General features: G+C 42.4%; 1 non-coding gene across 1 annotated transcript; it reads right to left on the bottom strand.

Moving 5' to 3' along the window:
* Window positions 1-109920: 109920 nt before the first annotated feature.
* On the bottom strand, window positions 109921-109994 carry Trnat-ugu (transfer RNA threonine (anticodon UGU)). The gene has a single exon. It is a non-coding gene; the product is annotated as a tRNA-Thr (tRNA).
* Window positions 109995-288358: the final 178364 nt, after the last annotated feature.

The following is a 288358-nucleotide window of genomic DNA, read 5'->3' as shown; positions in this document are numbered from 1 at the left end:
TTGGACACTTTGACTCGGCAGTATACCCGTGGACTGTTCGATCAGTAAATATGCATGGTTCAAATGGCTCTGAGCACTATGGGACTCAACATCTTAGGTCATAAGTCCCCTAGAACTTAGAACTACTTAAACCTAACTAACCTAAAGACATCACACACACCCATGCCCGAGGCAGGATTCGAACCTGCGACCGTAGCAGTCCCACGGTTCCAGACTGCAGCGCCAGAGCCGCACGGCCACCGCGGCCGGCTAAATATACATGGAGAAACTAAAGAATCACATCGGATAATATAGTTTCATTCCTTAATCTTTCGTTCTTGTGAAATCATTTTTCTGTCCACATCGGATGCTCCGTGTAACCGTTGCGCCAATTAGATGAACCCCTTGCAGTCTAAACATCGGTGGTCAGCGAGAATTCACAGAGAAAGTTTGGACTTTTAACAAAATAATTCTATATAAGTCATTTTCAACATGTTTTTATCAATACACGTAGGATGATCTTAGAAAAATATTAGGTCCTAGCAAAATGGTGACGTGTTAAAACAAATGGCATTTTCTTCGTCCACAAAATCGAGACAAAACGTACACCGCTAATAGACTTTTGCAGATATTACAGAACGGCTAGGCATGCTGACAGAGAATTCAATTTAGAATCTCGGCATCAAATTCCGATAAAAATCATATGTACTGTCCTCAAGATATGTTTGTCTCCAGTTTGAAAAATACGGTTCCGAGAAAAAGCCTTTAATTTTTTTTGTTTTTGTTTTTTGTAGTTAAGTTATACATATCTCTAGTCAGAGATTCCTGGACCACACAGTAATTCTTTAAGATTCGAAAGGAGGTCCTCCTCCATTTTGTTCGTAGCTGTGCTGACTCTTTGGCAGTTTCTGTTACCCGCTGCCCTATTCGCTCGAAACGCTTCTCGTCAGCTTTCGTGCAGAAGTTGTAACAGGTTGGTTCCATCTCAAGTTCGAGCAGGTTCACGATTTCCATAATGATGGTTACGTCGTCTATGAAATTACATGTCAACTATTTTGTTACTGTTGTGAATAGCTTTCGGAGACACTTGCTCACAAATTGTCCCGTAACTCTGTAACGGGTTCCTGGCGAACTTGAAACGAACACTACAATAAAGAAGACATCCCAGAAAATATTTATCGATTGCTTGAAATTTTCAGAGAGGACTAACCGATTGAGCAACTAACATACTGAAATGTACCACAGTGGAAAAACGTTTTTTCTATGATAACGAGGATAAAAATTAAAAATAAAACAATAATGGAATACAATACACTATTTAGTTTGGACACTAGTCGATCGAATACGGATTCAGAAAGACCTTGTGAGGTGAAACGTGAAAGTTATCACAGAGAGCGTCCTGGTTACCATAGAAATGTAAGAGCCGGTGTTGCAGCGGTATCAGAGTTCCTTCTACGTGATAATCACGTTTATTAGAGAGATTTTGTTAAAACTGGCCAAGTACTTTTTTATCTCTGAGTTAATAACGCTAGAAACCCTCTGTATTTCCTTCGATGGAACTTTTTAATAGCAATGCCGTATTTCGTCTCTGTTCATGACCACATATTTATTTTTTATTCGCGGCAGAAGTTTTGGCAGAGAACCAAATTTGGCGCACTAGCGAGAGAGCGTTGTGGTTCGCTCTCGAACAGCGGGCTGGGCGTTAGGGCAGCAGAGGCGCCAACTGTTGGGGACCCCGTTGCCAGATTAGGTCGTGGGCTGGGGCAGCCGCAACGCAGCGATGCTGGTATGCTGATCCCACCTCTCTTGTGGGGGCGGTGTGCCGGATGATTTGCATCGCCTCAGCCACCAGCGGCTGCGGAGGATATTTCCGATCGCTTATCGGCGCCGTCGGGAGTCCATTTTTCAACCTACTACGAAGCGCGAGAATTTTCGCGAAAACTGATTCCCGAGAAGGGGGGAAAAAGACGTAAGCGGGCAGTGCTACTGCTACCCTGCTACCACACTACGAGAAGCTAAGACCCTCGTTCTTCGTAAAACAAGAAGTCACTGTTTGCAAATGCCTAATTTTGTTCTTTTATGTTTCTTTATGGGCCGTAATTTCAAGCAATTATCGAACGTTGGTAACATCAACAGAAAAGTACTGCAACTACAGAACGTAGAGTAATATACGTTTGATGCCCTGATTAGAATGTGGGTGTTAATCATAGAAATCAGTCCTAACACCAAAACGATATCAGTTTAAATGGATTACTAACGATCGGTCTCACACTAGCGAAAATATAAAAAAGGAATTACGTTCTATACTCGCAAAAAGAATATGAAAATATTTTCTGGCTGATTAATACTGAGTACTGGACCGCGACGTGATGCTAGGATCTTTGTCTTTCGCGGATAAGTGCTCTACAGACTTAGCTGTCTTCTATTTTTTAACTAAACCTTTTACTGAACCGAAATAAAAAGAATAGTTTTAAAAACTCTGATTCATAGCTTAGCCGTTATCACTATATCCCTCAAATTATCTACATTGAGCAAGTAATTGATAATAATAATGTTACGACAAAAAGGCCGCATGAACATATTTTATAAACAGCATAAATTACTGTAAGTTCTTCTCTTCTTTTCTTTATGCTATGTTATAAAACGCCTGAACTGCTTTTAGATATAAATCAGAGAAATTAAACAGCAGAACTGCAACGAGTCCTACAGGATTTAAGCATTTCCTAGAACAAGAACTTTACGTGTATTGCCATCAAATGAATAAGTTCTACGACATTGATATGAATAAACTGTTAAATTTTTTGTAGCTAAAGGTGATGGCACCAGTTTTTTATTTTTATTATTAACCACTGTACATATGTAATGAGTCGTGAGCTGCACATCATATCAGTTGCTTCTCTCACAATTAAAATAGCAAGAACAATAGAAATGACAACAGTAATAATTTATTTATTTAATCGTATGGTGATTTTATACAATATACAGTTGATATAAGGCAAATGATTTTATACAATATACATATGATACTAGACAAGATTAAACCTTAGTCCGTATTTTTCAACCAGTTAATTAAGCTGGGTGTGAGAGTGAACAAGTTATCGGGAATTCCAGGATATGAATGAAGTGGACAGCGTTGGACTAAATGTTCAATTGTCTGCTCTTCTTGATTACATTCACACATTGGTGAACTGATCCACCCCCATTTGTACCTGAAGTACCTACAACAACCATGTCCAGTCCTTAAGCTGTTGAGGCGGCACCAAAGGTTCCTCGGTAGGTCAAAACCTTTTGGCTTCTTTGTGGGATCAAAGAAAAAAACCATTATCAATAATAACATTGTAAAAAACTGAAGACACCGTCTCTGTTGCGCTCTCATATTTGATCTCAAAACAGTCTGCTTTTTAAGTCTGTTTTCTATGTAACCTCCCAAGATTTTCCAAACCGCCTTGTCCATCAGTTATCCAAGGACGACTGACTTTCCTCCCTCACACTTCTGCTTCCCTCTGTACCACTTCCATAGCTTACAAACTTCTGATACGTTCTTCCGAAAATTTTGCAGGAGTAGCACTCCTTGAAGAAGGGATAGTGCGGAGAAACGACTTAGCCGCAGTCGACAGGATTGTTTCAAGAATGGATTTTCACTCCGTATCCAAACGTGCGCTGGTCTCAAATATCCCTCCAAATAGAAACTGTCTACTGGACCGAATCTCAAAACCTTTCTAAAGGTACGTTTGAAAATAGAGTTGAGCTTTTCTGATTTTGCCTTGCTGCTCTCAATTTCGGCTCCTGTGTTATCTATGGGTGACTGGGCACTTTGGTGCTAGCAACACCCTTTACACACGAGCAGAATTTCTTTGAGTTTTGTGCAAGATCTTTCGACAGGCTTCACGCATTACTCTTAACTTCCAAACGCGTTTCATTCGGTATGCCTCGATCTATAGCATTACACTTTGTTTTATACCTATTACGCAGTATTCTCTGCTTCTTTAGAAGTTTCTGGACAGTGACTGTGTACCATGGAGGATCTCTTCCATCATGAAGTGTTCTACTGAGCATATATCTTTCCAGTGTATAGTCAACATACAACACACCTACACTTCCGGATACTTAGGATTTTAAATGACACGGGCACCTAATATTCCTCGTTCTTTGGGAAAGGTATCTATACCGAAGAATGATGAAAATCCGGTTAAGTGCAGGTAAAGCTATAACAGTGTCATTATCGCGCGACTACTTTCACACAATAATGATAGAAAAAAATTTCGACCAAAAAAGTTAAAAATAAGAGATTGTTAGTGAAACTGGGAATAAATAAAAAAAATCTGTTACAATTTTAGATTGTAAATTACGCAATTTTTGCTCACTGTGTGAGCAAAAATTACGGTATGATTATTAAGTGTTTATAAACTGTAATTACGAACTAATCTCTGAACTGTAATGAGGCGAGCACCACTATCGGCAGTCTCCTTCCATATGCTTCATGCTTGCTAATTTTAGATTCCCTCTGGGGATCGAACGTAAATGTGCATCCACATTGAAGGTTGTGGATTTATTTTCCACGCAGACGAGTCAACTATATGAATGGGTGATGTCTGTTCGTTCGGACATCTCCAAACGAACAGACATCATGCATTCGTATATACTCCTTTATGCTCGACCCATAGCTCATCTGCAAGCTCGTGTCAAGAACTTAAAGACACATATTCCTCACTGTGTTATGATACTACTGCTCCTTTGCTAAACATATAATATTTCCACTTGTTTTAGATGCCCCTTTTCTTCGATATTCATTGTTATTCTGTCTCATGGTCACTAACACACCTTCATAATGTGTAATCAGTTTGACTGAGGAATACAAGTAGTCATATTGTAGTTTGTCAAGAATTTGTTTTAACAAACTTTACACATTATAATGGCAGCAAGGCAGTTTTCATACTTACTGTATCTGTTCTGTCTAGATGTATTTGATCACGGAAAGTGTCTAGTTCACGAAATAAGTTTGGTCACAACCAGATCACAATAACATTCACCAGTGAGTGAGTGAGTTACCGTGTTCAAAGATTTCAAGATTAGTTCGCTGATGCGACATTACACCTCCCCACAGCACGCCACGTGGACCACAAACATCATCATGATAGACAATGTTCGAGTGTGCATTACGTGTTACTACTTCTCGCCATATGAGGGAATGTCCAACTGAATCTGCTCTCATCTGAGAAGTGCACGCAAACTTACTGCTTGTTGGTCCAGTCACTGTGGGTGTCAACGGAACACAATGTATTGTCGTCTTTCAAAGAGTCGTCCCATTCAGTCACAGTACCACTGTGAAAAGTGTGATTGCGTGCCTTGCAGTCCTGTTAAATATGATTGCTTATGCACTCACTGTTAGAAAAAAATAGTTCAAATGGTTCTGAGCACTATGGGATTTAACACCTGAGGTCATCTGTCCCCTATAACTTAGAACTACTTGAACCTAACTAACCTAAGAACGTCACACACATCCATGCCCGAGACAGGATTGGAACCTGCGACCGTAGCGGTCGCGCGGTTCCAGACTGAAGCGCCTAGAACCACTCGGCTATACCGGCCGGCCGGCCCCATTGTCTGACGTGAATCCTTTCTTGCGTGTTGCGAAACGTAGCGGTTATATGCTGTAGCTGGCTGTAGTCCCAAAGTGCTTGAAACAATGCTGTGAGCAATACCGCATTTTGGGTATACTCTTCACACTTCATCCTTCTTCCAGTTTCTCGATGATTCTTGTCCGTAAGGAGTCACCCACATGTTGTCTCCAGAAGATGAACACCGACATAGGGACACTGTAACAGCTCACTGATTGATATACCTTGTCTTTTCCTATTCTCACCGAGTGAGGTGGCGCAGTGGCTAGCACTCTGGACTCGCATTCGGGAGGACGACGGTTCAATCCCGCATCCGGCCATCCTCACAGACTTATCGGTGCATATGTAAATTTTCCTACATTGCCACGCATCCTCTTTAACTCAAATTACGTAATGGATAATTTGTATTAACCCACACATGCCGACGGGCTGGTTTGTGAACACAATAGTATTTAATACTCTACTGATAACAATTTACAACTTAAAAAAACGGTTTGTGTAGTTTATCTAAGAGAGTAACTTATAAATTTTGTTAGTAGTTATGAATATTAGATTGAGTTGATAAAAATTTAACACATTATAAAATAAAATACAAACATGTTGATATGTTATGCAAACTACTCTGATTTCTCAACTTCAAGGTAGGAGACACGCTTCACAATTCTTTCTGAACGCGTGTTATGTACGTGATTATGATACCGTCCACAATACTGTTTTGGTTTACTTAGATTGTGTACTTCTCCTTCTTTATTTTAGCTTCTTTTACACAAACATGGCACCGATCTGTACAAGGCTGATCCGCGTGTGTAGCCACTTCCTTGATTTTCTTTTGTAAAATACTTGCCACTGACTGAACAATTTGCTTACATAACCCTGTTACATTATTACTTCATTTACCTACCTGCAGTTTCACAAATTCGAACTCAGTTTGCAGAAGAAAAATTTCCATTAATTGAGTTTCTTCTCATGTCATTGTGGTTGCTCTGTATGAATATGGTGGTTGCATTGATAGCAAAGATATCGATGACAGAGTAATACTGACAGGTGCCATCTCTATGTGTGTGTGTGTGTGTGTGTGTGTGTGTGTGTGTGTGTCCCCGCCCCATTGTATGGTTACGTATGAGCCCTTTTCTCAATGGTATCAGTTCTATCTTTATAGGAATTATGATATGCCTTTATCTACATTTTGTTTTTCTCTCCTCCTCCAGTATCTACATCTTGGTGTATTGTTGATAACATTAGCGAGCACGTTTTTACTTTTTTTGGTTTTACTGTGTAGGATACCAAAGTAATTGGGGACCTACCTGTTGTTGGGTCTGTGAATAAGAATAGTGACGAATATAGCCATAGAAATGATATGTTCTTCACTATTTCTGGAATATACTGCGTATTTGACTGGCGAGTTGTTACTGTAGTAACTTTACAGTCTTGGTACAGTTCTTCCTCCTTTTTACACTCCGTTGGTAGTAACATGCCGACCAGTATTTTTCTCAGTTTAATGACAGCTGCTGAACCTCTTTCTTGCTCAGACAAACTCTGCACTTTATCTGAGCAGCGTTCCACATTCGTGACATATCTTTATTGCGTCTAACATCATGCGTTTAAGGATGACATGGACCCTAGTTGCCCGGTTTCCTTTTCATAAATACTTTGAAGGGACGGCATACTCTAAACAGGCTGAGTATCACATCAGTGGTGAGATGCACTCCTGGTTTAGGCCCTGGGGAAACATATCGTTCATTTTGTTGAAAATTTCGTGTAGCCGAGCGGATCTAGGCGCTTCAGTCCGGAAACGCGCTGATGCTACGGTTGCATGTTCGAATCCTGCCTCGGGCATGGATGTGTGTGATGTCCTTAGGTTAGTTAGGTTTAAGTAGTTCTAAGTTTAGGGGACTGATGACCTCAGATGTTAAGTCCCATAGTGCTTAGAGCCATTTGAACCATTTTTAAATAAATTATTATAAATCAGTGTTAATCTGCGTTGCCACCATTTCTGCCGTAGTTTTCCTACCCCTTGGTCCTGTTACGAGGCTGTATAGTTTCTACATGCAAGCTAGCCATCTCAGTAACCGATATACGGTACAAAACATTAAATCGAGCGACCACAAGTCAGACACACAGAATAAAGTAAAATGAAAAGTGTAAAAAGACTCTGAAAATGTGCGTGCAATGAGGTGTCATAACGGTAATTTATAATGAAATGAAATAACAATGGTACAAACACTCTACAAGATAACTGTATAGGATCTTTGTGGTAATTTATTGTTCTTTTACTCCATGGCGAAAGAAACTAAAAAGACCAGAGTTATTACTCACTCTCTGTTCTCGCTTTGAAGGTAACGCACAATACGGCGGCCACTTCACATTCTAAGTTCTGAACTTTAAATAATATATGCTAATTTATGCTGATTATGCACATGAAAGAGAAGATGAACAGTGACCTTCATACAGAAGTGAAAATATTATTTCTAAGGTTTTAAGCACCCTGGATAACTAACAAGAGCGGCCGAACAATCGACCATCCTTGGCATATTCCGAGGTATAATTTCATTATAATTCCATTGCGTTCCGTCATCAACGGACTCTTTTATGGACTCGCACCATAATTATCATAGAAAAGAAAGTGAACACATTAATTTATGTCGTATTAATATAAAAACTAAGAACATTCAGTTCAGTACAGACATTGGCCGCTCCTCGGCAAAAAAAAAAAAAAAAAAAAAAAAAAGATTATTACGTTTAAAAGGGAAAATACTTTAAGTCAAAGGTTCCTTTTAATTAAATTTCGCTACAGTAAAGATATCCTGCACCAATATTTTAATGTGATAACACGAAATACAATCGCTGAGATTATGCCTACGTTTTTTGTTTTTTTTTTTCAGTATGAGCGCTCTTTTAACAAATTGTAAAAGCGCCTCATGCAATCCTATATCAACAAGGCGGTGAGTCGCACGCTGTTAAATAATTAGATCTCAGAGAACTGTTTTTCTAAAGTACAGATTCCGGTCCCCGATATTATTACGATTCTTTTTTGTGTCCGCTCTGCCAAATAAGTGCTCTATTCACGCTCTTGCCAGGCGTAAATATCAGTAAGTTATGAGGTAAAATCTTCTTACACTCTTTTCGCCACATTCATTGCGTACGCCGTAAGTATACTTGAGAAGTCGAGCGAACATAGCAGTTTCCACTTGCGAAAGTAGCGTGGGCACAGCCATGGCCATTGCCCTAGAATGTCAGGCCCGCAGGCCCGTATGTAGCAGTGACCAGCTGGCAGAGGCAAAAGACGAAAGTCCAAGCGAACCGTGGGGGGGGTTCTTGATAGAGACGATTCTGGAAGGTTGTGGAAACATTTAGATCGTTAAAAACATCTTCGACGGCTGCCAGGGGCTGCAACACTGTTACAGAAACTCATACAGAAGTCCCGGAAAAGGCAATGTGTATATGAAGAGCGCACAGGACCTGGTCAGTAGCAGTCACAATCTAAGGTTCAGTTGGAGTAAGCACTACGAAGCAGAAGAAGCAGTTCTACAGCCGAGCCTCAGAGTCGCTGTAAAGTGACACTTTGTTGCTGCTGCAGTAAAAACTACGAGAGGACTGTACCCATCCGACGAAGGAAAACTGATTTTCTGATAGGTACCCAGCAACAGTTATTACCTTGATGTTGTTGCCTGTTAATAAATGAAAACTTTGTAGAGTTTCTCTGTAGTACTAGTAGTAGTAGTAACTACGAATATTTAGTATTTTCTATGCATCAGGATATACGGAGGAACAAGTGCTGCGTTACACTTACTTCTTTATGTGTATATAATGTCCAGTTGCATGAGCTGCAATGATTGACCATTATTATTTTCTGTGTGTCAGAATGCATGAAGGAACGACCATGCCTCTCACTCGTCTCCTAAGCTGGTTCGAGTATTTGACTGTGTATTGCCCTAATGAGTTTCAAGCAAAGCACTCCTATCTGACAGTGAAAACTAGAACGCAGGAACTGGAAGTTTCTGAAAAAGGGCTGACATATAGAGTAACAGAGTGAAATCGTTGATGTGTAAAGATAAAGCACTGTAAGACATCTGTCCGAGTAAGGTTGAACTATTAATGTGTTCTTAAATTGAAGACAACAAAATTCTCCTCTCCGTTCCAACGTCGCCTCTGCAAAGTATCAAAGGAGACTTTCTCCCTCCCACTCCAATGAAGGTAAATTAGCAGGCGTCAACCCACAGAGTCGTTCCTTGGTACTTCAGTACCTACTGCTTTCCGCACGACTCTTTGAAACTTCAGCATACACTTCATCACTGTCAAATTGTCATTCACGTCAGTTTCTGCTTTTGAATACGCCTTACCATCCAACGTCTAATTTCGGAACTTCTGTCTGACCAAGATGTAATCCAGCTGTAATCTTCCAGTGCCTCCATTCGTTTTACAAGTATGCCTCCTACTTTTGCGAAATTCTAACAATGTGTTCGTTGTTACTAGCTGAAATTTGTTGCAGAGCCCAATTAAACTTTCTCGTCTCTCATTCCTGCTACAAGCCCTCATTTATCCGTTTCTCTGAATTGCTACCACGTTCCAATCCGCCATGATTATTATTCATTTCATTTTACATACCAATTTAATTCGATCAGTTCGTTATAAAGAGAAAGGTAGGGCAGAGAGTGAGTTGCTACAAACACATCACTGATACGGCTGTTCTCGCCAGAACTGACAGCACATCAGCTCCAGAATATACGATGGTTGGAACTTAACTAGTGGCAACTATTTATTCACAACCGATACAAAAGAGTTACATGTTTGCACCTGTTACTGTTCTTCAACGTAGTCACCAGCGTTGTGTAGAGCCCGTTGCCAGCGTTGTGGAGGGCGTAGTATACAATTAGCAGAGCCTGTTCTGTTGATGGTACGAATAGAGCGGTCTACTACCTGTCGAATGTCTGGAAGTTCTGAAACGAAGTGTTTCCTTCATCTTCGGAATCAAATCAAAGTCTCAAGGACTTTAAGTCCGGGGAGTATGGTGGCTGGTACAGTACTTCCAAGTCCCATCGACTGAACAGAGCAGCCACAGCTTGCGCTGTATGCGCCCGCGCATTGTCGTGCAAAATGATGGGTGGGTTGCGCAGGAAGTGTTGCAACTTCTTTCGTAAAGCTGGTCGCAGGTGATGCTCCAAAAACGAACAGCAATACTGTGCATTGACGGTCTGCCGTGGAGGAACGTAATGCGTTAGGATATCACCGTCACAGTCGTACACGAGAATCACCATAACTCTAGACCGCTCCATTCGCACCATCAACAGAACAGGCTCTGCTGACGGTGTAATACGCCTTCCATATCGCTGGCAACGGGTTATACACAACGCTGTTGACTACTTTGAAGGACAGTAACAGGTGCAAACATGTAACTGTTTTGTATCGGTTGTGAGTAAATGGTTGCCATTATTTAAGTTCCAACCCTCGTATGTCAGCAATACATGTCGACGACAAAAAAAGAACAAACAGCGAAAATGTATGTGGGCATATTTTCACTATTTCGTCATCATCAGGTACTCCGAAAAGTCTCAGCATTGCTGCTCAATAAATAAGCGGCGACCAAAAACAGATGTTTTTTTCATCTCCTGATGATCTGATCCTAGACCGAAATCGATCATCTCTAATAAAATATACTGATACAGTTGAGTATTGCACAATGCAGTCCTCAACAAAAAGTATGCGTTTGAGGAAGTTGATGCAGCTCATGCGAAACGTAGCGCGACTCCGATGCTCATATATAAGCACCGATATGTAACAAAGGGATTTGAGTGACATTCGTATCTTCCCGTTGTGCATACGTTGAAACGGGACCAACGTGCTGTAATTCTTTTTTTACTGCTGGAGGACAAACACCGTTAGGCATTCATCGCAGAATAAAGAATATGTATGGGGCAGCGTGTCTGTCGAAAACCATCGTTGTGGAATGCTGCGCCAATGGGTGCTGCTGCTTCGTGAGAACACACATATCCCAAATATGACGCAGAAGGTACGCCAAGTCAGATGGGAGACACTCGAGCATTCACCCTAGAGTCCTAATCTCTCCCTGGGAGATTATGACGCTATCGGTCACTTAAAAACGACCTTGAAGGATCGGAGATTCCTGCAGGACGAGGATGTGCGGTAGACAATTACGGTCTTCTTGACACAGCAGGACACTGTGTTTTAGCAAACAGGTTCTTCAACATGGTGCATCGCCGGGACGATTGCCTCAATCCTCACGACAGTTTTGGCTGATTAGCACACCGATTCTGCACTGACCAACGAACGGAGACCTTTTGGTCTCTCCTTACACAACGACGAAAAAAATCCCAACACAAAAAGATATTATCTAGGTAACATATTTAAGTGATTAACATTGCAAGATCACAGGTTAATATAAGCGCGAGATAAGTCATTGCATTTGTCAAATGCCAGTACATTAATAACCGGTGTAGCCACTAGAAAGTTGAATACAAGCATGGAAACGTGCATGCATTGTGGAGGCGGATGTCAGTTTGTTGAGTGGAGTTCCATGTCTGTTATACTTGGTCAATCAATACAGGGACGGTCAATGCTGTTTTATGGATTACGCTCGAGTTGTCGTCCGATTATGTGTATATGAGTTCGATTGGAGACAGATCTGGCGATCGAGCAGGCCACGGCACATGTCGACACTGTGTAACAAAAGCGTAATATGAGAGAGCGTTATCCCTTTGGAAAATACACCCTTGAATGCTGTCCATGAATGGCAGCACAACAGATCGAATCAGCAAACGGACGTACAAATTTGCGGTCAGGGTGAGCTCCTTGTGTCATACGAAATCACACCCCAGAGCATAACTTCACTGTGTGTGCCTAGCATGCAGAGAGGTTGGTTGCAGGCACTCATCTGACCTCTTTCTAACCAATTAGCGGCCATCACTGGCACCGTGGCAGAACCATCTTTCGTCAGAAAACACAACAGACTTCCACCTTACCCTCTCGCTTGACACCACTGAAGTCGCAAATGGGTGCGATCGGTGGAATACACGCTAGGCTCGGAGATGTCCTTAAAGTAACCGATTTCTAACAGTTCATTCTGTCACTGTAGTCCCAGCTGCTGCTCAGATTTCTGCAGTAGATGCGGTACGATGCGCCCGAATCCGCTAAATTTCGATTACGCGATAATTCACACAAACCTTAAGGCTGTAAATTCAACTAAATACTTAGGGATTAAAATTACAAATACCGTTAAGTTGGAGCGATCACATAGATAATGTTGTGGGTAGAGCAAACGAAAGACTGCGATTCGTTGGCAGAACACTTAGAAGGTTGCAAGAGATCTACTAAAGAGACTGTTTACGCCACGATTGTCCGCCGTATTCTGGAGTATTGCTGTGCGGCGTGGGATCCGCATCAGGTGGGACTGACGGATGACATCAAAAAGTTCAAAGAATGGCGGCTTTTTTAGTACTATTGCGAAATATGTGAGACAGCGCCACAGACACGATACGTGAATTGGAGTGCAAATCATTAAAACAAAAGCATTTATCGTTGCGACGGGATCTTCTTATGAAATTTCAATCATCAGACTTATTCACCGATTGCGAAAACATTCTGTTGGCACCCACCTACATAGGGAGAAAAGATCACCAGGATAAAATAAGAGAAATCAGGTTCGCACAGAAAAATTTAAGTGCTTGTTTTTCCCGTGCACCGTTCGGGAGTGGAACGGTAGAGAGGCAGCTTGGAGGTGGTTGATTAAACCCTCTGCCAGGCACTTTATTGTGACTAGCTGAGTAATCACGTAGATGTAGTCGTAGAGCCATATGCCGAACACAGTGGCCTTTCCTCTCGGTAGTACCAAGCAGCCGTAAATTGCCAGCAGTCCTGTACAGTGGCTACATTCCTCCGAAGTCTTTCTGCAATATCGCTGAACGAACAATCATATTCTCGTAGCCATATTACACGACCTCATTGACACTCAGTGAGGTGTTGACGATGGCATCTTTGCCTCCTTAAAGGCATACTTGGCTAACATTAACCCACTACGTCCATTCACAAAGGTAAGTGAAGTGCACGACCGTTACAGCCTTTATTCAAAGCATACCTGATTTGCATCCTCATAGTGGCGCTGCTAGCCCCACTCTTATGCGACTGGCCGTATTTCAGAAGTGAAACTCCTCAGCTCCTTCTTGGTGCTGCGCTCTCTCTCTTTCTTTCTTCCTTTTTTTTTTTTTTTTTTTTTTAACCTGATAAAGTAGTTCTGCTAGTTGAAGTTGTTCGTAAGTGGCCGATTATATTACAAGTCTGCTATGGTCTGACTGCCATTCACATTCTCTACTCCTAACATCTGGGACCGTGAAGCTAATGCTAACGTTTAGTTACGGATTTAGCCATCGTTCATGGACTGTCCGGCTGGTCCCGGCGGAGGTTCGACTCCTCCCTCGGGCTTGGGTGTGTGTGTTTGTCCTTAGGGTAATTTAGGTTAAGTAGTGTGTAAGCTTAGGGACTGATGACCTTAGCAGTTAAGTCCCATAAGATTTCAGACACATTTGGACATTTTGAACTTAGCCCCAGGTTCGTCGTTGAGTACACCATCGCAGGCGCTCCTGTCTGTGATGCAACTTCAAGAGTAGCCGCAGCCATGGTCTCCGAGCTGATAGTCCATGCTGCTGCAAACGTCGTCGAACTGTTCGTGCAGTTGGTTGTTGTCTTGCAAACGTCCGCATCTGTTGACTCAGGGATTGAGACGTGGCTGAACGATCCGTTACAGCCATCCGGATAAGATGCCTGTCATCTCGACTGCTAGTGATACGAGGCCGTTAGGATCCAGCACGGCGTTCCGTATTGTCCTCCTGAACCCACCGATTTCATATGCTGCTAACAGTAATTGGATCTCGACCAATGCGAGCAGCATTGTCGCGATACGATAAACCGCAATCGCGATAGGCTACAATCCCACCTATATCAAAGTCGGAAACGTGATGGTACGCATTTCTCCTCCTTACACGAGGCATCACAACAACGTTTCACCAGGCAACGCCGGTCAACTGCTGTTTGTGAATGAGAAATCGGTTGGAAACTTTCCTCATGTCAGCACGTTGTAGGTGTCGCCACCGGCGCCAACCTTGTGTGAATGCTCTGAAAAGCTAATCATGTGCATATGACAGCACCTTCTTCCTGTCGGTTAAATTTCGCGTCTGTAGCACGTCATCTTCGTGGTGTAGGAATTTTAATGGCCATTAGTGTAGATAACCCACTTCAGATAGATTTTCATTAAAATACCCTGACGAAATTACCAACTAGGTTGGAAATAAGTTGCGGCTCTTTGATGTACCGAAGATAAACGGCATTTTATATGATTATACTTTCTGAGTCGCGGTAGGCGTCTGCAACAAACACTACCAGTTAATCCGGTTGTGAAAAATAATATACCATCATTACATTGATGAGAGAATTCCCATAAAGCTGTCATCACTGAGTGAGTACGGTAAATGGCACGTTACGAACAATAGCATTTATGTTATTACTGTATCATCAGTGATACAGTTAATGTAGCAAAGAGACAAGACATTGAACAGGAAAAAGCCGTGACTGTAGCCTTCTGCTTTTATGTTCGGTGTCAAAATGGCTACTGTGTAATTACGAAATGTATTCTGTCCGTTTATCACCAATAATGGATGCGAAGCATGTGTGCACCCTAACACACACACACACACACACACACGCACACTTTGTCCACTCGCCCTTTCGTTGAGATGAACATCGATAGCTATTTGTTAGAGGACTGTTGCAAATGAAAACTAGACGATAGATGATTTAGTAAAATAAATCTTTCTGGGGCTCAGTTATTGCTTATTTAAGCACGTTACGCTGTGTTCCGCGTTTACTCGCGCAGAGAAACAGACAATTTTGCAGTTTTCTCTGAACGTGTTTTTCATTGCCATTTTTCCCCACTGCTGACTTAGGTTGGTCGGGAGTGCAAGGACCGGGCCAAAGAAGGTTTGAAAGTTATTAGTATCAAGATAAACCAACATTTCTCAGCAAAATAACTTTATCAATTAGGCCAACAGGAACTTGACATATTAAGACAAAACTATTCAGTTAGATAAAATTATTTACGAGCAATTACTGATAACGTGTCAATAATGTTATCAAATATTTCGATGAGATCAGATAACAAAAGTTTGTAGCGTTAATTCAAATACTTACTCTCAACTCTCCAAAAGTCATTCACAGGAATTTGAATCTAAATTTACAACAAATGTTATTCTCTTTCCAAAGATATACAAATCTTGTGTGCTACTGGTTACTATTGTTGAAATATTTAATAATACAAGCAAAATATTATTTCACTACTTGAAGTTGCATAACAATCCCTTCAAAGTTTCTAAGAAAACAGTCTCCAAATAGGTACGCCACAAACATCTTTAGAATGTGTTTGACTAAAATACAACAAATAATTCAGGTGTACCCTTCTTTATTCTCAGGTGTAAGTGAAGGTGATTACCTTGGCCTGTTACCTTGTTATCTTTTAGCGTCTTTTCGCAGACGTTTTGTCTACACTGCTAGCGTGTAATTTGAAGACTTAAGTTTTACGCGTTTTACTTTAAAATTACTTCTAAAGTTGATTAAAGGCAAACAGAAACAGTTAAAGCTGCTTGGTATGAATCCACCACGCGTTGGGCAATGCAGTCCTGACGAACGGGCCTGAAATTACTGAGGGGAAGCCAGATACCCCGCGCACCAAACTCCACCCTTTCTAAGCAACCAGTTTGGCGCAAAAGGCACAAACATAAAATGGTAGCCTGATGAGCAGAGAAGTAATTTTAAAGGAAAACGAGTAAAATTTAAGTCTTCAAATTACACGCTAGCAGCGTAGACAAAACGTTTGCGAGAAGACGCTAAAAGATAACAAGGAAACAGGCCAAGGCAATCACCTTCACTTACACCTGAGAATAAAGAAGTTCAGCGGCCAACCGAGATTCAACTTGAAATCACGCCACGAGGCATAAACGATAAATAGTTCACCGCCGGACGGGAAGGAAATCATAGGTGGAGGACAGACCCGAACGGTTGCCTGGTGAACCTCACCTACGTAAACACAAGCTTGTCTTGGAAGCGTAACCCTGCAAAATACAAGAAATAAGATTTGCCCCGGTCAGGTGCATAAGTTTGCGAGCTCCAAACATCTAAAGAAAACGACTTGGTGATTTACTACACAAGATACCGAATGAGAAATATGTTTTGGACCTCATGATTATTGACACTGAACATAGAAATTTACAAAACCCCAATAATTTCAAACACACATTCAAATTATAACTCGATGAGAATTACCAAATGGAAGATGTTACGTTATGATAAGAGCGACACGCTCCTCATATCGCCTGGCCAGACACAGGAACAGGGAACAAGAAGAACAGGAGGCTAATCCGAGTCCGTTACAGAAGCAGCAAGACAGAAACAGTCGCAGGAACCGAACCAATCACAATTATCACGCTCACAGCGGTGAGGAAGTTCGGTCTTTATGAATGTGGCGTGGCCTCGGCACCGAAGCAACGAACTAAAAGTATCTCGCCGAGGATACAAAGCCGCTGTGCGATGACAAACAGTGGAAAATCTTGAAGCCGCCACGATATGTGTGCATGACGACGACCCACTATTCGCCTCCAGATCTGGTCGGCCAGAGGAATAACGTATCCGCTCCCGTTGCCACTGGACGGCCCTTGTGCCCGGATAATGCTCAGCTAGACCAACTTTGCAGCCACTCGTTGGGGTGGGGGTGGGGGTGGGGGAAGACCCGATGCCCCGCAGACCCGCGCTGTGCGTGCTGCTTCACTAACTGCTTCTCTCCGGACAACCGCTGAAAGACAAACACTGTGTTCTGGAAGACGTGGTGCGAGCTAGCGATCCCACAACGGTTCACCGCCAATTTATATTTCAAATGTTTCACGCAGGTTTTGAATACTCCGCATGATTTGAACGGCAGCCATTGCGTATTTAAGGCCGATACAGATTTGAGAAAGCCATCAAAACACTTGTAACTCGTACGTTTTCCCTTTTATAATAGTCCACATATTCTTGATTACTGGAACAAAGTGATGGTTATATCGGTTTTTAGTTTGAAACCATTTGAAATATAATTACGTATGATCAGCTGGAACTAAAATGTGATAAAAGTAATACAGGAGACAGTCATAACAGGTCGCTACAGAAAGTCTATGTCCAAGCGAAAAGATACTTTAAAAAAGTAAACCGTAATATGTATTTTACCAAGTAAACCACATTTCGAGAAAGATTTTTGGTATCATGAAATAAAGGATAAATTTTAAGAAAACCTCAGCAGCATTAGAAATGTTTAAGACATAAGAAAGGTGATATAAATAACTGATTTGTTTAAGAAGGACATCCACCAATAAATTTTCTAAAAGTTACAGTTTTCGTCTACATTCACGGGAAAGATGACGATATCGAAGAGAAGTAGAATGCAAGAAACCAGCAAACGTACTGCAAACGGCTGGGCCGATCAGGGGAAAAGGATGAAAGATGTGTGTTTCATGCATGGGATAAGATCGGTGGACACAACACCATTTAATTACGTTAGAAAAAATGGGGGAATGTGTTACAGGGTTAAATATTTCATATGTTGTATACATGCTCAGACACACATCCACAGAAAAACACACACACACACACACACACACACACACACACACACACACACACACAGTTTGGCATATTAACAGTATATGGTTACCCAGTAAAACTACGTAGACTCTTAAAGTTCTTCTATTAATTGGATTTCATCCACCAGGAAAAAAGATTTTTTATCAAACCTTTTGTGCTCCGCACAGTAAACACTTGTAAGAATTGTTTAAATTTCCTTATCCTCGGTTTTAGTTTACTTTGTTGATTCTTCCATGGCTCACATACAAGACAATTAATTTGATGAAATTCCAGCAAAGAAATCCCTTTATCCCTCTGTCATACATTAGCCACGCCACATCTATAAGAAGCAGTAAAATTCAAACGAGAGAGATGGAAAAGTAAGTAAACTGTTTCGTATTTCAAAAGTAATCGCCTTAACTGTTAATACATTTATTCCACTGTGAGGTAAGACGGCTAGTTCCGTCATGGAATAGTGCTTGCCGTTGACGCGGGACCATCAATGTACACAGTCGTGCACCTCTTCGCCCGAAGCAAATCACCGGTCACGAACGTCTGTCTTCAAGGTTCCAAATATAAGGGTTTGACTATATGTTGCCAATGATGTTTCGAAAATATTGCATAAGCTTCGCTTGGTAGCCCTTAAAGGTCCTCCATACAATTCCGATCCCTCTCTATGCGATTTCCATGTTTGCCCGCACACAACCGCAAATACACAAATCAAAAAAAGGTTTATATGACCCCAGTTCCCAGAACTCCTGAAGACAGACGTTGATCGTGGATATTGTATCACAGACAGTCCGTTTGACTGTTCAGAGATGTCACTAAACCCGCCCAAAGATGTAAACAAGCATGCATGAACAGCGCCTATTAGACAGAGGGGGTCCGACAGCCGATCAGTTCCAGACATTTCACCAGGAAGGAGGTACACGGCTCGTGTTGTCTGTAGTTCAACCATGCCTAGACGCTCGATACCGCGGTTCGATCGCGGCCGCATTCTTACTTTGTGCCAGGAAGGGCTCTCAACAAGGGAAGTGTCCAGGCGTCTCAGAGTGAACCAAAGCGATGTTATTCGCTCGTGGAAGAGATACAGAGGGTCAGGAACTGTCGATGACATGTCTCACCCAGACCTCCCAAGGGCTACTATTGCAGTGAGTGACCGCTACCTACGGATTATGGCTCGGAGGAACCCTGACAGCAACGCCACAATGATGAATAATGCTTTTCGTGCAGCCACAGGACGTCGTATTACGATTCAAACCGTGCACAATAGGCTGCAAGCTGCGCAACTTCACTCCCGACGTCCATGGAGAGGTCCATCTTTGGAACCACAACACCATGCAGCGCGGTACAGATTGGTCCAACAAAACGCCAAATGGACCGCTTAGGATTGGCATCGCGTTCTCTTCACCGATGACTGTCGCGTATGCCTTCAACCAGACAACCGTCGGAGACGTGATTGGAGGCAACTCGGTCAGGTTGAAAGCCTTACACACTGTCCAGCGAGTGCAGCAAGTTGGAGGTTCCCTACTTCTTTGGGGTGACGTTATGTGGGGCCGACGTACGCCACTGGTGGTCAAGGAAGGCGTCGTAACGGCTGTACGATACGTGAATGCCATCCTTCGACCGATAGTGCAACCATATCCGCAGCATACTGGCGAGACATTCGTCTTCATGGACAATTCGCGCCCTCTTCGTGCACGTCTTGTAAATGACTTCCTTCAGCGTAACGACATAGCTCGACTAGAGTGGTCAGCATGTTCTCCAGACATGAACCCTATCGATCATGCCTGGGATAGATTGAAAAGGGCTGTTTATGGACAACGTGACCCACCAACCACTCTGATGGATCTACGCCGAATCGCCGTTGGGGAATGGGACAATCTGGAACAGCGGTGCCTTGAAGAACTGGTGAATGCCACGGCGAATACAGGCATGCATCAGTGCAATAGGACTTTCTACTGGCTATTAGAGGTACCGGTGTGTACAGCAATCTGGACCACCACCTCGGAAGGTCTCGCTGTATGGCGGTACAACATGCAATGTATGGTTTTCATGAGCAATAAAAAGGGCGGAAATGATGTTTATGTTGTTCTCTATTCCAGTTTACTGTACAGGTTCCAGGACTCTCGGAACCGAAGTATGCAAACCTTTTTTTGATGTGTGTATTTTTCCGTGAAAGCACTCACCGTCTTGTCTCACAGTAGGATAAGCAAATATTATGCGTTGCGGCGATTACTTTTATGGTTTACATTTATTTTTTCCATTTCTCTCGTTTTCATTTGACGGCCCTTCATACACAGACTACTCTGAAAACTTAAGGGTGAGCTAGATTAAATGATTAACTTAATATCTATGAGATGGAAATGAATGAAACTGCGGAAAGATGCTGCCGGAATTCTCCCAGTCGTCTACAGATAGTTGGACGTTAATATGGCGTGAGATCACCTTAACTTATCGCCAAATGGTGCGGGATTTGAATGAAGAGGAAAAGATAGTGTGTGTCGATCAACGAGTAGTTAGACTGCATTTTGACGGCATTTTTCATTAAAAAATGACCAGGAGACAACATCTGAATGACGTCACGCAGGGAAACTGGAAGAAGGACGAAGCGTGACTAGAGTACCCCAGGATTTTGGTATTGCTCACAGCATTTTTTCACATTCATGGGAAGCAATACGAATCACGGGCACTGCTGTCCGAAGGTCAGGAGATGGTCGACTACGGTCCACCACAATAGCAGATGACCTCTACGGTTGAAAGGTGGCTACACTGAGTCACAGCGCCAGAGATCGCGCCAAAGAGTTTTATTCCGCCGCTTCCACTGGCAGTGCTTGTTCAGAAGTTGTGGTGGTTAGTGCTTTGCTGAGAGGATGTTGATAGCTGTATTATTTGAGGCCATGTCGTGTGCAGTTGTTTTGATGGGCTAGACAGCAAATGTTGTTCGAATGGAGATGTTGTAATGATCAGAGTGTATTTTTAGTCAATATATATGAAGGTAAGAAACATTTTTTTATTTTTTTTTTAAATTTCCTAACTAACAATGCCTCTTGGTCACAGGTTTAGTCAACAAAGCATCTGGCTTGTGTTCATGTATTAGACTGTAATTCGGGTTTCTATGTGCAATTATAGATTTCAGTTTTATTTAATTAATTCAGTGTAAATGGTATTTAAAATATCTTGTCTTATTGAGGAAGAACCGTGCCAGATGTGTACGTTGAATCACACTCCCACACACAGAACAGTTACACTTGTGCTTTGTTGTTTGTAGTTGTTGTTTCGTAGCTTTTATAGTTGCTGGGGACTTAATTAATTGTGGTAACGGAAATTTCCTTTCATTCTTTGTTGTTATTCTATGCAGTCAGATTGCGTACTAATACTAGTCAGGGCCAACCGGTTACGAGACTTCGTAATCGGACAGTCAGCTACTAAAGTTAAAATTATTTGCATTGTATTTAATTAAGCCCCCATGCACGTGCCGACCGCATCGTTCTTTCGAAATCTTCTGATAGTAAAATAGCAGACAGTAGTATTGTTGAAATAATTTGTAGTTTAGTAATTGTAGCCTGTATTGCATGTGTAGATTTGGTAATGAACATTTGTAGTTGTCTAGTCTTTCTTCTAATGGTATTTTTGCAGAATTTAATTTTTGGTGTCTTGTATAAGCGTTTGGCAATGTTGTGCAATTATGAAGATTTCAATTGTTCGTTAATCGTGTTTGAGGGAAGCATTTCGTGTGAATGGTATTGTTGGTGATAAAGTGTCATATTGTGTGTAATTTTCATGTATTGACGAGTTTTGAATGTATTGTAAATGATTACGCGATCTATGAAAAAGGCAAAAATGATGGATAGGGAGAATGACGAAAATGTTAACATGGCGAATTCGCCAACACAGGAGAACAGTATGATGAATAATGAAGTAGAAAACAATTTAGTAAGTCGGGAAAATAGTCCGGAACCAGTTCAAAATTTTTCTCAATCAAAAAATTCACAGAATACGAGATTAACGATAGAAGATTCTGAAATAGTATCGAACACAGATAGCTTTACGGCTATGACGAAGGAAGTTAGTTTTATGGGAAATGTTAGGGGCGAAAAGAATTTTGAACCAGTTAATTTGTAGCAGTTGATGGGTGCTATATTAAATTTAGGATCACAGTTAGGATCTGAAATAAAAACAGTGGCAACACGGTTAGAAACTGATATGGGAACAATGGAAACACGGTTAGACTCACTGGGATCACAGGATCTGAATTAAAAACAGTGGCAACACGGCTAGACTCACAAATAGGAACAATTAAAACAGAAATGAAAACAATGGAAACACGGTTAGACTCACGAATAGGGACATGTTTCAAAAAGATGAAAGATGAATTAAAGAAAGAAATTAGAGAAAAAGTACAACCGGTTTTGAATTCTCACAATAATACATTAATTTCAATAGAAATCAGACAAAAGGAACAGGATAGAGAACAGGAAGGAAGAGGTCGCGTGATAGCACAAAAATTTTCAGAGTTAAATTTACAACGTGTACACGATAAGGAAGAAGTATTTGAAAGAATCGAGGAATCCGTACCAAATGACAGAATAAATAACCTAACACAACAATATGAACAGTTAACTACTAAATGTGTTAATACTGAAACCCGAGTCGCGACACTTACGGAATACGTAAATAACCAGAAAGAACAAATAGGTGATTATTGGAAAGAGTTGAGGAAATTTCAGATAAATTGACAAGTCTTAGTTTAAATGGGGACAGAGATTCAGATGATACAGCTCCATTGCAATTTGCAGAAACCGAAGAGTACCAGAACATAAATAAACATGTTGAAAATCAGGGAAAATTTAATGAACGCGTCAAAAGGGAATTTGAGGCATTACGAAAGCAAGTCAAACAAATCGAAGGCGAAATCGTAGGAAAAGACAGTAGAAGAAATTTAGAATCTCAGATAGCAGCGGGTTTTGAAGAAAATAATTTGTTTCATTTACGAGATGTAACAAGAGAGCGCCAGGCGCGCGAACTTGACAATAATCGACATTTGGACTGGGACAGACGCGGTAGGTCTTTGTCGCCACGAGGCGAAAAATTTGACTATAAACACTTTTTAACTGTTCGGAAATTTAAGATCTTTCGCAATTCTAAGAATGACATACATCCATGTTCATGGTTAGATCAATTTATGTACGCACTTCCACCAAATTGGCCACTAAGTCACAAACTGGAATTTATGTGTGGCTATTTAAGTCCTCAGGGGATTCACTACGCTAAGTGAATATGTGCCATAGCGTGCACAGGGCCCCGAGCTGTAGTGGTGCTATTTCCCTTCTAGTTTTCTGCAACGCTGCCTACTCTTCTACTATTCTTTGTATCTGTCAGAACTACTCTTCAACTATCAATCTATCTAGAAAAGAGAGTCGGTAAAGAATAACCGGATATGACTGTTTTACCCAAAAGTGATTTGGGTAATTACCGTTTGGACTTACTATATCTTCTGCAGCATTCATTCGTAGTTTAAACGATATTTTACCTGTTTATCTTCGTGACAATATTACTTCATATGTTGACGATATTCTTATTGCTAAACGTTCTTGGAGTGAGCACAACAAAATTTTGAATTCATTATTACGTATTTTTACAACGGTTGGCGTTACAGTGAACTTGGAAAAATCTGAATTTGGTCGTTCTCAGGTGAAATTTCTTGGTCATATTATTTCTACAGAAGGTATTCTTCCTGATCCAGAGAAACTAGACGCTATTCGTGATTATGCTGTTCCTACCACAAAACTTGATGTTCGTAGTTTCCTTGGTGTCTGTAATTTTCTTAGACGCTTTGTTAGATTGGACGATTTGGCCACACCTCGTTTATGTGAACTATATGGAAAGAATTCTAATTGGTGTTGGGATGAGGAAGCTCAATCAGAATTTGAACACCTTCGTGATGCTTTAGTTGCTGCTCCACTTCTTTCACATCCGGATTTATCTAAAGATTTTTGTTTGGCGACAGACTCATCATACAAAGGCCTAGGTACACACTAATTTCAAGAGATAGAAGCAAATGGCGTTGTAGTACAGAAAACTATTGCATTTGGAAGCCGTGTTCTCTCTAAATCAGAAAAGAATTACGGAACTTGAAGCCTTTCGCATATTTTTGTATGGGAGACATACTAAGGTTTACACCGATCATCGAGCTCTGGAATTTCTTATGTCAACAAAATTATCACATGGAAGATTGTCACGATGGGCGCTGTATCTACAGGAATTTGATTTTAGTATTGTTTACATACAGGGTTCTTCAATTATTATCGCTGATGCTTTATCACGTGCACCTATGGGTTTGAAACAAAGTGCTGAAGAGGACTGCAAAGAAAACAATTATTGTTTGATGTATATTCAAGGTGTTGGGTTTGAGAATTTTATTTCGTCTTCGCTCCAAGACATCGCTAAGGAGCAAAATAAGGATCCAATCTGGAAGGACATTAAGGAGAAGTGGAGGAGAAAGGAAAGCGTGGCGATTAGACAGTATTATTTAGTTCGCAATGATATTCTTTTTAAACAAAAATCGGTCGACAACTCTGTTTGGTTAGTTTGTATTCCTGATGAGTGGGTCAATAAATTGATTTGGTATACACATTTCAGTTATGCACACTTCGGTCCCAGAAAATGCTTTCATAAATTACGAGAAAATTGCTACTTCAGTAATATGGAAAAACGTATTCGATTTGTTCTTGACAAATGCAAATTATGTCAAAAGGCTAAGCCACCAACTATTTCTCACAGAACACCATTGTTTCCTATCATTCCAGCGAAATTAAAGGAGATGGCTGCAGTCGATTTGTTCGGTCCAGTGGTTCGTTCTACTAATGGTTTTGCGTACATTTTGGTAGCAGTGGAACTGACATCAAAAAATGTGTGTTTTACACCTTTACGCAAAGCAATAGGTCGTTCAGTATCTAATGCCTTCATCAAACATTTTCTTAAAGAAGTGGGTCATGTTGATAAAGTTATATCAGATAATGGATCACAGTTTCGCTCTAAAATTTGGCTTCGAACTCTACGGCGTCGTAGGATTAAACCAACTTTCATTTCACTTTTTCACCCTCAATCTAACGCTTCAGAAAGATGGATGAAGGAAATCAATAAATTGTGTCGTCTTTATTGTCATCAAAATCACAGAACTTGGGACCAGTATCTTCATATTTTTCAAAACATTCTGAATGAACTCCCTAATGATTCAACTTCTTTACCGCGTATATTAACATTAAAAAATAAAACACCAACAAATCGCATTTCTGAAATAGTTCCTTTTCCGCCTACACGGAAACAGCGGCATTCTGAAGTTGTCAACCTGACTCTACAAAATATTGCATCTGCAGCTACTAGAAGAAAGAAATCACACTGTGAAATATTACGATTTATTCATTCAAAGTCTTAGGTAATCATTCATACTCCGTACTCGTACTTACTTACTGAAAGTTATTCAAACTAAAGGCTGTTAAAGGTCATGTATGCATTTCTTTTATTTAATGATGGATAAGGTAACCAAAATGTATTTTAAAATTCGTGATGAGTAGAAGATTTGGGTCAGATGGATTACACAGAGGTTGTGTGTGGACATTATGTCTTCAGATTGTATGGGATGATGAATTGAAGTTTGCACTAGGATTTTATCTGTACTTGTTCGAGGAGACTAACTAGAGGAAAGAGTTGTTATGGAAGTGAAATGATATTGGCGATAAGGTTTATATGTGTCGACGTATTGAAGAGGTATTATTGAGATATTGAGATTGTGTGAAGTTGATGATTAATGGAGTTTTGGTGGACAAGAGGTAACGTAAATGATATTTATGATGAGGTTTATATGTATCGACGTAAGAGGTATTATTGAAGTACTGAGATTATGTGATGCTGATGGTTATTGGAGTTTTGGTGGATAAGAGGTAAAGTAAGTGAGGAGCATATTTTTTTGTTGGTTTATATGGAACAAGGATGATGAAGATGGCAGAGTAGAACACGCAAGTGGAAGGAAGATTGTCTACACACACACATTGTTAAATCACTAAGCAGTACATTCTTTTTTTGGAGAGAGGAGGTAATTGCATATCTTGGCACACTGACAGTTGTTCAGCAACCATACATTTTGATTTGGCTTGGCAAACATTGGTCTTGACATGAAGACTATGACGTTGACTAACTATTATTGACTGTTATACACTGTGCCACTACTACTTGATACACATGTTGACCATCAAATTTTGACAGAATTGCATTTACACAGTTAACACTGTTCAATTACACAGTAGTACTTAAATGTGGATGAAAGATGAGAGAGTGTGTTTTGTGTGTTTTCCTTTCCTAATCCCAAATAATTGGTACCGACCTATCTCCTAAATATTATTTTACTTGTTTGTTGTGGCTTGCACTGACACCAATAAATATTATAGGTTTACTGATATTTGTGTATTTGTAATATTTAATATGACAATTATCTGATATCATTTGTGTGTTTATTATTATTTTTATGTTTAGTGTAAGAGCATTGATGATAATTTTGTGAAAGCAATTGTGTGTGCATTCAAACTTTTGTTCGTGCTTACACGTATTAACATTGGTGGGTGCCACTTGGAAATGTTTAATTTGTGCTGATAAACTCTGATGAACTGTTTAATTAGTGATAGTGAACATTATGGACTGTTACCTGCACTTGTTCAACATTGCTGGGTGCCACTGATGGAACTGCTTCTAATGAAATGATGTCACTTGTTGGTGTCTGCACCTGTTCAACATTGCTGGGTACCACTGATGGACTGCTTGTACTGAAATAATGTCACTTGTTGCTGTCTGCACCTGTTCAACATTGCTGGGTGCCACTGATGGAACTGCTTCTACTGACATAATGTCACTTGTTGGTGTCTGCACCTGCTCAACATTGCTGGGTGCCACTGATGGAACTGCTTCTACTGAAATGATGTCACTTCTTCGTGTCTACACCTGCTCAATATTGCTGGGTGCCACTGATGGAACTGCTTCTACTGAAATGATGTCACTTCTTGGTGTCTGCACCTGTTCAACATTGCTGGGTGCCACTGATGGAACTGCTTCTACTGAAATAATGTCACTTGTTGGTGTCTGCACCTGTTGAACATTGCTGGGTGCCACTGATGGAACTGCTTCTACTGACAAAATGTCACTTGTTGGTGTCTGCACCTGTTCAACATTGCTGGGAGCCACTGTTAGAACTGCTTCTACTGAAATAATGTCATTTGTTGCTGTCTGCACCTGTTCAACATTGCTGGGTGCCACTGTTGGAGCTGTTTAAATACTGCTGATGAAATGTTATGAGACTGCTATTTGCACCTGTTGACCATTGCTGGGTGTTACTGTTGGAACTGTCAACTACTCTGAGGAGTGCTACTTGTTTATTGAACTATTGAAAGGATTTTATGTGAATATTTGTATAAACTGATTTTTTTGTGTATTTACTGTTTATGAAATGTTATGAGACTCTTACCTACACCTATTCGTCATTGCTGGTGCCATTGATTGAATGATACTTGTGTAAACTATTATGTAAAATCACATGTATGCCAGCATTTGTATTCCTTACTGTATTTTATATATTAGGTTATTGAAGGGCCAGTGCAAAGCTAAAATTTATCTAGTTATGTGATATTTACTTATTAATATTATCTTTTATTTTTGTCTGTAATCTTTTTTTACGAATTTGGTGGTGTTTTCACTACCAATGCTGGCAAAAATACCATCAAATTCTAGCCCGTGGAGGAATGGCATATGAAAGATGGCTACACTGAGTCACAGCGCCAGAGATCGCGCCAAAGAGTTTTGTAGCGCCGCCTCCACTGGCAGTGCTCGTTCAGAAGTTGTGGTGGTTAGTGCTTTGCTGAGAGGATGTTGATAGCTGTATTATTTGAGGCCATGTCGTGTGCAGTTGTTTTGATGGGCTAGTCAGCAAATGTTGTTCGAATGGAGATGTTGTAATGATCAGAGTGTATTTTTAGCCAATATATATGAAGGTAAAAAACATTTTTTTATTTTTTTTTTAAATTTCCTAACTAACAATGCCTCTGGGTCACAGGTTCAGTCAACAAAGCATCTGGCTTGTGTTCATGTATTAGACTGTAATTCGGGTTTCTGTGTGCAATTATAGTATTTCAGTTTTATTTAATTAATTCAGTGTAAATGGTATTTAAAATATCTTGTCATATTGAGGAAGAACCGTGCCAGATGTGTACGTTGAATCACACTTCCACACACAGAACAGTTACACTTGCGCTTTGTTGTTCGTAGTTGTTGTTTCGTAGCTTTTATAGTTGCTGGGGACTTAATTAATTAATTGTGGTAACGGAAATTTCCTTTCATTCTTTGTTGTTATTCTATGCAGTCAGATTGCATACTAATACTAGTCAGGGCCAACCGGTTACGAGACTTCGTAATCGGACAGTCAGCTACTAAAGTTAAAATTATTTGCATTGTATTTAATTAAACCCCCATGCACAGTGTACAACAGACACGAAGGAACTCACCTCAAACAGCGGGTCCAATTGTAGCCACGTTTAACAGGACTACAAGGTACACAGTGTCACACTCTACAGTAGCACGGCGACTACAAGTGGATGATCTCTTTGCCTCCAGACCAGTACACTGTGTTCCACTGACCCGCACATCGGTGGGCACCGGTTGCGACGCTGCCAAGAGAGTAGGGAACGGACCAGAGAGGAGTGTAGTTGCATGCACTTCTCGGGTGAGAGCTGATTTCTTGTAAGTAGTGATTCGTATGGCGAGAGGTGGGATGGAGTAATACACCCAGGAACATTGTCGAACAAGACCATTTTGGAACAGTATAGGTTTAGGAGCTCTAGCAACGAGAGGATATTCGGCAAATGGTCTTGTCTGCAAGATCCCCCACTTAAATGCTATCGAGCACCGGTAGGACACAAACTATCGCACGTCTGCTGGCACCAACGACCCGCCAGCAGCTATCAATCGAGCTGGTGGAGGAGTGGAACGCCCTACCAACGGAAGCCTTTACCAACCTTGTGGGCAACATGGGTACACGTTGTACATCGAGCATCAAAAATGGTCGTGACTTCAGTGTAATTATTGTCTTTGAATAAAAGTGTCATTTCTGTTCGTCTCATTGTGTATTTCTTTCACCTACCTTCTGTACTATAATGTACTCTACCATACTGTACTGTGCTATACTATAGAAGTTCGTCGAGCTGTGCTACTTCAGAGTGACACGTCTGCAAATATAGTTTATAAATTTTGCGCACCAATGTACATACTATGCAATCCACCATACGGTGCGTGTCGGAGGGTGACTCGTACCAACGCATTTCACTTGGAAAAGGAGCGATAGGGAGCGACCGTCTCTACGCTTCCGTAAGGGTCCTGACTTCATTATATTGTCTTCGTCGTCCTTACGCGATATGTACGTTGATGGCCAAAGAAACATTACACAGTCTGTTGCAAATGCGGGCTTTCTAAACTTACGGAGTATGGTTGAACCGTGAATTTACTTTCAAAACCTTTTTTTTACGAATTTACTTTATTTACTAGCGATTCACCAAGAACATTCAAAAAATGGCTCTGAGCACTATGGGACTTAACATCTATGGTCATCAGTCCCCTAGAACTTAGAACTACTTAAACCTAACCAACGTAAGGACATCACACAACACCCATTCATCACGAGGCAGAGAAAATTCCTGACCCCGCCGGGAACAGAACCCGGGAACCAGGGCGTGAGAAGCGAGAACGCTACCGCATGACCACATCAAGAACATTAACACATTTACTAACACTATGTGAGCGTGGAAGTAGTTGCCAGTGGATAACTGATGAAAACAAATTTCTTTCAACTAATGGAAATTTTATTCCTAAAAACCCTTTGTTACAAAAAAAAAAAAAAAAAAAAAAACAGATTTAAAAATTTTAATCAGAAAGCACCCTCTAAATATCAAGTTACAATTTTTTTTTTTGACGGTATGAGGTATCGGGCTGAGAAGCTTGCAGCTCCCTTTTAACACGGCCGGAGTCACGACCGCTCGTAACAACCTCAGAAAGACTTCACTGGTGCAAATCTGCAACACACCAGATATTACCTTAAACTAAAAATTTTAACAACTCACACAAACACATAAACTTTGGACCCTGTAGGAGGGATGGAAATGGTACAAAACACTCACATTAAAAAAATTTTTTGCCACCGAAAGTGCAACTTGTTTTTAAAAGAAAATTCTTACGGTGGAAGGGTGGCAACTTTTATACTAAAATGACCATTTAAATAAAAACCCATGAAATGCAGCCTTACATAAAATATACAAACGTGCTCTACATTACACATATACCGCCTCTCAAGATGATAGGCAAGATAAAAACATATTTCAGGAATTCGGCCTTTACACCTTAAGCAATAAATTCGTTAACACCGAATCCGACAAACATGACAGAGGCCGCTATTAATTGTTAATTTCAGAATGTGTGTCGGTTTTACGATCTTATTGGACTGTTTATATTTTTGTTTTTGTTTTTCTGGTTTCCTTGAATCTAATGCTAAAGGACTACTCTGTCTAAGAAATTATGTAGTCCGCCCATTATATGCAGGTGGCTCAGATAATTTTTTTTTCCAGGAAGCATTTGTTGTCTCCGAACTGCTGTGAACTAAAGTGTGTACGGATGATTTCTGAACGTCATGCGGCTGCTTTAATGGTTTGCTACAAAGGAAAATTTTTCTGGTATACCAGTTTTATTGCTGAAATCATTTTTTTAAATATTTGTAGCTGGTTTGCTAAAGCTTTTGGTTAACTAATAAAAAAATCTGTTGAGTTGTCATAGTTTTTGGAAAGAGCTCAGATTATTTCAATGCACCGTAAGGGTTATTTATTTGAAATACAGCTGTGTGATGGAAATCTAATTAAAATAGTTTGTCTGCGGGAAACTGACGTTAATAGTCTCTTTTGCTCCATTGCTGATACGTGTTACCCAGGATTGGGCCCTACTTACTCACGCCTCATCGGCTTGCTTAGCCAGCTGTTTACGTCATTTGGAGTGAGTATACTTGAGAGCTTCCACCATTATGTCTTTTGCGCTGTTTTCTCCAGCCGCAGCTGTAGTACTTAATATTTCTCTCCGAGTTAAGCTTATACTTGAAGTTATTATGAATTTGTATGTTAGCTTGTGGGCTTCACCTTCAGAAAATTTTAATATGGGTTGGGATCTCAACACATACCTGAATCTGTTATACCTGAATAATTCTTGTTATTGGAAAATGTGTTAAATCTTCAGTTGATGTATTTTCCTGGGTTCAAAATTATCTTGTCTAGATATTGGTATGAAATTGATTTTCATAGTTTTAAGTATGGTTTCAGGTTTTCTTTTTTAATCAGTCAAGCTTAAATCATGTATTATTCTTACCATACGGGTAATTACGGCCGTTCTAATCTGTTCAGGTACTGACTTTTGTGTCTGTCTAGACTTACGTAAATCTGCCTTTATTATGGCTTTAGCCTTATTACATTCTGTGCCTTGTACAGGGCACGTCTTGTTCAAAGAAGATGAATTCATCTTCGGTTAAAGTTAAATTTACATTTTTTGTAAATCATTTAAACTGACATTTAAATTTAAACGAGTTTCTCATTATTTGTCCTTTTAATTAATTTTTTTAAATTGAAATACAAACTTAATTTAATACTCTCCGACTGAAACTATGTAAATTAATTTGTAGTCTACCAGTAATTGAAGCGTATAAGCCGGCCGGTGCAGCCGAGCGGTTATAGGCGCTTCAGTCAGGAACCGTGCGACCACTACGGTCGCAGGTTCCAATCCTCCTCGGGTATAGATGTTTGTCATGTCCTTAGGTTAGTTAGGTTTAAGTAGTTCTAAGTTCTAGGGGACTGGTGACCTCAGATGTTAAGTCCTATAGTGCTCAGAGCCATTTTTTGAAGCATGTAAAATCCCCGTTGGTTCAGCCCTTCCCCGTCTTTCTTGCTGGCTGAATTACGACGCCATAATTGTCACATTTAAACACTGTACATTTCAGTGAGGCTCATAGTTGTACGGTCTTCTTATTCTTGTCTCTATTCCTGTGTATTGACAAATTATCATTTTCTTTAATTCCTTTCCTTCACAAGAAATTCTGTTAATAATTTAGTAAGTTTCTTTGTATTGTTTCTACTCCAAGTTTAACCATTTCTATTGCGACAGTCATATAGATGCTTCTTCCCTATTTTCACAGCTCCAATAGATTTATGTATTACCGTACTCCAATGTCATTACTTTCATGAGAAACGATACGCGTTTTAGATTGATTTCATAACCATGCAAATGTTTAAACTTTTTGATCCCTGACACAATTCTTTGCTTGATTTTACGTTCTTACCAGGATGTGTCTAACAGCACGTTTTTCGGAGCTGTGTCTTTTTTCAGCGTTAACCCTTTTAATCATAATAATTCTGGCTGTGTGTTGTCATTTGTGAATACGTGAATACTGTTATTGTTACAGAACTTTTCTGAGGAGAGGGAGTTGTGATGTAGACATGGCTTTAATTGACTTTCAGTTATTTTTCTTTCCGCGTAGAGTTCATTCGATTTACTGGGCTCATTCGATTTCCAGGGTAGACGGACATTATTAGGTTAACGATAACGTTGTTATCAAAATTTTCCGTTTTGTGTACACTGATCAGCCAGAACATTATGGCCACCTACCTGCTATTGATATAAACACGTCCAGGCGATAGCAACGTCACGTGGCGAGGAATTACTAGTAGTCAGAAACACACACGATGCATGTAATATCTGTGAGTGTGCTGTCCGTATATAGAGTGGGGAAGGCGCGCGATCTGTCTGAGATTGACAAAGGGCAGATTGTGATGGCCCGGAGGACCGTCACGAGCATTTCGGAAAGTTCATGACCTGTCGGGTGTTCGAGGAGCGCTGTGGTGAGTGTCTTCAACACGTGGCGAAACCAAGGTCAGACCACGTCCAGACGTCGTGGAGTTGGGCGGCCACCCCTCATTAGAGGTGTCGAACGTCGTAGGGTGGGCAGACTGGTAGAACGGGACAGGTGGCGAACTGTGGGGGAACTCACATCACACTTTAATACTTGAACACACTGTGCCCCAAACACTGCTAACGATGTGCCTCCGCAGCAGACACCACTGGTATGTACCAATGTTGATTCCAACTACGACTGATATAGGCATGGTACATCGGCGTTGAGGGTTGGAATCGTGGCAGAGCATTGCATTTTCTGAGGAATCCTAATAGTTTCACTATAAAGCCGATTGGGGGGGGGGGGGGGGGAATGGAACAGATCCTTGACTTTTTTTTTTTTGGTCATCAGTCTACTGACTGGTTTGATGCGGCCCGCCACGAGTTCCTTTCCTATGCTAACCTCTTCATCCCAGAGTAGCACTTGCAACCTACGTCCTCAATTATTTGCTTGACGTATTCCAATCTCTGTCTTCCTCTACAGCTCCCTCTAGTACCATGGAAGTCATTACCAGATGTCTTATCATCCTGTCCCTTCTCCTTATCACTGTTTTCCACATATTCCTTTCCTCTCCGATTCTGCGTAGAACCTACTCATTCCTTACCTTATCAGTCCCCCTAATTTTCAACATTCGTCTATAGCACCACATCTCAAATGCTTCGATTCTCTTCTGTTCCGGTTTTCCCACAGTCCATGTTTCACTACCATACAATGCTATACTCCAGACGTACATCCTCAGAAATTTCTTCCTCAAATTAAGGCCGGTATTTGATATTAGTAGACTTCTCTTGGCCAGAAATGCCTTTTTTGCCATAGCGAGTCTGCTTTTCATGTCCTCCTTGCTCCGTCCGTCATTGGTTATTTTACTGCCTAGGTAGCAGAATTCCTTAACTTCATTGACTTCGTGACCATCAATCCTGATGTTAAGTATCTCGCTGTTCTCATTTCTACTACTTCTCATTACCTTCGTCTTTCTCCGATTTACTCTCAAATCATACTGTATACTCATTAGACTGTTCATTCCGTTCAGCAGATCATTTAATTCTTCTTCACTTTCACTCAGGATAGCAATGTCATCAGCGAATCGTATCATTGATATCCTTTCACCATGTATTTTAATTCCACTCCTGAACCTTTCTTTTATTTCCATCATTGCTTCCTCGATGTACAGATTGAAGAGTAGGGGCGAAAGGCTACAGCCTTGTCTTACACCCTTCTTAATACGAGCACTTCGTTCTTGATCGTCCACTCTTATTATTCCCTCTTGGTTGTTGTACATATTGTATATGACCCGTCTCTCCCTATAGCTTACCCCTACTTTTTTCAGAATCTCGAACAGCTTGCGCCATTTTATATTCTCGAACCCTTTTTCCAGGTCGACAAATCCTATGAAAGTGTCTTGATTTTTCTTTAGCCTTGATTCCACTATTAGCCGTAACGTCAGAATTGCCTCTCTCGTCCCTTTACTTTTCCTAAAGCCAAACTGATCGTCACCTAGCGCATTCTCAATTTTCTTTTCCATTCATCTGTATATTATTCTTGTAAGCAGCTTCGATGCATGAGCTGTTAAGCTGATTGTGCGATAATTCTCGCACTTGTCAGCTCTTGCCGTCTTCGGAATTGTGTGGATGATGCTTTTCCGAAAGTCAGATGGTATATCGCCAGACTCATATATTCTACACACCAACGTGAATAGTCGTTTTGTTGCCACTTCCCCCAATGATTTTAGAAATTCTGATGGAATGTTATCTATCCCTTCTACCTTATTTGACCGTAAGTCCTCCAAAGCTCTTTTAAATTCCGATTCTAATACTGGATCCCCTATCTCTTCTAAATCGACTCCTGTTTCATCTTCTATCACATCAGACAAATCTTAACCCTCATAGAGGCTTTCAATGTATTCTTTCCACCTATCTGCTCTCTCCTCTGCATTTAACAGTGGAATTCCCGTTGCACTCTTAATGTTACCACCGTTGCTTTTAATGTCACCAAAGGTTGTTTTGACTTTCCTGTATGCTGAGTCTGTCCTTCCGACAATCATATCTTTTTCGATGTCTTCACATTTTTCCTGCAGCCATTTCGTCTTAGCTTCCCTGCACTTCCTATTTATTTCATTTATCAGCGACTTGTATTTCTGTATTTCTGTATTCCTGATTTTCCCGGAACATGTTTGTACTTCCTCCTTTCATCAAACATCTGAAGTATTTCTTTTGTTACCCATGGCTTCTTCGCAGCTACCTTCTTTGTACCTATGTTTTCCTTCCCAACTTCTGTGATGGCCCTTTTTAGAGATGTCCATTCCTCCTCAACTGTATTGCCTACTGCGCTATTCCTTATTGCTGTATCTATAGCGTTAGAGAACTTCAAACGTATCTCGTCATTCCTTAGTACCTCCTCCTCTTGTGATTCTTGAACAGGGTATTCGCTATTACTAGCTGAAACTTGTTACAGAACTCACTTAGTCTTTCTCCTCTTTCATTCCTTGTCCCAAGCCCATATTCTCCTGTAACCATTGCTTCTACTCCTTCCCCTACAACTGCATTCCAGTCGCCCATGACTATTAGATTTTCGTCCCCCTTTACATACTGCATTACCCTTTCAATATACTCATACACTTTCTCTATCTGTTGATCTTCAGCTTGCGACGTCGGCATGTGTACCTGAACTATCGTTGTCGGTGTTGGCCTGCTGTCGATTCTGATTAGAACAACCCGGTCACTGAACTGTTCACAGTAACACACCCTCTGCCCTACCTTCCTATTCATAACGAATCCTACACCTGTTATACCATTTTTTGCTGCTGTTGATATTACCCGATACTCATCTGACCAGAAACCCTTGTCTTTCTTCCACTTCACTTCACTGACCCCTACTATATCTAGATTGAGCCTTTGCATTTCCCTTTTCAGATTTTCTAGTTTCCCTGCCACGTTCAAGCTTCTGACATTCCACGCCCCGACTCGTAGAACATTATCTTTTCGTTGATTATTCAATCTTTTTCTCATGGTAACCTCCCCCTTGGCAGTCCCCTCCCGGAGATCCGAATGGGGGACTATTCCGGAATCTTTTGCCAATGGAGAGATCATCATGACACTTCTTCAATTACAGGTCACACGTTACGTGTCTTTAATGCAGTGGTTTCCATTGCCTTCTGCATCCTCATGTCGTTGATCATTGCTGATTCTACCGCCTTTAGGGGCAATTTCCCACCCCTAGGACAAGAGAGTGCCCTGAACCTCTATCCGCTCCTCCGCCCTCTTTGACAAGGCCGTTGGCAGAATGAGGCTGACTTCTTATGCCGGAAGTCTTCGGCCGCCAATGCTGATTATTTATCAAAATTTAGGCAGTGACGGGGATCGAGCCCGGGACCGACGACGTTTTGATTATGAATCAAAGACCACGGGTACATCCCGTTGACATTTATACGGTGGAATGGATAGAAGCTGGTGGCGGCTCCATTATGCTCTAGCGAACACTCACGTGGTCATCCATGGGTCCAGTGGAGCTCGTGCAAGGCACCGTGACGGCCAGAGAGTGTCGTATATTGGTTCCAGATCACGTACATCGATTCATGACGATCGTTTTTCCCGACGGCAAAGGCATTTTTCAGCAGCATAATGTTCCATGTCACAAGGCCAGAAGTGTGATGGAGCGGTTCGAGGAACACAGTAGCGAGTTTCAGTCGATATGCTGACCTCAACTCATCAGACCTGAACCCGATCGAACATATTTGGGACGTGGCTGAACTTGACTTCAGAGCTCGTCGCCCTCCTCGCCGGAATTTACGGGGTTTTGGTGACTTGTGTGCGCGGATTAGGCAGCAGCTCGCTCCAGCGATCTACCAAGGCCTAATTGCTTCCATGACATGATGCGTCGCCGTTATCCGTGCCAAATGTGACCATACCGGCTATTAGGCAGGTGGTCATAATTTTCTGACTGATCAGAGTATATGCTTAGTAACAGTGTTTTTGAAGTGCGGTAAGTGCCAAACGTCGAAACGGAATGTAGCGTAATGCTATAGGCGACAGTCGATATACGTAGGCGTCGATAGCGATGTGTCTGAAACGTCTCCAGATGGTCACTATTTTTCCATAATTGTTGTTGGGGTCTTCAGACCGGAGACTGGTTTGACGCAGCTGTCCATCCTGCTCTATCCTGTGTAAGTATCTTCATCTCTGACGATTGTCTCTTACATCCATTTGAACTTTATTGCTGTATTCAAGTCTTGGTCTACCTCTAAAGTTTTTACCCCCACACTTACCAATTCCAATTCGACGACTCCTTGAAGACGATCCCTCCCTTTAGTCAAGTTGTGCAATAAATTTTTTTCCCTAATTCTATTCAGTGCGTCCTCGTTTGTTGTTCTATCTACCCATCCAACACTCAGAATTCATCTTTAGTGCCACGTTTTAAAATTTTAAATTCTCTTCTTATCGGAATTGCTTATCGTCGACGTTTCGCTTCCGTGCAATGGTACACTCCTTATAATTTCTTTTCAAGGCACAATCCATTCCTTCAACTGTTTTTTTGAGTCCTTTTTCGTCTGTGGCTCAATTGCAATCTCATCGGCAAGCTTTTTATTTCTTCTTAATGAATTTTAATTCCTTTTCCAAAATTCTCCTTGGTGTCCTTTACTGCTTACTCAGTGTACAGATTGCATAACTGGTTCACTCTCTTCTAAATTAACGCACGCCTTTCGTGTTCCTTGACTCTAACAACTGAGATCTGAGTTCTATACAAGACATAAATAACATTTTGCTCACTGCATTTCCCGCAGCTCCCATAAAGATTTCACACAGTCCAGTTGACAGTGTCAAAAGCTTCCTTTACATCTAAAAATGACATAGATGCAGGCTTCCTGTTTCTTCAGCCTATTAACACATGTCGTCAATGGCTGAAGATTCGCAATCAGGTATGTCGCCATGTGATGTTCAGTCCAGTCAAAATATGAGTAACATATAAACTAATAATAAGCAAGGCTAAGGCGTTCCCGAATACACGGGAAAAGTTAAACTCATGAGCTCGTTTCACTGTTGTCCCTGTCATTCTGCCACGTTTTCTACCCAGTTCAGAAGTCGGGCCTTAGTTATTTCCTTTGTTCTACGATTCGTTGGATTTTTGTGAATGGTCTCACGACGTCATACCGCAATTTCTGCAGTATCACCAGTAAAGCATCGGTTGGTTCTGTGCACAACGTATGGTTTGCCTTTTCTGCGCGGACTGAAGTCTAGGCAGAGATACTTGCTGCGAAGCCTAGACGTGAAAATGGGAATTGGTTTATCTTAGCTGTTCCGGCGCCGGCAAATTGTGCATAACGTTGACCAGTGCGAGTACGCCTATCAATGGTCATTACGCACAGGTATGTTTACGGAGGCAGATGTGCGACTTCCCTGGCCTGCCGAGACGGGGAGTTGGTGGTGAAGGCGATTGAAGCGTCTCGGCCTGTTCGCAAAATTAAGGCTGGAGCTGCATCGAGTAGGTCGGTTTTCCCCGTGCCTCCTGGCTGGTCACAACACCGGTAGACAGCTTGGTCGGTGACTGTGTGAAGCTGCGTGTCGGCACGGTGAGAAGTTTGTGAACTCTACTTTCAGGGCTGTCAGAGGTGGTTAGTCAGACTGACACAGTGGTCTGCCATGACGGACGTCTATAGCCGCCGTCACCGGAATAATTGTTGACCAAGTATGAATATCGAGTTGATAAGTTAGCAAAGGAAGATACTGCAGTTGGACCTTTTTCATTGTGCCATTATTCTCTGTACTAAGGTGTAGTATTAAGTAATATTCTCCGAATGGTTGATTAAGAGTGTTATATTCTAGCAGGACGCATGTGCTTGCCGAGGTTATCATTTCTTTTAAAATTTCATAGTGTTTAAGATTCCACATTGTAATGCTGTGCCTCATTGTGTGTTTTATTTGTTGCAGTGTCGGTTACTGTTGTCTAGCTTTACGATTACTGTCGTTTCGAAGCCCTTGCTGCTCAGCGTCGAAGTCCAGTAGTCAATTTGACGCTGCTAGAGCGGATAAGCCAGTGAAAGACCATTCGTCGGGATCCATATAATCGACTGAAGATGTTGGATTGTCTGTAACGATGGAAAAGCAATTTATGGTGCCTGGGGTCCTAAATAATACTATTCGTCCTTACTTAGTTAACATAGTCAAGGATGTGCAGTCTCGAGTTTGAAAAACATATTTTAGGTTTGTATTTAAATGTTCTTATAACTTTCTTTGAATTATTCCGAGTATTGTAGGGAAATTAGCTCGTAAAACATTGCATGAGTTCTGAGCCTAGCACTTTCGTTTACGACCTAAATTACAGGGCAATTATTCTTAGCGACATTTAGTTTGATGATCATGAAGCTTGTACTGCGGTTACGTGGGCTAATGCTGTGATTATCAATGACCAAGAAAAATACAATCGCGTGATGATAGGCGCCTGTAACTACGTTTACGTAAAGTACATATTTTCGCACCACAAAATCGACTATGCCACTGTAAATGACTATCGTTGTAAATATTTCTCACTATAACAATTTAACACTCCTTACGGTCCTCAGGCTCCTGTGGCGTAGAAATGTTATACTAGCTGCGCGACTGTAAAGAAAAGTATAAGAATTCAAATTTGCCACGTAATGGCGGCTACATTGTAGCTCCTGTGATGCAACGTTTCTCGACTGCGTAGCGTGCAATACTCCGTTCACTACAACAATAAATCATACGTAAATATTACACTATTTAGCCTTCCGGGTTTGCTGGAACCTCATAAGATTTCGTTTCTCGTGGAGTGGAAGCGTAGCAACATTTAACTTGGACACTGAACAGGCAAGTGATCTGTCTAACCTGTAATGATGCGAACAGTAGCAGTAAAGATGTGAAGAGAGAAGAGCAGAGAACAATATAGCTTTGAATGTCATTTAATTTTTGAACAGAAGGAAATTATACATGGAAAATTTTAGACGATACACTTCTTAGGTGACCTGACCGAAAAAATAACATGTTTTCGATCTTAGCTAACATAGTATTGTAATAAAAAAACCATAGTGATGAAAATTTCTAACTTCAAGAACGGTATTTTTTTCTGCATCAGCTATACGTGGCGTAACTGCCCACTGCTCATTTCCCAAGTAGTTAAGTATTAAAGCTGCTGAAGTGATTACAGTCAGTCGTCTGGTAATCTGAGCTCCTTCCCTATCGGACACCGAGGAATACATTTCAGTACAACTACGTTGAGAACGAGGCGACCAGCAACAGAATCTCAAGCCATCAAAAAATCCATGTTTCCTCCTCTTTTATGACGTGCTGTTCAGCATTTCGCCATCGTTCGGCAGCGATGTCACAAAGCTTCGTGCATTAGTTCTAGTACGTTTCACAGCTTAAATGTCTTGTTATTTCTCGCGACAAAATCCTTAACTTGACTCTACATCAACTCTATTGCATTCAGGTACAGTAGCAATGGTACCGTGACAACAGTAAAAGTGCAGCATTTGAACAGCGCGCTCGACGCCGTGGAAATTATTGTTTTCTATGTTTCTACGACGCTTATCACTCTGGTACGTGTGAGGCCACATCTGTACTACAAAACGATGGGCGTATTCAACCAAAAGTGTTTGATTTTTAATTTTTCTCCAAAAAACTCTGGATGTGTTCTTAACATCAACAATCTTTTCTAAATTATCGACACATAAGAATTTATATTTGCAATGAAAACACGAATTTTGCATGCGTTATGTGATTACAAAATAGAAGACGTGCATTTTTATTGAAAAATGATGGTTAAATATGAGTTAATTAACATATATTTGACGAATTCCACATTTAAATGATCTAGGTATCCAGCAGAAAAAAATTTAGAGCCCAACGAGAGTTGAACTGCCGCCTGAAGCATATACAGATAATGCCAGGCATATAATTTGAACATGACTTTCTATTTATTACATAGTCTTCATCGAAACATGTCAACTGATTTCTCTGTACTCTTGTGAAAAACAACTTGTTTCTTGCCATCAACGGTGTTCCGCGCGCATATTTCACTATAAAGCAGGAAGCAGTGACATCCATTTTTACAGCACGTATTAACCGTGAGACAATCAGAGCACAAGTACCGTTTTCGGATCCTGTGACTACCGCTCTTAGTTGCTGACACTTACTCTTGCATACTCTTGCACTAATAGTATTGTAATATATTCACATTCCGGCTAGTCTTTTCCTCTCAGAATTACGCATATCTTCCTGTGATCAGTCTCATGCGTACTGCATGATAAAGAAACGGACATATAATTAATATACGTTGAAACTGTGTGTGTGTTTGTGTGTGTGTTGTATTATATACTATTTCATTATCTCAAATGTATGTATGGCCTTTTTTAATGCAGTATGTATGACACTGATCACAAGAAGATACTTGTAATCCCCACAGGAAAAGATTAGCTGGAAAAGAAATATAGTACATTACAACGAATCCAAGAGTAATCGACAACAGGTAAGAGCGGCTGTGTAGAAGTTCTTTTTGTCGAGTAATTACTAAAGTGAATGTACAAAAAATAGTTTCTGTTTTCACAAGGGTAAGGTGCCAAATTTGTGGTGTCTGGAGTTTTAAATTTTTTTTGTTAAATGCTTTCCTTTGATTAAATCCTACAGTATTGTTTGGAAATTAGCTCTTAAAACATTACATTGGTTCTAAGCCTAGCATTTTAGTTTGCGACGTAAATTACAGGATACATTTCTTATACAAATTTATTTTCATAATCACCTTGTTCATTTGACAGTCCTCAATGTGATCTCTCTTTTTCATTAGTGTTTTATTTTTTTTATTTATTGATGTTTATTGACTAAACTCTTTGTGTTCAAACAAATGTCAATAAAATCTTGTGCGACATTCATGGCGAATAAATTTATCCCTAGCAGTTTCCATTACAGTCCTACCCCCATCCCCGCCCCTTGTCAAACGTTACTTGTTTTGTGTGCCATTTCCGAAATGTTTCGCGAAGTTATTCTTTTTGTCCAGCTGAACTGCAGGGTATAGGTGACACGTTTGTCTGATGATGAAGATGATTTGTAGTTTAACTGTGACACACAGTACACGAGCATCTCGATATGTCTTGAGTGTGCACGGAACTGAAACAAGAGTGTTAAATATTACAGACACGAAGAGAAAACAAGCCTTTTAACGGCGGAGGTATGGGATAATTCTGGAGATTACATGAGGAAGAGATCGGATGACTAGTGAAAAGGCTCGGAACTGAACTGGAGGAGAAAGGAAGTTGTGGCACAACTTCGCTAGGGAACAGTTAATAGTTTGCGTCATGGGGTATTCTTTATAGTCACTGAGTGTTGGATGGAAGTGTGTGTTTGTGCTACGAACGAAATATGAGCTACTGTAGTAACTTCTCACATATATGTTGGTACAAAGATGCCTAACTGCGAGGACACGCTGAATAGTAATGCCCCCGAATTTTTCGTGTGAAAGCTCTGAAAGCTTTTTAAACCATAATAGTTATTAACATTGTACTGCTTCAATCATTATCTCTACATATCTCCAGCCGTCTGCCGCTAAAGGGCTTCGGATTAATGCGGACGAGTAGGGAAAACAAACCTGTAATGTTCGGATACAGCGTTAGTAGTGTATTCCTTGACACAGATACGTCGTTTAAATATCGGGAGTAACGTTGCATAGTGTTGTGAAATAGGAGCATGAGAGGACTGGGCTAGGGAAGGAGAATGGTTGACTTCAGTTGACTTTGTAGAATCTTGGAAGCTTGTGGTTCATCTGTAAAGGAGACCACTTGTAGGACGCTGGTGTGACGTATTCTTGAATACTTCTCGAATGTTTTGGATCCGTATCAGGTCGAACTGAAGGAATAACACCCTAGCTATTCAGAGGCGGGCTGCTAGATTTATTACCGGTTGGTTCGAGCGACACGTAACTGCTACGGATACGCTTCGGGAACTCACATGCGAATGCCTGGAGGGAAGGCAACGTTCTTTTCGAAGAACGTTGAGAAAATTTCAAAAAAAGAAAAAAATCACGGTCCGAACAGTGCTTGGCCCAACGGTACCGACCGTCTGGGGTGTCATCCTCAGCGCTTAGGCGTCACCGGTTGCAGATCCAGAAGGTCATGTGGTCAGCACACAACTCTCCCGCCCGTTGTCTGTTTTCGTGACCGATGCCACTACTTCTCGATCAAGTAGCTCCTCAATTAGTCTCATAATGGCCGAGTGCACCTCGCTTGCCAAGAGCGCTTGGCAGACCCGGACCGTGACCCAGTGCCAGCCAAACCCCACAGAGCTAGACTTAGGTGTTGTGACGGAAACAGATGTTACCACTGCGGCAAGGCCGTTGGCATTGAGAAAATTTAGAGAACCGATATCTGAACATGACTGCGAAATGATTCTGCTGCCGCCAATATGCATTCACATTACGACCACGAAGATAAGATAAGAGAAATTAGGGCTCATAGGGAGGTATATAGACAGTCGTTTTTCCTTCGTTCTGTTTGCGAGTGGTACAGGAAAGGAAATGATTAGTAGTAGTACATGGTACCCTCCACCATATACCGTACGGTGGCTTGCGGAGAATCTGTGTAGGTGTAGATGTAGAACTGTAACGTGTAATATAAGGGTGTACAACGTAACTGCGTCGGTGGCTGAGAAAGAGCGTGCTGTAATCGGGTTTGCAGTTCCAATAGGTCGTCCACACATGGAGCACCCTCTCCTTCAGGACGACAATGCAAGACCACACACGAGCGCTGCGATATCTGGAACAACCGACTGGTTTGGCACCCTGTTATCCATCATCCTCCATACAGTCCCGACATGACGCCGTCCGATTTTATCTGTTTCGAAAACTTACAAAACATCTTCACATATTCATCACTACTCTGATGTGCGTTGCAAGCAGAGTTTACGTCGTGGCTCCGCCGAAAAGTTAAACATTCTGCAGTGACGGTATCAATAAACTGGTCTCTCGTTGAAACATGTTCGTCACCAGCGTGAATATGATTGGAAACAGATGCCCATATATGAAGAATAAAGTTGTAGAATGTTAATGAGGTTTGTTTTATTTGAAAAACTTAGAGGCTTCACACATAAAACTCGGAGACATTACTTTTCAGCATTCCCTGTGTATTTAATCTTACTGAGAAATAAACTAAGTAGCTATGTCTTATCCATCGATGTATTTTTAGTACTGTACCATCCTAACTAAAGTCTGTGTTTATAAAACTCAACGTTTCCAGACCTGTTACTCTCAGCATGGAAACAAATTTAGCCAGACCAGTGCGCTATAAATTCTCGCCTGTTCTCTGCTCATTATGCAACGAACACTGCAGTCGGTTAATGTCTAACTATTACTATCAATTGTCCTGCATCCACAGGCTTACTGTGAATGTTTGACGACTGTTTGCAGTCTGTATGCATACGATTAACTGTGTGCCTAAAACATGGCAGCCGACAGCGGCATCGAATCCATTGCCGTGGGAATTGCTTGCTGTTTCAGCGACATTGGCCAGCATGTTGCAAATCACACATGTCCTACAAAAACTGACTCGCTTTCTTCGATATTTCAATTGCTTTGCTTTGAGACTTGAAGTTTTTCATTGTAGTATCTCCCAGGAAGGATATTCTAAAGATTTCTGGTAAGGACTGTATGGGATATTAAATGAGAATAAAAGAAACGTATGTGGTTGACGCAATGAGGGAGTTGAAACGGTAACACGATACATGTGACAGACGGTAATGGCACAATTTCACTGTAGAAACTGTCACTGCATACTGAAAAATATCTCCAAAGGGAAATTGGATGTATTTTTTCCCTTTCCGTTACAAATCAAGCGAAACCTTCCAGTTCCATAGCTGGAATAACTACTTTTTCCTCCAACGCTGTTATGTTTGTACTGATAGGACAGTTACATGAAAGGCTTCGTTGTTGAAAGCAGAATACTTCCTGCATCTGCAACCCATTTAATGCATCTGAACGGATTCATGTGCAAACAACAGGAATATTTTGAAACGCTTGCGAATTAATGGTTTTGATGCTAGACATCACATGATAACAAATCTGTCGTTTAATTACCTGTACAGCTAAGTAGTCTAATACTCATTCATTAGGCAGCAGGTAGGTTAAAACCGTGCAGCAGCGACACTCGATTCCGTGACTGTTCGCTATGCGCTCCACGGATCGTTGACCGTGCACAGGACAAAGGTTTTATGTGTCGTGGATATGTTATATTATTTTTGAACAATAGATCCCATTAGTACTTAAAATATGAATTGTTTCATCTGCGAATGTCAGTTGATAATAAATTTCGAAATAAGCGGTAAGGCTGAAGATGAAATTAGGATCTTACACTCTTGCACATAATAGTGGAGACGAATAGTACAGAAATAACGTACCAGTGTGTCCTAAAAACACACACATACACATACACATACACACACACACACACACACACACACACACACACACACACATACACACAAAAGAGACTTACGTAGAGCGTACAAAGTGCAACGCGAAACGAACCATAATTAAAAATACACAATGTAAAACAGAATATGCCATTATTTATATGTGATTCAATGACTGACCCATTATCAAGAGGCCTTCCACACGTTTGAAATCTCCACAACGCCGATTGTGGGACCTTTAACTTCCACGTAAAACGGAATTGTGTGATATCTGTCTTGTGAATAATTAAAAGCGAGTTGTGTTTATCTTCTTCTTCTTCTTCTTCTTCTTCTTTTCAAATGTTTATTCGCTTTCAGCTTGAGGCATATATCTGGAAACAGACAGACTTTTAAAGGGAAACGTCTTTCATAAAAACACGGCAAGCGAATCTAAGTTACGTAACCGTCCGACAGTAAATCGCTGAAACGTTCTGTAACGTTATTGTGAGTCTTCTTTATCGTGTGTTACTCTTTCAGTAATTCACTCCAGTTTAGTTAGATGCAATTACATCGTGTGTTGAATTTGTCGGCTAGGAGAGCGTCACACTTAAAAACACCCATTAGTAAATAAATGGCCGGCCGAAGTTGCCGTGCGGTTAAAGGCGCTGCAGCCTGGAACCGCAAGACCGCTACGGTCGCAGGTTCGAATCCTGCCTCGGGCATGGATGTTTGTGATGTCCTTAGGTTAGTTAGGTTTAACTAGTTCTAAGTTCTAGGGGACTAATGACCTCAGCAGTTGAGTCCCATAGTGCTCAGAGCCATTTGAACCATTTTTTTTAGTAAATAAATAACTATATTGAATATTATCTCTGTCTTTACACTAACAAACTATAAAACAAGTGTAGAACGACATTGAAAATACATTTAAATACGGGATATGATAGATCCAAGACTCAGGAACACACATTACTTTCACAGACATATTACGGAAAATGGAAAGGTAACAAATTATGAAAACGACAGAAAATATCGATTTGCTTTCTAGGTGCCGGTTCCTTACATATCTATAATGTATTTAACTGTTGCTTCGTTATTGCTGACTATCGTAATATTTAACTGTTGCTTTGTTATTGCTAACTAACGTAACTGAACAACGTTGCAGACCAAGACAGTTTACACTAAACCGTAAGTCATTTAACAGGTAAAACCGGAACTGTACCGTGGGCAGACCTCTTTTTTTGTCTGGTTAACTGTTAGTTTAGTACTCCAGCTAACAACTACGCAATTAGGAAATTTGTATCTGTTCAGGAGAATTTTAAATAAATATTTATATACTGAGTCCTTTCCTATTGCTCTGTAAGGCATGTACGTGAAGATATTAACGGGGAAAAATCGCTACACCAGAAGGACCTATGGCGACATAAACGAAAGTTGGTAGGTGTGTTCCTACATCTGAAAGACGTCTATACAAATTTCCTGCCGGTCGCCTAAGAGTGGTCCTACTAGCTCTACTATGAGGATACTAATCCGTTTTGTCTTAAATACACGCGGTAACGATCCTGAGGGACAGATGCTATTGAGATAGGTCTCCATGAGTTAATAACAGTATATAATGCCTTTAAGGCGACAAAGACGCCATTATCTACACCTCAGTGAGTTTGAATGAGGTCCAGTAATGGGGCTATGAGAAGTTGGATGTTCCTTCTGCGATACTGCAGGAATACTTGGCGGGAATGTAGCCACTGTACATGATTACTGGATGCGGTGGTCACGAGAATGTACGGTTGTAAGAACACGGGTATCCGGACGGCTACGAGACACTACCGAGAGGGAAGACCACCGGTTCCGCGTATGACTTTGGCACATCGTATGGCATCTGCAGCAGCAATCTGAGCAGCAGTTGGTGCTGTGGCCGCTCACATCAGACATCGTAGCGCCTACTGCATTGGCATCCCACTTCACGTCCAACCAAAACGGGATGCCTGCATCACTGGGCATATATTCACCAAGAAAACCTACGTCGTCTGTGTTGTCAAAACAAATATTTACCGGCGCCGCAACCCAATACCAGGTCTCCACCAACGGGTGCCCGGGATCGCTACTCGTTCGCTGAGGCAAGTGGTCGCAAATAGTTCCAGCAGATTCATCCTCCACATGGGTTTTATAGGGCGGCGCACTGCCAGCAAAGGGCAGTTCGACGTACCGCTAGGAAGTATACAGAGCAGCGGCGCACTGGCTCTTCTAGCTGGCTGATCTCTTGCAGTTGGACTTGGCATAGTGGAAGAACATATTGACATTGTATAATTGATTGTGACCTCTACTGTGGAGAATCGGGTCTTTTCTATTATTATTTGTTATTTTATATTTCTGCTAAGCAGGCTTACACCATATACAGATGAAATTGTGGGGGATTACCAAGCCGGCTTTCGGAGGAACAGATCAACTATAGACCAAATATTCACCCTGCGTCAAATTTTGGAAAAGAAATGAGAATACAATAAACCAGTTCATAATCTCTTCATAGATTTTACAAAAGCATATGATTCAGTATTGCAATCAAAATTGTACAGAATTCTTTTGGAACTTGGAATACCGAAGAAGTATGTTAGACTCATAGAAATGAGTTTTGAAATCACCAAAGGTAGAGTACGCGTGGGGAAATTGGAGTCAGAAGATTTTGTAGTAAAGAATGGACTTAAGCAGGGAGATGACCTGTCTCCGCTACTTTTTAATTTAGTCCTAGAATATATTGTACGAATGGCAGCAGATAATTCAGAGGGTGTAGAGTTAAATGGAAATATTAAGATATTAGGGTATGCAGTTGATCTAAACATCATTAGCAATAGGAAAGAATCCGTAGCAGCAAATGCGAATGCGTTAATCAAGGCTAGTGAAGATGTAGGTCTAAGGATAAGTGAAGACAAAACTAAATACCTGGTTATTACTAGAATGCCAACAGCAGTAGATCAGGAAATGTTAAGAGTTGGAGATATACAGTTTGAAAAAGTGAACACATTTAAGTATCTAGGCGTGGACATCACTTCGAGAAATGAGATTGAATCCGAACTGAAGAAGAGATTACGGGCGGGAAATGCGTGCTACTTCTCACTGAATAGATTACTTTCATCACGGATTTTGTCTAGGAATTTAAAGATTAGAATATACAAAACTATTATGCTACGAGTTAAGCTGTATGGGTGTGAGACTTGGTCCCTCACTGTGCAAAATGAAAAGCCGTTTCGACTATTTGAAAACAAAATTTTGAGGAAAATTTTTGGAGCAAATAGGGATGACATTAGCGGAGAGTGGCGAAAACTGCATAACGAAGAGCTTCACGAACTCTATTCAAGCCCTGACATAATCAGTATTATTAAATCACGTAGGCTGCGATGGGCGGGTCACGTAGCTCGCATGGATGAGGACAGGGCAGCGAGCAGAGTACTGGTAGGGCACCTAGGGGGAAAACGTCCTGTGGGGAGACCGAGGCGTAGATGGAAGGACAATGTGAAGGACGATTTGAGGAGCCTAGGTATTGAAGGGGAATGGAAGGAAATAGCCCAATACAGGGACAGATGGCGAAAATACGTTGCTGCGGTAATGGACTCTCGAGTGCGGTATGACCAGTGAGTAAGTAAATAAGTAAGTATTTTATATTTGTGACTTTGTAGATGGGATCGAGTCTGTTGTGGTTTAGGAGATTGTATTATTGTTTCGTTTTGGTGAGTCCAATAAATTGTTTCTCGGACTTGTGTTTTCAGCATTTCTATTCTGCTAGCGCAGATACTTCAGTGGTGACGAGTTGGTTTATGAGTTTCCCGCGTTTGCTCGGTTGTTGTCCGCTATGGCAGACGGTATCCCAGATATTGATGAAACCTCCGCGTCAATCATACGCTGTTGGAACGTATGCAACAAACGAACGAGCTCATTATTCAGCGTTTACAGGCGATGGCCATCCCCCCTCCGCCCTCCCAAAGATGACTATGGAGGGATCCTGCCCGGGGCTTCCCCGCTACTGGGGCTCCATGCGCGCCCCCCTGCGTTTCACAATTTCGACAAATCCGTTGAGCCTTGGGGCAATTACGCGGCTCATCTGGAGCGACACTTTATTGCTCATGATGTTACCAGCGACGTTCAGCGTCGCGAATTTTTTCTCCCCTACGTGGGCCCAGAATATTATCACATTCTGCAACAGTTGCATCTTGATAAGGAACCTGATGCTCTCTCCTATGAGGCATTGACTTCTAGACAATTGGATTATTTGACTCGCAGGTCCGCATGGCGCTGGCACGTCACAGGTTTTTCTGTTGTCAGAAGATTCCTGCGCAGTCTTATAGGGAATGGATTGCTACGCTGGAAGTTCTCTCCTGTGACTGTCGTTTTTTCTGTAGCAGTCCCAATTGCAAGCAATCTTACGGTTCGTGACTCATTCGTGATATAATCCTAGTCCATGCCATCTTGTGGACTGATCTTCTGAAGCTGAAAGAGTCCTGGTTATCCATTATCCCCGCTCATGAACAGTCCTTTCACTCCGCTTCCACGCTGCAGTCCCCTATGCAGGTCTTCGCCGCCCGCTCCCACAACGCCAGTTCACATCACCACAGTCACCGCTACAGCTCCAGGGCCCCCTCCTGAGGCCACCCCCGCCCTCCAGGACCAGGTTGCCGGTCTCCAACTTCGCCAACGGAAGCTGTAGTGGTAGCAACAACAGCAGCAGCACCAGTGACAACAGTTGCCCTCTTGTAGTGAATGATTTGTCACATATGAGAGGTAACATTGCCGCTCCCAGAGGGTGACCAGTTCGGCCTGCAGAAAGCAGGGTCACAAAGCCGTGGTCTGTAGGTCGTCATTGTTGATGGCCATTGACCACACTGCTTTGGAACCTTCCGACTCCGTGATGGATGAGACGGACCCTCTGACGCCAATTTCCTTCATGCTGTCAGTTTTTCTGCACACGGCAGCAGTGATCACTCTGATTGTGCAGGTGGATGGCACTCCTCTTCCTTTTCAAGAGGATACAGCGTCCTCCGCCACTATCATCGATGGGGACTCCCACCATTAGTTGGGTTAACCACCGCTTCATGCGTTACACACTTCCCTGAAGAGCTACAACAATGGCGTCATCCAACTACAGTGGTGGTCCTTGACTTGGGTCAAGTACCCCACTCACAATGTGATGACCTGTGTTTTGGTCCCCATCACCCCCAAGGCAACCAACTTACTGGGCCTCGAGATACATAACGTGGTTCCACCTGTCTACTCATTGTCAGCTTATAATCACTTGCACCAGCTATAAGATGATTTCCCAGACACGTTCTCTGCCATGTTTCTGGAGGGTCTCCAGGTTCGAAGGCCATAGCAAACTCCTCCCCTTGTAGGGCCTGAAGTTCCACAAGGCTCGCTCAGTACCTGTTCACCATCCGTGACAAACTACAGCAATAGCTTTGTTGCCTAGAGGCTGAGGGCATCCTGACCCTGGTCCCACATAGTCGTTAGGCTACACCTATCGTGGTTCTTGAGAAGCTGAATGGATCTCTGCATTTGTGAGGATTTTTAGGCCACTGTCAATGCTCGGTCTGTTATTGACTCCTGTCCTATACCCAATGTTGATGACATCCTGTCCAGGTTGGCTGGCGGCAAGGTGTTTGCCAAAATTGATCTGTGGGATGCCTACCTCCAGTTGCCTTTGGATGAGTCGTCGAGAACGATCTTGGTAATAAATACCTCTTTTGTGCTCTTCTGCTGCAACTGCCTCCCATTAATGGTCGCCAGTACTCTGGCCATTTTCCAGCGCTATTTGGAAACATTGACAAGAGACATTCTGGGAATGACTAACTACCTTGATGACCCCAGACTTGGCATGGAACCTCTGGCGCCTCTTGCATGTTCTTGAGGATGCTGGCTTACATTTCAACAAGAAGAAATGCTGCCAACACCCGCATGGTGGCTTCATGTCCCTCTTGTCAATGGCACCAATCATCACCCCCTCAATGCCTATTCCTGTAACACGCTGCTCCTTCTCTTTGGTGCTGTTTGCACTTGGATTTCACATTCCTGTTCCCCAGCTCTCCTGGCATATCCTTGTGGACGCAGGTGATGGGTTTCCTTATATCTCTTGCATGTCCTCCACAACATCCGTCCATACCATCCAAGCTCTTTTTGCCATTGGGAGCCTTCTAGAGTCGTTAGTGACTGACAACAGCCCCCAATTTATATCAGCTGAATTTTCCTCCTTCTGCACCACCCTGGGCATCCAGCTGATTCATACCACTCCCTTTCATCCTACATCTAACGGATTAGCCTAATGGTTTGTCCATACACTTAAAGTCCAGATGTCGAAATTGTCTTTACCATCTTTCTTTCCTCCTACCAGTCCACTATTCAGGATGGGTAAACCCCAGCTGAGAAAACTTCATGGCTCCCCTTATCAGTCCCCCTTGCTCTCCTCTTTCCTTCTCCCAAACCAGCTCCTCTGCATTTGCCATTGCCTTGTTATTCTCTGCAGGATCCAGTCTGGCTAATGGTGCTCACCCAGAAAACTCTCCGGTGTGTCCCCACCAGGGTATCGCCGCTCTTCGACTGCGCTATGGTGGCAGTCACCCCCATAATGATAGCATGGTGTGCCGGAAGCACACCAACCAGTTTCGCCCTGGTGTGGTCCACAGCTGGATCCTCTGCCGCCTCCAGGGCTGTTGGCCCTCAGAGATAATGGTGCTCCTCTCCCTGCCTGACCGCCACCTTCGTCATTGCCACTCATCACACTCCAGGCGAATCCTCTGGCATAGGTCCATACACCATTGGAGGTGGATGCTGCACCTGCGACTGCCCCTGGCCCTGGTCTCCTGTCGCCAATGGCCCTGAGGCCAAGGTGTCAATATGTCCCTTCCACTCATCCCTGCGGGGTCTACTGTGGCCAGCCCCTTCAGACATCATGGCGCCTACTGCATTGTCATCCCACTTCCCACCCAACCAACATGGGGATGGCTGCATCACCAGGAAAACCTACATTGTCTGTGTTGTCAACACAAATATTTACCAGAGGCCACAATACCCAGTCTCCATCAGTGGCCACCAGGGACCACTAAACGTTCACAGAACGTGCAGAACAGCTTCACCAGAGTCGCAGATAGCCCAGGAAATACTTTGATACGCCAGGCACGTGACTGCAAATAGTTCTGGCAGATACATGCACCAAATGGGGTTTAGATGGCGGCGCACTGTAGGCAAAGAGGAGTTCGACGCACTGCTTAGAAGTATACAGAGCTGCCACCCTGGCAACCGAGACCAGATGCTTATTCCTGCTTGCCGGTCCTTTGCATTTGTACTTGGTATGGTCGACCAACATCTTGACATTGTAGAGTTGTTTGACTGTGATCTCTCCCTGTGAAGAGTCAGGTCTTTTCTATTATTATTTGCTATTTTATATTTGTGACGAACTGCAGTTGGGATAGAGTCTGTTGTGCTTTTGGAGATTGTATTATTATTGTTTCGTTTTGGTAAGGTCAATAAATTGTTTTCGGATTTGAGTTCTCCTGCATTTGTATTGTGCTAGCGCAGATACTTCAGTTGGCACGACACTGACACAACGAGCTGTTCCAAATCGGTTATTTCTATGGCAGTTCCATCCAGTAGCTTCCATTCCACTGACCCAAAACCATCGCCATATGCGACATCATTGGTGTGAAGTAAGAGCTCATTGGGGGTAGGGTGGAGGTCTGTTGTGTTTTCTGGTGAAAGATGGTCCCGCCTCGGTGCCAGTGATGGTGGTGTCTTCATTAGAAGGCCAGATGACAGCTTGCAAACAACCTGAAGGAGCACTCTCGTGGTTATTCCTGGCATCTGGCAGTAAATTTGTATGTCAGTCTGGTGATCCGACCTGTTGAGCTGCTATTTATGAACAGTATTCGTGGGGGGTGTTAGTATAACGCTCGCCTATACCCCGATGTTGTAACACAACATGCACTTTAGTGTGTCTACATGTTGCCTTTGTCCGCTCGATTACCAGCTCTGTTTCTAGTCGGGCACATATGGGACATCATCGGACAACTACAGCGTCATCCACAGACAGCATTAATCATCTCTACATTGACCGACCAAGTGCAACAGGCGTGGAAATCCATCCCACTAACTGACGTCTGGCACATGGACCACACAATGCATGTATGTTTGTATACTTGCGTTCAACATTCTGGTGGCTAGACCGGTTATTGATGTACCAGCATTTCACGTTTGCAATGGCTTATCTCGTGCTTGTCTTACAATATCTAGACAAATATATTCCAGAAACTTCATTATTCCCAATAAACTGTTTTTTTTATGTTGCGTTTTTTTTTCATCAATGTATTACAAGACTAGGCGGGCACTCGACGATAACAACATTGCTCTTGTCTCGTTCTCCCTGTTGCGGGAATCCAAATAATGTTGTTAGGATTAGGTGATGAATTTAGTGGACTACGAAACAAGTATGTGTACAGTGTGACGTACTGAAGTTTGAGTCGGTACGAGGACCGCGCACGGATTGCTGAAATGGTGAAGGCGGCCGCTGCCTATAAGTGAGAGTTCCAGTCCCGCACTAAATTTTATCAGATCCATACCTAATACAGCTGATATCAAGCAATTCGTAGTCAGCGAATAAAATTTGTGCCTAGTTAGTCCTAATGTTATCAGCCTGCAAAACACCATTAGGACATCTATAGATGGTCTGCTAACAAGTGAAAGTCAGTAATGAAGCCTTTGTGTGATCTGAGGCTGAAACATATAATAATAATTTTTATAAGACAGTTATTGTGTTTTCTCAACGCAGTATACCTAATCTGTGCATTAAATTTTGCATTTTGTGTACGATATGTATTTAAAGAAGGTAAAAATTAAATTCTGAAATCGAAGGGTCATTGTGAAATGGCATTGTAATTATTATAAAAAGTCTCATCATTGATCGAGATATACAGTGTTATTTATCACACAAATATAATACTACTTTGACAGAAAGCTATTAGACGCACAGAAAATAGACATACATCAGTGCATGGAGCAACACTCCAAGTTTTTAACTTTAATTATAACAGGTGCTCAAAATGTGTACCATCTGCGTTACCGCAAACATCAGTACCCGCGTGCAAATTCGTTGAAGTTGCTCCTGCCGCCGGCCAGGAGAGCCCAGAGACCGCAGCCCACTTTGCAAATCTGTTCGTTGTGTTGTTTGTTTGCAGGCGCTAACTAATTCACTGTGACAATACAGAGCAGATGATTTATCTACAAGTTCTGAGACGCTTGCCTCGTAGTGGTACATTATGTAACTAAGCCATGCGCGCATTATGTTTTGGCACTTGGAGAGAAACTCTGTCCACTGATATGCGTCGTCTTCTGAAGCCCAGCGGGAACTTACGAATAACCCTCCCATTCTGCTGCTCCGTACCTTCTACACATTATTTTTGGCTCACTGCAGTGTGCAACTGCGTTCCGCATACTCATATCTAGGGCTGCCCTTGCACATCTTTACTTGTACCTTCCATCCTCATACAGTCTTCAGCAACAACTCATTTCTTAATGTACCCAAACGTTCTATCTTTTCGGTTTCCTGTGTTCTTCATTATACACTGGAGAAAGTTTTTATTCCTTACTCGAACAATATTGAAGTCTCCTGAAACACCACATCTCAGTGGTTTTTTGTTCACCATTATTTACATTTTGAACCAATCCTTACTTATTGATATCAGTATTCGAATTTTCATGTATGGAATACTACTTTGCTTTCTGCAATCCTGGCTAGTATGTCCTTCTTGTACCCACCCTTTTTATCCATTCAACTTCCGAGATAACAATATTCATCCTTTTCTTAAAGTGTTTTGTCCACGTTTAACTTTAAGTATCCACGGTGCTGTGTACACCATTACCGGAGTCTCTTTGTTATTTATGTGCATACTATAGCACATCTTTCTTCCTAGATCACATCCGACTAAACGTCTGCACAGGTACTGGCAGAAATAAGGCTGGGAGGACGGGTTATATGTCGTACTCTGACCCTCAGCTGCTAGGGCAGTTGCCCGCAAAAAGCAAAGGTCCCAGGTTCGAATCCCGTTCTGGCACACCCTTTTAACCTGAGAGAAAATTTCATATCTGCACACACTACGCTACAAAGTGAAAGTTCATTCTGTTTTATATTCTATTCCTCCCTGCGTATTTAAACAAAATTGTGGATTCCATGCATACTCTAAGAAAGCTTGAAAAATGCGAGGAAATCGAAGGAAGAGGATCGCTGAAAGGCCTGACTCAGCATATAGGAAAGTCAAATCAACCTACGGTGAAATTACTGTGAGGGGGAAGATCTATTTTCTGTGATAGAAGAAGAAATAGGAGTCGATATAGAAGAGATAAGGTTTGTAGAAACAGAATTTAAAAGATATTTGGAAGACTGAGGAGTTAATAAGTCAGAAGGGATAGATAACATACCATCGGTATTTCTAAAACCGTTCGGGGAAGTGGCAACGAAACGAGTATTCACGACAGTATGTAGAAGGTTTGATTCTGGCGATATACTTCTGACTTTCGGAAAAATATTATTCCCAAAATTCGGAAGATTGCAAGAGCCAGCAAGTGCAACAATTATCGAACAATCAGCTTCACAGCTCATGCATCCAAGTAGCTGACAACAATAATATACAAAAGAATAGAAAAGGAAATAGAGATTCTGCTAGATGAGAGTCAGTTTGGACTTACAAAATGTAAAGTCACTAGAGAGACATTTATGATGTTGCGGATACGGAAGTAAGAGACAAGAAAAATTAAGACATGTTTAATGGTTTAGTCGACCTGGGATAATCTTTCGACAGCAAAAAATGGTGCAAAATGTTCGAAATTCTAACAAAAGTAGCTATAGGGGAAGACAGGTAGTATACAATATATACAAGAACCAAGAAGGAATATGAATGGAAGACCAAGAAAGAAGTGCTCGGATTAAAAAGGGTGTCAGTCGGGGATGTAGTCTCAGGGATGTAGTCTTTCATCTGTACTGTTCCATTTATACAATGAAGAAGCAGTGACGGAAATAAAAGAAAGGTTCAAGAGTGAGTTAATATTCAAAGCAAATGGATGTAACATTCGCTGGTGACATTGCTATCCTCGGTAAAAGTGAAGAATAATTACAGCAAGTCTACGGTCAGTAGCGCAAAAAAAAAAAAAAAAAAAAAAAAAAAACAGAGATCATGCAGTACTAGTTGCAAGCAACTAACCTGTCGAGTATAAACTGGGATGTCTAGGGATTCGTAGCGAGGAATAAAGAGAAAGCCATGCTAAATACTTCTGTACACGTTTTCGGAAAATTGTCTTGAGCAGCTATCTGGCAGCCTACAGTCAGTGGAAATATCTTAGATCTTGTAGCTACAAATAGGCCGGACCTTGTCGATAATGTCATTATAGAAATGGGAATTAGCGGTCGTGATGTCTTTATAGCAACTGTGGGTACGAAAGTTAATAAATCTGTCAAGAGAGCTATGGGAGTGTTTCTGCTAGCTGGAGCAGATAAGCAGTTATAAGCATCTCATTTAGACAATGAGTTGCCATCATTTAGTTCCAGTAAGATGGATGTAGGGGAATTATAGGGAAGTTTAAGCAGATTGTAATTCGTGGTCTGGAGTGTTATGTACCCAGTAAGTAGATAAAGGATGGAAGATGCCCACTATGCTTTAATAAAGATATTAGGCGGATACTGAGGAAGCTGAGGCTGTTGCACTCTCGGTTCAAAAGGGAACGCGCAAGTGACGTTGAGCGAAGGTTAGTAGAGATTAATGCATCTGTGAAAATATCTACGCGCGAAGCATACAATAACTACCACCGTCACACCTTAGTAAAAGATCTGGCAGAGAACCGGAGGAAATTCTGGTTTCATGTAAAATAGCTAAGCGGGTCTAAGGCTTCCATTCATTTCCTTGTTGACCAGTATGGTGTGGCAGTTGAAGATGGCAAAACCAAAGCCGAAGATTTATATTTCACGTACACGAAATTGCTCACACATGAGAATAGTATAAACATACCGTCATCTGGCCGTCGGGCAGACTTATGTATGGACGACATAGCAAAAACCGAACCTGGCGTAGAGAAACAACTGAATCATTTGAAAGCGGATAAATCAACACGTCCGAATGGAATTCCAGTTCGATTTTACAGAGAGTACTCATCGTCATTGGCCCCTAACCTACCTTGCATTTATCTTGAACCTTCGGCCTGCACAAAGTACCAAGCAACTGGAAAAAATGGCAAGTGACTTCAGTACAGAAGGAGGATAAAAAAATTGACCCACAAAAGCACAGGTATATCCCTACCTTGTATTTGCTGTAGAATCCTTGAACATATTCTCACTTAGAATATAACAAATATTTTCTCAGTTAGAATATAATAAACTTATGGCCACGAATCAGCATGGTTTTTGGAAACATCGTTTATGCGGAACTGAGCTTGTCCTTTTATCACATGGCATACCGAGAAATATGAATGAAGGGCAACAGGCAAATTCAGTATTTTTAGATTTCCGAAAACCATTTGAGACGATACCCCACTTCAGGCTGTTAACGAAGGTACGAGTGAGCCGTGGTAAAATTTGCTGTTTTGAAGAGCGCACCGCAGCGCGTAGTGTGAAGCAGTCGCCCTCCGTTTCTGGCGGTGGCGCCGCTGTGGAAATCGCAGCTTTGGTGTCTCCCTCTGGTGGGAAAGGGGAAAAGTTGCCTGTTAACGTGCATTTAAGGGTCGCTATGAGCTCGGCAGTTGGTGAGTCTGAGTCAGTCAGTCTGAGAAGTGTCAGCCTATCAGTCTCGGCGAGTATGGTTAGTTGGTCAGCCGGACCAGTGTGGGGCAGGCAGTGTCTGTCTATTGTCCAGAGTGCTAGTATGTATTAGGCCGCCAGTCTGCTCGAGTTGTTCAGGGCAATAGTCATTGGCGGTCGGATCGATCGGTTGGTCGGTCGCGCACTGGGACACAGGATGACTTGTCCGTCGTGAGCGTCGGCGCATGTGAGGTCGCCACGCCAGTCCAGTGGGCCGCGCCATATAGCGAGGGGTAGTGGCTTCGAAACCGACACGAGAGCAACAGGAGTCAACCCACGACGTCGGTCTGGCCGGGTCGAGCTGCGACGCCGTGAGACGGGAGACCGGCGCGCCTTCCTGCGTCCGTTGAAGCGGCTGGCAGCGGACGGTTCGGGAGAGCGTTGGGGGTGCTGCGCCAGGTCTTCGCCAGAAATCGCAGTTATTAGAAGTTAAGTGATCCGTGATATGTTGTTTCAGTTACTTGTTAAATTCTACTTGTTTTCTAGGTCAGTCACTCGCCTCCAGCTTGCTCGTTTGTTAGGCAATTAGTGTCTGTCTGTCGGTCTGCCGTAGGTTAATAGATGCCTCTGTCATGTTTGTCGGATTCGGTGTTAACGAATTTATAGAATTTGGGTAAACGCTGAATTCCTGAAATATGTTTTTGCCGTGTTCAAATGGAGCGGAAGCTTCTAAAAAAATTATTCTGCCTCTGAATAATTGTAACTTGATATTTCGAGGGTGATTTTCTGCTTATAAATTTTAAAATCTGTTTTTGAAAAGGCTTTTATGAACAAAATTTCCATTGGTATTGAAATTTAATTTGTTTCCATCTGTTACTCCTTGGCAACTATTTCCACCCTCACATAGTGTGTTGATGTTCTTGATGAATCGCTAGTAAATAAAGTAAATTCTTTAACAAAAGATTTTGAAAGTAAAATTCACGGTTCAACGAGCATAAGGAATAAGTTCACAGATATGTGAGTATCTCGAAGGCCTCTTAAACAACAGAACCCAGTATGTCGTCCTCGACGGCAAGTGTTCAAGGGTATCGTCTGGAATGCCCCAGGGAGACGGGATAGGGCAGCGACTGTTAACGGTATACATGAAAGATTAGGCGGACAGTGTGGGCAGCAATCTGTGGTTGTTTGCTGATAATGCCGTCGTGTACGGTAAAGTGTCGAGGTTGAATGACTGTAGGAAGATGAAAGTCGATTTAGACAAAATTTACAGTAGATGTGATGAATGTTAGCCGGCCCAAAATGTGGAAAAATGTAAGTTGATGAGTAGGAAAACCAAACCCGAAACGTTCGGGTACAGTATTACAAGTGTCCTGCTTCACACAGTCAAGTCGTTTAAGTATCTGGACATAACGTTGCAAGGCGATATGAGATGGAACGAGCATGCGACGATTGTGGTAGGGAAGGCACTTGTTCGACTTCGGTTTATTGGGAGAATTTTAGGAAAGAGTGGTTCACATGTAAAGCAGGCCGCATATAGGACTCTGGTGTGGCCTATTCTTAAGTATTGCTGGAATGTTAGGATCTACACCAGGTCGGATTGAAGGAAGACATCGAAGCAATTCAAAGGCGGGCTGCTAGATTGGTTCGAACAACACGTAAGTGATACGGAGATGCTTCGTGAACACAAATGGAACCGACATTTGAACGTGGCTGCCCAACGATTTTACTGCCACCAACATACATTGCGCGCAAGGACACTAAGGTAAGATGTGAGAAATTAGCGCTCATACGGAGGCACATAGTCTTTTCTCCCTCGGTCTTTTTGCAAATGGAGCAGGAAAGGAAATGACAAGTAGTGGTACAGGGTACCCTACACTCACGCTCGGTGGCTTGCAGAGAATCTACGTAGTTGTAGAGATAGATGCAGAAGTAAAATGAATAGTCTAATGGGTATAGAATACGCATTGAGAGTAAATCTAAGAACGACGAAAATAATGAAAAGAGGGAGAAATAACAACAGTGAGAAAGTTAATATCACAACTGTTCATCACGAGGGAGACGAAGTTTAGGACTTCTGCTACCTAGGCCACAAGATAGCCCGTGATGTACGGATCAAGGACATAACAAGCAGACTAGCACTGGCAAAAAGGGCACTCCTGTGCAAGATAAGTCTACTAATATCAAACATAGGCCATAATTTGAGGACGAAATTTCTGAAACTGTACGTTTGGAGAACATCATTATGATAGTAAAACATGGCCTGCAGGGAAACCGAAAAAGAAGAGAATCCAACCATTGAGATGTGGTGCTACAAACAAATGTTGTAGATTAGGTGGACTAATAAGGTAAGGATTGAGGAAGTTCTCAAAGGAATGTGGAGATAAACTCTAAAATTTTTACACACTCATGCATTCGAAGCGACCACACAGTCACTCCATCTCACATGCGCTAAAGCATATTACAAACAGGGAAAGTAGCAATATATGAAATTAAAACTCAGAGAAAACAGAACACAGAAGATGGCTTACAAAATACTCGGGTGAACCAGTCACCAGAAGGGACAGGATGATAAGACATGTATTAAGACGGCAGGGAATAATTTCCATGGTATCAGAGGGAGCTGTACGGGGTGAAAACTGTAGATGAAAACAGAGATTGGAATATATACAACAAATAATTGGGGACTTACAGGACGTCGAATTAAACATCTTTCAGCCATCTAATCTCCAAACTTATTTTATTTGGTTATTAGTTTCGGCGATTTATTACGTCATCTCCAGGCCCTTGACTGGCATGTAGGAATATTCCTACTTGCCAGTCAGTGACCTGAAGATTGCGTAGTAAATCGCATAACTAGTAGCCAAATAAAATAAGTTTGGTAACTAGACTCCTGAAAGGTATTTAACTTGACATCCTGTATCGAGCAGCCATGTCCCGCAAGAATCTCTTAAAAGATGGACGTACAGACAATTGATTGATAGAAAGTGCTGCTCTAAGATGAATAGGCTGGCACAGGAAAGGAATTCGTGGCGGATCACACCAGATAATTCACAAAACTGATGACTCAGAAAGAATGTTAGGATGCAAATGCGCGTGGTGGTCATTGGGATTTGAAGTTATGCACGTTTATTGCTGAACTGAGATTGCGGGATCCTGTGTTGCTGTTCGTAGAAATATATAAGGCTGAGGGTTTATTCGCGGAAAACTTGGCATAAGTTATAATAGTTAGAGGTAAAAGGAAACTAGATTGTTATCCGATTGGTGTGCTGATTTCTTTTAGAGGCATTCCGGGACGTCATACCAGGCAGGGGGACTGAATCTGCAGAGCAGTGCGGCGTGCCGTGGAGCTCCATCCCTGGCGGATTCTGGGGGTAAAGGGATTCGGTATGTAAAAAGATCGATCTGTCAAACAGAAACCGGAGAGCACGTTGTTAGTTGATTGTATGAATTTTTCTGTGATAAGCCCTGTTTGCGACTCTCCCAGCTCCTATTACTACGTAATAGTAGTCATTTCACAGGAAAAATATGATGAAAGATTAGATCCTTCCGAAACGAGTAAGAAAGCAACTTCAAGACGGAGAGCATCCCCGCAATATAAGGCGGATATGTAAGTGCTGTACTTGGTACCCTATAAGTAAGGGATGAAGTTTTATCTTGGATGTCGAACAGGTAAAGATAAAATGATGAGAATGTTCCATGGAACCATAATGATGACACACGCATGATACTACTGGAAGCCTGTGGTTTATAAGAGGCTGTTTACCATAAAATTAATTTCTCTCGTAAAAGATGACGTTCTACGAGTTATCAAGGATTATAAAGTCCAAATAATGACCATAATGGACCTAAGAGAATGATTGGACTGTTATTATGACCTCAGGCGCTGCTAATATCTATTGTCCAAAAGGTGGTAAAAACACCCTTTACAGTGCCTTTATATAATGCCTAACGATAATTATGTAGGATGCAGTAGCGGTGATGAAATGAAAACAATTGTTGACAGTCGACACAATTGGAGAGCTGCATCTAATGAGCCATATGTCTGATGAGCAAAGCGACAGAAAACTGCAAAATAAATATAATCAGCATTACAGTAATTACAGTAACAAATGGTATAAACAGAAAATCCTAAATACGGAGTACTAAATATACAACAGTCGGTCTTATCCAGCAAAAGCATTCGGTGTCCTTCCCAGGACTTTAGGAGTTGGCTAGTCAAAACGAAAAACAGAGATGGCTTTACTGTCATCGCCCAAAATAGATGGCGAGTTTTCAGTCGGGTTAAAAGTTTGTGCTGATCATTCATAGTGAAACACGGAGCACTCAAGCAATTACTGGCCTACACAAACACAGATTGGTCCTCCTGTTGAAGAGGGATCTGATTTTACTTCACATCTTTACTATGGATTCTACAGTCCCTACCAGTATGATTAAAACTGAAACCATATATCCAATGACGAAGTAATTTTTTGCCAAGACTTAATATTTATTTGCTAAATCTTCACAGTTCAATAGCATTCTACACTCTTTAAAGCAATGTTCCCATCACAGAATATGTTTCGGGACTGAAATACTTCATTATTTTTCTGTCAATGTTTAATTCATCTTACCAAAACACGCATAGCTGTCAGAACATAAAATCTAGTGGACAACGTTTTCCTTTTACTTATCAGTTCTACCCCCAGTCCAACCACATCTCCCACTTGCACACGGTGTCTCCACCCTCTCCGTCAGCTGTTATACGAGCACTCCTCCAAAGTGCATCGAATGATACTAGGCAGTAACGGTTGAATATAACAGTGGATACCGCACAACCGTAAAAATGTACAATAATTTTAAAATTTATTGCTACCTCAGGAATGACCAGTCTAGACAATGAAGGATATTTTGAATTAATACTACGAAAAAGCTGCTAAATTCATCGCGGCTCATAATGTTAACAAACCGGACACTCCACCTGTCGCCAGCTCGTAGAGGTAGTGCCGAATAACTTGTCTGTAACATGTATCAACAAGTGTTCGAATATAAACGAGACTGGAAATAATGTCACTGCACGATTAAAGGTTGACAACGTGAAGCTGTAGAAAGAAAAAGAGAATTAAACATGTCGTTAAATAAACATCACAGCGCTGAGGTAGTAGCGGCGTCATGTTTTCATTGCTGTTTCTACGGGCGCAGTACGCTCTCAACGCCAGTGTTATTCTTGGACCACAAATAATATTTATTCATGAAATAACTGCCGGGCAGCTTCGTCCGTTATCCAGTGGTAAGACAGAACAGGGTCCAGGAAGAATTTTTGAACTTTCACGTGACGGTTCTACGATACCAGAAATATCCACTGCGTTTACGAAGGAACATCTGTTAAAGCAACAGCACTTAATGAAACCCTGATGAGAGCATTACAGTAGCAAGTGAGGTCTGAGCAATTGTATCAGACGAGAACGCACAAATTTCTTCCTCAAACATACTAACGAACTAAAGGCAACATTTTAATGTCAATACATATGTTTATGAATTTTGTATTTCACACTACGTACCGAGAAATGCATTGTCAATAAAAAGGAACAGAATATTGCTAGATTTGTGATGTTATTTCATCATCACTGCTGTGAACAAAATACTTACAGAAAGAAGAGATACTTTTCATAACAGGAAATATGTTTTCTTCCATCGTCTTCTAAATGCGATGCGCTCTGGTCACATACGCATAATATGACTAAACTGTTATAAGAGTTCTCAAATGTTAAAAAAAAATTAGACCCATAAGATGGTCAGTCCAACCGTGGCTGAAATTTTGGTTTCTTTAATATAGATTTTTTCACATTATGACGCTGTACTATGCTCAGGAAACTTTTACGTCAACTGGCTTCTGTCCAGAAGCCTACGCAATTGCAAATTTGATTAAAATCCATTTAAACTGTAGGATTAAAACGGATTTGACTATTGAAGGGAACAACGTCTAATTAAGCGCGTAACAGCCGGCTGCAGCGCTCCGATAGACTGCCATAGAGTGAGCCAAATGTCGGTGGTTAATGCCGTAATATATGGTCAGTTATATATTATTTATCTTTTCCCTCTGCCACTTTTTGTTGGAACGTACGAAACAGTAATCTAAGTGCTACCAAAATGAAACAGTATAAGAGCATTTTTGTAGCTAACTCCTTGTTCTTCTGGAAGGGATTACTTTAGCGGTATGAAAACGATTCAAGTCCAGAAGAAATCATAATGGACAACTGATTGGCTGTGTACTTCATTTATTGGAAACTTACTCACGGTTGCTGCTAGCAGCCATGTTCAAGATTGTGAACTACCTAACTGTCCGAATATCCAAGGCTGTAACAAAATATCTGGAAGTCAGAAGAAAAATACGGGCAGGGATATCCATTTAAACAGACATTTTGAAGAAACTGAACTGTTACCAAGCTACGTAAAATCTTATGTTAACATTAAACAGTGTGCGAAAGAACCCAATACATCCAAAAGATTGGTTCAGCAAATAATCTTACAGGGACCAATTCAGTGTGAGGTCGCAGGGTCAATCTTTAGTAAGGCTCATCGTTAACAATTATGACAGGAAAACTATTAGCTGCTAATGAGTCACCATTTATATCAGGAGGGTGACGAAATCCGAATGGTTCCAATGGCTCTGAGCACTATGGGACTTAACATGTGAGGTCATCAGTCCCCTAGAACTTAGAACTATTTAAACCTAACTAACCTAAGGACGTCACGCACATTCATACCTCAGGCAGGAGTCGAACCCTCGACCGTAGCGGTCGCGTGGTACCAGACTGTAGCGCCTAGAACCGCTCGGCCACCCCGGCCGGCGGAAATCGAATGTCCGGGACGTGCAGAGATTATATTACACTTCTCAAAATGGACATCGTCGACAATCAAGATGTTCAAACGAAAACATAAGCTTGCATCGTGAATAGCCAATGAAAAACGGCGTGCCACAGTGACTACAAGTGTTCGCGCCATAAAGATCGAAGGCGAACTCCTTGGGAGGTATAAACAGTTCATGACTTTCAGCAAGGTATCCTCTCTTAAAGAATGGATATAGAGACGTATTGGTGCTACGGGTTCATGAGAACTGGTGGAATATGATGGCATGCAACCGAATGTGAAACAGTTTGTCGTAGAGCTTATCGTGAAATTGGGTATACTTTCAGCCGTAGCTGCAAATAGTGCAATAATATGTATTATATGCACGGGAAAAGAAAATCCAGAGGCTGAATTTTTCCAGTGGTTCCAGGTCGTATGACGGCAGTGTCTCACGTTTTTCAGAAGGGGTAGTTTGCTCTAAAGGAGTATGATTTTTATACGCACTCCAACAATTAAACAAAAGCAAGCTATCTTGACAAACTATTGGCCAAAAACAGTACTCGTGCCTTGCTTGAAGTTCTCTTCCACCCATCTTCACACTGTTGCTTTGTGTGACATAATTAGCCCCTACTGCCTTTGCAAGATAGCACACACAAGAATGAATCGTAGCGTGTACAACTTCTCGCAGCACAATAAACAACTTTCTAACCAATTAACATGTACACTAATAGTCGGCATAGCTGTATAATACGTTAAGGCGTCGATGTAAGTTGATCTTGATACAGTTCTCCTGTTACCTCTGTTTCCGGGGTCCCTTTATGTTCAGCTCCTCTTCAAACATCGGTTGGTACGAGTTGAAAACAGATTCCTTACTCAGTGGTAGGATAAGTTTCTTTATCTCATATACAAATTTTCGCTGTCCATTGTCAAGTTGGCCCTTTGTTTCAGACTTCGATATCTTACATCTTCCAATTCTGCAGCACTGTTTGAAGATATGCAACCATCCATTGCTTCCGTAGAAATCACTCTATTCTATGTCTCGCTTGCACTTTGATGTTCGCAACGTAGTGGATCACTATCATACACGTCCTGTGAATTGTATCGAGCATCTTTGAAACGCGCAAACACTAGTTTCTGTAACAAGTGAGCCTTTGTCTCCCTTGAATATCCGTAGTTTTTCTAATGCGCTACACGGTCATATTGCAACTGGCTTGCTAATTTGAAGTCTGTTCATAACTTTTTTTAGCTTGCTGTGTATGATGTTCCGTGTCTGTAAGTAAATATAGTATCCTTTCCTTGGGAAACGATTGTCCTTTACTACCTTTCACTGGAAACGGAATTTGTGTGTCTCTACCGACAAGGATGATGGACAATAAGCCTCGGCACCTGTTTCGCTATCACTTTCACTCGTTAAGCACGTATCATCGTCATTGTGCTCCTCATGTACACTCTTTGACATAAAACTCGACCGGCGGCCGGCCGCTTCAGAGGCTAAGTCCGCGCCGATCGCGACATGGGACAATAAAACTGGCCAACTCGCTAATTCTCTAAGTCCGGTTATCTGCACAATCTGGCAACACTGCAGACTGCGGCACTTCCTGGAGGAAAATTTGTCACACGATAGAGAAACACTAGGCTGATTACGCCTGTGGTCTAGCGGTAGCGTGGGTTGTTTCTGTTTGTAATGTCAGTGGACCGAGAGCAGCTGGCATAAAATATTTTTATAGCCTCTTCTGTCTGAATGCTGAAGACGTGAATGTAATGGTAGCGCAGATTCAATCTATTTCGCTTTCTGACACACCGATATCAAAATTTTATCCAGTAACGATTTTGCGGCAGATTTCCTGCAGACTGTCCTCCTCTGGACGCCGTATGTGGCAAAGCTCCGGGATCCATTTGCTGGCTACCGGCAGCGGCCGTGGCGACAGCAGCGGCGCTGTACTTCCCCGTTCTTTATCGAAAGCGCCTGCTCCCGCTCATCGCTTTTGATGATGTAAAACGCTTTATTATTAAATGTTGCTCCACAGAAAATTTCTACGATTTCCATTCACGCTCAAAAGCAACGGAGACAGACGCCCTGATTAGTAGGCGGGTATTATATTACATTAATCGGCAAGAGCTGAGTATGGCCCAAAATTAATTTTATAGACTGGGACGAAATTAAACCACCTCGCTACATTCGATGAGTTTATAAATGCTTCATACCTCGTTTATTTTCCTTTCAAACTCAATTATTTGTGCAACTTTTGGTCAATGTTCGGATGTTTTCGTCAAGCTGGGGTGAGCGTCTGTGGTGTAAAGTGTATTACAGTTCTTGTTTCATTCCTTATGGTCTCTCTATGCGATAAACTGTGTGAATACCTTGCAATGCATGCTCTGTAGCAGCGCAGGAACACTGCACATTTGGAGTTCCATGTATGGATTCATGAAGTATTTAATGTTGATCGCAAGTGATAGTTAAGGTCATCAGATTTAGACCAGAAAAATTTGTCGTTTTGGAGGTTTCAGAGAACGGAAAGGAATTGCTAACGCCGGTGTTAGAAAACGTCTACAGTTAAATGCTATTGCAAAAATTTAGAAGAGGGAAACTATATTAATCAACATGTGCACTTCATAAACAACCTTCTGACATGTTAGACCTATATGACGAACAAAACTCAAATTTATATCGTTGACAGTCGCTTTGAATCTTTTCAGGATCTATTTTACAGTGAAGCACCTTGGCATTTGCAAAGCAGACATCCATGATATTAACTTAATTTACTAAGTCGAATCGGACGAAGATTGATGTTTAAAGGCATTCTTCAGATTTCGTATAAAGAATTTTTACTAGCCGTTTGCAACTCCATTAATTAAAATGGAAAATAAACGGTTGTAGTCGGCGACTTGCACCGAGATTGGAACTGCTATGTCATACAGTACGACCACCGCAACGCACAAGGGAACCTCTTTGTTTTAAATTTTGCTGTTTTCTTTTACTTTTTTTGACGATTACCCCTTTTTTTCTCTCTTATTTTAAAGCCCCTTAGGAAAATGGCAATAAAAAAAGAAACTAAGTGCCACCGCCACTTTTCAACCTATAACAAAAAAAAAAAAAATCTGGTCCACTTCAGGCGTTGGCTCCTGACTAAACCTACCCCAAGAGCTGCCTATATACCAGGGGAAATCTGGGAATTCAAGGTTAGGGCTATCATTACAAACAAAACAAAATCTTCCTTTTTCTGAATTTTATTTTGATTTTGATTTTTGTTTTGTTTATTTTTGTTGTGTAATTGATCAGACGCCTTCTGCGCCCCGCTGATAATCTGTTGAGTCACGTCTTTTCGAAATTGGTGTGTTCCGTTCAGTAGTTCAGAAATGTTCATTGGTTCAAACTGGAAACCTCCTTCACTCTTGGCTTAACACATTCCAGCTGCGAGGCGGGTCGTGGAAAGCAGTCCCAAGGAAGTTCGAGAAAAATTGTCTGTATTTTGGGTGGCGGACAACGACATAATGACGGTCGTTGAGGTATGTCCAAAAATCGAGTACAGAGTCTACAGTTCGTCCAACTAGGTAGTGAATGGCATGTCCGCGAATCCAATTCACAGCATTGATCTTTGTCCGAGGAAAATAATCACGTCACGGAACTAATAATGAAAGGGGAGTATTCCGATTCATAATGTCCCGCGTTAGAAAAACCACAATATGACGAATAACCTCTGAGCTAACGACACACTGGCGACCACAGACGGACTATAGTCACTGCGATGTTGCCTGAGCCTCAAAACGCAACCTTAAAACACACAAACAGGTGTTACTTGTGTGAAGAACACCGTTCTTGGAGTCCAGAAATTAACTATACTTTCTAAGTGTCTCATCTTACAGTGGATTCTATCGTACGAGTCTTCGATGTGGAAAACGAATGTCAAGTGAATTTAGCGAGGTAACGCCGGCCTACACCCGGAAGTAAATGCACTATCAGAGTGTTAACAAATACTTGCTACGACGCTGCCATTTCTCGGTTCTCTTACGAGGCAGGTCTTCAGCGAAATGCTTGCAGTGATTCTCCGATACGGTCCTTCAGAGTGGAGACGCGCGCGCACGTTTGATTTTTATGCGGCGTTCTCCCCTGATGGTTTCTGACGTCGCCTTGTGGGCTATGTCTACATTTGAGACATTCAATTATCATTAATCCAGAATGATACAAGTTTCAGCTTCCGGCGTGGAAGAAGGCTGTTGACGCCGACATTATATCATTTCAACGTAGGGAAAGCAAAACCGGTCATTCAATGTTTCACATTCAACATAAAGCATGTGAGATAATTTTCCGTAACGTTCAAGTAAGTAAAAATACATCTGAAGCTTATTCGAATTGAATATAATGTAAGATACCAAACGCTTTGCACCTCGATGTCGAATTTGTCCACGTGCAATCTTTTGCAGCATACAAAAAGAATGTCATGATTACCACGAGAATGAAGAAATATGTTGGTACGGATGGAAGCAAGGAGAGACGCAGTCAACAAATATTCGATTCCTCATGGCATTCATTTCATTTGAGACGTAAGAAGAGTTAAAGCGGGATATTAATTTCGTTAACACGAAAGATATGCCGCACATATTGATAACGAGGAAGTCTGCGTCTTCATACGTTTCCTCCTTGAAATCTGTATGCTCTCTTATATACTAAGTAGCCTGATCGTTGTTTCAGTAATGTTACCCTCTTGTTTGACCCCGTAACGATGAACAGATTCCAAATGCATGTCTCTGCATGAAAGTAGCTGCTCGAACCCTTCCCGGGTTGCTTTTTGTGTTTTATTGCTTGGAATTCCTGAAGCAGACCACTGTGCCTTCTCCCCTTGTGGGTTAGGTCTCAAAACTAAACCGCTTTTTATCCAATGGCATAATTTATTCAGACAGCATCAGCACAAGACAATCAAAAAAAGCCTTTCATTTACAGTTGCAGCACTCTAACCAGCACTGACCGAAGTGTAATCCACGGTCATGGTCCGAAATTAGCAGCTGTCTGCTACTGTGGCAAAGTCCGTACTACACTTTCGATTCCGCAGCACCATTTTATCTGGTAACACTGTGTAGTTGCAGAGTTGTGCCAGCATGTCTGTCCTCACACTGTCAACTTTATGTATCTCACTTCTCCTGCAGCGTTGATCACGAGGGGCAGAAGTAAATGAGTGTATTCTGTATGACGTAACATTCAGTATTCCCTTCTTTCATAGCCACTCTTCATGTGCATCGATATCAAATAGGAATGTGAAAACTCTTGCGAGTGAGAGAATGACAATAACAATCGTAACAAGAACAATCAAATAATGAATGATGTTTATTCCAACGCAGAACGAGAATGGCTTTAAATATAAAAATCTATATCTATATCCATATCTATTGATCTTTGAGTTGGCACAATGCAAATATATTCTTAGCATTTAGGTACCGAATTTAGTTCGGGTTGTTTGCAGAGAAAAGGAAAAGTCGGTACTTCTCGCTAGTGTAATATAATGTGAACCAGCAACTACCCTTTCCTTAGATCACGACTCAAGCAGGTCCCCAAGTAGGTACCAAGGCACTGCTGCATTCTGTTCCCTGACATTGCTCTGATGACGGTTAATGCAGATAGTTCCGATTATGAAATACAAAACGTATTGCAGGTTAGTTCCTAGGATAGTAACATTAAATTTGCGTTGTAGACGGCACATGAACGTGACGACTATCCATATTACTCATCAATATAAAAAGACAATATTATGGGAATTTAGCAGGATTACTCAACATGAATTCTGAAATTGGTTGACTGACCGCACAGGTGCTAACCGTCGTCAAGAGTATACGATGTCCTAATCCCATTAGGAATATGAAGATCGTCTTCGACAGCTCGCAACTTTCACATTGCTATCTCCACCCTACTCCAGACAGCCCTCGGTGGAGTTGCACTAAGTTGCCGATGCAATGTAAGGCCTTCAAACCGACAACAGACCACATATTGAAAAATACAAGCAAGTTCTCATGCAGCGTAAGCTTATTGTAACTAATCTAAAAATTATTGGACAGGAACATTGTCCTATTCAAAAAAAGCTGTCCAGCAGGTCCTCTAATCGCTCCTTGGTACAGTCGTTTGACTATTGAAAATGGTTCCAACAAGTCACCACTAGAAAACACTGCTCTGTACCGCAATAACTCTAGATGTAAAGTAATACCACGGTACTACAAATATCAGGGAACACCTTATCACAGATAAGACTGTCCTTAAGGCTTGTAAGCTCACATTTATTACAATAAATGACATACTTGAAATGTTACCACTCTCATTATTACGTCAGGTTGGTAATGCACGTAGTAAGTTCGTCGTATTCATGATTTCCTCTTCAAAGTAACATACCGAACTTATTATTTAACACAAAATGACATTAAAAATTTAAGTTATTCATGAGCAGCTAATTGAGAATATGTATGAACTTCAAATGACACGACGAACCGTCTTGTTCCGCATATGGATTCAAACCCAGCTCATGCAGACTAAGCAAAGATTTCGTTACTGACGGAAACTAACAGTCATTCCTGATTAAGGATACAGAGAGTGATATACCGCGATTTTAGACAGTATCAGTTAGCAAATATCAACTTTAAATTGCATATCGCCAACATGTTTAACAGACGCGAATTCCTACCCATCATCTATTGTCCCTGTTAACGAACTACGAGAGATGTTAAATATTGCTTCTTCACAAGTAACTTACTTGAAATGCCGTGAGGTAAAGCTTTGTGTTGGACACGGATTCGAACCCAGAACCTAATCGGATTGCTATCGAAGCACAGTCAAATGCGACATATCAGATTTTCGCGGCAGTAGCTAGATGTTTTACCTGAAATGACGAGACGAAACATTAATTTTTTCCTTCCCAGGACTCCTACCCGGCACCTATCGCTGTTATATTCTAGAGAAATCGAAAGTTAAATATGGGTTTGTTGCGCCAGCAGTGATATGTGAGCATGTTTGAACTAGAAATAATATGACGAAGAGTTCTGCGCTCACTGGGAATAAAGCCCCACACATATCGTTGTTGACTACACACAAAGAGACGTCAGCTACCGAATTTTTCTCCACCAGCTGCTCAGAATAACATCTTGAACTTACAGTCATCTCGCAAATAGTTCTGTGTCTCACTGGGAGTTAAAAACATCAGATATCGTTAGTGTTGACAACGAATGAAAATACATTAAAAATCAAAATTCTTATCCACCAGCAGATAGGTGCTCTCATGCTAGAGCTTGACAATACATAATTAAATCATTAGTGCCGGTCCAGGATTCGATCCCATTCACGCGTAATATGTGGAGATGTTGAGGAATCTGCAGTTTTGAACAAACAACAAATTGTAGCCGAGCTGTATTGTCACGAAGGGATCAAATTCCGCGTTAAGGGCGGTCCGAGTTGCATTCCCAGTTCAGAACCAATCTTATCGACATACAGAAGCTCAGATAAAAGATGGAATAAGTGTCCTGTGACCATACATAGCGTTTGTTTCGTCACTTGAAATAAATAACTAGTATAAGGAAGGTTACTGGTGATAGAGTTTCTACATGTCGCCACTCCAGGCTTTATTGTGGTTCAACCTACTGTCTACTTGGTAGAGAAGGAAAATCATCTTTAATGTGAATTTTCAGACCACACTGCCATTACATCTTCTTCACTTGGTGTAGCCAGGAGAGAATGGACTCTGTCTCTCCCTATCTAAAATCATTGACAGAAGTGGGAATCCAACCCAGACTATAGGTATAACAACTACCATCCGTCCAACAGACCACGAAATCCTCTTCTCTCATTTTTCAATCGTAACGTCGTTGCGCCACACTGGATGAGAATTCTGACACACAGGCGTCCTGTAGTAATTTGCACCATGTTCAGTAAATTCATTTACTTGGTTGACCGAATCACCATGAACTAGCTGCCTCGGCTACCCAGTGCATACATTCCACTCTATATTTTGTAATCACCGAAATAAAATCACGTAACCGCCACCTACACAGAACTGCCAACAGTGTATCATGCAGAAGTTTAAATAGGAAGTGTTCCTTTCCACTTGAGCTATCTGTTTGTTGAAAACGTCGTTCAGTAAAAAAAAAAAAAAAGAAAAGCTGTAACTGTTTGTCTCTCAGAAGTCAAGACCTGGCCATATGCATAATCTCACAGTGCTGTGGAATCAAAAAGTTCTGGAGGAATAGTTGTCGAGCTCTGGAGCTGTTGTAGCTACGTGTCAGCTAGTAGCGCAGATAAGATGTCGCGAGTTCGAATACATTCAGTGCTACATTTTTTAAAACGCAATTCTGCTGTCTGCTGAAGTTGTCAATCTAATGGAACTTTGAACATACTTCCCTTCACTTCGCAACCCAAAGTCGTCGCAAGTGGAAAAAGGGCTAACTACTGTGACATTTTGTTCTGTTCAGGTTTAATAGACAGCAGGCGGCAGATGCATCTCGAAGATGTGTAGGGAGAGCGCATCGTGCCATAATATGTCAGAAAAGTATTTTCTACATTAGCTGTCGTGTGGTAGTGAGATTTTATTCTTCTTCAAACTTTGTTTGACAGCTTTAACTCAGAACAAGTTTTCCACATGCATGTAATCAATGAACTGCACGTGCATTGTCATACTGTTATAGATAACATCAGAGAATTCGCATATATCGTTGATGATTAATTTCTCTCTCATGTTTACTATTGTTTTAACAACACTAAAGGAAATCTTACGAAAATTGTGCACTGTATTATAAGAAATGAAATAAAACTAACCACGATAACCTTACGACGAAAGTATGTTTTAATAAAACCGAGTATCTGTACACAAATGTGCCTCTATCGACACGAATTAGTAAAATACTACTCACTTAGATTTTGATTGGGTCTGTGTTTCATTGGTATGCTGTGTCGTACTCAAGAGGTATGCAAATGTGGCATTTCATAAATATAGTTATGTATTCCTAGAAACCCAAAATTCGATTGTCAGCAGCGGAAAGAGGCGTTACCTGTTGTGCAGCATTCTAAGTTTTTCAACATTGCACTATGAGCCGAAAGTATTTTCTTGCGATTTCCTTATTGATGTTTGATCCGACTCCTTGTAGCTCTTTCACAGAAGGGATAAAAACGTTGCAGTCAGTAAGACTGGAACTGCAAACCATAACAGACGCTTTTCCACAGGTCAGCGCGTTACCTCGGAGCTGGCGAAGAGGTATGGGTCTGAGCTTCCTCTTACGAGGGCAATAGTGACTAGAACTCGTAAACCGCTATTTAAAGGTCGAGATTAGTTGCGATTTCCACCTGCAACGACTTTCCTGGGTTGAAAACCGTAAATATACAATCTTTTGTTACCCTTCAAGCGATAATAACTCAGATTATTCAATGGAAATGACAGGTAATATCAAGTGAACTTTGAGGCTTAATTCCGAGCACACCAGGAAGTAACTCGTCGATCACAGAGTTGCGAAACATACGTTGCCTTGTTGCCAAATCTCAGTTACAGTACCAGCAGGAAGAAGACGACCTATGTGATCCTACAGCGGGCTGGGAAGTGACCATAGCTGGTGTCTCCAAGTCGCGGCTGCTACGGCCTGGAATACGTAATGCGTCTGACTCGCTTACTGTAACTAGGTTTAGGGACTGGAGCGTAGTTACTAATAATACTCAGAACTGACTGAAAACTAAGCATCATAAATCAGTAACTCTCATTGTTGTTTTTATATTTCTTTAGTAAGTGTACTCAAAACTAAGAAACTCATTCACAGGCATTTTCGTGCCTCGCCGATAGTCGAGCACAACAATCAAATAAAATAAAAAAGAATGTATATATATATATATATATATATATATATATATATATATATATATATATGTGTGTGTGTGTGTGTGTGTGTGTGTGTGTGTGAGAGAGAGAGAGAGAGAGAGAGAGAGAGAGAGAGAGAGAGAGAGAGAGAGAGAGATAAAAAAGAATGAGAGTGTAAAAAATTGTTGTAAAGAAATTGAATCATGGTATTTAAAGAAATCTTTCATTGTAATGACACGTTCCACATCATTACGAAATGTCGTATTCATGATCTATGGAACAAGAAGTAATCTAATGTAATGTAATCTAATCTAAATACATCATATTGATGACTAGCCATAAAGAGTCATGAATTACCGAAATTTTTGCCAATACCAGTAACCAAATCTAAACTTGAAAATAAAAGACGACAAGTTTTGTAATAAACCGTGACTCCTATCAAGACCCTTTCGTCCCTGTTATCTAACCACGAAAGATGTCTGATATACCTCCATTCTGAAGTAACAAAGTGTGCATGCATTTAAAGATGAAGTGCATGATGTGAAGTTCTGTGACGGAGATACAAACCCAACACGTAATCGGATTGTTAACTAAGAAAAATCAAATGTTACGTATCGGTTTTTCTTACGAGCCGCTAGGTGTCTGAATCTAAAATAAGGATACAAACTTTTGTGCCTAAGAGACAATCGAACTGCGCACCTACCGTGCATCCACGAATGTAGCTTAAGTATCAGTTTCTTACTCACGAACAGTAAGATGTGTGCGTGTTTGACCAGAAATAACGACACCTGTTGCGATTGTTGGCAACACATGAACAGACATTAAAAATGCGCGTTAATTTTCACTAGCAGGTGGGTGTGCACTTGATAGAGCTGGAAATGAAATTATGAATATTTTTGTACTGGATCAGGATTCTGACCCACATATTTACCTTTGGAGGAGACATAGAGAAGACTGCAGTCTTGGGAAAAGGAACGAAATGATTGAACTATACTGTTCCGAGAGATTCAGATCCTCAAAAGAGGAGATACGAATGCGAATCACAGTCCAGCACCAAATTTTTCAAGGTCTCTAGTTCAATCAAGTACAAGTAAACTAAGAGCCCTGTCCCTTTAAATGGCTATCGGTTCATCAAATAAAATAAAATTTGCTAATGTAAGTAAGCTTACTGGCGACTGTATTTCTGTTTACAATGACTTCCGCTATGTCATTTCCCAACGTAAACTGGCTCTGACCAGTTGGTAATGAAGGAACGTGATGCTTAATGCTGATTCTGGATTATAACGTCTTTCTCTTGAGGTTACCAGAGGTAAAATAAATCTGTTTGTGCCTCTTAAAAGCAAATGCCTGAACTCACGCATTGGACCTGTGATAGTTCGTTCCACCAGACCATTGTGGCCACATTTCCCAGCCCCTGGAGTGTGCTGTAACAGATGATGTGCTTAGCTTACAAAATTAATCACGCTGGAAAAAATGCGAGTCTATTAAATGGTTAAGTAGAAGCATGCTTCTGATGCAGAGATTATGCTATTCTCATGTCAGCAGGATGTAAAGACTCTTCTAGGCATCAGGGGCTGGATGTGAAGCCCTTTTTGATTTTTCACAAATTCAGAAAATTTCTTAGTTCGAGAAAATCCACTGTGAAGTGTGATCACATCGGTTCGTCTTCTTCCTGCTGGTACTGTAACTGAGATTTGGCAACAAGGCAACGTATGTTTGGCAACTCTGTGATCGACGAGTTACTTCCTGGTGTGCTCGGAATTAAGCCTCAAAGTTCACTTGATTTTACCTGTCATTTCCATTGAATAATCTGGGTTATTATCGCTTGAAGGGTAACAAAAGAGTGTATATTTACGGTTTTCAGCCCAGGAAAGTCGTTGCAGGTGGAAATCGCAACTAATCTCGACCTTTAAATAGCGGTTTACGAGTTCTAGTCACTATTGCCCTCGTAAGAGGAAGCTCAGACCCATACCTCTTCGCCAGCTCCGTGGTAACGCGCTGACCTGTGGAAAAGCGTCTGTTATGGTTTGCAGTTCCAGTCTTACTGACTGCAACGTTTTTATCCCTTCTGTGAAAGAGCTACAAGGAGTCGGATCAAACATCAATAAGGAAATCGCAAGAAAATACTTTCGGCTCATAGTGCAATGCTGCACAACAGGTAACGCCTCTTTCCGCTGCTGACAAGCGAATTTTGGGTTTCTAGGAATACATAACTATATTTATGAAATGCCACATTTGCACACTTCTTGAGTACGACACAGCATACCAATGAAACACAGACCCAATCAAAATCTAAGTGAGTAGTATTTTACTAATTCGTGTCGATAGAGGCACATTTGTGTACAGATACTCGGTTTTATTAAAACATACTTTCGTCGTAAGATTATCGTGGTTAGTTTTATTTCATTTCTTATAATACAGTGCACAATTTTCGTAAGATTTCCTTTAGTGTTGTTAAAACAATAGTAAACATGAGAGAGAAATTAATCATCAACGATATATGCGAATTCTCTGATGTTATCTATGACAGTATGACAATGCACGTGCAGTTCATTGATTACATGCATGTGGAAAACTTGTTCTGAGTTAAAGCTGTCAAACAAAGTTTGAAGAAGAATAAAATCTCACTACCACACGACAGCTAATGTAGAAAATACTTTTCTGACATATTATGGCACGATGCGCTCTCCCTACACATCTTCGAGATGCATCTGCCGCCTGCTGTCTATTAAACCTGAACAGAACAAAATGTCACAGTAGTTAGCCCTTTTTCCACATGCGACGACTTTGGGTTGCGAAGTGAAGGGAAGTATGTTCAAAGTTCCATTAGATTGACAACTTCAGCAGACAGCAGAATTGCGTTTTAAAAAATGTAGCACTGAATGTATTCGAACTCGCGACATCTTATCTGCGCTACTAGCTGACACGTAGCTACAACAGCTCCAGAGCTCGACAACTATTCCTCCAGAACTTTTTGATTCCACAGCACTGTGAGATTATGCATATGGCCAGGTCTTGACTTCTGAGAGACAAACAGTTACAGCTTTTCTTTTTTTTTTTTTTTACTGAACGACGTTTTCAACAAACAGATAGCGCAATAGAGTAGCTCAAGTGGAAAGGAACACTTCCTATTTAAACTTCTGCATGATACACTGTTGGCAGTTCTGTGTAGGTGGCGGTTACGTGATTTTATTTCGGTGATTACAAAATATAGAGTGGAATGTATGCACTGGGTAGCCGAGGCAGCTAGTTCATGGTGATTCGGTCAACCAAGTAAATGAATTTACTGAACATGGTGCAAATTACTACAGGACGCCTGTGTGTCAGAATTCTCATCCAGTGTGGCGCAACGGCGTTACGATAGAAAAATGAGAGAAGAGGATTTCGTGGTCTGTTGGACGGATGGTAGTTGTTATACCTATAGTCTGGGTTGGATTCCCACTTCTGTCAATGATTTTAGATAGGGAGAGACAGAGTCCATTCTCTCCTGGCTACACCAAGTGAAGAAGATGTAATGGCAGTGTGGTCTGAAAATTCACATTAAAGATGATTTTCCTTCTCTACCAAGTAGACAGTAGGTTGAACCACAATAAAGCCTGGAGTGGCGACATGTAGAAACTCTATCACCAGTAACCTTCCTTATACTAGTTATTTATTTCAAGTGACGAAACAAACGCTATGTATGGTCACAGGACACTTATTCCATCTTTTATCTGAGCTTCTGTATGTCGATAAGATTGGTTCTGAACTGGGAATGCAACTCGGACCGCCCTTAACGCGGAATTTGATCCCTTCGTGACAATACAGCTCGGCTACAATTTGTTGTTTGTTCAAAACTGCAGATTCCTCAACATCTCCACATATTACGCGTGAATGGGATCGAATCCTGGACCGGCACTAAAGATTTAATTATGTATTGTCAAACTCTAGCATGATAACACCTATCTGCTGGTGGATAAGAATTTTGATTTTTAATGTATTTTCATTCGTTGTCAACACTAACGATATCTGACGTTTTTAACTCCCAGTGAGACACAAAACTATTAGCGAGATGACTGTAAGTTCAAGATGTTATTCTGAGCAGCTGGTGGAGAAAAATTCGGTAGCTGACGTTTCTTTGTGTGTAGTCAACAACGACATGTGTGGGGCTTTATTGCCCGCATCTCGTGGTTGTGTGGTAGCGTTCTCGCTTCCCACGCCCGGGTTCCCGGGTTCGATTCCCGGCGGGGTCAGGGATTTTCTCTGCCTCGTGATGGCTGGGTGTTGTGTGCTGTCCTTAGGTTAGTTAGGTTTAAGTAGTTCTAAGTTCTAGGGGACTGATGACCATAGATGTTAAGTCCCATAGTGCTCAGACCCATTTGAACCATTTTTTGGGGCTTTATTCCTGGAATCCTGGGAAGGAAAAAATTAATGTTTCGTCTCGTCATTTCAGGTAAAACATCTAGCTACTGCCGCGAAAATCTGATATGTCGCATTTGACTGTGCTTCGATAGCAATCCGATTAGGATCTGGGTTCGAATCCGTGTCCAACACAAAGCTTTACCTCACGGCATTTCGAGTAAGTTACTTGTGAAGAAGCAATATTTAACATCTCTCGTAGTTCGTTAACAGGGACAATAGATGATGGGTAGGAATTCGCGTCTGTTAAACATATTTGCGTTACGCAATTTAAAGTTGATATTTGCTAACTGATACTGTCTAAAATCGAGGTATATCACTCTCTGTATGCTTAATCAGGAATGACTGTTAGTTTTCGTCAGTAACGAAATCTTTGCTTAGTCTGCATGAGGTGGGTTTGAATCCATATGCGGAACAAGACGGTTCGTCGTGTCATTTGAAGTTCATACATATTCTCAATTAGCTGCTCATGAATAACTTAAATTTTTAATGTCATTTTGTGTTAAATAATAAGTTCGGTATGTTACTTTGAAGAGGAAATCATGAATACGACGAACTTACTACGTGCATTACCAACCTGACGTAATAATGAGAGTGGTAACATTTCAAGTATGTCATTTATTGTAATAAATGTGAGCTTACAAGCCTTAAGGACAGTCTTATCTGTGATAAGGTGTTCCCTGATATTTGTAGTACCGTGGTATTACTTTACATCTAGAGTTATTGCGGTACAGAGCAGTGTTTTCTAGTGGTGACTTGTTGGAACCATTTTCAATAGTCAAACGACTGTACCAAGGAGCGATTAGAGGACCTGCTGGACAGCTTTTTTTGAATAGGACAATGTTCCTGTCCAATAATTTTTAGATTAGTTACAATAAGCTTACGCTGCATGAGAACTTGCTTGTATTTTTCAATATGTGGTCTGTTGTCGGTTTGAAGGCCTTACATTGCATCGGCAACTTAGTGCAACTCCACCGAGGGCTGTCTGGAGTAGGGTGGAGATAGCAATGTGAAAGTTGCGAGCTGTCGAAGACGATCTTCATATTCCTAATGGGATTAGGACATCGTATACTCTTGACGACGGTTAGCACCTGTGCGGTCAGTCAACCAATTTCAGAATTCATGTTGAGTAATCCTGCTAAATTCCCATAATATTGTCTTTTTATATTGATGAGTAATATGGATAGTCGTCACGTTCATGTGCCGTCTACAACGCAAATTTAATGTTACTATCCTAGGAACTAACCTGCAATACGTTTTGTATTTCATAATCGGAACTATCTGCATTAACCGTCATCAGAGCAATGTCAGGGAACAGAATGCAGCAGTGCCTTGGTACCTACTTGGGGACCTGCTTGAGTCGTGATCTAAGGAAAGGGTAGTTGCTGGTTCACATTATATTACACTAGCGAGAAGTACCGACTTTTCCTTTTCTCTGCAAACAACCCGAACTAAATTCGGTACCTAAATGCTAAGAATATATTTGCATTGTGCCAACTCAAAGATCAATAGATATGGATATAGATATAGATTTTTATATTTAAAGCCATTCTCGTTCTGCGTTGGAATAAACATCATTCATTATTTGATTGTTCTTGTTACGATTGTTATTGTCATTCTCTCACTCGCAAGAGTTTTCACATTCCTATTTGGTATCGATGCACATGAAGAGTGGCTATGAAAGAAGGGAATACTGAATGTTACGTCATGCAGAATACACTCATTTACTTCTGCTCCTCGTGATCAACGCTGCAGGAGAAGTGAGATACATAAAGTTGACAGTGTCAGGACAGACATGCTGGCACAACTCTGCAACTACACAGTGTTACCAGATAAAATGGTGCTGCGGAATCGAAAGTGTAGTACGGACTTTGCCACAGTAGCAGACAGCTGCTAATTTCGGACCATGACCGTGGATTACACTTCGGTCAGTGCTGGTTAGAGTGCTGCAACTGTAAATGAAAGGCTTTTTTTGATTGTCTTGTGCTGATGCTGTCTGAATAAATTATGCCATTGGATAAAAAGCGGTTTAGTTTTGAGACCTAACCCACAAGGGGAGAAGGCACAGTGGTCTGCTTCAGGAATTCCAAGCAATAAAACACAAAAAGCAACCCGGGAAGGGTTCGAGCAGCTACTTTCATGCAGAGACATGCATTTGGAATCTGTTCATCGTTACGGGGTCAAACAAGAGGGTAACATTACTGAAACAACGATCAGGCTACTTAGTATATAAGAGAGCATACAGATTTCAAGGAGGAAACGTATGAAGACGCAGACTTCCTCGTTATCAATATGTGCGGCATATCTTTCGTGTTAACGAAATTAATATCCCGCTTTAACTCTTCTTACGTCTCAAATGAAATGAATGCCATGAGGAATCGAATATTTGTTGACTGCGTCTCTCCTTGCTTCCATCCGTACCAACATATTTCTTCATTCTCGTGGTAATCATGACATTCTTTTTGTATGCTGCAAAAGATTGCACGTGGACAAATTCGACATCGAGGTGCAAAGCGTTTGGTATCTTACATTATATTCAATTCGAATAAGCTTCAGATGTATTTTTACTTACTTGAACGTTACGGAAAATTATCTCACATGCTTTATGTTGAATGTGAAACATTGAATGACCGGTTTTGCTTTCCCTACGTTGAAATGATATAATGTCGGCGTCAACAGCCTTCTTCCACGCCGGAAGCTGAAACTTGTATCATTCTGGATTAATGATAATTGAATGTCTCAAATGTAGACATAGCCCACAAGGCGACGTCAGAAACCATCAGGGGAGAACGCCGCATAAAAACCAAACGTGCGCGCGCGTCTCCACTCTGAAGGACCGTATCGGAGAATCACTGCAAGCATTTCGCTGAAGAGCTGCCTCGTAAGAGAACCGAGAAATGGCAGCGTCGTAGCAAGTATTTGTCAACACTCTGATAGTGCATTTACTTCCGGGTGTAGGCCGGCGTTACCTCGCTAAATTCACTTGACATTCGTTTTCCACATCGAAGACTCGTACGATAGAATCCACTGTAAGATGAGACACTTAGAAAGTATAATTAATTTCTGGACTCCAAGAACGGTGTTCTTCACATAAGTAACACCTGTTTGTGTGTTTTAAGGTTGCGTTTTGAGGCTCAGGCAACATCGCAGTGACTATAGTCCGTCTGTGGTCGCCAGTGTGTCGTTAGCTCAGAGGTTATCCGTCATATTCTGGCTTTTCTAACAAGGGACATTCTGAATCGGAATACTCCCCTTTCATTATTAGTTCCGTGACGTGATTATTTTCCTCGGACAAAGACCAATGCTGTGAATTGGATTCGCGGACATGCCATTCACTACCTAGTTGGACGAACTGTAGACTCTGTACTCGATTTTTGGACATACCTCAACGACCGTCATTATGTCATTGTCCGCCACCCAAAATACAGACAAGTTTTCTCGAACTTCCTTGGGACTGCTTTCCACGACCCGCCTCGCAGCTGGAATGTGTTAAGCCAAGAGTGAAGGAGGTTTCCAGTTTGAACCAATGAACATTTCTGAACTACTGAACGGAACACACCAATTTCGAAAAGACGTGACTCAACATATTACCAGCGGGGCGCAGAAGGCGTCTGATCAATTACACAACAAAAATAAACAAAACAAAAATCAAAATCAAAATAAAATTCAGAAAAAGGAAGATTTTGTTTTGTTTGTAATGATAGCCCTAACCTTGAATTCCCAGATTTCCCCTGGTATATAGGCAGCTCTTGGGGTAGGTTTAGTCAGGAGCCAACGCCTGAAGTGGACCAGATTTTTTTTTTTTTTGTTATAGGTTGAAAAGTGGCGGTGGCACTTAGTTTCTTTTTTTATTGCCATTTTCCTAAGGGGCTTTAAAATAAGAGAGAAAAAAAGGGATAATCGTCAAAAAAAGTAAAAGAAAACAGCAAAATTTAAAACAAAGAGGTTCCCTTGTGTGTTGCGGTGGTCGTACTGTATGACATAGCAGTTCCAATCTCGGTGCAAGTCGCCGACTACAACCGTTTATTTTCCATTTTAATTAATGGAGTTGCAAACGGCTAGTAAAAATTCTTTATACGAAATCTGAAGAATGCCTTTAAACATCAATCTTCGTCCGATTCGACTTAGTAAATTAAGTTAATATCATGGATGTCTGCTTTGCAAATGCCAAGGTGCTTCACTGTAAAATAGATCCTGAAAAGATTCAAAGCGACTGTCAACGATATAAATTTGAGTTTTGTTCGTCATATAGGTCTAACATGTCAGAAGGTTGTTTATGAAGTGCACATGTTGATTAATATAGTTTCCCTCTTCTAAATTTTTGCAATAGCATTTAACTGTAGACGTTTTCTAACACCGGCGTTAGCAATTCCTTTCCGTTCTCTGAAACCTCCAAAACGACAAATTTTTCTGGTCTAAATCTGATGACCTTAACTATCACTTGCGATCAACATTAAATACTTCATGAATCCATACATGGAACTCCAAATGTGCAGTGTTCCTGCGCTGCTACAGAGCATGCATTGCAAGGTATTCACACAGTTTATCGCATAGAGAGACCATAAGGAATGAAACAAGAACTGTAATACACTTTACACCACAGACACTCACCCCAGCTTGACGAAAACATCCGAACATTGACCAAAAGTTGCACAAATAATTGAGTTTGAAAGGAAAATAAACGAGGTATGAAGCATTTATAAATTCATCGAATGTAGCGAGGTGGATTAATTTCGTCCCAGTCTATAAAATTAATTTTGGGCCATACTCAGCTCTTGCCGATTAATGTAATATAATACCCGCCTACTAATCAGGGCGTCTGTCTCCGTTGCTTTTGAGCGTGAATGGAAATCGTAGAAATTTTCTGTGGAGCAACATTTAATAATAAAGCGTTTTAAATCATCAAAAGCGATGAGCGGGAGCAGGCGCTTTCGATAAAGAACGGGGGAGTGCAGCGCCGCTGCTGTCGCCACGGCCGCTGCCGGTAGCCAGCAAATGGATCACGGAGCTTTGCCGTATACGGCGTCCAGAGGAGGACAGTCTGCAGGAAATCTGCCGCAAAATCGTTGCTGGATAAAATTTTGATATCGGTGTGTCAGAAAGCGAAATAGATTGAATCTGTGCTACCATTACATTCACGTCTTCAGCATTCAGACAGAAGAGGCTATAAAAATATTTTATGCCAGCTGCTCTCGATCCACTGATATTACGAACAGAAACAACGCACGCTACCGCTAGACCACAGGCGTAATCAGCCTAGTGTTTCTCTATCATGGGGCAAGTTTTCCTCCAGGAAGTGCCGCAGTCTGCAGTGTTGCCAGATTGTGCAGATAACCGGACTTAGAGAATTAGCGAGTTGGCCAGTTTTATTGTCCCATGTCGCGATCGGCGCGGACTTAGCCTCTGAAGCGGCCGGCCGCCGGTCGAGTTTTATGTCAAAGAGTGTACATTGTCCACAAAGTCGAGCGTATACGATATCACACATTCTCATCTTGCAGGAACGCTAATATTTCATCGGCCATTTTTTTCTCACTCTTCGAAATCAATCGGCTTCCTTTCTGATGTTGAAATAGCAACTCCGGCAATTGTTGTTGCAGATATAAAGCAATTTTTGCTTTGTTTATCGTTGCCATTGCTCTGCTTTGTATCAACACCACTAGCGCTGTAGCACTGTTGTGTTGCTCGTTGACTAAGCAGTTCATCTACACTCTAGCTTATGCTATGCTCACCATTGAATACCTGCAGTCCCGCCACGTGTTGCCATTATAGCCAGTATTGTGGTTGCATGATACACAATATGTCGGACGTCGGATGCCGTAAGCGTCATTGGCCTTCTGCAACCTAGCATTCAAGGGTTTCCTTATCGAACAGAATACATGTACTACAGAGAAAGAAAGACAACCTGAATGAAGTGGCGTATTATTGGCTTTTAGAATTAAGTGTTTTCAGGTGCATTTTAATATTCGGATTGACATGGTATGGGCTTTTATTAACGAATGGTTAAGTGAATGCAAAGATGAAATTTACGAAAGACGTGAGAGGAAGCAAGCTAAACTTAGAAGTTGGTTTCCTTTCCTGCCGTGGAATGTCGTAACGTCAGTATATTTCAAACATACAAGCAACAGAGTTGTTAGCAAAACGGAAACAGATTTAACTGGAAGAAAATATCCTTTTGAGTAGACGGCTTAAGTATGACGTTATGTCTAATGTTAAAGATACAGTTGTAATCGAAAATTTAGTTGCAGAATTTAAAATCGGGCTAGGTGATGTAAAAATGGAAACTTCCCAGCAGATCAGAGTAGCCTGTGATATTTGTATCATTATTAGTAAAAACGATCTTAGTAGGGAGTGCTCACAAAATATAGATCTAAAGGTGATGAAAAATATTAATTATATTGAACTTAGGCAAGAAGAAGCCATTGTAACGTAATTAGGTAAAGAAAACACGTAAGTATCGCTAGTAAAGATGACTATGTAATCAAACTCTTTGATGAGAATAATACTTCCGAATTGGAAGTGGATCTGACCACTTCCTTATAAAGAAAAATTACGGTCACTATAGGTGATTCTAACCGTTTGGTAAAGCAATTGATTAATATGAATTCAGAGGCTCGTAAGCTATGTTCCCAGTTTAAAGTGCACAAAATAGGCCATCCAAGGTATTAACAGTGAATACGGTGAGTTAACGAGATTTTTCCACGTTTAGACTAATATATCTTATATTTTTGAAAACAATTTTTCATTAATTAACAGCCAGGAGTTGGTAAACAAAATTCGGATATGTAGCCAAGAGACTAAACTTGTACCTTTCGGTATTACAAACTTTTACATCAATGTGTTGATTCAAACTACTTTAGAAATAATAGAGGAGACCCTTAGTGATAATAAAAATGAAATAACTTCTGGAAACATTACAAAATTAATACGACTTTTAAATGTGGTAGCAAAATAGAATTATATCGAGTTTAACGAAAAATGTTAACACTTAGAGGGCCTTGAAATGGCTAATTCGATAGCATGGTATACTGGCCAACATTTTTATAAGGACAGTAGAAAAAAATTTTATCGAATCATTCACCTACAAAACTAGAAATTTAGTTATATTCAAGGTATGCTAATGGTATTAATTGTATGTAATGCCATGGAAGACCAAATTGATCAGCTCTTTTGAATGGTTAGCAGTGTTCACGTAAAAAGAAATAAATTTACCTGTGCGACTTTTAGATCTCAAATGCCAATTACAGGTGACAGAAGAGGGTTCGATATTTTTCGCATATCAATTAATAGGGATTAAATTAAACTATCAAACTCAACACACTACCAGTCCCATAAGATTGTCCTATATCACTCAGCCATAAAATGTGCGATATTAATACCTATATTTCTGGAAGAACATAAAAAGGAGATAAATATAATTAAAACTGTATCTACTGTATCTTGTAATAACGCATACGTCTGTCAGCTATGGCACACTTTTTTGACCGAGTACAGTCAACACGCACTATATATATTTGACCCAGTACAGTCGATACACACTATATAGTGTGTATAGACTGTACTCGGTCAAAAAGTATGCCAGAGCTGACAGGCGTTGCGAAACATATGATGATGCAACACCAAGGCAGAAGAACGGAAGCCTTTCCTCACTTGTCACCACAGCAATGTTTAGATGGATGCCTTAAGCCCTAAACGAACATAGTTTTGAGCATGTAAGCACTCAGCTATTCTTGTAATGCAATGGTCTTGTCTCAGAATCACAGCCTATGTCGCAAGCCTGTGATGCCCATAGTGACATCCCAGAATACAGTGCAGGGTCCGCTGTTTGACCACGAGATGCGGCAGCCTGCTCTGTCATGAGAACAGCCGCCACCAGAGCAGAAGGCCCCTGTTGGTGGATGGAGGTCACAGACGCCTGCGTGGTATCGTCAGCTGCACTGCCATGGTGTCATCTAGGCGTGACGTTGCCAGTGACATTCAGGTGATCCCATGCTTGGCCCCACTCTCTCCACTGTCAGCAATGCCAGACATCTATCATTTTCATATGAGAGGAAACTGGACGCGTGCACCCAACTGTTCCATGGTGTTACGAGGGCCAGGATCAAGAATTTAAAAAATCTGCTATTGTCATTTTGTCTCACTTCACTCTCTAGCGGTGACAATCCAAGGGGCATCTATCACTGGTGTCAGATCACTGACATCGTCTTCTTAAAGCAACGTATGACACTACAGCCTATGGTATGGGGAGTCCAAAATATTTTTGATTGTATTTAGGCCATGGTGGAAAGGTTTGATGGTAGTACATTTTGTAAAGTAGATTTTTTATTGCAGGTGGAAACCAGCAGATCTGTCTAGTTTTAGAGGTAATGCAAGTCACGATTGGTTAGTGTTTGTCAGAGGTGCGCAGTGTAATCTTGAAGGCCACGGAGCACCCGGTATGGAATCAATTCCAGTAAAATGTTATATATATATATATATATATATATATATATATATATATATATATATATAAATCGTTAGGGGCATATGGCTAGACAATGCTGGGAGACGAGATGGCTAATGGCTAGACATAAAAATGAAGTTAATGTATTTTATTTTCTCGTCTTGTGAATGCTACTTCTCAAAATGAGTATTGTCAAGGACGAAACTTCGACGGAACCAGAGACGCAAGATGTTTCAGAGTTGGAAGCCGTGCGTATATTGTTAGAAAAGGTAGCACAATTTGCAACGGATAATACAGAACTGCATGTGTTGGAGCATCAGACTCAGCACAATGGGGTGTAGGTTTTTCAGTCTCAAGTTAAATTAATCATTTTTTTGGTAAGGCAACCGAGCATGTGCAGGCTTTTGTGGGAGACTTTGGGAATCTGTCCGAGGTGGAAGGTTGATATGATAAGGAATTACTGAGTGCTGCCAAACTGAGACTGACAGGGGAAGGTTAAACTTATGTAGGGTATACAGAAGTTCTTAGAGGAGACACAACATCTGAAGAATTGAAAGAATGGTTAATTTAGAGATATACGAAACTAAATACCGCCATTCACTACAGGGAACAAAGATGCATAATAACTAATAGAAATACGGAAACTGTAGAACGCCGTGCGGAGTGGCCGAGCGGTTCTAGGCGCTACAGTCTGCAACCACGTGACCGCTGCGGTCGAAGGTTCGAATCCTGCCTCGGGCATGGATGTGTGTGATGTCCTTTTGTAAGTAGGCTGTTTATGTTTTCTTATTGGCAACGTTACGTAGCAGTCTGTGGCTGCTTTGCATTGTTGTAATACTCGCCATTGTAGTGTTAGGCAGCTGGATGTGAACAGCACGTAGCATTGCACAGTTGGAGGTGAGCCGCCAGCAGTGGTGGATTTGGGGAGAGAGATGGCGGAGTTTTGTAATTTGTCATGAACTGCTATATATATTGTGACTATCAAGGTAAATACATTGTTTGTTCTCTATTAATATCTTTCATTTGCTAACTATCCCTATCAGTAGTTAGTGCCTTCCGTAGTTTGAATCTTTTGTTTAGCTGGCAGTAGTGGCGCTCGCTATACTGCAGTAGTTCGAGTAATGAAGATTTTTGTGAGGTAAGTGATTTCTGAAAGGTATAGTTTAATGTTACTCAGGGCCATTCTTTTGCAGGGATTTTTGAAAGTCAGATTGCGTTGTGATATAAATATTGTATGTCAGTTTAAGCACAGTTCTGTATAAATTGTTCTAAGGGGATGTTTCATATGGCGACCCTGCCAGGATACCTCACTGGAATCTTCTGATTTTTTTCTTGTAGTTTGTGTAATTAGTGTAGCTATTTTTTATTGCTAGTGCGTAATTGTAGAGAGAATCTCCTTTGTAGTTGCAGTCTTTCATTGTTGTACAGTAAAACAGTTGTGGCATGCATGTAGATTTGCACCAAGTATTTCGCAGCTGCAATTATCTAGATATTATTTTCAGTGCTATGTTAATGTGTTCCCCTATTTTTGCTCTTCAAATTGTGTTTTTCTGTGTTGTCGTGTGAAATATTGTGACAATAATGGCGTGTGAAAAACGTAACACTAGGCTCCAAAGTAAACTGAGAAATAATAGTGACGATGAGCGTAGCTTATCAGCACCACTGTGTAGTGAATTAACAGACATTCGAAGTAGTAATTTGGTAATTGTGCATAGGGAAATGGAGTGGGCGGCAAATAATGGTGTAGACAGTGAAACAGGTAGTGAACAAGGAAGCATTATCGATCGATCGGTCGCCAACAGCTCGCCTCAGGAATCCGAAATGACAGAACACAATATTGCAAATACTGTAGACTTAGGTTTTGGGTCCTCACCGTTTTCTCAAATGAGTCAAGACACATTTTCTGCATGTCAAAGTGTGAATGTTGCCGGTGAAAATGCACTGCCAAAAAGCATAGAGAAACAGATTCCAGACACTAATACATTATTATTGCAATTAATGCAACAAATGGAACAAAATCAGAGACAAATGGGACAAAGGCTTCAAAAGTTAGACACAATGGAACAAAATCAGAGACAAACACAGCAACAGTTAGACACAATGGAACAAAATCAGCGACAAGCACAGCAAAAGCTTCAAAAGTTAGACACAGTGGAACAAAATCTTAAAAAGTTAGACACAATGGAACAAAATCTTCAAAAGTTAGACACCACGCTTGAACACACACGTGAAGATTTAACTACTGAGTTACATAACATCGAATCGAAATGTCAAAAAGTCTGTAATGACGTAAAAACACAAATTTGTGAGCATTTCCAACCTATTTATTCGCGTCATGAGAATGCATTACAGAATCACGAAGCAGCCATAAAAGAACTGCAAACTATTGTTCATGAAAATCACGACACCTTGCAAGCTAAATTTGACTCAGTTGCATCTACCGATTCGGTTACGCAACTTGCAAAAACTCAAGAAAACTTAAAGGACACAATAGATTCGATTTCAACACAAACGGACACTCTGAAACTTGGTTCAGAAAAACACACTGAGGAAATGTGCTCACTATCGGAGAAAGTAGCCGAATTTTCGGATCAGGTCACTAATTTATCTACGAAGGTAGATGATAATCTGAATGACACAGAAGAGTGCAAACAAATTAGGAAATGCAAACAAAATCAGAATCAGATTAATACGCAACACCAAAGAGAAATCCGGGAAGTACAAGATCAGCTGACACAGTTAATACAAGAATTACGTATTTCAGAGGACACTCGCGCCCCAATACAGGAAGAGGGGCATAGAAATACGGAACAGCCACAAAATAATAACACAGCGCATTTCGGAAATTATGAAAGAAATTGGCAAGGTGCACCGAATTTTGAAATGGAACCGCCGAAACGACGTAACAATGACCGATATGCGACTCGCCGACATGATGACTTTGACTATAAGCTGTTCATTGCTACACGTAAATTCAAAACATTTAAGAATTCTGCCAACGACATTCATCCACAAGCGTGGCTCCATCAATTCTCTCATTGTTTTCCTCCCAACTGGTCATTAGAGCACAGATTAGAATTTATGTGTGGCTACTTAGAGAATGAACCAGCTGTAAGAATGCGATCGGTTATTCACGATTGCCACAGTGAAGGAGAGTTTTACCATGCCTCCCTCTCAGCATATTGGTCTCAAGCCACGCAAGACCGAGTAAAACATGGCATCATAATGATGAAACATTTCGACAATCTGAATTTTCCAGTCTTGTGAAATATTCTGAAGACATGTTGCACAAGAATGAGTACCTGTGAAACCCATACAGCCCCTCAGAACTCATCCGCATTTGCTTAATCAACTTGCCTGAACATTTACGGCATATTATTTTGGCAGGACGTTGCAAAGACGACATTGAAGCTTTTCAGGGACTCTTACAAGAATTAGAAATTGACACAGACAGTCGCGGGATGCGAAAACAGGAAAACAATCACTGCAGGTCACATCCGTCACAATTCCGTGACGACAGAAACGGTAACTGGACGCGACAAGGCTATTCTCACCACACAAATCGTGACCAAAACAGACACCACAACCGTTGGCAGAAAATTAGTTACAGAGAAAGATCGCATTTCTGTAGTAATGAATATGACAGAGATAACCATAGAAACAGAGAATATGGGATCCAGAACTATTATTATTACGGGAGACAGAATAACTTTAGACGCAGCGGTCCACCGTGCAGTGATAATTCAGGGAGAAATTCTCCACCACTTAACCGAGAAGAAAGAAACTACAGGAACTACCGACATGACGACAGACGATATGATCGTAACGACAGACCTGAATCGCATCAGAACTGGCGGGATTCAAACAGAGCAGGACCCTCTCGTCAAAGTGAATTTGTAGACGTTAGGTCTCCAAACCCCAATAACGACGCGCGGCAACAAAGAGACAATAGGAAATGACTCATACCGCTGGCAGCCACAAAACGTACGTATGAAACTAACGACGCAGCTGCCGTAGCTAGTAATTACGTTAAAATGGAAGACATTAGGGACATCTTACTCCAGGAACACGACATAAAACATAACAACATTGCATATCCTGTGATTCACATTACTGTAAATGACGTAAAATTTACGGCAGTACTTGACTCTGGCAGTCCCATTTCAGTAATTAGTGAAACAGCTTTTAGCAAATGCAACAAATCGAACGATTGCCCCACACTTCCGTTACGTAAGATTAAATTACAAGGTGCAATCTTTGGAAAAAGTGTAGATGTACGCCAACAAACCAATTTAGAATTCCTTTGCCAAAGCCACAGCTTCTCTATGAACTTTCTTATTGTTCCATTATTGTCGACGGAAATTATATTGGGAGTAGCCTTTTTGAATGAATACAAAGCAATCTTAAACTTTCACGATGCGGAAATAAGTTTAGAGAAGGAAGGTAAGTCAATAGCTTTGAAATTTGAAGATTGGCTCTCAAACCATGACGAGGAAATTAACCGGCTTTACCTTCTGTTAGACAACAGTTCGGAATTTTCTACGGAACTAGACACCAACAATCACTCTGCAAGTACTGACAGGGATGATATCGACAGCATATTTGAAATTAATGAGTTAATTCAGAATAAAATTCAAACAATTGAGAATTGTAATGACACTGATAGGCAGGACCTTTTTGAAATTTTACAAGCACATTCCACAGTTTTTACTCATAAAACAGGAACAATCAAGCGATTTCAATACCAATTTCGTGTTCGTGAGCATACTAAATTTTGTGTTAGACCATACATAATTCCGGCACATTATAGAGACCGTGTTAGAACAGAAATACAATCTATGCTTGACGAGGGTATTATTGAGCCTGCAGTAAGCTCATACAACAATCCATTACATGTTGTTGAGAAGAAAAATGGATCGATCAGGCTTGTCTTAGATTCGAGACAAATCAATACTATCATTATTCCTGAAACAGACAGGGCGCAAACGTTGGAAGAACTTCTTCAAAATTTTAATGGTGTAGAAGTGTTGTCTTCCATTGATCTCAGATCCAGCTTTTATCAGATCGAACTTCATCCAGAATGTCGAAAATACACAGCTTTCCTTTGTTTTGGCGTTTGTTATCAGTTTCGGAAACTTCCCTTTGGTTTGAACATTTCTTCAGCCGCATTCATTCGCGAGCTAAATTCCATATTACCTGAGTTCTTAAAACGTCACATCACCTTATACGTGGACGATATTCTAATAGCAGAAGCTTCATGGGAATAACATACTCACATCCTCAACAGTTTGTTACGTATTTTTGCAGAATCTGGAATTACAGTTAACTTGGAAAAGTCTGAATTCGGTGGGACAAAGGTGAAGTTTTTGGGACATATTATTTCTTTGAAGGCATTCAGCCGGACCCTGAAAAGTTAGAAGCAATCGGAGCCATTCCAGTTCCATCCACAAAAAACAAGTCCGCAGTTTTCTAGGTCTCGTAAATTTTTACCGTCGTTTTCTGAATATGCAAATTCTTGTTACCCCAAAACTTTGTTCTCTCACTGGAAAAAATACTATTTGGAACTGGGACGAACAAGCACAGTTGGAATTCAGTTCTTTGAAAGAATCGCTACTTAACGCGCCAATACTAGCACATCCAGATCTGTCACAAAAATTCTGCCTTAGCACGGATTCTTCTAAAGTCGGTCTTGGTGCCCATTTATTTCAAGAAGCCATAGAAAATGACACTACCGTTCAGAAAACCATTGCTTTTGCTAGCCGAGTGCTAACAAAATCTGAAAAAAATTATTCCGTTACTGAATTAGAAGCTGTAGCTATCGTTTGGGCATTTAACAAATTCCGTTTCTTTCTTTCTGGTAAGCACGTAAAGGTATACAGTGATCATCGTGCATTACAATTTCTTATGTCTTCAAAATTAAATCATGACAGGTTAAACGTTGGGCATTGTCTCTGCAAGAATTCCACTTCACAATAGTCTACATTCCCGGCAAGGAGAACATTGTTGCGGACGCACTGTCACGCGCACCGGCTGGGCTTGAGAAAAGTACCACAGAAGGCAACCTCGAGAAAAATTTCAGTATTCTTTACATTCAGAAAGTCGCCTTTGAAAACTTCATCACCACATCTTTAAAGGACATTGCTCATGAACAAGATGAAGATCCGATTTGGAGAGACATCAAAAGCAAATGGCATGAAAAGACACACACACAGATTCGGCATTGTTATCTGGTTAGAAACAACATACTGTTCAAACGCTGCACTGTTGATGACAAGCTATGGGTACTTTGCATTCCTGACGATTTTGTTAATAAGCTCATTTGGTACATTCATTTCAGCTATGCACATTTTGGTCCACGAAAATGTTATCATATTCTTCGAACGACTTGTTATTTTAACAATATGGAAAAGAGAATTCGAAGAGTCCTGTCTATTTGTAAACTTTGTCAAAAGGCTAAACCATCTACTATCTCACATCGTGCTCCGTTGTTTCCTATCATTCCTTCTAAATTAAAAGAATTTGCTGCAGTTGATCTATTGGGACCCCTTGTCAGAACATCGAATGGATTTTCGTACGTTCTAGTCGCTGTTGAACTTACTTCAAAATTTGTTTCTTTCACTCCGTTACGTAAAGCCACTGGACGATCTGTATCCAACGCCTTTGTTAAAAATTTCTTACGTGAAGTTGGCCACGTTGCTAAAGTCCTTTCAGATAACGGACCGCAATTTAGATCTGCTGTTTGGTCACGCATGCTTCGGAATCATAAAATCAAACCTGTTTTTATTTCATTGTACTCACCACATTGCAACCCGTCTGAAAGGATTATGAAAGAAATCAATAAGCTTTGCAGACTTTATTGTCACAGAAAGCATCAGCATTGGGACAGATATTTACAATTATTTCAAAATGTGCTGAATGAAATGCCTCATGATTCCACTGCTTTACCACCTATTCTTGTACTGAAGAATGAAGAACCACCGAACAGAATCAGAGAGCTTGTACCTTTCCCGAATACCCGTAAACTTCGACACAAAGACATAATTGATTTGGCTCTTAAAAATATAAAATCTGCAGCAGACAAAAGGAGAAAACTACACGGTAAAGCAAATGCAAAGAAATTGTATATTGGTCAGAAAGTTCTCATTAAAGCTCATTCATTGTCACATAAGAAGAAACACTTGAGTCACAAATTCTTTCTAGTTTACAATGGACCTTACAGAATCCGATGTATACCACATGATAATTGCGTTGAAGTTGAAACTCCGCGTACTAGGAAGAGTAAAGGTTTACACCACATTTCACATGTAAAACCGTTTACTGAAAGATAATCTGATTTTTAACTTTGTCTTTGCCATATAACTTTTCACTTTACATTACTAGTATGCTTTGTCAAACTTAGAATCTGTTAATATGCAACAATGTTTGATGTTAAATATCCAGTCAAGAACCAAGAGAACTTATTTAAACAGAAATTACGAATGCATTGTTATTGTGAACAGACGACACAGTGTTATTGTGTGTGTACATTCTTGCTTGTTAGTTGCACGTTTACGTAACGACTATAAGGCTCACATACTTAGAACATTTATCAGTACTGCTAATGAGATTTTAATGCAACATTTTGGTTTACTTGCAAATACATTATGGATTCAAGGTGCTTTCTGAGAGATACCAGGTGACACAGTGGTTAGTTTATTTGACAGCTACATGACTATATCACAACGCTACTAATGTGTGACACAATTTACCTTGTTGCTTTTGCGGTGTATCTGTTTTATATCTGCACAGTTTTTCTTAATTCTTCTGGAAAGTAAAACATGTTTTAGTAGTAACTTTTGTGGTATAGCAACAATGAGACAGCCTTTTTCGTGGCACAACAATACGTTACTGTACAGTACTTTCTTCATCACGCCAATAAACATAATAACTACGATATCTATTCGCAAAGCATTTCACTTTCGTTTATGATGAGGTAAGTACATTGACTTCAGCAGAACTTTGCTTACAGAGGACGATAACTACGACACTTCCACAGAATTATCTTAAAGCAAGTCGCACATTTAGTGCTACAGGACACGCATTTGAGTGATCAATTTTGTACTTAAACCATTTATTTTTCAAGATTTTTGAATTACAAAGAAAGTTTTCCGTGATAGATTTCATTCCATTGCTGTAATCTGTAACACTTGAGGATATAATTACATTTATTCTCAGGGGGGTACATGCCTACTTTGTGTACCATGTGTTTGGCAAGCACAAGGAGCCCTAGCTAATATGTTATTTGCTTATACAACTTTACACATCGGTACCATATTTCTCAAACACAGAATTACACAGCTATCTGATCATTTAACTGAGAGATAAACATTTTTTTTACTACATCAGTGACACATGTTTACGCAATTACACAGTTGGGTAACTTCACACTTATGAAACTGTATTTTGTCTGTACTTTGTAAACTGTTCATATTTTTTCGGAATCATTATGATACTACGAGAGCTTTGAATGATGTATTTGGTATGGGATCATGATTTTTAAAGTACGTTTGAGGTAGATGAGACTATTGAAATGAGCAGAGAATTTTCTCTAGGTTTTGAAATTATTGCATAAAGCTACGACGTTTCTGAGATTTGACTGAGGTGTTTTGATGTTATTTTTATGACGACGAATATGTATATGTGTAATAAGGTAAGGAGTAATGAATAGTGGTTAGGGACTCTGACTTGTGAAAAAGGATGTTGGAAACCAAGAATCGTACTTTAAGAGTTATGAAATGTGTGTAAATGCGTGAATGTATCACAATGCCGGCGAAAATTTTTTGGACTCTGTTATATTTAAAGGATTTTGTTTCTACAGATTTGTAACGTAAATTTTCGACCTGTGAAATTTTTATATGAGACGGTCACTGTAGTGGAAACTGGTGTCGTAAATATTTCAGTAAGAAAGTTAAGTGACCACCTGCACCTAATGCGTCGTGGGCACCCAGCTGGGCGACAGTCGCCTTGGAAAAAGCCATTAGCGTGTGCCTTCCAGAGGCACAGATGGGAAAAAAAAGGGAGGCCATTATCCTCGCTATTGACATACCTTTGTAGAAAGTACTGCAAATACGACACGCTCATTACTTGGAAAGATACTTACATCTGCACACCTGATTATGACAATCGTCTTTCTCGAGAATTGAGAGAATTTTTTACTACCTTATGAAATGCCATATGGCTAATGAATGATGTTTCATGCCTTCCTTTGTACATATTTGCTCATTTTCTTTCATACCTAGTTTCTAGCTGCACTACATCATTGCTTATTATAGAATTTAATAGATGTACTAATATCACTATTTTCTGTCTACAGACCCAGTAAACTTTCTTGGAAAAGAGAGCACAAATAGACATTTCCCTTCACAGGAATTGCATAAATACTATTTTTAATGACTTGGTAATTTCTTTTCTAGAATAAATTGTGATCATCACTCTAGTGTTAAGATGTGACATTGGTATTAGACATGGTCATTCTCAGTGTAATATTTTTTCTGCTTGAGCTTTGTCATGTTTAGATATAAGCTGCTGTTTGCCAGGCATAGTGCTACTGAATTTTAATTTGTGTTACTCTGCTAAGCCAGATTTATTTTTCTTGTTTGCTGCTCGTTGGCTTATACTAGTTGTAATATTGCAATTTCTTTGCCAGTTTGAATTTTTTGTCATTGATGTTTGTGTTACTTGTTTTGTGCTGCTGCATTGCCTCGTCCCTTAGTTTAGCATCTGAGCTCAATAGATTTAAGTTAGCTTAAGAGGGGGTAGACTATATAAGAGAATGAGTTGCGATGAATTGGAAGAAACGCATTGAGAAGATATAAGAAACAGATTTGGTAAAAATGAGTATTGTGCACTGAGAAATAATTATTTTGAAAGAAATATGAATAGAATACAGAAAGCAGGTATAGATAGGACATTTGGGAATAATGATGAATGAAGGGAGATCTCCAAGAAGTAAAGAAAGTTTTGTTTGCAAAATACTGCAGTAAAACAAACCCTGTCCTTTCCTTTTGTATTATTATGCTATGTGTTTGTGTACCCTTGTGTATTTCTTTTCTTCCTGTCTCTGTGTACTGTTTCATAGAAATTTTTTTCTGTTCTAGTACTAAGCTACATTCACTATGATGAGGAATACTGTTATCCTCAAATATAATTTGAATTTATAATATGTTATTTCCTTTGTAAAGATGTTTAGACATTATTTATTCTGGTCTGTTTTAATGCTCATGTGTGAAGTTGATGTTTCAAAAGTTATTCTGATCTTTTATGTATTTACTTATGTCATAATTCCTGTAACACTGATGTATATATCTATTTATATTCTTTTGTAAAGCCTGTATTACTACAAATGTTATCTGTATTATTATGTCTTTAATGATGTATTTTGTACCTTTGTTATTGTTTTCTTATGTTATAAAATTGTAATTGACACCAGGTCATCAAATTAAGTACTTGTAAGTTCCATTTCACTGCACATGTTTCTGTTGGTCACAGTATATGGACAATATGTGAGAAGTAGGAACTGATAGTGTTTGCACATGTGTTAATAATTCAGCAAGGGACTGGATAACAGTATTGCTGGTTCTAAGGACAATTCCAAAAACTTTGTGAGTGCACAAGTGGTGGTTATGGACTTGCTATATTCTCCGCAAGAATCTTCGATGGTGATTGTGCGCCTGCACAGTCGCAACGGATGGCTGCTAGCCATCTCTACAAGGACTACAGTGGGTCTGCATCTTTGATGGCCCACCAATACCATTATTTCTACAAGGACTACAGTGGGTCTGCACCTCTGGTGGCCCAGCAATACCATACTCTCTACCAGGACTACAGTGGGTCTGCTCTGTGATGACCTACCTACCAATATTCTTCAAAACGTCGAATGACTCTGCTGTGGGTTTGCTCTGTTGTGGCCCATTACCTGCCTGCATGTCAAGAGTCAGTACTGTCTTTCTGTTTGAAGGACAACATTACTTCTTCAAGACTGTGTGGAAATCCACTACTTCCGTGTGCATTTTCTTTTACTGCTCAGACTTTGAGAAAAACACTGCTATTTTACTGTAATAAACGATCAGGACTGTCTTTATGGACTGTGAGAAAATTTTAGCTTTTGACCAACATTGTATCAATAAGTGTGTGCATTTGATATCTTTGTTATTGTAATTATGAAAAATTTTATCTAATCATTATTGCCCACTGCCCAAAACAATTTGTAAAATTTTTTTGTGGGGAGCTTGGTTTCTATGTAAGTAGGCTGTTTATGTTTTTTTTGGCAACGTTACTTAGCAGTCTGTGGTTGCTTTGCATTGTTGTAATACTCGCCATTGTAGTGTTAGGCAGCTGGAGCTATGTAAGTAGGCTGTTTATGTTTTCTTATTGGCAACGTTACGTAGCAGTCTGTGGCTGCTTTACATTGTTGTAATACTCGCCATTGTAGTGTTAGGCAGCTGGATGTGAACAGCGAGTAGCGTTGCACAGTTGGAGGTGAGCCGCCAGCAGTGGTGGATTTGGGGAGAGAGATGGCGGAGTTTTGTAATTTGTCATGAACTGCTATATATATTATGACTATCAAGGTAAATACATTGTTTGTTCTCTATTAATATCTTTCGTTTGCTAACTATCCCTATCAGTAGTTAGTGCCTTCCGTAGTTTGAATCTTTTGTTTAGCTGGCAGTAGTGGCGCTCGCTGTACTGCAGTAGTTCGAGTAATGAAGATTTTTGTGAGGTAAGTGATTTCTGAAAGGTATAGTTTAATGTTACTCAGGGCCATTCTTTTGCAGGGATTTTTGAAAGTCAGATTGCGTTGTGCTAAAAATATTGTATGTCAGTTTAAGCACAGTCCTGTATAAATTGTTCTAAGGGGACGTTTCATAATACCGCCATTCACTACAGGGAACAAAGAGGCATAATAACTAAGAGAAATACGGAAACTGTAGAACGCCGTGCGGAGTGGCCGAGCGGTTCTAGGCGCTACAGTATGCAACCGCGTGACCGCTGCGGTCGAAGGTTCGAATCCTGCCTCGGGCATGGATGTGTGTGATGTCCTTAAGTTAGTTAGGTTTAAGTAGTTCTAAGTTCTAGGTGACTGACGCCCCAGCAATTAAGTCCCATAGTCCTCAGAGCCATTTGAACCATTTTTGAACTGAGGAACAATTTGCGGATAGGATAAGGAAAAGTAATGGATATACCTGTGATTTAGGACAGGATGATGCAGTCAGTGAAATTAATTGGCAAGAAGCTGAGCAGAGGGTACTTAGTGCTTTCTTAAGAGGTTGCATGCAGAAATGTCAAGCCGTGTATGGTCAGGGGGTCTGAGGGATTTACACAGAGCAGTGCAGTTAGCTATAGGGTGCGACTGGAATGCAGGGTTACCAGACAGTCTTTGCAGCTAATATAAAATACACTCCTGGAAATGGAAAAAAGAACACATTGACACCGGTGTGTCAGACCCACCATACTTGCTCTGGACACTGCGAGAGAGCTGTACAAGCAATGATCACACGCACGGCACAGCGGACACACCAGGAACCGCGGTGTTGGCCGTCAAATGGCGCTAGCTGCGCAGCATTTATGCACCGCCGCCGTCAGTGTCAGCCAGTTTGCCGTGGCATACGGAGCTCCATCGCAGTCTTTAACAGTGGTAGCATGCCGCGACAGCGTGGACGTGAACCGTATGTGCAGTTGACGGACTTTGAGCGAGGGCGTATAGTGGGCATGCGGGAGGCCGGGTGGACGTACCGCCGAATTGCTCAACACGTGGGGCGTGAGGTCTCCACAGTACATCGATGTTGTCGCCAGTGGTCGGAGGAAGGTGCACGTGCCCGTCGACCTGGGACTAGACCGCAGCGACGCACGGATGCACGCCAAGACCGTAGGATCCTACGCAGTGCCGTAGGGGACCGCACCGCCACTTCCCAGCAAATTAGGGACACTGTTGCTCCTGGGGTATCGGCGAGGACCATTCGCAACCGTCTCCATGAAGCTGGGCTACGGTCCCTCACACCGTTAGGCCGTCTTCCGCTCACGGCCCAACATCGTGCAGCCCGCCTCCAGTGGTGTCGCGACAGGCGTGAATGGAGGGACGAATGGAGACGTGTCGTCTTCAGCGATGAGAGTCGCTTCTGCCTTGGTGCCAATGATGGTCGTATGCGTGTTTGGCGCCGTGCAGGTGAGCGCCACAATCAGGACTGCATACGACCGAGACACACAGGGCCAACACCCGGCATCATGGTGTGGGGAGCGATCTCCTACACTGGCCGTACACCACTGGTGATCGTCGAAGGGACACTGAATAGTGCACGGTACATCCAAACCGTCATCGAACCCATCGTTCTACCATTCCTAGACCGGCAAGGGAACTTGCTGTTCCAACAGGACAATGCACGTCCGCATGTATCCCGTGCCACCCATCGTGCTCTAGAAGGTGTAAGTCAACTACCCTGGCCAGCAAGATCTCCGGATATGTCCCCCATTGAGCATGTTTGGGACTGGATGAAGCGTCGTCTCACGCGATCTGCACGTCCAGCACGAACGCTGGTCCAACTGAGGCGCCAGGTGGAAATGGCACGATCGTCTCCATGGGAGAATAGCAGCCTGCATTGCTGCGAAAGGTGGATATACACTGTACTAGTGCCGACATTGTGCATGCTCTGTTACTTGTGTCTATGTGCCTGTGGTTCCGTCAGTGTGATCATGTGATGTATCTGACCCCAGGAATGTGTCAATAAAGTTTCCCCATCCTGGGACAATGAATTCACGGTGTTCTTATTTCAATTTCCAGGAGTGTATTTCAGATGTGGAAGAATGCAGTATGTAAGGAGGCAGTGTCGCTAGTCTCAGGGCAATGTGAATAAAGTAAAAGAAAATAACAGTTTTAGAACTAGAGGACCGGAAGAATAAGGCGTTAAACGCCAATAGGAACCTAAGGTCCACTTATGGTCTTTCCAGATACGATTAAAATCTACGAAATCGTATGCAGAGGTGAATTTCGCGATAAGAGGAATAGTAGGGAAAAAGGGTTGCAGGATATTAGTGGAACAAGGGCGCATGTGTCGGTCGCCGGTAGTGATCTGGTGAAACGTAAGCAATGGGACTCACCACGGCACAGATTGTGTGGAGTGGGGGACAAACATTTCACACCATCAGGTTGACTGAACATAAACTTTTTATCTGGATGTTGGTCGATTTAAACAATGTACGGAGATTGTGCTACACGTAAGTGGGGGCTACGACATGATTCTAGGATTAGGTTTCTTGTATCAGCAATGTTCCATAATCGATCTTCGAAAACACAAGGTGAAACTGGATAGAAAAATCTTTCAGTCAGAAGAAGCCATTGTAGTGATGTCGCAAGCAGGTCAAGGGGGTCTGGTATGAAAGACGAACAGATTTAACCACAAATGATCACACTAAGGCTTGATATGCACTATTGTGTACCTAAGAGTACAGGGAAATCAGTTTGGGTCAATGTTGTGTCTAGCTTACCGGCAGGAATTTTTTGTATGGCGGAACAATTAAAAGAGAACGGAGTATAAGCTCAGGAGGTATTGTACATGTACAAGAAATAAAGGCTGAAAAGAAACAACCTGAATTTATAGACAATTCTAGCGCAGAGAACATAGGATTAACAAAGGGGTTGTCAACCACTAATATGGATATCCTGGAGGAAGACGAATGGCTTGCGAGCTGTATCAGCCGTGGACAATCGCCGAACGCCATTGAAACTGCATTGCGAGGAAAAGTGAAGCATCTAGAGGGAAGTAATAGCGAATTGATCGAAACATTACTTTTGGAATTTAAGGATTCACTTTTTCCAAAAGAGACAGTACCAGCTACACATATCACGAGGCTGTGCATACCAATGGGAAATGAATCACCAGTCTGTCGCAAACCGCACATAATACCTAAGTACTTACTGCCAATTTTGGAGGAAGCTACCATCAACAGCTGAAATATGGAATAACCGAAGGAACTGCATGTGGGGCAGGAATAGTAGTTGTGCCAGAAGTAATGGATGGAATGCGGAAATATAGGTTTTTTGTGATTACAGACATCTAAATGCGAAAACCATAATGGACGCCTTCCCTTTGCCAGATATCACAGGAACCTTGTACGATTTAGGGCAACGCAAATATTGTTCAACAATTTGAAGACTGGTTATCACCAGATGGAGGTTACACTACGGTATCGACACAAAACAACGTTTCCGATACCCTGGGCACGATACCAATTTGTTAGAAAACGTTACGGATTAAAAAAATGCACCTGCAACGTTTCATAGATTGTTAGACAGATTACTCATAGGTTTAAAACTATGGCAATGCTTAGGGTATCTCGATGACATAATCGTTTATGGGAGTGACATGGAACATCATATGCAGCGATTAAGGAACGTATTCCCGAGGTTAAAAGTAGCGAAGATAACACTGAGTACAGAGAAGTGTAATTTTTTGATGGAAGATGTACCATACCTAGATCATATCATAAGTAAAGATGGGGCTATGAAGATGGGGTTAGACAGACCTAAGATTAATTAGAGCGGTGTGCGAATTTCCTTTATCAGAATCTGCGTAGGAGTTGCAATCATTCTTAGGAGTCACGAACTATTACCGCTTAATCGCGTCCGCTCCCGGTAGCTGAATGGTCAGCGTGACGGATTGTCAATCCTCTGGGCCCGGGTTCGATTCCCGGCTGGGTCGCGGAATTTTCCCCGCCCAGGGACTGCATGTTGTGCTACCCTCATCATTATCCTACCATTCTCATCGACTGCAGGTCGCCGAAGTGGCGTCAAATTGAAAGACCGGCAACCGGCGAACGCTCTGCCGGGCGCTGGCCCTAGCCAAACGATTAAATAAATACCGCTTGCTAGTAAAAGGATTTGCGGATATTGCCAAACCATTGACCCAGATGTTAAAAAAGGGTACTAAATTTGTGTGGCCAGAAGAGTGCTACGAGGAGCTAAAGCTTAATATCGAGTCCGATATTGGTATTTCCGGATTTTTACAATGTGATGCTTCAAAGCAAGCACTCGGCTGTGTGTTGATACAATAGGTAAAAGGCGTAGAACATCCGGTATTTACACATCAATAAATTAAATCCTGCAAAAATAAATTATTCCACAATGGAGAAAGAGATATTAAACCTTATTTGTGGAATCACATATTTCAAATATTATTTGTATGGTAGAGTGTTTAGAGTAATAACAGATCATGCGGCAACAAATTAGTTGTTGGAGTTAAAGCATCCTTCTAGTACGCTGACGCGATGGGCAATAAGATTAAGTGAATTTGATTTCGAAGTTACAGATAAACCAGGGAAGAAACGCGGAACTGTGGATGGATGAAGTACAAAAGTAGAAGTATTACGTGTTGGGGGTTAAGGGCACAAGGAATGGCAAACTTAACAGAAAAAAAATGGCTCTGAGCACTATGGGACTTAACATCTATGGTCATCAGTCCCCTAGAACTTAGAACTACTTAAACCTAACTAACCTAAGGACAGCACACAACACCCAGCCATCACGAGGCAGAGAAAATCCCTGACCCCGCCGGGAATCGAACCCGGGAACCCGGGCAAACTTAACAGAGAGCGGATGATATGTGTAAGCAGTATTTTAAGAAGTCATAGTTTTGTATGCAGGATGGGTTGCTATGCAGAGAAACCAAGCTGAGACCAAGCAATAGAGTGCTACAAGGAGCTCATGATGACATATTAGCCGGTCATGGAGGTTGCAGACGTGCCAACAGAAGAGCAGCAGAAAGATATTGGTGAAGGAACAGGCAAATGGTCGTAAGCCAGTATGTACGGAATTGCATACTGTACACATAATGAGAGGATTTGTGTCGAACAAGAGTACCATTTGAGATGTTGCATGAAACATTAGCAACATTCGAATTTCCCCAAGCGGCCTAAGGCGCTGCAGTCATACACTGTGCGGCTGGTCCCGGCGGAGGTTCGAGTCCTCCCTCGGGCATGGGTGTGTGTGTTTAGGTTAAGTAGTGTGCAAGCTTAGGTACTGATGACCTTAGAAGTTAAGTCCCATAAGATCTCACACAAATTTTTGGACATTCCAATTTCCAGGAATTGATGTTTCAGCTCCATTCAACACTCCTGTAAGGAATAAGTAGGTACAATCATAGATTATTTTTCAAGATAAATAGAAATGGTTGCTATGCCAAACTAGCAGTCAGTAACAATGGTACAACCACTTGTGAATAATACGACACTGAAGTTTGGAGTACCTGAAACAATAGTAACAGACCACGGAACGAGCTTCATGTCAAATCCATCCAAGAAACTGTGTAAGTTATTGAATGTGAAGACGTGAAGGATGAGTCGTCCCCATCCGCAAGCCAATGAAAGAACTGAAGTAATGCATAGGAGAATCGCAAAGATGTTTGGATACTATGTTCAAGTACATCTCACCAACTGGGATATCTGTTTTAAGTATGTCGTCTCCGCCTACAACTCAAAACAGAGTACGAATGTAGGATATCGCCGTATGAAGTAGCTTGTGGTCGTACGATGCCGTCACTGTTCGACATATTGAAAACGAAGAAAGGGAAGACTGGAGAGTCTTTTAAGGAATTTGTCAGAGTGATTAGGGTAATCTGGAATAGGGTGCAGAGGGCAAATACACGAGCACTGGAGAAACAGGAAGAATTGGGCTGTACGGCAAGAATGGCACAGAATAAGGTTGGTCAGTGTGTGATGCTACCAACTTCGTACACGCCGAAGGAACAGAAAAATAAGTTTTTTTCAAAGTATCAGGACCGTACCAAGTGGTAGAGACTACGTCACCGGTAAATGTCAAGACTCAATTGCCTACGAGAACGACAACTGTGTATTTAGGCTGGTTGAAATCTTTCCAAGGGAGTCCGGAAGTTATTCCAAGGATAGGAGGGAGAGTGAGGAGAGAGGTAGCGGAAGATAAAGAAGAGGTAGTGAATGAAACGGTAACGAGGAAACCGTATGAATTACGACCTAGAAGATAGCCATTTAAGATTTTTTTTAGGTTAAGCCTAGACTGAGTTCAATTAGTAAAGACATCTACCCAGCAGCATTGAGTTTAAGGGGGAGGAAATTAATAGATGTTCCATTTTCCTGCACATAAGTGAGGTGCAGAGAAGGCAAGATGATGCGGTTCATAGCGGAACCACTGATGGAAGCGTTGTGGATGAAGCACCTGGAAGGGGGAGTGCTGACCGTCAAGCGGGAAGACCACCTACTGATCACTAGTCATCGCTGGGTATTCGCTGGTGGTATTCAACTCATGGGAGATGCGTAACGAGATGAGAAGATTAGAAGAAGCATTCGACAAATTCCGTCAAGGGACGGAAAGGCATGGCATACTTAGAGGAAGTGCCATGATATGTGAGAGAGTACGTGGAGCGTACGAAAAATTGAGGGGATGACTCCGGTCCTCGAGGCAAGAGGGCTTGTATTGACACTGGAAGTCGGCTTATTGAAAACAATATTTGACACTACTGATGAAGAAGGCATTAGAATGGTTGACGACACCGTAGAAGAGGTTAAGCAGTGAGCAAAAATAAACAAAGCTGTGAGTGACTGGCACACTCTGCAGATTCCAAGTTTAGAGGACGACGTATTAAATAACCAATGACTATTATGACAACTGACTGGAAAAGTAAAGCGGTATGCCAGAGCTACAGAACAGGCAAATTAATCACTTATCAGGGAACTATAAACCGAAGTAGAACTCTTAGATAAGGAAACAGTGCTGACAAAATGCTTGCAGTTCAGAGAAGATAGTGTTTGGGAAGCATATAGGAAAGTAATGGAACTCCAAGAGGCTATGCATCAAGCTGTGAGAGGTCAGCTAGGGGTAAACTTGCTGCCGCAAGATCAGTATTTAGAGTGTGGAAGGGAAGTGCAGGATGAATTACTGCCGGAGTTGGGGCTGTTTTATAACCCGTTCATAAATACTTACCTTTTTATTTCACAGGTAGCCACAGTATCGATGGGAACTGATGGCGTGAAAGTTTACATTTCCATTTCTATACCAGTAGCAGGGAATCGAGCACCTTACGAGTGCTACACACTTCACGCGTATCCTGTCAAATGGAGGATATTGATGAAATTTGTAAGAGTGAAAACGCAGCGACTGTTATTAATTTCAAAAGACAGGGGGAGATATGTAGAAATGGAGGAAGCAAAGTTACAGAAATGCTACTGAGGGGAAATCAGAATCTGTCCGAATATGCTAATAAGAAAGGGGCAGAATTCCTACGCATTGAAATTACTAATGGGACAAAAACCGGTAAGAGAATGCAATAAAGAAGTGATCGAGGCAGAATTGTTCTTTCAGCAGTTCGAGGCCTATTGATTGTTCGCTACATTTTTCAAAATGGCAGTAGTGGGTAGTAGTGCTGAGTTGGGGAAACTTGCGTCGGCAAAGATGCTAGAATGAAGTGGGACTGGTTTGTTATTAAATGGAACAGCGTGCAAGATAAAGGGACTTACTTTCCTTATTCCCGTCGCGGTTTCTGAGATAACTCACCTGAATATTTAGCAGCCTCGTTTGCATTTGCCAGAGGAGCCCAGGGAAGTGCTGCCTTCCATAAATCTAACCAGCTTAAATCAAACTCTAGGGCCAGAATTAATGCAATCAATAAACATGCTTCTGAACCACCAGGAGGGACGAGTTTTCCTGAAAACCTTAGTGCAGCATGTAAATTTATAGCAGAAAATTCAGTACCAGAAAAAGACAATATTATTGCTTGCCATACCAACCACTACAGTGTCACTTATTCTGCTGAGCTTTGTCTTTGATTTGGTGTATAGAAGGTGAAGCATAAGTTTGAGTTCAGATCCATCCATTGTTTGGATTCCAGTGGATTGGATATCTCGAGCATAAAAGAACCAGATGGAAGATGAATGTACAAGGGGGTAGTATAAAGAATTATCGAGTCATTTTGAGTTGTATGTTTGGAATATAGTGTTAGAAGCTATTGTGCAAGAAGCCTAGTAATGAAATAAGTTACGTGGTGTTTGAGTTAAGGAGCAGGGCAAGGGGCCCTGTAAAAATTTGGAAGATTAAGTGATAGGGTTAAGGAAACCTATTGTTACAATGCTGCGCGGGATTAGCTGAGCCGTCTAAGACACTGCAGTCATGGACTGTGCGGCTGATCCCGGCGGAAGTTCGAGTCCTCCCTCGGGCATGGGTGTGTGTGTTTAGCCTTAGGATGATTTAGGTTAAGTAGTGTGTCAGCTTAGGGACTGATGACCTTATCAGTTAAGTCCCATGAGATTTCACACACATCTGAACATTTGAACAATTGTTACAATAATTCTTATGAGGCAAAACAAGGCCAGAAGGGCCAACCGCCAGAAACTCTAGCGTAGTAAATAGTTCAGTTGGGTTCACCGGAGTGACCAGGTCTAGCAACAGCAGATACTGCAATATGCTAGCGGAAGGACGAAAGCCTTTCCTCACTTGCCATCACACAAGTGTCTAGAGTAGGTGCCTTAAGTCCTTTAGCCGGCCGGAGTGGCCGTGCGGTTATAGGCGCTACAGTCTGGAACCGCGTGACCGCTACGGTCACCGGTTCGAATCCTGCCTCGGGCATGGATGTGTGTGATGTCCTTAGGTTAGTTAGGTTTAAGTAGTTCTAAGTTCTAGGGGACTGATGACCACAGTTGTTAAGTCCCGTAGTGCTCAGAGCCATTTGAACATTTTTTTAAGTCCTTTACGAACGTGCTGTAAGAACTATAAGTGTTCAGTCATTAAAGTACTAAAATATTATCATCTCAGTACCAAAGCCCACACCACGAGCCTAGGACACCTGGAGCAGCACTTTGAGTGACATCGCAGAATGCAATACAGGGCCCACTGTTCGAGCACAGGTCGAGGCAGCCTGCCCTGAGCAGCCGCCATTGGAGCAGAGAGCCACCCACTTGCTGGAGGGAGGTCATGGCCGCCTCTGCGATATTGTCGGCTGCGACGTCATGCTGTCAACACGGTCACAGATAGAGACGTTGCTGACTGTGGCATTCAAGTGACAGTCAAGTGACGCCACACTCGGCTCTACTCTTTGAGCTCTCAGTAACGCCAGACATATATTGTTTCACATGTGCGGCAACAGGACACCTCTATCAGGCTATTCCTAATGTACTACGGCCAAGGACTGGAATAATTAATAAGAGGTTAATTAAACAAATCTACTGTTGTCCTGACGTTCCATTTCACTCTCCACAGGTGACAGTATATGGGTCTTTTAACACATAGTAAAAAAAATTGTGAGGAGGTGAAGATTAAATAGGAAGAAATGAAAGTTAGACCTATATTTCAATACAATCATAGACAAATCCCAAACAGTATAAACCACTTGCTTCAATTACTATACTACGGAAGAGTGGTTTCATTTGAAACATGTCGGAAAAGCAAAACAGAACAGACTCGAAGCATTTGAGACGTTGTGCTACAGATGAATGAATGTTGAAAATTGGGTGGCCTGATAAGGTAAGGAATGAGGAGGCTCTGCACAGAATCAGAGAGGAAAAGAATATGACATCAGGGAATGACTTCCGTGGCACTAGAGGGAGCCGTAGAGCGAAAAAACTGCGGAGGAGGACAGAGATTGGAATACATCCAGCAAATAGCTGAGGACTTAGATTGGAATGGCTAATCTGAGATGAAGAGTTTGGCACGGGAGATGAATTCGTGGCGGGATGCGTCAAACCAGTCAGGAAGTTGATGACTCAAAAACATAATAATTAACAAAAAAATTTTATTTAAAAATAACGTTCGAATACAGGTCTATTAGACATAAGCCCACCATATGTACATTTGTCGACTTAAAGAATGTGTATGACTCAGTCGACCGTAAATCCCTTGTCAACACTCTAACAGAAATGTATGAAGACAGTAACTGTTCTCGAAAGAACAGAATACTGTTAATGACCGTGCAGCTTTTCCCTGAAATAAATGATGACTAACTGTAACCCTCAGCTGCCGACAAGTGTTGTTGATATACCTCGATGGGGACAGCTGAAAATGTGTGCCCCGACCGGGACTCGAACCCGGGATCTCCTGCTTACATGGCAGACGCTCTATCCATCTGAGCCACCGAGGACACAGATGAATAGGGCGACTGCAAGGACTTATCCCTTGCACTCCTCCCGTGAGACTCACATTCCCAACTGTCCACAATTCTACATATATAATGTACCTTATAGAAATTTGCCCATCCACTCATAACTCGCGCACCCTTTGGCGATTCCCGTAAGAGTTTGGGCAACCTGTGCGTATTCGCACAGACGAAGGTCAATGGCTGGGTAGCCTTTAACCATATATAACCATATATAACTGTTCTCGAAAGACATAGTAGGTTGGGGAGCCTGGTAAAACAGGACAGGCGGCGAATTGTGACGCAACTAACATCAGGCTGAGTAGAGTACAAATGTGTCTGAACCCACAGTGCACCCAGCATTCCTAACGATGGGCCTCCGCAGCCGAAGACCCATGCTTGTGCCACTCTTAGTACTACGAAATTGGCAACTACGACTGAAATCGGCACCTGACCATCAGCTCTGGATGTTGGCCCAGTGGCAGTGTGTTTCATGATCTGACGAATCCCGATACCTTCTTCATTATGCCGATGGGATGACGCGAATCTGTCGTCTTTCAGGCGAACAGTTCCTTAACACCTGCACTGTGGGACGGAATAAGCAACTAGTGGTGGCTCCGTTATGGTCTGGGAAACATTCACGTTGCCATTCATGCATCTAGTGGGGCTCGTGCAAGGCACCATGATAGGCAAGGAGTATCATACAGTGGCATTTTGTAGCAAGATAATGCGTCATTCCTGTGGAGTGATGGTTTGAGGAACGCAGTGGCGAGTTCCAGTTAATCTGCTGGCTCCCAGCTCGCCATATCCGAACCCGATCGAAAACACCTGGGATATGATTGAATATAGCGTCAGAATTCATCACTCCTCTCCCCAGAATTTACTTGGAGTAGGTGATTTGTGTGTGTGATACAATCAGGTAAGTTTTGGTACATTTCGTTTTAGATATGGTGTAACCTCTCCACCACATTTGTTTCTTTATGATATTTAGGCCAACTTTACCTCACATTCTATAAAATTCTGAAACTGTGTATCCAAAAACATCCAATTTAAACTCAAATGCTAACCTTTGACAAAACAGAACCTAATTTGAATTTATCTGTAACTTGTCTGAATACAACTTATCTATGTTAAATGCGCAACTGAAGTAACACAATTATCTATCCCTAATCAAAATTTCTACTTAAATTGCAACTTGACAACATTGTTGCAGATTTCTCGAAAGCACAGCAGCAAACAGCTGTCAATCAGTCTCTAAGCTAGATTTATAAATGTAGGTAAAATTTCCTGCTATTATTACATAGCACATGCGGTAATACGTAACGATAACCAGCGGGGTGGTGAGAGTAACTATTCCTATAAAATCATATTCCAAGGCAATGATTTTAATATGAAGTACATATTCAGAATGACAGACTAAAACTTCACGTGATCTTCACAAACAACGTATGTCAGGACGGTACAGTGCTTAACAAAGAGAATGATTTTGAAAGAGTGCAATGTTAGCAGATAATTTCTAAGAAAACCAAACAGTTTAATCAATTAATAAGTTAATGCATTCCTCAGGGAAGTGGGGCGGTGTTTCTCTCAGCTCTGAGTAAGTGAACCACGTTAACTAGCTCCCAATAATCATTTCTATAAATTACGTGCGCAGTGCTGCAGTCTTATCGCAGACTGCTTCTCTTCAAAAAATAATAACATTAATCAAGATTTTTACCTCTTTTGCTTTCCAATATATACATCATATTCGTCTTTGTTGCCTTTACAATAAATCCCTCTTCCTCTAACTGACAAAATCGCAAGTCAACAGAGCACTACAGAATGCGTCAATCACTTACCACACTTCTGCTAAGAATGTATCAGACTGCGCAGAGTCAAAGACTGTGTGTGCCACGAGAAGACCGAAGAATGTTTAATGGTAACGTTCTTGCTCTCTCTCTGCCGTGCACATCGGTGACACACAAAAATCGAAACGACGTGACCCACTTACAAAGATAACACCAGCGTTGTGTATTGTAGATCATCTGCTGGTTAATTATTTTAAATTTTTTATCTCTACGCGCCTGAAGATGGTTCTATGCAACCAAAACAGGTCATAACTTTAGAAATGTGTGCAACCTAGAAGTACAATAAAATTTGTCGACCATCTTTACACAACTCTGCCAGTCTTATATTTACACCAGGCGGTTCTGACGTACAACCTGATGTATATGCGGTGGTATGTCACAGTTCACAGGAAATGCCTGAAGGGCAAAATGTGGTCGATTCGAAATTGATAGCAAGTTACAAAATAAAAACAAACGCAGCTGAGTGCAGAAAACAACATAAGAAAACAGACTTTATTCCGCATAATATGACATACAACAGCTGCGGTTCCCAATTTTCAGCTCTTTGGAAGCAACAGGATAGTAGAAACATAGCAATGTGGATATTCAGGAGATACCGGTATAGCAGACATTCGAGTAGGAGAGGATGTGTCTGATCAACGCTTTGCAGGTTAGGAGAAATGCTGGGCCGGTTGATGACGTGGAAGGCACCTTTTTTTAAACTCCCTTTAATTTATATGAGGGGTGTTGAATCAGTAATGTAACATATTTTCTGTTCTGAAATCAGATTGGTTTCATTCAGGATTTCACTACGCCATATTATTCCCCAATCATCTGGCCAGAAAACCCCACTTTTCAAAATAATCTTCGTTCAGTGTGACAGCCTTAGGCCACATTATTGTGAGGGCCTGTAGGCCCGCGTGGTGCCACTCTGCCGATCGACCTCAGAGCCAACGTTTGGCTGCACCAATAACCTACCCATCATCCACTTACTACTTCCCGCCGAGCACGCCTTGAGCCAAACAAATGGAAGTCGGAAGGTGCGAAGTCCGAGCTGTAGGGTGGATGACGAAGAACTGTCCTCTTCGGTGCACAGATTTGCATGAGGCCTTGTGTTGTCATGAAGATGATGTTAGTTTGCATTTTTCGTGGCGACGAACATGTTGATGTAATTTCTTCAGTTTCCTGATACATTTCAGAGTTCATCGTTGCACCATGAGGGAGAACAAGAAAAACGATAGCTCATTCGAACTCCCAGAACACCATCTCCATAACATTAACAGCTAAGTCTGCGGCTTTGAACTTTTTGTTCTGAGGGGAGATGGTGTGCCGCCATTCCATGATTCCCCATTGTTTACGGTTCCAAGTGATGAACTCATGTTTCATCGCCGATTTTCGACAAAAAGTTGTCACGATCAACCTAGTAACGCACAAACAATGCGGCACAGATAGTCATTCGTTGCTTTCTTTGGTCTTCTATTAGGCGGCGTGGAACACAGCGGCCAAACACCTTTGAGTACTGCAGCTGGCGGACGAGTGTCAGCCCTGCCAACAGAGATGACTAGCTGTGCAGCGCGGTGTTCGATGTGATCTGTCTGTCACCTAGAATGAGAATGTCCGCACGTTGCAACACTGCAGGAGTCACAGATGTGTACCATCGGCCAGCATGTCCAAGGACGGACAGGTTTGCGCGACCGTGTTGCGATGATGACAGACACCTCACCCAACGACTCACCGAGCTTTTGCTCACCGCCATGTGTCCGTAGATATTCTGCAAGCCCCTATCAATATCTGTGCCGCTCTGACTTTCCGCCAAAAGAAATCAACGACCGCTCTCTGCGAGGAATTCACTACCGTTACAAACCCAGAAGCGTACGTATAGCGCTGCCACCTATGGGAACTTTATGAATTTGAAGGGGATAAAGCGGGAATTTTCCACGATGCCCCACAAGAAATTTCTAATTTCTTAAAACGAAAACTGGAGTAGCAGAAGAGTGTTGCATTATTTGTTGAACGCCCCTCGCAGTTTGTTTACATTTGGGAACAAACTTATTACGGAGAACATCACAACCACTCAAGTTTTAATGCAGCCGAGGTGAAGCGCCCGGCAAAGTGACGTCACGTTTAACATATGGGACCCTTCCACCGCGCCGTCGGTGCACCTTAATCGAAAGAAACGACCGACAGCGGTGCACTGGCAGCAGGAAAGCAGGTCGCGATCCGATGCTGATTCACGTCCGATTTAACGAGGAGGGACGAGTCTCGACCGACGCGGACGGCACCCCTTGGCTGAGTGCGGCTGCTCTCCGCCATAATTCTCGCGCGTGCGCAGCGCGCGGCCATACATCCATCGCAGCGCGCAAAGCCTGGCACTTTGGGGTCAGCCCGGCGGTCGTGGCGCTCCGCCAGCGCAGCTGTTGTCATCCCCACAGCTCCCTCTTAGGCGCGATTCCTGTTTTTGCCGCGCGGTCCCTCAGACGGCTTAATGTGCGGCATCCATTACCCCCTTCCGACAAGGCATTATGCCTTATTTCGCCATTTTTCATTACCAGTCCGGATGAGTTCTAGAGAAAGCGATAAACGTTCTGACTGGTACTGACGCTACGCCTTCCTTAAACTACTGTCTGGAAGATAAACACAGAGATAAATTTTACCGCGAAGGGTAGAGAATTCATAGTGCTTCACACTGAGGTGATAAGTCATAGGACAGCGATATGCACATATACAGACTGCGGAAATATCACGTACACAAGATATAAAAGGGCAGTGCCTTTGTCATTTGTACTCAGGTGATTCATGTGAAAATATTTCAGACTTCATTATGGCCGCACTTTGAAAGTGTAATGGTAGTTGGAGATAGACGCATAAGAAATTTCATTTCGGAAATCATTAGGGAATTCAATATTCCGAGATCTACAGTGTAAAGAGTATGCCGAGAATACGAATTTCGGGGATTATCTCTCACCACGAGCGACGCAGTGTCCACGGCCTTCACTAACGATCGTGAGAAGCGGCGTTTGGTAGAGTTGTTAGTGCTAACAGACAAGCAACGTACTTGAAAAAACCGCATAAATCAGCAGACTACCAACGCGAGTGCCTTTGCTAAAACCACGAAATTGCCCGCAGCAATTCTCTGGGCTAGTGACCATATCGGTTGGAACGTAGACGATTGGAACACCATGGCCTGGTCAATTACGTCCCGATTTCAGTTGGTAAGAGAAGATGGTTAGGTTCGAGTGTGGCGCAGCCCCTCAAAGTCATGGACCTTAGTTGTCGACAACGCACTGTGCAGTCTGGTTGTGGCTCCATTATGGTGTAGGCTGTATTTGCATAGAATGGACTGGGTCCTCTGGTCCAACTGATGCGATCACTGACTGGAAATAGTTATGTTCGGCTGCTTAGTGACCACATGCGGCCATTCATGTTCATGTTCCCAGATAATGATGGACTTTTATGGATGACAATGCCTACTCACGAGGACACAGTCGTTCGCGTTCGTTTTGAAGAGCACCCAGGACAATTCGATGAATAATTTGGCCACACAGTTGGCCCGCAATGAAACCCATCGCCCATTTATTGGAAACAGACAGTTGGTACACAAAATCCTGCACCGGCAACACTTTCGCAATTATTGATGGCTGTAAAGGCAACATGGCTCATTATCTCTGCAGGGAATCTCAGCGACTTGTTGAGTCCACGCCACGTCGAGTTGATCCACTTGTTTTGTGTCCTCAGTCCCCTCAACGGGTTTGATGCGGCCCGCCACGAATTCCTCTGCGGCACCAACCGTTGTATCTCAGAGTAGCAATTGCGAACTACGTTTTCAATAATTTCTGAATGTATTCCAATCACTGTCTTCCTCAACGGTTTTGACCTCTACAGCTCCCACTAGTACCATAGAAGTTAATCCTTAAGTCTAACTACGTGTCCTATCATTATGTGTCTTCTTCTTTTCAGTGTTTTCCACACATTCCTTTCCTCGCTGATTCTGTGAAGGACCTCCTCATTCCGTATCTCCCTATAGATTACCCCCATTATTCTTATAATCTCGAAAATCTTGCCCCATTTTACATGAACGCTTTTGCCAGGTCGCCTAATCCCATGAACGTGTCTCGATTTTTCATTTGCCGTGCTTCCACTGTCAGCCGCATTGTCATAATTTCCTCTCCAGTCTCTTTTCCTTTTCTAAGGCCAAACTGCTCGTCGTCTAACACAACCTCAGTTTTCATTCCCATACTTCAGTATTTTATTCTTGTCCGCAACTTGGAAGCGTGAGCTGTTAAGTTGATTGTGCAACAGTCCTGTTGCCGTTTCCTGTATTATCTGGATGATAGTTTTCCGAAAGTCAGGTGGTATGCTGCCACACTCATACATTCTACACGCCAAAGTGAACAGTAGTTTTGCTGCCACTTCCTCCGAAGATTTTATAAATTCTGATGAAACATTATCTATCCCTTCTGCTTTGTTTTGCCTTACGTCCTCCAAAGCTCTCTCAAATTTTGATTCTAATACTGGATGCCCTATCTCCTCTTACTCGACTCTTGTTTCTTCTTCTATCACATGAGACAAATATTTCCCCTCATAGAGGCCTTTAGTGTCCTCTTGCCATCTATCCTCTCTCTCCTCTACATTTGACAGGGGAATTCCCGTTGCACTCTTTATGTTATCACTATTGCTTTTAATTTCACCGAAGGTTATTTAGACTTTTCTGGTCAGTCCATCCGAGAATGATTTCTTATTCAATTTTTCCCATTTTTCATGCAGGTGCTTCGTCTTAGCTTCCCTGCACTTCCTATTTACATCATTCCTCAGCGACATGTATTTATGTATGTATACCTGTACTATCGTTGTCAGTGTTGGTATGCTTTCGATTCCGATAAGAACAAACCTATCACTGAAATGTTCATAGTAACACACTATCTGCCCTACCTTCGTATTCATAACGAATGCTACTCCCGTTATAACAGTTTCTGCTGCTGTTCATATTCTCTTTTCCATTTCATTTCACTGACCCATACTCTCTCAGGCTTGAGCCTTTGAATTTCCGTTTTCAGATTTTATAGCTTCCCTACCACATCCAAGCTACATACATTCCACGCCCCGGCTCGAAGAACGTTCTTATTTTGTTGGTTATTCAGTTTTTTTCTCATGGTCACCTCCGCTTTGGTAGTCCCCTCCATGAGACCCGAGTGAGGGACTATTCCGGGATCTTTACTGAATCGAGAGATCATCATGACACTTGAAACTTCCTGGCAGACTAAAACTGTGTGCCGGACCGAGACTCGAACTCGGGACCTCTGCCTTTCACGGGCAAGTGCTCTACCAACTGAGATACCCAAGCACGACTCACAACCCGTCCTCACAGCTTTAATTCCGCCAGTACCTCGTCTCCTACCTTCCAAACTTCACAGAAGCTCTCCTGTGAACCTTGCAGAACTAGCACTCCTGTAAGAGAGGATATTGCGAAGACATGGCTTAGCCACAGCCTGGGGGATGTTTATAGAATGAAATTTTCACTCTACAGCGGAGTGTGCGCTGATATGAAACTTCCTGGCAGATTGAAACTGTGTGCCGGACCGAGACTCGAACTCGGGACCTTTGCCATTTGCGGGCAAGTGCTCTCCCAACTGAGCTACCCAAGCACGACTCACGCCCCGTTCGCAGGAGAGCTTCTGTGAAGTTTGGAAGGTAGGAGAAGAGGTACTGGCGGAATTAAAACTGTGAGGACGGGACGTGAGTCGTGCTTGAGTAGCTCAGTTGGTAGAGCACTTGCCCGCGAAAGGCAAACGTCCCGAGTTCGAGTCTCGGTCCGGCGCACAGTTTTAATCTGCCAGGAAGATTCATATCAGCGCACACTCCGCTGTAGAGTGACAATTTCATTCTAGAATCATGACACTTAATCAATTGCAGGCCAAATGTCCTGTGAATACATGTTATGTGTCTTTGATTCAGTGGTTTCCATTGCCTTCTGCATCCTCACGCCGTTGATCAATTCTGATTCTTTCACCTTTAGGAGCAGTTTCCCACCGCAAGTACAAGAGATTGCCCTGAACCTCTGTCCGCTCTTCAGCGTTCTCTCATAAGGCCGTTGGCTGAATGAGGATGCCGGAAGTCTTCCGTCGCCAGTGCTGATTATTAATCGAAATATAAGTGGCGAGGGTTTTCCCACCCAGAACCGATTACATTTTGATTATAAATCAAAGACGCCACCCCTAGACCAAGGATGCTGCAGTACGTCGGGTAAAAGGAGGTCCGGTACAATATTAATAGGTATCCCATGACTTGTCACCTAAGTGTATTTTATGAGACCATCCGACTTGCTTCTTCATATACAGGATCTTGTAAGCTGGAGATGCAAGTCAGCAGGTAGATGAGTCCTACTAGCTTCGGCACAATATCACATCGTCGAGTTCTAACGAATATACACTCCTGGAAATTGAAATAAGAACACCGTGAATTCATTGTCCCAGGAAGGGGAAACTTTATTGACACATTCCTGGGGTCAGATACATCACATGATCACACTGACAGAACCACAGGCACATAGACACAGGCAACAGAGCATGCACAATGTCGGCACTAGTACAGTGTATATCCACCTTTCGCAGCAATGCAGGCTGCTATTCTCCCATGGAGATGATCGTAGAGATACTGGATGTAGTCCTGTGGAACGGCTTGCCATGCCATTTCCACATGGCGCCTCAGTTGGACCAGCGTACGTGCTGGACGTGCAGACCGCGTGAGACGACGCTTCATCCAGTCCCAAACATGCTCAATGGGGGACAGATCCGGAGATCTTGCTGGCCAGGGTAGTTGACTTACACCTTCTAGAGTACGTTGGGTGGCACGGGATACATGCGGACGTGCATTGTCCTGTTGGAACAGCAAGTTCCCTTGCCGGTCTAGGAATGGTAGAACGATGGGTTCGATGACGGTTTGGATGTACCGTGCACTATTCAGTGTCCCCTCGACGATCACCAGTGGTGTACGGCCAGTGTAGGAGATCGCTCCCCACACCATGATGCCGGGTGTTGGCCCTGTGTGCCTCGGTCGTATGCAGTCCTGATTGTGGCGCTCACCTGCACGGCGCCAAACACGCATACGACCATGATTGGCACCAAGGCAGAAGCGACTCTCATCGCTGAAGACGACACGTCTCCATTCGTCCCTCCATTCACGCCTGTCGCGACACCACTGGAGGCGGGCTGCACGATGTTGGGGCGTGAGCGGAAGACGGCCTAACGGTGTGCGGGACCGTAGCTCAGCTTCATGGAGACGGTTGCGAATGGTCCTCGCCGATACCCCAGGAGCAACAGTGTCCCTAATTTGCTGGGAAGTGGCGGTGCGGTCCCCTACGGCACTGCGTAGGATCCTACGGTCTTGGCGTGCATCCGTGCGTCGCTGCGGTCCGGTCCCAGGTCGACGGGCACGTGCACCTTCCGCCGACCACTGGCGACAACATCAATGTACTGTGGAGACCTCACGCCCCACGTGTTGAGCAATTCGGCGGTACGTCCACCCGGCCTCCCGCATGCCATCTATACGCCCTCGCTCAAAGTCCGTCAACTGCACATACGGTTCACGTCCACGCTGTCGCGGCATGCTACCAGTGTTAAAGACTGCGATGGAGCTCCTTATGCCACGGCAAACTGGCTGACACTGACGGCGGCGGTGCACAAATGCTGCGCAGCTAGCGCCATTCGACGGCCAACACCGCGGTTCCTGGTGTGTCCGCTGTGCCGTGCGTGTGATCATTGCTTGTACAGCCCTCTCGCAGTGTCCGGAGCAAGTATGATGGGTCTGACACACCGGTGTCAATGTGTTCTTTTTTCCATTTCCAGGAGTGTATTATCATACGGAGTATTTTAGCAATCATGTGCCTGGTTCGATGAACATTCGACTTATTGAATACAGAATGTACCTGCTGACACATTTGGCTCATTGGTTATCACACTGGACTCGCATTCGGGAGGATGATGGTTCAAACCAGCGTCTGGCAATCCTAACGACCAAGTGATCCTGCTGATTGAAGCTGTATAACCGGCTGGAACTCCAGACGGACACTGCCCTCTCATGACCAACATTCTACCATTTGGAGGACCAGACATCGTCGGATGACGTAGATTCGTTTGTTAAGATTTTTTAATGGTCTTGAGTATGATAATGGATAAAATTACAATTTTCTGGTAATCGTTTCCGGTTGATTCAGAACCATTTTCCAACTCCAAAACAGGCCACAGCAGCCCACCCAGCTCACTGCCGCCCCACACCGATCCCATGGTTATGGTGGTGCGGAACTTCTCCCCCCACCCCCTCTCCCCCCTCCCCCCCCCCCCCCCCCCGCAGGAACGTTTCATACCTCATACCAGACGAGTGTAACCCCAAATGTTTGCGTGGTAGGGTAATTATGGTGTACACGTATGTGGAGACAGTGTTTGCGCAGCAGTAGTCTACATAGTGTAACTGAGGTTGAATAGGGGGAACCAGCCCGTATTTGCCCAGGCAGATGGAAAACCGCCTTAAAAACTATCTACAGGCTGGCCGGCACACCAGACCTCGACAATGATCCGCTGGCCGGATTCTTGCTGGGGACCGGCACGCTTTCCCGCTCGGAAAGCAGCACGTTAGACCACGCGGCAAGCTGGGCGGGCTGTTAAGGGTAACTCAGAACATGCTCCATAAACAGCTAGTTCGTAAGCAGAATTTCAGCGATAACATCGTCGTTACCAAGGGTAAAACGTGGTTTCGTACTAATTTTGTGAATATGTTACCAATGTTTCCATATACACTCCTGGAAATGGAAAAAAGAACACATTGACACCGGTGTGTCAGACCCATCATACTTGCTCCGGACACTGCGAGAGGGCTGTACAAGCAATGATCACACGCACGGCATAGCGGACACACCAGGAACCGCGGTGTTGGCCGTCGAATGGCGCTAGCTGCGCAGCATTTGTGCACCGCCGCCGTCATTGTCAGCCAGTTTGCCGTGGCATACGGAGCTCCATCGCAGTCTTTAACACTGGTAGCATGCCGCGACAGCGTGGACGTGAACCGTATGTGCAGTTGACGGACTTTGAGCGAGGGCGTATAGTGGGCATGCGGGAGGCCGGGTGGACGTACCGCCGAATTGCTCAACACGTGGGGCGTGAGGTCTCCACAGTACATCGATGTTGTCGCCAGTGGTCGGCGGAAGGTGCACGTGCCCGTCGACCTGGGACCGGACCGCAGCGACGCACGGATGCACGCCAAGACCGTAGGATCCTACGCAGTGCCGTAGGGGACCGCACCGCCACTTCCCAGCAAATTAGGGACACTGTTGCTCCTGGGGTATCGGCGAGGACCATTCGCAACTGTCTCCATGAAGCTGGGCTACGGTCCCGCACACCGTTAGGCCGTCTTCCGCTCACGCCCCAACATCGTGCAGCCCGCCTCCAGTGGTGTCGCGACAGGCGTGAATGGAGGGACGAATGGAGACGTGTCGTCTTCAGCGATGAGAGTCGCTACTGCCTTGGTGCCAATCATGGTCGTATGCGTGTTTGGCGCCGTGCAGGTGAGCGCCACAATCAGGACTGCATACGACCGAGGCACACAGGGCCAACAACCGGCATCATGGTGTGGGGAGCGATCTCCTACACTGGCCGTACACCACTGGTGATCGTCGAGGGGACACTGAATAGTGCACGGTACATCCAAACCGTCATCGAACCCATCGTTCTACCATTCCTAGACCGGCAAGGGAACTTGCTGTTCCAACAGGACAATGCACGTCCGCATGTATCCCGTGCCACCCAACGTGCTCTAGAAGGTGTAAGTCAACTACCCTGGCCAGCAAGATCTCCGGATCTGTCCCCCATTGAGCATGTTTGGGACTGGATGAAGCGTCGTCTCACGCGGTCTGCACGTCCAGCACGAACGCTGGTCCAACTGAGGCGCCAGGTGGGAATGGAATGGCAAGCCGTTCCACAGGACTACATCCAGCATCTCTACGATCGTCTCCATGGGAGAATAGCAGCTTGCATTGCTGCGAAAGGTGGATATACACTGTACTAGTGCCGACATTGTGCATGCTCTGTTGCCTGTGTCTATGTGCCTGTGGTTCTGTCAGTGTGATCATGTGATGTATCTGACCCCAGGAATGTGTCAATAAAGTTTCCCCTTCCTGGGACAATGAATTCACGGTGTTCTTATTTCAATTTCCAGGAGTGTAGCTTGCGTCTATATTCCTGACAACTGCAAAAATTTTGCACATTTTACTTTACTGAACTTTCTTTCTTCTAGTTTCTCAAATCCCATGAAGGTATCATAATTTTTTTCTTAAGTCTTGCTCCCATTATCAAACTGAGCTGGATCGGGCAAATCGGACTTGCATTGAAGAGGACGGAGGTTCAATTCTCATCTGGTCATCCAAATTAATATTTTCCACGATCTTCCTAAATCGTTCGAGGCAAGAGCACAGCCGTATTGCTGACCCATGCTTTCGTAATCCGAGCGTGTGTTCCGTCTCTAACGATCGTGCTGTCGACAGGACAAACTCTGATCTTCTTTCCCTGCTGCGATTATCAAACGCAAAGTTATAACTACCTGTCTGATGCCCTTACCTTCCTTAAAGCCAAACTGATGGTTATCCAACACATCTTTAGTTTTCTTTCTCACTCTTCTGTTAATTATTCTTGCGAGCCACTTGGATGCATGAGCTATTAGGCTGATTGTACGAAAATTCTCGCACCTATCGACACCTGATCTTGATACCTTCGAGATTCTAAAGATGTCATTTATCCTGAATTTGATGCTACGTCAAAATTCATGGTGAACTTTCAGCCGTCCTTTAATTTTTACAATTCGCTTCGCTACTAATTTCGGTCAAATGACCATTCTCAAGCATAAGCTGGCATAAACGGTGGGAAAGTTCTACCACAATAAGAGTAATTTTCTCCTTCGCGCCTCCGATAGTAGCAAAAAGTTTTTTTACAATAACAGCTGTGAACAATAGTTTACATGAAGAAGCAAAGTTCACAACAACAGGTCAGTTTGTTACTAGCTGTCGTTGTGAACTTTGCTTCTTCACATAAACTATTGTACACAGCTGTTATTGTACAAAATTTTTGCTACTATGGTAGGCTCGAACTATGGTAGGCGTAAAGGAGAAAATTATACTATGGTATAACTTTCCAGCCGTTTATGCCAGCTTATGCTTGATAATGGTCATTTGACCGAATCTAGTAGCGAAGCGAATTGAGGAAAATAAATGACAGTTGAAGGCTCAGCATAAATTTTAACAATTATTTGCAGCTGAATATCCTCACTTGCAAACACACATATGATGATATGTTTCCAGACTCATATATTCTACACACCATCCTGAACAGTCCTTTGGATGATACAAGAAACGCCGGGTTTGTTTAGTAATCACGAATGCTTCAAGGAGATGCTCATTCGGCTGCAGAGGCAGAAGCTACAAGTAGACGGCATGGTACACTGTTAACTTCACAGAACTGTCAACTTATTGCTTCCGTGCAGGAAAACCTCGCGAATCTTGTGGGAACGTCTTGTACATAGTTCTGGAGAGTATAAATTCTACACTGCGTGGGGTAGCCGCACGGTCTTTGGCGTCTTGTCGCGGTTCTCGAGGCTCTCCCCGTCGGAGGCTCAAGTCTTCCATCGGGCATGGATGTGTGTGTGTTGTCCTTAGCGTAAGTTAGTTTAAGTCAGCTCAAGTAGTGTGTAAGCGTAGGGGACGATGACCTCAGCAGTTAGGTCCCATAGAACTTACCACAAATTTCCAAACAGATTCTACAATTACAAATCGACCTCCATCCGAAACTTCAGAACGAAGGCGATAAGTAAAAGCAAAAATTCAATCACGCTTATTTTACTGCGAGCAATGCTACTGAGTTAAGAACCGGAATTATTACCTAGTCCTATGGTGATGGAGCAGATTCGATGAAACAAATTAGAATTAATATGTATTATATGACTAGGTTAGTGATTAGTTACAATGAGTTAGCTACGAGGGCATGCTGAAAAATAATGCCTTCGATTTTTTTAATGTGAGAACTCTTCTTTACATGCATCTAGACAAAAAAATCTCTGCAACATCCCTTGTTCTTTATGGGTGTGCGGCCTCTTATGCCGCTTTAGAAGTGTGAAACAGGTCAGACACCACTGCAGCGCACCATTGCAGCTGACTACATCGCTTATGCATGGCCACAAGTCAAAATTAGCGTCGAGGCGGGCACTTGATTTGTTTAAATATGCACACGCGGCCTTGTTGCTGTCGTAACAAAGATAAATGAGCGACTGCGGCTGTGTCGTCAGGATATAATTGAGATTAATTCGCTCAGCCGCTGTCTGTGCCACGTGTACCTGCTTACTTGCCAAAAGTGATGCCGTATTTTTAGAGTAAGGCGGGCGTTCTAAACAGTGTTGAGGTGAGAATCACGGATTTACTCAGATAAACGAAAAGCATAAAAAATTATAAACTTTTAGTTCTTATTGTGCTGGGATGTTATACTTCCTACCACATAGTAAAACATAAGAGGACAAGTCGAAAAGTATAGATAATTAAGAAACCATTGCGTGTAACAATAGTTCTGTGATCTCTCTCAAGCACTACGCATTTGAACTGTCTCTTGACAAGCTTCCCAATTCCATCGTGGGAGAATCTTCGTCGCATCGTGCGCATCCACACTCTTCTCAACCTCGTCCTGCGGTGAATTGACGTAGGTGACCCTTCATCGGCCCGAAAACATGAAAGTCACTTGCACCTAGATCAGCATTGTACATTGGATGTTCCAAATACTGAAAACCAAGATTGTTAATGCACTGGATTGTTTTCCCCACTGCGTAAGATCAGATATTATTCTAATGCAAAATCACATCTTTTCAGTTGTATTCTCTCGTCCTCGCTTTCATTTAGGGTTTCATGTCTCGCAGTAGCTGGCGGCCGCAGACTTTCGGCATAAGAGCTCACCTGTTCCGCCAAAGGCCTTGTCAAAGAGGATGGAGGAGTGGACAGAGGTTCGGGGCACTCTCTTGCCCTTGGGGTGGTAAACTCCCTCAAAAGGCGGAAGAATCAACAACGATCCACGACATGAGGATGCAGAAGGAAATGGAAACAACTGCATGAAAGACATACCTTGTAAATCCATAGGCGTGTACTTGATGCGATATCGTGATGATCTCTCCAATGGCAATAAACTCAAGACTAGCTCCCGTTCGGATATCCAGGAAGGGAGAGATGACCATGAGAAATTGATTAACCAACGAAAGGGTAACGTTTTACGAAACGGGCGTGGAAAATCAGATGTTTGAACTTGATGGGGAAGCTAGAAAATCTAAAGGGGAAAATGCTGAGGCTTAATTTGGATACAGTGGGGGTCAGTGTTGTGAAATGGGAAGAAGGGAGAGGATACCTAATCAGACAAATATACGGTAATACCAAAAGCAGAAGAAATGGTATACCTGGAGTAGGATTCCTTATGAACAGGGAGGGTAGGGCAGAGAGTGATTTACTAAGGACATTCCGGTAATAGAGTCATTCTCAGCAGAATAGACAGAAAACCAATATCGGCAACAATAATTCAGTTACACTAGGGCTGTTAGGAAAGACAGGAACGATCGGTCGCTAAATGGATACGACTGTGAAAATCCGACACGAGGCTTTTCACAGACGTTTTGGGCAGTGTCTCTAGTATGCCAGTCGATCATATCAAGACGCTCTTTTCAGTTGTGAGCCCACAGTGAGCGAGTAAAGGTGCCTAGAACAACGATGTCTCCCGCCGAGCAGGAGGGCCCGCTGAGAGGCTTCGAATTAATGAATGCACCCCACTTAACACAACTATCAGGCACTTCCTTCTTCATGGGAATTCTCAGCCGCACTCTGCAGGGGCAGTGAAGGTGCTCCTACAGCCTTTTCGACGGGAAGTGTTCGATCACGCACAACACAGCCCTAATTAGGTCGTCGTGAGTATCATTTCTGTGCACATGAAACGGTAGATACGAACTCTTTTAGTTCCCTGGATTACGGCCTTACAACCCAGAAGAATTCTCGGCAGCTGGAACATCCGGTCGTGAAATCATTCATTGCATGGCTAGATATGAAGACAACACTTGGGCGCAGTGTAGAGAATTATCGGAAAGCACAGGTGGGTGCCTTCTATGACGATGGTGTTGGAAATTTGGTATAACGCGCCGACAAATGTGTAAGTCGGAGCGGCAACTATGTAGAGAAGTACCTGGAAGGTGTAGCTAAATGTGCAAAGAAAACAGTATTAATTTTCACTGTGGTTTCCATTTCGCGACCGATCGTTCCTTACTTTCCGAACAATCCTCGTAGATACCGACGTCGCAAGCAGGAGGTTGAAAGGTAACTCTGGTGGGACTATTCAAATGTTTGAGAATGTAGGCAAAAGTTAGTGTCCTAATAACATTTTTTTATCCCAAAACAAGTCATAAATTATACTAAACAAGTTATCGATTGAATACTCTATACATCTAACAGGTTATTTGCTACTTCACTGTGTGTATCCTGGGTGGCAGAGACAGTTTAACTAGGTGAACAGTGAGTCAAGTACTCTGGCCCAAAATATTTGGATAACGCAAGCTTTATTGATCTGAGCTGAGAAGACTTTGATTAATCAAATCTACTAAAGTTTCTCGACATAGGTGCAGCTGTGAGCAAGTGGCGGTCAAAATCTGTACACCCAGATAATGCCGGAGCGGCAGTACGTTACCCTCTTTGCTTCGTGCGATCATGTAACTTGCAGCTTACGAGATGTGTGAGACGGCGGTGAGACGTAGAGGCGGCATTTGTGAATCGACCGCAGCCACGAAACAAATGCAAAAATCTCACAGTTTAGCGATCAGGCAGACGGATCGCAATTTACTCTCTACCAGAGCAGTGAAATCGTGGTAGATTTCACTGTGTGACACACCAGTTCACTGGTCATACCTAGGACCAATTTGACTCACTTATACTACAGAGGGCACAAGGATACCAAACGTCAAGACTGCTAAACCAAAAACGAATGAGTTTGCGCTCAGCAAACGAGTTGTCCGACATGTTTGAAGTCACGCTGTCGATACAGTAAGAGCTTCACCTCGGGCTCCCCAGTGTTAACTACATGCAAGTGAAGTCAGTCTCAGGATAGGTCGCAAGTACCAACCACAGATGCCAGAGCTTCGACCAGAAGTGACTACCAGACCAAAGTCCTGCACTCGAGTGCTTCTCTCCTCTCCAGAAAAAGAGCCGTTTACTCAAAAAGTGCATGAACGACATCGCCTTCACACTGTCTTGAGCCAATCACAGAGATCTAGAGGCGCTAAATCTCCCCTCCCAGACGACAGCAGAAACGTGTCGAACCAGAGCAAGAGTTAAGAAACCTGCGTCTCTGAAAAATAAAAATAAAATAAAAAATGAAACCGCCAGTTACTGGCTCTTTTAAGTTTTCGCAGAGGGGGAAGGGATGATTTTTTTTTCCTAAGTCATACCTCTTGCCACCGCAACAAACGAACAGATACAATCTCAAAAATCTTTATCTAAATCGCCTGCGCCTTGGAGCTTGTTAGTCCTAGCAATGAATAATAAAGATTCTATCTCCTAACGTTTCTCTGCTCTGGATTTTTCTTATACAACGGAGGCAGCTGGGAGAAGTGGTTCACTAGCCTATTTGCACTATCGGCGAACACGAAAGCTTGTGAATTTTTGTTACACGTGGCTCTGCACACAATGCCCAGTTTACGACTCCACTGTGTAGACACGTTCCTTTAGACTGTCGCCCCAGCCCAGGCTTCTGCTGGCGCCACGTTACGTAGCGCGACAGTGTTCTGCTAGAGTCCTGTCTCGATGAGGGGCTGCTCTGTTTGCCCTGTACGACTCTGGGCCTGTCCAGCAAAATTTGCTGAGGGATGGGCTCGCTGCCATTTGCTTTCAGCTCCTCGCATCCCGTTTGTATGAGCTAAGAATCATAAAAATACCTCATGCTTTTAGCATCCTACCAGGCTCCATCAGCGTCTGCTCAGGCTATTAAATTTCTAGATTCTCTTTCAAGGTGGGTCAGGTTGTAATAAAATCCTTAGTAATTTTCCATATGCGAAAAATAGGTGAGAGAGTAAGTTGTTGTCTCTCAAGGTGAAGTGAGAGAGAAAGAAAAGAGTTTTTTTTTTAAATATATCATTGTTCTGACTGGTTTGATTCGGCCTGCCACGAATTCTTCTCCTGTACCTACATTTTCATCTAAGAGTAGCAATTACAACCTCCACCTTCAATTCTTTGCTTGATGTAGTTCAATAGTCATGGGGATTGGAATGCAGTAGTAGGGGAAGAGAAAGAGGGATTATGAGAGAATATGTGCTTGGTAGCAGGAATGAGAGAGATGGAAGAGTAACTGAATTCTGCTTCCATTCCAGCTAGTAATAACGAACACCCCATTCAACAATCATGAGGAAGAGCTTTAAAATGTAAACTTTCACGGCAGGAATTTCCACACGTAATAAAAATTATGGGTTATTATACTGTGGTCAAAGGGATTTCACTTCAAAATCCGATGTTTTTTCCCCATCTGCAGAGTACATTTTCAGGGGGGATTGTAGTCAGTAGCGAGCCAGGGTGTGAATCGGACTTTCAACAAAGCTACGATACCCCTTGAAAATGTCCTCCACAGATGGGGACGAAACTTCGGGTTCTGAAGTGAAATTCATTAGTCCACGGTATAACAGCCCAGAATACTTTCTTAATTGTGAAGAGGAAGAGCTACCGACCACTCGACAGTCTTAGAGTAATTTAAAGAAAGTCTATGATCAGTTGTGCGTCAATACCCAAATCTTCCAATACTGGTTGGTGGTATAAAGAATGGATTGTTGCGTGGCATTGTTGGCCGGGAGGCCCCTATCCAGGGACGTTCGGCCGTCGGATTGCAAGTCTTATTGCAGGTGACGCCACATTGGGCGATTTGCGGTTTGGTGATGAGCACAGCACAACACCATGTCCATGGGCGGCGAAAATCTCTGAACCAGCTGGGACTCGAGCCCGGAGCTGTTGCACTGTAGGCAAATACCTTGCCACTCAGCTAAGAAGGCGGACATTATTTGATGGTTAGTTTAGATTGGAACGTTTATGGATTTACTGCAGGACGTGCAGGCTGACAATCTTGTGAAGTACTTTCGACACAATTTCAGAAAAGTGCCTTGTGCAGAAAGTTAGGCAGCCGAAACGCAATGGAATTATCTTGGACTACAAACAGGCCTGCCCTTATCGATGACGTCCATATAGAGACGAGGATTAGCGATCAGGATGCCATCATAGCGACTGTGGTTACGAAAGTTAATAAATCAGTCAAGAGGGCTAGGAGATTGCTTCTGCTAGGAAGAGCAGATAAGCAGTTATTAGCATCTCACTTAGACTGAGTTCCATAATGATGGAGTAATTATGGCCAGAGTTTAATGGAATCTCAGTTCTCTTGTACAAAGAGTACTCTACGTCATTGTGCCCTTACTTAGCTCGCAGTCATCACGAATATCTCCACTAGCGGAAAGTGCAAAGCGACTCCTCTGACTAAGAGGGGTAAAAGAACGGATCCGCGAAATTACAGACCAATATCCTCAACATCGGTTTGGTGCAGAATTTTAGAGCATATTCTGAGTTCAAATATAATAAATTTCCTGGAGACCGAAAAGCTCATGTCCATGAATCACCACGGCTTTAGAAAACGTCGCTCTTGCGAAACCCAGCTTACTCTTTTCTCACATGTACAGCGAACTATGGATGAAGGGCAACAAGCAGATTCCATATACCTAGATTTCCGAAACGCATTCGAGACGATACCTCAATGCAGACTGTTAACGAAGCTGTGTGTATACGGAGTAGGCTCCCAGATATGTGACTAGCTCAAAGACTTCTTAAGTAATAAAAATCGGTATGTAGGTAATAGTTAGCATTAGATACACCAGTCGTTTTCTTAAGACCTACCAAGTAACATCACCGTAGGATTCAATCATAATTCGGTTGTATCCGTATTTGATAGTATTGTGGCATAAAATATGTTTCTCCTGCTGAATTATAACACTCGCGCAATGGCACTGGGGCCGGGCACGGCTTTCATGGGGCAGTGACTTCATGATGTCGTGACCTAGGTGCTGTTGTCGGGATGTGATGTAGTCAGATTTCCACGAATGCTGATGGTGACTTCAGAAACATATAATGAGTAAACCTGTCTGAGCACCAGCTGCTGGCGCCATCATTTATCGAAATGCTGATGCTGATATAATCAGTTCAGGGATTGTTGACTCTCATGTCAGCGAATTGCTTTCTCGTACTTGCATTGATCCTCTCCTGCCATTCTTTTAAATCGAGAATGAAGGAGAGCATTACACTGGGCACCATGTGTAACTAAAATAAAGGCTGCTTCAAAACGTTTCATCTGATATCAGAAGTATATATCTCTTACGTGGAGTGAACTTTAACTTACGCGTAAGAATACAGAGTTTTTATTTGGATGACGCCTCTACGTAAGATGTTTATTTTCCGGTAACGGACGCTCAACCATCTGAAAAGGTGCTCCAAAAAACACTCCTGAATGACGTAAAGCTCATCATTCTTCCTCAAACATCGTCAAGGGTACGTAGTATATTTGCTACTTTTTATGACTGATGAATGAATATTTCGATTCAGTTACAGCATTCCGTTAAAATGGCATTTCGAGCTTTTTCTATAACCTGTGGAGCAATAGTATGAAATACATTCTCGAGTTCCTTTCTAAGTCAATACTGCCATGAACGTAAACATTGGATACAGCCATCCCAACCTGACAGCTTCCCACAGAAATTCGCCTTCCACAATTTTTAATGATGTTAGGCCTCAACGTTAAAATAATTCCCTTAAGCAAATCAGTACAATAACAACAATGATAATCGAGAACAACACATGAACATTCTAAATTAGATCGCAGACACACACACACACACACACATTCGCATCCATTTGTATCATCTTCCTCACATTGCAGATATTCAACAAGAAAATGTTAGCCAAGTGCTGCTCAGTAGCGCAGTTAATAGCAACTGTCACTCCTTTTTAGAAAGTCGGTTTCTTAAGATTAATGACTGGTTGATACTTGCAGGAGATTAGAGATCACCAATAAGAGCGTAATTTACTACTTTCAGTACAATGACCATATTTTACTGCAACCAAATTTAATTTTGTGCAGTTATGCGTTCCTAATGTGGTAGCGAACAAAGACTGCGCAGTGACTTACCGGCTAAATTAAGTTATCTATAAAAATAGTTAGGGCTGCAAACAGTCCGCAATCCTGAACAGCAGAAAATTAATGAAAAGAGTATAGGAAATTGTAACTCTAAAAGAAGTAAGTATAACTATCCCTGTATCGCTTTCAGAGCGGTGTGTTAACCGTGGCCAGTCCCATTGTACATCTTAAATTAATATATCTTTCATCCGTTCTACATTCGACCAAATTTCTGAAAGAAACATCATTCGTTCTTATTAGTGAAGGGGCAAAAATGCCAAGCGTATCACGTCTGTATCTGGATTACGTCGTCAGAAGGTTAAACCAGGCACGTACAACTCATACTGAAGGCTACTGAGTATCTACGCTTCTACCGCTCTGGAGTCTAAAGTTAAATTTTGCTGGCGCACATATCCGTAACGTTCTGACGTCTGGTTTCTTTCTAAATGTCGCACTTATGTACATTCACAAAAAATAATAAACATTGGTCATGGTAAAGTTACTGAACACTTTAATGAATTTAAAATTTTATTACTGAATTCCATGAACGTGTTCAGTCTTACACTATGGTGGTAGATTTTGAGCTTAATGTTTTGCACATTCCTAATTTTTTTATTCATATCTGTTTCGGATTTCACTCTTCCTTCACATCTGTTAATATTCTTCAATTATTTTTCACTCTTCCGCTGACGAGCCTTCACATTTAATACCTTCTGCGACACTGCCACGGATTTCTGTTAGTAAGTCATTAAATGGATTTGACAATAATGTGGTGAGAAAATTACTTAACAAAATATTAATAAGGCTCACATTAGTAAAGTATCAGTTATTCACTATTAATATTAGCATTACTATTATTACTTCTTTCCTTTCTCAGACGTTATGTCTGGTTAAAAACGGAAAGTGACGCGGACCTTGATCAAGCGTGACGTCCTTTTAACTGTACGGTATATGTCACATTGCATTTAGGAACTTTCGGGTGATTGAACATGTGTCAAGAATTACCGATTTCTGTAGTTGTATATATACGTTTGGATGTAGCTGTATTGTGTTGATATACTGGTGGATATTATGTGGTATGACTCCTATAGTTGACAGTATAATTGGTATAATGTCAACTTTATCCTGATGCCACATGTCCTTGACTTCCTCAGCCAGTTGGATGTATTTTTCAATTTTTTCTACTGTTTCCTTCTGCATATTTGTTGTACTGGGTATGGATATTTCGATTAGTTGCGTTAATTTCTTCTTTTTATTGGTGAGTATGATGTCAGGTTTGTTATTTGGTGTTTTTTTATCTGTTATAATGGTTCTGTTCCAGTATAATTTGTATTCATCACTCTCCAGTACATTTTGTGGTGCATACTTGTATATGGGAACGTGTTGTTTCATTAGTTTATGTTGTATGGCAAGTTGTTGATGTATTATTTTTGCTACATTGTCATGTCTTCTGGTGTATTCTGTATTTGCTAGTATTGTACATCCGCTTGTGATGTGATATACTGTTTCTATTTGTTGTTTGCAAAGTCTGCATTTATCTGTTGTGGTATTGGGATCCTTAATAATATGCTTGCTGTAATATCTGGTGTTTATTGTTTGATCCTGTATTGCAACCATGAATCCTTCCATCTCACTGTATATATTGCCTTTTCTTAGCCATGTGTTGTATGCGTCTTGGTCGATGTGTGGCTGTGTTAGATGATACGGGTGCTTGCCATGTAGTGTTTACTTTTTCCAATTTACTTTTTTTTGTATCTGTTGATGTTATGTGATCTAAAGGGTTGTAGAAGTGGTTATGAAATTGCAATGGTGCAGCCGATGTATTTATATGAGAGATTGCTTTGTGTATTTTGCTAGTTTCTGCTCGTTCTATAAAGAATTTTCTTAAATTGTCTACCTGTCCATAATGTAGGTTTTTTTATGCCTATAAATCCCCTTCCTCCTTCCTTTCTGCTTAATGTGAATCTTTCTGTTGCTGAATGTATGTGATGTATTCTATATTTGTGGCATTGTGATCGTGTAAGTGTATTGAGTGCTTCTAGGTCTGTGTTACTCCATTTCACTACTCCAAATGAATAGATCAATATTGGTATAGCATAAGTATTTATAGCTTTTGTCTTGTTTCTTGCTGTCAGTTCTGTTTTCAGTATTTTTGTTAGTCTTTGGCTATATTTTTCTTTTAGTTCTTCTTTAATATTTGTATTATCTATTCCTATTTTTTGCCTGTATCCTAGATATTCATAGGCATCTGTTTTCTCCATCGCTTCTATGCAGTCGCTGTGGTTATCCAATATGTAATCTTCTTTTTTAGTGTGTTTTCCCTTGACTATGCTATTTTTCTTACAATTGTCTGTTCCAAAAGCCATATTTATATCATTGCTGAATAGTTCTGTTATCTTTAGTAATTGGTTGAGTTGTTGTTTTGTTGCTGCCAGTAGTTTTAGATGATCCATGTATAGCAAATGTATGATTTTGTAATATTATATCCATAATTTGTATTATTTAACATGTCGGATAGTGGGTTCAGAGCAAGGCAGAGACAGAAAGGACTTAATGAGTCTCCTTGGTATATTCGACTCTTAATCTGTATTGGCTGTGATTTGATATTATTTGAATTTGTTTGGATATTAAGTGTGGTTTTCCAATTTTCATTACTATATTTAGGAACTGTATCAATTTAGGATGTACTTTGTATATTTCCAATATCTGTAGTACCCATGAGTGGGGTACACTATCAAAAGCTTTTTAGTAATCAATGTATGCATAGTGTAGCGAGCTTTGTTTAGTTTTAGCTTTGTTATTATTATTATTATTATTATTATTATTATTATTACTATAAGAGTCAGTCAAATGAAAACTACACACGTGGGAAAATAGTAACTAAACTGTTTATTACTTGAAAAGTGATCACTACAACTTTAATAAATTTATCCCGCTGAGAGACAAGACGGTCCATGCCTTCAGGACAAAACGTTTTCAGTTGCCTACGGAACAATGTTTCTCGCTCACAAGTTGCTAAGGTTGTCTTGAATATCCTGCAGGAGTTTATCTGGGAAGCCCTTACACATCCTCCAAACAGCCCCGATCCTTCCCCATGCGATACCTATAGTTTTGGAGCCCTGAAGAAACACAATAATGGCTGTCGATTTCCTTGGGTCAACAATCACCGTTCCGTAAGCAACTGCTTTTCTTCGTGAAAGCATTGACCCTCTTATTTCACAGTGGGATTAATGTGTTGGTATTTACAGTGATTTCTTTTTAAACGATAAACAATTTTCTTTTTTTCTATCTGTCTCGTTTTCATTTGATCGGTTGATTTGGGGCGAGAAGATCAAACAGCGAGGTCGTCTGTCCCGTTTTCAATTGACTGTCTCTTATATTATTACTATGTGCACGCTAGTATTATACGAGTATAATATTACACTGTTATCTCCCTAAGGATTTTGTGTTGTTATTTCAATTTCAACAGATATTGAAACGAAGGTTAGTAAGGTGACAGTGTTTAACAAAATCTCTCTTAAAAATATTACACACTTTAATCAGTATTAAACAAAGGGACTATTTGTTGACCGTGTAAATGCCTACAGCGAATTCGAGCATTGATCACTTCATACTGCAGTGCGGTAACCTGAATCAAACTAAACCCTCACCTATTACTCTTTCGGATTGCTGATTGCTATTACAGTCGAAAGATAGTATGTATTCTTTTAAGATCGGGTAGATGAATTGTCCATTATTAGTTTACGTGGTGCGGCAATGCACTTTCTTAAAAAAAAATTTGTATTAGGGAAATCGAACATAGGTATTAATTACTTTTTTAATTTATTTTCTTATCATTCACTTCTCTTAATGGCGTCCGCCTCCGCAGTCGATGATCAACACGACAGATCCTCCTACGGGGATCCGCAATCGGTTCCCGACACTGTCTGGAATCTTTTCCTGGTGGGAGGACTGGACAGGTGTGCACTTATCCTCGTGGCGGCAACTGATTGAGAGGTAACGGCTCCAAGGTCGAATCGTCGTCAATGGCCGGGAGTGCGATGTGATGACCCCACACCACTCCGTATGGCATCCGATGATAAATGGCTGAGGGTGTCATAGCGATCGATTGGCTATCGCGTGGTCTTTGGGGCCCCCTAGCGAGGTTCCCTTCTTTTCATAATAGTAGAGCGGGCTGTCCACGACTTCAGGTACTTTTGAGTGAAATACCACAGGAGCTTGTGATGGAGCACAGCGTCCCAGTTGGGAATACATTGACGGGAAGAAAAATTGCAACACCAAACAATATTTAATATAGTGTAATGAAATTTCGAGAGTAAGTTTACATACGTAACGTATTCAAGTGATTAACATTACAGTCTAGAGTAATGAAATTTCGGGAGTACATTTACATAGGTAACGTATTCAAGCAATTAACATTTTAAGAGCACAGGATAATGTAAGCCCGAGATAAGCCGCTGAAAAAGTGAAATTCCGATGCAATAAAAACCGGTGTAAGCACCAGAATATTAAATGGAAGCATGCAAACGTGCATGCATTGTGTCGTACAGGTAGCGAATGTCAGTTTGTGGGATGGAGTTATATGCCTGTAGAACTTGGTCGGTCAGTGAAGCGACGATTAATGCTGGTTGTGGGATGAGGCTGGAGTTGTCGCCCAATGATATCTCATATGTCCTCGACTGTTGACAGATCTGGTGATCGAGCAGGCCAGGAGAACAAGTAGAGAATCTGTAGAGCATATTGGGTTACAACAGCGGTATCTGGGTCAGCGTTATCCTGCTGGAAAATACCACCTGGAATGCTATTAATGAATAGCAGCACCACTGACGTACTAATTTGCAGTCAGGGTGCATGTAATAACCACAAGAGCGCCCCTGCTGTCGTAACTTCGGACCATAACTCCAGGTGCACGTCCGGTCCATCTAGCACGCAGACAGGTTGGTTGCAGATGTCAACTGGCCTGCTTCCAACCAACAGACGGGCACCATTGGCCCCGAGGCAGAACCAGCTTTTATATAAAACACAACAGTACTCCACCCTGCCCTCCAAAGAGCTCTCGCTTCACACCAATGAAATGGCAAATGGCGGTAGTTTTAGATCATTGGAATGTGCGCTACAGGGCGTCTGGATCGGAGCTGTCCTTGAAGTAATCGTTTTGTGTCACTGTGGTGTCAGCTGCTGCTCGAACTGCTGGTGGAGATATAGAGCGGTGTGCCAGAGCCATACGCCGAACACGATGGGCTTCCCTCTAGTTAATGCTATGTATCCGTCCGTAGCCCGGTTTTCGTGCGTCTATACATTCCAGTCACAGCAGTCATGAACCGTGGCTACATTGCTGGCAAGTCTTTCAGCAGTATCACACAAGGAACATTCAGCCCCTCGTAGCCCTACTGCACGGTAATATTGGGCGTGTATGGAACAACCCATTCATTTGCTTTACGCATGAGGGTAAACGTCACTTGGGATGAGATTTTCTCATCTTTCATTCCCAACGCCTGAGTAATGGAGGCTGCTGGAGGAATTCATCCGTGCTCCATTGTCATTTTTTCCAATGTTTTTCTCTAATCCAAGTACTTGTGCGGATTGATTCAAATCTTTCCCATTAAGAACTGAAGCAGTCGCGGCTGTTTTCAGGCAAATATGCCATGGCGCAGAGGAAATTCCGGTTGGAAATATTTGGACGTGGCCTTTCACTTCCGGCATTCACCTATCAACCAAGGGAAACAGCACAAACTTTGTCGAAAACGGGAATTGGCAATATTTTATTTTTGGGATGAAGTTGTCATTTTTCTCAGACAAAAACTAAAGTTTATTGTATATGCTGGTTATAAGTGTGTTGTATGTGATTACATGTGTGTCAGCGTCGATGAATTGTGCGAAATATTTTTGTGTCTGAAGATTTATCGCTTATGTGGATTTTTCTTCTTGTTGGGTGACTTGATCTTTGGTTCGTGAGAGTTTATTCTTTTTTCCTTGTGAATTATCGTATTTATGTTGTCTAGTCCTTTTTACAGTAGGTTATTAAAGCACTTTTTTAACTCTCCTAATGTGGGACCTATTCTATCTCTGCAATAACTGCTCTCGGCACTGTTTTTGTGCCATGTTCGTGGCATGACTTCCTACGCTTTCCAGTTGACGAACAACGCATCAGCTTGCTTCTGTTTTGTTGAAAATCTTTTCACGTGTTCTATAACATTTTCGGCAAAATATCTGTTCCCAGTACTTCCTGAATGTCCCTAGGTCGCACCACTTCAGGTATTTGTCCTGTAGGAATTATAAATTTTTAATCTTCAAGGCACGTTTGCTCCCCATGATAGCGCTCGATATACAGTAGCACTGTTGACGCAATTGTGAGGTTTTAGCTATGTGCCAAGGTTCAAGCCCTTAAGAGTGAAGAAAGGTATCGATGCTCTGATCATCTTTGTTGAATTTTATTTGGGTTCCTGAATGTGTGTAGTATAAGTAAGTCCTTTGTCTACTACAATTCCTTGATATTTCACCTTATAGACCATGGTACCCGTTAGCTTAGGAGTGCCAAGTTCGGCCTGACTATTGGTCTCTTTTTCTGTGAAGAGGACTGCTGTCTTAGTTTCATTGTGTTGTTTATTTTCGACCATTGCACTGTCCTCATACGTTGTAGTTCCACCCTTGTGATTGTTTGTGTAACGTTTCCTTCCTGTCGTAATAGACGATGTGCCGTCGCCGCATAGGCTCCGCCGATGTGCTGAATAGTTAGCAGGTCATTGAAATTTACTCTTACACTAAAGAATAGAGAAGATATCAGAGATCCTGGTGGTATACATACCGTGAATATGAATTCTCACTTCTTGTATTCAATCTATACAAAAAAGTCTCCTATCCTGCAGAATATTGTCGATAGGACTGGTCTTCAAAATTCAAGTTAGTAAAATTTTCGAGCACGAAAATATTTCATTCTTATGTATTTGGGCTCGCTGAATACGAGTCCGACATTGGTTTTTCCACAGCATCCACAGCTTCTGTATAAAATATACTAGTCCTTATGTAATTGTATTTGTTTTTTGCGTTGCTTAAACAATATGATTTCGCCTGCGAATGCTAATTCATCAACACGAAGAATATGAAACATTTTTTCACGCATACCTAAATCATTTTCTGACGTTTTCTGCGCCCCTTATGTGGGGGATTACTATCCTGCAGTAGTTTCCAGCAGTAGTCAGCCATCATACGTGTTGCACATTGCCCCTGATAGCGTTGCTGATGAAATCTTTCTCGATGTTCCTCGGAGACTTCTTTAAGAGCGCCAGCGGAAAAAGAATCCAAGTGTGAGTTTCATCGACATGTTACAACCGAAATTACGGTAAGGCTGCAGTAGTTCGTTGACCAACATATCATTGTTGTCTACTCTCATGTTTCCAGAGATATCAGAACACAGTTTTTAAATAATCCCAGCAGTGCAATTCAAGAGGGCTCGAAGCTGTGACAAAATCAGGATCGTGAATAAACTGGCTAATTTGAGATCCAACAAACATATCTACTTTGGCTTTGGCTTCACTCAGTACATAAAACCAGATCCCCCTTTGTCCAGTGCAACAACGAACTACTTCATAAGGCCAATTTTTATGTGAAGTGGTGGTAGCACAATGTCTTTCAAATTCACCAATGGAACGTTTGCTACGTTCTTCCAACCAAGTTCCATTTGGGTACGGGCAGGTCAAATCCGAACTGCAATTCTGATCACGGCTATCCCATTCTCAAAGACAACAACAGTACTTTAATTGCCCGCATTGTAAGTCTGCAAGCTTACCAATTACGTTGAAGTCAGCCTAGATTTGCCACTTGTGGATGTTATATTGAGTTTTATTCAATAAACGTTCCATACAGCAGTAAGTTTCCTTCAGTATAGTGCAGTAAGCCACGGGAACCTGAGGACACACATTGCTACTGCGAAGTAGTGACGCTTGGAGGCTATTTTTTTGGATCCATCAACGAAGTCGCAATTCCACTGATATACACTACTGGCCATTAAAATTGCTACACCACTAAGATGACGTGCTACAGAGGCGAAATTTAACCGACAGGAAGAAGACGCTGTGATATGCAAATGATTAGCTTTTCAGAGCATTCAAACAAAGTTGGCACCGGTGGCGACACCTACAACGTGCTGACATGAGGAAAGTTTCCAACCGATTTCTCATACACAAACAGCAGTTGACCGGCGTTGCCTGGTGAAACGTTGTTGTGATGCCTAGTGTAAGGAAGAGAAATGCATACCATCACGTTTCCAACTTTGATAAAGGTCGGATTGTAGCGTATCGCGATTGCGGTTCAACGTATCGCGACATTGCTGCTCGCGTTGGTCGAGACCCAATGACTGTTAGCAGAATATGGAATCGGTGGGTTCAGGATGGTAATACGGAATACCGTGCTGGATCCCAACGGCCTCGTATCACTAGAAGTCGAGATGGAAGGCATCGTATCCGCATGGCTGTAACGGATCGTGCAGCCACGTCTCGATCCCTGACTCAACAGATGAGGACGTTTGCAAGACAACAACCATCTGCGTGAACAGTTCGACGACGCTTGCAGTAGCGATCATTGCATATCATTAAATACACAGTAAAGTCTTTGCATCATACGTTACATTCAATCACAAAAAAATTACGGGAATCCGGACACCACACATAATATATTCTTGTTTATTGCCAACTTTTAATCAACGCAGACAACGCTATATACAATAAAATGGAAAAACAAGGGAATACGTTATAAATACTAACAACATATTAATTAAACGAAATGTACACAAAGCATGAATCCCCCGTTATAATATCCCTTCGATAACGTGTCCTATATCCACAACTTTTTCTCTCTGTTACTTCTTCTTGCATGAAGTTAACGCTCGTGGATAGATTAGATATATCTCTTATAATTTGATGTACCTTCTTCTCATAACGAATTTCGTGAAATTTCTTTCGCTTTAATAGTCCTCCGTCTGTATACTTTAGCCCTGTAGTCCTCTTCTGAAAGTTCATTCAAATCATTATTTAATTATTCCGCACAAGAGTTCAGTGTTGGAGGTACCTGTAATTTTATTTTCATATCTTAATCAATTGGTGTTCCTAGATCATCTAGTTTTGTTTCTCCTAGTTTGTAGATATTGCAGATTAGGCGTGTCTCTAACATTTCCATGATATGTCTGTTATATTCTGTTGTACTGTATGTTGACAGAAGGTTTTTCTAGATCGATAGAAGTTATGAGGATAATTTAATTTTATCTTTTTTTCTGCCCGTTAGGTAATTAACAAAGGTTTTTCTTGCGCGTCTTCTGTATCAAAACTGATTCTGCTTCAGTACCTTTCAAATTGTCATTCAGTTCTACTACTATGTCAATTCGTAGAAGAAACTTGTGGTCCGACATCGGGGAGTGCACCAGTGTCGGTCGCTCCACAGATGGCAGTGCTGTCTGTTATCTCAGGAAACACGGTGGTGTGCAGGTTTTGCTATCAAGACCTCTCCATCATCCTATTTTTCAAATACCACTACCACCTCTGTGATTTTACTACCTGTATTCGATGCCGCTTTAATGCGTTGTTGCGTCAGACACCAAACGATAATACGACCATCTGTTGCGCAAGTCGGATGTGAGATCGCCAAAGCACAGAATGCACCTCCATTTCATCTTCCATTCCATGCGTTCCATCCTCCATCCATGATGTACCACGCGTTACTGACGATTTCACGACAAATGACTTGAAGTAATAGATGTGCAACAGTTCGCTGTATCACTGTGACGCCAACTGCTGCTCAAACTGCTGCTGCAGACGCAGTACGATACGCCAGAGCTATAGGCCGAACACGATGGTCTTCGCTCTCGGTAGTGCCAGGTGGCCGTCCGTAGCCCGGCCTTACTGCGACTGTACATTTTGGTGACCACTGATGCTAGCAACGAAGTACGGTGGCTGCGTTCCTGCCATGTCTTTCTGCAGTACCACAGAAGGAACATCCAGCTTCTAGTAGCCCTACTACACGAGACCTCCTTCAATCTTCGTGGGGTACGTGCCTTAAAGGCATTCTTCACTAAAATCAACACACAACCTCCAATCTCAATGGTAACCAGCGCTCACGACTATTACAGCATGTATTTACAGCAAACCTGATTTGCATCCTCATTGGGTCGTATAAGCGCCACTCTTATCCGACTCGAGTGAAATTTGTGCAGACATCATCTTTTAGATGTAGAAACACGCCCTACCATCTTCGTTGAAGTCGCACAACTCCTTCTCGGTGTCGCGATTTTGTTACAATCAGTTTACGTAGATCAAACAATTGCACAATTACGAAGCGTTATAGCGAGCACGAGCGACATTTCAACAAAGGATGCTTGAGAAGTAGGCCATAGATGAGAATTTCCTGGAAATCTGACACAATACACATTTCGAAAAGACAGGATCTTAGTTCACGCATCGGTACATTGTGATTCCGATATAAAGGAGGCGGCTGAGATTGAATAAGCAGCAACAAATTTAACAAAGACCAGGAGTACACAGTAGGGTGTGAGGGCGGCCTTTGGATATCGAAAGCGAACAAAGACGAATGCTTGACGACCGATGACCCTAGCAGTCTGGTCCCTTCAATCCCAAAAACCACGAATGCTTGACAGTAGGGAGGTGGGAACGGCAGTTTCATACGTGGCGCCGAACCCTCGATTAAAGTTTGTCCCCGCGCCGGGCCGGGGCTGCTCTATGAGCTGCCCAACCCACCTTCTGCGCACGTGTCTATTCACCCCTCTCTTTCTGTTGACAGATGCTGCAGTCGTGACTATATATGCGGAATCCGTACCAGCCTCGGTACCCAGCAGTTCACAACAGAGCCCCGAAACTGACTAATGCTGCAAATAGACCTAGGGACTACGTCCTGCTACCATTATCCTCAACTATAAATCCCTCATCCGCCCTGTCCTAAACGTTGTCTGGATCTCTGCCTCGCCTAAATTCTATAACTGCCTTGAAATTCTGGAAAGGCATGTATCCCGCCTCGCCTTCTGAATCCACCTACCTTCCCCTAATCCCTTCCTGTACTGACTCATCCACTTCCCACACTTTCTTCTCGTCCTAGAACACTGATCCAATTTTCGTTTATTTTTATTGATTAACGTTTTTGTGAGTCATCAGTCTTCTGACTGGTTTTATGCGGTCTGTCACGGATTCCTCTCCTGTGCCAGTCTCTTTATCTTAGAGCAGCGTTAGCGACCTGTGTCCTCAATTACTTGCTGGATGTATTCCAATCTCTTTCTCTACAGCTGCCCCGAGTATCATGGAAATTATGGAAATTTTTCCCCGATGTCGTGTCATCCAATCCCTACGTCTTTTAGGTGTTTTCCATATATTCCTTACCTCTCTGATTCCGCGTGGGAACTCCTCATTCCTTACCTTATCAGTCCACTTAATTTTCAATATTTGTCTGTACCACCACATCTCAAATGCGTAGATTCTCTTCTTTTCAGGTTTGCCCACAGTCTGTGTTTCACTACCATACCATGCTGTGCTCCAAACTTATATGCTCATAAATTGTTTCCTCAAACTGAGGCCTATGTTTGATACTAGTAAGCTTCTCTTGGCCAGGAATGCCCATTTTGACAGCGCTGTCAGCTGTTGGTGTCATTCTTGCTCCATCCGCCAGTGGTTATTTTGCCTCTGAGGTAGCAGAATTCCTTTACTTCTACTTCTTTATCATTAATCCTGATGTCAAGTTTCTTGTTGTTCGTATTTCTGCTACTCTTCGTTACTTTCGTCTTTCTTCGATTTACTCTCAGTCCATATTCTGTACTCATTAGACTGTTCATTCCATTCATTCCATCATGTACTTATTCTTCACTTTCAATAAGGATAGCAATTTCATCGCGGGAATCGTACCGTTGATACACCTTCACCTTAAAATTTAATTCTACTCAGGAACATTTCTTTTATTTCCACCATTGCTTCTTCAATGAACAGATTTAACAGGAGGGGCGAAAGACTACATCCCCAACCAACACCCTTTTAATCCGAGCACTTCGTCATTCACTCTTATTATTCCCACTTGGTTCTTGTACATGTTGTGTATTACCCGTCTATCCATATAGTTTATACCAGATTTCCTATGAATTTCGAACATCTTGCACCATTTTACATTGTCGTGCGCATTTTTCAGGTGAAAACTCTTGTCATCAGCAGCAAGATAAACTCATCGTCGTCTAAGAGATACTCAACTTTATTTTCCATTCTTATATATGTTATTCTAGTCAGCAACTTGGATTTATGAGCTGTTAAGCTTATTGTGCGATATTTCTCTTACTCACGTCTATTTAATTGTGTGGATCATACTTTTTCGAGGCCAGATAGTATGTCGCCAGACTCACAGATTCTATACAACGTGAATAGTCGGTTTGTTGCATGTCCCTCAATGATTATAGAAATTCTGATGGAATGTAATCTATCCCTTCTACCTTAACTGATCTTAAGTGTTCTGAAGCTATTTTAAATTCTGATTCTAATATTGAATCCCCTGTTTCTTCAGTCACATCATAAAAATCTTTCCACCTATCCCCTCTCTCTCCTCTGCATTTAACAGTGGGAATCGCATTGCACTCTCAATGTTGGCACCCTTGCTTTTAATTTCACCGAAGGTTGTTTCAACTTTTCCATATTCCGAGTCAGTTGTTCCAACTATTATTTCCTTTTTGATTTCTTCACAGATTTCACAAAGTCATTTCGTCTATGCTTCTTATTTAATTTAGTATGAAATATCTCAATATGTGTGCCATAAGTTAAAAGTAAGATCCGGTGCCCAATGTTCGTGGTATGTGAAAGAATTTATATTTTTTCACTGCTTGTGCAAAACAGTAATTTTATTTTTTATTATTTTTCGGTTATGCATTTTCAATGTTTTTCTAAAAATTTGAATGATGTGCAAAACTCTAGAATGTATAGCGTGACCAATAATATTTATTTGTAAACATTTTCTTAACACTGGAGACAGAGTAGCATCAGGTAAGGCAAAGGCATTACTTATTGATGAGCACAGAACCATACAAAGTTAATTAGTATCCCACAGTGCGTGTGATAAGCACTGCTATGTAATGGCAGTGTTCAGAAGGAAAAATGTGGCACGCTGTAAAGAAAACTGGAATATATTGAAAAAATGGAGGAAGCTGATTTTAATTTTAAAGATAAACAATGGTGAGTGATAAAAATGTAATTTAGAGATTTAGTGACTATTTTGTCGAGCAAGATAAAATCAACCTGTTTAGGGACAGCAGTGATTAAAATATCAAATTGTTGCATTGAAGTATCATAATTACGAATGGCATCATTTAGGAGCGTTAATGATATTTGTCGCTAAACTCATTTTTAAAACACCATGTTTTCACTTCATGCTATAATTTGGTAGCATTACGTAGTTGAAACTCATCACGGTCATTTCACAGCATTGTGTTAACTGAAATTGTAGAGGGAGTAAAGGGTATAAGTGCATATATTTTTATTTGTAACTGAGAACAATTTACCGAGCAACATTACTTCGGTATTTATTTAATTAAAGACTAATAATTGTAGCTATCAGCTGTAGTTTTTAGGTTGGTTAGTGACTGCAAGTACATGTGACAAGAGAATGCCATTAACACTTATTTTTCCTTGGGCAACAGGTTAGGTGTTGAAGTGTGGACGCAAAATGGTTAGTCTGTACTTGAAAACCTACTTGACCACTCATTTTTAGTGCTGTAGTTAATACCGTTCAGAAAAATCTTGCTTCCTTTTTGTCTTGCATTTTGCATTCGAGCTTCGTGTGGGAAACATCATGCCTTTGCTGTCGCTTTTGAGATCATTAGAACATGTCGTGATCGTTATCAACTCCAGAGTCAACTATGCGTTAACTGAAGTGATTTACAATGATGATATGTTTCATAAGTTTGTCAACTTATTTTGGATGTTCTTGCTCTACGATGTTCGGTTGTGTTGTTAAAAGATTCGATCCGATTTCCTGGAGCATCTCGATAGTACTCGTTTATTGTTCGAAACTTCCGGTAACAGGCGCAGCAGACCCTACAGAACTGCTCGAAGTTTTACTTTAATCCGACTTGACAGGGATCCAAAACACTCGAGTAATACTCAAGAACAGGTTGCACTTATGTCTCGTATGTGTTCTTATTTACAGGTGAACCAGACTTTTCTAAAATTCTTATAATAAACCAAAGTCAACCATTAGCCTTCCCTATTACATAAGTTACACGCTTGTTCACTTTGCAACGTTACAACTAGATGGCTAAACGATGTGACTGTGTCAAAAAGCGCACTACAAATATTGTACTCGAACATTATTGGTATATTTATGCTAATCATCTGCATTTATGTACGTTTTTCAACATTTAGAACTAGATGTCGCTCAGCTGCCCAACTATATATTTAGTATCTTTTTATGGTCACTAAATGACGACACATTTTTTGAAGTAGTAGGAAAAAGCAGGTCCTGGCCCACTGTTGATACCAAACTGATATCAAATTAATGATGCAAATTTAATAATTAATTATCCCCCACCTTCTGATGATGTCATGGGTTCTCTGCAGTTGGTACATGGTCTCCTTCAGGGAATTAGCAGCCCAGTCCACCCCCTCCATTCTCTTACCTCTCGTCTCCCAAGTCCCTCTCCCTCCATGTGGCACTAGCGAAGATAGTGACCCAGGGAAAAGAGGTGGGATATTCGCTCAGTCTGTTGGACTGCTGGACTGGGAGGACTTCATGACAGTAGGTGAATACAGCATGCACAAAGCGTTCTTTAGACGATTTATTTGAGAATATTGTTTATTTATTTCTGAAATTGTAATACACATCGAAATTGTTTAACAGTTGTTGTCCTTTTTTTTATTCCAGTAGCCAAAGGATCCATGAAATTACGCTGTCACAGATCGCACCTAATACATCTGGTGATTGCATCTTGCCTGCTGGAAGGGGCCTTGTGCCTTGATTGCTGCACTGGCCAGGATCTGACTCTTGGTAGCTGCAGGGCCACACAAGGTCCTTCGTGTAACCCTGGAAATACCCACCGTCTTCCTCCAGCACCCTGGAATACTTTCTTTGTGCCACACAGATACCACTTATTGTTGAACATGAACCACTTCAGGAATGATTAAATCTGCTGTTCAAGCAATGAGCGGAATATTTCCACATACATATCTTCATATGTCACAAAACACTGCAAATGCTGTTGCTTCAGAAGTTGTGACACAGGAAATAATAACTAAACAATTCATTTCACAAACTGAACATTTATCTCAAAACTGCTACTTAAAATACACTTGCACAAAAATCACTGTGAAAGCCATAGATGAAATATTTAAACAACTACTGGGAATATTCTTTATGGAATATTGTATATTGTTTAAATAATTTGGGCATTGTCACAGGAAGTAAATGGAACACAGCACTGAGAGAGAGAGAGAGAGAGAGAGAGCAAAGCAGATGATGCAAGAATATTTTAAAAAATTGCACTGTAATTACACTTTTCATTCTGAGAAATACTGCGACAATTGGACCCAGAGTCTAAAAAGAATGCGGCGGGTTCTGGCATACCTCCCAGTCTTCATATAGCCTTCCTCCCTGAGACAAGTCATGCGCTTTTGTGACGATCCAACCACCCAATCATAGTGGTAGCTGTCATGGTTGCATGTCGACGATCGCTATCAGTTGGGAATTTGTCATAGCGATTGGGTGTCTAAACCATTATGGATTTCCTAAATAGGTTCTCTCTGCTACTTCTGGAAGGATTAGGTGGAGGAGGAGGAGAAATGGCCCGCAGCGTGCTAGGATACAGACAACTGCAAATACCACCGCAAGACAGAGTCCACAGCAATCTATTGAGAAGTACCAAACAAGACAAACTTAAACCACAAACCATTCCATAGCAATAGCTGCCATGGCTAGATGTGGGATATCCCTGAAACACTCACACATACCAAGCAGTCATGCCCCAATCCCCAAATGCAGCATGCCAATCCCCACATATGCTGATAGTGCTAACTCTCAAAGATCTGAGAAAAAGCTACCACTGTTGTAGCAGACCCAGTCACGGATGCAAGTGCATGTCAGAGTGCACCACCCCAGCCCAGAGGGCATGCTGGGAATGATTGGAGTGGTAGGATTTCGGACGTTATCAGAGCGTCCAGCACCAACACTTGGCAGTGATTGATATTAAATCACTCCATTTTCCACGAAGAATACATGCAACACACGCGATCATGGAGACAGTCCAATGCATACTGTGTATCAGTTCGCTATTCAGCAATCCAGAGGCCGCCGCTGCTGCGACAGGCCCCTGGAGAACTGAGTAGCCAGCTAGCCAAAACTTTTCTTTGTACCTGTCACTTGCGAAAGCCTTACACCAGAAATGCATTCTGGCCACAAGCTAGCTCAGTTACGTGCACCACATGAGAGACAGTGTCGTCCTAGGAAACCATTCTTATATGTATCACTGTAGTATTACAATTATGTGTTATGATTGCAGCCACAATCTGATGACTTTCGACAATGAGGGAAGTATGTCCTCCAGGGAATATCAATATTTATATCCCTCTAATTGACTCGGCATCATTTTCAACGAAAATCTTCCATCTCAATTTTGGCTATCGTTGCGATAAAATCGCAATCTCCCAAGTCAAATCCATACCTCCCTTACAACCAGACGTAGCCACTTTCTTTGCACATGTGAGAACAACGACTACAGTAACTACTCACCCCAAATGAACTTTATAAAACTACCGATCAATGTAAATCTATCGCGCATCCATCATTAAGAATAATATTTCGCCCATAACTGAAAGCTGCTGGCACCAGACAATACTGACCGAAAATCCTCATTTGTTTTTCTTGCCAGTGGTACCAGTGTCTCATAGGAAGAGAGACGTAATCGTCTTTTAAGCGATCAGATGTTAAAAGCACTATCGCAACGACTATGTTACTGACACCATGCATAAAAGGAGAAATTAGCGTTGATAGGGAAGTATATAGGTATGCTTTTTCCCTCGCTGTATTTGCGAATTGAATACTAAAGAGAATGAATACAGGATACTCTCCGCTACACACCCTACAATGGTCTGCAAAATAAGCATATAGATGTAAATGTAAATTTAGTCTACCTGCTAAGATGTCAGTCCATATATTTATAGACACACAAAACTCATGGAAAACTTTTGTCGTTATTTATTGAGAAAAAAAGATAGAACTTCTGTTGCTGATTTTTTCTCTGTGGAAACCTTCACATTAACCGCGAATTTCCTCATTGCAGTCACTTCGTGAAATGTATGTGAGAGATTCTAGCAAGTTTCTCCAAAATACTTAAAAGAAACGGTAAACATCTCACCTATCAACTCCCCTTTCGTCACAGTATCGTTCACCAACAATATTCTCCAGCCTTCGATATACATAAATAGAATCCACCTGATTTCGACAAGTGAAAGATGTCTCCCACCAAGTTACAGAACCTTGCTAATTTTCTCAAAATCCCATCATGCTCCCACAGTACTGTTAGTTAGAAGGCTGATGGTCAGAGAGCTATCACAACGAGAAAATTAGCATACTAACATACAGGAGGATATTCAGCCATGCAGAGTAATGTGTTCTGCACACAGAAATTCAGTAGCATAACACCTACAATTCATCGATATCGAATGACAGCCGGTAAAAATCACTCTGTACAGGTCCTTAATAGTGTTCCTATGATTACCACACTTGAAATACGACTGTGCAAAGGTGTCTGAGTCTTCGTTAACAGTACAGAGTCTCTCTCTCCCTTTGTCATTTTTGTAACATCCATCGGAGTAAATCTACGAACTACAAAAACTTCGCTCACATCACCTGGTAGAGAACTCAATAAGATGGTAGCGCGTCTCTCTCTTCCAACATATCGGGAATAAATACCTGTATTCGTCAACTGGAGCATGCGACCAGTGATTAAAGTCGCTTCCACAGACCTGTGTAAAATTTTGTTGCCTGTACTAAATAGCATATTGACTACAGTCACAAGAAGAGAGTTCTTGTGCTGTTGTTCGATACATTTGCTTTTTGCTGTAATACATCGAAGCATTGTATGACTGCAGCTGTGTACAGAGCCAAACATGTTGTTTCTATACTATGACTTCGAGGTCTGTGTCAGGTACTAAACTGATGTTAACACATTTCGATCCATTAGCTCAGACTGAAAGATGACTACTGCATGGTACAAATTATGCTGCTGTTCCTCTCACAAAACACAGGACGACTGATATAAAAGAGAGAGGCTGTGTTCCTTATTGACAAAAAATGTGGAAGACATCACAACATATAGAAAATGGAAGGGAGTGTGGCATTGTGGAGTGTTACCAAGAAGCTATCCAAGAGTGATCACCTCTTTATTTAATCTCATCTTCCACAGTGATGGGGTAGCAGATCTCTGGGGTTCCGTTTTGATTGATTCCTTATCTTGCAGTCATGTAGGCGTTCACTCAAACAAGTAATGTCAGTCAATCATTATCTGGTAATCAACGGCATACTAGTACTATATACTAAACTGAGGAGCGAAGGAAACTGGTACACCTATGTAATATCATGAAGGGACCTATGAGCATGCAGAAGTGCCACAATGGGACAGGGCATGGCCTAGAATATGTCTGAAGTACTGCTGGAAGGAAGTGACACCATGAGCACTGCAGGGCTGTCAATAATTCCCTAAGAGTTCGAGGTCAGTGGAGACCTCTTCTGAACAGCACATTACAAGGCATCCCAGATACGCTCAATTATGTTAATGTGTTGGGAGTTTTTGGCCAGTGGATGTGTTTAAACTCAGAATAGTGTTCCTGGAGCCACTCTGAAGCAATTCTGAACGTGTGGTGTGTCTCATTGTCCTGCTGGAATTGCCTAAGTCTGTCGGAATGCGCAACCGCCATGAATGAATGAATGCAGGTGACCAGACAGGATGCTTACGTACGTATCACCTGTTAGAGTCGTATCTAGACGTATCAGGCGTCCCATATCACTCCAACAGCATACACCCCATACCATTACAGAGCCGCCACCAGCGTGAACAGCCCCTGCCGGCATGCAAGTTCCATGGATTCATTAGGTTGTCTCCATACCCACAGACTTCCATCCACTCGGTACAATTTGAAACGAGACTCGTCCGATCAGGAAACATGTTTACAGTCATAAACAGTCCTACATCGGTGTTTATGGGACCAGGCGAGGTGTGAAACTTTGTGTAGTGCAGTCATCAAGGTTACATGAGCAGGACATTGGCTCCGAAAACCCATATCGATGATGTTTCGTCGAATGGTCTGCACGCTGACACTTGTTGATGGCCCAGTATTGAAATCTGCAGAAACTGGTCGAAGCGTTGCACTTCTGTCACGCTGAAAGATTCTCTTCAATCGTCGTTGGCCCTATTCTTGCAGGATCTTTTTCTGGCCGCAGCGATGGAGCAGATTTGATGCTTTCTCGGATTCCTAATATTCATGGTACAATCGTGAAACGGTCGTACGGGAAAATCCCCACTTCCTCGCTACCTCGGAAATGCACTAGACTCTCTAATCCGGCCCTTAGTAGTTCGGCGCACATCCAGAAACTCGTGCACAATGAATTGTTGTACACAAAAATGCTTAGTTAAAAAAGGCTTTATATACTGTATTTGAAATTGTAGCTTTCTTTACAGTTCGGAATCATGTCATCTAAAAGGAAACGCGTTACGCTAGACCTCAAGCAGAAACTCGAAATTTTAGATAAGTTAAATCTTGGTTCTTCGCAGAAAGCCATTGCTGCTGAGTTCAATGTTGGACGAGCATCGATTTTTGACATCAAAAAGAAAGAAAATGTTATTCGACAGTACTCAGCACAAATGGATAGTGAGTTGGGAAAACAGAAGGATATGTGAAAGAGTGAGAATAAGAATTGGACGTAGCTGTTTATAGATGGTTCATACGACAACGCAGTAAGGGAATTCCGATTATAAGCGAAAAAGCAGCTGCATTTAACAAACAATTTGGTGGTAGTAACTTGTTTCCAGCGAGCGAAGGTCGGCTATCAAACTGGAAGAAACATGTCATTCAGCAGCTGACAATCACCAGGGAAAGTCGCTCAGCAAACGATAAGTATTCTGATGAGTTTGTAAGCAAGATACTGAAGATAATAGAAGAAGAAGGTTTAACTGATGACGCCTTGTGCAATTCTGATGAAACAGGACTCTTTTACAAGATGGATGTTCTGCATAGTCATCTAGCTACATTCTCGCAAAGTAGTGGAGAGGTTGATTAGTGGCGATATAGACATTGGGTATCACGCAGCCGTGTCATTGGTGCTGGAATTACAGAAAAGATGGTAGAATTTCTAAAACTGATCGTAGTATAAACTACACTGCTTGTTTCAGTGCATCACACCATTTCGAAAGTATTTTTTCCATCCTATCCATCCACAGATACGCTGTTGATTATCATATATTCTTTGACTGACATCACTTGTTTGAGTGATCGCATAATGACTGCAGTGTGATTAATCAGTCGAAATGGAACGCTGGGGCACTGTGGACTATGAGATTAAGTGTAATGTACGGCTGCTTAGAAACACTCCACAATGCCGCAATCTCTTCCAGGTTCTGTACGTTGTGATCTCTTCCACATGTTTCGTCAATAAGAAACACAGCCTCTCCCTGTCACTTCAATCCTCCTGTGCGTTGTGAGAGCACCAGCAGCATTATTTACATCGTGTGATTTCCAGCTTTCAGTCAGAGCCAATTAATCGAAAATTGTTAATGTCACTTTAGCGCCTGCTGATGTGACCGAGCGGCTCTAAGCGCTTCAGTCTGGAACCGCGCGACCGCTACGGTCGCAGGTTCGAATCCTACCTCGGGCATGGATATGTGTGATGTCCTTAGGTCAGTGAAGTTTAAGTAGTTCTAAGTTCTAGGGGACTGATGACCTCCGATGTTAAGTCCCATAGTGCTCAGAGCCTTTGAACAATTTTTGTCACTTTAGTACCTAACACAGGCCTCAAAGTCATGGTAGAGAAACAAAATGTATGGCTGTGTACGCAGCTGTAGTCATATACTGCTTCAAAGTGTTACAGCAAATGGCAGATGTATCAAATAATAACACAAGAACCCTCTTTCTGTGACTGACAGTGGATGTGGTCTTCCTCCAGTACAAGCGACAAAATTTTACACAGGTCCATGGAGGCGACTTCGACTACTGGTCGTCTTCTCCAGTGAACCGATACATGTGTATTTAATGACATCATCACATGTGGTCAGTGTAACACGCAAACGTTAATTGGGGTATTTGTTTTCCGATATATCAGAAGAGAGACCAGCAGTAAAATCTTATTGAGTTCTCTACCAGGTGGCGTGATCGAAGATTTTACAGCTCGTACGTTTACACAATTGGCTGTTACAAACATAACGAAGGGAGAGAGAGACTCTGTCTTGTCAATGAAGACTCCATCACCATTAAACGGTCCTATTTCAAGTGTAGTATCCAAAGGAACACGATTAAGGAGATTAGGACCTGTACAGAACAATATTTACAGACTGCCATTCGATATTGATGAATTGTCGGTAATATGCTACTGAATTTCTGTGTGCAGTCCGTGTATACGCCGCTTGGTTGTGAATTTCCTGTTGTAGGTTAGCTGCCATTTATCTCGTTGTGGTTGCTCTCTACCTGTCAGCCTTCTAACTAATGGATTAGTGCTATAGCAACATGATGGGATTTTGAGAGAATTGACAGCGGTCGGTAACTTGGCGGGAGACACCTCTTGCTTGCGAAATCAGATGGATTCAATTTGTGTACGTCAAAGTCTGGAGAATATGGTTGGTAACCGATACTGTGACAAAAGGGGAGTTCAGAAGTGAGAGCTATAGCGTTCCTTTTAAGTTTTGTGGCCATACATATTACAATCTCTCACATTCGTCTCGCAACGTGACTGCAGCGATAAAATTAATGACAAATGCGAAGATTTCTACAGAGAGACAATCAGCTGCAGAACTTCTGTCTTTTTTTATCTCAATAAATGATAGCTTTCTTCCGTGAGTTTTGGGTGTCTATCAATGGATGGACTACATCTACACATATGCTAACTTCACAGACCTTGTACGGTGTGTGGCACGGTGTATCCTGTACTACAACCAATCATTCCCTTTCCTATTCCACACGGAAATGCAGCGAGGGCAAAACATTACCTGTATGGTTCCCTGTGAACAATAATTTCTCTTTTTATGCATAGTGATAATAACATGGTCTTTGCAATCGTGTTTTTAACATCTGATCGCGTATAAGACAATTATGTCTCTCTCCCTATGAGACACTGGTACCACTCGTAAGAAAAACAAATGAGGAGTGAACCACCATTGCGCATTTTCGCTCAGTATTGCTTGGTTCCAGCAGCATTCAGTTATTAGTGAAGTATTATACTTAGTAGGGGATGTGAGACAGATCTACTGCGATGAGCACGCTTATAAAATTTCTGATCGGATATAATGTTATTGTGGTCATTGTACCGACGTATTTGTACAAAGAAAATGGGTATATCCGGTCGTAGGAAAGGAATTGACTAGGGAGATTGCAATTTCAGTGCACCAATAGCCGCAAGGGGTATGAGCAATTTTCATGGACAGTTATTTCCAGTTATAAGAGGGCTATAGAACTGATATTTCCAGAGGCACATCTTTCTGTAGGCTGAATTTCCGATACTTAGCTCATTGTCAAATGTCATCAGACTGGGACTGCTATTTTAATATTTAATTGTAATTGCAGTGATAAAATGTGATTGGTTTCCTAGGCCGACACCGTTCGACGTGCAGGGCGCGCGCTGGGGGTAGTCTGTGGCTGGAGCACATGGGCATTTCAGACTTAAGGCCGCCGCAAGTGGCAGGTACAAAGAAGAGTTTTGGCTGACCAGCCAGTCGGTTCTTGCCTGCAGCTGCACGAGCAGGTCCCAGTGCAATTCTCTCTCGATTGCTGAATAGCAAACTAATACACAGTATGTGTTGGGATAACTTCGCGATCACATGTGTGGCATGTGTTCTTGGAAAACTGAGCAATTCAGTATCGATCACTGCCAAGTGGTGGCGCTGATTGTATTGATAACATCTAAATTCCCACCACTCCAATCAGCCCTGGATGCCCTTCATGGCAGGGCTGGTGCACTCTGATATAGACATTCGTCCACGACTGCAGCTGCTGTTGCAAATGTAGATTTATTCACTGACCTCATAGCGACTGTGCTGCGGCATATGAGGGGAATGGCGCGTTGTTTGTCGGTATCGGGACAAGAGTACACAGAATTTACGAGTGCTTCAGCGATCTCCAACATCTAGCCACGGACTGGATCGTGATTTAACTGTGACATATTTAGTGCTTCTCAGTGCATCGCGGAGGACTCTGCCTTGCAGTGGTATTTGCTGTGTCTATACACTATCACACAGTAGGTCCTCCTACTACAACTCCTCCTCCTCCTCCTCCTCCTCCTCCTCCTCTTCCTTCCAAAGCTAGAGGAGAGAACCATTTAGGAATTTCAGAGTTCTTTAAAAACCCAACTGCTAGGACAAATCCCCGACTGATAGCGATCTCCAACTACTACGACGGCCTGGATCGTCACAAAAACTCGTGAGTTGTCACAGAGAGCAAGGCTAGATGAAGACTTGGCGGTTTCACAAGTCCACCAGAACCCGCCGCGATCTTTCTAGACTCTGTCTTATAATGTGTCGGTATTCCTAAGAATAAGAACTATAATTACATCTCAAATTGTTTACATATTCTTGTTTCATCTACAAAGCTCTCTCTCTGTTTGTGCAGTGTTCCATTTACTTCCTGTGACATCTTTAATTTACAAATGATGTGAAATATTCCACACAAAGCCCACATTGCTTAAACAATTTACAATAAACTATATCCCTGCTATTTGTTTAAGTTTCTAGTGTTTTCAGTCTTTTGTATGCAGTTGTGTTTCGAGTAGCAGTTTTGTGAGGAAAACTATGACATTAATATTTCCTTTGTCACGTCATCTTAAGCAGCGGTATTTACACAGTTTTGTGACATCTTCAAGATATGTGGGTGACATTATTCCCCACACTGCTTAACCACCAGATTTAATTACTCCTGAAGCAATGACAAGAGGTATTTGTATACCACAAAGAAAGTGTGCCAAGGCGGAGGAGGAAGGCTTCAGGTATTTTCAGCAAGACAGGACCTGCTTAGTGCTGCCCTGTGGCTACAACTGTCTGATACTGCAAGCATGGCAGGTGGTTCCTTCCTGCGATGTGACGCTGATGGATGGATCGCCGGAAGTATTTAGTGCGATCTTTGACAGTGTAACTTGTGCTTCTTTTCACTACTGGAATGAAACAAGCTCCACAACTGTTTAACATTGTCTACATTGTCTAATCATCAGTATCAATTTGGAGGTGTAATGCTTTCAGAAATAAATAAAGAATATTCTTACAGGAATTGTTCAAACAATACCTTGTGCACGCTATACTAGCTTACTATCATGAGATCCTGCCAATCCAGCAGCTCGACAAACCCCAAGCGAATTTCACGCCATTTTTTCCCAGGGTCGCCATCTTGGATTATGTCATAGGTTGGGAGGGGGAGGGTTCGGTTTGGGGAGGGGGAGGGGAGGGCGAGGCAAGTGGGATGGGAGTTAACTGAATGGGACCCACGTGCCAACTGGTTAAGACCTATTACATCACCAGGGGGTGTGGGGTGATTACTTGGTTAATTAATTAACATATCTAATTAGTTCTATACCAGTTTCATATGAAAAGTGGGCCAGAATCCGCATTATCCAACTACTATCATTCACCATGTCATCAAAAGCAGACAGCCACAATTTGCTAGCCACCCTGTCAGCCACATCTTTTACGTATGGAGAAAATAATAGCGATCCTATCACATTCCCTGGAGGAACTCCTGACGACAACTTTGTCTCTGGTGAACACTTTCTGCCGACGACAACGTACTGGCTTCTATTACTTGAGAAGTCTTCGTGCCACTCACACATCAGGGAACTATTTCATGTGCTCGTACCTTAGTTAACAGTCAGCAATGGTGCACCGAGTCAAATGCTTTTCAGAAAACTAGAAATATCGGATCTGTCTATTGCCTTTTATCCATAGCTCGCAGTATTTAATATGAGGAAAGGGCAAATTGAGTTCTGTACGGGTGATGCTTTCGAAACAGTCTGGAACCGCGCGACCGCTACGTTCGCAAGTTCGATTCCTGCCTCGGGCATGGATGTGTGTGACGTCCTTAGGTTAGTTAGGTTTAAGTAGTTCTAAGTTCTAGGGGACTGATGACCTCAGATGTTAAGTCCCATAGTGCTCAGAGCCATTTGAACCATTTTTTTGCTTTCGGAAACAGTGCCGATTTGTGGAAAGAAGATTTTCCGTTTCAAGGAAGTTTATTATATTCGAATGTTCAATAATTCTAGAGCAAACAGCTGTTAAGGATATTGATCTATAGTTTTGCGGTTTCGTTCTCTCGCTCTTCTTATATATATAGTGGTCACATAAGTTTTATTCCAGTCGCTTGGGACTTCGCGCTGGGCGAGACATTTGCGGTAAATGCAAGCTAAGTACGATGTCAAAGTCTTGGAGTGTTCTTTTTAGAACGGAACTGAGATTCCATCCGGATATGACAACTTATTTGTTTTCAACTGCTTCAGTTTTTTTTTTTTTTTTTTTTTTTTTTTTTTTTTTTGTACACCTTGGGTGCCTATTACGATGTAGTCCGTAGTGAAGTCTCTGCCATTGTCAGCATTTTTGCAAGATTCTCCTGCGTAAACGTTTTCTTAAACGTGAAATTTAAAACTTAAGCTTTCCTTTTTGCTATTTTTACTGGCAGACCAGACTGATTATCGAGTGACCAATTACCTTCCGTAAGAGCTTCAAAGCACATGAAGTAAGCTGACGAAAATGCAGTACTTCCGAGACACATAGCAGCAGACATGGTGTCTTAGAGACTTATTTGTTCCACCAAACAAGCTCATAGTTTTTCGGGTTATAAGGCAGTTTAGCTTACAATTGTCGAAAATTCGTCTTCCACGCACAATTTATTACACTTCGAGTCCTTGTAAGACGGTGTTTGCAGTCGATGTTCTTACGTATAGGCTGAGTATAATTAAACTTTTGCTGCAAACAATCCTGTTGGAAGAACTTATGAGCATTATAGCAGAGGTTGAAAATACCGCTTCAGTTGTAAATTTCTTTATTTTCACACGACCGGTTTCGGACTGTTATAAGTCCATCCTCAGGTGTCGTAGCTGTGTTATGGTCCCCGAGCGCCGCGTGTACCAGGCGCGGTGTGCTGCCTGTGAGCTCAGAACAGCTGCAAGGGAAACGCCCTGCTCGCCCTGTGCAGACCCATGTTGGTTGCCTGCAAATGTATTGCACATTGATGCTTCCAGTACAGCTGCCTAATGGCAAGTCATGACACTAAAATTCCTAATAACTCAAATCCTACAGCGGACAGTTTGAGCATTATTCGCAAAAAGTGAAGTGACGAGAGTTGTTGAATAGCAATGCACATATACAGGTGGCGGGTATAACAAGGCTGTGGATTGGCGGAGCTGTCATTTGTTATCTGATCATTTATGTGATAAGGTTTCCAACGTGAAGAGTAATGGCCGCACGATGGTTAACTAACAGACTTTGAACGCTGAATGGTAGTTTGAGATACACGCTTGGGACATTCCACTTCGGATATCGTTAAGGAATTCTATATTCAGTGATCCACGGTGTGAAGAATGTGCCGAGAATATCAAATTCCAGGCGCTACGTCTCACTAAGGACAACACAGTGACCGACTGCCTTCACTTAACGACCGAGAGCAGTGGCGTTTGCACAAAGTTGCCAGTGCTAAATGTCAAGCAACATTGCATGAAGTAATAGCTGTAATCAATGTGGGAGGTATGACGAACGTATCGGTTTGGACAGTGCGGCGAAATCTGGCGTTAATTGACTGTGATAGTGTGCCTTTGTTAACAGCAAGGCATCGCCTGCACCGCCTCTCGTGGGCTCGTGAGCGTGTCAGTTGGACGCTTTACGACTTGAAGACCGGACCTGGTCGAATGAGTCCCGATTTCAATTGGTAAGAGCTGATTGTAGGACTCGAGTGTGGCGCACACCCCACGATGCGGGTAACCAAATTGTCAAAAAGGCACTGTGCAAGCTGATGTTGGCTCCATAATGCAACTGAACCGATTATTGACTGGAAATGATTATGTTCGGTTTCTTGGAGACCGTTTGGGTTCAAATGGCTCTGAGCACTATGCGACTTAACTTCTGAGGTCAACAGTCGCCTAGAGCTTAGAACTAATTAAACCTAACTAACCTAAGGACATGACACACATCCATGCCCGAGGAAGAATTCGAACCTGCGACCGGAGCGGTCGCTCGGCTCCAGACTGTAGCGCCTAGAACCGCATGGCCACTCTGGCCGGCTTGGAGACCATTTGCAGCCATTGATGAACTTAATGTTCCTAGAGCAGCGATGGAAGCTTTACGGATGACAATTGTTCACGACTGCTTTGAAGAACATTCTGGACAATACGAGCAAATGATTTACCACCCAGATCGCCTGACATGAATTCCATAGAACATTTTTGGGACATAATCGAGTGGTCAGTTCGTGTACAAAATACGACGCTGTCGACACTCTCGCAATTATGGGGTACTACAATGAGGGCATGGCTCAATAAATCGGCACAGGACTCCCAAAAAATTGCTCAGCCCACGCCACTATGTCGGGCAAAAGAATGTCAGAAACCATATTAGGAGGTATCCCATAACTTCTATCACCTCAGTGTAACATTGGGCACGCATACAGTACATACTGGTGGTTTTCCGTCTACATTGTCTCAAGCAGCGAGAGGGTAATTATAACCACCCTGTAACTTTTGTCTGTGATACGGCCGCCTCCATAGCTGAGTGTTCAGCATGAGTGCCATGCGGATGACGCGCGCTCTGTTCCCGGGACTACCATGGATTTTTTCTTGGGTGAGGACTTCAACGGAGTACACTCCACCTGGTGGGGCCAATTGAGTAGCTTCTCAAAATTATAACAACTGACGACAGCCGGGAGAGCGGTGTGCTGACCATACGGCCTCCATAGTGCATCCAGTAGTGCTGTTGCCAGAGGATGACATGTCAGTCGGTACCGATGGGTACACCGAGTCTTGGTTTTTTTTTTTCGAGTATCGTCCCATTCGTTGCGCTCCAAAAGTTTATGACACAACCATATTGTTTTAATGGGTCATGTTTAGTGTCTGAAGATATTCACGATACAGGCCATTAAAATTGCTACACCACTAAGATGACGTGCTACAGACACGAAACTTAACCGATAGGAAGAAGATGCGGGGATATGCAAATGATTAGCTTTTCAGAGCATTCACACAAGGTTGGCGCCGGTGACGACGCCTTCAACGTGCTGACATGAGGAAAGTCTCCCCTGATTTCTCGTACACAAACAGCAGTTGACCGGCGTTGCCTGGTGGAACGTTGTTGTGATGCCTCCTGTAGGGAGGAGAAATACGTACCATCACGTTTCCGACTTTGATAAAGTGTAAGTAGGCTATTTAGGTTTTTATATTGGTAACGCCACGTAGCGCTCTGTATGAAAATCATTGGTTGTGCTGTGTGCAGTCTGTGGCTGGGTGGCATTGTTGTAATATTCGCTATTGCAGTGTTGGGCTGTTGGCTGTTAACAGCGCGTAGCGTTGCGCAGATGGGGGTGAGCCGCCAGCAGTGGTGGATGTGGGGAAGTGAGATGGCGGATTTTTGAGAGCGGATGATCTGGACGTGTGTCCATCAGAAACAGTACATTTGTAAGAATGGATGTCATGAACTGCTATATATATTATGACTTTTGAACACTATTAAGGTAAATACATTGTTTGTTCACTATCAAAATCTTTCTTTTGCTAACTATGCCTATCAGTAGTTAGTGCCTTCAGTAGTTTGAATCTTTTATTTAGCTGGCAGCAGTGGCGCTCGCTGTATTGCAGTAGTTCGAGTAATGAAGATTTTTGTGAGGTAAGTGATTTGTGAAAGGTATAGGTTAATTTTAGGCAGGGCCATTCTTTTGTAGGGATTATTGAAAGTCATATTGCGTTGCGCTAAAAATATTGGTTGTCAGTTTAGTGTTGATCAGAATAGGTAAAGAGCGAAATGGCTGAGTGCGTTCAGTTTTGCTCAGCTGTTTGAAAATCAAATAATTTAAGTGATTTACCAGCTCAGTAATTCACTAATTTTTCTAAGGGGACGTTTCAAAAGGTCAGATTGTATCCTATCACGATTGCGGTTTATCGTATCGCGACATTGCTGCTCGCGTTGGTCGTGATCCAATGACTGTTAGCAGAATATGGAATCGTGGGTTCAGGAGGATAATACGGAACGCTGTGCTGGATCCCAACGGCCTCGTATCACTAGCAGTCAAGATGACAGGCATCTTATCCGCAAGGCTGTAACGGATCGTGCAGCCACGTCTCGATCCCTGAGTCAACAGATGGGGACGTTTACAAGACAACAATCATCTGCACGAACAGTTCGATGACGTTTGCAGCATCATGGACTGTCAGCTCGGAGACCATGCCTGCGGTTACCCTTCTTGTTCGCATTGACGGCAATTTGGTCAGTGGGCGTTACATTTCAGATGTGTTACGACCCGTGGCTCTACCCTTCATTTGATCCTTGTGAAACCCTACATTTCAGCAGGATAATGCAGGACCGCATGTTGCAGGTCCTGTACGGGCCTTTCTGGATACAGAAAATGTTCGACTGCTGCTCTGGCCAGCACAAAAAGTGGTTCAAATGGCTCTGAGCACTATGGGACTCAACTGCTGAGGTCATTAGTCCCCTAGAACTTAGAACTAGTTAAACCTAACTAACCTAAGGACATCACAAACATCCACGCCCGAGGCAGGATTCGAACCTGCGACCGTAGCGGCCTTGCGGTTCCAGACTGCAGCGCCTTTAACCGCACGGCCACTTCGACCGGCGCTGGCCAGCACATTCTCCAGATCTCTCGCCAACTGAAAACGTCTGGCCATTGTAGTAGCGTATTTCCTGTAAGAAGCTAGGTTCATAATCTTGCAGGAACACAGTGTTCAGTTTCGAAAGTATTGGGTTTTCGACGTGAATGTACATACTACTTGTGCCTGGACTGATTTGTTGCAGTACATCGTTGTGTGCTCGATTAACCTTCCGCTCTTTAGTGAACAGCAGCCTGCAGAACGTGTAGGTGACTACATGAATGTTCACAGCTGGCTAAATTTTTTCCGGACGTAGCTTCGGATGTGAAAATCATCTGCGTTATTGCCAGTGGGGCAGATAATGAATTCAGCTCATACAACGCAAACACGCGCTTGTCTGAATACGAGGTGCTGGCGCCGAGCGAGATCTATGCAAATTGTTTCTGGTGATGAGCGCCGCTGCCTAGAGACACAGACCGGCCCCACCCCACACTGCCGCGCAGTCGCCGTTGTCAGCACCTGTGGCACGGGGTGCGCCGCCACGCAATTCAACTTCCACAACCCCTTCTCTCATCCCCCGCCCCCCACTCCGACCCTTCCGATTAACACGACGCGGAAGCGTGAGCGCGCATGCAGAACTGCTTCCTCACACACCGCCTTTCAGGGCGCCTCCTCCCCGACCTCCTGACGCGGTAACAACAAGTCGCCCAGTTCGTATTCCGCCCCTCCGGCTCTTTCCCTCGGCTGACATGCCTGCAGAGAGATTCACTGGGTTCCGAGTCTGCCGGCGACAGTCAAATTTCCGATGCCGCGACTACGGCTGGGATTGATGCGGATGGAGTGGGTGGCAGGCGGAAGAGGGGGCTCTCAACTCAGTCCCGAGTGACCGCCGCTTACTTTACCTCCCGCTGCGTCGGCTCCCTCTTATCGTGAATGCAGCTACGTCTCTGGCTCCTCTCCAGATGGAATCTCAATTTTCTCCGAAAAGCACTCGTTACTAGACTGGATCTCTCAATATGCAGCGGAACAGCGCGTCAAGAAACGTTGATTCCACAGTGGAAACAGGAACTAGAAAAGCAATTATTTTCTTTTCCTTAAAAAAATTGTTATTAGTGTCAAGTCCTTATAAAGCTCTAGGAAGAAAGTTGCCCGAATTTGAACACATGTGTGTAACTATCCGTAAGAAGTTCAAGGATAAAGTATGGAAGATACGTGAATAGTAGTCTATAAAAAATAGCTCTTCCAGGCCCTTTAACGGCAGCTGATACTATTTGCTGCAAAGTGAACATTAGGCTGACTGGAGAATTAAGATTTCTTCTATCCAGAAGAACAAAACATACGAGGGAGAGCAGAAAGTAAGCGTACGGGATGTCAGTTATTGAACTATACGTGATAAAATTGTCATAACTTCTGAACGTCCGCAGCTCGTGGTCTCGCAGTAGCGTTTTCGCTTCCCGAGCACGGGTCCCGGGTTCATTGCCTCATTATCGTCATTCATCCCCATTACGGTCGGAGGAAGGCAATGGCAAGGCAAACCACTTCCGTGGCTCTCCCGCATCGTTCCCTATGCTCTGTCAAGGAGTATGGGACCTCTTCGTCATCAACTTCTGAACGGTTCACGTTAGGAAGTTCAAACTAGACGGTTGGCCGCGTGGCGTGGCGGGAATTAGTGTGCGCATTATGGTTTGGTTTAACGACGAAGCCCACTTTCAAGTTTGATGGGTTCATCAATCAACAAAATTGGTGCATTTGTGGGACTGAGTATCCGCATTTCGCGATCGACAAGTCTCTTCGCCTTCAGCGGGTGACTGTGTGGTGTGCAATATGTACTCACGGAACAATCGGTGCAGTATTCCTTCCTGGCTCGTTGACTACCAAACGATATGTGAAAGTCTTTGAAGATATTTTCATCCCTATTATCCGAAGTGACCCTGATTCCGACAATATGTGGTTCATACAAGACGGAGCTCGAGGCTACCCAAGTAGGAGAGAGTTTGATGTCCTGGAGGAGGACTTTGGGGACCGCATTCTGGCTGTGGGGCTCCCAGAGGCCATATTCTCCTGATCTGAACACGTGCAACTCCTTTTTGTGGGACTATATTAAAGACAAGGTGTACTGCATTAACCATAAAACCGTTGCTGATCTGAAAACACCCAACAAGAGGTCATCGACTGCATCGATTATCCGACACTTCAGCTGGTCATGCAGAATTTCGCCATTCGTCTGCGTCACATCGTCGCCAATGTTGGCAGGCGTCACAAACATACCATAACCTAAATCCGACCACCTGTAGTGACATTTACATGATGAGTAAAGTGTGCATTTTGTACCTAATATACTTTTTATGCGTATAGTTAAATCATTTTCACCCTGTATTTTTGAAAATAAGCAACATTTCTATTCAGAAAAAGACATTCGTAGTAACATCATATCTCTACGCCATGATGGTTGTCCTATTTGGGTCTAACCATTCCTGATGTACAACTCGGCCTGCTTTACCCGAGGTCTGTACAGCTGAATTGGTTCTATTTAATTATGAAGTGCTATAAATCTGACACGCATTGACACACTAGCTTTCCAACATGTTGTTGTTGTAGTCTTCAGTCCTGATACTGGTTTGTTGCAGCTCTCCTTACTACTCTATCCTGTGCAAGCCTCTTCATCGCCCAGTACCTGCTGCAATCTGCATCCTTCTGAAACTGCTTAGTGTATTTATCTTTTGGTCTCCCTCTACGACCTTTACCCTCCACGCTGCCCTCCAATACTATATTGATGATCCCTTGATGTCTCAGAACATGTCCTACCAACCGATCCCTTCTTCTACTCAAGTTGTGCCACAAATTTCTCCCCAATCCTATTCAATACCTCCTAATTAGTTATGTCATCTACCCATCTAATTTTCATCATTCTTCTGTAGCACCACATTTCGAAAGCATATATTATCCTCTTGTCCAATCTATTTATCGTCCATGTTTCACTTCCATACATGGCTACACTCCATACAAATACTTTCAGAAACGACTTCCTGGTACTTAAATCTACACTCGATGTTAACAAACTTCTCTTCTTCAGAAACGCTTTCCTTGCCATTGTCAGTCTACATTTTATATCCTCTCTACTTCGACCGTCATCAGTTATTTTGCTCCCTAAATAGCAAAACTCCTTTACTAATTTAAGTGTCTCTTTTCCTAATCTACACTCCTAGAAATAGAAAAAAGAAGACATTGACACCGGTGTGTCAGACCCACCATACTTGCTCCGGACACTGCGAGAGGGCTGTACAAGCAATGATCACACGCACGGCACAGCGGACACACCAGGAACCGCGGTGTTGGCCGTCGAATGGCGCTAGCTGCGCAGCATTTGTGCACCGCCGCCGTCAGTGTCAGCCAGTTTGCCGTGGCATACGGAGCTCCATCGCAGTCTTTAACACTGGTACCATGCCGCGACAGCGTGGACGTGAACCGTATGTGCAGCTGACGGACTTTGAGCGAGGGCGTATAGTGGGCATGCGGGAGGCCGGGTGGACGTACCGCCGAATTGCTCAACACGTGGGGCGTGAGGTCTCCACAGTACATCGATGTTGTCGCCAGTGGTCGGCGGAAGGTGCACGTGCCCGTCGACCTGGGACCGGACCGCAGCGACGCACGGATGCACGCCAAGACCGTAGGATCCTACGCAGTGCCGTAGGGGACCGCACCGCCACTTCCCAGCAAATTAGGGACACTGTTGCTCCTGGGGTATCGGCGAGGACCATTCGCAACCGTCTCCATGAAGCTGGGTTACGGTCCCGCACACCGTTAGGCCGTCTTCCGCTCACGCCCCAACATCGTGCAGCCCGCCTCCAGTGGTGTCGCGACAGGCGTGAATGGAGGGACGAATGGAGACGTGTCGTCTTCAGCGATGAGAGTCGCTTCTGCCTTGGTGCCAATGATGGTCGTATGCGTGTTTGGCGCCGTGCAGGTGAGCGCCACAATCAGGACTCCATACGACCGAGGCACACAGGGCCATCACCCGGCATCATGGTGTGGGGAGCGATCTCCTACACTGGCCGTACACCACTGGTGATCGTCGAGGGGACACTGAATAGTGCACGGTACATCCAAACCGTCATCGAACCCATCGTTCTACCATTCCTAGACCGGCAAGGGAACTTGCTGTTCCAACAGGACAATGCACGTCCGCATGTATCCCGTGCCACCCAACGTGCTCTAGAAGGTGTAAGTCAACTACCCTGGCCAGCAAGATCTCCGGATCTGTCCCCCATTGAGCATGTTTGGGACTGGATGAAGCGTCGTCTCACGCGGTCTGCACGTCCAGCACGAACGCTGGTCCAACTGAGGCGCCAGGTGGAAATGGCATGGCAAGCCGTTCCACAGGACTACATCCAGCATCTCTACGATCATCTCCATGGGAGAATAGCAGCCTGCATTGCTGCGAAAGGTGGATATACACTGTACTAGTGCCGACATTGTGCATGCTCTGTTGCCCGTGTCTATGTGCCTGTGGTTCTGTCAGTGTGATCATGTGATGTATCTGACCCCAGGAATGTGTCAATAAAGTTTCCCCTTCCTGGGACAATGAATTCACGGTGTTCTTATTTCAATTTCCAGGAGTGTAATTCCCTCAGCATCACCCGACTTAATTGGGCTACATTCCATTATCCTCGTTTTGCCTTTGCTAATGTTCATCGTATATCCTCCTTTCAAGACACTGTCCATTCCGTTCAACTGCTCTTCCAAGTCCTACTCCAAATTTTTCTTTTGTTTCCTTCACTGCTTGCTCAGTATACAGATTGAATAACATCGGGGATAGGCTACAACCCTGTCTCACTCCCTTCCCAACCACTACTTCCCTTTCATGCCCCTCGACTCTCATAACTGCCATCTGGTTTCTGTACAAATTGTAGATAGCCTTTCGCTCCCTGTATTTTACCCTTGCCACCTTCAGAATTGGAAAGAGATTATTCCAGTCAACATTGTCAAAAGCTTTCTCTAAGTGTACAATTGCTAGAAATGTAGGTTTGCCTTTCCTTAATCTAGCTTCCAAAATAAGTCGTAAGGTCAGTATTGCCTCACGTGTCCCGATATTTCTACGGAATCCAAACTGATCTTCCCCGAGGTCGGCTTCTACTAGTTTTTCCATTCGCCTGTAAAGAATTCGCGTTAGTATTTTGCAGCTGTGACTTATTAAACCGATAGTTCGGTAATTTTCATATCTGTCAACACCTGCTTTCTTTGAGATTGGAATTATTATATTCTTCTTGAAGTCTGAGGGTATTTCGCCTATCTCATACATCTTGCTCACCAGATGGTAGAGTTTTGTCAGGACTGGCTCTACCAAGGCTGTCAGTAGTTCTAATGGACTGTTGTCTACTCCCGGGGCCTTGTTTCGACTCAGGTCTTTCAGTACTCTGTCAAACTCTTCACACAGTATCATATCTCCCATTTCATCTGAGTACATCGCCCTTGTATAGACCCTCTATAACCTACTTCCACCTTTCTGCTTTCCCTACTTTGCTTAGAACTGGGTTTCCATCTGAGCTCTTGATATTCATACAAGCGGTTCTCTTTTATCCAAAGGTCTCTTTAATTATCCTGTAGGCAGTATCTATCTTACCCCTAGAGAGATAAGCCTCTACATCCTTACATTTGTCCTATTGCCATTCCTGCTTAGCATTTTGCACTTCCTGTCGATCTCATTTTTGAGGCGTTGTATTCCTTTTTGCCTACTTCATTTACGGCATTTTTATATTTTCTCCTTTCATCAATTAAATTCAGTATTTCTTCTGTTAGCCAAGGATTTCTACTATCTCTCGTCTTTTTACTCACTTGATCCTCCGCTGCCTTCACTACTTCATCCCTCAAAGCTACCTATTCTTCTTCTACTGTATTTCTTTCCCCCGTTCCTGTCAATCGTTCCCTAATGCTCTCCCTGAAGCTCTCTACAACCTCTGGTTCTTTCAGTTTATCCAGGTCCCATCTCCTTAAATTCCTACCTTTTTTCAGTTTCTTCAGTTTTAATCTACAGTTCATAGCCAATAGATTGTGGTCAGAGTCCACATCTGCCCCTGGAAATGTCTTACAATTTAAAACCTGGATTCCAACACGAGTACAGCTTAATTATGCACTATACATGTAGCGTCGTACGCTCGTTTTGGTCACTGACCCATAAAATATTTGTAGGTTATTACTTACCAATTGATGCTACGTGGCATTAACCGAAAGCCCTTCTAATAGGACTGCTACAGCTGTTCCACAATGCTTACTCATTATTTTCAATTAAAAGTTGTCATTTTGAACAACACTTGTAGTCAGACTGCTACACAGAATTTTGTATTTCGTTTTTAATATCTCAGCGGGCCGGGGTGGCCGAACGGTTCAAGGCGCTTCATTCTGGAACCGCGGGACCGCTACGGTCGGAGGTTCGAATCCTGCCTCGGGCATGGATATGTGTGACATCCTTAGGTAGTTAGGTTTAAGTAGTTCTAAGTTTTAGGGGACTGATGTCCTCAGATGGTAAGTCCCATAGCGTTCGGAGCCATTTGAACCATTTTTTAATGTCTCAAGTTAAATCCTATTTTCCCCTTCCACCTATCCCCGAACGTTTCCCAAACAATTCGTTCCAACATCGTTAATTGCTTTTCTGGGATATTAGAATGATTTTAAAATATTATATTTTAATGAATAATGATCGTTATTTACATGAAAGGAATTTCGTATTCTCTGAACCATACATGGTATCTATTCCCTCTCTCCCACTCCCTCCATACCCTCCATCATTGCCTTTCAGACACCACCAAACTTTGATTTCTCCAACTTCAAGTATGCTAACTTCTCATAATAATGATACCATCACCCGTGGTATAGGGTTAGCGTCTTTGATCAGCAATCAAAACGTCCTCGCTCCCCGGAATCGAACACCGCCACCGCTTGCAATTTGAATACAAAACTATTAGAAATGGAGGCCAAAGACTTCCGGCATGAGAAGTCACCCTCATTCTGATAACGTTCTTATCAAAGAGGGAGAGGAGAGGAAAGAGGTTCAGGGCTTTGTCTTGCCCTTGGCTAAGAAATTGCCCCTAAAAGTGGTAGAGTCAGTATTGATAAACTGGATGAGGATGAACAAGGCAATGCAAACCACTGCATTGAAGATACATAACGCATATAGCAGGGAATATGGCCTGTACTTGGTTGTCACGATGATCTCGCCATTGGCAAAAGATTCCAGACTATACCCCGGTTGGGATCTCTGGAAGGGGACTGCCAAGACGGAGGTGAACATGAGAAAATGATTGAATGACCGGCAAAAGGATAATGTTCTGCGAGTCGGGGCACGGAATGTCAGAAGTTTTAACATGGTTTGGAAGCTGGAAAAGAAACTTATGAGGATAGTGAACGGGTAATTCAGTACTTAAAGGGAGACTAAAATCTAATAATCGCGGGGGACTGGAATGCGCTTGTAGGAGGAGGAGTAGAAGAAACGGTTACTGGAGAATATGGGCTTGGTAGTGTCAATGAGAGAGAGGAGATATTGAGTTCTGCAACAAATTTCAGATAGTAATAGCGAATACTTTGTTCAAGAATCACAAGAGATCGAGGTATATTGTAAAACGTCGGGAGATATGGGAAGATTTCAGTTAGATTTTATCATGGTCAGGCAGAGATTCCGAAATCAGATACTGGATGTTAAGGCTTACCCAGGGGCGGTATAGACTCAAACCACAATTTGGTAGTGATTAAAGGTAGGCTGAAGTTTAAGAGTTTTGTCAGGAAGAATCAATGTGCAAACAAGTGTGATACGGCAGCACTAGAGAATGACGTGTTAACGCTTGAAGTTCTGAGGCTGTAGACAATGCGATTAGGGATATCTTAGTAGGCAGTTCACTTGAAGGAGGATGGAAATCACTAAAAAAAGGCCAATCACAGATACTGGAAAGAAAACCGTCTTTACAAAAAAGATATCTATGAAGAAGACATGGGTAAAAGAAGAAATAATAAAAGAAGAAATATTTCAGTCGACCGGCGGAAGAAAGAAGTACAAAAAGTTAACGAAAATGTAGGAATACAGAAAGACAAGTCACTTAGGAATGAAATAAGCAGGAAGTGCAGGAAAGCTAAGGAGAATGGTTGCATGAAATCGAAAAATACATGATTGTCTGAAGGAGTGACTCAGAATATAGAAAAGTCAAAACAACCTGCGCCGAAATTAAAAGCAAGGCTTGTTACATTAAGAATGCAGTTGGGATTCCACTTTTGAATGGAGAGGAGAGAGCGGATGGATGGAAAGAGAACGCTGAAGGCCTCTATGACAGAGAGGAGTTGATTGATGAAGTGATAGAAGAAGAAACAAGAGCCGATAGTGAAGAGATACGGACTCCAGTATTAGTATCAGAATTTAGAAGAGCATTCGAGGAACTGGAATCAAATAAGGCAGAAAGGATGAATAACATTCCTTCGGAAACTATAAAATCACCGGGAAAAATGGAAACAAAAAATTATTCACTTTGGTATGTAGAATTTGTGAGACAGTCTATATAACATCAGACTTTCGGAAAAACATCACCCACAAAATTTCGAAGATCGTACGAGCCGAGAAGTGCGAGAATTATCGCACAGTCAGATCGAGATGCTGACAAGAATAGTATATCGAAGATGGAAACGTGAGGATCTGTTAGAGGACGATCAGTTTGGCTCTAGGAAAAGGCACCAATCCCTTGGTTCTGACGTTGCAGTTGATAATGGAAGCAAGATTGAAGAAAAATCGAGACACGTTCATAAGACTTCTCGACATTGATACTAGAAGCATAGAAGTTTCAGTAAACATAGGGTCGAAAATGCATACCTTAAGAGCTACGAGCAATTTTTCATCTTCGATACTGTGAAACAAATCTCTTCTACTGCAAGCTCTTTGTTTTCCATATTTTGGGAACTGGTAGTATGGACCAAAACAATTAAAAGAAAGTCCAGTAAACATGTGCTCTAAAATGCATTCCGGAAGGTCTATAAGCACTTGTTCATCTTTGCTACTTTGAAACAACTCTTCTAATAATCAAGTGCTCGTAACTTTTAAAGTATGCGTTTTAGAGCACATGTTAGCTGGACATTTTGTTTTTATTTTCGTCCATACTACCACTTCCCAAAATATGGAAACCAAAGATCTTGCAGTAGAAGAGATTTGTTTCACGGTATCGAAGATGAAAAGTTGCTCGTAGCTCTTAAGGTATGCATTTTTGATCCTGTGTTTATTGAGACTTTTTTGCTTCTTGTATCGTGTAGATTCAACTGTATGCGTTTACGCCATTAATTCTGATACACTCTGTATATATAATATGCTAAAGAGCGAAGAGGAGACAATAATACTAAAAGACAAAGAACGAAGTGCTAGGATTACAAAAGATGTAAGACAGGGACATAGTTTTTCGCCCCATGCAACGAAGAAGCGATGGCGGAAATAAAGGATTCAACTCGAATTAAAATTTAGGGTCGGAGGATATCATGATAATGTTCGCTGATGACATTGCGATCCTCAATGATAGTGAAGAAGAATTACAGGATCTTTTGAATGACATGAACGTTCTAACGAATGCAGACTATAGACTTAAAATAAATCGAAGAAAGGCGAAAGTAATGGAAAGTAGTAGAAATGACAAAAAAAGAATTGGGGATCACGAAATAGCCAAAGAGATGAAATTCTACTAACCACGTAGCAAAATAACCTAAGACGGAGGGACAAGGAGAACATCAAAGCAGACTAGCGTATTCCTGGCAAAGAGAAGTCTGCTAGCGTCAAACATAGGCCTCAGTTTGAAAAAGAAATTTCTGAGTAAATATGTTTGGAGCACAACGTTATTGGTAGTGAGACACAGACTGTGGGAAAACCGGAAGAAAAGAAAATCGAAGCCTTTCAGGTATGGCGGTGTACAAGAATGTTGAACATTGGGTGGACTGATTAGGTAAGAAACGAGGAGATTTTTCAGCAGAATCGGTGAGGAAAGGAATGTACGGAAACCTCTGACAGGAAGAAGGTACAGGATCATAAGACACCAGTTAAGACATCAGGGAATATCTTCCATGGTACTAAAGGGAGCTGTCGAGGGTAAAAACTGTAGCGGAGACAGATATTGGAATACATACAGCGGATAATTGAGGGCATACGTTGCAAGTGCTACTCTGAGATGAAGAGGTTGCCGCATGAGAGGAATTAAAAAAAAATGTATTGTATGATTATGCCCACAATGTCCATTGTAAAAGAATGATCCTGGATTCCTAAGGAATGAAAGCGGTAATGTACACTATATGATTATGGGAATCAGCTATATAGGTTTGCACAATTGTCATTGCACCATTATTATCATCAATGTTGCACTGGTTTTATATGGCCGTAATTCTTGATGGTGTTATCGGTTAGACTGACCTTTGGTAAATGAGGAGTGTGTCTCAATTAGATGAGGCTGTCTGGATGGGCACCATGTGCTATGTTTGATACTGATGTATCGAATTTTGATGTTTGCGTCTTCTCAAATTGTTAAGTATCCTTCCTGTGCGGCGCTTATGCGCTTGCTCACTATCTCACTGAATTTTGTTCTTACTGGTGCTAATGGCAACACATATGCGCAGCCTGTTCTTCAAACGTATTTGTTGTACTCCTCGGCTGATATTTCAATATTTTGTAAATTATTATACAAGTATGATGGTGTTTATGAACTTACTCTGATGCAACTATTTTTAAGCTGTAATTAATTAAAAATTATGCTTGTTAAAAGACATTTTTCCTCGTTCTCTAGTGGCTTCTTCCGTTTTTCGACCATGTTTTTTTTAAAGAAAAAGAGCTTTTGTAAGGCAATGTAAAGTGAATTATTTCATACGATGTACTGATGAATAACTTTGTTGTGAATAAAGAAATGTATTGTGTGCCACTTACCTAAAGTCGCCTAGTGATTTCGTCTATTTCTTTTCACTGCTGGTCTTTGACAGCAATTTGGACTTTGCTCTTGGTTAAGAATGGCGACGAGGTACTATGTATCTATTTGTCAATGTTTCACATAATCAGATAACATTTGGTAATCTGAGAAATTATAATCTACTCAATATACTATCTCTCTAATTAGAAGCGAAAATTAATCATAATTTGTACCTTTTGATACGTGTTTTGAATTGTATTCTAAACCTTTAAAAAGTGATGGGATGTCGAATCGCGTAAGGCGATCTCGGATAGAACAAAAAGTGTGGTTAAGACATCTGAAAGCTGTTAAAGTGCGCCCAATAGCCGCTCCGTCTCAGAGGATTTGGATATTTTTAGATAATAAACTGGGTGACTTAATAGATATGACAGTACGTTATTTGTCATTTAAAACTACATTTTATTAATCAGTTATGTTAGTAATTCTGTATTTGAAGACATAAAATTTTAACTAACGCAAGCAATGATTGTAGCTTCTTTGGACTAGATTCCTTGCTGTTGAAACATATACGTCACTGATGAAACTATTACGTTTTAAACACGGAAGTACTGATAAAATTGATTGATGAATGTAGTTTTAAATGACAAATACCATTATATGTATTACATCACCAAATTTATTATCTAATGAATAGCTATCTTGGTAAGGAGACTGGGGAAAATTATGTTTGGGAATGTTCCATTGTTGTGGTTTACATTACTTTGCCTTAGGTGAAAGATCTTATGTGTGCTCGTGCATGTGTGTGTGTGTGTGTGTGTGTGTGTGTGTGTGTGTGTGTGTTTGCGCGAGCAGTAAGTATACGCTTACCCTTCACATTGCCTGCACTGTCAAATTGTACTTTACACTTGTTTTGTCTCACTGTTTACAGGATACGAAAACGAGTTGCTGAATAGCTGAATGTGTTCTGCATGGAAATGTTTACTCTTGCTTTCATCTTAGACATTGTGAAATGTATCCCTTTTTGTGGGTGTAGTACTCGTGTGTGTGTTCGGCATTTGGTAGTTTTGCAGTTATTATGAAGTTACAATGAAATGAATACCCCTAGCTGCATACAGGCGTTGATATAAGTGAACGGGGACAGATGAAAATGTGTGCCCCGACCGGGGCTCGAACCAGGGATCTCCTATTTACATGGTAGACGCTCTATCCATCTGAGCCACCGAGGACACAAAATATAGCGAGCCTGCAGGGACTTATCTCTGGCACGCCTCCCGTGAGACTCACATTCGCAACTTATTGTCCCGCAGTACTATATTCATAGTGCCCCTGCCCATTACACTCATTACTCGCGGCTTTACAGCCGATTCCCGTAAGAGTTCGGGCACTGTTTGTGCATCAGCACAGAAGAAGATGGTCAAATGGCCGGTGAACCTTAACTATATACACGTGAAGATGGTACCTGTTTTTTCGGACATGTCTGAAATAACAGACACCATCTTCATAAATATTTCAGTTTTTAATTTCTGTGAGAGGCTGCTGCTACATTTGACAATTTTTTGCTGATGGTTTATGTCTCTTAGCCTGTAGTTCATGTTCATAAGGTGTTCTGGAAATGTAGAGTTACAGTTGTTACTTTTTAGTGCTTCTATGTTTTATGTGTACCTAATATTGAAATTTCTGCTTGCCTGTGCAAAATAAATTGAACTGTTGTCTCAATATTGAAGCTGATAAATACTAGAGGGTTTTGTGGAGCCGTATCTTCTTTTCAAACCTCTATGAGCGACTATTCAGGTTCTCTGTATCCATTCCACATTCCGGTGTTTTGTGTTATTTAGTTACGTCAAACGTTGTCCACATACATGGAATCCTGAGACTTGACGTCGAAATCCAGATATTTTTCTGCTTTATTGATATGTGTTCGAGGCGCAATTGTCGCAGCCAGGATTAGGAAAGTACTTCGTCAGTGAGTCATTGCCAAGCAAGCATAACGCGGTCCGACACGATGGTGCTGTCCAGGATGGCATGGTACCGTGTGTTATCCGTGTGATGACAGTGGCTCTGACCACGTGACGGCCGTCTCATGGCTGCCTGGGCAGCCCATGGTAGCGATGATCTCCGAATATCTACTTCGCTGTCCGTAGAGAGGTAAATGAGGCAACAGAAATGGGCACAGATACTCATCCGCAAGCAGCGAGAGCTTTTGGTTGGTATTTGTACAGAGGAGGATCTATTTGTACAAGGAACGATCTGAAGCTCGGATAAAAGTCCACACATGAATGTTTAATGTACAGATAGCTGTTCAGTAGGCCTGTTCCTCAGTCTATGTTGCGCTTTTTACCTTTGCAATGTTGTACGCGTGGAAACGTTGTTCTCGCCTTGATACGCTGCATATGGTGTTCATTAGTCAGTCACTCACTCTCGTAGCAAGTAAAGTGATCATTACTCTCAGTAAAGCAATATCCTTCAAGGAAAATTGCAGTTATTGCTAGTGCTCTGTTTCAGTGTTGTCTAAGTAGATCCTGTATGAAGAATAGCGTGTTTAATAAAAAGTGGAATGGGACTATCTCTCTCTTATGGAGAAAAACTGTAAACGAATGTGTCTTGTGTCGAATGAATTTCTCGCAGTTCAAGAACAGTAATCTCAAGCACCATTGTGAAAATAAGCACAGTGTTTCCAGCAAAGTCTTGGCTAATAGTTCTTAGTACAGGAAAACTGAATTTTAAAAATCTTAGTGGCTAAGATCTGTTTTTTCTTTATAAGAAAGAATGTAAACTGTAGGATCAGAGTAGAAGTTATCTCATGTTTACAAAACAAGGAAACATAGTAAATTTTAATACTGCAAAAGAAAGAAAATCCCACTCAAAAGGATTGTTTGTAAAGAAGAATGTTACACAGGCTTTTCCCATTTTTACATCTTGAAAATAAGAAACGGCAAAAAAGAACATTGGTAGCCGAATGTCAGATGCTAGTCGATCAGTATCTTCATTAATGTTAACCGTCAGTTTCTAACCTCCCCCTTCCTACTCGACCTGCTGGGTTGCAATGTAATAGACCGTGATCGCGTGTGCCTATTGAAATTTTACAGTGAGTAAGGCTATCGCTACCGAAGGAAAATAGTACCGATTAGCAGGAGGAAAGTGTACAACAGATCCTTCTGAAGGAAGAATCTAAACCTAATAAACACTGATGATAATGTTGAAATTGGTGGAAAATAGTACAATCACTCACGACGCACACAGGTTAAACGGTACCATGTTATATTTAATACCAAAAATACTAATAATACAAAAACATGCTTATTAGCTAAAACTGCTATAGTTAAACGGTCGCCAGCCCACTAGGGCTATGAATTTCCAGAAACTTAAGAACAGTAATGGCAAAGGAATTTAAACAAATAGTCACTGGCGTGGCAACAGATGGTTGCCATGCTTTTCGACAGCAAAACAGTTCACGAGAAAATAAATAAACCAGAAAAATCTGAGTTTGCAGTTACTTATTCCCAAATACTAAATTTTGAAATGTTAAATAAAGTTACTGATTAAATAAATGTTACACTGGAAGTAACATCAGTGTAACGTAGAGGAAAATTTAGAAAAAGGCAAGCAATTTAGTTTTGATTATTGAAAGACTGAACTGAATTCACTTTAAGCAAATGAGCAACTTGTAACTCCGGAAATGCATATCCTCGTATTTCCATCTGCTGCACTATAAATTTTTCCTTATTTTGTTACCTGAATATATGACATTTCTGTGTCTTTGTATATTGTAATTGTTTTACTATTTGTATATATTTATGCATTTATGTCGATTTATAATTGGTTTGTTTTGTGAATATTATTTGTATTTACATGCTGGGTCTGGCCTAGGGAAAACTATGCTATCGAACGAATACATCGATAGGTCGTGTGGAGAACCCAAGTGTTTAGGATCTTTGGTAGTGTTAACTCTGTTGCGTGGAGAGCGGGCAGAAGGGAGTCTGGCTGGGGTGGTGCAGTGGAGCAGGTGTGTTGTGTGAAGCTCCCGCGAGTTGCCGCGCTTTCGGGGTTTGGCATCATGTAATTGCGCTCGACTTGCGATGATAGTTTCTGACATGGTGTCGCGGACGGGAAGCATTAGCTGGCGCACATCAAGAGCCCGTTTCGTCTGGTGACCTTGTCGAGAAGAAGGCGCGCCAACATCCAGCTTCTGCAACAGCGACAGCCGACAATGAGTGACTGTCGCCACCTCCTCGATCGATGGCTTCAAACCTTCAATCAACCAACAAGGAAGACTGGAAGCACGTTAAGTTTTAGAACTGTATGGCAGACCTCAGCTTTTCAAACTTTTAAAATTGTTGCATCACAAAATTACAGCAACTTAGCATGAACTTTTGTTGCTCATTGTCCCAATTGCATTGCCAAGCAGGGTCCCTTCCTTTTCCGGAATGAAATCGAGTGTCGTTGAAATTCAAACGCCAGCATTAAAGTAAATGCATTCGATTTCACTGCTTTAATTTCAAAGTTCAGTTAAGGTATTCATAGCTGGCTACAATATTTAGATTACACAAGCACAAATTAAGAGTGCGAGTTTTGTTTGCATATTTTAGCTTACCTGTGACTGCAGCTCAGCTTGGTACGTACTAAATTTTACTATTGTTAATTGTTCAGAATGATTTAATTCAAGTTCAAAGTTAAATCTCTTATTTCTAAATTGCGTAGATTCAAGTAGCTTTTGAAATGATTGTTGAGATAGTCCAAGACTAACCGTATTTTACTGAATTCCGATGTGCTTCAGAAAGAAAGCTCACTATTAACTTCAGTCACTAAATTAACTTTCGATTTTCCGGTTTTATTAATTCTTTTGCTAAATTAAGTCAGAGTGTAGCGAAATTTATTACTTCTGACAAACTTTCAGTTTTCACACTACACGTGTCAACCTTCAGTTGCCACGCTTCTAGTGCTAATTATATGTGTAATAACCTTTCTTTTTCAGTTACTATAGTAATTGTCCATAGGACTGGCGACCGTAATTTCCCCCAAATCTCAAATATCTAATTACCGCTAGTTAATTGTTAACGTAACGGCCGCACATTTACTTTCTTTATTAACTTTACCCCTTTTCAAAATTAATTTCCACCAGTTTCATTTGCATTTTTCTTTTCATTTAGATGTAACCCTTTCCTCCCTCTTTACCGACAGATTAACTTAGGTGACGATTGCTTTTCCCAAATTTCCATTAGGTACACGCGGTTTAATTTTTCACTGTCATTAAGGTCGATAAGTGAGGGGGAGATTACACGTGGCGACCTGGTGACAGGACAATCTTCAGATTTGAGGTTGTTCTGGACACGAATTTTGTATGGTGCAAATGTCGTAACAAAGTATTGGTTACGAGCAGCTAGTTACGTCAGCGAGATTAAGTAGTGGGAGGAATCCTAATTAGATTTGAGATTTGACATTTATATTGAAAATGATTAAAATGAGTGAAGGCAACATTTACCAAAATTTGGTAGACTTGGATACGGAACAATCGGTCGAACAGTGGGAAACGCGCACCGCTGTACCCATTGTTCAGGGGCAGGCGGCTAGCATGAAAGACGCGACCGCCGAAACGCAACAAAGAGCAGAAATGGAATTCCAAACTTTTGAAAATGTTTCGGAATCTGAACCCCTTGATGACGAATACTGGGGGACAATTAAAGAGGAAGCCGCTACGGAAGTAAAACCAGTAGTTTCCGGGAATTTAACTGATTTATTGAATGTTTTGATTAATGAAATCAAGAGTCAATCGACAGAAATTAAAGCTCAGGCTGCTAAGCAAGAAACTCAGGCTGAAAAAATTGAACGGAAGCTAGACAATCAGAGCAAAGCTATTAATGTTGTTAACAACAATGTTGGAGTTGTTAGCACAAAAGTTGATAAAATGAAAGAAGATATTGTTGTAATTAATACCGAAATCGGTAATCTTAAACAGGAAATGGTAAGCGTTCAGGCGGAAATTGCGTGCATAAATACTCGTTTTAATTCCGAAATGAGCAGAATCGAGAAAAGTGTAGGAGAAGCAGTTGCTCCGATCATCGAGAATAAGGTGACGGAACAAATTCAATTAGTGAAAAAAGAGGATCAACAGAAGGTGGAAACTTTAAAGGCTTTAGTGTCCGAGGTTGATGCAAAAGTGACGAAGCAGGCTAATACCTGCGAAGAGAAAAAAAGGGAAGTAGAAACGCTTGCGACAACCACTTGCCAAGAAATTACGAGAGTTTCGGAATTAGAAAAGAAACTTGACGAAAAACAGAGCTATGTGCCAATCTGTGCAAATAGTTCGGAATTGTTGACGAAAGAGGAGCGGTTCGATCCCTTGAAAAAAGGCGGTATACACCAGACGGATTTCATTAAAAATTGTGAAAGAGTTTTACCCAGATCATGGACTAATGAGGGAAAAATTAATTCGGTTATTGATGTGTTGGCTGGTGATGCCAAGCGTTGGAACTTAAACCTCAACATTACGAACCTGACTTTTGACGAGTTTAAAAATTTGTTTCTGGCTGAATACTGGTCAGAGCAAAAACAGCAAAGTGTCTGGCGCGAATTTGTGGTATCGAGGCCTTTCGATGCGAATTCGCGCGGTTCGATGAAGGAGTTTTGTGAGGGCTGGATCAGCAAGTTGGAATATTTGCGTGATCGCTGCACGGAATCCGAAATAGTCTGGGAACTCTACAAGCCGGCCGAAGTGGCCGTGCGGTTAAAGGCGCTGCAGTCTGGAACCGCAAGACCGCTACGGTCGCAGGTTCGAATCCTGCCTCGGGCATGGATGTTTGTGATGTCCTTAGCTTAGGAAGGTTTAACTAGTTCTAAGTTCTAGGGGACTAATGACCTCAGCAGTTGAGTCCCATAGTGCTCAGAGCCATTTTGAACTCTACAAGAAGCTTCCAGATGATACAAAACGCTATTTAGGAAGCAATTACAGGACAATCAATGATTTCCTGGAAAGAGTGGAGGACGAGGACAATTGGCGCAATAATCGCGACAGTAGTAGAGGCCGTGGTAACAACAACGGGTACCACAGCAACCACAACAACGATAACCATGGGAATAATGCATAACGCAACCATGGCAGCAATAACAATAATGGTTCGGACCGTAATAACAAGCGGTACAATGCAAATAATAACAGGAATGCCGGAAACCAGTACCATACTAACGTGATACGGGCTTCACAGAATAGTAATAACGCCAGAGGGTGTGATCAGCCGCCTCAGCAGCATCCGGGGAGCGTATCTGCTGGGACGAGACAGGGAAACCATTAGCCGCGCCGGTGAGGGGCCGACCGGGCGTGGAGAAATTTTGGCGGCCCAATAACAGGAGAAAACCGAGGTGTCGTCGTTATTAAAATTCCGTGTGGAATAATCAACGGCGGGAGAGTGTGCCAGTGTTAGGAGAAAGGAGTGCGCCCACAAGTAGTAGATCAGCTGTAGACACGGCAGCAGAAAATACATTCACTGTCAGTGAGAACAATGTAAGTAGTGTTACGGAAATCGATTATAACGTGGCAGCTGTAACACCGACAGCGGAAATGAAGATTGGGTTTAAGAATGATTCGCAATTGTTGAGAGAAGGTCAGATGTCGGATAACACGTCCGTCATTGAGCGAGGGGATGCAGAGAGGGATGAGATTTGGTTAAGGCAGTTCGGTCGCTTATACGACGAACTAAGAGATTATAGGGGCCCGTACGGGAGAAGTGTTTATGGGGAGCGCGGGCAGGATTTGCCGCGTCTCGTCCCACAGGAAGGTAGTAGTTGTGAAGTGATAGAAAGTTCTGGTCCTAACCGGCAGACTGTACTAAAAATAGTTGATGTTAATGGGGAGCACGAGCAAGATTCGTCGTGTTTCGTCCCGCAGGAGTTGGATGTTGAAGTAGTAACGGAAAGTTCTGGCCCTAACCGGCAGACTTTACCGAAACTTATAGTGGTAGAAGTAGCCGACCCATCCCACGCCAACCACCAGTTTAAACATTGCGAGAGTATTAAGGAGAAAGATTACGAAAATTTTAGTGATAGCCGGACACGATTGGTAGAAAAGCACGTAGATTACAGCGTGTATGAGGTTAGAGCTGACGTTATACGGTCAGACGGTAGCAGAGTGGGTTGCGCAGATCCAGAGGAAGTAATTGCAGATACTACTGGGCACATTCCTCCAGGTACATTGGCAGATGAGATCAATCTGACCAAAGTGGAATCAACCAAGGTGACAATTAGTGAATTGATAGCAAAGCAACACTCACTAGTTGACGAGTTACAGGAAAAGGTTTCGGTATTGGAGGAGAAGCTACAGACTAAGCCTCAGGACAAACGTGTTGAAATTAAAACTGTATGTGAACAGAGGCTGAAAAAGCCGCCAGATAAGCCGGATTTAGGATCAAAGCCGGATGGTTGTTTCTGGAATGACCTGGATATAGACGAGGATTTATTGTGGGAAAATAAAGAAACAGTCGAGGACAAGTGTAGACAGATAGTAGTGTCAGTTAATATGCACGAGCTACAACTAAACGAGTTGATTGACACCGGTGCAGAATTGAGTGCTGCGTCTGGGAAAATATTTGAGTTACTGAATGACAGACCTGGTATCGTAGTTATGCCAGTAACAGGAGTGAAAATTATCGGTGCTACTGGGAAGGCCAGTAAACCGGTCACAAAACAGATTTTTGTCAACTTCGAGATATGTTGGGCACGATTTGAACAAGAGTTTGTCGTCGTGCCAGACTTAACTACGGAATTAATTATCGGGTTGGATTGGATATTAAAGTACCGTGCAGTGATTAATTGCGAAAGCAAAACTTTGACATGTACGTCACAAGATAAAACAATAGTAGTTACTTTTGACGGGGCAGGAGACGGTGTGCATAGGCAATACCAGCCTATACACATTGTTAACTGGCCGGATGGTATTGACGTAGGTATGAATTTGAACTTCTGTAATGTGAGGAATCTCGGCATTGACAATAGTGTAGAAAGTGAATTTGAAAGTATTGTAGACGGTGTGTCAAACGTAACACACGAACAAAGACGAGGCCTGCATGAAGTAATAATGAGGAAGGAGAGTGTGTTTTCAGACAGACCGGGACTTGTGGAAGAGATAATCAAATTCCCTCCACGGGTTGACATTAGTGTTGGTGTGAAAAAAGATCGTTTGCGAGAAATAATGAAGCTAAAAGCCGGTGCTCGAATACGTCGTCATGACGCTAAAGCGCGTTTTGCTAAGTTTGCAATCGGAGACTTAGTACTTGTAAAAGCTCATGAAATACGAGCGAGATAGACGATGAAATCTCTAAATTTAAGTTTGTTTATAATGGACCATATAAAGTCATTGGTATACCTCACACAAATGCTTATTGCTTAGAGTATCCAAGCTCTGGAAAACTATTAGGTATACGGAATATTGTAGACTTGAAATTGTACCAACCTAGGATCAATTAATACCACACAATGGGTAATTTGTACAGTATGTAAATATAAAGTGTAAGATTGAAGGTTTGCTAGATTGCCATGCTTTTGCCTGACCAAGAGGACATTAAAGAAGTTGTAATTAATAAGTAATTAATTTTGACTAAATGATTTAAGAGGAATTGATTAATAACCAATTGAAAAATCCAAGCTGCTAGTTTAAGTTTTCAGCTGAGTCACAGTAGATTAAGGAATGTAAATATGATTTTGTAACTAGCTGTAAGATTTCATGAATATGTGATTTACTAGTAACTGCCAATGTACTTAGACGCTGTTTTAAGTTTCAGGCTAGTACATGCGTGTGATGATGGACAGTGTTGAGTTATCCACTGTGATAGTATTAATGGACTCCTTGAGATTACTCGGGAGTGAGTTTTTCCAAAAGAATTCAGTGAAACGGACGTTCTGAAAATGCCGTTACACAGGCGAGTGAGACCAAGCGTGCCGCATAGGCGGGCGCAACAATACTGGCGAGGCGGAGCCGCTGTCGGCTCACGTGCCGCTGTCGCATTCTTTGCACTTGCGAGTACGGAAGGCGCAATTGTTTTTCTTCCCGGACAGCTGATGTGAAAGAATTCTGTTGTCAATATTTATGTTTTTGTCGATCTGCTGTATATTATTTTCCTGTTTAGCGTTAAGTGGACTCTCATGACGGGAATATTAATTATGAAAAGGTTATATAAAATACGTATTCTCTGTGATTAATTATTAATTTGCGTATTTTGACATACCTGTTTTTATGACCATGTACTCTGATTACTTTTTTAAATAGTATTTCATTTCTTGATACTGTTAGGAAATTTGACGATTTTAGAATAGCTAAACCATTTTCGTTTTCTAAGAATTTTAATATGATGTCAATCTGTTTTATTTTGTGCAAGATGACAGAGTGGAATAAGATTAGGAGTGTCTCCACTCAATTATTACGGTCTAAAAATTGATTTATGCTTAATTAGACGAATACTAAATTTTGTTGATGTTTTGAGCACATGCATTTCCGCTGTTTCTATTTTGGGACATTTTCTGAGTCTGTTTAGGTTACACGAACATCCTCAGACAATGTGGGGCACGTGTAACGCCGGAAATGCATATCCTCGTATTTCCATCTGCTGCACTATAAATTTTTCCTTATTTTGTTACCTGAATATATGACATTTCTGTGTCTTTGTATATTGTAATTGTTTTACTATTTGTATATATTTATGCATTTATGTCGATTTATAATTGGTTTGTTTTGTGAATATTATTTGTATTTACACGCTGGGTCTGGCCTAGGGAAAACTATGCTATCGAACGAATACATCGATAGGTCGTGTGGAGAACCCAAGTGTTTAGGACCTTTGGTAGTGTTAACTCTGTCGCGTGGAGCGCGGGCAGAAGGGAGTCTGGCTGAGGTGGTGCAGTGGAGCAGGTGTGTTGTGTGAAGCTCCCGCGAGTTGCCGCGCTTTCGGGGTTTGGCATCATGTAATTGCGCTCGACTTGCGATGATAGTTTCTGACATGGTGTCGCGGACGGGGAGCATTAGCTGGCGCACATCAAGAGCCCGTTTCGTCTGGTGACCTTGTCGAGAAGAAGGCGCGCCAACATCCAGCTTCTGCAACAGCGACGGCCGACAATGAGTGACTGTCGCCACCTCCTCGATCGACGGCTTCAAACCTTCAATCAACCAACAAGGAAGACTGGAAGCACGTTAAGTTTTAGAACTGTATGGCAGACCTCAGCTTTTCAAACTTTTAAAATTGTTGCATCACAAAATTACAGCAACTTAGCATGAACTTTTGTTGCTCATTGTCCCAATAGCATTGCCAAGCAGGGTCCCTTCCTTTTCCGGAATGAAATCGAGTGTCGTTGAAATTCAAACGCCAGCATTAAAGTAAAAGCATTCGATTTCACTGCTTTAATTTCAAAGTTCAGTTAAGGTATTCATAGCTGGCTACAATATTTAGATTACACAAGCACAAATTGAGAGTGCGAGTTTTGTTTGCATATTTTAGCTTACCTGTGACTGCAGCTCAGCTTGGTACGTACTAAATTTTACTATTGTTAATTGTTCAGAATGATTTAATTCAAGTTCAAAGTTAAATCTCTTATTTCTAAATTGCGTAGATTCAAGTAGCTTTTGAAATGATTGTTGAGATAGTCCAAGACTAACCGTATTTTACTGAATTCCGATGTGCTTCAGAAAGAAAGCTCACTATTAACTTCAGTCACTAAATTAACTTTCGATTTTCCGGTTTTATTAATTCTTTTGCTAAATTAAGTCAGAGTGTAGCGAAATTTATTACTTCTGACAAACTTTCAGTTTTCACACTACACGTGTCAACCTTCAGTTGCCACGCTTCTAGTGCTAATTATATGTGTAATAACCTTTCTTTTTCAGTTACTATAGTAATTGTCCATAGGACTGGCGACCGTAATTTCCCCCAAATCTCAAATATCTAATTACCGCTAGTTAATTGTTAACGTAACGGCCGCACATTTACCTTCTTTATTAACTTTACCCCTTTTCAAAATTAATTTCCACCAGTTTCATTTGCATTCTTCTTTTCATTTAGATGTAACCCTTTCCTCCCTCTTTACCGACAGATTAACTTAGGTGATGATTGCTTTTCCCAAATTTCCATTAGGTACACGCGGTTTAATTTTTCACTGTCATTAAGGTCGATAAGTGAGGGGGAGGTTACAAACTGATTTTACTTTTAACATAACAAATGATGTACTCATCGAGCCAGAAGAGGTCACTCGCTAAATACAGACTAAATAATATTGCGCACTCTTAATTTGTGCTGTTTCTTTAGTTATTACTTTAGCCAGTGAAATTTTACGTTACATTAGTTAGGTGGTGTTAACACTCAAAACTGCATATTAGTTGAGCCTCTGTTACGCGTTTCATGAATGAACAGTTACGAGGCAGCAAAATTTGGACTGAAAATGGTCGTTATGAAACAAACAAAACTGGTAGTAAGTAATCAATTAGTTCCACATTATTACAACTTTCTGCCATTGCATGGAAAGGAAAGGGAGCTGCTTTGTAGTAATGCCTGAGGACAATGAAACAGAGGTGACCCACAAGTTTTAACTACTACAGGTTATTATTCAAGAAAGTTAATCATTAAAGTTTGTTCAAGCAATGTTCCAATCCCAAAGAAATGAAGTATTGACAGATGTGAAAATTACCGAACTATCAGTTTAATAAGTCACAGTTGCAAAATACTAAAGCGAATAATTTACAGACGAATGGAAAAACTGGTAGAAGCCGAACTCGGGGAAGATCAGTTTGGGTTCCGTAGAAAAATTGGAACACGTGAGGCAATACTGACGCTACGACTTATCTTAGAAGAAAGATTAAGGAAAGGCAACATTTGTTGACTTAGAGAAAGCTTTTGCCAATGTAGACTGGAATACTCTCCTTCAAATTTTGAAGTTGTCAGGGGTAAAATACAGGGTGCAAAAGGCTATTTACAATTTGTACGGAAACCAGATGGCAGCTATAAGAGTCGAGGGGCATGAAAGGGAAGCAGTGGTTGGGAAGGGAGTGAGACAGGTTTGTAGCCTCTCCCCGACGTTGTATATTGAGCCACCAGTGAAGGAAACAAAAGAAAAATTCGGAGTAGGAATTCAAATCCATGGAGAAGAAATAAAATCGTTGAGGTCCACCGATGAGATTGTAATTCTGTCAGAGACAGCAAAGGACTTGGAAGAGCAGTTGAACGGAATGGACAGTGTCTTGAAAGGAGGATATAAGACGAACATCAACAAAAGCAAAACGAGGATAATGGAATGTAGTCGAATTAAGTCAGGTGATGCTGAGGGAATTAGATTAGGAAATGAGACACTTAAAGTAGTAAAGGAATTTTGCTATTTGGGGAGCAAAATAACTGATGGTGGTCGAACTAGAGAGGATATAAAATGTAGACTGGCAATGGCACGGAAAGCGTTTCTGAAGAAGCGAAATTTATTAACATCAAGTGTAGATTTAAGTGTCAGGAAGTCGTTTCTGAAAGCATTTGTATGGAGTGTAGCCATGTATGGAAGTGAAACATGGACGATAAATAGTTTGGAGAAGAAGAGAATAGAAGGTTTCGAAATGTGGTGCTACAGAAGAATGCCGACGATTAGATCACATAACTAATGAGAACTTTTTTTTTTTTGTCATCAGTCCACTGACTGGTTTGTTGCGGCCCGCCACAAATTCCTTTCCTGTGCTAACCTCTTCATCTGAGAGTAGCACTTGCAACCTACGTCCTCAATTATTTTCTTGACGTATCCCATGTTGTGGGCTGGCAGGAGAGCCAACCCAGGAATGCTAGAGGAAGCCGAAAGGCACGCGTTTTAGCTCACGCTCACAGGACAAGGAAATTAGAATTTAGAAAAACGGACGTAGCTGGTGGAATACTTAACTTTAATCCGTTGAAAGTGAACGTCGGGCTGACGGTACATGATTAACAAGATCGAGAGCAACTGATAACGGCGCCTTGCTAGGTCGTAGAAAATGACGTAGCTGAAGGCTATGCTAACTATCGTCTCGGCAAATGAAAGTGTATTTTGTCAGTGAACCATCGCTAGCAAAGTCGGTTGTACAACTGGGGCGAGTGCAAGGAAGTCTCTCTAGACCAGCCGTGTGGTGGCGCTCGGTCTGCAATCACTGATAGTGGCGACACGCGGGTCCGACGTATACTAACGGACCGCGGCCGATTTAAAGGCTACGATCTAACAAGTGTGGTGTCTGGCGGTGACACCACATTCCTCCCCCGCTTCCGCCCGCCTTGGGGAGGGCCCCATGTTGACGTATGCGACGAGGTGGGGAGCCTAACAACAGGCGAGGCTGTGCCACCCGCAACCTGCCATTCGGACCGCGGGGAGCTAGGAAACGCCTGAAAACCTGCTCCAGGGTGCACGCCAACATGCGGTGTATGCGCCCGCAGAGAGACAGGAGGGGCCGAAGGGTCGACCTCCATCGGGCCGGGGCACCCGACGGGCGAAGACGACATATGGTCCGGAGCGGGCAAGAGTTCCATGTCGGAGGACAACTGGTGACGGGAAGCGATCGGCGGCGCGTGACCCAGGGAGGCGCCCGGCGGTTGCAGCGACGCGTCCATTGCGGGCGTCGCCGGCGGGAGAACAGGCGGCGGCGACGGCGGTGGCGGCGGCGGCGTGTCGCCATGGGGCAAAATGGAAGGCAGCGTCGGTAACATCTGGGGCTGAGGCGAGCCAGTAGATGGGTCCCCAGGGCGGTGACCGGACGGCACCGTCGCTGAAAGCAGACGGGGAGCGGCAGATCCCGTGCGACGACAGTGGCGCAGCTGATTGAGACGCCGACGCACCTCACCAGAGGCCCCCAAAACCAGATACATAGCGCGTCTGAGGCAGCGAAGAATGCGCCATCGAGCCAACGCCGTGAACCTCGGTAGTGACGATAGTAGACAATGTCGCCTGGAGCAAAAGCAGGTGTCTGCCGCTGCACAGGAACCTGATGCGGCGGATGTAGCAATGACATCAAGGTTCGATGATGACGACCGTGGAGCAACTCAGCCGGCGAGCGACCATCTCGGGGCTGAGAGCGATACGAGGACAAAAAGAGCAATAACGTGTCCTCCCGAGAATGCGACTCTTTTAACTTCAACATCTGTGACTTGAAAGTCCTGACCAATCGTTCAGAGGCGCCGTTTCACTGTGGCGAAAACGGCGCGGACGTCAGATGTTGAATACCATTGGCCTTGCTGAATGACTGAAATTCTGCGGACATGAATTGTGGGCCATTGTCGGAAACAATACTCTGTGGAAGACCTTCAATGCAGAAGATAGCAGATAACACTTGGATGGTGACAGATGACGTCGTGGAAGACATCCGGATAACAAAAGGAAAATTACTGAATGAATCTACCACAACCAACCATGGAGCATTCCAGAATGGACCAGCAAAATCGATACGCAAGCGTTGCCAAGGGGAAGTGGCTTTTGGCCATGCAAAGAATTTCCGCGGTGGTGCTGATTGTTGTTCGGCACACACCATGCAAGAAGAGCACATATTCGTAATCGCAGCATCGATTCCGAACCAAGTACAGTGCTGACGAGCAAGTTGTTTCGTTCTCACTATACCCCAATGTCCTTGGTGGAGAAGCTGTAATACAGAGGACTGTAACGAACGTGGAGCCACGTCCCTGGACTGATCATTATCAGAACGCAACCGCAAAACACCACGTCGAACAAAAAGTCTCTCCTGGTGAGCAAAAAATCGGCGAACCAACGGATCCCTGATCCGTAACTTTGACAAGGGGCATTGCGTAGCAACAAAACGCAGAACGGTAGCAAGGACAGGGTCGGCAGTTGTGCAGGAGCTACACGACGAAAATCAATTGAAACCGATTCGACCACGTCATCGGTTTCCGCATCAATGAACATGCAAGCAAGTTCGGAGGAATCGAATGCTCTATCCTCAGCAACAGGCAAACGGGACAAAGCATCGGCGTTTCCGTGCTTAGCAGTGGACCGATACAAGATACTGTAGCGGTACTGCGAGAGGAAAATAGACCAGAGAATGAATTTCTGCACTGTACGTGGAGGTACAGGCTTGTTCGGATGAAAAAGCGATGTCAAAGTTTTGTGGTCTGTGATGATGGTAAAGTGATGACCATACAAGAAATCATGAAACTTTGTAACACCAAATACGAGACCCAATGCTTCTTTCTCGATCTGTGAATAATTTCTTTGCGCAGATGAGAGCAATTTGGACGCAAAGGCAATAGGGCGATCATGCGATCCATCTTTGTGCGCAAGCACAGCACCGATCTCGAAATCCGATGCATCCACCATCAACAAAAGGGGGTTCTGGGGATCGAATGGCGTAAGGCAAGTATTGGAAAGCAACGCTGATTTCAACTGGCGAAAGGCGCGTTCGCATTCCGTCGTCCAGACGAACGGAACACCTTTACGGCGTAAGCGATGAAGCGGAGCTGAAATGGAAGAGGCGTGTGGGATATATTTATGATAATAGTTGATTTTTCCGAGCACACTTTGTAGCTGCTTCAAATTCTGCGGCGAAGGCAAGTCTTGTATGGCGCGGAGGTGCTCGGGACTGGGATGTATGCCATGGGCATTGAGTACATGTCCCAGGTAGGGTAAGTCACGAGCAAAAACCACAGATTTGTCCTTCCGCAAGCGAAGACCATTTTGTCGCAAGACCTGAAATAATGTTCTGAGATTGGCTAAATGTTCTTCTTCCGTCTTTCCGGAGATCACAGTATCGTCCAGATAGTTTGCTGCAGTAGGGACCGACGCTCAAACAGTTTGTAGATATTGCTGAAACAATGCAGGGGCGGATGCACACCCAAATGGTAGTCGTTTGAATCGATACAAACCAAGATGCCTGTTAACCACCAAAACGCGCTGGGAGTCTTCGTCCACCGGTATTTGCAAGTACGCATCTACTAGGTCCAACTTCGAAAAATATTTACCCGGGCACAGTTTGTCAAAAAGATCTTCCGGGCGGGGTAAAGGAAAAGTTGCAATCACTAGTTGTGGATTCACTGTTGCCTTGAAGTCCACACAAAGTCTCAATATTCCGGAAGGTTTTCGCAAAATTACTAAGGGTGATGCCCAGATAGGCGCCTGCACACGATCAATCACACCTTGTGATTCCAAATCGCGTAATGTTTTCGCGACCTCATCACACAATGCGTGGGGAACATTGCGCGCTCTGAAAAATTTCGGTTGCGCGTTGACTTTCAGTTCCAAATGTGCATTATAGTTCTTAGCGCAACCAAGGCCCGGTGCAAAAATGTCTGCAAATTCTTCACATAGACGAGAAACACTGTCTGAAGGCACAGTCTGGTTCACCGATAGGACCTGATTCACTATAGACAAGTTAAACAACTGAAATAAATCTAAACCAAACAAGTTCACCACAGAAGAAGAACGAAGGATGTAAAATGACACAAGTTTTGTTTGTCCTTTGTATGTTGCAAGAAGGCTGCACTGTCCTAATACAGGGATATCTTGCCCGGAATAACTACTTAACATTTGCGGCACGCAACGGAGGTGTGTCCAGCTGTTTGTACGTGTCTTGATTGATCAGTGAAACTGCAGCTCCAGTATCGAGCTGGAATGGTATCACTTTGCCGTTAATGTCCAAATCTACAAAAAGTTTGTCCTGCTGACGACAAGAGCGACTGTCTCGTGCAATGTGAACTGACTCTGGTACATAATCACTTGCGACTTGACGGGATTTCCGGCGATGTCGACGCACACTATTTGTGGGACGAACACAGTCACTGTTGGAATGGCACTGGGCGGAGTGGAGTGAACTACATGAATTTCCATTGGCGCAGTTTCACGAGCCTGAGTATCCTTGGTTCGAATTCGGCGCGAAACAAAGGGCCAGGAATGGTTGTGAGTGTCCGATTTGAGCTTTTTCTGGCAAACACTCTGAACATGTCCTTTTTTATTACAGAAAAAGCAAATAACCTGGCATGACAGGCAATTCTCACGCGAATGTCTAGTAGCACACCGCGGGCATGATTTTAGCACCGCATTTGCTTGCCTGCGCGGCACACGTGGCTGAGAGCCTGGCCGGGTGCGACGACTGTTTGCTGTTCTGTGCAGCGCGCCCGGCGGGCCGGTTAACCTGACACACGGGTGGCGAAGTTTCAAATGATTCCTGAGCCAAGTCACGTGTGTCCTGCCGATCCAATATGTCTATCACTTGTTGAAGGGAGGGATTGACTAGTTTCAAAATCTGTTCCCTTATACGAACATCATAAACGTTCTTTGCAATTGCATCACGTACCATAGTATCTGAATAAGGGAGTCCACATTGACACTCAAAAGCACAAACCCTAGTAAGGCCTTGCAAGGTTGCAACCCACTCCCTATTAGTCTGACCTGCCGTACGTTTTGTACAAAAGAAGGTATACCGTTTTGCAACTACATTGACTGATTCCTTGAAATATGCATCTAATGCAGACAAAATTTCGTCGTAGGACAGAGTTGCTACGTACCGTCGGGGAAATAATTTGACTATCACACGGTATGTGTGCACCCCTGCAGAGGAAAGGAGAAAATGCTGCCGCTCATTACCTTGAATTCTGTAGGCGGCGAGATGGAATCCAAATTGGCGTGACCACTCCGTCCAGCTTTCCAGTGCAGCGTCAAAAGGTCGACAAGTTGGTGAAACAGCGTGTTGTGGCTGCGTTAGCGGTGGAGCGGCGGCTGCCGCATCGTTTTGCATTGCATGGTGACCCTGGACGAGCTGTCCAAGGGCATCCAGTAAGGCCTGCGTCTGCTGATTCTGTAAGCGATAAAATTCGGACAATACATCCGGAGATTGTGGCGAAGCCATTACACAAGTAAATCAGGGCAATATCGATAATAACGCGGGGGCCTCGTCGCCAAATGTTGTGGATTGGCAGGAGAGCCAACCCGTATTAATAGAGGAAGCCGAAAGGTACGCATTTTAGCTCATGCAGGCTGGCGTGAGGTCTGGAACAGGACAAGGAAATTAGACTTTAGAAAAAATCGGATGTAGCTGGTGGAATACTTAACTTTAATCCGTTAAAGGTGAACGTCGGTCTGACGGTACATGATTAGCAAGATCAATAGCAACTGATAATGGCGCCTTGCTAGGTCGTAGCAAATGGCGTAGCTGATTGCTATGCTAACTATCGTCTCGGCAAATGAAAGCGTATTTTGTCAGTGAACCATCGCTAGCAAAGTCGGTTGTACAACTGGGGCAAGGGCTAGAAAGTCTCTCTAGACCTGCCGTGTGTCGGCGCTCGGTCTGCAATCACTGATAGTGGCGACACGCGGGTCCGACGTATACTATCGGACCGCGGCCGATTTAAAGGCTACCACCTAGCAAGTGTGGTGTCTGGCGGTGACACCACATTCCAATCTCTGTCTTCCTCTACAGTTTTTGCCCTCTACAGCTTCCTGTAGTACCTTGGCAGACATTCCCTCATGTCTTAGCAGATGTCCTATCATCCTGTCCCTTCTCATTATCAGTGTTTTCCACATATTCCTTTCCTCTCCAATTCTGCGTAGAACCTCCTCATTCCTTACCTTATCAGTCCACCTAATTTTCAACATTCATCTATAGCACCACATCTCAAATGCTTCGATTCTCTTCTGTTCCGGTTTTCCCACAGTCCACGTTTCACTACCATACAATGCTGTACTCCAGACGTACATCCTCAGAAATTTCTTCCTCAAATTAAGGCCGGTATTTGATATTAGTAGACTTCTCTTGGCCAGAAATGCCTTTTTTGCCATAGCGAGTCTGCTTTTGATGCCCTCCTTGCTCCGTCCGTCATTGGTTATTTTACTGCCAAGGTAGCAGAATTCCTTAACTTCATTGACTTCGTGACCATCAATCTTGATGTTAAGTTTCTCGCTGTTCTCATTTCTACTACTTCTCATTACCTTCGTCTTTCTCCGATTTACTCTCAAACCATACTGTGTACTCATTAGACTGTTCATTCCTTTCAGCAGATCATTTAATTCTTCTTCACTTTCACTCAGGATAGCAATGTCATCAGCGAATCGTATCATTGATATCCTTTCACCTTGTATTTTAATTCCACTCCTGAACCTATCTTTTATTTCCATCATTGCTTCCTCGATGTACAATTGAAGAGTAGGGGCGAAAGGCTACAGCCTTGTCTTACACCCTTCTTAATATGAACACTTCGTTCTTTATCGTCCACTCTTATTATTCCCTCTTGGTTGTTGTACATGTTGTATATGACCCGTCTCTCCCTATAGCTTACCCTACTTTTTTCAGAATCTCGAACAGCTTGCACCATTTTATATTGTCGAACGCTTTTTCCAGGTCGACAAATCCTATGAAAGTGTCTTGATTTTTCTTTAGCCTTGCTTCCATTATTAGCCGTAACGTCAGAATTGCCTCTCTCGTCTCTTTATTTTTCCTAAAGCCAAACTGATCGTCTCCTAGCGCATTCTCAATTTTCTTTTCCATTCTTCTGTATATTATTCTTGTAAGCAGCTTCGATGCATGAGCTGTTAAGCTGATTGTGCGATAATTCTCGCACTTGTCAGCTCTTGCCGTCTTCGGAATTGTGTGGATGATGCTTCTCTGAAAGTCAGATGGTATAGCGCCAGACTCATATGTTCTATACACCAACGTGAATAGTCGTTTTGTTGCCACTTCCCCCAATGATTTTAGAAATTCTGATGGAATGTTATCTATCCCTTCTGCCTTATTTGACCGTAAGTCCTCCAAAGCTCTTTCAAATCCGATTCTAGTACTATCTCTACTAAATCGACTCCTGTTTCTTCTTCTATCATATCAGACAAATCTTCACCCTCATAGAGGCTTTCAATGTATTCTTTCCACCTATCTGCTCTCTCCTCTGCATTTAACAGTTGAATTCCCGTTGCACTCTTAATGTTACCACCGTTGCTTTTAATGTCACCAAAGGTTGTTTTGACTTTCCTGTATGCTGAATCTGTCCTTCCGACAATCATATCTTTTTCGATGTCCTCACATTTTTCCTGCAGCCATTTCGTCTTAGCTTCCCTGCACTTCCTATTTATTTCATTCCTCAGCGACTTGTATTTCTGTATTCCTGATTTTCCCGGAATATGTTTGTACTTCCTCCTTTCATCAATCATCTGAAGTATTTCTTTTGTAACCCATGGCTTCTTCGCAGCTACCTTCTTTGTACCTATGTTTTCCTTCCCAACTTCTGTGATGGCCATTTTTAGAGATGTCCATTCCTCTTCAACTGTACTGCCTACTGCGCTATTCCTTATTGCTGTATCTATAGCGTTAGAGAACTTCAAACGTATCTCGTCATTCCTTAGTACTTCCGTATCCCACTTCTTTGCGTATTGATTCTTCCTGACTAATGTCTTGAACTTCAGCCTACTCTTCATCACCACTATATTGTGATCTGAGTCTATATCTGCTCTTGGGTACGCCTTACAATCCAGTATATGATTTCGGAATCACTGTCTGACCATGATGTAATCTAATTGAAATCTTCCCGTATCTCCCGGCCTTTTCCAAGTATACCTCCTCCTCTTGTGATTCTTGAACAGGGTATTCGCTATTACTAGCTGAAACTTGTTACAGAACTCAATTAGTCTTTCTCCTCTTTCGTTCCTTGTACTAAGCCCACATTCTCCTGTAACCTTTTCTTCTACTCCTTCCCCTACAACTGCATTCCAGTAGCCCATGACTATTAGATTTTCGTCCCCCTTTACATACTGCATAACCCTTTCAATATCCTCATACACTTTCTCTATCTGTTCATCTCCAGCTTGCGACGTCGGCATGTATACCTGAACTATCGTTGTCGGTGTTGGTCTGCTGTCGATTCTGATTAGAACAACCCTGTCACTGAACTGTTCACAGTAACACACCCTCTGCCCTACCTTCCCATTCATAACGAATCCTACACCTGTTATACCATTTTCTGCTGCTGTTGATATTACCCGATACTCATCTGACCAGAAATCCTTGTCTTCCTTCAACTTCACTTCACTGACCCCTACTGTATCTTGATTGAGCCTTTGCATTTCCCTTTTCAGATTTTCTAGTTTCCTTACCACCTTCAAGCTTCTGACATTCCACGCCCCGACTCGTAGAACGCTATCCTTTCGTTGATTATTCAATCTTTTTCTCATGGTAACCTCCCCCTTGGCAGTCCCCTCCCGGAGTTCCGAATGGGGGACTATTCCGGAATCTTTTGCCAATGGAGAGATCATCATGACACTTCTTCAATTACAGGCCACATGTCCTGTGGATACACGTTACGTGTCTTTAATGCAGTGGTTTCGATTACCTTCTGCGTCCTCATGTCGTTGATCATTGCTGATTCTTCCGCCTTTAGGGGCAATTTCCCACCCCTAGGACAAGAGAGTGCCCTGAACCTCTATCCGCTCCTCCGCCCTCTTTGACAAGGCCGTTGGCAGAATTAGGCTGACTTCTTATGCCGGAAGTCTTCGGCCGCCAATGCTGATTATTTATCAAAGTTTAGGCAGTGGCGGGGATCGAACCCGGGACCGAAGACGTTTTGATTATGAATAGACGCAACCTCTAGACTACGGATATTGAACAGATTTGGGGAGAAGAGGAGTTTGTGGCACAACTTAACTAGAAGAAGTTACCGGTTGGTAGGACATGTTCTGAGGCATCAAGGGATCACAAATTTAGCATTGGAGGGCAGCGTGGAGGGTAAAAATCGTAGAGGGTGACCAAGAGATGAATACACTAAGCAGATTCAGAAGGATGTAGGTTGCAGTAAGTACTGGGAGATGAAGAAGCTTGCACAGGATAGAGTAGCATGGAGAGCTGCATCAAACCAGTCTCAGGACTGAAGACCATAACAACAACAAAGGAATGTCACTGGGTAATGCCTCTACAGTAGTATATCTATCACTTTACGGTCTTATGACGTCGTAGCTGTATGGATGACGAAGAATGTAGCCTACCGATAGTGCTGAGCTGCCGCTGTTGCTGCTGCTGCTACTGCTTCTGGTTGAGACCCCTAAGTCGTCTCCAGAACCACGAATAATTATGGAACAGGTAACAGTTGGAACTGAAACTTCCACCACGTATCCACACCTACCGTGCTCTCAATACGCTTGGGTTAACGAATTAATCGTGCCGGCCGGGGTGGCCGAGCGGTTATAGGCGATACAGTCCGGAACCGTGCGACTGCTCAGGTCGCAGGTTCAACTCCTGCCTCGGGCATGGATGTGTGTGATGTCCTTAGGTTAGTTAGGTTTAAGCAGTTTTAAGTTCTAGGGGACTGATGACCTCAGAAGTTAAGTACCATAGTGCTCAGAGCCATTTGAATTACTCGTAGATACGTTTACACTGACGCGTAAATAGCTTCACACCGCGTCTGCTGGAGCGCCCAACTAACACTTCCGCACTCTTTCATCACTCAAGCCCAACTGCTTCCTCTCGTCCCGCAGCACGACAGAGACTCTCTCTATAAGCAAAAAGATAAACAACGGCACAGCTACTGCCATTTCGTCGTTGCTATCTATACAATAAAAAAAGTACCCTTAGCTATTGCCCAACAACTTACAATATTTACATTATGATTACGATCAATTATACACAGACAGAAATGAATGCACTACTTTATCCATTACATGTTAACTGTAGTTTCTGTAATAAAGCTTACTCAGAATGAGAATTATAGTACAAGTTATCAACGGATATTAAATGCTGAAAAAGGTTGGATGGTGTAGAAGGTATTTTATCTGCATTTTCGGTGTCACAATTTTCTGAATAATTTTCATTGATATTAACTATTAGTTTCTAAATGGTACTAGTGTCTCCGAATCTCTAGCACAAGCTTACACCCTCGAAGATACGGATAGTGTCTACCGCATTTTATACAGCGCCTTCGGAAATTTCAGTTACGAACATCTAGGACTTGTAGAGGGAAGTGAGTACGGAATATTTTGATAAGAACCCTTGTCCGTAAACGTACCGTTTCCATTATACGATGGTTTCAAGTCAGATGTTTAACTCATCCGCTCCTGCTTCAGGGTCTGAATTAGTCGTGACGCAGTACATTTATCAAGCAATATAACAAAACATTCATTTATCACTTTGCTTGTGTGTCAGAAGACCATGTATAGCAACGTAGTCATCAATGATGCAAGGCGCAGATCAGTCGGTTGAGTTGTGTCGACAATAGAGATCCATTACTTACGCAAGATTTAATTACAGGTTACACATTTCGATTTTAGATTTTACGTCGATACAGGATGAACACGTGTGAGCCGTGGCTGCCTCCTTCTTTCAAATCTTCCGCCGTGTGCACCAGAGAATAGCGGTTCCTCGCCACAGAGAACGCTTTCTAACCTGCGGCGCGGCTCTACCGCCGGGTGTGACCGGGTAATTGCTGTCAGCGGCTGTGTAGTTTGCGGCATCGAGTTGGAATCGGCTCGGCTGGGAGTGATGCGCTGTGTGGGGAACAGTTTTGGTCACCCTGGCCGTAAGTATTCGGTGCGATGCCTGTTGACACTGCGGTTCACCAGCGTTATTCCCGAGTGCGGAATATGGTAAGCGATCAGGGCCCCGAGTGTTACTTGAGCACCAAAATTTATTTCATTTGTACGTTCAAGTCAGCTTCCTCTCATTTGGGGGATTCAGTTTGTATGAACTAATGCACAGAGGATGTGGTGTTTTGGAGACTCTGATTCATTAGGTGCTTGGCGTCTGGATTATGGGATTATCGTGATGGCCCAATAGTTTTGTTGCTGGGGAAGCTCGTCAGACGAGCTAAGTCAGGAAAAGGTGATCTTGGTGGTGTGTGAGTTTGTTTTCTGTCACGGAATGTTGCCTCCAGCTGCTGGGCAGAATCAAGGGGCTGCAATGCCTGAGATGTGGTTCTAGTATTCGTATTATTGGTTCTTATGCTGAGCAATGAGCCTGACGGGGTGAAAATATTTAAAATTGTATGGATGACTGGTGATTCCTTGTCCAGAGAACTGTTGATTTTTGTCGAGCTGTTGGCTGCTAATGGAATCCATTAGTGACCGAACACCCGACAACGTCATCAAAGCTAGTGGTGCTGGAACTTAGACGCGTTTGTTCCAGTCTTACGGCTGTTGTGGCAGACGCGATGGACACCGAACCTGTTGGCCCCACAGCTTTCTTGTGGACCGTCCACCTGTGTGCATAGCCTGCCGACATCGTTTTCGCCGATCCTGTCGGCTCCTGCATCACCTAACACTGCAGAGAATTGAGTTACATAAGCTTTTTGCGGGCTTTTGCCGCAATAAATGTAATTTTTTTTCTTTTCCTGTTTCAAATGAGATATTGTCCTATTTCGTGTTTTACTAAATGCGAGTTTCAGAGTTTTACTCTGGTTAAATGTTCTGCAGGGCCGTCGACAGTTTCCTGAATTTCCTTGAATTTTATTATCTGGCGCTGGCCAGGTTTAAATTTTTGAAGATTCGTGATTGGTCGTTCCTTAATTTGTAATTTTTTTTAGATTTTATTATCTGGAAATTCTCCATGTTTCTTAACTAAAGAGGTCTTAGATGAAGAGGCAATGTATTAATGGGACGCATTAACAAGTAACTAATTGCCCTTATTACCCATCACGTTCTTGCATTGATATTAGTCGGGATCCCGTTTGTGAATCTGAATTGTCATTTGACGCTCTAGAAGGTCAGTCGGTCCTCGTAATCAGAGTAATTGTACTGTAATTGCCATTTACAATTTTTTCCCATTTTTCCTAAATGTATAAACTTAAAATCAGTGTAAATTCCGTTATTTGTTGTTCAAGTTTTATTTAAGTGCCCTGTGGGCTTGTTCTTAATTTGTTAAGGACTTTTTTTGTATGCAGTCCATTTTAAATTTATTGTGCAGCAACAGCCGTTTGGTGGGGTGGGGAATATGACGCTTCGCTTCTCTGTGTCTTGTCATTTTGCAAAACAGTAAGCTAATGAATGGTCTGCACACATGTGGTAGTTCATACAGTTCATCATACTCGATGAAGAAACGATCAGTTGGGACTGTCAGCGCAGCGAAATGATAGATGTTTTTTCAGCTTTTGTAATTTTTCTACTGTAAGTTTTAAGAGGTAAAAACAACTGTGTAATTCATTACTAAATACAGATATTGTAGGAATAATCTTAATATGTTTCCACAGCCAGAGACAGAGTAGTTAATGCATATCATTTGATGCCTACTTTTTGTAACGTATTTAGTAATACAGTGCATGCAGGGGTAATATGGCACACATTTGCTGACCATCTAATAGCCTGCAGTCGCCACGCAACTACGAGAGAAACAGACTTAAGAATATTGAAACCCAGTCATTGCCTATACAGAAAACTGACCACTGAGGAATACTTCCACATACAGAAGGCAATAGCAGAAGGAAACCAGGTCATAAATGAATACACTGCACACTCCAAGGGCACACTACTTAACACATTAAAGGAACTTTACAAAAAAGACAACATAAACAGCTAAAAAGTCTACCCGCGCACACACACACACACACATACATGATGAATGGACACAATACTCTCTGCAAAGATTCACCATTTTACACACCAAAGGGAACACCACCTAAAAGCATGAATACTGACTGGGCTGGGACATACAACAACCACAATTACAGCGTGTTTTGGTGAAGTGCAACGTGCATTTACGACCTTATTTTTGAAAATACGTGTTACGTTGAGGCGCGCTTCACAACACCTCACCATGAGTCTGAGAATAAGACATCTTGGTACATAAAAATGTAAGCAAAAACGGATATAGGCGCGAAATATCGCGACAAACTAAATTACGTTTAGAGCAGGAAACGGTAGGTTAGCTCCTAACAAATCTTCTCATCAACATCGTTTCGTTGCAGATGACAAGGTATCCGTAGTAAATAATACACAAGTGGTCTTGAAAAACCACGCAAATCGAGTGTAAAGGTATTACAAAAAGAAACGAATTGTTTGTTTAAACTAAATATCCACATAATTTTGTAATCATTTAGTAAAAATGTTCACATTACAGATAAAATTAAGCAGAAATCCACTGATGATGTCACAAGGGTGCAGAAAGGTATTTGAGAACTTGGAAAAAACCGTGTTTTGCATAACTAGCGGACCTTACATCCAACAATGTGGCACACAATTGCTGGATGGATCATATAACGCAACATCTACATCTACATCTACATTTATACTCCGCAAGCGACCCAACGGTGTGTGGCGGAGGGCGCTTTACGTGCCACTGTCATTACCTCCCTTTCCTGTTCTAGTCGCGTGTGGTTCGCGGGAAGAACGACTGTCTGAAAGCCTCCGTGCGCTCTCTAATTTTACATTCGTGATCTCCTCGGGAGGTATAAGTAGGGGGAAGCAATATATTCGATACCTCATCCAGAAACACACCCTCTCGAAACCTGACGAGCAATCTACACTGCGATGCAGAGCGCCTCTCTTGCAGAGTCTGCCACTTGAGTTTATTAAACATCTCCGTAACGCTATCACGGTTACCAGATAGCCCTGTGACGAAACGCGCCGCTCTTCTTTGGATCTTCTCTATCTCCTCCGTCAAACCGATCTGGTACGGATCCCACACTGATGAGCAATACTCAAGTATAGGTCGAACGAGTGTTTTGTAAGCCACCTCCTTTGTTGATGGACTACATTTTCTAAGCACTCTCCCAATGAATCTCAACCTGGTACCCGCCTTACCAACAATTAATTTTATATGATCATTCCACTTCAAATCGTTCCGCACGCATACTCCCAGATATTTTACAGAAGTAACTGCTACCAGTGTTTGTTCCGCTAACATTTCATTATGATAATGCGGTTGCAATTGTAGTAAATGATGTTAATAAACAAATAAAGAAGTGCAGCATTCCAAAGTTTTTACGGCTACGCCTTATAAAGTGATGCAATCTTCGTGCAGTGCCCTCCGGGTGGTTGCAATGAAATTCCGTGACATTTCAGTGAGTGTCACTGTCATCATCTTCTGGCGAAGTGTAAAGATCTCGCAGGCGCCCTATGTATGACTGAACGCGGTCACCCGACCCCACCCCTCTGCCCCAGCGGTGTTCGGCGACCACTGACGGGAAACGGAACTCTGTTCGACTCTCGGTGCATTCAGTATAGCACAGACTCGAGAAACATCAACTGCTGGGCACGGTCTCGGCGTATAGCTGGTAATGCTCTTGCCGAATATAGCTGGTAGCCCTCGTAGATGTTGACAAGATTGTCCTGGCGCAATATTTCAATTGGTTCTTTAATAATACTCTCCCAACAACCACTAGTTCGCCACAATATTTTTATTTTCCGAAATTCGAACATACGTTCTCCGCTGAGGTTGTCTTGTGTCACTAATGACTTATTTTTATGCCCAAGACTTCTGCATCTAACGTATTCCGTACATTGCTGTGTTTTACAGATGTACAGGAGGTCACACTACACGGGATGCTGTGTGTACTGGGTCTTGCAGTTCGTTTTTACCGAGCCAAGCATATCTTTAGTCTTTTTTGTAGTGGTCCAAAGATAGCTTTGATGCCGTTTCTTCAATAGTTCTCGTAGATGACCAACATAGGGGATAACGACTTGTTACTCTTTCTCCACTGTTATTTGAAGACGAGTTGTTAGAACAGCATACAGCTGCGCCGAATAATGACAACTCATTGTAAGTAGGTAGAGATCAGTGTGTGTCTTCTTTCTGTAGACCTCTAAGGCTATGAAACTGCATGCCTTATTTTGTCAGAAAGTTTAATAATGAAAGACAGCAATTCTGTTCTAGTTCCATCATAAACTGATGTTTTGATGGCTGTTGTTGGGGTGGTCTAGGATCTCATTCAGAGCCTCTGTACACTGTTTCCACACAACGAAGGAGTTAGGAAAGGAGTGGAAAAACTGTTTAGGTTTGAGCTGTGCGGTTTTCAGTACCGCCTCCTCAAAGTGCTCCATACAGGGAAAGGCAATGCAAGAGGCAAGCGGCGAGCCCATATAACTGCACCAATTTTTTAGAGCTCCACCATATTTAAGAATGTTGTGGCGAATACATATTCAAACACACCTCTGAAAAGAAAAGTGTGCTTATTGAAAAACGGGTCGATTTTGATCCTACGACAACATACGCTGCCTGGGGGACGATATATGTACTCATAATGGTTTCATGGTTTAAACGTCGTCCACCAACAGATAGCGTAGTGGCATAGCTGCCAGAGCCCGACCTATATGGGAAAGCTCAAAGCTAGAAGGCTTAGCGCGATGCAGACATGGGAAGCAAGCAGGCAACCATTCCACGGAGACGAATTAGCGCTTCCTTCAGCAAAATAAGCGAGTTTGTAAGGGTTAAATTGTGGCCTTCCGAGTGGCGGGATGGTCCTTCCCGAGAACTGTCATGCAAGTTCGATATGCCGCGTCAGTTGCGCAACGACGCTGGTACCAGTGGTCACGTGAACATTCTTACACCCTTAGACGAGGCTCTGGAAGGCCACGCAGCACAGACGCCCGCCAGGATCGCAGTGGCAGATCTTACATCTTGTGAACCCAGCCGTGTCAACACGAACTGTTGCGAACCGATTATTAGCACGCACACCTCTAACCCATCTTCTACTCACGCCACAGCATCAATGTGCACAGGTCGACTGCTACCGTAAGAGGGTCACTTAGATGATGGAATGGCCCGCCGTGGTATTCAGCGATGAAAGCAGATTCTGCCTGTAGTCGAGTAATGATTGCTTTTGCGTATGACGTAGAACTGGTGAGCGCTGTCTCGTAGAGTGTGCTCGTCCAAAACACATTGGCCTCTCCCCTATAACTCTCGTTCACCTTCGGTGTTTCTGGAGGGGACGCTAAGTAGCGTTCGGTAAGTGCAGAATGTTGTTAGAGACGTTCTTTTTTCCATACTTGCTGCAGGAAAGTGATGTGTTTTTCCAACAGGATAATGCTCGACTGCACTCTGCCCGTGAAACTCGGCGTGATCTGCAAGACATGCACCTACTTCCTTGGCCAGCAGAATCTCTGGAATCGTCTCCAGTCGAGCGCGTGTGTAATACCTTAGGACGAGAAGTGTTCCATGTGACTCGTCAACCAACAACTCTTACAAAACTACTTGGAAAGGTCTAGCAGGTGTGGCGAAACGTATCTCAGGACATTATTCGCCATCTGTACGATCGCCTGGTGCTAGAGTCAGCCCCTGCCCTGACGCCCGTGGAGGCTGGCTACCTCAAATACTAATATGGGTGTTTCAGCATGGGTCGATAGCTGGTCGATCAAAACCGCTTGCACTACTGGTCAGCAAATGTAATACACTCCTGGAAATTGAAATAAGAACACCGTGAATTCATTGTCCCAGGAAGGGGAAACTTTATTGACACATTCCTGGGGTCAGATACATCACATGATCACACTGACAGAACCACAGGCACATAGACACAGGCAACAGAGCATGCACAATGTCGGCACTAGTACAGTGTATATCCACCTTTCGCAGCAATGCGGGCTGCTATTCTCCTATGGAGACGATCGTAGAGATGCTGGATGTAGCCCTGTGGAACGGCTTGCCATGCCATTTCCACCTGGCGCCTCAGTTGGACCAGCGTTCGTGCTGGACGTGCAGAGCGCGTGAGACGACGCTTCATCCAGTCCCAAACATGCTCAATGGGGGACAGATCCGGAGATCTTGCTGGCCAGGGTAGTTGACTTACACCTTCTAGAGCACGTTGGGTGGCACGGGATACATGCGGACGTGCATTGTCCTGTTGGAACAGCAAGTTCCCTTGCCGGTCTAGGAATGGTAGAACGATGGGTTCGATGACGGTTTGGATGTACCGTGCACTATTCAGTGTCCCCTCGACGATCACCAGTGGTGTACGGCCAGTGTAGGAGATCGCTCCCCACACCATGATGCCGGGTGTTGGCCCTGTGTGCCTCGGTCGTATGGAGTCCTGATTGTGGCGCTCACCCGCACGGCGCCAAACACGCATACGACCATCATTGGCACCAAGGCAGAAGCGACTCTAATCGCTGAAGACGACACGTCTCCATTCGTCCCTCCATTCACGCCTGTCGCGACACCACTGGAGGCGGGCTGCACGATGTTGGGGCGTGAGCGGAAGACGGCCTAACGGTGTGCGGGACCGTAGCCCAGCTTCATGGAGACGGTTGCGAATGGTCCTCGCCGATACCCCAGGAGCAACAGTGTCCCTAATTTGCTGGGAAGTGGCGGTGCGGTCCCCTACGGCACTGCGTAGGATCCTACGGTCTTGGCGTGCATCCGTGCATCGCTGCGGTCCGGTCCCAGGTCGACGGGCACGTGCACCTTCCGCCGACCACTGGCGACAACATCGATGTACTGTGGAGACCTCACGCCCCACGTGTTGAGCAATTTGGCGGTACGTCCACCCGGCCTCCCGCATGCCCACTATACGCCCTCGCTCAAAGTCCGTCAACTGCGCATACGGTTCACGTCCACGCTGTCGCGCCATGCTACCAGTGTTAAAGACTGCGATGGAGCTCCGTATGCCACGGCAAACTGGCTGACACTGACGCCGGCGGTGCACAAATGCTGCGCAGCTAGCACGATTCGACGGCCAACACCGCGGTTCCTGGTGTGTCCGCTGTCCCGTGCGTGTGATCATTGCTTGTACAGCCCTCTCGCAGTGTCCGGAGCAAGTATGGTGGGTCTGACACACCGGTGTCAATGTGTTCTTTTTTCCATTTCCAGGAGTGTAGTTTCATGTACTCCATAAGCACTGTTTCAACAATAAATCTTGAGTGAATTGGAAACCTCTAAAAGTGTTTTCAAATGGCTCTGAGCACTATGGGACTTAACATCTGAGGTCGTCAGTCCCTTAGAACTTAGAACCACTTAAACCTAATTAACCTAAGGACATCATACCCATCCATGCCCGAGGCAGGATTCAAACCTGCGACAGTAGTGGTCGGGCGGTTCCAGACTGAAGCGCCTAGAACTGCTCGGCCACACCGACGGGCTCTAATAGTGTGCGCAAATTTTTTTTTCGTAGTAGTGTTGTTCGACTGTTAAGAGCAGCAAATCGTCTTGAAGTTGTATTCGTGTGAAAAGAGATGTTACACCGAAGCTCACAGGTAGGTCGTGCATCTGCAGATGCACCTGTTTTAGTTCGATCCCGAATTCAGTGTTCTTCACATGTCGATTGCAGTATTCCACTATGGGTTACAAAAGTGAGGCTAGATTCCTGGCTACTCCACACGTGGGTGGATTCCTGGTGTTCACTTCTGGCTGCAGTGGCACACCTTCTTCCTGAATTTAGGCACCCACCCGGATGTAAGTTGGAGAAGATTTCGTCAGCAGCATATGTTGGTAAAGCCCACATTCAGAAATGCAAAATGATGTTGAAAATTAAATAATCGGAACAGAATATCAAATAAAATGCTAAGATTGGAAGCTGACAAAGAATTCCGAAAAAGAATGCAGGTCCTGCTAAGACAAAACGTAAAAATAAGAGGCAAGTTGAATTTCGTCGTCTGAATATGAATCAGTGGTAGGCTTCACCAACTAGCGCGGCTACAATCAAATATCATAAGTGTAATGATTTGAAACAAGAATTTTGTCTAATCTCTGATAGATTTGAAGAAGGCGGATAAGTTGCGTACAGACGCCGTTTAGAATGCGGTACTTGCAACAGTCCGACAGTTGTTTAAGTAAATTTTTCTCTTTTGACTGAAATTGTTCGAAATTCGATTAATGCGTTGTATCTGTCGTTTATACTGATTTGTTTTTTATTCATAATTGAAAATGATTGACCCGATCCTCTAGGATTAGCTTCTTTGGTTCCTAATCAAAACTGCCTCGGTCCTAGTTTCAAAACCGACCACTGCTTAAACTTTGATTAACTGTTAGCATTGTCGTCTGATGACTTCCGGCATAAGAAGTCACCCTCAATCTGCCAGCTATCTTGTCAAAGAGGGTGGAGGAGCGGTCAGACGTTCAGGACACTCTATTGTCCTTGGGGTGGGAAAAGGCCCCTTAAGGCGGAAAATTCAGCATTGATCAACGGCATGAGGATGTAGAAGACAATGGAAACCACTGCATTAAAGGCACATAACGTATATTTATAGGAAATGTGCCCTATAATTGAAAAAGTGTCATGATGATTTCTCCCTTGGCAAAAGATTCCGGAATAGTCCCCCATTCGGATCTCCTGGAGAGGACTGTCAAGGTGGAGGCGACCTTGAGAAAGAGATCGAATAATCAACGAAAGGATAATGTTCTACGAGTCGTGGCGTGGAATGTCAAACGCTTGAATGTGGCACGGAAGCTAAAAAATGTGGAAAGAGAAACGCTCAATCCAGATAAGTAGGGGTTAATCAAGTGAATGGAAAGAAGACAAGGATTTCTAGTCAGAAGAGTACAGGGTAATATCAACAGCAGCAGAAAATGGTATACCGGGAGTAGAATTCGCTATGAATAGGAAGGTAGGGCAGAGAGTGTGTTACTATGAATAATTCAACAATACGGTTATTCTTATCAGAATCGATGGCAAACCAACACCGACAACGATAGTTCAGGTATACGTGCCGAGTTGCAAGCTGAAGAAGAAAAGATAGAGAAAGTATATGAGCATATTGAAACGGTAATACAATACGCAAACGGAGATGAAAATCTAATAGAGATGGGGGACTGGAATGTAGTTGTAGGGGAAGGAGTACAAGAAAAGGTAACAGGAGGATATGGGCTTAGGACAAGGAACGAGAAAGGAGGAAGACTAATTGAGTTCCGTTATAAATTTCAGCTAGTAATAGCGAATTACAGGAGGAGGAGGTATACTTGGAAAAGATCGGATGATACGGGAATATTTCAGTTAGATTACATCATGGTCAGATAGAGATACCAAAATCTGATATTGGATTGTAAAGCGTACCCAGGAGCAGACATAGACTCAGATTAAAATGTAGTGGTGTTTAAGAGTAGGCTGAAGTTAATGAGACTACTCAGAAAGACTCAATATGCAAAGAGGTGGGATACGAAAGTACTGTCAAGCGGTTCTACGCGCTTCAGTCGCTACGGTCGCAGGTTCGAATCCTTCCTCGGGCATGGATGTGTGTGATGTCCTTAGGTTGGTTAGGTTTAAGTAGTTCTAAGTTCTAGGGGACTGATGACCTCGGATGTCAAGTCCCATAGTGCTCAGAGCCATTTGAACCATTTTGAACGGAAGTACAAAGGAATTTGAGGTTCTGCAAGACTGTAGACACAGAAATAATTATTAGTTCAGTAGGCTGCACAGCTGAAGAGAAATGGACATCTCTAAAAAGGGCAATCACAGAAGTTGGAAAGAAAAAGATAGGTACAAAGAAGGTAACTGCGAAGGAACCATGGTTAACTGAAGAAATACTTCAGTTGATTGCTGAAAGAAGAAAGTACAAAAATGTTCCAGGAAATTCAGGAATACAGAAATACAAGTCGCTGAGGAATGAAATAAATAGGAAGTGCAGAGAATCTAAGACGAAATAGCTTCACGGAAAATGTTAAGAAATCTAAAAAGGAATGATTGTCTCAAGGACTGACTCAGTACACAGGAAAGACAAAAGCCGCCTTCGGTGAAATTAAAAGCAAGAATGATAACGTTAAGAGGGCAACGGGAATTCCATTGTTGTATAAGGGGAGAGAGCGGATAGGTGGAAAGAGTTCATTGAAGGCCTCTATGAGGGGGAAATTTTGTCGGAGGTGATAGAAGAAGAAACGGGAGTCGATTTAGAAGAGGTAGGGGATCCATTTTTAGAACCAGAACTTAGATAGATTTGGAGAACTTCAGATCAAATAAGGCAGAAGGGAAAGATAACATTTCATCATAATTTGTAAAATCATTAGGAGAAGTGGCAAGAAACCGACTATTCACGCTGGTGTGTAGAATGTATGTGTCTTGCAGTATACCGTCTGACTTCCGGAAAAATTTCATCCACACAATTCCGAAGACTGCAAGAGCTGACAAATGCGAGAATTATCACACAATCATCTTAAAACAGCTCATGCATTCAAGTTGCTGACAAGATAATACAAAGAAGAACGGAAAATAAAATTGAGCCTATGCTATATTCCGATCAGTTTGGCTTTAGGAAAGGTAAAGGCACCAGAGAGGCAATTCTGAGGTTACGGTTCATAAAGGAAGCAAGACTAAGGAAAAATCAAAACACTTTCATAGGATTTGTCGACCTAGACAAAGCGTTCGACAATGTAAAATGGTGCAATATGTTCGAAATTCTGAGAAAAATAGAGGTAAGCTATAGGGAGAGACGGTTAATGTACAATATGTGCCAGAGCTAAGAGAAATAATAAGAGGGATCGGCCAAGGACTAAATGCTCGGATTAAAAAGGGTGTAACATAGGGATGTAGTCGTTCGCCTCTACTGTTCAATCTGTACATCAAAGAAGCAATGACGGACGTAAAAGAAAGTTTCAGGACTGGAACTAAAATTAAGGGTGAAAGGATATCAATGACACGATTCGCTGAATGACATTGTTATCCCGAGTGAAGTTCAAAAATGGCTCTGAGCACTATTGGACTTAATATCAGAGATCATCAGTCCCCTAGAACTTAGAACTACTTAAACCTAACTAACCTAAGGACATCACACAAATGGTTCAAATGGCTCTGAGTACAATGGGACTTAACTTCTAAGGTCATCAGTACCCTAGAATTAAGAACTGCTTAAACCTAACTAACCTAAGTACATCACACACATCCATGCCCGAGGGAGGATTCGAAACTACGACCGTAGCAGCAACACGGTTCCGGACTGAAGCGCCTAGAACCGCTCGGCCACCGCGGCCGGCACCTGAGTAAAGTGAAGAAGTATTACATAATCTGCTGAATGGAATGGACAGCCTTATGTTTACAGAATATGGACTGAGAGTAAATCGAAGAAAGACAAAAGGAGTTAGATATATCAGGAGTGAGAACATCACGCCTGTTGGTCGCGTAGTTGATGAAGTTAAGGAATTCTGCTGCCTAGGCAGCATAATAACCAATAATGGACGGAGCAAGGAGGACATCAAAACCAGACTAGGACTGACACGAAGGGCGTTCCTACCCAAGAGAAGTCTCATAGTATCAAACATAGGCCTTATTTTGAGGAAGAAGTTTCTGAGAATATAGGTTTGGAGCACAGGATTGTAAGGTAGTGAAACATGGACTGTGGGAAAACCGAACCAGAAGAGAATCGAAGGATCTGAGGCGTGGTGCTACAGACGAAATTTGAAATTTAGAGGGACTGATAAGGTAAGGAATGATGAGGTTAAGTTTCCGTTCGAAGACCATACAGTTCAGAATCTTTATGCTAATCGGGCAAAATCACCGTGAGGATTGAGCCAATCGACCCACCATCGTACCATGTTGACGATACCACATAAAGCACTTTGAAAATTGTAGCTTAGCTTATAAAGTTTATTTTTAAACCTAATTTAAGTAAGTTAGCAGGATCCTTAAAACTATAAATTAGCTACAGTTTGTATGTGATTTAACCCCACTCCATGCGTCACTTTCCTGTCGCGTGAGAGTAAAATGTCAAAGTACAAAATTGTGATGTAAAAAAATACAAAAGTCATGTTGTTTTAGCACTGAGGCATGGAAAAACGCATGAATGTTTAAGGACAGATTCCATTATGTTAAGTGTACAGCCTTACGATCATTAACAATAATAAAAAAGAAACTTCCTGGCAGATTAAAACTGTGTGGCGGACCGAGACTCGAACTCGGGACCTTTGCCTTTCGCGGGCAAGTGCTCTACCATCTGAGCTACCCAAACACGACTCACGCCCCGTCCTCACAGCTTTACTTCTGCCAGTACCTCATCCCCTACCTTCCTTCACGACCGTTTTGCAGGAGAGCTTCTGCAAAGTTTGGAAGGGAGGAGACGAGATACTGGCAGAAGTAAAACTGTGAAGACGGGGCGTGAGTCGTGCTTGGGTAGCTCAGATGGTAGAGCACTTGCCCGCGAAAGGCAAAGGTCCCGAGTTCGAGTCTCGGTCCCACACACAGTTTTAATCTGCCAGGAAGTTTCATATCAGCACACACTTCGCTGCAGAGCGAAAATCTCATTCTGGAATAATAAAAAAGTTCCTTAGGTTCACCATAGCTCCCCATCATCCCTTAATCTCTTTTGCAAGAAGGTTATAGTCTACAAATTGATGAGCAGTTGCCTATCAGTGGCAAGCCCGACCACGGTGGCTCTAACGCTTGAGAGAAAGAAGATAGAAGCGTGTCGCCAGTATGAGGTGTAAAATCCCCGCGGTGGTTTGTCGCTACTATCGACTCGCGTAGAGCCACTTGCAATCGATAGCCGCAGCGAGCCGAGCAGAGGCGCGACGGGCTGCACCCGCGTGCCGCTCTGTCCCCCCCCCCCCACCCTCCCCCCACCTGCACGTCAGATTTCCGCTCCACGGCTTCCTCCCGCCGCAGCTCTCGCCCACGACGAAACCAATTTCGCCGGCATCATCTTAGCCTTTATATTTGTTAGCGGTCTCCCTCTGGTCCTCGGATTATCCCTTTCCGTTGTTCCTGTTAGGGAGTCCCGTGGGACAATTATCGGAGCTGTGTTTGTGTTGAAAGCATGTACGCAGGCGGGCGAGGGACGCGGATCCGTTGGGATTTCTGATGCCGTACGCCTGTCCTTCGAGTGTTTCAGCTTTTTCTGCTTCTGCGTCGTTAGTCTTCAAACTCTGAAAGGCTCCGATATTTTTCAGTTATCTTATAAATACCAACGCACTTGTTACAGAATGTGTGAATAACGGATCATAAACAAGAAAATGAAAAATATATGCAACATGTTTAGCATTTTTTAAATAGAATTGTCTATATAGAACATTCCCGGTATAACAATGTCGAGAAATGCGTCTTGGATTAATTTTTAAAAAAGCCCCTCCAGTAGGTAATAAGAAATTTATCAAGTCGACGACCGTTTCGGCCTATACATTAGACCATTTTTTAAGTGCATCTGAAACTGCCGTTGTTAGTACCTAATATAATGGATAAATACATACTTTGCGTAATAAGAGGTGGAAAACAAAGCTTATATATCTACAGTACAAGTACAGAAATAATATATGACTTATATCCTGCTGTACAGAAGCAACACCCACTGATAAAAAAAATAAAAAAGTCTCGTGAAAAAAAATGAGCAAGTCGGGATTATAAAATTGTACATATCGGTACATTAAAGGTATTGGCATGAGTTGACTTTAAGATGAGCTATATTCGAAATTTCAGATTGTCTGCTTTACCAATGAAGGACTTAAAGTAATTTTTAGATTTAATAACAGTGTAAAGCAGTAGCAGTAGATGGGGTGTCCTAGTCGAATATATAGTTACGTCCTCTAGCATGCAAGAGTTAAAACGCAGAAAAATGTAGAGGGTGTTGGCGTAACTAAGATGTGTCTTGGGTCGTTTACAGAAGTCTGTTTATCATCGTGCAGGTAGAGGTACGAAATTTCAGAGAATAAGAAATTGACGCCCACTTGAAAAAATGCAAGGAAGAGACGCTCGACAAGCGAAGAACATCAAGAAACACATATTTCTCAGACATCTGCCTCCCCGTTATTAACTTTTTTTACAGTTACTCTGCAAGACTGTATCTGTATCTACATGTTTGCAAACAAGCTATTGTAAGCAGCCGAGGAGTACCTTCGACCTTGTAGCTACAAACACGCCGGACCTTATCGATGATGTCAAGACAGGGATTACTGATCAATGATGTCATCAAAAAAACGGTTCAAATGGCTCTGAGCACTATTCGACTCAACTTCTGAGGTCATCAGAGCCCTAGAACTTAGAATTTAAGAAACCGTTCACACAGTAGATGGTTCAAATAGCTCTAAGCACTACAGGAATTAACATCTGAGGTCGTCAGTCCCTTAGACTTACAACTACTTAAACCTAACGAACTTAAGGACATCACACACATCCATGCCCGAGGCAGGATTCGAACCTGCAACCGTAGCGATCGCGTGGTCCCAGACTGTAGCGCCAAGAACCGCTCGTCCACCTAGGCCGGCAATGTTGACTATGGTTACGAGAGTCAATCAATAAGTCTAGGATAGTGTTTCTACTAGAAAGAGCCTATAAGCACTTGTTAGCATCTCACTTAGACAATGAACTGTAATAATTTTGTTCCAGAATGATGGACATAGAGGAATCATGGGCAAATTTTAAACACACTACAAATCGTGCTCCGGACAAGTGCTAGGTGACAGTTATTGAGCTACATAAAATAAAATCATCATAACTTCGGAACGGTTTGCGTTACGACGTTGAAACTGCACATATGGCCGCAGGACGTGATGGGAATTAGTACTCGCATGCGCGCATGTCACTTTCCTTGTTATCGTCGGCCAGTTGCACGTGAAAATCTCACAGTACAGCGGCGTGCCTGAGCGTATAGCGCTTGTGAAGGCCTACTATGCGAGCAATAACAGCCCAACTGCGGCTCAAAGGACGTTTGTGACCGAGTTGAAGCCGAAGAAAACCGGTCCAAGTGTTCTAACAATCAAGAATTTGATTCGCAAGTTTGGTAGAAACGGTGATGTTTGTGATGACAGTATTGGCAATATCGGTCGTCCAAAAAGGGTGAAAACGCCTCAAGACATCGAGAAGACACTCGCTGTTTCAAACCAGCCTCAGAAATTGATCAGGCTAGCTGCACAGCAAGTGGAAATCAACCGGGGGATACTGCGACAAATTGTTGTTGAAGACCTGGATCTTTTTCCAGACAAAATTCAAACCAATCAGCCATTAAGTCCCAGGGCCACAGAACAACGGTTGTGTATCGCCAACACTATTGGCCACAGAAAAACTTTGATGTGAATGGTTTGGCTTAGTGACGAAGTGCATTTTCATTTGTATGGGTTCGTCAATAAGCAAAATTGGCGCATTTGGAGGAGTGAGAATCCGCATTTCGCGACCGAGAGGTCTCTTCACCCTCAACGGATGACTGTGTGGCGTGCAGTGTCCAGTCACAAAATAATCGGTGCGATATTCCATGATGACACGGTGACTACCGAACGGTTCGTGAAGTTTTTGGAAGATGGTTTCACCCCCATTATCCAAAGTGACCCTGGTTTCGACAAGGAGAGTATTTGATGTCCTGGAGGAGCACTCTAGGGACTGTATTCTGACTCTAGGATACCAGAGGCATGGATCTCGATTGGCCGCCATATTCCCCGGATCTGAAGACATGCGAATCCTACTTATGGGACTATATAAAGTCCAGGTTTACAGAGATAACCTCAAAGCCATTGCTGAGCCGAAAACAGCCATTCAGGAGGTCATCGACAGCATAGACGTTCCGACACTTCAGCGGGTCATGCAGAATTTCGCTATTTGTCTTTGCCACATCACTGTCAATAATGGCAGACATATGTAACATGTCATTACCTAATTCCGAATATCTGTAGTGACGTTTACATATTGAGTAAAGTGTTTGGTTGCACGTCCCAGTTTGTAATTAATTTACATTAATAATTTACATTTTCCTTCATATAATTCATAACTGTTACCTTGAATGTACCTAGTAAGTGGATTAAGGACCGAAAAGACCCACCGTTGTGTAATAATCAGATTCGGAAAATCCTGAGGAAGCAATAGTTGTTACACTCTAGATTCAAAATAGGACGCGAAAATGACGACAGGCAAAGAATAGTATAGATTCAAGCGTCTATGAAACATCCAACGGCTACCACCATCATACATTGGCTACAGGTCTGGCGAAGAGCTCCAAAAAATTCTAGTCGTATGTAAAATCGCTAAGCAGGTCTATGGCTTCCATCCAGTCACTCGTTGACCAGTCTGGTTTGGCAGCAGAAGGTAGCAAAAGAATGGCCGCAGTTTTAAATTTCACATTTAAGAAACCGTTCACACAGTAGATGGTTCAAATAGCTCTAAGCACTATGGGACTTAACATCTGAGGTCATAAGTCCCTTAGACTTACAACTACTTAAACCTAACGAACTTAAGGACATCACACACATCCATGCCCGAGGCAGGATTCGAACCTCCGACCGTAGCGGTCACGCGGTTCCAAACTGACGTGCTTGGAACCAAGTATAGTTGAGCTCACCACCTGTCTCACCTAAGTGAGCGAGGGCAGACCGATCTCCCTGGAGGCCTTCTCAGTGCCACCGGTGTTTAATTATCGGCTGTCAGTTATTTTAAATTTCAGGCTTATAGTTGTTTGTTTTGAAGTTTGATTGTGGCCCTCAGCCATTGGTATTGCACCTTGCATATGTTGTTTCTTTTAATTATTTTATTGCTATCTGAATTGAAATTTTAATTTTTTTAAGATTTCTTGTTGGCCTTCTGCCTTTAAAGGTCTACGGTAATATATTCTAAAATTGTGGAAATTAATTGTGGCCATCAGCCATTCGTATTGCACTTTGCGTGTGTTGTTTTGAATTATTTTATTCCTATCTTAATTGGATTTTTATCTTGTTAAGATTTCTTGTTGGAGGCCTAATTACAATAAATGACAATTTGAAGCAGAAACTGACCTCAACCCTTGCCCCTTTCCACAATCCAATTACCTGTTCTGCCCAGCGTCTCAGAGAATAAATTGTAGTCGTAGCTACTAGCAGAACTTTTCGCTCATGTCAACGAATCACCACAGCTTTGGAAAGCATCGCTCATGCGAAACCCAGCTTGCTCTTTTCTCACATGATGTGTTGTGAACTATGGATGAAGGCCAATAGACAGATTCCATATTTCTACATTTCCGAAAACCATTCGTCACGGTGCCCCACTGCAGATTGTTAACGAAGGTACGACGTGCATACGGAATAGGTTCCCAGACATGTGGTTGGCTCGATAACCTTCTAAATAATAGAACCCAACATTTGTCCCCGACAGTGAGCGTTCATCGGAGACAGGGGTTAAATGAGGCGTGCACCAGGTAAATGTGATAGGAGCCTGGCTGTTTTTCATATGTTTAAATGATCTGTCAGATAGTGTGGGCAGCAATCCGCGGTTTTTCGTTGATGATGCTGTGGTTTACAGGAAGATGTCGAAGATCAGTGACTGTAGTTTGATGCAAGATGACCCAGACGGATATTCTAGTTGGTGTGATGAATGGCAGCTGGCTCTTAATATGGAAAAATGTAAATTAATGCGGATCAATAGGAAACACAAACACGTAATGTTTGAGTACAGCATTAGTACTCTCCTGCTTGACACAGTCACGACTTTGAAATATCTGGCCGTAACGTTGCTAAGTGATATGAAACGGAACGAGTATGTGAAGATTGTGGTAGGGAAGGCGAATGGCCGATTTTCGTTTATTGGGAATATTTTGGGAAAGTGTAGTTCATCTGTGAAGAATACCGCATATAGGACGCTTGTGCGACATATTATTGAATACTGCTCGAGTGTTTGGGATCCGCACCAGATCAGATTGAAAGAAGACATCGAAACAGTTCAGAGGCTAGCTGCTAGACCTTTTACCAGTAAACTCGAACACCATGCAAGTGTTACGGATATGCTTCAGGAGCTCAAGTGGGAATCCCTGGAGGGAAGAAAGACATTCATTTCAAGAACACTTCACAGAGAGTTTAGAGAACCGGTATTTCAATCTGACTGAAGAACTATTCTACTGCCGGTAACATACATTTCACATAGGGACCACGAAAATAGCCGGCAGCTGTGGCCGAGCGGTTCTAGGCGCTTCAGTCCGGAACCGCGCTGCTGCTGCGGTTACAGGTTCGAATCATGCCTTGGGCATGGATGTGTATGATGTCCTTAGGTTGGTTAGGTTTAGGTAGTTCTAAGTCTAGGGGACTGATGACCTCAGATGCTAAGTCCCATAGTGCTTAGAGCCATTTGAACCATTTTGACCACGAAGATAAGAAACGAGAAATTAGAGGTCATGCGGAGGCATGCAGATAGGATATCCTCCGCAAGTTACCGTACGGTGGCTAGCAGAGTATGTACGTAGTTGTAAATATTTCACTGTATTGTATTGTATCGAACCGGGGAGCTAGAAATGACGGAGAGGCTTCGTCCCGCCGTAGCCCTCTGTGGTTCACAACCTCACAACAGGCCACAGCAATCCACCCACCTCACCGTCCCCCCACACCGAACCCACGTATATTGTGCTTTTCGGCCACCAGTGCCCCCCCCCCCCCCCCGTCCCTCCCCCGGGGAACGTCTCATATCAGACGAGTGTAACACAAATGTTTGGGTGACATAGTGTAACTGATGCGGAATAAGGGGAACCACCCCGCATTCGCCAAGGCAGGTGGAGAACCACCTTAAAAACCATCCAAAGACTGGCCAACATCGACACTAATCCGCCGTGCGGATTCGTTCCGGGGACTGGCACGTCTTCCTGATCGGGAAGCAGCACGTTAAAAAAATGGCTCTGAGCACTATGGGACTCATCATCTGAGGTCATTAGTCCCCTAGAACTTAGAACTAGTTAAACCTAACTAACCTAAGGACATCACACACATCCATGCCAGAGGCAGGTTTCGAACCTGCGATCGTAGCGGTCTCGCGGTTCCAGACTGCAGCGCCTCGAACCGCACGGCCACTTCGGCCGGCGCAGTGCGTTAGACCGCGTGGCTAGCCGCGAGGGCAGTTATAAATGTGTCCAACCTACGCCAATGGTAATCTGTAGTTGCCTGTGTTTGACGTTTTCCATGCTAGAGGACGTAACTTTGCATTATACATGGACGCGTCACCTACTGCCACTGCTTTACGCTTTTATTTTAACGTCTTATTGGCAAAGCATGCAGTTTGGAATTCTGAACACGTCATTATATTTCTTTACTTTAATCTAAAGCAGTCCAGTACTTTAATGTATCGATTTGAACAGTTTTTATAATGATAATACGGAAATGTTTGTCGCGATGTTTTTCTGCACAATATTTGAAAGCCACCTAACTTATTATCTTTATAATGGGACTTTGCTTCTGTAGAGCACGATCTAAGTTAGATATTCTTTTTTTGCTTACACTGGACACACGTAAGCTCTGTTTTTCACCTCCAATTACGTAAGCATTTGTTTACCCATCACATTATGCGTTAAAATGACGTTCTCATTTCCATTTCAAAGGGCGTGATGTAAATGTCGACACAGAGCGTGGGCTTAATACAATTCTTACTAGTAAATATAATTAACTGAACAGTCAGCGGCGGAATCAGCATCCTCCGACCGCGGAGAAACTAATAATTCCTGGATTTGCTTCAGGACCGTAAAATAAACTGGGCACGTTATTTGAGCGGTTGACGTGGCCATTGTCTTTGACGCATCGCCACCTTCAACGGGATGAGAAAGTAACATTTTTACTGTTGCTGAATAAATTTTATGTGATGAAAACATCTATCAAAGTAGATTAAACGGAGTGTTCTTTGTGAAGGTGCCGCAAGCGTATCATAATACCTTTTTCCAACGAAAAACAAATGAAGCAAGCCACACAAAACCGATACGATCTGCTGCAGTTACATATAATCGCCGATAATTAATTTGTTTTATCACATCATCAAAAGCAGGTTGCACGAGAAAATAATAACCTGTCAGTTGCAAATTAATGAACGAAAAACTTGGCGATTATTTCGTTATACTGGTGACAAGCAAGCGATCCACCGATCTTGTCAGCAATCGGTTGACAGAACCGCTGACAGCTGGAGAAACTGTTAATTTCTGAGAGAAAATTGTATATTTATATCAATCCACCCTGCGTAGATCAAAAAATTTGTGGAAACGATGACAGAGCCATGTCTGTTGTGATGAGCGTCCTAGCTTCCCATTTCTTTGAATTAACAATTTAGCTGAGTGTCCCAGATGTTTGTCAGATTACTGGTAGTATCGTTTAGAGTTAAATAACACGACTTGTTTCACGTAGCATGGTTTCGCCTTACGCAATGCTTAGAGTATGAGAAAAAAACTGCGTTGCACTGCTGTGTGGTTGGTTTTGTACTGTAAACTGACAAGTGCATGAAGTTCGTAATAAGACCATGTCTAGTGAAGCACAGTAGTGTTGAAAGCAGTTATCGGGTGATGGTGACTTCTTTATACTACAACCTCTTTGTGGAACGGTACAGCTACAACTCATCTTCTACATACCTCGACTTCATTAATTATGCATGAACAATACGGAATCATCAACAGAATTTATCAAACCGACAAAAGTAATGAATAGTTTTTGATAATAATATTTACACGAAACAACATGAACTGGAACTCATTTTACATTATGCTTCATTCTACTTCGTATGAGATTAATAGAATGTCTTTATTCACTCTGAGGCGGCTGCATACTTAGCACCTAGAATCTCTCGTCGATAGGTCACTTCTGTCACAACAAAACTGACTGTGTTAACGCATCCACTTGCGTAAATTGTTTATTCCAATTCTGAATTACACCAGTTGTCTCTTTATTGTAATTAAAATACGGATATATAGATTAGCTTGCATGTACTATTTCTTTAGAGTTTTGCTCAAATATGCGACACAGTCTGCATCCAAGTATATGGACGCCCGCTCTGTAAGTAACTGGTCGCTTATTACAAAAGGCAGTAATATAATTTCTTCGTGTGTATTATTATATTTAATGGCATGGAAGTTATCCTTTATTTTATTTGTTGTACAACTAGTATGTAAAATTTTTAGCAACAAGCCTCTAAATCCCATCGTATCTATATGTAATTAAAGATGTTTGGATATTGTCCATGGCCTCTGCTATTGCCGCAAATGAAACAGCTTACATCATTCTGCTGATTTGTCTACTAAATAAAATATTCACCAACCATCATATTACCATTTAATCATAAACTGTAACTGCTAAATGACGTTAAAACAGACAATATATCTATTATGTATCTCACAATAACTCTGTCATGATAAATGCATCTTAAATTTTGTGTATTCACATGTTACTGAAGTGGTCTGCGCCGTTACTGCTGGTTAAATGTTTCACCAAGTCGTCTACGCACCAGCGTATAATGATGGTGCAGTATGTTCCCACATAACTTCATCTGCACCTATCAACAAGAGTACGTAATGTATTATTAATAGTCATAAAATCAGCTTCAAGGGTACGTCGTGTAGGTAAATAGATGAATAAATAATAATAAATACAGCTCCTTAGAAATCAGAACCAGACCATTCATTCAGTAGGCTTAAGATTACGGAAGATAAGTTTTCGTCGAGACGTTCTGAGCCGCACGTGCTATCTCCCAGACAATAATCCTCGATATAAACGTAGGCTTCCGCGGCCATTGTCACGGTCAATAAAAAAATTTTCTGGGTTTGTGACCGCATTGTCAATATGTAAAACTACTGACGTTTCGGTCACTTGCAACAGTGACCGATACGTCGTAGTTTTACATATTGACAATGCGGTCACAAACCCAGAAAAAATGGATTGGCAATATTCCTCGAATTTGCGGTATTTTCAGGCTCTTGAAAATTTATTTATGGGATCACATTTATGACCCAAGCATGCTCACTGCATACATTTTGCCTACATGATAAGCCATACTAGATTTCTCCAACGTCAAATGGTAATTCTTTCTCAAGGAAACATAGTAATTAAAGTGAATTAATGACCATCTATGCCCCGTTTAACCATTGCACGGAGTAAGTGCTGCCTTTTTCATGTCATTCGAGAAATGGAGTCAGGTTGCAGTATCACAGCAGTAATATTCATAGAGATAAAAATGAGTATTTTAATTATGACGAATTTCAGTTGCCACATTTAATATCTTTATGATAAATTAGAAGTTCAAGCCCCTTATTATGTGTATGATCACTACTATTGTCTACTACTTGCAGATTCTACAAAGAAAGAAAAGAAACCCAGCAGCACAACAAAGAAACAAGGAGAGGAAAAGTAATAAACTAGTATCATGTCAGATTGTAACCGCTTTCTGAGCTATTGTAGCCTCTGCAACATAAGGACACGAAATATTACGCAGAGAAACATGCCTTGGACCACAGCCTACAAAACAAATGTCACCAAATTTACAAATACCGTCCGGTATGATTGTAACACTACGAAAGTACTATTGACCCATTATGGAATTACCCAACAACTAGTGCTGCTGTTGATACTACGCACCTATGGCGAAAATCGGCATACTCTTCTTTCTGTTCATTCATTTTGGTCATCGTATCCTTGCGGAAACAGTACATATAAACTATTGAGATTGTTTACGCTATTCTAGTTGTCCTAAAACTACCGCAGTTAATAGCCATTGATTGAGGCAGTCCTTGGGCGTAGGATAGCACGTTAGCAGCCTCTACACTTCGGATGTCGATTTCAAAATTCTTTGTAAATTGTTAGAATCTATAGGTTTATAATCACTTGCACTAACATAATGGTCTGTCACGAAATCTGGCTCGTTCAGTGTCGCCGATTTCAGTTGCCATCTCACCATGTGTACAGAATGTTGTTTTTCACTGATGGCAACATGCCGAAGTATCGTTTATGTCATCCTTGGTTGTCATGGAAAATGCTATCTGCTGTACGACTATGCACGACCAGGACTGTTGTGTAGCATAGTATCATTGCTATCGTTTCAATCTCTTATTTGAGGGGCTCTTTCACTGTTCTTCTAAATTTATGCATCGTGACATCTGTAGCAATCTTGTCACATCACTGCAGCCTCATCTTACCGGTGTCACTTACTCATCTCCCAAGAAACACAAAGACAATCTGCCAATGACGTTGCCGCTGCTTCCCATCTTTCCTGCCGACGTTGGACTGACAGTCAAATAATAGCGGCTAGTAATTAAACGCAGTTATTTCCAGATAGGGTACGAAGAACAGAGACTTCTAACGTCGAGATTTTAACAGCTTTCTTAATAAAGCCGCTGCGTTTATCGACCTCCAGGAAGTTGTGACGCTCAAATTATGCTTGGAACGAATAGCTGGATGAAACTGAAAGCAGAGAGGTCCGAAAAATTTAACAAGACACAAAACATACACCGAAAATACAGGATAGACATTATAGGTGCAGCAAATCAACTAAAATGTAAAGCGAGTAACGCTACGTTAAACACTAATCACGGAAAATTTTTACGGTCCACGCGACTGCGCTGTAACGGTTGTAAAATCACTCAAAAAAAGTTTAAGCTCAGTAACGTTGAAATATCCTGATGATGCAATTATAGTTGGAGGCGACTTTAATCTACCGAGTATAGAGTGAAAGTCTAAGATTTCCCTGCAGAAGGCACAGACAGTCTTGCGACGAAGTTCTGAATTACCTTGAACAGCTGGTGATACAACCGACGCACAACGGAAACATTTTAGACCTCGTAGCTACAAACGGGCCTGCCCTTATCAGCACTGTCAGTACAGAGAAGGCATTAGCGATCACGATGTCAACATATCCACTATGGTTAAAAGTGTCAATAAATCGGTAGAGAATGCGGGGGCAGTTTTGTGTTAAAAAGAACGGATAAGCAGTTGTTAGCGATCTATTTATACAGTAACGATGGATGTAGAAGTATGCGCAAAATTTAAACTGATTCAGTCCCGTCATCACTGAGTAACAGACAGTGTTTCTTGGTTACATACTTTCCTTATTTCCACTCAATTCTTAGCTCTGGAATTCTCTTCTTGGTAACAAATGCACAAAGTACGAAGACAGCTTGCCAACTACAGAAAAGGGCTGTTGGAATAACAATCAAAACAATAGTAGAACTGATCGTAAGGATCTGTTGAAAATAGTGGGGATTTTAACTACAGTACAATAGCGAGGTTGTCATGGATTCTGAATGTGAATTGATCTGGGTGAAATTCACTATCAAAGACCAGTCAAAAATTGTGATCGGATGCTTTTACAGACCACCTGGATCACGATCTGTAGTTGTAGAGCACTTCAGTCAAACTTGCAGAATATCATTAGTAATTTTTCTGATCATGCCGTTGTAATAGGTGATGACTCCAACTTGCTAGGTATAGATTGTGAGTGTTATGCCATCAAAACTGGTGCCAGAGACAGGGAATCGTGTGGCACTGTTCTGGAAGTCCTATCAGAAAATTACCTTGAGCAGACAGAGAACCAATTCGTGAGTGTAACGTCTTATATCTCCTGGCAACAAACAGACCTGAACTTATCTGTTAACGTAGATGAAGGCATCAGTGATCATAAGGCTGTGACAGCATCTACAACAACGGGTCCTACAAGGAATGTTAAGAAAGGTAGGAAGATATATTTGTTCAGCAATGGTGACAAGATACAAATTTCAGAATATCTCATAAGTCAGCATCAAATATTCGGTGATGAGGGCGAAGATGTGGAGAACAAATGGAAAACGTTCAAAGGCATCGTTCAGCATGCCCTAAACAAGTACGTTCCGAGTAAGGCTTTAAGGGATGGGAAAGATCGACCATGGTTTAATAGCCGTGTTAGAAAAGCTCTACGGAAAAAAGAGCAGTTCATCTCAGATGCAAGAGACGTAAAAACACAGCTGAAAAAAAAGAAGCGTTCAAAATCAATAAGTGCGCCAAAATATCTGTTCATTCTCCCAGCGCCACACCGGCACCGAAACGGAAGATAACAGAGGGAAGGCCGAAATACTGAATTCGGTCTTGCGAAATTGTTTCGCCGCGGAAGATTGTAAAACTGTCCCTCCTTTCAATCGTCGTATGAACATCGAAATGGCAATATTGAGATAAGCGATAGCGGAAGTTAAAAGCAGCTACAACCACTTAGTGGTGGAAAGACTTCAGCACCAGATGAGATACCTATAAAATTCTATAAAGTTTATGCGAAAGAACTTGCTCCTCTTCTAGCAGTAATTTATCGTAGATCGCTTGAACAACGAAAGGTACCAAACGACTGGAAAAAAGCGCAGCCATTCCCGTTTTTAAGATAGGCCGTAAGACAGATCCACACAATTATAGACCTACATCGCTGAGGTCACTCTGCTGTAGAATTATGGAACACGTTTTATGCTCAAGAATTATGACTTTTTGGAAAATGAACATCTCCTCTATAAAAATCAACATGGATTCCGCAAACAGAGATCCTGCAAAACTCAGCTGTCTCTGTTCCTCCATGAGATCCACAGGGCAGTGGACAACGGCGCTCAGGCTGATGCCGTGTTCCTTAGTTTCAGTAAGGCATTTGACAGCGTCCCGCACTGCCGTTTAGTGAGAAAAAGAATACGAACCTACGGAGTATCGGAGCAGGCCTGCCACTGGATTCAACACTTTCTTGCAAATAGAGCTCAACACGATGCTCTTAACGGAACTAAATCGACAGATGTGAAGGTAAAATCCGGAGTACCACAGGGAAGTGTGATAGGACCGTTGCTGTTCACAATATATATAAATGATATAGTAGAAAGCGTCAGACGCTCTTTAAGGCTGCTCGCAGATGATGCAGTTGTCTATATCAAAGTATCAACGCCAAAAGATAGTAAGAATTTGCAGAACGAACTGCAGAGAATTGATGAATGGTGCAGGACCTGTCAGTTGACTCTGAACGTAAATAAATCTAACATATTGCGCGTCCATAGGAGAAGAAATCCATTACTGTACAGCTACACTGTTGATAACAAACACCTGGAGACAGAACCCGCCGTAAAATATCTAGGCGTAACTATCCAGAGTGACCTTAAGCGGAATAACGATATAAAACAGATAGTGGAAAAAGCAGGCACGAGTTTCAGATTCATCGAAGAATCTTAAGGAGATGTAACTCATCCACGAAAGAAGTGGCTTATAAGGCGCCCGATTCTTGAGTATTGTTCATCTATCTGGGATTCCTATAAGGTAGGACTGATAGAGGAGACAGAGAAGATCAAATCAAGAGCGGCGCATGTCGTCGCGGGATCGTTTAGCTGACGGGAGACCGTTACGAAGATGATAAACTCCACTGCCAGACGTAACAAGAGAGGTGTTGTGCATTGTGCATCATGGACAGATTTACTACTGAAGTTTAGGGACTGCACTTTTCAGCAGGAGTCGGACCACATATTACACTACTGGCCATTAAAATTGCTACACCAAGAAGAAATGCAGATGATAAACGGGTATTCATTGGACAAATATACTAGAACTGACATGTGATTTCATTTTCACACAGTTTGGGTGCATAGATCCTGAGACATCAGTACCCACAACAACCACCTCTGGCCGTAATACCGGCCTTGACACGCCTGGGCATTGAGTCAAATAGAGCTTGGATGGCGTTTACAGGTACAGCTGCCCATGCAACTTCAACACGATACCACAGTTCATCAAGAGTAGTGGTTGACGTATTGTGACGAGCCAGTTGCTCGGCCACCATTGACCAGACGTTTTCAATTGGTGAGAGATCTGGAGAATGGGCTGGCCAGGGCTGCAGTCGAACATTTTCTGTATCCAGAAAGGCCCGTACAGGACCTGCAACATGCGGTCGTGCATTATCATGCTGAAATGTAGAGTTTCACAGGGATCGAATGAAGGGCAGAGCCTCGGGTCGTAACACATCTGAAATGTAACGTCCACTGTTCAAAGCGCCGTCAACGCGAACAAGAGGTGACCGTGACGTGTAACAAATGGCACCCCATACCATCACGCCCGGTGATACGCTAGTATGGCGATGACGAATACACGGTTCCAATGTGCGTTCACCGCGATGACGCCAAACACGGATGCGACCATTTTGATGCTGTAAACAGAATCTGGATTCATCCGAAAAAATGAAATTTTGCCATTCGTGCACCCAGGTTCGTCGTTGAGTAAACCATCGCAGGCGCTCCTGTCTGTGATGCAGCGTGAAGGGTAACCGTAGCCATGGTCTCCGAGCTGATAGTCCATGCTGCTGCAAACGTCGTCGAACTGTTCGTGCAGATGGTTGTTGTCTGGCAAACGACCCATCTGTTGACTCAGGGATCGAGTCGTGGCTGCACGATCCGTTACAGCCATGTGGATAAGATGCCTGTCATCTCGACTGCTGGTGATACGAGGCCGTTGGGATCCAGCACGGCGTTCCGTATTACCCTCCTGAACTCACCGATTCCATATTCTGCTAACAGTCACTGGATCTCGACCAACGCGAGCGGCAATGTCGCGATAGGATAAACCGCAATCGTGATAGGCTACAATCCGACCTTTATCGAAGTCGGAAACGTGATGGTACGCATTTCTCGTCCTTACAAGAGGCATCACAACAACGTTTCACCAGGCAACGCCGGTCAACTGCTGTTTCAGTATGAGAAATTGGTTGGAAACTTTTCTCATGTCAGCACGTTGTAGGTGTCACCATCGGCGCCAACCTTGTGTGAATGCTCTGAAAAGCTAATCATTTGCTAATCATCTTCTTCCTGACGGTTAAATTTCGCGTCTGTAGTACGCCCTCTTTGTGGTGTAGCAATTTTAATGTCCAGTAGTGCAATTCCCCCTAACCCCCCTCTCCCACATACATCGCTCTTATTGAACACGAGGAGAAAAATCGAGAAATTAGAGTCAATACAGAGGCTTATCGGCAATCATTCTTCCCACGCACTATTCGCGAATGGAACAGGTTTGGAGGGATCAGATAGCATCCTCCACCACACACCATTAGGTGGCTTGCCGAGCACGATGCAGATGTAGATGTAGGGCGCGAGTGCTTTTACTAAAATAACTTGTACACTCAAAAATAAGATTACTAATTGTTGCGTAGAGTGCTCTGTTCATGATCATGGAAAAAGTGCTGCACTGATATTGCATTTACCAACAGAGAGTAAACATAAACCTTAAAACCGCGTGTCGTACGAAGGAATAAAACTGTATAATAAATTGTCCAAAGATATTGAAGAGTTTTTTTCAAACTTATTGAAAATGGCAGCAAAGAAGTACCAGTTAAGGAATACACTGAAGGACTACTTTAGGTAAAACAGAATACCTGGTTGGTGAACAAAGTGACACGAATAAATAACAATCTTGATAATAAAATACCTGCATTTCGTACAATACTTTCAGTCTGTTTTTCCTACTTTCTCCTTCCTTTCTGATTAAAACTTACCCCTAGAGCTACGCGACATGTAATACTAATACCTTATCCTCTTTCTGAGCTCAACATCCCACTTCTTATACACAGGTCCCGAATAATTTATTTCTGGCTGGCAAATGGGAATCTGCAGTACACAAAATGGAAAGCATGCATCGTCGCAATGCTCCTGACATCAGCTAACAAGTGTGTGTCGTGTTACGTCATGGAACAATTTGTGTAGTGCATGCAGTGACTGGGAATGAGAAGTGAACAGTGTAGCACAAGCCTTCTCCGTTAAATAACTTCTTTGTAAAACAGTACAGCAGTCCAGCGACAAACCGAACGAGGTAGCACTTTTTTAGAAAGAGCGTCCTTGTGTTCGAGAGGATGGTGGCTCCACTCTTCATTGGGCCATCCTGATTTATGATTTCTGTAATTCGCCTAAATTGCTTCAGGCAAATGCCGGGATGGTTTCTAAGGTCGCAGCTGACTATCTGTCCGATGTTTGTCAAACTGCATCTGTTAGTGTCTACCTGCTTGTATATATTAATTATGTAGTTTTTATTCTTGATTTTAATACTAAGACGTGTATTGTATAGTTGTAAAAGCGATATACGATGAATAAAACTACTACTACCACTAAATCGCGCTCCAGAGAAAAATGTACTGAGTAAATGGATTGACGGCGGAAAAGAGACACCATGGCTTAATAACAAAATAAAATGTTAAGAAAACAGATACTGTTGCACTCTCGATTCAAGAAGGAACGGAGAGATGTCTACAGGCAAAAGTTAGTACATATTCGTGTGACTAAAGATCGACGCCGGCCGAAGTGGCCGTGCGGTTGAAGGCGCTGCAGTCTGGAACCGCAAGACCGCTACGGTCGCAGGTTCGAATCCTGCCTCGGGCATGGATGTTTGTGATGTCCTTAGGTTACTTAGGTTTAACTAGTTCTAAGTTCTAGGGGACTAACGACCTCAGCAGTTGAGTCCCATAGTGCTCAGAGCCATTTTTTTAAAGATCGACGCGCGAAGGATACAGCAGCTTTCTCCGTACACGCTAGCGAAAGATCTTGCCGAAAATCGTAGAAAATTCTGGTGTAACCAAAAATCGCTAAGCGGGTGAATGGCTTCTGACCAGTCCCTCGTCGACCAGCCTGACGTGGGACGAGAAAACAGCAAAAGCAAAGACGAAGATTTAAACTTCGTGTTCAAAAAGTCACTCACTAAATAGGATCAGACAGCCGAACAGACTCTCGTGTCGAGGGCATAGAAATAGCTATCCCTCGCGTTAAAAAGTAACTGAACGAGTTGAAAGCAAACAAACGATGAGGTCCGGATGGAATCCCAATCCGATTTTACAGTGACTACCCTCGGCGTTGGCTTTTGTTTCTCACGAATCCCTCACCTAGCGGAAAGTGCCGAGCATTGGGGAAAAGCGTAGAGAGACAAAAGAACGGACTCACAAAAATACAGACCAATATTCTCAACGTCAACTTGCTGCAGTATTCTTGAACGTACGTTCGCGTATAATTCATTTTCGAGAGAGAGCAAAGCTTCTGTCGATCAGTCACCACGCCAGAGCGTTACAAATCTCATAGAAAGTTTGAAGTGGGACACACTTGGAGATAGACGACGCGCTAAACGGAAGGGGCTACTCACTAAATTCCGAAATCGAATCTTCGCCGAGGATGTAGAGCATATATTATTACAACCAACTTTCAAATCGCGTAATGATCATCATTCAAAGATAAGGGAAATAAGAGCTCATACTGAGACACTCAGGCAGTCGTTTTTCCCTCGCGCGATCCGCGAGTGGAACAGAGGGGGTGGGAGGGGGGGGGGAATATGACTTTTGCTCGGATTGTGCCCTCCGCCACACACCGCTTGATGGCTAGCGGAGTATATATGTAGATGCAGATTTACAGAGTATTGCTCTTGCGAAGCTCAGGTTGCTCTTTCCTCACATGATATACTGAGAATTAGGCGTAAAGGGCAAGGGGCAGTTACTATATTCGTAGATTTAGAAAAATTGACACAGTGAAACGCTGCAAATTTTTAACGTAGGTCCAACTGTACGGAAACGATTCTCGGATATGTGAGTGCCTCCAAGACCTCTTAAGTAACAGATTCCTGTACTGTGGCCTGATCGGCGAATGTTCGTCACAGACAAAGATATCGTCAGGCTTGACTCAGGGAAGTGCGGTACACATCAACGATTTGTATACATAAACGATCTGACGAAAGTAGCAGTAGGCTAGTGTTTGATGCTGAAGCTGTAGATTACGGGAAAATTATCATTGCTCAGTGACTGTATGAGAGTATACTGAGTTGCATCAAATTTATATTTGTGTGACGAATGACAGCTTGGTGACAATGTGAGAAAATGTAAACGGCTCTATGAAAAGCCGGCGTCGAGGAAGCTGTGGGTGTACCACGGGCTGTAGATGGCATGGGTGAATGACGGCTGCGTAGCTGTGTGCGGCCGAACAGCCGTGCAGCTATTGAGCAACTACCTGCCCGGATAAAAAAAGGAGCTACCAGCAGTGTCTGTCTCTCCAACGATAGATCAGCATATGGGCCTCCGCAGACGGCGCCTGTTTCATGCCCCAGCCCTGAAAGCTGTTCATCTGTGACGAAGGCTGTAATTTTTACACCAGTACAACTGGTCGTGAACTTAACCTAATCTAATGTAACCTAAGCTAACCTAATGTAACGTCGACAGGTGGCCTTTTCAGATGAACCACGTTTTATGCTCCGTGGGACAGGTGGACTTTGAAGCTTACGGCGTAAATCGTCTGAAAACAAAATCCCGGCAACCAGGAGGGAGTTTTGTGGTCTAGGAATGTTTTCGTGATGTTTTCTGGGTGATCCCACCATTATGGAAGGCACAATGGATAAACACAAGTGCGCATATATCGTTGAACACAATTTCCATCCCTATGTGCAGTTTGTTTTCCGTCGACACGATGGCATTATCAACAGAAATATGAAACGTGTCACACAGCCTGCACTGTACGAGCGTTGTTCAAAGAACAGCAGCATGATTTTACCATACTGCCGTGTGCACAAAACGGCACAGATTAAACTACAATAGAGAATCTGTGGGACTACATTGATCGGCTGTTCGCACCTTGGATCCTCACGCGAGAAACATGTAACGTCCCCTTAGAAAAATTATTAAATTACTGTGCTCATAAATCTCTTACATTATATGATTTTCAAACAGCTGAGCAAAACTGAACGTACTCAGACATTTCGCTCTTTACCTGCTCTGATCAACACTACACTGACAGACAACATTTTTTAGCGCAACGCAATCTGACTTTCAAAAATCCCTACAAAAGAATGGCCCTGGCTAACATTAATCTATACGTTTCACAAATCACTTACCTCACAAAAGTTTTCGTTACTCGAACTACTGCAATACAGCGTGCGCCACTACTGCCAGCTAAATAAAAGATTCAAACTACTGAAGGCACTAACTACTGATAGGCATAGTTAGCAAAGGAAAGATTTTGATAGAGAACAAACAATATATTTACCTTAATAGTGTTCAAAAATCATAATATATATAGCAGTCCATGACATTCATTCTTACAAATGTACTGTTTCTGATGGACACAGCTCCAGATCATCCGCTCTCAAAAATCCGCCATCTCACTTCCCCACATCCACCACTGCTGGCGGCTCACCTCCCACTGCGCAGCGCTACGCGCTGTTAACAGCCAACTGCCCAACACTACAATAGCGAACAACAATGCAAAACAGCCACAGACTGCACACAGCACAGACAGTGATTTTCATACAGAGCGCTACGTGGCGTTACCAATGAGAAAACCTAAACAGCCTACTTACATAGCCCCCATGCTCCCCACAAAAAATTTTACAAATTGATTTGGGCACTGGCCAATACATATTTGTTAAAATTTTTTAACAAAGAAATCAAATGCACATACTTATTGATACAATGTTGGTCAAAAGCTAAAATTTTCTCAGAGTCCATAAAGACAGTCCTGATCGTTCATCACAATATAATTGCAGTGTTTTTTTTTTCTCAAAGCCTGAGCAGCAAAAGAGAATGCACACGGAAGTAGTGGATTTCCATGCAGTCTTGAAGAAGAAGTGTTGTCCTTCCAACAGAAAGACAGTGCTGACTCTTGACATGCAGACAGCTAATGGGCCACAACAGAGCAAACCCACAGAAGAGTCAGTCGAAGTTGAAGAATATTGGTAGGTAGGTCATCACAGAGCAGACCCACTGTAGTCCTGGTAGAGCGTATGGTATTGGTGGGCCACCAGAGGTGCAGACCCACTGCAGTCCTTGTAGAAATAATGGTATTGGTGGGCCATCAAAGATGCAGACTCACTGTAGTCCTTGTAGAGACGGCCAGCAGGCATCTGTTGCGACTGTGCACGTGCACAATCACCATCGAAGAGTCTTGCGGAGAATATAGCAAGTCCATAAACAACTCACAAACCACTCACAATGTTTTTGGAATTGTTCTTAGAACCAGCAATGCTGTTAATCAGTCCCTTGCTGAGTTATTAACACACGTCCAAACACTAACAGTCCTCTTTTTTCCAGATATTGTGCATATACTATGACCAACAGAAATATGTTCAGTGAAATGAATACTTACAAGTTACTTAATTTGATGAACTGGTGTCAATTACAATTTTATAACGTAAGAATACAATAACAAAGGTACAAAATACATCATTAAAGAACATAACAATACAGATAGCATTTGCAGTAATAGGGGCTTTACAAAAGAATAGAAATAAACATATACATCAGTGTTACAGGAATTATGAAATAAGTATATATATAAAATAATGAGAATAGTTTTCGAAACATTAATTTCACACATGAGCATTGAAACAAAACAGAATAAATAATGTCTAAACATCTTTACAAAGTAAATAACATATTATTAGAAAAATTCTACAACATAACTCTTATTAGCTAAACACATAAAGACAGGAGAAACACAAATTCACATAGCATAATAACACAGAAGTACAGAACAGGGTTTGTTTTCAGTGTGACATGTGGTACTGCAGTATTTTGCAAACAAAACTTTCTTTACTTCTTGGAGATCTCCCTTCATTCATCATTACTCCCAAAAAATCGTATCGATACCTACTTTCAGTATTCTGTTCATATCCTCTTTCCGAATCATTATCCCTCATTGTACATTACCTTTTCTTTTTACAAACTTTTTCGTATAACTTCTCAATGCATTCTTTCCTTATCCTCCATAGTTAGTTTCTTATATAGTGCCCCCCTTCTTTAGCTAACTTAAATTAACTGAGCTCAGATGCTAAACTAAGGGACGAGGGAATGCAGAAGCACAAAACAATTAACACAAACAGCAATGACAAAAAATGCAAATTGGCAAAGCAAGCAGCATTATAGAAATTAGCAAAGCAAATGCAACATTACAACTAATATGAGCCAATGTGCAGCAACAAGAAATATAAATCAGTAGTAAAACTGGCTTAACAGAGTAATACAAAGTGACATTCAGTAGCACTATGCCTGGCAAACAGCAGCAGCAAATGCAATAACTTATATCAAAACATGACAAAGCTCAAGCACAAAAAATAGTACACTAAAGACAACAATACAGATAAGGGAAACGTCTATTCACATCTTAGTGTCTATTTCATTAAAGCGGTGCACCAAAAAGAAAATTATGTATGCAATTCCTGTGAAGGGAAATGTCTTTTTGTGCTTCTTCGTTTTTTTAAGTAGATCATAAAGTTATTATTTACTGGATCTGTAGGCATAAAATATCTATGTTAGTACATCCATAAAATTTTATTTTAACCAATGCTGCAGTGCAGCTAGAAACTAGATATTAAACAAAATGAGCAAACTCTCAACTAGAAAGACAATAGATGTAAAATGTTTCTCATCATTTCATTAGGCATTTTAGTAAATATCATAAATTAAGAGCTCCACAGTATAATCATATGTTTTCAAGTTTGAGCGTGTCGTATATGCGATGCTTTCTACAAAGAAATGTCAATGGCGAGGATAATGGCCTCTTTTTTTCCACCTAATGGCTTTCTTTTTTTCAGGCGATTGGCACAGCTGGGCGTCCATAATGCATTACATCAAGGTTACTTAGCTTTCTTATGGAAATATTTACGACACCAGTTTGCACTACAGTGACAGTCTCATATAAAAAATTTCACAGGTCGAGAATTTGCGTTGCAAATGTGTAGAAACAAAATCCCATGAATATAACAGTGTCCAAAAATTTTCGCCGACATTGTGATACATTCACGCATTTAAACACATTTCATAACTCTTAAAGTATGATTCTTGGTTTCCAACATCCTTTTTCACAAATCAGAGTCCCTAACCACTACTGATTATTCCTTACCTAAATACACATATACATATTCGTCAACACTTCTTCAATATTTCATCATAATAAATACATATCATAACAAACATTCCTCAACAGCATAATACACATCGTCATCGTAATAATAACATAACACATCAGTCAAATCTCAAAAGCGTCATAGCCTCCTCCAATAATTTCAAAACCTAAAAAAAATTCTCTCCTCATTTAAATAGTGTCATCTAAATCAAACGTACTTTAAATATCATGATCCCATACCAAACACATCATTCAAAGCTCTCATAGTATCACAATGGTTCCGAAAAAATATATGAATATTTCACAAAGTACAGACAAAATACAATTTCATAAGTGTGAAGTTATCCAACTGTGTAATTGCGTAAACATGTCTCACTGACGTAGTAAAAAAAATGATTGTTTCTCTGTTAAATAATCAGATAGCTGTGTAATTTATGTGTTAGAGAAATATGGTACCGATGTGTAAAGTTGTATAAGCAAATACCATATTAGCTAGGGCTCCTTGTGCCTGCCAGACACATCGTACACTATGTAGGCATGTACCCCCTGAGGATTAATGTAATTATACCCTCAGGTGTTACATATTACAGCAATGGAATGAAATGTATCACGGAAAACTTTCTTTGTAATTCAAAAATCTTTAAAAATAAATGTTTTAAGTACAAAATTAATCACTCAAATGCGTGTCCTGTAGTGCTAAATTGTGCGTCTAATTGTAACATAATCTCTGTCATTACTTAAGGGTAAAAAATGTGCCAAGTGTCGTAATGATCGTCTTCCGTAAGCAAAGTTCTGTGGAAGTCAATGTACTTAACTTATAATAAACAAAAGCAAAATGCTATGCGTATAGATATCGCAGTTATTACGTACAGTACCGTGATCAAGACAGTACTACACTTTAACGTACTGCTGTGCTACAAAAAAAGCTGTCTCATTGTAGCTATGCCACAAATGTTACTACTAAAACATATTTTACTTTCCAGAAGAATTCAGAAAAACTGTGCAGATATAAAACAGATACACCGCAAAAGCAGCAATGTAAACTGTGTCACACGTTAGTAGCGTCGTGATATAATCGTGTAGCTGTCAAAGGAACCAAATGCTAAGTCATCTTTAATCTCACAGAAAGTACTTTAAATCCAGAATGTATTCTCAAGTAAACCAAAATGTTGCATTAAAATCTCGTTAGCAGTACTGGTATATGTTCTAAGTATGTGAGCCTTGTAGTTGTTATGTAATTGTTTAACTAACAAGCAAGAATGTACACACATTATAACACTGTGCCGTCTGTTCACTATAACAATGCATTCGTAATTACTGTCTAAATATGTTCCCTAGATTCTAGACTGGATAGTTAATTTTAAAACATACTTGCATGTTAACAGTTTCTAAGTGTGACAAAGAGTACTAGTAACGTGAAGTGAAAAGTTTTATGGCAAAGACAAAGTTAAAAAGCAGATTATCTTGCAATAAACGGTTTTACATGTGAAATGTGGTGCAATCCTTTACTCTTCCTACTATGCAGAGCTCCAGCTTCAACGGAATTATCGTGTGATATATGGTACATCGGTAAAGAATGCTCAAATTTTTCTCAAGGTTAGCGTCTATGTTATTTTTCTCTGGGCCAGCCAGCGCACATGGCTGCCTGCCGTGCAAGTCATTGTCTGCCATCTCTTTGTTGGCGTGCATCGTTATTGGGATTAGGAGACCTAACTTCTAAAAATTCACCTTGTCGTGAGGGCCCTGCCCTGTTTGCATCCCGCCAGTTCTGATGAAATTCAGGTCTGTCGTTATGATTATATCATCTGTTGTCATGTCGGTAGTTCCTGCAGTTTCTTTCTTGTCGGTGAAGTTGTGGAGAATTTCTCCCTGAATGATCACTGCACGATGGACCGTTGCATCTGAAGTTATTCTGTCTCCCGTGATAATAATAGTTCTGGATCCCATATTCTCTGTTTCTATGGTTATCTCTGTCATATTCATTACTACAGAAATGCGATCTTTCTCTGTAACTAATATTCTGCCAACGGTTGTCATACGGGTGGTGTCTGTTTTGGTCATGATTTACGTTGTGAGAATAGCCTTGTCGTGACCAGTTATTATTTCTTTCATCGCGGATGTGACCTGTAATTGTTGTGCTCCTGTTTTCGCGTTCCGCGTTTGTCAGTGTCAATTTCTAATTCTTGTAAGAGTCCCTGAAAAGCTTCAATGTCGTCTTTGCAACGTCCTGCCAAAATAATACGTCGTAAATGTTCAGGTAATTTGATTAAGCAAATGCGGATGACTTCTGAAGGGCTGCATGGGTTTGACAGGTACTGATTCTTGTGCAACATGTCTTCAAAATATTTCACAAGACTGGAAAATTCAGATTGTTCGAAATGTTTCATCATTATGATGCTATGTTTTACTCGGTCTTGTGTGGCTTGAGACCAATATGCTGAGAGGAAGGCATGGAAAATTCTCCTTCACTGTGGCAATCGTGAATGACCGATCGCATTCTTACAGCTGCTTCATTCTCTAAGTAGCGATACATAAATTCTAATCTGTGCTCTAATGACCAGTTGGGAGGAAAACAATGAGAGAATTGATGCAGCCATGCTTGTGGATGAATGTCGTTGCCAGAATTCATAAATGTTTTGAATTTACGTGTAGTAATGAACAGCTTATAGTCAAAATCATCATGTCGGCGAGTCGCATGTCGGTCACTGTTACGTCGTTTCGGCGGTTCCATCTCAAAATTCGGTATACCTTGCCAATTTCTTTCATAATTTCCGAAGTACCCCGTGTTATTATTTTGTGGCTGTTCCGTATTTCTATGTCCCTCTTCCCGTATTGGAGTGCGAGTGTCCTCTGAAATACGTAATTCTTGTATTACCTGTGTCAGCTGATCTTGTACTTCCCGAATTTCTCTTTGGTGTTGCGTATTAATTTGATTCTGATTTTGTTTGAATTTCCCAATTTGTTCGCGCTCTTCTGTGTCATTGAAGACTACCGGTTTTGTGTCATTCAGATTACCATCTACCTTCGTAGATAAATTATTTAGCTGATCCGAAAGTTCAGCTATTTTCTCTGATAATGAACTAATTTCCTCCATGTATCTTTCTGAACCAATTTTCAGATTATCTACTGTGTCCTTTAAGTTTTCCTGAGTTTTTGCAAGTTGCATCACCGAATCGGTAAATGCAACTGAGTCAGTTTTGGCTCGCAAGGTCTCATGATTTTCATGAACAATAATTTGCAGTTCTTTTATGGCTGCTTCGTGATTCTGTAATGCAGTTTCATGCCGCGAAAAAATAGGTTGAAAATGCTCACAAATTTGTGTTTTTACGTCATTACAGACTTTTTGACAATTGGATTCAATGTTATGTAACTCAGTAGTTAAATCTTCACGTGTTTGTTTAAGCGTGGTGTCTAACTTTTGAAGATTTTGTTCCATTATGTCTAACTTTTGAAGCTTTTGCTGTGTTTGTCTCTGATTTTGTTCCATTGTGTCTAACTGTTGCTGTGTTTGTCTCTGATTTTGTTCCATTGTGTCTAACTGTTGTTGTGTTTGTCTCTGATTTTGTTCCATTGTGTCTAACTTTTGAAGCTTTTGCTGTGTTTGTCTCTGATTTTGTTCCATTTGTTGCATTAATTGAAATAATAATGTATTAGTGTCTGGAATCTGTTTCTCTATGCTTTTTGGCAGTGCATTTTCATCGGCAACATTCACATTTTGACAAGCAGAAAGTGTGTCTTGAATCATGAGGACCCAAAACCTGAGTCTACAGTATTTGCAATATTGTATTCTGTCATTTCGGATTCCTGAGGCGAGCTGTTGGCGACCGATCGATCGATAATGCTTCCCTGTTCACTAATTGTTTCACTGCCTACACCATTATTTGCAGCCCGCTCCATTTCCCTATGCACGATTACCAAATTACTACTTTTAACATTAGTTAATTCATTACTCGGCGGCGCTAACACACTGCTTTCGTCTTCACTGTTATTTCTCAGTTTACTTTGAAGCCTAGTATTACGTTTTTCACACGCCATTATTGTCACAATATTTCACACGACAACACAGAAAAGCCCAATTTGAAGAGCAAAATAACAAAACACATTAACATAGCATTGAAAATAATATCTAGTTAAGTACAAGAGCAGCTGCGAAATACTTGGTGCAAATCTACATGCATGCCACAACTGTTTCACTGTACAACAATGAAAACCTACAACTACAAAGGAAATTCTCTCTATAATTACGCACTAGCAATAAACAAAAGCTACACTAATTACACAAACTACAAGACAAAATCAGAAGATTCCAGTGAGGTATCCTCGGCTAAGGGTCGACATATGTAACGTCCCCTTAGAAAAATTATTGAATTACTGTGCTGATAAATCTCTTACATTATTTGATTTTCAAACAGCTGAGCAAAACTGAACGTACTCATACATTTCGCTCTTTACCTACTCTGATCAACACTACACTGACACACAATATTTTTTAGCGCAACGCAATCTGACTTTCAAAAATCCCTACAAAAGAATGGCCCTGACTAACATTAATCTATACGTTTCACAAATCACTTACCTTACACAAATTTTCGCTACTCGAACTACTGCAATACAGCCAGCGCCACTACTGCCAGCTAAATAAAAGATTCAAACTACTGAAGGCACTAACTACTGATAGGCATAGTTAGCAAAGGAAAGATTTTGATAGAGAACAAACAATGTATTTACCTTAATAGTGTTCAAAAATCATAATATATATAGCAGTCCATGACATCCATTCTTACAAATGTACTGTTTCTGATGGACACAGCTCCAGATCATCCGCTCTCAAAAATCCGCCATCTCACTTCCCCACATCCACCACTGCTGGCGGCTACGCGCTGTTAACAGCCAACTGCCCAACACTACAATAGCGAACAACAATGCAAAACAGCCACAGACTGCACACAGCACAGACAGTGATTTTCATACAGAGCGCTACGTGGCGTTACCAATGAGAAAACCTAAACAGCCTACTTACAAACATAGCGGTGTTGGCCACGTTACTGGAGGCGACATGGCTCCACATCGCTGTCAGCACCTTCCAGCACATCACTCTCTTCCCGTACGTCTCACTCTGCAGAATGTGCTTATTCAGTCTCTCGAAAGGTGGCCAGACATGTGACTGGACGGTGTATCTAGGCGCAATGTTGCAAAACAATATGAAATGGAACGAACAGTAATGGTTGACTTCGATTTATTGGGAGGCTTTTAGGAAAGCGTAGTTGACGTATGAAGGAGATCGTGTAGAGAATACTATTCTTGAGCACTGATTGGGACCCGAAGCAAGTCGGATTAAAAGAAGACTGAATACTGTTAGAATTGTTCGATTAACATACAAGCGTTATGGAAATGCTCCGTGAGATCAAATGGAAATCTCTGTACAGAAGGACAAGCTTTTTCTGCAAAACGCTGTTGGTATTGTATAGGCAACTGGAATTTGCAACAGTCTGTTGAACTATCATACTGGCATCAACGTACATCTTGCACAAAACCACGAAGACAAGAAAAGAGCCATCAAGACTCGTAAATATAGACAGTCTTTCTTCGTTGCTTAGTTTGTGAGTGAAACAGTAGAGGGAAGGGTTCCCATGCACCGTACGGTAGCCTGCGGCATATGTATGTGGATGTAGATTTAGCTTACTTGGACAGGAGCCGGTCACCACCCCTGAGGTCTAGTGCGGTCAGGGTTAATTCGCTGGGCCTTCCCTCGGCGACGAAGCGGCAGCCAGGTCACGTCCGTTGAACGCTTGATTACCAAAGGACCGGAGGACGCGGCCTCTGTGGCACATAAATCTCCCGCCAGGACGGCCAGAAACCGCGCCGTCGCCACCCATTTAGATAGCAGCGGAGGCAGCGGACCGTGAACGGGCCGGACCCTGACTGGCGCGTCTCTCGCCGGGTTGTCGCAGCAGCGACCACGCTCAAAGCCGAATAGCCAGGCACAGCCTTAACTGATAACGTCTTTTGTAAGGTGCAGTCACGAAGTATCGGCCTGCTTAAGTTTTTCGACTTTACTATGTAACTGTGGTGGTTTACCCGAACATAAATGCACTATTATCTTACCGCAACACAATTTCTATGAAAAGCACAGTATAATGATTTTAATTTCTCATTCACGCTCATCAGCCACAACGTTATAAGCACCTCTGGCACGGATAACAGCATGAGAGCGGCGACACGTCATAGAATTGAGGCAATGAGGTCTTGGTAGATCGCTAGAGGGAGTTGGCACCACATCTGCACAGGTATGTCACTTAATTCCCCTAAATTCCAGGGTGGGGGGGGGGGGGGGTAGAGAGACGATAAGATCTGCGGGCTTCCCTAATAACTATGCACCATCCGACTCAGAGATGCAATATTAAAAGTTTTGGCTGGTTTCGTTGTCTAGGGGCAGGGATACGTAGTTCCGGCATTACAGGCCAAATACTGCTGAGTCGACAGTACACAGTGTAAATAGACACATGAATCGAATTGTCGAAAGTTCCTATCACTCGGCAATTGCGAATTTTGAATGTAGCATTTATAAATGAAAAATTGCAATTAAATAAAATCTGCAGGTACTATCTTAACGACTTTAAATGATGAGTACGATAGTACAAGTACTTTTGAGAATGCGGTATATTTCTGCAAAACGCTTATTGGTGTCGATGGTCCAGCAATTACATAAAATATAAGATGAATAACAAGAAAACAATAGATCCCTACCGCACGTAATTAGTTATGAATAACAACATAGCTCGCTAGATATTCACTTCTAAACGCACACTGTGTCTTCACTGTAGAAACCTCGGAAATCTCACAAGTCCGCACTCCGAAGTATTTCTATCTCTCGTGAACACGCGCAAACCACTCCACATTCCAAGTCTCTCTCGCGACCGTGCGTCTGTCACCCGTACCGTTGTAACGTTGATGCATTAATTTGTTCTGAAAGCGGTGCTGATATTCAAGACAATAAAAGCGGGTTAAAAGCTGTGAGCTATCTGGGGAAGTTAACTTTGCATAACTGAGCAACTGTTTCACCAGGTATCCAGTCTAGGTTACCAAATTCCCAACCAGACATTAATTATAATCTTTTAGTAGTCATCTTACGATAACCGGTGCTATATATATAAAAAGACAATTTAAATAAAAAGAAATAATTCAGTTTATATTTGGACATTTATTTTATTTTAACATTCATCATTGTTCCGTTAAAATTTCAGCATATTAAACTTGATTCATAACTAAACTGGTGCCTTATTTAGGATTGTGAAAATGTAAGTTTGTAATCTTACGGAGCACATCAAATATGGAGCCAAGATTGGGAGACTGCATACAACACTTCATTCATAAAATAACACACGAAGAACGTTGAAGCATATGCAAAAGGGAATTAACCACAACCAACCGATTCAATTTTCACCCAAAGAAGTTAAGTTCGTAGCGCAGTCCTGTCCGTCATTACATTACCACAGACTGGTATACTAAATTCATAAATTTGATAATTAAAAGAAATTACATCGAAACACAAATCACAAAAGAAAAACCTCGAACTGATTACTATCGTCTTACTATTAACCTGATGGATCAAACAACTGCATAAGTACGTGGTACTGGTCTCATAAAGTACACTCCACGTGGGTTGAACGTAAAGAAAAGTTGCTATATTGAAAAATATTGTCAAGACGAGACGTTATAATCTCACGCACATTCGTATTTATGATTGATGATCTTAGTTACAGTTACGGATAATCCACACGTGGTTCCACTTTACTCACAAAGTAGTGACAAAGCAACTACTGGAAGATATTCTGAACTTCACACTCGAATTACACTGCGTTGCAATTTAAGATAACATTAGATATTTTAGATCTAAACCTGAAATAAAGGAGATTAAATTTTCAGTTAGGCTGAACTTAAGAAATCCATTGTCCTACGTACTTAGCACAGACGCGCTTAGCCGGAGATCTTACCACTTCAGACGCTCGCCGCGCACAGACTGCCCGTGGGCCCCTACCAAGGGTGCTTCCAGATACAAAACGGAAGTGACCAGAGAGGCAGCTTCCTATACTAACATGACAAGCGACGGTCAGGACCATACTAAGAACAGAAACCTCTTTGCTTTTATAAAGCGTAGCTACCTGTTCCAACGTTGGTCCTACTGTTCTCTAGCAGACAGGCTTGTCTGCTACCATCAAGCATGCAACTTGAAATACATTTGCTCATTCGTCCTTTCACACAGAAGGGAAGGGGGATGACAGTATCTTATCATATACAGTATATAAAAGAAAGCGGATGTAGGTTCCGTATGAGACTGTGTGACATGAATTACATATAAATTGTGTTTTAAAGTGTAGTAGTGTGACAGATCGTTCTTGATTATGTGTAAAAGTAACACGTTCCACTGCTCAGTCTCCTCCAAGGTAGTCAGAAACACCACAGTAAATTTAGAAGTGCAATGTATGCCGTAAATGACAACAGTTTTAAGAAATTAACATGAAAGTAATCCAACAGAGACCTTTCACCGTCCCGGCACTTCCCGTTTCCAGTCTCGTCCTGCACAGGACTGCCTGTTGCTCAGGACCACCATGCTCTCCTCCCACTTCCATCCAGTCTCCCAATTCACGAGCTCTGTGATTGGCTAGAGCGCTCCCGCCATACCTTCAAGCGAACGCAGATCCACAAACGTAATGAAACACATATTCGAAACACTGGATTTACATTTAAATACTTGAAATTAAATAAATATTCATACGGCTGGACCATATACACGCTCTAACACACATAATAAAATACATAAACAATTAAATAAACATACACAAAAAGAAAAGAAGCAAAAGGTAGGCGTGGACCGTAATGTCTCTGTGCTTCCTAACACACAGTAAATATTTAACAATTTCTTCATGAATAGTATATTTCGGATATAAACAAAGACATAGACAAGTGAATAAATTTACAAGCATACTGCAACCGTTTTTTCGTGTAACTGTGGAGTACTTATGGCCTGACGCAATTGATAGTAATCCGCCACTTTGGCCTCAAATAACTCATGTACTATTTAAGTTACATACCTGTAGTTCATACCAATTTAGGTTTACACTAACAGCTTTCTAAAGACAAGGCGATCGATAAAATCGGATGAAGTGTTTATATTTTGGAAATTCGTTGCTGGGTGTTATTTATGTAATTTACCGTCAGATACTAAACTTTAAACTAATAAATATATTGAAAATCAGATTACACCATCAGAATCGTCGTACAAATAATGGTAATGTACATGTTTCTTTTTGAAGTATCATGATTGTTGTGACTTGGCAAGACAGCCAAGCCACTAGGAGGAAGCCGAAAGGCACGCGTTTAAGCTCACGCAGGCTGGCGTGAGGTCTGGAACAGTTAAAGGAATAGAGACTGGCAAAAAAGGTACGTAGCTTCTGGAATACTTAACTTTAATCCATAATTGGTGAACATCGGTCTGACGGTACATGCATCACAAGATAAATAGCAAATGATAATGGCGCCTTGCTAGGTCGTAGCAAATGACGTAGCTGAAAGCTATGCTAACTATCGTCTCGGCAAATGAGAGCGTAATTTGTCAGTGAACCATCGCTAGCAAAGTCGGCTGTACAACTGGGGCGAGTGCTAGGAAGTCTCTCTAGATGTGCCGTGTGGCGGCGCTCGGTCTGCAATCACTGATAGTGGCGACACGCGGGTCCGACGTATACTACCGGACCGCGGCCGATTTAAAGGCTACCACCTAGCAAGTGTGGTGTCTGGTGGTGACACCACAATGATTCATCTGGCTATTATTAATTTCTTTATGAACTGCGAAGTCTCTGCCATTAAGGTTTCACAGAGTCCGCCTTCTTTAGCACTCTCGGGGTGTCTCCTTCATCAACACTGCGTCACAATAGATTCCCAGCCACGCGGCTGGGCAGGCTATTGTGCGGCATCACGCGGTTGCTAAGCTAACGTTCAGCACCTTGTGGTCGCCCAGCCGTGCGGCCCGCGGCCGCCGACAGGCCCCTGCGGCCACTGCTTCCCCCGAACTCAGAATATTTCCAGGGCGCCGCGACACGCCTGTTACCTGACAGTGCCGGCCGCGGTGGTCTCGCGGTTCTAGGCGCGACTGCTACGGTCGCAGGTTCGAATCCTGCCTCGGACATGGATGTGTGTGATGTCCTTAGGTTAGTTAGGGTTAAGTAGTTCTAAGTTCTAGGGGACTGATGACCACAGCTGTTAAGTCCCATAGTGCTCAGAGCCATTTGAACCATTTTTTTACCTCACAGATCTAACGTCACGTTCAATCACGTTCCAGATGTGTTCGATTGGGTACAAATCTGGCGAGTTGCGGGGGCCACCACATCAATTGGGACAAGCCACTGTGTTCCTCGAATCACTGCATCACGATCCTGGCCTTGTGGCGTGGCGCATTATCTTGTTGAAAAATGTCACTACCATAGGGAAACATGATCGTCATGAAGGGGTGTACGTGGTCTACAACCAGTGTACGATGCTCCTTTGCCGCCTTGGTTCCACGCATGAGTTCCACTGGACTCACGGATGCCCTCATTAGTTCCCCAGAACGTAATGGAGCCGCCGCCAGTTTGTCTCCATCCCGCACTACAGGTGTCAAGGAGCTGTTTCCCTGCAGGACGACGGATTCGGGCCCTCCCATCGGAATGATGAAGAATGTAGCGGGATTCATCAGACCGTGCAACGCTCCGCCACTGCGTCAACTCCAGTGCCAATGGTGACGTGCCCATTTCAGTCATAGTTGCAGATGTCACGGTGTGAACATTGGCAAATGCACGGGTTGTCGGCTGCCGAGGCCCATCGCTAGGAGTGTTCGGTGCACTGTGTGTTCAGATCCTCTTTTACTCTGCCTAACGTTAATGTCTGATGTTTGTTCCTCCACTTACCAGTCTGTCGAGCCTACGACATCCGATATATGATGGGACGTGGTTTCGCCTTGATTTCACCTCATAATGAAGACACTCACCACAGCGCTCCTCGAACACCCAAAAAGTCATGCAGTTTGCGAAACGCTCGTGCTGAGCATCCGTGCAATCTCAATATGCCCTACATCAAACTCTCTTCCCCATTTGACACATGGACAGCACGCTTACTGTTACTACATGCACTGTGCTTGTATGAATGTCACTAGCTGTTGTTCCTCGCTAGGTGACCCTGCTGTCGCTTGGATGGGTTCAAAAATGGTTCAATTGGCTCTGAGCACTATGGGACTTAACAGCTGTGGTCATCAGTCCCCTAGAACTTAGAACTACTTAAACCTAACTAACCTAAGGACATCACACACATCCATGCTCGAGGCAGGATTCGAACCTGCGACCGTAGCAGTCGCACGGTTCCGGACTGCGCGCCTAGAACCTCGAGACCACCGCGGCCGGCGCTTGGATGGGTTTACATCGTTACACTGCACTATACCTATTGAATAATAATGGAAAAATTTTGCGTTGAATGAATTGTTACTATTTCAGTTCTGTTCACCAGTGTTTAGCTCTGTTTTACAGATATCGCAAATAAAATACAAAATGTTTTCCTGATCCACACATTCAACATGTGGCCACCCTCCACAGTAGGTACACTGCACCTAGTCTTCTTCAAGGGACTCCATCACTTCACATGCTTTTCAGACTCTTCTGTTGACCCATTATTTCCAGTAAACTACGTTTTTAATCGTCGCTTTTAATTGGATATTCATGGATGCCCTTTGAGCGTTTGTTTTATTTTGGAACACCTGCCTTCAGCTTAGCTCTTTTTGAACCGCTTTCCAAACATTATTTTTCATGCCTTTAATCTCTCATCTTTGGTGGCGACCTTTCTATGTACTAATTGTTTAAAACTCTTAAGCTGCCTCCCTCGCTGTCATTTTGTTAGACATTGTTTTGGTTGGCAGGAGAGCCAACACCGTGTTACTAGAAGGAGGCCGAAAGGCATGCGTTTTAGCTCACGCAGGCTGGCGTGAGGTCTCGAACAGGACAAGGAAATTAGAATTTAGAAAAACGGACGTAGCTGGTGGAATACTTAACATTAATCCATTAATGATGAACGTCGGTCTTGACGGTACATTATCACAGTATCAATAGTAACTGGTACTGGCGCCTTGCTAGGTCGTAGCAAATGACGTAGCTGAAGGCTATGCTAACTATCGTCTCGGCAAATGAGAGCGTATTTTGTCCGTGAACCATCGCTAGCAAAGTCGGTTGTACAACTGGGGCGAGTGCTAGGAACTCTCTAGACCTGCCGTGTGGCGGCGCTCGGTCTGCAATCACTGATAGTGGCGACACGCGGGTCCGACGTATACTAACGGACCGCGGCCGATTTAAAGGCTACCACCTAGCAAGTGTGGTGTCTGGCGGTGACACCACAGACATAACCTTCCTCACAGCCATTTTCATGCACTCTTCATTCCATTTCCCTCTTACTTTTATTTCATTTACTACCACTTCACTCTCAGGAGAAGTAATAAGGAAAAATTGAAATTTAAAAATTGGATTTACTTCTGACCGATACTCAAAAGACAACCGAGTGGCCAGTTCTCCACGACAAACACTCCTTAGAATCTATTCATATAGCACGATCTTTCACAGAAATCCTTGTCAAAGTTTCTTTCCTTATTACACAGCTATCGGAAATAAAGTAGTTGCACTGGAGAGGCAAAGAACTGGTAAACCTGCCTAATATCGTGTAGGGCCCTCGCGAGCACGCACAAATGCCGCAGCATGATGTCGCATAGGCAATACTAATGTCTGAAGTAATGCTGGAGGGAATGGACACCGTGAGTCGTGCAGGGCTGTCCATAATTCCACAAGAGTACGAGGGGTGGAGATCTCTTTTGTACAGCACCTTGCAAGGGATCCCAGATATGCTCAATAATGTTCATGTCTGGGGAGTTCTGTGGCCAGTGGAAGTGTTTAAACTCAGAAGAGTGTTCCTGTAGCAATTCCGGAAGTATGGGGTGTCGCATTGTTCTGCTGGAATTGTCCATGTCCGTCGGAATACACAATGGATATGAAGGGATGCAGGTGATCAGACAGGATGCTTACGTACGCACTTTCAGCTGTCACAGCCGTTTCTAGACGTATCAGGGGCTCTCCAACTGCACACGCCCTATACCATTACAGAGTCTCCACCAGCTTGAACATTGCTGACATGTAGGGTCCGTAGATTCATGACGTTATCTCCATACCAACACAATTTGAAACGAGACTCTTCTGTACAGGCATCATGTTTCCAGTCATCAATAGTTCAATGTCGGTGTTGACGGGCCCAGGCGAGCGTAAAGCTTTGTGTCGTGCAGTCATCAAGGGTACACGGGTCGGCCTTCAGATAAGAAAGCCCATATCGATGATGTTTCGTAAAATGGTTCGCACGATGACACTTGTTGATAGTCCAGCAATGAAATCTGCAGCAATTTGCAGAGCGGTAACACTTCTGTCACGTTGAACGATTCTCTTCAGTCGTCGTTGGTCCCGTTCTTGCAGGACCTTTTTTTCTGCTGCTGCCATATAGGAGATTTGATATCTGAGTCTTGATATTTACGGTACACTCGTGAAATGGTCGTACGCGAAAATCCCTGCTTCATCGCTACTTTGGAGATGCTGAGTCCCATCGCTCGGACACAGACTATAATACCATGTTCAAGCTCGTTTGAATCTTGATAACCTGCCATTTCTTCCATTTTTCCATTTAGGGTTGATATATTAAGGGTCCCAATATTTAGGTTACATCATACGCGCTAGTACTTGAAGAAGCAATGGGGTCAAAGCCTGATTGATTCGTTTCGAGGCTCGTCTGTGTTTTCAAAACAATATATGAAGACTTTCCTACTGGCTTGCTAGGCCTACTGACAATATATTAACCTTCAATGGTAAAGTGGAAGAAATGACAGATGTACTAACAGAGAGAAAGTTAGATATTTTAGGATTAAGCGAAACGAAGTGCAAAGGAAAACGTCAGAAGAATTTGAGAGGAGGAAGAAAACTGTTCTGGAGTGGGAATAACAGGTTTGGAAGAAATGGTGTGGCAGTGGTGGTGAATAAGAATATACAAAGCTGTATTAAAAGTGTGAGATATATATCAGGCAGGATCATTATCTTATATCTGAGATTCCAAAAGGAAACATTAGAAGTTATCCAGATTTGTGCACCTCAAGTGGGATGTAGCGAAGAGGAGAAGATGGACTTTGAAAATATGTTAGAGAACCATACAGAGAGTGCTAATATAGTGATGGGAGATTGTAATGCGCATGTAGGCAAAGACAGAATGGGATTTGAGCAAGTATTGGGATGTTTTGGATACGGAGGCAGAATTGAAGGAGGGGAAAGACTCCTGGATTTGTGCCAGAGGAATGGAATGAATATAGCAAACAGCTGGTTTATGAAGAGAGAAAGTCATAGATACAGTTGAGATGGAAGAACCACGCTCGTAATTCATTATATTCTAGTAGGTAGAGCATGGGGAGAGAAAGTAACAAATGTGAAGGTAATTCCAAATATGAGTCCTGATGGAGACAATGGAAAATGAATCAGTGTGTGGAAAATAGTAAACAGAAGAAAGTGTTGAGGATACGGGATTGGAAACTGAAGGAGATTGAAAGTGCTGAGAAGTACAGAGAATTAATCACACAAAAATTTCCAAAACAAATTTTCTGCGATGTGGAAAAAGAATGGAGTTAATTCAGAGACACTTTAGTCTAAGCAGCACAAAAAGTATGTGGTAGAACATCTGGAAAGGAAAAAGTAAGACAGACTAGTTGGTGGGATGATACCACAATACAAACAGTTAGAAGAAAATAATGGAGCATGGAGAAAGTGGTGGAAAACTAAAAGTGACGAGGACCAGCAAAGAAAAAGGCTTGGGAAGAGTTTACACAAAAAAAACTTGAAGTAGATGTGAAGAGCAATAGGAAAATGTTCTATAAAATGGTGAAAAATAAAAGGAAGGCTTCTGAAGTACCAGTTAAGATGGAAACAGAGGATGGTACTGTGATTGAAGATCCAGGGTATATAAAGGATCTCCGGAGAGAACATTTTAAGAAAATGTTAAATGTTGAGAAGCAGATACACGAGGGAACAACAACTCATGGAGAAATTGAGAGAAGTTGGGAAGCAGAATTGGGAAAATTACACGGGAAGAAATGGAAATAACTGTGAAGAAGATGAATGGGGGGAAGGCCCCAGGACCTGATGAAGTGTCAGTTGACAAGATAAGAGCAGCAGGTCCAGTGGGAATGCAGTGCCCGTATAGAGTACTATCAAGTGTGTGGGAAAATAGTACAATACCTGACGATTGGAGTAAATGAGGCATTGTTCCCATCTTCATAAAAGGCAATAAAAGACTTTGTAAAAACTACAGAGGAATAACTCTTATGAGTCATACAGCCAAGATTTTTGAAAGAATTTTACTAAATGAAATAAGTGAAAAGATAGAAAAGGAGCTGAGTGAAGAACAGCATGGATTTAGGAAAGGAAGAAGCACAATCGACCTAATATTGTCTATCTGTCAACTGATGGAAAATAGTTATGAGTACAACAAAAGAGTGATAATGGTTTTTATAGACATAGAAAAGGCACATGACTCAGTTAATGGGGAAAGACTCTGGGAAGAAATGAAAAAGTTACGTAAGAAATGCACAGAGGACACAATTGTAGAATTAGAACACCATTGGGGAATTTTGAATACTTCGAAATAAGAGAAGGACTTAAACAAGGAAGTATTCTACTCCTGCAGTTTTTAATGCTGTGATGGAGGGAATGAATAGGGCAGTTAAAGGTATAGTGAAAAAGACAAAAAGAGGAGTTTTGCAGATGATATGGTAATATGGGGTGATAAAGAGGTAAATGTACCGTTACAACTTGATGCGTGGAAGGAAATATTGAAAAAATATGGATTACAAATAAATACAGGTAAGGGTGAAGTAATGGTATTTGGAAGAGACAAATGGATCAGTGAGAATATTAGTTTGAATGGAGAACCCCTAAAAGTGGTAGACAGTTTTACTTATTTAGGGAGTGAAATATCTATTGACAGAAGAATAACCAACGAAATTAATAAGAGGTTACAGAAGGGAAGCAATTTCTACAAACAATAAAACACCTGATTTGGAATAAGGAAGTTTCAGAAAACCCATAACTCCTTATGTATAAGACTTATTACTTCCCTATTGTCACCTATGGAGGAGAAACATGGACAATGACAGAAAGGGACTGGAGCAGACTGCAAGCAGGGGAAATGAAACTTCTCAGAGCAGTTAAGGGAAAAACAAGAATGGACAGAGTAAGGAATGTAGATATTAGAAAGCCATTAAATAAGAAAGTATTTTAGAGGAAATCGAGATTAAGATTGTACAGGCATGTTCAGAGGGTGCGTGGGCAGAGACTCCCCAAAACTATGGAAGAACTAAAGATGGATGGAAAAAGACGTAGAGGGCGCCAAATAACACAGTGGAAACGGGAGTGAGAGTATCTGTGGAAAGGAGAGGTGTGACATGGCAGCAGTGGAGGAAGAAAAGTGGTGTGAGGACCGAGCCAAATGGAGAGGACTCGTCAGCACTCAGACCCAGCAGTAGCTGGAATGGGATCTGGATATAGGTAGATAGAACTTGCCATTGTAGCAGCAGTAACTGATCTAAAAACTGCACCAGACACTTGCTGTCTTATTTAGGCGTTGCCAACCGCAGCGCCGTATACTGTCTGGTTCAAACGGTTCAAATGGCTCTGAGCACTATGGGACTTAACATCTGTGGTCATCAATCCCCTAGAACTTAGAACTACTTAAACCTAACCAACCTAAGGGCAGAACACAACACCCATGCCCGAGGCAGGATTCGAACCTGCGACCGTAGCAGTCGCGCGGTTCCGGACTGAGCGCCTAGAACCGCGAGACCACCGCGGCCGGCGTATACTGTCTGCTTACATATCTCTGTATAGCAATACGCATGCCTATACCAGTATGTCTGGCGCTTCAGTGTAAATCAATCATCTTAAAAACGGGTACCGCACGGCTCTAAATATCTTCCGTGCGCTAGGAGGTACTGCAACACAATCAAACGCTAAGAGCATACGAAGCACTGAAAAGAGATAGAAGATATCCGACTCCAGAGCACACGGATACACAAGCTTGCTTCTGCTTACTGTGTTCTTCTGCCATTTGGAAGCAGAAGGGAAGTAACAGTAGTGGCCGATGCTGTGAGCTTACCTATTCTTCACGACTCTCCGCTATCATCAGTGTTATGACTGATTTGATGCAGTCCTTCACAAGTTCGTCCCCCGTGCTCGCGTCTTCATTTCACAATACCACATTACGCCCTTAATTATTTGATATGCACCATCTTCCAAGTAAGGTTTTCACTCTCTACAGATCAATCAAGTGCATTGGAAGTTGAAAGGTCAACGTGCTACCAAGTGGGGATATCAGTGACAACCATTGTTTTAACAGTAGCTGTTTGTTTATTTACTTGGGATTTTCTTTTAATCTATTATCTAGACACAAGAACAGACCAAGTGTTGCCCATGAATTGGCATGTACGTAGCAGATAGTACTTTACACAATTTTTAATCTGTTAGTACAATTAAGGATTATGGTACTTAAGAGGAAAAATCTATGTAAAAGTCTATATAAAAGAAAAAGCAATTTCTAAAAAAGAAGAATCAGTATCTACATACCGCATTTCGCTATCTAACGCACATACACATGTTCGTCTGAAATCCAGGAGGCACTCGTATCTGGTCTGCTACTCTATGCTGCATTCTAGATCACAAATTTTCTAATTTATAATTCTGAGCTACTGTACTGTACTAGCTGTTACCCGTGGCTTTACTCGCTTACCATAAATTTCATTATGGTGTGTGGTGGTGGGTAAGTAAGCTGTTCTGTCTGCAATAACATCAGCTGCCCTCAAGTGTCTGTCTGTTCAGGTAAGTATAGCTCATGATGCGACCCGCTCTCCCCATCTCTGAAGTTCTCCCAAGACACGATATGCCAGCAGAATGCACGTCGTTGCTGCTGAGCGTTGCATAGAGATGGACAGGGGCAGGAACGCACATATATGTATCATGCTATTGAAGTAGATATACATTGCACAACGTGTACATAATGCAACAAATAGTTTGGTAGTAAGGATAAAACACGCTGAAGATTGTATGAGCACTGAATTCATTGCTTTGAATAATATCACATAGCATATAGCAACCAACAGAATCATTTCCACAAATATGATAAAGTTTAGAAGTCACAGAGTAAATAGCTTTTGCAAGGAATAAATATTTTTCGCTAAGGTCTATAATACAGGGTGATTCAAAAAGAATACCACAACTTTAGGAATTTAAAACTCTGCAACGACAAAAGGCAGAGCTAAGCACTATCTGTCGGCGAATTAAGGGAGCTATAAAGTTTCATTTAGTTGTACATTTGTTCGCTTGAGGCGCTGTTGACTAGGCGTCAGCGTCAGTTGATGCTAAGATGGCGACCGCTCAACAGAAAGCTTTTTGTTTTATTGAGTACGGCAGAAGTGAATCGACGACAGTTGTTCAGCGTGCATTTCGAACGAAGTATGGTGTTAAACCTCCTGATAGGTGGTGTATTAAACGTTGGTATAAACAGTTTACGGAGAATGGGTGTTTGTGCAAAGGGAAAAGTTCTGGACGGCCGAGAACGAGTGATGAAAATGTAGCACGCATCCAGCAAGCATTTGTTCGCAGCCCAGGAAAATCGAATCGCAGAGCTAGCAGAGAGCTGCAAATTCCACAATCAACTGTATGGAGAGTCCTTATCTGTCCGTAACTACCTGAACGTCAACTATCCGAGGCGATGGATCGGCCGCCAGGCAGCCCGTGACAGAGTACTTCATCACTGGCCTCCAAGAAGCCCTGACCTTACCCCCTGTGATTTTTTCTTATGGGGGTGTGTTAAGGATATGGTGTTTCGGCCACCTCTCCCAGCCACCATTGATGATTTGAAACGAGAAATAACAGCAGCTATCCAAACTGTTACGCCTGATATGCTACAGAGAGTGTGGAACGAGTTGGAGTATCGGGTTGATATTGCTCGAGTGTCTGGAGGGGGCCATATTGAACATCTCTGAACTTGTTTTCGAGTGAAAAAAAACCTTTTTAAATACTCTTTGTAATGATGTATAACAGAACGTTATATTATGTTTCTTTCATTAAATACACATTTTTAAAGTTGTGGTATTCTTTTTGAATCACCCTGTATTTTTCAAATCAATAAGTATCTTCTACTGCACACTCCCTAAAGCAGCTCACGTTTTTCGTCAGGGTTCAAGCTATGTCCAAACCAGACATTATCGAAAGACATATTTCATCTGTATTTCTCTAGCGAATTTCGCCCTGTAGTTTCGTTTTCACGTAGCTCAATGTTTATGACGTAGTATCTCCTGAACTATGTGCCGTACAGGGAAATAATTTTGTAGGTACATTCAGCGGAAATAAGCATACTGTCTGCGAGATGTGTTGCGATTTTAATTAGTAGCAAAGAAGTAAGTAATTAAAACGTCATGCCTGATGCCACAGTTTTACAGGACGAACAGCGAAAATGTAGCACCTTATTAGCTTTTTTTCTTTCATCGTTTTGTGGGGGTTGTACGCAAGAAAATGTTTCGTAAAGGTTGTTTCAAGTCACTAAGCGATCTCGTTCTCAAATACTGGATGAATAAAATCTGGTTATTCGCACGTCGTGGCCTGCACTTCTTTATCACCCCTGCCCTCACCCCTTTGATTGGTAAGTGGTTATTGTCCCACAGCGAGTCTTTCCAGACAGTAAGTGATATTAATATCAAGACTGGTTGAAAACAGTCCAGTGATTTCGGAGAAGATGTGGGACACACATACATATAATTATATAATTATATCGATATCTTCTTTTCCGTGATCCGATTCTAAGAAAATAAAACCTATATGGTATCCCAGGCTACGATCGAGTTAGCTTCAAAAACCCCATAAAAATTCGTCTAGTAATTTTGGAAAAGTGTGTTCCAGGAGACATAGAGACACGACAGTTTTGCAGTTTCATAATAAGTATAGATTTTTCTTTCGAAAGCGACCTAAGGAGGCTAATCACAGTATATATAAGTTACGGCTTTCTTTGCAACTACAGTAGATCTTCCATGGGAATTATTCCTTGATGTCTTAATCTACATTCTATCATCTTGTCGCTTCTTCTGGTGAATGTTCAGAAATGGCTCTGAGAACTATGGACTTAACATCTTAGGTCATCAGTTCCCTAGGACTTAGAACTAGTTAAACCTAACTAACCTATGGACATCACACACATCCATGCCCGAGGCAGGATTCGAACCTACGCCCGTAGCAGTCGCGCGGTTCCGGACTGAAGCGCCTAGAACCGCTCGGCCACAACGGCCGGCTCTGGTGAATGTCTTCCACATGTTTCTGTCTGCGCCGATTTTGCGGAGAGCCTCCTTTTCCCCTGTCAGTCCCCTTAATATTCAGCATCTTTTTATACCAGTACTTCTGAAATGCTTGTATACTCTTATTTCACACTTTTCTCACTGTCCACGACTGACTTCGATATATTCTCAGAAATTTCTTATTTAAATTAAGACAAATGTATGATACTAATTGACATCTTTCGGCGAGGTATACACTATTTTCTTATGCCAATCTGATTTTTGTGTCTACATCAACCTCTACGTGTATACGCGACAAGCCACCGTACGGTGCATGGCGGATGGCACTAGTCATTTTCTTACCTGTCCCACTATCAAATAGAACGACTGAAAAACTGCAGCCTAAAAGCCTCCCTACGTGTCTCAATTTCTCCTCTCTTATTTCCGTGGTCCTTACATGCGATGTACAATGGCGGGAGTAGAATAATAATTCAATCGGCCTGAAATACCATACGCTATTTTTTCCGCAATAATAACTCTCCTTAAGATGATCACCTTATTTCCAGGGATCCCCAGCTGCGTTTACGAGGTGTGTGTATTTTGACTTCACGGGGGCTCAAGGACGAGATTATCAACGCCCTGACGCATTTTGAAACGAATGAAAGTGGATAAAATCGCTAAAATAGTTACACACAGCGAGGATGAAACCTACAAGACTATACATATGTACTTACTCTCACCTCACTCGCTTTCACTCATACAACCACTCCATCTCAGACGCCTTATGGCAACGGAGAAAGTGTGAAAGATGCTTTACCTCGGATTAAAATAGAAGTAAAAGACAGAGGGACTAGAAGAAAGGCACAATGAAATGTGACTGGCTGACCATTTACAAAAAACATGGGTGAGCAGTCACCCTGTTAACGCATTAAGAACATCCCCCTAAAATTTGAGGAAAGAATCGGGATGGATCGCGAAACCTTAAAACTCTCACTGCATTCGTTTGAACGTTAGTTGAAATACAGGGCAGACTTGTTGGCAAATCTGCCGCTGCCCTCTGATCGGAAAATAAAACGCAAACGAAATATGGCACACAGTGACCTGTAAAAGCCACAAGCTCAACAGATTGGAGAGTCCTCTCGCCGGAGTAAGAAGCCATTCGTCGTAGGGTTACGACGAATGCGAAGACGAGTACGGAGAACCTCGTCCCGTCTGTGTGGCTGGAATAAGGTACACCACGGTCGCTCCGTGGTCTTTACGAGACGGAGCTTGTTCACTCACCTTCCCACTGACCCATGCCTCTTCACCTCCAAAGAGAGACGACAGCATGCAGGCACACTGAACTAACCGAGGAACGTGACACGTCTCCTTGGTGTCTCCTCGCAATACCCGTGTGCCCCGGCACCCAGTAAAAGGACACTCCTTCCCCCGGCCTTTGCAGGCGGAGGAGGGCGTCCTCACTGTCCTGAACTATTTTTACCTGCTGCAATGCCCTCAAGATCGAGTATAGTTCGGCACTGAAAACAGTGAACTTCGGAGGCTACTGACTCTTGAGGATACGATCCGGGAAAACAACAGAACAGCCAACGGAGTCCCACTCTTTCTTTATGTGTGTAGTCCACGTTATATCGAGCCATATAAACTGACAGTGACACGCTATGCGAAAGTTACACTCGTTCTTAAGTTCTGCAAGCCAACTTGTAAAGAGAAAGGCATCGAAGACAGACCACTCATAATATATCTGAAACAAGTAAATACCTTGATGTGGAGTTCTAGCTGACGTGAGGTGTGGGTTAAACAATTTAACACACCCCTGAGATTCCACAGATTCTGTCCCTGGTAACCTACAGAGATTCAGAATTTTCCATAAAATCATGCGAATTTTAAAAAAAGTTAAGCAATGGATAAAGGTCTGTAATCTCCTCTCTTCTTCGTAATTTAGTCTATTGTCCACATTAGTCTTCCATGAAGATTTGATAGGAGCGAAGATTACAATAAACTTTCTATTGTACTTAGCTTGTCATGTACAACTGGCTCCAGTTCTTCTTGTGTACGGATCTTGAAGTTGAAAATGTTACAACTTAGGTCCTCACGGTTGGAGTGATCTAAATAAATTGGAAGACATTTGTTGCAGAATTTTTGTTTTTACGTTAATATATTTTCTCACATTTTAGTATATCATACAGTCTTTATATTTTTCACATTAATAAAGCCGAAAGTACATTGAAACTTCCTGGCAGATTAAAACTGTGTGCCCGACCGAGACTCGAACTCGGGACCTTTGCCTTTCGCGGGCAAGTGCTCTACCAACTGAGCTACCGAAGCACGACTCACGCGCGGTACTCACAGCTTTACTTCTGCCAGTACCCCGTCTCCTACCTTCCAAACTTTACAGAAGCTCTCCTGCGAACCCTGCAGAACTAGCACTCCTGAAAGAAAGAAAGAAAGAAAGCTTCTGTAAAGTTTGGAAGGTAGGAGACGAGGTACTGGCAGAAGTAAAGCTGTGAGTACCGGGCGTGAGCCGTGCTTCGGTAGCTCAGTTGGTAGAGCACTTGCCCGCGAAAGGCAAAGGTCCCGAGTTCGAGTCTCGGTCGGTCACACAGTTTTAATCTGCCAGGAAGTTTCATATCAGCGCACACTCCGCTGCAGAGTGAAAATCTCATTCTCGAAAGTACATTGTTCGCACAAAATACAAAAATATGTCCGATCATATCAGAGGTATGGTTAAGACTCTCACACTCTGCGGAAATAACCATATTCCACCCCCAAGGGCTTACAATATTTCTTGACGAATAAATTTCTATTAATTTCGATTATTATTTTATAAATGAATATAGAGATAAATATAGTAACCAGTACAGGATTGTGTAATTAATAATAGAATATTCAGTGTGCCGTTAACTCTTAATTCCAAACATTCCAAAAAAAATTTTTAACTGTGCATTCAGAACTAATACTTGTCGATTGTAACGTCGAAAGTAAAGTATTATATAAAGTAATTCTTTTTTATAAATGTTAGCTTGAAATATAACATATTGCGTAAAAATTATATGCAAGTTTTCAGAAAAGTAACTGAGGTAATAATGACCTGTCCAAGATTTAAAAAATAATACTGTTATCGACAACTACTGCTGAGGAAAAGTAATGCTAGAGAAGGATGTCCCGTTACATGTCTCAGAAAAGTTGTGAACAGACTTCAGCACCCTCGCCGAAGCACATGGTGGGTGCAGCCAGCTGGCTGTGAAAATTAGGCCAGGGCAAAACGAAACACTGATGCAAGATAAGTGACCTCACACTTACCTCTTCTCTGTGGCTGTATATACGGCCCATCAATGATGTAATTATGTATGAGAGCAGAAGAAGGCTGCATTAGAGGCTGGGAATTCTAAGTTCAGTCCCACCATCTGCATTCCGTTCTGAGCTGAAGACATCTCGTTCAGCAGCTTTAAGACAAAGCGTACTGCCTCAACCGCTGCAGGCAGGTGACTTCTAACAATGTCCTTCGAGCAAATGTGTTCTTACTCTCTACGTAACTTAGCTGGTTCTCCAGCGTCTGAATCTCGCCAGTCGGTAACAACAAACGATTTGAGTTATAACCAATGATAATTTAATAAACATATTTACAAATTGCCTACTCTTAAGAACTTGTTTTGATTAACCAGTGAAGTGTGTTTCTCCATTGTTACAGGGAAATAGGCAAAAATTTGCCACACTATGTAACAGATTTCAAGAAACGGCCAACGAGAAGGTCTCCATATTTACATATGTGAGGGCTCTCTCGCGCTGCCAAAATAATTACTGTGAGCCAATCACAAACCTACTTTCAAAATTTAGAACAAACATTCTCCTGTCCTTCGTATCTTTCTTCAGACTGCTTCAGTCTGCTTATGATCGTTACTACTACAACATGTAACGTTTGTATGTCTGCAACATGATGTTCCAGGATATCTGACGATGGCTATGTCCGAAAGGCGTAATACTGGAATAACAATGAAGTCAGCGATTTATTCAGTTTTCGCAGATTGTACATATTCTTCAACATGGCCGCGTACATTCTTCATGACTTGGTGGTAAGTTGGTAGTAAGTTCCTATAGGACCAAACTGCTGAGGTCATCGGTCCCTAGTCTTACACACTGCTTAATCTAACTTAAAGTAGCTTACGCTAAGGACAACACATACACCCATGCCCCCCTCCGACGGGTGGAGCCGCGTGAACCGTGGCAAGGCGCCCTAGTCCGCGGGGCTACCCAGCGCGGCTCTTCGTGACTTCATGGAGCAGATATGTTAAAATCAAGAAAGATTTTATACGGTCAACGTGGGGATCAAGATGTTGGATCATCTCTACAGATCTGTCTGGAAAGGTCCCATCCCAGAACTGGTGTTGGTGCACCATCTTCCTGAAACACTATCAGTGATTCAAATTCCTGCGACTGAAATGCAAAATAAATTTCCATCATATCCAGATAAATTGTTGCCATAATGGTAGAACAGTGACATAGAACGATCCAAACCCCGCATAGAAATGTGTAATCCTATCCAAAATATCCTTCATGTGTTGAGCTGCTACTGGCAAACAAACTGTGCAGCGTAGTTCTTTAAAATAAATTCTTGTGACCAGGGAAACACTGTAGGCGCACACAATATATCTTACATTCGTGCTTCATCTTTGAACATAATTTTTTCTTGTGTAATAACTTTCATTCAGGATTTCCAATAGGCTCAATTTCACTCCCACACAATGTTACAGACCTACTTCCTGCTTATTTCAGTAAAAATATCTGATAGCGGCAGAGTTCTTTTATTTAGGCAAACCTTCTTTTCACATGCCCATGTACTTCCGTAATCCAGCTTCATAGGTGGGATACTCGTTGACTATTTCCATTGCTTTATCATCCCCTACTTACATCTGATTCTGAAGGTGGCAGGGGTAAAATACAGGGAGCGAAAGGCTATTTACAATTTGTGCAGAAACCAGATGGCAGTTATAAGAGTCGAGGGGCATGAAAGGGAAGCAGTGGTTGCGAGAGGAGTGAGACAGGGTTGTAGCCTCTCCCCGATGTTATTCAATCTGTATATTGAGCAAGCAGTAAAGGAAACAAAAGAAAAATTCGGAGTAGGTATTAAAATTCATGGAGAAGAAGTAAAAACTTTGAGGTTCGCCGATGACATTGTAATTCTGTCAGAGACAGCAAAGGACTTGGAAGAGCAGTTGAACGGAATGGACAGTGTCTTGAAAGGAGGATATAAGATGAACATCAACAAAAGCAAAACGAGGATAATGGAATGTAGTCAAATTAAGTCGGGTGATGCTGAGGGAATTAGATTAGGAAATGAGACACTTAAAGTAGCAAAGGAGTTTTGCTATTTAGGGAGTAAAATAACCGATGATGGTCGAAGTAGAGAGGATATAAAATGTAGACTGGCAATGGCAAGGAAAGCGTTTTTGAAGAAGAGAAATTTGTTAACATCGAGTACAGATTTAAGTGTCAGGAAGTCGTTTCTGAAAGTATTTGTACGGAGTGTAGCCATGTATGGAAGTGAAACATGGACGATAACTAGTTTGGACAAGAAGAGAATAGAAGCTTTCGAAATGTGGTGCTACAGAAGAATGCTGAAGATAAGGTGGGTACATCACGTAACTAATGAGGAGCTATTGAATAGGATTGGGGAGAAGAGAAGTTTGTGGCACAACTTGACTAGAAGAAGGGATCGGTTGGTAGGACATGTTTTGAGGCATCAAGGAATCGCAAATTTAGCATTGGAGGGCAGCGTGGAGGGTAAAAATCGTAGAGGGAGACCAAGAGATGAATACACTAAGCAGATTCAGAAGGATGTGGGTTGCAGTAGGTACTGGGAGATGAAGAAGCTTGCACAGGATAGAGTAGCATAGAGAGCTGCATCAAACGAGTCTCAGGACTGAAGACCACAACAACAACTTACATCTGAAGCAACACGTTATATTTTTTCCTTCATCAACTCTTCGTCACTTCCCTATTTTCTTTGTACATTCTTAAAGCCTCTTCCATGCGAACTATTTTAACAAGTCTAAGTCTTCCTCACATTTCTACAGACATGCTACGTCGTCTGGTGAGGGCAACGGAGCTTGCTTGTTTGTACTTTTATTTCTCTAGCGAAACATACTTCCTTTATTGCTCTTTCGACGTGCAGTGTTCCCCACGAACTTGTCTTACTTGAACTCGTAAAGATCTTACGTGCAGCAAAATACGTTTCGTTAAGGATGATACACTCCCTGACAAAAAATGTTGAAGCATCCAGAATACACGGTCGGATATCAATGTAACTTTATACACGTACACATCAAAAGCAGTTCTCTGATAGAAAGAACTACCACCACTGTGCATTAGTGATATTAGTGTTTAGTGTTGTTACAAGTCCTGCTTGATTATGTAATGGGCAAAACGGCACGATAAGCGTCAGATGTTGAATGATCAGTGAAAAGACACGCAGATGCCACTTACACATGTGTGAAAGCGTTATCAGCTCCTGAAGGTGTCTCCATTAGACCGGCTGGTCGAATCGTGCAATGGCGGGCATCCGGATGTAACAACGGCCCGATGTTTTATTGTGTGTTATTGTGAGGGCAGGCAAACACGTCGTTAACGCTCCAGTCGACCACGTCTGACTACCACAAGGAAGGATTGCCATATTGTTCACTAAGCATACTGTAACCATTTCACATCTGCGCCTACCATTCAATAACAAGAAAAGGACTCCTGGAAACTTTCCGTTACATTCCGTTACATTCCGCACCATTGGTTACAGACTAGGCGCAGCCAGAATAGATAATTAATTGCCTTCCCATTCGTCCGTTTTCTTGTGTCATCAATGAGTTGCAACGAACATCTTCAATTATTTCCTGGATGTATTCTAATCTCTGTCTGCCTCTATAGTTTTCCCCTCTACAGCTCCCAGCAGTACGACAGAAGTTATTCCCTGATCTCGTAACAGATGTCCTATCATCCTGTCCCTTCTTATCAGCATTTTCCATATATCCCACGTGGAGAACATCTTTATTATTTATCTTATCAGTCCACCTAACTTTCAACATTCTTCTGTTGTACATCATCTCAGAGTTTCGATTCTCTTCTATTCCGGTTTTCTCACACAGTGCAAATCTTACTACCATACGATGCTATGCTCCAAATACACTTTCTCATTAATATTTCCCTCAAATTAGGAGCTATGTTTAATACTGGCAGACTTTTCTTGGCTGGGAATATTCTTTTCGCCAGTTCTTGTCAGCATTTTATGTCCTCCTTCCTCTGTCCGTTATGGATTATTTTGCTGCCTACGTAGATGAATTCCCTAACTTCGTCTACTTCGTGACCCCCAATCCTGATGAGTTTCTCTCTGTTCTAATTTCTGCTACATATCATTACTTTCGTCTTTCTTTGATTTACTCTCAATCGATATTCTGTATCCATTACTTTGTATTTGCTGTAAATTTTTTCACCTCCACTCAGGATAGCAATGTCATCAGCGAATCTTATAATTGATATCTTTTAGCCCAGAATGTTAATCCACCTCTTGAGCCTCTATTTTATTCCTGTCCTTGCTTCTTCGAAGTATACCTTGAACAGTAGGGGCAAAAGACTAGACCATTGGATTTCACCCTTTTAACCGAGCACTTCATTCTTGTTCTTCCAGTTTTACTATTCCCTCTTCGTTCATGCACATATTGTATACTATCCGTCTTCTCCTACAACTTACCCCTATTTTTTCGGAGTTTAGAACATCTTGGACCATTTTACATTGTCGAGTGCTTTTTCCATCTCGCTAAAAGTAATGAATCTTTATCGATGTTTCTTGAGTCTTCCTTCCATTTCCTAAACTGGGGAGCAAGCGAGAGACCTCGACCTGAGTCACTTTTTTCGCCTTCGAATGCCTCTTCGTGTGCCTTAGTCATTGCCGGTATTCGCTGGGAACCTAATTGGCCTTTCCAATTAGGTTAACTCTCACAGAAGGCGATTCAAAGATTTAAAGATAATTCCAAAGGCGATTACGAAAATATATATAGTTTCACATGTTCATTTTTATATATATTTCTTTGTTTTGCTAAATGTATACTACTGTAATTGATGCATATCATAATAATAATAATTTCCTAAACTCAAAATGATCGTCATCTAACAGAGCCTCAATTTTCTTTCACAGTTTCTGTGTATTATTCTTGTCAGCAACTTGGATGTATGAGCTATTAAGCTGACTGTACAATAATTCTAGCGCTTGTCAGTTCTTCCTATCTTAGGAATTGTCTGGATGACGTTTTCCCAAAAGTGATATGGTGTATCTGCAGTCTCTTACACTACTGGCCATTGAAATTGCTACAACAAGAAGAAATGCAGATGATAAACGGGTATTCGTTGGACAAATATATTAGTCTAGAACAGACATCACATTTTCACGCAATTTGGGTGCATTGAGCCTGAGAAATCAGTACACAGAACAACCACCTGTGGCCGTAACAACGGCCTTGATACGCCTGGGCATTGAGTCATACAGAGCTTGGATGGCGTGGTCAGGTACAGCTGCCCATGCAGCTTCAACACGAGACCACAGTTCATCAAGAGTAGTGGTTGACGTATTGTGACGAGCCAGTTGCTCGGCCACCATTGACCAGACGTTTTCAATTGGTGAGAGATCTGGAGAATGGGCTGGCCAGGGCAGCAGTCGAACATTTTCTGTATCCAGAAAGGCCCGTACAGGACCTGCAACATGCGGTCGTGCATTATCCTGCTGAAATGTAGAGTTTCGCAGGGATCGAATGAAGGGTAGAGCCACGGGTCGTAACACATCTGAAATGTAAGGTCAACTGTTCAAAGTGCCGTCAATGCGAACAAGAGGTGACCGAGACGTGTAACCAATGGCACCCCATACCATGACGCCGGGTGATACACCAGTGTGGCGATGACGAATACACGCTTCCAATGTGCGTTCACCCCGATGTCGCCAAACACGGATGCGACCATCACGATGCTGTAAACAGAACCTGGATTCATCCGAAAAAATGACGTTTTGCACCCAGGTTCGTAGTTGAGTACACCATCGAAGACGCTCGTGTCTGTGATGCACCGTCAAGGGTAACCGCAGCCATGGTCTCCGAGCTGATAGTTCATGCTGCTTCAAACGTCGTCGAACTTTTCGTGCAGATGCTTGTTGTCTTGCAAACGTCCCCATCTGCTGACTCAGGGATCGAGAGGTGGCTGCACGATCCGCTACAGCCATGTGGATAAGGTGCCTGTCATCTCGACTGCTAGTGATAGGAGGCCGTTGGGATCCAGCATAGCGTTCCGTATTACCTTCCTGAACCCACCGATTCCATATTCTGCTAACAGTCATTGGATCTCGGCCAACGCGAGCAGCAGTGTCGCGATACGATAAACCGCAATCGCGATAGGCTACCATCCGACCTTTACCAAAGTCGGAACCGTGAGGGTACGCATTTCTCCTCCTTACACGAGACATCACAACAACGTTTCACCGGGCAACGCTGTTCAACTGCTGTTTGTGTATGAGAAATCGGTTGGAAACTTTCCTCATGTCAGCACGTTGTAAGTGTCGCCACCGGCGCCAACCTTGTGTGAATGCTCTGAAAAGCTAATCATTTGCATATCACAGCATCTTCCTCCTGTTGATTAAATTTCGCGTTTGTAGCACGTCACCTTCATGGTGTAGCAATTTTAATGGCCAGTAGTGTACATTCTACACACTAACGTGAATAGTCGTTTTGTTGCAACTTCCCCAATGATTTTAGAAATTCCTTTTAAATGTCATCCATACGTTTTATAGTGTCATCAGACAAGTTTCCCCCTCTCGTAGATGCCTTCAGTGTACTCTTTGTACCTATACGCCCTCTTTCCTGCGTTAAACAGTGGAATTCTCGTTGCACTTTTAATTTCCCCGAATGGTATTTTGACTTACCAATACGCTGAGCCAATCCTTGCCACAATCATTTCTTTTTCGATTTCTTCATATTCACGTGCAGCAATATTGTCTTGTCTCCCTGCACTCCCTATTGATTTTGTTCCTGAATCACTTCTATTTTAGTATTCCTGAACATAAACTGAAATATTTTTTCGCAATTACCTTCGTCGTGCCTACTGTTTTCTTTCCACCTTCTGTGGTTGCCCCTTTTAGATATGTTCACTCCTCTTCAGCCGATCTGCCTACTCAGCTATTTATTAAGGCAGTATCTATAGCCTCGGAGAACTTCATTGCTTAGTACATCCGGATCTCACTTCTTTGTGCATTGATTGTTTCTGACTAGTCTCTTAAAGTACAGCCTACTCTTCAGCAATACTAAATTGTATTCTGAGTCTATGTCTGCTCCTGGGTAAGTGTTACATTCCAATATCTGATTTCGGAATCTCTACCAGACCGTGATGTAATCTAACTGAAACTTTTCCGTACTTCCCGGCCTTTTGCAGGTATACTTACTTGTGATTCTTGAAAGGTTTATTCGCTATTACTAACGTGTAATTTGCAGGACTCAATTAGTCTTTCTCCTGTCTCATTTCTACTACCAAATCCGTATACTACTTTTACTCTCTTCCCTAGAACTGCATCCCTCATGACTATTAGATTTCCATCTCCATTTATGTATTGAGTTACACTTTCTGGATTCTCAAACACTTTCCTTAGCTCTTCACCCTCTGCATGCGTCATCGGCATGTATACCTAAAATATTGTTGTCGATGTTGGTTTGCTGTCGATTCTGGTGCGAACAACTCTCTCACTGAACTGTTCAGAATAACTCACTGACTGCCGTACCTTCTTATTCATAATGAACCCTACTCCTCGTATACCATTTTCAGCCACTGTTTATATTACCTACTCATTTGACCAGAAATCCTTGTCTTCTTCCAACTGCACTTCACTGACTGACACTATACCTAGATTGAGCCTTAACGTTTCCATTCTGTTTTTCTAACATCCCTACCATGTTAAAACTTCCGACATTCCACGTCCTAACTAATAGAAAACTACCCTTTCGTTGCTTATTCGATATTTTTCATATGGTCACCTCCCCTTTGGCAGTCCACTCCCGGAGATCAGAATAGAGGACGATTCCGGAATATTTTGCCAATGGAAAGATCATAATGACACTTTCTTTTCCAAATACAGGTCACGTGTTCTGTGGAAACACATTGTGTGTCTTTAAAACAGTAGTTTCTATTGCCTTCTGCATCCTCATGCCATTGATCATTGCCATCACTCGAATGGCAAGAGATTGGCTGAACACCTACCTCCTCTGCCCCATCTTTGAGAAGGTCGTTGCCAGAACGAGGCTAACTTCTTATACCGGAAGTCATCAGCTGCCATTGCTGGTGAATTTTATTCGACATTTAAGCACTGGCGAGGTTGACATCTGGGACGGAGGACTTTCTGATTACTAGCCAAAGACCTCATCCCGCTGCCCCCTCCACTTTCTTTCGTTATTTTCGTGACATTTGCTCTGGGCAGACGTCATATGACACCCGTACAAGTTCATCGTTGTTTTCTTCACTCAGTTTTTCATTACAGTGAGTAGCCGCATGTCTGATCGAACACGCTGAGCTACCGTGCCGATAACCCCAAGACCACGGGCATGCCGCGTTTGCAGCTATCAACACCACAAAGCAAACAGGTGATCTTCGATTGGTGGTATGACGAGGATGATGTATTGGTGATGAATGGCGTGACATTGTATTCAGCGATGAAAGGCGGGTCTGTACTACGCCGGATGACCACCGTCGGCTGCGCACTACCAGTTCTTTAGATATTTAACAGTTTTCAGGTTCGTTTATTTTGGGATGGCAAAGAGTGTAAAAACTTAACACTAACGGTTAGGATATATGCTGTTGATTCTCCGCATTACTTATGCTACCAACGATAATACATCCTAAGACAAAAAGAAAAAACGACATACCATCAAGGAAACTGGTCATAAATCGACATTCATGCAGGTTCGACAGAAAATTAAAAACTGTAATCTTTGGCGCTCGCTGGAGGAATGTGTGACGCTGCAGCGCGATTTCACAGCGCAGTTGGCAAGGATAGTAAAGAGGGACATGTCGGCAGCGGGTTATAAACCCTTTGCGAATTTCATTCCGTGGAATAACTGTACCCCGTGGAATAACTGTACCCCGGAGGCAGTCGCTTGCACAGTATACGCAGATAACAGCATTTGAGAAGGGGCCTGTTTTTCGGCACAAAGAAGGAGGCTGTAGAAATCGACGAATCGCCCGACTTTTGAAGAGGGGCAACGGTACTATTAGACATGTTGGCAGGAATGGGTAAAGCATGGCGAAATACAGCGCCAAGAAGGAACTGGTCGACCTAGAAAGACGACAGAACGTGAAGACTGAGCATTAGTCAGAGAGGCACTCAGAGCCCAGATTCATCATTATCACCGATCACATGTACAACTGGCCCTTCAATGACCTCGAGGACCATTAACAAGCGACTCCCAGAAATGGGGATGGGCTGAAGGCGCCTCTTGGGCTGACTACCATTGAGCCCTGTACACCATCAAGCCCGTCTGCAGTATTGTTAGGCGTATTCGGCCTGGAATCTCATTGACTGGAGTACAGTTGTCTTCAGTGATGAGTACTACGAAATGAGCCACGATGACCGGCGAAGACGTTAGGATACTAGCCTGTCTGTCTCCCGCCATACGGCCTGACAATCAGGACTGATGATCTAGGACGTCATTTCTTACCATAGCAGGACCCTATTGATTGTTGTCGGCGGCATCCTGAAGCAAACGGTAATTCAACGATACTCTACGATTCGTTTTGTTGTCCTTCATGGCAAGCCACCCTGGACTTACATTTCAGAGACATAATTCCCACCCGCACATGGCGAGAGTTTATACTTCTTGCCTTCGTGCTTGCCAAGCTCTACCTTGGCCAGTTATGTCGTCGTATTTCTCAACATTTGAGACAATTATGGTCAGGGCCCTCCTATCGTCTCTTGATTTTGATTATCTGACGAGCCTATTGGACAGAATTTGGCACGATATCTCTAATGAGGACACCCACCAACCGTGTCAGTCAATACTAAGCCGAATAACTGCTTGCATACGGGACAGACATACATGGACCAACACGTTACTGATTTGCTGAATTTGTGGAACTCTTACTCTTGAATAAGTCATCCAGTTTTTCTACCATTGTAATCATTTGTCTGTCTGTATATATACATTATGTCTACCGATTTCTGACCCTTTCGGATAATTAGTTCACAGGTAATGATGCTTCTTCGTCTTAGAGCGTACTTAATATTGCGCTCCGCTAAATACGCTGAATCCCTCGTTCGTGTGCCATTACTCAAATATGAAATCAACTACCTTCTATCGTAATGTACTTTGATTAGTTAGTCGCAGTAAAATAACTTTCACTCATATTCCATTAGTACACCCCTCTGTCCACTTCTAAGTAAAATAGCAACTGTTTTGGAATTACATTTATTTCAAACCGAATCGATCACTTCCCACTTTTGCCACTGCTTTCATTTAAAATCCATCTTTCTATAATGTTAGGAATTTATTATACATCTATCAAGACACAATTGAATATATTCATAAGTACCTGAAACATTACTTTATATCTTCAAAATGGCTGCAAGTTGGTTTATTCAACAATGAAGAACACAATCCAGTGCCACGAATTAGAGACGTTAAATAATGACAGACATGTAAATTGGATCGTTACTCGAATAGTAACTTATTACAACATTACCAACATTCAGTCTATTCTATATTAATCGTCCCATGAGATTTTACGCTTCATCAACTTCTTGCGGCTGACGGCCGTTGACCGGATGAAAGATGTGTCTGGCGGAACGAATTTTCCGTGCCACGCGAAGAACAAACGTCAGTGCGTCCCCGATCACTGCGACGTTCATGCAACAAAGGAAAAAACAGAAAAACTCTAATTTTATTAAAAATAATTATTACTATGAAACAAGTCAGTAACATACAATATACGGCATATTTTACAGCACCTGAAGTAGCAGGGCCAATTTTGCAGCGGTACAGTACGAGAAACGAAAATCTACATCACAATAACCTTCCGCGATTATTACCACCACGTGCTCTTTACCGATAATGTAGATCATCTGTCTCAGAATTTTAAGCCCAGTCTTCTAATAATCATGTAAAATACAAAACACGTGAAAAAATCTATATCTGCACGTTCATCGAGTGCGGATATTGATATTTTAGTAAATTCCTTCAAAAGCTGCAGTGTCGTTTCACTCCATACCTACGTGCTTATAATCGAACTGTGCGTATCAACATCACGTAACTATTTTCACGTCCACTGAATACGGGACACAGGTTTTGGTGATCGTTTCAGTGCGGAATCGTATACATACATCCCTCCTCAAATATTTACAACTCCTTCTGTAGCGTTCTCTATGTTCATTCTCTACACTCGCTAACCGCAAACTATTCCGATCATCATCCGTGGCAGTCGGACTGCTCTTAAAGCACAAAGCGAATATAATGAGGGCGCCTTCATAAATGTCGAACAGCGTCGGCTTATGTATATTTCAATGGCTTATCTCCGCTCTCTGGTTCAAAATGCGATACGGATGCAGTGCTGGCGGTAATTAGCTGCGGCTTTGATTTACCTGTTTAAATAAATGAGCAAAGCACACAGACCGATACAAACAGGGCGACGCTTACGGGCATACCAATTACGCGTGCGTGCGTGGGAATTCAGAGGTGGCACCAAACGCTACATTTCCTCCAATCTCGCTTACGTAAAATGTAGTCCAAGTACTCTATAACTGAGGCAGTGCAGATTTCACTTTTGTATGGAATTTTAGCATAGCGGCTGTTCCAAAACTCTACATGGGGAATTTCTAAATAGTACTGTTACTACAGCGAAAACACAGTGACATAGAATTGAAAAATTTGAGATGTTGGTTTCGTCACACTTACACCCACATATTTCAGGCACATTGTTTATGGCTATAATTTAGCATATTCTGAGTTGGAATAGAATAATTTCCTTGAGGCGGAAAAGATCACATCGACAAATCAGCAAGGATATACGAAGCATCGCTCGTAGAATCTCAGATCGCCCTTTTGTTGCTCGATACCCTGATGGGTGAAGTTCAGCAGATAAATTCTGCATTCCTATATTTTCGGAAAACACTCGATACGGTGCCAAACTGCAAAACGTTAGAGCACAGTTTCTCATCAGTATCTGTAGTTACATTTTAAGGGGCTCCGGCAAGGCTCAAAATCATGAAAAGTTCAATTTTTACTTTTTTGCGTTTTCTGAATCTGCAGACTATTACCTTTTAATAGATATATAATTTATTCAATTCCGAAAACTACAACAATTTTTAAATTTTTTTTGAAATGTGTTCTACATGAGCGTGATCCACTGTGGCGCTGTTAAACTGCTGTCAAATGGTGTTATTATTAACGTCCGTGTTCATCAGGTACATTTTAGTGATGTGAGATAAAGTATGTGTTGCGGCTAACCTGTGATGGTTCAATATATATCGCTGGTGTGATTGTCGATTGTTTCATGTTTATTTACTCTGTCGTTATCTCGAAAATATTCGTAATTAATTCTGTTTCTTGAGTCTCTGTTTTGTTGAAGCATAATAATGAGTAAAAGTAAAGTTATTAGAAATCCTCTGAAGGCTTTTAAGAGAAGGAGAAATGTTGGAAAGCCAAAGGTATGTGTTATTACTGTAAACAATAAAGACGATAACCAAGTGAGTGAACTTAACCTCTCAAGTACACCTGCCCATAGCAGTCAAAGTGGGAAAGAAAATACTTCACAGAAGAAGCTTGGTTCAATGAGTGAAAACTATGAATGTTTTATGGGCGAATCGGATGTGAATGAAATATTTGATATGTCGGTTCTCAAAGGAGTTTTTTCAAACTGTGTATGATGTATTCATTGTAGTGAAGTTGGCTTGGAACTCTCCATAATAAAGCACGTAGGACTTGCTAGTGAAATACAACTGAAATGTGATAAGTGTTCACACATGACCACCTTTTGGAACAGTGTTGCAGTAACTGCAACTGAAGAAAATGGTAGCAAAATCTACGAACACAACAACGAGCGATGCTTGCTTTAGACAAGAAACGCCTTCGGGCTGCGGGCAGGGCTGTAAAGAGTCTAGAAATACAAGCAAGAGTAAACAGGAGGAGGAAGAAGAGGAAGCTGGAGGAGGAGTTTGCAGAGGATGAAGATAATCCATCATATGGACCTGGAATGCACTAAAAAGTTAATCCAATCTTTGTCGCTCGATTCCCAAAACTTTTATTTTCTCATACTAATTACATGTTTTCTAATGATCTTCCAAACATATTTGTTTCAAACTTTCAGTAAATGTTACACAGTACCTTCTGCATAATTTAACACAGCCTTTGTCCAAAAAACTGTATATTTTTGAATATATAAATAAAAAATTGCAAAAAAATGTTGTGAATTTTCATTCCAATTGAAAAAAATCATCTTTAATAACTGAAATAAAATTTTGTAAAATCCCTGTGTTAAGTTGTAGCCCATATTCCAATAAATAATCTGTAAAAAGTTCAACTTCCTACCTCAAATACTTTGTGAGGAAAGATGTAATTTATAAGCGTTATTTTAACATTGCGAGTATAGGGCGTTCCGGAGCCCCTTAAGTAGTACACTGAAGTGCCAAAGAAACTGGTATCGACATGCGTATTCAAATACCGAGATTTGTAAACAGGCAGAATACGGCGCTGAGGTCGGCAACGCCTATATAAGTCAACAAGTGCATGGGGCAGCTGCTAGATAGGTTGGTGCTGCTACAACGGCAGGTCATTAAGATTTAAGTAACTTTGAACGTGGTGTTACAGTCGACGCACGAGCGATGGGACACAGCGTTTCCAAGGTAGCGATGAAGTGGGGATTTTCCCGTACCTTGAATATCAGGAATTTGGTATTAGGAGTGCCGTACCACTCCAACTGCACACGCCCGCACCATTACAGTGCATTCACCAGTTTGAACAGCCCTCTGGTGACATGCAAGGTCCATGGATTCATGAGCTTATCTCCATACCGCTACACGTCCATCCGCTCTATACAATTTGAAACTAGACTCGTCCGACCAGGCAACATGTTTCCTGTCATCAACAGCGCAATATCGGCGTTGATGGGCTCAGGTGAGGCGTACGGCTTTGTGTCGTGCAGTCATCATAGGTACTCGAGACGTCTTCGGCTCCGAAATCCCATATAGATGATGTTTCGTTGAATGATTCGCACGCTGACACTTGTTGACGGCCCAACATTGAAATCTGCAGCAATTTGCAGAAGGGTTGCACTGCTGTCACGTTGAACGATTCTCTTCATTTTCTCTTCAGTCGTCGCTGGTCCCGTTCTTGCAGGATGTTTTAGCGTAATCCTGGTAGCCGGGGTACACTCGTGAAATGGTCGTGCGGGAAAATCCCCACTTAATCGCTACCTCGGAGATACTGTGCCCCATTGCTCGTGTGCCGACTACAACACCACCTTAAAACTCACTTAAATCTTGATAAACTGCCATTGCAGCAGCAGTAACCGATCTAACAACTGCGCTAGACACTTCTTGTCTTATACAGCAACGCCGACCACAGCATACTGTCTGTAAAGATATCTCTGTATTTTAATTCGCTGCCTATATCAGTTTCTTTGGTGCTTCACTGCAGCTTTCGTTCTAAATAGCACATAGTCATTAATGAACATTTAGATTAATTAGCTAACACGTCCTTTCCCGCTATCAATCGACTCGTCTTCTCGCGATGAATATGAATCAGCTTCATTTAAATTGATTTTATAACACTGCCTTTGTTTTAGGTACTGAAGGAAGCAGTCTTCATGGCTTCACCAAATGCTGGATCTGTCCACGAAGAGCAAGACGTTATAACCTTACTAGAAAGCACCATGCCCTCTGTAGCAGAGTGTGCTCTATGTTGAAACTTATGGGCGTATGAAACCTGCTGGAGGAGAACTCGAACCTGTAACCCTTAAAATGTGAAATAAGAAAATTAAGAGAGACATGTATGAAGAAACGAAGCTGGTACAAATATTGCCTGCGAAAGAGAAGATTCTAATGTCGACACGCCGTCAATTTTAACGTGTCAGGAAGTCCCAGTCACCTCTCGGGAGCCAGTATGTACTGGATGTTTATAATTAAATTGACGGTGTTGCGAGTGCTGCAGTGCGGACTGTATACACAGCAGGAAGCTGAAACATCGTTATGTTCATGAATCGGTGCTCTCGCGGATTGTGCTGCAAAAATAACGCTTCCACTTTCTGCCACCGAGTGAAGATATAGCGCTGTAAGCAGTCAGGTTTAGGAAAAAGAAAGGAACAATGAAACAGATGGTAACGATAGATCTGGCACGTTTATTAGTAACTGGTCATAACTTGTAACATATGTTAAACGTATGGTCATTGTAACATCCACGAGATAAATTTTAGCTGCAGTGCGGCAAGAGGAAGTTATGGTTCTGACAGTTATAAACATTATCTGTTCGACATATGAAAAAAAAAATCAGTGAAAAGATGATAAATATTAATTATTTATATAATGTTTTGTGATGTGGTTGGACATATCGACGTGTGACAATGATAAATGTAAATTCCTTTTATGATCTGCGTTTGTCTTCCTTTGTTTTTACCTTTTGTTGGTTGGCTTTTGTAGGTTGCGGACGCATATCGAACTGAGGTCTGTTAAGAAACTGCAATTATTTGTTAATTATTACTTGAAAATAGAGTTCATTATTATTATAAATATGAGTGAATAATTATTTGTAACTTAAATTCCTCTCTCAATAAGTATTATCTGTGTTAATTATTTCTTTCCGCTGCAAGGAGCGCAGCCATTGATGACAGCGATTTGTATCGCGTTTTTGTCTGTGTTTTCCTTAGAAACAAATCAAATGTTTGCTTGATCAAGTCTAAATAGCGCACAATACAAAAGTAGATTTTATAGCATTTAATAAGCATTTTAAATATTTACTTATTTGCTCTAACAATAGAAAGTCTCTATCAATTGTCTGCCGCCATCTTAACAATTATCTCATTTATCAAATTTAAATTACGCAATTCTGCAGAATAAATGCCGAAGGTAATACAAATGTGTAAAAATAAATGTGCACCGGTGATCCCGAACTCATTTGAATGAAAATAATTCGAATCAGATTGGTTCTTTAAAAACAGTGCTCATAGCACGATCCTTATAAGAAACTTTTCTAGCTGATGTATGGAGCCGAAATTAATTACGCACGAGTTGCGAAGAATTTGTTTCAGGTAACATACGTCAGTGTTGTGCGCGGCTGATACTCGGTGGTTTTAATGATCATTTTGCTGAAGATAACTGCTTCCATCTTATTCAGTAGTTGTAAGGAATCTGTTGTATGAACTGTGATTTAGTGACACTTACACAACCTACAGACAACACTTTAACACGACGTTAACTTGGAATTCTTTAGCAACTTGACCATATCTTTAGTTGGGAGAAAAATTATTTAGTAATTACTCAATGTAGTAAAATAAGATTATCATTTCCATTTACAAATTAGTTAAATACCAAACCACTGAATAACACAGCGAACGTCACATCATCATCATGCTCCATCCATAACATGACATGGTCGATTGAGTTCAGGAGGACACGATCTTCCAGATATCCTCACAATGAGAAGTCACTTGGATTTTGATTTGGCAGTCTGGAAGGCCACACATCTTGAAACTGACTGGAGGTGATGCGGTCGTTACCAAAGCTACTCTTTCACCTGGCAAGCAAGATGTGGTGTATCTCCACCTTGCATGAAAATAGTGGCGTGAATACAGTGGCCTTCTTGCAATGCTGGCATGATGTGTTATAAAAAGAGGTACTTGCAACGCGCAGATGTCAGTGTACCCATAAGAGGCAGTGGAATTGTCATCTCCTCAAAGGAAAATGGTCCGAGAACGAAGTATCTTGTGAAACAACGCTGTACAGTCATATCAGCTGAGTGTAGTGGATGTTCCTGCACAGCATGTGGCCGAGTAGAAGCCCATATGCGACGGTTGTGTGCATTCTCGGCACTCGGCAGAGTAAAATGTGCCCCTTCTCTCCAATGAATGTTCCTCGGTCATATGTCATCCATTCGCATGCGTGCCAAGGAACTAATTATAAAGTCACGGCGCTGTAGCCTGTCTTGGAGCTTCATTTGGTGCACAGTCTGAATCTTGCAGGGATACCAGTATAAAAAGCGCCGATAAATCTTTTTAATTGTTGACCAGAGGAGTGACATTTGCCGTGACGCAGGTAGAGTACTCGCTGGAGAATTTGCGACACATGCTGCAGGATCGACTATAGCTCAATTAACTTTATGAACCCTCATGGGAATGTTCCGTCTCTCTCTCTCTCTCTCTCTCTCTCTCTCTCTCTGCTGTACCACTCAAGGCATCTATTTCTTCATATTTTTTGAACGTATTCTTTAGCTCATTTATTGGCTTGACGCCTCTTAGTAGCTGCGCCTCTGCGATGTTCCCGAAATGCAGCACAGCTATTGCTGCCGTTCTGGTAAAACAACTTTCCCAGCAGTGCACGGTCTTTCTCCTCAATAGCCATTGCGATTCGCACGGAAACCTCAACCGTCTTAGCCTTTTACACCAATAGTGACTTCACAGAAGAAATTAACACGCGTCGCCAGGCGAAAAATAGTACACTGACATCAAAACAGGAAATATTTTACATTCTGACTGCTTATAGCTCCATATTTTCACCTGGTGCCACAAAGTGGAACTATGTATTATGTGGCCTTGAAGGCCCTCGCGGTTTGAAGCAATTTTTCAACAACAAGATGTCTGTCTGCACAGCGTCTGTTACGTCATTTGCCACTGTTGTCTCACGCTGTTATTCTTTCAGTGTTCAACAGTCCTTATTTTTGGGCATTATGTCGTAACAGTTGTCTGTTCTGCAAACTGAAAATGTTATGGAGAAGGGTGCTATAAGACGAGGACATAAGGAATTGTTAGAGCAGTCCTCCGATCCTGCAAACCCACCTAGTGAAGGTGACTATTCCAGTGGTGTTGTTTTAGATGTAGATTTCGCAGAAAACTCAGAAGGACACGAAGATGATTATGAAGAATCCCTTTATGAAGACGGAGAAGAACAATTTAGTGCAAATTCTGTTGACTGGGACATTGTTTTCTCATTACGGGAATGAAATATGGGCTACAGTCCTGAAAAAAAATGTTTCTGGTAGGCGGAGCAAAAAGGATGCATTGAAAGAAGACCAGGGATCTGCAAGCTATACGACTAGGAACTGTTATAATGAAGAATCTGGTTCTATGTTGTTCTTTCGTGTATTCCTCATTGACAGAGCATTTATACGGTCCGACGAGGACGGTCGAAACGTTTACGAGGACCGGTTGGATATAAATATGCACGAAACGAAGAAGTTTCTTGGTGTTCTTATACTGACTGGAGTTTACATGTCAAGAAATGTAAATATCAGTCAGCTTTGGACTGTTGAGAAAGGTCGACCACTGTTGAGTGAAATTAGGCGTCGCCACCGCTTTCGTGCTGTCCAGATGGTGTTGGGGTTTGACAGTGCAGCAACCTGAGGTGACATTGGTGAAGTGACTACAGGAACCAGTCAGAGAAGTTTTTGAGATGTGGGAAATTACCCTTAGGAATGTCTACGTTCCAAGATGATGCGTGACCCTGTATGACAAATCTATTTCGGCAATACAACCCATAAGAGCCTGGTAGATACAGAATAAAGTTCTTTTCAATTTGCGACAGTGCCGCAAGCTACTGGTGGAAGATGAAAGTGTATTTGGGGAAGGAGGACAAACCAGAGCCGCACGGAGAAAATTTCGTAAAAACCCTGGTGATTGAACTTGAAAAGCCTGGACGTAATATCAGCTGTGATAATTTTTTTTACATCTCTCGATTTGGCCCATTGTTAGTTGTTAAAATATCTGACACTACTAGAAGGTACTGTCCGAAAAAACAAATGTGGACTGCCTGCCGATTTTATTATACCTAAAGAACGTGATGTCTACATTATTTGGTTTCCAACCAGATGTCATGATAGCCTCTTATGTTCATAAGGGAAACAAAGTTTTTATCGTCCTTAGCTCTCATCATGACCAAACAACAGTGTTATCATCACAAGCCTGAAGTTCTAATCGTATACAATGCCAAAAAGGGCGGTGTTGACACCATGGAACAAAACGCGATCTACAGTGTGAAGAGGAAAACAAGACACTGGCCATTGGTGGTTTTCTTCAATGTGATCGATGTACGGTAAGTGTAATGAATGAATACATAGTTTGCATGATGCTGGCTACCAATAAATAAAATGAGAAGTCGGATTTTCATCATCAATTTGGAAAAGCAACTAGCATGGGTAGGAGAAACAAATAAATTGATTGGTAGCACCAGATCCAAGAAGGGCAGTGAAACCAGCAGCTGAGAAAAGGAAAAGAAGTGCATATTGTGTAAAATGTGTGTGAAATCTTATGAGACTTAACTCCTAAGGTCATCAGTCCCTAAGGGTACACACCTAAGTTATCCTAAGGACAAACACACACACTCATACCCGAGGGAGGATTCGAACCTCCTCTGGGACCAGCCGCACACGTCCCTGACTGCAGCGCTTTAGACCGCTCGGCTAATCCCGCGCGGCTATTGTGTAAAGAAGAAAGATAGAAAAAGTCAAATTACATGTTATGAGTACACCAAACCTGTATTCTATCCTCTGTTACCCTCTGTAGACACTGCGCAAATTTGCAAGAAGAATAAAAGCCGCTACTGAACATACAAAAATTTTGTTTTTTAAAATATGAACATTATTTATTTAATGTAATTTTAAAAGTATTTATACCTCATAAGCCGTCACATCTTAAATAGAGAAAATAGTATCAATTTAAACAACGCGGGCCTGAGAGGCCCGACTGCTAGGCAATGGCATACAGATTTGCAGTTAAGCAGAGGGATAATGAACATGCCTACGGTGTCTCAGCGCCCTCATTGTGTACAGCCTCAGCCCGCACAGCTGCACACCACCAGTTAAAATTATAATCGTTCGATATGAATTATAATCATGTTCTTAGACATACAGGCTACGCATTGTGCAGGCTCTGGATGCAGTTCTTCCACAGCGAACGTGGAAGAGAAATTTTCCCATGGTAAATAGAGGAATAACGGCAGGGCGGGGAGAGTGTTATGCGACGCACGCGCGCAAGAAACGGCGAGCCTGTTTGTCTATCCCGCGTGGCGCGGCCGGCCCCTGGTCCTGGGCGTATTCCGTTCGCGCGGGCGCCGCCCATAAATCCAGCTCCTGTTTGCCGGCCGTCCGTCCGCCACCGGCCGCCTCTGAAGCCAGCTTTGTGCGCGCGACCCGGCGGGTACGTGGGTCCGCGGCGCTTCACTATTCCGGACGCGTAGCAGCCAGGCGGGCAGGTGGCTCGGCGCGCAGAGTGCGGGCGCGGGTCAGTGCCGCCGGCGCGGCGTGGCCGGACACACCGCAGCGCGGCCGCCGCATAATGTCGTCAGGCAATAGAGGGACCACGCGTATCAGTCCGCCGTGCTAGCATGCAGTACGCACCACCAGTAAACCACCTGCCGTAGTTCTTCCTAATGCTATACTGAGCCGTAGTCTGGGGCTTGGATCCAGGGTTCGCTTACGCAGGCGGGTGCAATTTAGTTACCTTGCCCGCCCTGCAGTCTTGGCCTAAGCCCGGCTGACATTAACTCATCTTCAAGGGAGTAAATTCAATTTAAACCACACGTCGATCCACGTCTCGCCTAAACCAGTTAGTTATAAACTACTGGCCATTAAAATTGCTACACCACGAAGATGACGTGCTACAGACGCGAAATTTAACCGACAGGAGGAAGATGCTGTGATATGCAAATGATTAGCTTTTCAGAGGATTCACACAACGTTGGCGCCGGTGGTGACACCTACAACGTGCTGACATGAGGAAAGTTTCCAACCGATTTCTCATACACAAACAGCAGTTGACCGGAGTTGCCGGGTGAAACGTTGTTGTGATGTCTCGTGTAAGGAGGAGAAATGCGTACCATCACGTTTCCGACTTTGATAAAGGTCGGATTGTAGCCTATCGCGATTGTGGTTTTTCGTATCGCGACATTGCTGCTCGCGTTAGTAGAGATCCAATGTTAGCGGAATATGGAATCAGTGGGTTCAGGAGGGTAATACGGAACGCCGTGCTGGATCCAAACGGCCTCGCATCACTAGCAGTCCAGATGACAGGCATCTTATCCACATGGCTGTAACGGATCGTGCAGCCACCTCTCGATCCCTGAGTCAACAGATGGGGACGTTTGCAAAACAACAACCATCTGCACGAACAGTTCGACGACGTTTGCAGCAGCATGAACTATCAGCTCGGAAACAATGACTGCGGTTACCCTTTACGCTGCATCACAGGCAGGAGCGTCTTCGATGGTGTACTCAACTACGAACCTGGGTGCAAAACGTCATTTTTTCTGATGAATCCAGGTTCTGTTTACAGCATCGTGATGGTCGCATCCGTGTTTGGCGGCATCGGGGTGAACGCACATTGGAAGCGTGTCTTCGTCATCGCCATACTGGTGTATCACCTGGCGTCATGGTATGGGGTGCCATTTGTTACACATCTCGGTCACCTCTTGTTCGCATTGACGGCGCTTTGAACAGTTGACCTTACATCTCAGATGTGTTACGACCCGTCGCTCTGCCCTTCATTCGATCCCTGCGAAACCCTACATTTCAGCAGGATAATGCACGACCGCATGTTGCACGTCCTGTACGGGCCTTTCTGTATACAGAAAATGTTCGACTGCTGCCCTGGCCAGCACAAACTTCAGATCTCTCACCAACTGGAAACGTCCGGTCAATGGTGAGCGAGCAACTGGCTCGTAACAGTACGTCAACCACTACTCTTGATGAACTGTGGTATCGTGTTGAAGCTGCATGGGCTGCTGTACCTGTACACACCATCCAAGCTCTGTTTGACTCAATGCCCAGGCGTATCAAGGTCATTATTATGGCCTGAGGTGGTTGTTCTGTGTACTGATTTCTCAGGATCTATGCACCCACATCGCGTGAAAATGTAATCACATGTCAGTTCTAGTAAAATATATTAGTCCAATGAATACCCGCTTATCATCTGCATTTCTTCTTGGTATAGCAATTTTAATCATCAGTAGTGTATTTGATGGCGAACTACAGTTTCAAATGTTGAAAATATGTCTTGAAATTGAACCTAAGTGTGATGAGTGTTGATGTGCTACCTAAAGCGACATAGCAAAATTTGAGCCGGACCGGGACTCGAACACCGATTTCTCGCTTGTAGGGAACTGTCAATTTACCACTTAGGCTATCCAAGCATGCTCCCCGTCTCGACCCCCATTTTCATATGTCACACACCTGTCTACTTACTCTCATCGATTACTAATTCAGTCACCAATACTCGCACATCTCGTGATACCCGTGCAGGTTTTAGGATCAAGACAACCTGAATGGAAATTGCAAGACGCGGATTAATACACTATCAAAGTAAATAGATTGTTGTGTGACATATGGATGTTCGGTTTGGTCCGCGGAGCATGTTCGGATGACCTAAGTGGTAAGGCAACCGCTCGCAATAAGCGGGAAATCCGGGTTCGAGTCCCAGTCGGGCACAAATTATCGTACGTTGCTTTAGGTAGTATTTCTATAACTATTACGGCTAAGCTGAATTTCAGGAGTCAGTTCCAATATTTGAAACCGGTGTTCGTCGTTAAATACACGAGGCGAAGACGGGCCTGTGAGGAAATGGATTGAATGGCTCTGAGCACTACGGGACTTAACATCTGAGGTCATCAGTCCCCTAGAACTTAGAACTACTTAAACCTAACTTATCTAAGGACATCACACACATCCATGCCCGAGGCAGGATTTGAACCTGCGACCGTAGCGGTCGCGCGGTTCCAAACTGAAGCGCCTAGAACCGCTCGGTCACATCGGCTGGCGCCTGTGAGGAAAATGACAACGATAGTATGACTTCTCGTTGCCTTGATTCTAAGACCTACTCGGGAAGTACGAGATGTGCGACTGTGGGTAAACGAATTAATAATCTGTGAGAAAAAATGGACACAGAAGTTTGAGTCGGTCCATGGAGCGAGCTCAAATAGCCTGTGGTCAGATGACCACTGCGATGACCGGGAAATCCACGTTCGAGGTTATAAACTTTACAGCTAGTCGCTGATTTCTTAAGGAACAGCACGCTGTGGTAGGACCTCTAGACCACGGTGAAAGATTTATCTGGTCACTCATTTGTTGCACTGGGCTGTGGTAAAGGAATAGCAGTCAATCAGTGTCTACAGACCGACGTATGAAGTGATTAAGATTAGGCCTAAGAAAGTAGAGGCTATCTAATACATACTTCTTTTACGGATTATCACCCAACACAAAATACTGGCATTTACATGGATACTAAGTGAAGGAACAGCACGTTACTTCCGTTTCCATTAAGAAGAAGTTCTTCTAATTACCAATGAATTCACATCGAAAAGTAATTTTGCCAGTTCAATATGGGTGTAATTTAATATATAGTTACACTGTCCATTCATATCAATGACCTTTTGCAGCATGTACGTGCAGAAAGATAATGAATCAAATTCTGGAAGGTACCGACATGGACGCGGAACCTTGCTGTGGCGAAATGCGCCAGGTTTGTCAGTTCAGGATTCATGAGGCGAACAGTCCCAAAGATTCTCAGTTTGACATGTTGCATTTTCGTGTTGGCAGAGGCAGTTTGCCGAGGAAAATCTATCCTTGGTCCCCATGAATAGATACAAACTTGTACCTTGAAAAATGACAAGATCACCCAGGAAATACCATCAAATTATTCCTCAGCGCTTGAACCATTCCCACGATTGTTGCAGGGTGCATGATTGATCTGGAAAGATCGTCTGTTGCCCCCCAGTGGACGTGTAGTTGCACTATTGGCGTGCAGATTCCTGATATCGTCGGCGATGAACAGCATCAGCATGGGTGCGTGAATCAGGCTCCTGTTGAAGAAGCCCGTACGCAGCAACGTTCGCTGAACTCTCGTTGAAGTGGCACGGATGGTAGTGCCTTGGCTGATCTGCACGGTCAACTGTTCAACAGTTGCAAGTTCATTCGGCCGCACACAACTCTGCAGCCGCCGTTCACCCCTGTCATCTAAGGCCCGTGCTGCACCACAGGTGTCTCGGAGCTGGTTTTGTATAGCAACATTTTTCTATGCACAGTATACTTGAACCATGGCGAACAGTTTACCAACATAGCCATCTTGGAAATGCTTCCACCCTTGCCCTGAAAGCCAATGATCACGCCCGTTTTGATGGCAGACAAATCGCTCCGTCGAATGAAAACGATACGGATAGAAAAAAGAGTATGTATGTGCGTATTGAACTGGGAACCTAGAAACGACGGAGAGGCTTCGTCTTCGCCATAGCCCTCAATGGTACACAACTCCACAGGTTGTGTAGTTCGGCTCCCAATGAACCCCCCCCCCCCTCTCCCCCAGGAACATCTCAGTCCAGATGGGTGTAATCCCAATATTTGGATTTTAGAGTAATGATGGTGTGCTCGTTCGTGGAGACAGTGTTTGCGCAGCAGTCGCCGACATAGTGTAACTGAGGCGGAATAAGGGGAACCAGCCCGCAGTCGCCGTGGCAGATGCAAAACCGCCTTAAAAACCCTCCACAGGCTGGCCGCCACACCGGACCTCGACACTAATAAGCCGGGCGGATTCGTGCCAGGGACTGGCACACCTTCCTGCTCGGGATACTGCGCGTTAGACCGCCCGGCTAGCCGAGCGGGCTAAAAAAAAAGAGTAAGTGAACTGTTTATTAATTCAAAATTAGTCGCTATACTGTTAAGGCAGATGCCTCACTCTGAGACAAGGCGGTCGGTGCCTTCATGGCAAAATATTTGCAGTTGTCTAGGGACCCATTATCCGCCCGAAACAAATCGACTGTCGCTTGGGAATCATTAGGACTGTATGAAGGACGTGTAACGGGTTCTCAGCGAAACTTGTGCACCGTAGCCTAAACAAGAAGCTGGTCAGCTCCGGGAAAGTTTGGTCTGGGTTTGGTAAGCAGGGCACATGGGCTGCTGGAGCGGGATGCTGACCCCATTAGAGGATACAAAAATTTATTTTCATGACATTATTTAAGACAGAGCACTACTAACAACACAATGATCAATTAGTATTTGCAAATGGTGCTGTTCTGCACCGATTATTCAATTGTATAAATGCAATGAAAATAATTTTAAAAATTTGAAAAGAAAGACAGCCCTATGGCCTCAACTTTAAGGCAATAAAGAAATTACTTTACACAAATATAACTTTAACATAACTACAGATCTGAGCTTACAAGTCAATTATCAGATCTTGTGAATATGGAAAACAACAATTGTACCAGGTATTAGTTCTCAAAAAAATACTCAAATAGCGAGATCTCATTAATGCGTGAATTAATTATGTGATGTTATGATACATTAAAAGATCTACACAGTAATCAGCACATTCTCCCCGTTTGGCGTTCACATCGGCCACTCTCTGAATTCCGTGCTCGAGAGGTCAAGTGACAACAGGCAGGAGGGCTTGCACACACCAATAACGGCTTCTAGAACACACAAACCCAGTATTAATACATAGTTCACCAAAATACTAAAACCATATGCAACACCCGGTAGCACCAAATGCGAGAAGAGGTGTTAAATGTTATAGCGTGACAACCGTGGTTACTGTTAAAGCAATAGTTCATGTCTCAATCTCCAGTGACGTGAAATTTCACTTGATTGATTCATAAACCACAACAAGTTAAAGATGATAATGACCAAACAATCTGCACACAACCGTAAATGCCAAAGTACAGTTTGACGGCGCATAATTGTTGCTATTATAGTTTCCAACCAAGAGGAAATTGGCAATTCCGGTTCAAAATGGCGGCTTAAGTTTTATAAAGAGCATAAACTTTGATTCATGAAATTGACCACTTAACACATTAACAGTAGTAATAAAAAAGGAGTCGCCGAATAAGGCCACACTTGTAATGAAAGAGAATCAGGGCACAAAGCAGTTACATGGAGTTGCAATACCAAGTAACCCGAACCCACGTCCAAGTGGTTTAAGGAATGAATAGCGAACATCAGAGTGGCTACACGGAGCAATGACATTCAAAACTTCCACCACAAAATGGCTCAGCATTTAAAGCTAGTCCAGGAGCTCGCCTTTAACATTCACGCCAAGGTAAACTCCCGCGCTCTCCTCAGGATTCGAGACAGACACGACTCTTAAACAGAGTCTATGTTGACCGGTGACTGCTTCCGCTCTCGAGTTCTGCTGGACACCAGACCCGGGCGCCGGAATATCAAAAACTTGCGTCCTCGCAGTACATCAAGCGCCACCTGATTACTCGCGATGCTCCGGGCGCTGTTGTCCCTCTGTCACTGTCGCCAACCGAGTCTCCGTCAATCCCCGTCCGAGTCTCCTCTATCTCGCGAGTCGCAGCCATCCTAAAAAGAGGGCGCTAGTCAACCAGAACGCTGCAAAGAGCGTAACTGCGACGGAGAAACTGTCCGGCCAAGAGCATCGCAGGAAGACACCTTCCCCCCTTAATGCGGAATTGAGGGGAGCTATTTTCATTCTTGTGAGTGGAACCCTTATGTGTCACCTACCCCGGCTGCCTTAATTTGGCTACATGCCCTGGTTCGCTTAACGGATTTTACATTCCTCAGTAGGAAGTTCACCGACGATAGCTTCTCTAAATCAGGTATGGTCCCACAAATTTCGGCAACAACTTCTCTGCAAACCACAGGCTGTCTTGAGGTTGCCTGTGGAAGTTTTTTCAAAAATACCCTGTCCCCTACTTCCCCACGCCTGCCTTTTTTTATAATTTTCTCTTTCTCGGCGATGCGCTATTCTGATGTTACTTTTGGCTGCCTCCCACGACCACTTAATGTCGTCAGGACTAAACTGTTCTGGCAACAACTCGTTGAGAGTCCACATATTGGCCAACGGTGAGTTCAGGCTGAAAGAAAATGTTAATTTGGTGGGAGTCATCCTATGCGCCTCGTGATTTGGGGTGTTGAAAGACAACCAATTAAGGGATAGATCGCCTTTCTCGTCTGCCGCTCGGAATCATAAGTGATCAGGGCTGCCTTAAGATTACGGTTAATCCTTTCGGCGAAGGAGGGTTGCCTGTAATCGGGCGTTGTGGTGACATGTTTTATGCCCCGATCAAAAAAAAACTTCCGAAACTTTTTGGAACGTTATCACTGACCAATACCATGGGTAGTCCAAAACTGGCGAATATGCTCTCCAAATGCTAGACATTTGCGGTTGCCATGGCACTACTACTACGGATGAGACAGACAAACCTGGTGAAAGCATCTACAGTTACTAACATGAATCGGTTCCCAGTCTGAGTACGAGGTAAGGGTCCCAGATAATCGATATATAATTTGTCTATAGGGTGAAACTCCCTTATATACTGAAGGAACCCTCGCCAGTGTCTGGCTTGGAGGTTTTAGGAACCTCATACTGGGCAAACATCCTGCGAATATCCCTATCCATGCAACTCCAGGTCAATTGTTGACCACCCTTGATCCGGGTTTTATCAAATCACAGACGACCAGCGCACAAGGACTGGTGAAAATAACTGAACACCCCTGATATTAAACTCTTAGTACGCACAATTTAGGCTGGTTATCCGTACGCGCCTGATATTACAAGGAATATCCAGGCACCTGTTTATCGGCGTCTGATCTGACCCGAACAGATTCTAATTCAGGCTCCAGCCGCTGTTCTGCCCGGAGATTAGTGAATAATGAAGGAATTTCAGTCATGACCCCCACGGCATGACCCAATTCCACATGACGCTCCACGCTGCGTTCCTCCCTAGGCTCACGGAATATCCGACTCAAGGCATCGGCTATTTGATTCTGTCCCCCTCTTACACGGCAAACGTCAAACTGAAAGGCCGATATCCTAACTGCCAATCGGGCTATCCACCCAGTTTTGTTGGGTCGAGCCAAAACCCAACTTAGCGCTAGGTTATCAGTCTCAAGCCTGAATTTGCGATTCTCGATATAAAATTTGAATCTTTCTAAGGCAAACAGGACGGCTAATGCCTCTAACACATGTAATGAAGACTTAGCTTCAGTCCCTGACAATGCACGAGACGCGTAGGCTAGCGGGTGTCTCCCCGTTCTGTTCTTGCAACAGAAGCGCCGCCACCACCACGTTGAATGCGTCTGTTTGTACTACAAAGGGCAAATTGAAGTAAGATATACCTAACACCAGGGCCACGCTCATCGCCTGTTTCAACCCTTCAAAGGCGACTTGCTGCGATTCACCCTTCCTGCATAACTGATTAAGAGGTGCCGCCAACTGAGCGAAATTGAGAATAAATGTACGAAAAAAATTTACGATATTGATAAATCGGGCTAAGACCTTTTTATCTCGTGGTACGGGGAATTGATTAATGGCTTTAGTGCGGCTCTAGTCCACCTCGACTCCCCTTTGAGAGACAATGTGGCCCAAGAATAAAATTGCTCACGGGCTAGGGTCACCTTAGTAGGTTTAATGTTGAGCCCTGCTCCCTTGAGACGGCTGTAAACTTCCCTAAGATGTTCGCAGTGTTCCTGGAAATTAGCGCTATAGACCACCATATCATCTAAATAGTTAAACTTGAATCCAGCAGACGCAACAAAACCGCCACACAATTAGCCAACCCAAAAGGCACTCTGTTGAATTCGAATAAGTTGTAATCAGCACAAAATGCGGTAATACGTCTAGACTCCTTAGCCAGGGGAATCTGATAACATGCTTGGTTCAAGTCAAGAAGAGTGAAAACCTTAGAACCAGCAAACCAAGAAAACAACTGTGAAGCTCTGGAAGTGGAACGGATTCCAAAACAATCTTCTGATTAACGTCCTGGTAGTCAACCACCGACCGAAAACCTCCACCATGAGGCTTGGGAACTAGGAATATCAGAGCTGCATATGGCGAGATGGAAGCCTAATTACACCATCCGCTAATAGCGTCTCTACAATTTTCCGTAGTTTTTTTTTTTTTTAATTTTAGGAAGAGACAATCGGTACGGTGTCTGGCGTATGGGGTTCTGATCTGTGAGTTGAATATTATACTCGATTTTATTAGTCACGTCCAACTGATATTACAGGAAATTCGTTCAACAACTTAATTATCTTAGCTGCTTGAGTTTCTGGCAGATGGCGCACTTCTGCCCTGCTCGCCCAAATGCTCACCTTGCAAGCTTTCCCCCCCCCCCCCCCCCCCCCCCTATGAGGACAAAAATTAAAATTTTCACTTGATCTACACTTAAAAACTACCACTCTCATAATCCTCTGTACATTGCGTTAAGCGCAAAAAATTGCGCATCCCATTAGGACTTTGACTGCCAATCCTTTAACAACAAGGCATTCCAAGGGCCGTGTAATGCCTTGGATGCTTAATTTAAAACGGACCTGACCTACTACTTCAAGAGGGCGCCCATCCACAGAACAACAAGAATGATCAACTCGACCCATCACCGGTAATCTAGCTAGACGTCGGTATCTACGATAACAGTCCTAATAAATGAGGGAAACACCACTGTCTGAATCAACTATAGCACAAACTGATCACCGCAGATACGTAAGGGAGGCTTTTACTATCTACAGCACATATTTTACGACCTCCCGCCAGCAGTTTTCTGCGGAAAGCTGACGGAACCTTTTTCTTCTGGCGTCAGCTATTTATTCCCCTACTCTTCCGGCTCGGGCAGTCTCTAACAAAGTGCCCTGTTTCTCCACAACGGTAGCACACTCCTTTAGCTTTCGACCTCTGCCGACAATGCTGCACATCAATACTATTTACTGTATCCCCACTGCAGCCTCCTTCTAACTCTCCGCGTTTGCCTTCACCATAACGAACATTTTCAATTTTGTGATTCTTGAGTTTCTCCCGGCGTATTTGATAGTCAAAATATCCACGGGTGTGCTGCCGGTCTATAGTGTCCAACGGGCACAATATTTCGGCGATCATACATGTCGCCATCATCAGGTGAACTGACGGACTGAGCTCAGTCCGTCAGTTCACCTGATGATGGCGACATGTATGATCGCCGAAATATTGTGCCCGTTGGACACTATAGACCGGCAGCACACCCGTGGATATTTTGACTATTTTCAATTTTAATTAACAGTTAGTCCAATTCGGCAAAGGAAGATGGTTTACCACACAAGAGAATTCTACTCCTATCGGCGAATCGAATACCTTCCAAAATATTCGTGACCGCTTCAGCCTCTGAGATTTAAAAACACAAGGCTAAGATAGCAATACAGACCAGAGACCAGGTTAACGAAATGGAATAGTGTTTCATCCTCAGCAATAATCCTGGCTAAACGTCCCATGGTTAACGGATAAATAAGTTGCAATACTACACTATGATTGACACCCAGCACGTTGGACTGCTCGTGCAACCTAACTAACCTCCACAAAAGTTCACATCATTCGGTAGTACTTTCCACTGACAACTTTGATACCCCATTAGAATTGCCATTATCGGGTTAGGTAATCTCGCGAACGCAGTATGACTGCTTGACACTGACCTGTCGTGACTAGCATTAACCTCAATATTTTTTTATCGTCACGCCAATTGAAACACAACATTTCCTGCTGTACGGCTAAAATATCGTCTAGCAACCTTTGTAGCTCCAACAAAACAGGAGTACCTTTACTAACAGCACTCATAACGCGTGTTCTGTTAACTTAATGGTCTAGTAGGGCCTGTAAACGACAAAATTCCTTCGTGATTTGGAGGCAAAACCTATCACGTCTTCCTGAATGTCACCTAACAAATTTATACAAAAAAAAGCATGGCTTCACTCACGTCTCCCACTGATTCGTTCGAAATGTGTACTGGCAAGGTCAAGGCAGCCCGCAAAAACTGAGTGATTTCCGCTACACTTCCTTCCTCACTTTGCTTCCAAATCCTTAATTCTTATTGCAGACAAGGTTTCCTAAGACTGGCTATACCGATGATCTTCCTTGCTATTGAGGGATAAATACAGTAACACAATAAATCGCACAACAGCCACAATCCAAAGAGTAAGAGATACAATTCAATGAATACAAGTATTACACTAGTTACTATGCTGTTACCAGTGAACTCCAGTGAACTTTACTAAGTATCCTCTCCCCCCCCCCCCCCTTCCCCCGTGAAAATCGCAACCACGCGCTGCTGCCATCGGTAAAGTATAGGATTGGTAAGCAGATCACATGGGCTGCTGGAGTGGGATGCTGACTCCATTTGAGGATACAAAACTTTATTTGCATCACATTAATTAAAACAGAGCACTAGTAACAACACAATGGTTAAATAATATTTGCTAATAATGGTGACCTACACCGATTATCCAATTGTATAAAAGCAATGAGAATAATTAATTTAAATTCATAAAGAAATTACTTTACGCAATTATAACTTTAACATAACTACAGATCAGAGATCACTAGTCAATTATCAGGCCGTGTGAATATGAACAATAAAAATTTGTACCAGCCATTAGATTTCAAAAAATACTCAAATAGCAATACATTCACGTGCAGAAGAAACTGTAAGTATGATTTTATTTACTTACTTTATTCATTCGTCCACTTCCGTGGTACATAATTTCGGACTCAGTCTCTGTAGTAATTTAATGGGTCAGTAGTTAAAATTAATTCAGAAAAGTTCATGATAAATTAAATAAACACGTGAATTAACTATTATGGAAAACATTGGGCAATATGATGTTATGATAGCCTGAAACATCTTCACAGCAATCAGCATTTTCTCGATGTTTGGCGTTCACATCGGCCGCGCGTCTGAATTCCGTGCTCGAGAGGTCAACTGACAACAGCCTATGTTGACCGGTGACTGCTTCCGCACTTCAGTTCCGCTCGCCACCAGACCCAGGCGCCGGAATGTCAACACGGTGCGTCCTCGCAGTACACCAAGCGCCGAATGACTACACGCGATGCTCCGGGCGCTGTCTTCCCTCTGTCACTGCAGCCGACTGAGTCCCCGTCAATCCCCGACCGAGTCTCCTCTACCTCGCGAGCCGCGACCGTCCTAAACAGAGGGTGCTAGCCGTCCAGGACGCCGCAAAGCGCGTAACTTCGACAGAGAGACTATCCAGCCAAGAGCGTCGCAGGAAGTCACGGCTCAAAAGTCATGATGACCTTCTCCATTGACTGCAATGGTCCAGTGCTAATGGATTTTCTGTAACAAGGCCCAGCTATCAACGCACAATGGTACGTGGACACTGAAAAATTGAAGTACATCAAGTACCAATATCCAGGAATGCTGACGTACGTTATCTTTCACTTCAAGGATAATGTCCGTCCACATTTTCTCCAGAAATCTGAGACATAAATTTGTTTGTTCATTGATTTCAGAACTATAATAGCCACAGACTCTCAAATCTTAAGTAACACCAGCATTTACACAAAACGAAATTGAAGCGTGTGGTTACCATTATCAGTACTTCACCTACCACTACGATAGTGAAAACAGGTCTGTGACTTTTGGCTGTGCGAGGAGGATTCAGTTTGAGGAGAGTAGGGTGGGGTCAGTAGATAGTAGCGGCTTTCCGTCTTGCCATCTTGCTTTGTTCAACTTCCTGTGGTATGCCGTCCCTATTTGTGCACTGTGTGTCGCAGCATCCCTTTCTTTTTGTTCTTTTATTTTTTTCTTTTGACATTCTGCTTCTCAATGAATGCCTTTACCTGTCTGGAACGTTCTCCACAGGTTGTCAGCAACCAAATACATTCATGTGCCGAAGTAACTACAAGCATGATTTTATTTACTTACTTTATTCACACGTTCACTTCCATGGAACATAATAGAGGAAACAAGTCTCTGTAGTAATGGAATGGGTCAGTAGTTGAAATTAATTCAGTTCACTTCCATGGAACATAATAGAGGAAACAAGTCTCTGTAGTAATGGAATGGGTCAGTAGTTGAAATTAATTCAGAAAAGTTAATGACAAATTAAATAAAATGTACACTGTTAGTAGTGAGACAAGAGGGGCATCACCTCACATTGCGTGTTGCCTACATCAGCGGCAGGGGAAAACCTATTGTCCTCTTTTGATTGACATATCCTTAACCTATTGTGCGGTTAAGTGGCTTTTCAAGAAATCCTCATCTATTCTCCTCTCCCTCCTCTTCCCGCATTCCTCTGGAAACTCTCCTCACTGATACAAGCACAGTTTTGATAACAGTTTGACTGACTAGTTAAATTTATCAAATAATTCAGCCCCTCTGGAAAACCCGAGCAGTCCTTCTCATCTCCCAAATCAGGAAAATATCAGGAAAAAGACTCCATTGATTGGACATTTGGCGGGAAATCGATTACAGTGTATGGAATACTGTTTTTCGTTATTTTCACAGTGTGTAGAATATCGTGCATTTCAAAAATTTTTGAGGATAAAAGTGGTGTATCGAATATATTTTATTTAAAGAATTTGTCAGAAAATTGATTGCATTATGAAATATTTAAATAGTTGTGGTGCTTTTTTATTCTTATTACTCATGGAAACGCTGAGTAGGCTTAGTTTGTATTTGCTGCTGGAGTGAGGAATATTAAGATGCTGATTTTTTTTATTTCCCCCACTTTTAGAA

This window comes from Schistocerca serialis, chromosome 5 (assembly GCF_023864345.2).
Source record: "Schistocerca serialis cubense isolate TAMUIC-IGC-003099 chromosome 5, iqSchSeri2.2, whole genome shotgun sequence".
NCBI lineage: Eukaryota > Metazoa > Arthropoda > Insecta > Orthoptera > Acrididae > Schistocerca > Schistocerca serialis.
This window is presented reverse-complemented; position numbering and strand designations above follow the sequence as displayed.